The sequence below is a fragment of the Oncorhynchus kisutch genome, linkage group LG23, assembly GCF_002021735.2.
Source record: "Oncorhynchus kisutch isolate 150728-3 linkage group LG23, Okis_V2, whole genome shotgun sequence".
Taxonomy (NCBI): domain Eukaryota; kingdom Metazoa; phylum Chordata; class Actinopteri; order Salmoniformes; family Salmonidae; genus Oncorhynchus; species Oncorhynchus kisutch.
Window position 1 is genome coordinate 22,996,344 of NC_034196.2, and position 288,358 is coordinate 23,284,701.

The 288,358-nt window shown below is 43.7% G+C and overlaps 2 protein-coding genes across 9 annotated transcripts in view; both read left to right on the top strand.

Moving 5' to 3' along the window:
- The first annotated feature begins 58,534 nt into the window (after window positions 1-58,534).
- Window positions 58,535-213,890, top strand: LOC109868109 (splicing factor, suppressor of white-apricot homolog). Of its 8 annotated transcripts, none has more exons than XR_004204958.1 (19): window positions 58,535-58,909; window positions 59,921-60,084; window positions 67,246-67,377; window positions 71,575-71,651; window positions 75,412-75,631; window positions 86,847-86,941; window positions 87,820-87,988; window positions 97,619-97,949; window positions 98,091-98,240; window positions 98,358-98,451; window positions 114,803-114,908; window positions 116,890-117,129; window positions 127,042-127,235; window positions 157,781-158,115; window positions 163,113-163,262; window positions 163,467-163,613; window positions 167,135-167,207; window positions 213,566-213,726; window positions 213,856-213,890. XR_004204958.1 is itself a non-coding variant. In XM_020457548.2 (18 exons), the coding sequence occupies exons 1-18, from the start codon at window positions 58,710-58,712 to the stop codon at window positions 213,611-213,613; spliced, it is 2,925 nt and encodes a 974-aa protein (XP_020313137.1). In that variant the 5' UTR covers window positions 58,535-58,709; the 3' UTR covers window positions 213,614-213,837. The 8 variants fall into 8 exon arrangements, 6 of the variants coding, with proteins under 6 accessions (XP_020313137.1, XP_031658348.1, XP_020313135.1 ...); XR_004204959.1 differs by lacking the exons at window positions 213,566-213,726; window positions 213,856-213,890 and adding exons at window positions 169,328-169,478; window positions 177,721-178,485; XM_020457548.2 differs by lacking the exon at window positions 213,856-213,890 and having other exon boundaries at window positions 213,566-213,837.
- A 49,364-nt stretch (window positions 213,891-263,254) lies between these two features.
- Window positions 263,255-288,358, top strand: part of LOC109868558 (matrix metalloproteinase-17-like) — a 103,659-nt gene continuing 78,555 nt past the window's right edge. The window contains exon 1 of the mRNA XM_020458196.2: window positions 263,255-264,051. Coding sequence (XP_020313785.1) covers window positions 263,815-264,051 — 237 coding nt within the window. The 5' untranslated portion in view covers window positions 263,255-263,814. The remainder of the gene's footprint in view (window positions 264,052-288,358) is intronic.

Consider the following 288,358-nt stretch of genomic DNA (forward strand, 5'->3'; position numbering starts at 1 on the left):
AACTCCACCCAGAATCATTATACAATGGGCCTACCGAATTAAACTCAGGCTCTCCAGGTCCGTATCCCATTCTTTGTTCAGCCTATGATTCTCATCTCCACAATATGTCAAAATGAGTGGAAACAGATATAGTAACTTGCCAACATTGTTTGTTGCCAGCTCTGCTCCACTGATCTGGACTCTTTGGTTGGACTACAAATCGTGGTGAACCCTGATCACATCTGTTAGGTTCTTATTTTTCAGAGTAAATAACTCACGGACACTAGAGAAGCTTAACCAAGTTTAATTATTCCCAAAGGGCCATTACAGCTGTAATTCAGACAAAAGACATGCCTTCAATGGTTTCTCCCCTTATCAGTACTGTCACATGCAATTATTTTCCCTGCACTCAGCACATTCCAAGCTTAGTTGTCTTACTACAGAGAACTCTTAACTTCTCACTCCTTTATATACTATGCATCTGATCTATCATGTCTTTAATATCTCAATGCTCAAAGTTTACCCCGAATCCAACAGTAGTCTCAACAGCACTCTGTAGAGTAACACAATGGTGTAGCCTGAGGACCTCTAGTGTTCATCCTCCTTTGGGTACATTGACTTCAATACAAATCCTAGGAGGCTCATGGTTCTCACCCCCTTCCATAGACTTACACAGTAATTATGACAACTTCTGGAGGACGTCCTCCAACCTATCAGAGCTCTTGCAACATGAACTGACATGTTGTCTACCCAATCAAAGGATCAGAGAATTAATCTAGTACTGAAAGCATAAACTACAGCTAGCTAGCACTGCAATGCATAACATGTAAGTAGTATACTAAAAGAGAGAAAGTTTTTAACAAATTAAACAAATCTGCACGGAAACAGAAACATTTGCATTAGAATCCTCTGCCATGAAGATGCATTAAAACAAGGTGCCATTGCACCATGGATGATAATAAAGCTGTGTATCAAAGTTTTCCGCTGTGAAAACTAAACTGTGCACAGGCATGTGATGTGATTCTCTATGGGACTGAGCTGGTGCCAGACGGAGCCTGCATCCCAGGGACCTAAGGATGCCCTGCTCCTCTGTAGCACCCTTGCTCCCTCTTTACCAGGGAGCACAGAGAGAAACACTGGAAGCAAGCCTCAGTGTCATGGCTGCAGTTGGTGCCAGGTTAGCCAATCTCCCCTGTGTGTAATCTCAGAGGTGTCTGAGAGGCATGTGAGCTCATTAGCACTGTTGGATCTTTCCAGTGTCGGCCCCAACACAACCAGCTGACAAAACAGACTTGAAGTCCTGGAGGGGCGTAAGTCACAGTCACACACAAATACAGGCTGAAACAGACTTGCACACAGACACACACACACAGGCCACACAAAAATTGGATGAAGACATTCTATAGCGGCAGGCTCTCAACAGCAACCCTAACCCCAAAGACTTAAATGTTTTATTTGTACCACTGGTTCCATTGAGAACTCCCTGTTTTTACAAAATATAAATAATTGTGCCAAATGATCCCTATCTTGCCAAGCTATTTTGACTCTCTGCAGGTGAGTCGGGGTACACAATTCTGTATTAGACTCTGTCTGTGGATTTTATTCTGTGAATAATGTGAAATTGTATAGGTGTCCAGATGAGATCGCCCACTGGCAAAAGTTTAATTATGTGTTTACCAGAGCTTCAGGCTGTGTGAGTGGAGCAGTGGCAGGCCAGACTCCATTGTGTATTCTGCCCTGTGTCTATTCTTTGCTTCCTGGGCCGTCCTGGGAAAAAATTGTTCCCAGAATACCTTTATCTTCCTCTCCCTGTAGCATCCATCACTGTGTTTCTTAATGCTCCTTATATATACACCAGGGGAAAGTCAGCCTGCCCTTGCCTTGCCAGAGGAAACATCCCATTGCATTAATGTACAGGATTATTAAAGCTAGCTAATGACTGCTAACAAGTATAACACGTGCATGACTTTCATGTAGAATGGTCAGAGGCTATGCTGTTCTATACAACACCTGCTTTACATCGCTGAAATGTGAAATGTGTCGGAACCAACTAGCTATTGAACATGAGGTATTGACATAACTCAAGACCATGTTAGCCTGCTGAGCTAAAGCCAAGGTGCTTCAAAGATAATTAGTAAAAATCCAAATAACTTCACAGATCTTCATTGTAAAGGGTTTAACCTCTCTGCGCACCGAACCCATTAGCGGGATTACATTCGACAACATACGGTGATCGCTACATAAATAGTCATATTAAACATTCATGAAAATACAAGTGTCTCACATGTATCGAAAGCCTAGAATCTTGCTAATCCAACTGCGTTGTCAGATTTAAAAAAGGATTTACTGCGAAAGAATACGATGCAATTATCTGAGCATAGAGCCCCATAAAAAAAACTATTTCAACCAGCACAAGCGTAACAACATCACAAATTGCAATAAAATAAATAGTTTACCTTTGACGATCTTCCTCTGTTTGCAATCCCAATGCTTACACAATGAATGGTCTTTTGTTTGATAAAATCCATTTTTATAGCCTAACACAAAACATTTTGTGAACCGCTTGTGTCATGAATTCATTCACCAATGATATGACCACTGTTTCGTTGATTGACTGTATTTTAACCCAATGACCACTGATCGTCTTGAAATCTAGCTGGGTAGATAGCCAATGAGCTGAGGTAAACGGCAATATGTGATGTTTATGTGTTGGAAGACCAACCCATGTAGTAAACTCCTGCGTAAAGACGGTCATTCGCCATTGAAGATTCATACTGGAAGGAGCCAAGCTTGTGACGCACAGCCCTTTTTCGGTAACGCGCATCTTCAGCTATTTATATATTGAACATCATGGCGAATAAGTCAGGGAAAGCTAAATCTAAGACTAGATCTTCTTCTTAGGGAGGATGTTCCTGTTGCCGGATCAAATCAGTGGATATTTTAGAGCGCCACCGAAAGATTTCGATAAAACTCAAACTTTCATTAAAACACACATACAAGGTAGTGAATTAAAGCTACACTCGTTGTGAATCTAGCCACCAAGTCAGATTTGTAAAATGCTTTTCGGCGAAAGCATGAGAAGCGAATATCTGATAGCAAACACCCCCCAGAACACCAGACCGTCAACAAAACAACAGATTTTGCGGTAGCCGGCGCTACCCAAAACGCAGAAATAAAATATAAAACATTCATTACCTTTGACGAGCTTCTTTCTTGGCACTCCTATATGTCACATAAACATCACAATTGGGTCTTTTTCCCGATTAAATCCGTCATTGTATACCCAAAATGTGATTTGCTGAAGACCGGTCTGATCCAGGAAAATGCCCCTTTACAAGACGCAACGTCACTTTTTAAAATTACAAAAGTTGCCTATATACTTTTACAAATCACTTCAAATTACTTTTCTAAACCAACTTTAGGTATTAATAAACGTTAATAATCGATTAAATTGATCACGGGGCGATCTGTATTCGATAGCAGCAAGTCTTGAAATCATCGTCCATGTTTTCACATTCAAAACATCCTGTGGTGAGCCCAAAGAAAGGATATGCGTCACGCTACCAAACCAAGGATAAAGCAGAATGAAAATGACAGCATTGGCGACATCGTGTGGAAGCTGTAGGCGTTTACAGGGGGTTTCCATGTATTTTTTTCAGCCTTAGACAATACATTGACTGGCGGATGGATATTTTTTTTGTGTTTCGGGGAACAGTTTTTCGACGCATTTTGACTCCTTAAACACGTTATGTTATAGCCACAGACACGATTTAACCAGTTTTAGAGACTTCAGAGTGTTTTCTATACACACACACTTATCATATGCATATACTATATTCCTGGCATGAGTAGCAGGACGCTGCAATGTTGCGCGATTTTTAACAAAAAGCTGCGAAAATTCGCATCATCCATAAGAGATATATATATATATATATATATATATATATATATATATATATATATATACAAATGTAGACAAAATTATAGAGGAAATTATATAAAAATGTAATGAAATTTGTAAAGTACACATTGGATATTCGTTGTGGGTGGGGTTATGTTTGTATGTATGTGAATGACCCATAGCCTATGTTTGTGTGTGTGTGTGTGTATATACAGTGCCTTGCGAAAGTATTCGGCCCCCTTGAACTTTGCGACCTTTTGCCACATTTCAGGCTTCAAACATAAAGATATAAAACTGTATTTTTTTGTGAAGAATCAACAACAAGTGGGACACAATCATGAAGTGGAACGACATTTATTGGATATTTCAAACTTTTTTAACAAATCAAAAACTGAAAAATTGGGAGTGCAAAATTATTCAGCCCCTTTACTTTCAGTGCAGCAAACTCTCTCCAGAAGTTCAGTGAGGATCTCTGAATGATCCAATGTTGACCTAAATGACTAATGATGATAAATACAATCCACCTGTGTGTAATCAAGTCTCCGTATAAATGCACCTATACTGTGATAGTCTCAGAGGTCCGTTAAAAGCGCAGAGAGCATCATGAAGAACACACCAGGCAGGTCCGAGATACTGTTGTGAAGAAGTTTAAAGCCGGATTTGGATACAAAAAGATTTCCCAAGCTTTAAACATCCCAAGGAGCACTGTGCAAGCGATAATATTGAAATGGAAGGAGTATCAGACCACTGCAAATCTACCAAGACCTGGCCGTCCCTCTAAACTTTCAGCTCATACAAGGAGAAGACTGATCAGAGATGCAGCCAAGAGGCCCATGATCACTCTGGATGAACTGCAGAGATCTACAGCTGAGGTGGGAGACTCTGTCCATAGGATAACAATCAGTCGTATATTGCACAAATCTGGCCTTTATGGAAGAGTGGCAAGAAGAAAGCCATTTCTTAAAGATATCCATAAAAAGTGTTGTTTAAAGTTTGCCACAAGCCACCTGGGAGACACACCAAACATGTGGAAGAAGGTGCTCTGGTCAGATGAAACCAAAATTGAACTTTTTGGCAACAATGCAAAACGTTATGTTTGGCGTAAAAGCAACACAGCTCATCACCCTGAACACACCATCCCCACTGTCAAACATGGTGGTGACAGCATCATGGTTTGGGCCTGCTTTTCTTCAGCAGGGACAGGGAATATGGTTAAAATTGATGGGAAGATGGATGGAGCCAAATACAGGACCATTCTGGAAGAAAACCTGATGGAGTCTGCAAAAGACCTGAGACTGGGACGGAGATTTGTCTTCCAACAAGACAATGATCCAAAACATAAAGCAAAATCTACAATGGAATGGTTCAAAAATAAACATATCCAGGTTTTAGAATGGCCAAGTCAAAGTCCAGACCTGAATCCAATCGAGAATCTGTGGAAAAACTGAAAACAGCTGTTCACAAATGCTCTCCATCCAACCTCACTGAGCTCGAGCTGTTTTGCAAGGAGGAATGGGAAGAAATTTCAGTCTCTCGATGTGCAAAACTGATAGAGACATACCCCAAGCGACTTACAGCTGTAATCGCAGCAAAAGGTGGCGCTACAAAGTATTAACTTAAGGGGGCTGAATAATTTTGCACGCCCAATTTTTCAGTTTTTGATTTGTTAAAAAGGTTTGAAATATCCAATAAATGTCGTTCCACTTCATGATTGTGTCCCACTTGTTGTTGATTCTTCACAAAAAAATACAGTTTTATATCTTTATGTTTGAAGCCTGAAATGTGGCAAAAGGTCGCAAAGTTCAAGGGGGCCGAATACTTTCGCAAGGCACTGTATATATATAAAATGGAATGGAGTCGAATGTAACAGCAAACCCACACATCGCAACACAGCGACCATGCTTCTTCCTCTCAGTCTACATATTATGGATTAGAGGGAGCATGGTCGAGATGCGTGTGTCTGCCGCTCCGCCCCACCCCACCCCCACATGAAATAGCCTATTTGAGGCAGGCCCACAACAATGGCCAAAGTGAAATGGAACAGTACTTTATGTTCCCTGTACTCTATATATCTGTTTATTATACCTGTTGATACAGGGCTCATATGTGAAACTATTCTAACTGAACATTTTCTTTCACAGTGACACTGACTCCGAATGGGAGCCCCCAGTGCCAAGGTGTCCATCCCCACTGAAGCTGGTTCATCCAGCCGGACACCTGTTGTCTCCGGCTCCACACCTCCCGGGCCATCTAGAGGTGTGAAGGCACTGACAAAGAAGCAGAGGAGGGGAAGTGTGCCACCTGCTAACGAAGGGACAGAAGGGCGTTGGCACACTGTCCTAGAAGATGATGTGGAGCCACCTCCACCAACATTTAGGCTGAAAAGGAAGCCAGGACCTCAGGTGAACATGACATCAACTTACAGCCCCCTTCAGCTTTTTCAGCTGTTTTTCACCTGATTCGCTCGTGTCTCACACAAATAAGTATGGGGAGAAGGAGCAAGCAGGCAAAAAGGTAGCATGGACGCCCATATCCATGTCAGACTTTTTCTGCTACCTTTCACTGGTCGTCTACATGGAGCTGGTGAAGCTGAAAAGCCTGAGGGACTACTGGAAAATGTAATCTTTCTACCAACTGCCTTTCCCCATGACTGTTATGTCTTGCAAAAGGTTTCTGGTTATTTCACAGACGCTTCATATCAGTGACCCAAAGGATGATGAAGCGAATGACAAGAAGAGAGGCACAGCAACGTTTGATAGACTGTGCAGAATAAAACCTCTCTACCAGAGCATTGTTGAGGCCTGCAAAACCTACTTTCAGCCAGCCCAGAATGTGTCAATAGATGAGAGGATGGTAGCCTCAAAGGACAGAATGGCCTCAAACAGTACATGAGAAACAAACCAACCAAGTGGGGTTACAAGCTGTTTGTGTTGTCTGATTCTGTGTGTGCCTACACATGCAATTTTTTTGTCTATGATGGGAAGAACAGTTTTGCTACCGGTAAGGGACTTAGCTATGACTTTGTAATGGAGTTATTGGATTTTCAACTGCTAGGGAAGGGCTATAAACTGTTTGTGGATAACTTCTACACAAGCCCTACCCTGTTTGCAGACCTTAGGAAGCGGGAAGTGTGGGCTTGTGGCACCATTCGTACCAACAGGGTGGGCTTTCCCGAAGACGAAGGTGAACGACATGCCTAAGCGGGCTGAGCGGGGGTCCATGCGATGGATCCGTGAAGATGGCCTTCTTTTTGTAAAGTTAATGGATACCAGAGAGGTGTTGATGTGCACAACAATCCACAAGTCCTTCAGTGGGGATCATGTCGTCAGACGTGTGAAGGACGGTGCCGGGGCATGGACCACCAAAAATGTCCCCATTCCAACTGCAGTAAAGGACAACAACACAACTGCAGTAAAGGACTACAACAAGAGCATGGGAGGTGTGGACCTGTCAGATGCGCTGATAGGCTATTACAATGTCCTCCATAAGACGATGAAATGGACATTCTTCTATCATTTCATCAACATTGATGTGGTGAATGCATTCATCCTACACAAAGAAATGGCTAAGAGCTGTGGAAAGCCCTTCCTCTCACCGAAAGCCTTCAGAGAGCTGCTCATCAAGGAGCTTGCTGGCTGCAGCACCACTGAACCACGTTCTACCTACTCTACCTCTGTCCCTTCTGCTCCTGCCACAAGTGTTCATCTGCCCAAATGTATTTCTGCAGGCATGGATGTGCCTAAGGGCCAAAAGGGCACAGCATGGAGGTGTCGCTGTGTTTGCAAGATTAAGTCCCCCATCACCTGCACCACATGCTTGGTGACCCTCTGCTTTACAGCAGAAAAGACTGCTATGGCACCTGGCATCAGCAGCACAATATTGTGTAGAGCTTTGGCAAAGTGGGTGGGGTTATATCCTTCCTGATTGGCTCTGTCCGGGGGTCTCATCGGATGGGGCCACAGTGTCTCCTGACCCCTCCTGTCTCAGCCTCCAGTATTTATGCTGCAGTAGTTTGTGTCGAGGGGCTAGGGTCAGTTTGTTATATCTGGAGCACTTCTTCTGTCTTATCCGGTGTCCTGTGTGAATTTAAGTATGCTTTCTCTCTTTCTCTCTCTCGGAGGACCTGAGCCCTCGGACCATGCGTCAGGACAACCTGGCATGATGACTCCTTGCTGTCCCCAGTCCACCTGGCCTTGCTGCTGTTCCAGTTTCAACTGTTCTGCCTGTGGCTATGGAACCCTAAACTGTTCATATTTACTCTTGAGGTGCTGTCCTGTTGCATCCTCTACAACTACTGCGATTACTATTATTTGACCCTGCTGGTCATCTATGAATTTTTGAAAATCTCATGTTCTGTTATAATCTCCACCCGGCACAGCCAGAAGAGGACTGGCCACCCCTCATAGCCTGGTTCCTCTCTAGGTTTCTACCTAGGTTTTGGCCTTTCTAGGGAGTTTCTCCTAGCCACCGTGCTTCTACATCTGCATTGCTTGCTGTTTGGGGTTTTAGGCTGGGTTTCTTTACAGCACTTTGAGATATTAGCTGATGTATGAAGGGCTATATAAATACATTTGATTTGATAGAGGACTGAGGGTCTTCCAAATATTGAAAGTGTGTAAATAGTTACCCTGTACCCATGTTATTTTGTAAATGTATATTTTTTTTCTTATTTTTTTTCTCCATATTTTCTTCTCCATTTTTTTTGGGGGGGGGTGGTTGTGTTAGAATACCATTTTGGTATTTTGTATATAGTTATTTGTTTCAAAATGTATACCTTCACCAATTTGGCCACTTGGGTACATTTGGGCTACTTGTGTGGGACACCTGGGTGACTTCATGATAAATGTCATGTAGCACACTCATTTTGGAAATTAGAATTCTGAAACTTTGCACAAGTACTGTTGCCCTCTTATGCTTTTTACTGAATTTGAAATCTTGTTCATTTTAAAGATGATGATGATACAACAATAAAAATAAAAAAACATGTTTTTTTCATTGTATTATCTAAACCAGATCTATTGTGTTATATTCTCCTACATTCAATTCACATTTACACAAACGTCAAATGGTACCAAGAATATGCATATCCTTGGTTCTGGGCCCAAGCTACAGGCAGGTAAATTTTGGTATGTCTTCAGGCGGAAATTGAAAAAAGTAGGGGGTAGCTCTAAGAGGATATTATTAAACACTGTTTCCCATGCTTACCCATACTCGTTCAATGAACCATAAACATTTAATGAACATGCATCATGCACCAACTAGCTTATGAACATGCATCTGGTCATTAAGACACTAATAGCTTACGGACGGTAGGCAATTAAGGTCACAGTTATGAAAACTTAGGACACTAAAGAGGCCTTTCTACTGACTCTGAAAAACACCAAAAGAAAGATGCCCAGGGTCCCTGCTCAACTGCGTAAACGTGCCTTAGGCATGCTGCAAGGAGGCATGAGGACTGCAGATGTGGCCAGGGCAATAAATTGCAATGTCCGTAGTGTGAGACACCTAAGACAGCGCTACAGGGAGACAGGATGGACAGCTGATCGTCCTCGTAGTGGCAGACCACGTGTAACAACACCTGCACAGGATCGGTACATCCGAACATCTCACCTGTGGGACAGGTACAGGATGGCAACAACAACTGCCCGAGTTACACCAGGAATGCACACTCCCTCCATCATTGCTCAGACTTTCTGCAATAGGCTGAGAGAGGCTGGACTGAGGGCTTGTAGGCCTGTTGTAAGGCAGGTCCTCACCAGACATCACCGGCAACAACATCACCTATGGGCACAAACCCACTGTCGCTGGACAAGACAGGACTGGCAAAAAGTCCTCTTTACTGACGAGTCTTGGTTTTGTCTCTCCAGGGGTGATGGTCGGATTTGCACTTATCGTCGAAGGAATGATCGTTACACCGAGGCCTGTACTCTGGAGCGGGATCGATTTGGAGGTGGAGGGTCCGTCATGGTCTGGGGCGGTGTGTCACAGCATCATCGGAATGAGCTTGCTGTCATTGCAAGCAATCTCAACACTGTACGTTACTGGGAGGACATCCTCCTCCCTCATGTGGTACCCTTCCTGCAGACTCATCCTGACATGACCCTCTAGCATGACAATGCCACCAGCCATACTGCTCGTTCTGTGCTATATTTCCTGCAAGACAGGAATGTCAGTGTTCTGCCATGGGCAGCGAAGTGCCCGGATCTCAATCCCATTGAGCACATCTGTCTCAGACCTGTTGGATTGGAAGGTGAGGGCTAGGGTCATTCCCCCCAGAAATGTCCGGGAACTTGCAGGTGCCTTGGTGGAAGAGTGGGGTAACATCTCACAGCAAGAACTGGCAAATCTGGTGAAGTCCATGAGGAGGAGATGCACTGCAGTATTTAATGCAGCTGCTGGCCACACCAGATACTTACTGTTACTTTAGATTTTGAACCCCCTTTGTTCAGGGACACATTATTCAATTTATGTTAGTCACATGTCTGTGGAACCTATTCAGTTTATGTCTCAGTTGTTGAATATTGTTATGTTCATACAAATATTTACACATGTTAAGTTTGCTGAAAATAAACGCAGTTGACATTGAAAGGACATTTCTTTTTTTGCTGAGTTTAGAATGAAAAAATGTAGTATGATGCAGTCTGGAGGTAAGACATACAAGTATACTTCAGTGATGGTTTTTGACAGTGTAATGGTTTGTTCAGGGGCTTTTGAGTTGCCATCGTACTGTAACGTCCCATTCAACAGCACGTCTAATGCTCATTTTGGAAGAAACGCTAAAAGCGTTGCACTATAGAAAAGAGTGATACAACTGAAAGTGGTGACACATATTACAGGGGATTCAGCTTTCATTTAGAATGAAAAATTAAAGCTATGCCTACATGGATTCAAAGAGGGAAAAGAAGTGAAATCTATTAAAAAAGTTACCATTCACTCCACACAAGCAGTCTTTGGAGAAATATTGCTTCTTCTTGCAATTGAAGTGAGCTAGCCTCCTCTCTCCTTAATTTAAACGTAGTTTCTAAAGAGCCTCTGCCTTGATCTGTCTCAGAATGCCTCTTCAACCGGGTGCTCACAGACATAGCAATAAAATATTAATATCTCCAGCATCAAGATTCTACCACCACTACCGTCCCCTCCAACCTGCCCACCTCCTGCCAATTTACACCTGGAGGATAGGTTTCAAGTGAAGGAGCCTCCTTCACAGACAAGGCAAGGGGGATCTAGACAGCGGGGCACTGGGCCTGAAATGTTCAACATCCCAGAACGCCCTGCAAACAAATTAAACATCCATTTATTATAAAATGATATTGGTACAAAGTCCCTTCTGGGCAAGCATGGTGAGCAACAGCCCCCAAGCAGTGAGAAAACTAAGTGAGCCATAAACCCACATCAGAGTAGATTAATTACAGTTAGAGCTTGACTAAAACAGAAGATAATTCTTGCTACTGTTACTTTTTTTAAAGATATAACAGCCATGGAGAACTGCAAAAGTGTTTTTACTGCTCTCAACAACATTGCTGCCTTGAATTTAGCAGGCGCTATCGACAAAGATCAGTGGAACAACGACTACTTTCTGCACAAGGTCAGTGTGAACCAGAGTGACTTGACACAACGGGGGGGCAAACAAGCTGTACAAACAAAACAGAAATGACACAGGACATCTTACTTAGTTAAATTGGTTCCAGTCTGCTGTGAAGTGTTCATCCATTTATACGGGTAAGAGTCTAGCTACATTTTCACATATTATACGTTCTTTTATCGTAAAGTTGTTTTCATTGCAAGTTAAAGCATACTATAAGCTAGCTAGCAAACATTAGTTTGCTGGCTCGCTCGCTAACATTACATGTATGATCTGTGAAGTAATATTATTTGTATTTCAGAAAGCCATTTGAATTGCTAGTTATAGCCTAATGTTGGTTCACTAGCTAACATTGAACCTAGTTGGTTAGCTTTAGCTACCTGCAGATTCATACTACAGCATTTCATGAACGGTGGCTAGCTATGACTCCTGAGGGCTCCCGAGTGGTGCAGCGGTCTAAGGCACTCCATCTCAGTGCTAGAGGTGTCACTACAGACCCTTGTTCGATTCCAGGCTGTATCACAACCGGCCGTGATTGGGAGTCCCATAGGCGGCACACAATTGGCCCAGCTTCGTCCGGGTTAGGGTTTGGACGGGGTAGGCCATCATTCTAAATAAGAATTTGTTCTTAACTGTCTTAACTGTATTTCATGAACATGTGGACATGTCTAGACAATAGTGACAGATCCACTTAGCTAGATTTGGCTGGGGGGTGGTTAAAGCGTTTCTTTCACATGACCCATCAATTTAGACTTGTGTGTCTGGGTAAGCATCCTCTAATAATTATAACATATTTACATTAAATGTTTTATCTGGACACTTTCTATTTTTGATATTGCTACTATGCAGATATGCAAGTAAAAATTTCACTGTACCGTTTACACCATCTCTATCCTGTGCATGTGACAAATAAACATTGATTTTGTTTGATATAGAGTGTGTTTACCAGAGACGGTAATGTGAAGAACAACATGACCTGCACCAAAGCCAGATTAGCACATAGGCCAAGGACTAGATCAAGTGCATTTTTGCTTTGACTTTCACCACTTTTAGTCTTAAACTTTTGTTGTTTACTACACTACTCACTCTGTTTAGCACATGGCCTCACATGTGAATCTGTAAAGAGATGGATGGGGCTAAGGCTTAATAGGGTGTGAATAGGTGTCGACAAAGAAGAGCACTCCAGTAGGTGTACCAAAACATTTAAGGGCCCTTTTCTCAAAAGTGGGGTTACAAGTTTACCAACTTTCAAAGCAGAATTGCTTTCCCATTATTCCTCAACTGCAGTGTATGATATGATACCATTTTCTGGCTCCGAGTCTTTTATCCAATGTAAAAAAACATTTCAAATTGTGCAACATAAAACTCAATTGAGACCTCTTTTAATTAAGACTCCGTAATGTTTAATCTGAAGGTGTTGATGTCAATAACAATTTTCTTACATGCATTAATGGATATTTTAAAATATTAACATGAATATTGAAAAAACACCATCTTTGATTTGGCTAATCTTTCAATATATTGTTGAATATAATATACTCTAAGGGCATATCAAAGTTCTTACTAATGTAAGAAAAGTGTTATTGAAATCAAAATACTACTCAAATTACAGAGCAAGCGCTAAAGCTTCATATGACCACATTCTGCTTAAACCTACAGATGAAACATGATGGAGACTTAAAGGAGCCCTCGATAAGGTAGACATATCATAAATATGTCAACTCTGATTAAAAAAAACATGTTCAATTATGCTTTTAGATACAAATTTCAAATATATGTCAACAATCCTTACTCCAAATAACCCTTCTATGGATTACATTTCGTGAAAATCAAAGAATGGTCTTTTTTTGTCCTGGTTTTGTGAGGAATCACTCTTTTCTTTCTTTTTACTTTCCATTGAACTTGAGAGATGATAGACAAATAATTAACTGAGATGCCATTAAAGTATGCCATGTCTTCATGTGTCTTTTTATGTTGATGTCAAGTGTATTGTGTAATAATATCAGAAAAATACATTATTTAGTTCAATGTCTGCCCCCATCAAAATTCACTCAGTCTCAGCTGGAGTCATTTTTTAGATGTTCTTGAAAACAAGCCTTAAAAAGATTCATGAATATGTATATCAGTGTACTCTCAAGGCGCAAACAAATTCCCTTATTCTCAAGGGAAGAATAACTTGAAATTGTCAAGTTAGACAGAGATTCAAAGGCACTCACAAATATAATAACCTAACAAAATGAACAATACTGTCTGTATGCCCTCCAAAATGTTCCCACAAACAGCTAACTCAGAAACATCTCACCTAAAGAAGACAAGCAGTTCTCAGAATTGTTTACTTTTCTCAGTTTTCTCAACACAAACAAAATACTCCCTAAAGGTTCAAGGAACTGAAAGATGTCTTAACTGTGCACCAGGATTTTTAAAGACTCAATACACTCGAACAGGATTCCCCAACTGGTGGCCCGCGAACAAAATTTGGCCTGCAGGTGGTTTTATTTGCCCCCCCAAGTTTTCAGAGTTTTTTTTTTGTATTGATTTATTTGACTTGTTTTACATAAAAGATTGGAAAAACACCAGCAAATAAGCTCCAATTGGTTTAAAATATATATGTTCCAAAGTATAATAGTGTGATATACATGATCATATACAAATGGAAGTAAGGTTTGAAATGATTAGGTTTTAGTCAAATGTTATATCTGTTTGGGCTTGTTGTGGTCAATGTGCAGTCTACAAATTGACCAGTCCCCTGACCATGTGCTTAGGAAGAAATCAGCCTGTGGCTGAATCTAGTTGATGATTCCTGCACTACAGGTACAATTGAAGTCGGAAGTTTACATACACCTTAGCCAAATAAATTTAAACTCAGTTTTTCACAATTACAGACATTTAATCTCGTAAAAATTCCCTGTCTTAGGTCAGTTAGGATCACCACTTTATTTTAAGAATGTGAAATGGCAATAATAGTAGAGAGAATGATTTACTTCAGCATTTATTTATTTCATCACATTCCCAGTGGGTCAGACGTTGACATACACTCAATTAGTATTTGGTAGCATTGCCTTTAAATTGTTTAACTTGGGTCTAACATTTCAGGTAGCCTTCCACAAGCTTCCCACAATAAGTTAGGTGAATTTTGGCCCATTCCTCCTGACAGAGCTGGTGTAACTTAGTCAGGTTTGTAGGCCTCCTTTCTTGCACATGCTTTTTGAGTTCTGCTCACAAATTTTCTATAGGATTGAGGTCAGTCCAATACCTGGACTTTGTTGTCCTTAAGCCATTTTGCCACAACTTTGGAAGTATGCTTGGGGTCATTGTCAAAGTAGATGTCCTAACTGACTTGCCAAAACTATAGATAATTAACAAGAAATATGTGGAGTGGTTGAAAAACTAGTTTTAATGTCTCCAACCTAAGGGTATGTACACTTCCGACTTCAACTGTAGGTGTATTAAGATAGGGGACATATGAGGGTTTTGAAAGCAAAAATGTGTTGATGGTACCAGTCAATATGCAATCATGCACGACCATAGGAATGCTAGTTTATTATTATTTTATTGCACTGCTAGATCAATACATTTAATTTCAGTGTATAGAAGTTATGCAAAAAGATGTCATTTAGAGACCGTTTACAAGCATACCGAATATTGTGATGTACTGTAAAAAAAAATATATCGATATATAATATTCATATAGGATGTGTAGCTAGGCCAGTGGTCAAATATCGTGGACACCAGGCCTGGTTTTCATAGCTGCTTTTGATAAAGTGTGACTGGAGTTTATATATGAATGCCTAGAATATTTCAATTTTGGGGAATCTCTTATAAGAAGGGTTAAAGTTATGTATAGTAACCCTAGGTGTAAAATAGTAAATAATGGCTACATCTCAGAAATATGTATATGTATATGGAAATGTCTGCTCTACCCAAAATTACAACCAACTAATTGCAGCATTACAACAAAAATGTAAGAGGCAAGTAGAAGGTGGAAAAGTAAGGAACTTGTCTGCCGGCCCTATATTATTAAATAACAGAAATGGTTAAAGAAAAGTGTGAAAAATAAAAACTTATCCCGTAATTTCCGGACTGTAAGCCGCTACTTTTTTACCAGGCGTTGAACCTCGCGGTTTATACAATGACGCAGCTAATTTATGGATTTTTCCCGCTTTCACAAGATTCATGCCGCCAAAAAACTGAGCACCGTCACATAATGTGACGTAAATCGAGCGCGCTCAAACTTCCCATCATTCTGATTACGGTATTGATTTTGTCACCCTCATCATGGCAAAGACACGGAGAAATGCATATGACGCAGCTTTCAAGTTGAAGGCTGCTGACAGCGTGGAGCATTGTCAAAAAATCCACTATCATCAACAGGTTTCGAAAGGCTGGACTGCTGCGTGTTGAAGAGGGCAGCGATCCAACATCGGATGAAGCAATTCTGAGGCTATTCAACTCCGACACCGAAGGAAATGACTTCAGTGGTTTCAGTGCACAGGAGGAGGAAGATAGTGACCAATGACTTTCTTGGTAGGCTACTATTTTTGTTACAAGCCGTGTTTCGTTTAAAGGCTGTGTAAAGTTAATTTGTTTCAATGTACCGGTAGGCACCTGTGGCTTATAGACATGTGCGGCTTATTTATGTACAAAATACATATTTTTTTATAATTCAGTGGGTGCGGTTTATATTCAGGTGCGCTTAATAGTACAGCAATTACGGTACCAATTTAATTTGAGGACAATTTTTTAAAAATATTTTTTTATATTTTGTATCATTATTTTTTTAAATAATTATTTATTACAAAAAACACAAGGAAGGGGTAACATTAAAGTATTAGAACATGAAGGACAAACAATATAGCATCAAGACACTATCAAACATGTATCAGTCTTTCCACAACACAGCCATCCTTGTGTGAGGGTGCGTGTGCATGATATTGATATAACAGTTTATTTTTTCATGATCACAATCTTGAGAAACCCGAACCCTCCAAGAACCCCCCACAGTTCCCCAATAGCTGTCCCTCAACCATTCGAGACCCCTCCCACAGTCACCCCCAAGAAAAAAATATAATTACAATTAATTCCATTCCCCACCCCCAAGAACCCCTCAATGCACCAACAACCAAGAAAATGAACTGAAGAGAAAAAAGGAAAAGACAAGAAAACAGCAAACAACAATGCATTTTTTGTTGTTGTAATAATCCATTTAAAACAAAGGACATCAAGGACAACTGAAATCATAACAGCAATGCCTACTTTATATGTTTGTGTGCATGTCTGGCACTATTACATGTATGTGTGTGTTCTTGTATGTGTGTATTTGAATGAGAGTGTGTGGATATGCATGTGTACAAACACCTGCACGGCATCAGCCTCAGGCAAACCAGCATTAGCTGTAAAAACACTGCCACTTAGTGTCATTCAAATGTCCTTTTATTATGTTTCATTTAGACTTTTTTCCCCTTTATCTTTTGACCATCAATCTCTCTCACACAGCAACTCCACTCCAACTTGTCTCCAATTCCACATACCAACCCTCAGCTTCCCTCAGACCATCCCATCTATCTCTGCTGGGACACCTACTTCGTGTTTCTACGCAACACATATATTTAAATTATACTAAGATGTTTAACGTACAATTTCAATATATCTAATTGAATAGAATCTACAGATTGCATTTTGAAGATAAATAATTTTACTAGGAGTATTAGTATATTAGTAATTGACTGACCCGGTCTCTCCAGATCTCCAAACAGTACAATTTCTAGGGTCAATTTTAGATCAATGCTCATTCCTGAACCTGAGACCAGAAACAGGCTACCTGAGGGCAATACCAAAATAAATGGTCTATTGATTCTGTATCCTCACAACAAAATCTGCAGAGCTTCGATGATTTTATGCCCCAAATATTCAACATTTTGTTGGTGACAAGAAATCTATATAATAATTTTAACTGAAAAGCACAAAGTCTTGAATCTTTCATTGTTTTATATATCAACTCATACACCCTGTACCATGGAATCAGTACATCAAAAATCTCTCCCAAGGACCAAAAAATTGACAGCTGTGCAATATAAATTGCAAACTAGTTGGGAAGAGAATTCCGATGCATCCATTCCATGGCACATAGTTTATGAATTGACACACAAAACAAAACCCGATTAAAAATGTCTAATTAAATTACTATACAAAATTCTTGCAACCAATAGAATGTTATATATATGGGGAATACAATCTTCCCAGCTCTGCAGAGTTTGCTGTGAGGAGGCAGAGTCATTAGATAATGTATTTTGGTACTGTCCATATGTATACGCCGTGCTTCTACACCTGCATTGCTTGCTGTTTGGGGTTTTAGGCTGGGTTTCTGTACAGCACTTTGAGATATCAGCTGATGTACGAAGGGCTATATAAATACATTTGATTTGATTTGATGTAGCTCGTTTTTGGTCACAGGTCCAGGAATGGCTGGAGAATTGCAACATAGAAATCCAAAATGGATGGTATTAAGAGATAGATAGGAGGGGTTGAATGGAACTGAAGAGTGATAACCAATGTGTAAAACATATGGGGTCTGTAAAATGTATAAAGGTTCAGAAATGTTGTGAAATAGCACAGTTACAAATAGAAATCAAACTGGATGGACATCAGAAATAGAGGAAGGACTAAAAACAAACAAAATGGGGGGATCACATGACCCTTGAACGAGATTGCCGCATGAACTAAGAGCTCCGCACAAGTAGTTTCCAATTCCTAATCTTACCTCCACTTCAAGTTTAAACTCCTTTAGCTTTTGTAAAAAAGTCATGGCAGCTACGAAAGGTGACATTACAGGTGACATTTTTACCTGGACTCGAGCATTAGTGACGGAAAAAGCCTCCAAGAAGCAGCTAGCTTCAGAAAAAGCTAGTGCCGTTAGCCAGGAGCAAGAGGACCCGTTCCCCCCCGAGGCCCAACGAATGCCAATCTCGCACTCTGTCGAAGACATCCTTTCTGTGTTGAGATCCCAACGCACAGAACTCAACATTAAATTCTATGCCATTAACTCTCAGCTCAGTGCGATAGGGGGGAGGTGACAATCCTGGAAAACACTGCATGACATCAACAACAAGATAATAAACGCCATAAACGCAGGGCGCTTGGACGAGGCGTAGGTGCGAATCCTATCCATGGAAAACTTATTGACAGATGACATGGAAACAATAAATCAAATCATCAAATCAAATGTATTTATATAGCCCTTCGTACGTCAGCTGATATCTCAAAGTGCTGTACAGAAACCCAGCCTAAAACCCCAAACAGCAAGCAATGCAGGTGTAGAAGCACGGTGGCTAGGAAAAACTCCCTAGAAAGGCCAAAACCTAGGCAGGTTTTACTCATTGCGGGGTGGAGAGGATGAGGCATTTCTTTGGTGGGGAGGGGGAGATGTGCGTTGCTAACTGTTCCCGTTTTTTTGTTTTTTTCAGAACACAGAATTGAGACTGAGCGGGGGGATAATAGATCCAACGGGAGGTGTCGGGTTGTTTGGGAACTCGGCTGGGGTGTTCAGAGATTGTTATTTTATGTACACCATTTATTTTCCTTTTATGTGACTGCAGCTGTAACTATTATCCACTTTTACCCAGAGATGACTAAAGTTGCACTAAAGTTCGATTACTGTTTGATGACGACGACGAGTACCTTAAATCTACTGACATGGAACTGCCATGGTCTAGGTCATGCAATAAAACAGAAAAAGATACTTGCCAAACTCCGCAGAGCTTGGGTGGGACAGGTGTATTTCTCATCTTTCAAATCAAACAGTAGAGGTACAGCCATACTTATCCATAAGAATGTTCCATTCATAATTGACAAAAACATATCTGATCTGGGGGGAGATTTATTTTGATAACTGGGTCACTGTATGGACAACCAATTACTATCTTAAACATATATACTCCCCTAACACAGATACTCCTGCTTTCATGTCAAAAAGTATAACCCTGTTCAATAAGCATTGTGTTTCCTTTGGCATGGTGGCCAGAGATTTTAATTGTACCCTTAACCCAACCCTAGACAAATCATCTCAAGTCCCCACCACAAATCCTAGATCTGCAAAGATGTTGAACTCTCTTACCAAAGAGATGGGACTGATCGATATCTGGAGAGAGACTAATAGCTCATCTATGGACTATACATACTACTCTAATGTCCATAACACCTATTCCCGTATAGATTACATTTTTATCCCAAAGAGTTTCATAAATTCAGCCACGTGTACAATCGGATCATAGCACTTTCAGATCACGCCTTTGTCCACCTCCACTTTGACCTCTGCAAAAACATCCCGAGGTCAAAGAGCTGGAAATTCAACACCTCCACATTATCAAACGAAGTGTTCCATACATTGGTAACTACATGGATAGACAACTACACACAAGACAACAAAGATTCTCCTGTTTCTCTGGCCAAAATGTGGGACGTGCTAAAGCCACACTCATATAATTGCACATGCTTCCTCTAAGAAAAAGCAATGGAAGCACACAGGCTATATCTTGAGAGGGAGCTGGAACGCTGTAAAAAAGTACATAAACAATTCCCAGACAGCACCTCCTGGAGTCAACTTAAAGCAGCCAAAGCCAAACTGAATTTGGACTACACTCGGGAGATAAAAAAAGTTCTTTACTAAACAGAAATACCATGAGTATAGCAATAGGCTGAGTAGATTGCTTGCTTACCAATTTAAAAAAGAGCAGTCAGAGCGTACAATCATGGCTATCCGAAAAGCAGAGGACGAGATCACATATGACCCCAAAAAATATATCAATTTAACTTACCATGATTTTTACTGCAAACTATATACCTCTGAGAGAAAACACACGGAGGCAGAACTCCACTCCTTCCTAGAGGGAATCTCGCTACCTAAATTATCAGAGACCGACCAAGAAGATCTCAACTCCCCCTTCACTCCTGAGGAGATCCTGGAGGCAATTACCTCCGTGCCACCTAATAAGTCCCCAAGCCCAGATGGATTCCCCAGAGAGTTCTCCAAAGCTTTTTGGCCCCAGCTCAGCCCCATCTTCATGCCAATGCTGGAGGATTTTTGCAAAAACAGAGTTCTCCCAGACTCCATGCACACAGCTCGCATTACAGTGTTGCTCAAAAAAGATAAGGACCCTCTTTCTTGCTCGTCCTTCCGGCCCATAAGCTTGTTGGATTTCGACTACAAAATAATGACCAAATTGCTCACCAAAAGACTAAACACACTTCTTCCCAAAATAATAAAAGCGGACCAAACTGGATTTATTAGAGACAGATACTCTTCTGATAACATTCGCCGTCTTTTAGATATTATTGATCAAGTAAACGCACAGAAGACCCCTGTCCTGCTGGCTTCACTGGATGCTGAGAAGGCGTTTGACAGGATGGAGTGGAGCTTTCTGTTTTCAGTCTTAGAAAAGTTCAATATGGGCCCAAACTTTATTAAATGGATTAAATCACTATACACTCATCCAAATGACATGGTGACTACTAATGGACTGAACTCTGACAGATTCCCTTTGGAACGGGGCACACGACAAGGGTGCTCGCGGTCCCCCCTGCTCTACTTGTTGGGGGCAGAGCCTCTGGCAGAGTAAGGAGCAATCCAAGTATTATGGGTGTTTCTGCAGGCGGCCTGCAGCACAAGATTTCGCTTTATGCTGATGATGTCTTGCTCTACATATCCAACCCTGAGAAATCCCTCCCTCTCATTTTAGACACAATTGCTCAGTATGGCAAGTTTTCAGGTTATACGATCAATTTTAACAAATCCACTGTCTGCCCTCTCAACATTACACTCACCAGCTCTATGAAGACACTATGTCCTTTCCAATGGAAAACAAAGGGGTTTCAATACCTCGGGATCTTCATAACACCAGATCTGAATAGCTTTTTCAAGGAAAATTATCTTTCACTCCTGGATCGAATCAAGAACGATCTCCAAACCTGGATCTCCCTCCCAATTAGCTTACTAGGAAGAATTACTGTCATCCGTATGAACATCCTCCCTAGACTGAACTACTTATTTCAGATGCCCCCATGCTATCTCCCAGTTTCCTTTTTCAAAACAACTAACCAAAGCATCACCAAATTTATATGGGGCAATAAAAAACCTAGGATCAAGTTCTCCACTCTATCGAATCCTGAATCTAAGGGTGGTCTTGCCCTTCCCTCCCTTCAATTGTACTACTGGTCTGCCCAAATCCGCAACATGCTAACATGGATCACAAACAGACAAGAGTCAACGTGGATTCAGATAGAAGCCCAATCCTGTGGTTCTTTGCCCCTAAGCTCCATTATATTAATTAATAACTTTAGTGAAGTGGGCAACATAGCCAAAACCTTTGTAATTTACAGCACCCTACTACCATGGAGGGACTGTAAGAAATACCTGGGTATTTCCTCCCAAATATGTTCTCACTCGCCTATAGTAGGCAACCCAGACTTGCAGACATACTGCTGCACAGAAAATACGAGATGAACAGTTTGATATGACCCCGTGTATCTATCTTCTTAATGCCCAGCAGGACTTTGTTCTTGATCCTGACAGAGAACATTTTCTTATGACTATTAAATACTTTGCTAAGAAATGTATTCCTATATTGTGGGCCTCTAATACCTCTCCTACATTTAACATGTGGATTGACCAGATTGTTGATTTTCTCCCTCTTGAAAAGCTCACTTATGACCTCCACAAGAGACTGCCCAAGTTTGATAAACTCTAGTCTCCACTACTCAACTATATTTTGGACAGAGTGAATGGGGTGATTAGTGGAATGAGCAGATACATGTTGTGTAAGGTGCCTTGATAGTGCTGCTGCAAGTTTGATATATATATGCTTATTTTATACTTGTTCTTTGTGTGTATGTATGTGTGCATGTATGTATGTATATAATATATATATATATATATAAAATAACTTTTTAATATATATTATTATTACTTTCTTTTTTTTAAGCCTGTCACATCTGTGAATTTGGAATGTGTTTTGTTGGTTGAAAAACAAGAACACTTCATAAAACTTTAAATAAATAAAAATATATATATATATATAAATAACTATTGTAAAATAGATTGTGTCTGTAAAATGTGTATAATATGATAAACTGAAGGTAGAAGCCTAAGTGTTGTTGTTTATTAGTTTACTCCAATTGGGGGAAGGGTGGTGGGGTTTGAAGGGAAAAACAAAGTTATATTCGAAAACTATAGATATGTTTATGTACAGCTGAAGTCGGAAGTTTACATACACCTTAGCCAAATACATTTAAACTCCGTTTTTCACAATTCCTGACATTTATATGAGGCAGCACTCATCACTCTCCTTGGTCAAATAGCCCTTACACAACGTGGAGGTCTGTTATGGGTCATTGTCCTGTTGAAAAACAAATGATATCCTATCTGGTTTACACTTAGTGGGACTGGCTTATCACTGCAGAATGCTGTGGTAGCCATGCTGGTTAAGGGTGCCTTGAATTCTAAATAAATCACTGACATTGTCACCAGCAAAGCACCCCCACACCATCTCACCTCCTCCATGCTTCACAGTGGGAACCACACATGCAGAGATCATCCGTTCACCTACTCTGCTTCTCACAAAGACACGGCGGTTAGAAACAAAAATCTCAAATTTAGACTCATCAGACCGAAGGACAGATTTCAACCGGTCTAATGTCCATTGCTCGTGTTTCCTGGCACAAGAAAGTATCTTCTTATTATTGGTGTGGATTCTTAGCAGCAATTTGACCATGAAGGATTGATTCATGCAGTCTCCTCTGAACAGTTGATGTCGAGATGTGTCTGTTACTTGAACTCTGTGAAGCATTTATTTGGGCTGCAATCTGAGGTGCAGTTAACTCTAATGAACTTATCCTCTACAGCAGAGGTAACTCTGGGTCTTCCTTTCCTGTGGCGGTCCTCATGAGAGCCAGTTTCATCATAGTTCTTGAAATGTCCCGCATTAACCGACCTTCACGTCTGTTACGTTCCCCAGTTTCTGTGTTGTGGTTTGTATATTTGTGAGTGTGTGTTTCAGGAAATGGCTTCCTGAAATTCTCCCCACACAGCTGATTGGTCGGCCCCATTGATGATTGGAGCTAACCCTGCTCTCTCGTCAGAGGATGCAGCCGTCTTCAATTACCAACTCCTTCCCCAGATATATAAGCCGGTGTTCTGTTGCCCAGCAGACAGGTTGTTGTTGAGAGAGTTGAGGGTTATATCCTGGGTTGGTTGTTGCTCAGAAGAGAGCTGAGAGTGATATCCTATTTTGGTTAGTGTTGCTGAGAGAGAGTTCATTAGTATGTCCTGTGTGTGTAAATAGGATGCAGTGTTTTGATTATTGAACTTGGTTTTGTTATTCTGTTTTTGTTCCTTTGGAGTGCGTAGGCAAGAGGGTATACATAACCTGTAGTATCCACTTGAAGGTGACAGGGACTGTTTCGGTTTATTTTTCAAAATTGGGCAGTCTGCAATCACGTGACCCTTTTGGTGACAGTAAAAACATTCACGGATTTCATGAAAAGGCTTAGGGTTGTCAGAGGAAAAGCGACCTGAAGGAGGCACTGAGGACGTAATCATTTGGCCTTCAAAATGAGGCGCACCAAAGGCAGTCTTGTGTGTCAAAGCATACTCATCTGCCAACACTGCTGCCTGGGCCAATGTCACTACTTTCTGTTCATTTAAATTACCTTCAATTCTATCAGGGAGGTTGTTTCTAAAATCCTCCAACAGCATCAACTCCCCAATATCAGCAAAGGTATTAGCTTTGCTGGCTGAACACCAGCGATTAAACAGAGTCTCTTTGTCCCTTGCAAACAAACGTACGGTGAGAGGATTTTTTGTGGTTCCTGAAGTGCTGCCTATAAGCTTCAGGCACCAACTCATAAGTCCGCAACGTGGTCGTTTTAACTGTATCATAGTGTAAACTGTCTTCCAGGGAGAGAGCAGCTACTACTTCCTGGGCTTTCCCAGACAATTGACATTGCAACAGGAGCGGCCAAACCTCGAGTGACCAATGCAGCGCAGCGGCCACACGCTCAAACGCTATATTTTTACAAACATCGAAGTGGGCTTGATGATCAGCAGCTTGTGGAGTCACACTGGAGCCAGCGTCTAGTTCCAGTTGATGGATCCTCACCACCTTGTCGATTTCCATTTTCCAAATTTCTAGATTGAAAGTCATCTGTGTCTCTTTATCTTTTTGCTGCATTTCTAAACGGGCCACCCTCACCTTCAGCCTAGCGGTCCCGTCTGAACGACCCGAAGCAGAAGATAAAGGTTCAAATCGGGGCAATGTAAAGGGGTTACGGGTAACTCCTTCCTCCGCCCTGTCCTCCGACTTGGAATCGGAAGGTCTACCCGTCTCCTCTCCTGAAGCCTCCCTCTCCTTATCATTCATCAAGAGAATTTGTTTTCTCACTAAACCCTCCCTGACTAGCACCAAAAGCTCAGCCTTCAGGGCTTTCTCAGGGACGAAGAGTCCATAATGGTCAGCTATAGCAAAAAGGTCTACTTTCCGCAACCTCAAACGATCAACAGAGGGCGCCTCAATAAACTTGGAGATGGCTGAGGCAGCCATCTTGTACACTGCAGTCTACTGAATACACACAAACTAAACAAGTCATCCAAACTCACAACCTACCATCACCCCTGAATCACTAACCACAGAGAGCTCACAGCAGCAGGGTCCGGTGGGTTTAATGGGATCTCGGATGAGCCCCCATTATGTTACGAACGCCTCTAGGAAGAGGGAACGCAACATCCTTACTCGCACCTACAATCCCATACCTCTTTCCCTCCACAGGGAGTTGAGTTGTCGCAGGGTGTTGCGTTCCCTATTCCTAGAGGCGTTCGTAACAACGTCTTAAAGTAATGATGGACGGATGTTTATCTTCGCTTATTTGAGCTGTTCTTCTTGCCATAATATGGACTTGGTCTTTTACCAAATAGGGCTATCTTCTGCATACCACCCCTACCTTGTCACAACACAACTGATTGGCTCAAATGCAATTCCACAAATTAACTTTTAACTAGAAACACCTGTTAATTGAAATGCGTTCAAGGTGACTACCCCATTAAGCTGTTTGAGAGAATGCCAAGAGTGTGCTGTCATTAAGGCAAAGAGTGGCTACTTTGAAGAATCTCAAATGTAAAATATATATATTTGTATATTTGTTTAACACTTTCTTGGTTACTACATGATTCCATATGTGTTATTTCATAGCTTTGATGTCATGACTATTATTCTACAATGTAGAAAATAGTAAAAATAAAGATAAAGCCCTTGAATGAGTAGGTGTGTCCAAAATGTTGACTTGTACTGTATATTAGGGAAATAAGATAAAAGCAGTCCATCAAACATGGTCAATAGCATGCCATGGTGATTTTCTCTCTCTCTCTCTCTCTCTCTCTCTCTCTCTCTCTCTCTCTCTCTAATTAACCTAATAGAGAAGAGTGCTGAGAGCTAATTAACTCTAACTCATATGGTATCTGAGTCTAACCTGTTAAATCAGTCTAGCGCCTCCACTGCTATGATTCATCTGTGGCTTGCTACTGGCTCTGGGTAAACATTGAGCAATGCCATTAAGACAAGAGCATCCTCTGCCTGCCTTCCCCTGGGAACATGACATCAAAGGGGTCACAGGCGCACAGCGATCACAGCAGAGAACACTGAGGCGTTGTACAGACCTGGCAGAATCAGAATCCGTCATCATCTTATTGCATAACAGTGCTTTGACGTCTGACACAACAATCCATTAAATATTTTCATATCCATGGTGCAGTTTGTCAAGCAGGTAACATTTCAAAAGGCTATTAGAAAGGTTTACCTGGCCAGACTGCCAAATGAAAGTAAAATGCAATTTGAGAGTCTATCTTTTCTCCCCCAGCTCTTTGGGTGTTCCTCACCACTCTGACGGAGCTTAGAAATGTCATTACTCAATGTTTGCCCAGAGCCAGTAGTGAGCCACAGATTAATCATGGCAACGGAGGCGCTGGACTGAGTGGCTATCATGAGTTACAGATAATTCGCTCCCAGCACTTGTTCTCTATGATGTTAATTATGTAGTATGAGAGCGAGAGCGGGAGACACTCTTCTTTTTTTCTGTTATTCAATAAGCGCACTTCCTGAACTTCGAAAGGTTGAAAAGCTTTTCTGACTTGATCATGGACTGTTACGTTTTTATCATGGCCTCATGCTTCAAGCACTCCTTTAATAAACACTTGAAAAGAAAGATAATAGAATGAGTAAATGGAAGGGATGAAAGTGTGTCTCAGTCCAGAAGTGAGTGCTTGGAGAAGTGGAGGAGAAGAGGAGTATCCCTGTCTGTTTCCATGTGAGATTTTAGAAGCAGGCACTTGAGTCTCAAATGTTGCCTTACATTCTCTGAATGTGCACAACTTCTCATCCTAATGGGCGCATACTGCTGGAATCAACATTTTTCAATGGAATTTCACAATTTATTGTGCCATGAAAGGCATAAGGGCCAGACAGGTGGGTCCAGAAAAAGCAGGCAAGGGTCAAAAACTGGGAAGAATAGAAAAGGAGAATAAAAAACAGGAGCACAGGAAAACACGCTGGTTGACTTGAAAACATACAAGATGAACTGGCACAGAGTTACAGAAAACACTGGGATAAACACACTGTGGTAAATAAGCGACACCTGGAGGAGGTGGAGACAATCACAAGAACAGGTGAAACAGATCAGGGCGTGACAGTACACCCCCCTATACCTGATCGGGCTGTCAGTGGTGAAAATCGGTGATGAGGGCCGGGTCCAGAATGTCTTTAGCAGGAACCCAGCACCTCTCCTCCGGACCATAACCCCCTCAGTCAACCAGGTACTGGAAACCCCTGCCCAGTGGTCAAACTCTCAGGAGGCATCTCATTGTATACGCAGGCTGGCTGCGATGACCTGGGGGGAGGGATGGGCCTAGAAACAGAAGACAGGACTGTGAGACAAGGGCTTAATCCGGTCAAATTAAAAATAGGGTGAACACGGAGGGTACGGGGCAACAGCAGATGGACAACAGTGGGACAATGACTCTAGAAATGGGGATAGGACCAATTAAATGGGGGGAAAGTTTATGGGATTCTACCCGGAGGGGTAGGTCCCGAGTGGACATTCATACCCCCTGCCCGACCCGATAGTGAGAAGCCAGAATCCGGTGGCGGTCTGCTTGTCAACCACACCTGGAGGTTGTCTTGAGAAGAGCTGCCCAAGCTATTTTCCAGGTACGCCAACAGCGACAGACGGACATCTGGACTGTGGCAGACAGGCTCGATGTCAGGGCAGGCAGAAGGGTCAGGCAGAAGGGGCAGGCAGGTGGGTCAGGCAGGTGGGTCCAGAAAAAAACAGGGTCAAAAACCGGGAAGACTAGAAAAAGAGAATAGAAAACAGGAGCACAGGAAAAGACACTGGTTGACGTCTTACAAGACGAACTGGCACAGGGAGACAGGAAACATTGAAATAAATACACTGGGGAAAATAAGCGACACCTAGAGGAGGTGGAGAGAATCACAAGAACAAGTGAAACTGATCAGGGCGTGACAGTAATCTTCAAAACCATGTACAGAACCAGTCAAAACTTTGGACACAGCTACTCATTCAAGCATTTTATCTTTATTTTTGCTATTTTCTACATTGTAGAATAATAGTCATGACATCAAAGCTATGAAATAACACATATGGAATCATGTAGTAACCAAGAAAGTGTTAAACAAATATACAAATATATATATTTTACATTTGAGATTCTTCAAAGTAGCCACTCTTTGCCTTAATGACAGCTTTGCACACTCTTGGCATTCTCTCAACCAGCTTCATGAGGTAGTCACCTAGAATGCATTTCACTGAACAGGTATTTCTTGTTAAAAGTTCATTTGTGGAATTGCATTATTTTCAGACATGAAGGTCAGTCAATCCGGATAATTTCAAGAACGTTTGAAAGACTCTTCAAGTGCAGTCACAAAAACCATCAGCGCTATGATGAAACTGGCTCTCATGAGGCCCGCCACAGGAAAGAAAGACCCAGAATTACCTCTCCTGAGGATAAATGTCATTATAGTTACCAGCCGCAGATATTGCAGCCCAAATAAATAATTGGGCTAAGAAACACGAGCAATGGAAATCTGTCCTTTGGCTGATCCAAATTTTTCCAAATTTGACATTTTTGTAGGTGAACAGATGATCTCTGCAATTGTGGTTCCCACCGTGAGCAATGGAGGAGGTGTGATGGTGTGGGGGTCCTTTGCTGGTGACACTGTCAGTGATTTATTTAGAATTCAAGAAACACTTAACCAGCATGGCTACCACAGCATTCTGCAGCGATATGCCATTCCATCTTGTTTGTGCTTAATGGGACTATCATTTGGTTTGCATCAGATGACCTCGCTGGTCATTTATGAACATTTGAACATCTTGGCCATGTTCTGTTATAATCTCCACCCGGCACAGCCAGAAAAGGACTGGCCACCCCACATAGCCTGGTTCCTCTCTAGGTTTCTTTCTAGGTTTTCCCTAGCCACGGTGCTTCTACACCTGCATTGCTTGCTGTTTAGGGTTTTAGGCTGGGTTTCTGTACAGCATTTTGAGATATCAGCTGATGTACGAAGGGCTATATAAATACATTTGATTTGATTTGATGACCTGGACTCCTCAGTCACCCGACCTCAACCCAATTAAGATGGTTTGGGATGAGTTGGACTGCAGAGTGAAGGAAAAGCAGCCAACAAGTGCTCAGCATATGTGGGAACTCCTTCAAGACTGGTGGAAAAGCATTCCAGGTGAAGCTGGTTGAGAGAATGCTAAAAGTGTGCAAAGCTGTCATCAACACAAAGTGTAGCTACTTTGAAGAATCTCAAATATAAAATATATTTTGTTTAACACTTTTTTGGTTACTAAATTATTCCATATGTGTTATTTCATAGTGTTGATGTCTTCACTATTATTCTATAATGTAGAAAATAGTTTTAAAAAATATGAAAAACCCTTGAATGAGTAGGTCAAACCTTTGACTGTAACTGTATATGTTGAAATTGAGTTGAAAATTCCTTGTAAAATGGTTAAAAAATATATCTTGTAAAATCTACTTGAAAATTGCAAGACAATTAATCTCATGAGATGTTGTAAATACATGAAACAAAAATATAATGCAACATGTAAAGTGTAAAGTGTCCCATGTTTCATGAGCTGAAATAAATAATATCAGAAATGTTCCATACGCACATAAAGCTTATTTCTCTCAAATGTTGTACACACATTTGTTTACATTCCTGTTAGTGAGCATTTCTCCTTTGCCAAGAAAGTCTATCCACCTGACAGGTGTGGCATTTCAAGAAGCTGAATAAACAGCATGACGTATACACAGGTGCATCTTGTGCTGGGGACGATTAAAGGCCACTAAAATGTGCAGTTCTGTCACACAACACAATGCCAAATATGTCTCAAGTTTTGAGGGAGCATGCAATTGCCATGCTGACTACAGGAATGTCCACTGAAGCTGCAGTGCCTTGCGAAAGTTTTCGGCCCCCTTGAACTTTGCAACCTTTTGCCACATTTCAGGCTTCAAACATAAAGATATTAAACTGTATTTTTTTGTGAAGAATCAACAACAAGTGGGACACAATCATGAAGTGGAACGACATTTATTGGATATTTCAAACTTTTTTACAAATCAAAAACTGAAAAATAGGGCGTGCAAAATTATTCAGCCCCCTTAAGTTAATACTTTGTAGCGCCACCTTTTGCTGCGATTACAGCTGTAAGCCGCTTGGGGTATGTCTCTATCAGTTTTGCACATCGAGAGACTGAAATTGTTTCCCATTCCTCCTTGCAAAACAGCTCGAGCTCAGTGAGGTTGGATGGAGAGCATTTGTGAACAGCAGTTTTCAGTTCTTTCCACAGATTCTCGATTGGATTCAGGTCTGGACTTTGACCTGGCCATTCTAACACCTGGATATGTTTATTTTTGAACCATTCCATTGTAGATTTTGCTTTATGTTTTGGATCATTGTCTTGATGGAAGACAAATCTCCGTCCCAGTCTCAGGTCTTTTGCAGACTCCATCAGGTTTTCTTCCAGAATGGTCCTGTATTTGGCTCCATCCATCTTCCCATCAATTTTAACCATCTTCCCTGTCCCTGCTGAAGAAAATCAGGCCCAAACCATGATGCTGCCACCACCATGTTTGACAGTGGGGATGGTGTGTTCAGGGTGATGAGCTGTGTTGCTTTTACGCCAAACATAATGTTTTGCAATGTTGCCAAAAAGTTCAATTTTGGTTTCATCTGACCAGAGCACCTTCTTCCACATGTTTGGTGTGTCTCCCAGGTGGCTTGTGGCAAACTTTAAACGACACTTTTTATGGATATCTTTAAGAAATGGCTTTCTTCTTGCCACTCTTCCATAAAGGCCAGATTTGTGCAATATACAACTGATTGTTGTCCTATGGACAGAGTCTCCCACCTCAGCTGTAGATCTCTGCAGTTCATCCAGAGTGATCATGGGCCTCTTGGCTGTATCTCTGATCAGTCTTCTCCTTGTATGAGCTGAAAGTTTAGAGGGACGGCCAGGTCTTGGTAGATTTGCAGTGGTCTGATACTCCTTCCATTTCAATATTATCGCTTGCACAGTGCTCATTGGGATGTTTAAAGCTTGGGAAATCTTTTTGTATCCAAATCCGGCTTTAAACTTCTTCACAACAGTATCTCGGACCTGCCTGGTGTGTTCCGTGTTCTTCATGATGCTCTCTGCGCTTTTAACGGACCTCTGAGACTAAAAAAATATAGTTTTATATCTTTATGTTTGAAGCCTGAAATGTGGCAAAAGGTCGCAAAGTTCAAGGGGGCCGAATACTTTCGCTACCATAAGCCCGAATAATTTCTCTACCATAAGCCCCCTCCAAAGTCGTTTTAGAGAATTTGACAGAGTATTCAACCGGCCTCACAACTCCAGACCACGTGTAACCACACCAGCCCAAGACCTTCACATCCTGCTTCTTCACCTGCCTGATCGCCTAAGACCAGCCACCCAGACAACTGATGAAACTGTGGGTTTGCACAGCCAAAGAATTTCAGCACAAACTGTCAGAAATCATCTCAGGGAAGCTCATCTGCTTGTTCGTTGTCCTCACTAGGGTCTTCACCTGACTGCAGTTCAGCATCGTAATCAACTTCAGTAGGCAATGCTCACCTTCGATGGCCATTGGTACACTGGAGAAGTGCGCTCTTCAAAGATTAATTCTGGATTCATCTGTACTGGGCAGATGGCAGTATGGCCTCATGTGGGCAAGTGGTTTGCTGATGTCAACATTGTGAACAGAGTTTCCCATGGTGGTGGTGGGGTTATGGTATGGGCATGCATAAGCTACGAACAATGAACACAATTGCATTTTATCAAAGGCCATTTGAATGCACAGAGATAACGTGACGAGATCCTGAGGCCCATTGTCATGTAATTCAACCGCCACCATCCCCTTATGTTTCAGCATGATAATGCACGGCCCCATGTCGCAAGGATCTGTTCATAATTCCTGGAATCTGAAAATGTCCCAGTTCTTGCATGGTCTGCATACTCACCAGACATGTCACCCATTGAGTACGTTTGGGATGCTCTGGATTGACATGTACGACAGCGTGTTCCAGTTCCCGACAATATCCATAATCGTTGCACAGCTATTGAAGAGGAGTGGGACAACATTCCATAAGCCATAATCAACAGCCTGATCAACGTTATTTGAAGGAGATGTGTTGCACTGCATGAGGCAAATGGTGGTCACACCAGATACTGACTGGTTTTCTGATCCACACCCATACATTTCTTTAAGGTATCTGTGACAAACAGATGCATATTTGTATTCCCAGTCATGTGAAATCCATAGACTATGGCCTAATACATTCATTTCAATTGACTGATTTCCTTATTAACTGTAATTCAGTAAAATCTTTGAAATTGTTGCATGTTGCATTTATATTTTTGTTCAGTGTATATTTAAGTGATGTTGACAAGGTCATTTAAGTTAGCTTCACTCAATAATATTATGTTCCATTTACATTTATTCAAGTACAACTAAAAACAACACTTGACGTGCTTACCCAAATATTGACAGTACAGTATGCTCAAATTATAAATTTTTCTAACTCAAATTGTCCAATGCGTTCGGTTTACTCAAGCCATTTGAGTAAATGTATCAGGTTTTAGTGTACTGACTCCAAGTTATGTACTGTAAGCATGTTAGCCTGCATTTCTGATTACTAATTGACCCCTTGTCCCTAAACCCTAGCCACCATAGAACCACCTTGCCTGTTGATAGACTCTGAGGACCTTTTCCGATATAACTTTAACTGATCCTTTCAAATCTACAAGCTTGTGGCCATGTTTCACCATTTTTAGTGTAGTAAAACAAATTTGAAACTGAGCCAAAATCTGCCTGGGTTTCCAGTCTAGGGGGTAAGAGCTTGGGAGGTTAACTTTGGCACGTTGTAGAATTTTAGTTTAAAGTTTGGTAATGTGTTTAGTTTGACTTTTTAAGTCTATTTCCACTTCAGTAAAACCTAAACACAGGACGTGTTCAGAAAAAGTCTGGACGTTATTTTACACTTGCATGTTTATTTTCAGGCAAAGGTCTACCCCTAACCAAAATATGCCCCAAGCACCAAAAAACATATGCCACTGCTACCAAGAAGCAAAAGGCTAAAACGCAACACACCTCACCAAGTAATGACGGTGAGGACGACCCTTTACAATGTAAGCCAACTCCTTATTCTTGGTCATTGTATTTGAGAAAGGTATTCTAATTGTAAAAACAATTGGCATGATGTTCAATCTTTTATTGCAGAGAATCATATTGGTCTCTCACATGGCTTAACCCTGGAGCATAACGAGTCTACTTTTTCCTTAATTGAGGGATCCTCCTCACCAAATCGCTGCAAAGGATCAGACCCTTTTCCTGTGACAGTCACAAGTATGAAACTCTCCATTTAGAATTTTGGTTTAAAGTATGGTAGAAATTAAATTGTGTTTAGGTTGCCTTACAAATGTGTGTGGAAAATCCTGCACGTTATTTTACACTTGCATGTGTTATTTTTTTTAAGCCTTCCCAAGCCCCCACTAAATACTGCTCCGAATCGATAGAACCTGTGCCAGTGCCACTAAGAAGCAAAAGGCAGAATTTTTTATTTTACCTTTATTTAACTAGGCAAGTCAGTTAAGAACAAATTCTTATTTTCAAATACAGCCTAGGAACAGTGGGTTAACTGCCTGTTCAGGGGCAGAACTGACAGATTTGTACCTTGTCAGCTTGGGGGTTTGAACTTGCAACCTTCTGGTTACTAATCCAACACTCTAACCACTAGGCTACCCTGCAAGCAACCAAGTATTGGTGGTGATGAGGGGAAACGGCAAACTAAAGCACAGCGCATGCCACTAAGACTGGGAATGGGGAAACGGCAAACTAAAGCACAACGCATGCCACTAAGACTGGGAATGGGGAAACGGCAAACTAAAGCACAATGCATGCCACTAAGACTGGGAATGGGGAAACGGCAAACTAAAGCACAATGCATGCCATTAAGACTGGGAATGGGGAAACGGCAAACTAAAGCACAACGCATGCCACTAAGACTGGGAATGGGGAAACGGCAAACTAAAGCACAACACATGCCACTAAGACTGGGAATGGGGAAATGGCAAACTAAAGCACAACGCATGCCACTAAGACTGGGAATGGGGAAACGGCAAACTAAAGCACAACACATGCCACTAAGACTGGGAATGGGGAAACGGCAAACTAAAACGCTGCACAAGACACCAAGCGATTACAGTGAGGAGGACCATTCACAACGTAAGCCAACCCCTTATTCTTGTTCTTCATCAATGTATTTGAGAAAGGTTACTGCTGTGTTGCTGCCATGCTATGTTTTGCTGCCATGTTATGTCATTGTCTGAGGTCTCTCTTTATGTAGTGTTGTCTCTCTTGTCGTGATGTGTGTTTTGCCCTGTATTATTGTTATTGTTTTATTTTTTATTCGCAGGCACTGTCCCGGCAGGAGGTTTTTGGGCTTTTGGTAGGCCATCGTTGTAAATAGAAATTTGTTTTTAACTGACTTGCCTAGTTAAATAAAGGTTCAATTGAAAAATTATAATAATAAGGTATTCTAATTGCACCAAGAATTGCCATGATGTTGTCAAATATTTTAGTCTTCATGCTCCAAGGATAGGTCATATGGGAGACCAAAGTCTCTTTCTGCCTCTTCAGATGAGAGATCACCCTCACCAAAGCATTGCAAAGGCTGACCCTTTTCCTATGCCGGATGCAAGTATGACATTTTTAAATATTTTTTTATTATACTGAAATTATGGTATTATATTTGGAAGTGAACGAATGTAAAACTACTTTGTTTCCATTTTAAAGGACAGTCGCCCGAGTCCGGTTGAAGAATTCTACTTCAAGCTGAATGAGATTGAAGATGGAAGAGCAGCTAATGGAGAATAATTTGAGAAAATACATGGTAAGAAATTAATTAATTTTATTTAACTAGGCAAGTCAGTTAAGAACAAATTCTTCTTTTCAATGACAGCCTAGGAACAGTGGGTTAATTGCCTTGTTCAGGGACAGAACAACAGACCTTGTCAGCTTGGGGATTTGATCTCCCAACCTTTCAGTTACTAGTCCAATGCTCTAACCACTAGGCTACCTGCCACCCCGAATTGAATGACTATATTGCCGTATAGTACTGGATGGAAAAATCCTGTACTTGTGTAATGCATTAGTGTCCTTTTGTAAAATTACAGATATCTCAGATCTCAAAGCTGTGTGGGAAGACATACTAGAGCGGTTGAAAAGAGCAATGCACCGGTAAACTATTACTTTTAAATTTGTTCATGGTGTTTTGCTTGTAAAGTACATATTTTGTGTTCTATACACAAACCTGACAAACAGCCTCATGTCAACAATGAATATGAAAGGAAATAAAGGGAACAGGGCCTTTGCAGCGTCATCATAGGTACAGTACAGTGGCGTGTATTCATGGATGCTAAGGGAAGCCAGGCTTCCCCATTCCAAAGAAATACACACATTTTATTTAGTCTTTCTGTGTTTTAATAATTTTCCTTCAATTTGCAAGAGGCTGAATGTATCTCACAGAAGAAAGCATCCGAGTGAGCAAAACAGCTCCCCCTCTGTCTCTCTACATGTAGGCCATCTATCTGATACTGTCTGCTCCAAACGAGTATGACATTGTTGCCGCCTGTACCATTGAATGCAAGGGAGGCCAGCTTGGATTTGGCTTCTCTCCTATCAAATCAAGTTGAGAGCATACTGTACATCATTAACAGAAACAACTTGAATTGTTGCATCTTGTTGTGTTGTTGTCCTCCGGTGGCTGGCTAGCTAAAATTGGCCTTTTTCCTAAATTAGCCATGGATGGACATAGGGATTTGGACCTGTGGTTTGACTTCATTCTCCATTCCAGCCAATGATTATAACGGTGATTCCGATCCAACCATTAATTCATACATTGTTGTGCCCCTGGTCTGAGAGGATGGAAGTTCAAAGAGCAAGCATTTTAGCCAGGTAGCCTAGGACTACAAAAAATAAGTGTGTACTGTATGACAGAGTGATAGACCGTTTTATCAATATGAAAGAGAGGAGGATGGCATTGGCGTGTCTCTTCAAGTTGGGTGAGACAAACGCACATAAATCAGAACCATGGACAGCCACATGATATTTAGCTTATATTGATTGGACTAGATTGTTTTTTTGTATCTTTTAGTTTTGACTGTATTAGTCTAAACAGAGGTGATTTGATGAAGTTGAAATGTTGAAGTTGAAATGGTGCTGGAATAGTGGAGGCAGCTCCTGTTTTCTTTTCGACTTGCGGTAACTCTCTGTGGTTCTAAATCAATAGTTGTTTAGTGGCTGTTACATGCAATACGCCTCGTGAAATGGTGTAAAGTACTACTTAAGTTGTTTTTGCGGTATCTGTACTTTACTTTACTATTTATATTTTTGACTACTTTTACTTTTACTCCGCTACATTCCTAAAGAAAATAATAAAAGTAATAAAAGAATAAAAGAAAATAATCCAAATAATGACATTTTACATGACATTTGCATAGCTTCTCTAGCTGATATTAGTTTCCCCACTTTACAGCAGGTGTGAGTCTTGGCAAATCAAAGGCTACAGAGGCGGAAATGCTACAGGTGATGTCAACCTGCCTGAAATATGCACATTACCACAAAGGGGGCCAGTGGGAGGGCCAATGAGGAAGAGGATGAAAGAGTTCTTAAGAAGTGAAAAGCATCAAAGCCTTTTCCGACAGTGCCTTTTTTTTATTATTGTATCTATCATTTGCTTCCAGAAGCCTGTGCCAGAAATGCCTTTTACATTTTTTTAATAAAGAAAAATGTGGCTTGTACATCTATTTTGTGGTGCATTACATTTTCATTTAAACCTTTCTTTACATGGACCCCAAAAATAGCAAAACTGTTTTTACATGGACAAAATGTACACAATGCTGTTCCAAGTTACGGTTCTAATTATGTTACACAGATTGACAATGGTCAACAGTAGTATAGACCCTTAAATCTTGAAGATACATTTTGCACCATGAGTAGAATTGTATTATATATATCAGGGTGCTTTTCAAGAGTGTGCAAAATCAGAAAGATCCTGATTGATAGTTTGTTTTCCTATTCCTAGCTCAGGCTCTTATCTTTATTTAATGTAAATAAGTTTACATCACAAAATGTCAACTATTTCTAAACATCTTATCAACACACTTTATGGATTGGTGACAATCCCTGTTGAATTCATGGTGTTTTGGTCAAACCAGGTCACAATGTGTTCTCAAATTCACTCCAATATTTAAATGTAGTTGATTATAGTTTTCAAATGCGATAGTACCAAAATAAAATAACTGTTGGCTGTCTTTTTGAGTGGGTGAATAACAGATGACACGTCATTGATCAATGTCTCAACCAATTATTATCCAAATACACATTGAAATGACAGGGTGTGCCCAGTGGGATCATTCCTCATTCTTCACCTTTGAACTTGTCACACCCTGATCTGTTTTACCTGTCCTTGTTATTGTCTCCACTCCCTCCAGGTGTCACTTGTTTTCCCCAGTGTATTTATCCCCGTGTTTTCTGTCTCTCTGTGCCAGTTCGTCTTGTATGTTCCAAGTCAACCAGCAGTTTTACCCGTTCTCCTCCCTTTGCTATTCTCCTTTTTTTAGTCCTCCTGGGTTTTGACCTTTGCCTGTTTCTGGACTCTGTAAACACCTGCCTGACCATTCTGCCTGCCTTGGCTTCGAGTATGCCTGCCAGTCTGTACCTCCTGGACTCTGAACTGGTTTTGACCTTTTACCTGTCCACGACCATTCTCTTGCCTACTCCTTTTTGGATTATTAAACATCTAAGACTCCAACCATCTGCCTTCTGTGTCTGCATCTGGGTCTCGCCCTGAGTTATGATAGTACGAACTGGCCATGACAGACCCAGCAGACTTGGATCAGCTCCGCCACACTGTCTCCCTGCAGGGAGCCACCATTGAGAGACATGAGGAGCTGTTACAGGACCTTCTGTAAAGGCTTAGTTATCTGACAGAACGCCATAACCAAGAGTTTAAGGCTACTATGGAGCTAATTAAGGAGTTAACTCATTGGCTATCAGCCATCCCTGAGAATCCCCAACCTCTCGGTACATCTTGTTCCTTTTAGTGGTGAGTTGGTACAGCATACCTCGGTTCTCCGAGAACCCCGCATACCTCCTCCGGAGCGATATTCTGGAGATCCTGGTACCAGTCGGGGATTTCTTTCTCAATGCAAGCTTATTTTTGAGCTACAGCCATCTTCATTCCCTTTGGACCGATCGAAGATAGTATATATTATTACTCTAATGTCGGGAAGGGCGCTCTCCTGGGCCACGGCTGTTTGGGAGCAACAATCCACCCTTTGCTGTCATCTGATGAAATTCATGGTGGAGGTGAGGAAGGTATTCGAGTCTCCGGTATCCGGGAGAGAGGCGGCAATTAAGCTACTTGATTTACGTCAAAACACCCGTAGTGTGGCAGACCACTCGTTTGATTTTTGCACGTTGGATGCAGAGAGTGCCTGGAATCCGGAGTCTCTCTTCGATACCTTTCTTCACAGATTACCTGAGGTGGTAAAAGATAAGCTAGCTGCTCGGGAATTGCCGGTGGATCTTGACTCCCTCATCGCCCTAACCATTAAAATTGATGGACGCTTAAGGGAACGCAGGAGTGAGAGGAGGTCTGGCCTCGGGCACACTCGTTCACCCGCTATGGCTCCCTCACCTTCAAAGGAATCCGGAAGTTCCCAAAGGCAGACTTCACGAGAGAATCCAAAGCCACGCGAGCTAACTTGTGAATTATCAACAATGGGTGAGTTGGATTCTCCTGAGCCTATGCAATTGGGAAGAGCTAGGTTATCGGTTGGGGAACGCTCACATATGCTGAATTCCAACTGTTGTCTGTACTGTGGAGGGGCAGGACATTACATAGCTACCTGCCCCGTTAGGAAACCCTTGTCTCTGGTGGGTACAAGTACTTTGGTGAGTCAGACTGGGAATTCCCTAATTCCCATCAACCCCACACTTTTTTTGTGCTTTGGGGAGACCAATCTAAGTCTCTCCGAGTGCTCATTGACTCTGGGGTGGACGAAAATCTTACGGATGCTACTATTGCTTCTGAGCTAGGTATTCCCATTCAATCTCTCTCTGTTCCCATGGATGTTAGGGCACTGGACGGCCACTCAATAGGTGGAGTCACCCATACTACTGTGCCCATTCAAATACGGATTTCCGGTAACCACAGTGAGACCGTACAGTTCCTCGTGTTCCTGTTGTCTTGGGGTTTTCCTGGCTCCAAAAACATAACCCTGTTATTAACTGGACCACAAGCTCCATCATGGGTTGGAGTCCATTTTGCCTGTCTCAATGTCTTCCCCCTGTCTTTCAGGCGTTGGTAAATGATGTGCTCCGGGACATGCTCAACCGTTTTGTGTTCTTCTACCTTGACGACATCCTGTATTTTCCCGGTCTGCCCAAGAACATGTTCTTCACATCAGGCAGGTCCTTCAGCGTCTCCTGGTTAACAAACTGTTCGTGAAAGCCGAGAAGTGTGAGTTCCATAGCTCTACAATCGCTTTTCTTGGATATGTCATTGCTGAGGGTAATGTCCAGATGGATCCTGGAAAGGTAAAAGCAGTGGTGGATTGGCCTCAACCAATGTCCAGTGTGCAGTTGCAAAGTTTCCTAGGATTCTCAAACTACCGTTGTTTCATTCGGGGTCACAGCACCCTGGAGGCTCCCCTCTCGGCACTCACTCCTCCCAAGGTACCATTCAAATAGTCTCCAGCTGTCAACAAAGCCTTTCTGGACCTGAAGTATAGGTTCACAACAGCACCCATCCTCATCCACCATCTCGTCAATTTGTGGTTGTGGCAGATGCTTCTGATGTTGGAGTGTCCCAGCAATCTGCCCAGGACCAGAAGCTTCATCCCTGTGCCTTCCTGTCCCATCGTCTCAATTCTACAGAGAGGAACTACAATGTAGTCAACTGAGAACTCCTGGCGGTCAAGATGGCATTGGAAGAGTGGAGGCACTGGTGGGAAGGAGCAGAACAGCCATTCTTGGTCTGGACCAAACATTAAAATGTGGAATATATCCGTACAGCCATGCGCCTCAACTCCAGGCAGGCCCGGTGGGCTCTGTTGTTTACCAGATTTAACTTTACCATTTCCTACCGCCCAGGGTCCAAAAATGTGAAGCCTGGTGCTCTCTCTCACCTATAATATATAGCCCTTCGTACATCAGCTGATATCTCAAAGTGCTGTACAGAAACCCAGCCTAAAACCCCAAACAGCAAGCAATGCAGGTGTAGAAGCACGGTGGCTAGGAAAAACTCCCTAGAAAGGCCACAACCTAGGAAGAAACCTAGAGAGGAACCAGGCTATGTGGGGTGGCCAATCCTCTTCTGGCTGTGCCGGGTGGAGATTATAACAGAACATGGCCAAGATGTTTAAATGTTCATAAATGACCAGCATGGTCGTATAATAATAAGGCAGAACAGTTGAAACTGGAGCAGCAGCACGGCCAGGTGGACTGGGGACAGCAAGGAGTCATCATGTCAGGTAGTCCTGAGGCATGGTCCTAGGGCTCAGGTCCTCTGAGAGAGAGAGAAAGAGAGAATTAGAGAGAGCACACTTAAATTCACACAGGACACCGAATAGGACAGGAGAAGTACTCCAGATATAACAAACTGACCCTAGCCCCCCGACACATAAACTACTGCAGCATAAATACTGGAGGCTGAGACAGGAGGGGTCAGGAGACACTGTGGCCCCATCCAAGGACACCCCCGGACAGGGCCAAACAGGAATGATATAACCCCACCCACTTTGCCAAAGCACAGCCCCCACACCAATAGAGGGATATCTTCAACCACCAACTTACCATCCTTAGACAAGGCTGAGTATAGCCCACAAAGATCTCCGCCACGGCACAACCCAAGGGGGGGGGGGGGGGGGGGCGCCAACCCAGACAGAATGACCACATCAGTGACTCAACACACTCAGGTGACGCACCCCTCCCAGGGACGGTATGAGAGAGCCCCAGTAAGCCAGTGACTCAGCCCCTGCAATAGGGTTAGAGGCAGAGAATTCCAGTGGAAAGAGGGGAACCGGCCAGGCAGAGACAACAAGGGTGGTTCGTTGCTCCAGAGCCTTTCCGTTCACCTTCCCACTCCTGGGCCAGACTACACTCAATCATATGACCCACTGAAGATAATGTTCCTTGACCTCCGAAACCATTCTCCCTACCTCATGCCTAGCAGCCACAATGGATTGGGGTATTGCGACACTGGTTCGCAAGGCACAACGCTCCCAGCCTGGACCTGACGGGTGCCCGGCTAACCGGCTGTTTGACCCCAACTCAGCCCCATCCCAGGTCCTGGAATGGGCTCATTCCTCCAGGCTAACCTGTCATCCTGGTTCCCGCCGTACCCTAGCCTTCCTTCGACAACGTTTCTGGTGTCTCACAATGGTTCCTGACGTCTCTGCCTTCGTCGCCACATGCACGGTGAGTGCCCAGAACAAGACTCCGGCAAGCTCCTTCTGGCCATCTTCAGCCCCTACCAGTCTCTCATCGTCCCTGTTCCCATATCTCTCTGGGATTCCCCCGTCTGATGGCAACACCGTCATTCTGACAGTGGTGGATTGGTTTTCTAAGGCTGCTCATTTTATCCCTCTCTCTAAACTACCCTCTGCCAAGGAAACGGCGCATCTCATGTTGCAGCACGTCTTCCGGATCCATGGTCTCCCGGTGGAAATGGTTTCCGACCGGGGTCCTCATTTCTCATCTCAGTACAACGCTGTGTACTACTCTCTTCACAGAACAGCGCAAACTCTAACCTGAATAGAAAGAGGAGTGAGAGGCCCCCGTGCACATCTGAACAAGAGGACAAGTACATTAGAGTGTCTAGTTTGAGAAACAGACCTCAACTGGCAGCTTCATTAAATAGTACCCACAAAACACCAGTCTCAACGTCAACAGTGAAGAGGCGACTCCGGGATGCTGGCCTTCTAGACAGAGTTTCAAAGAAAAAGCCAAATCTCAGACTGGCCAATTAAAAGAAAAGATTAAGATGGGCAAAAGAACACAGACACTGGACAGAGGAAGATTGGACAAAAGTGTTATGGACAGGGGAATCTATGTTTGAGTTGTTCGGATCACAAAGAACATTAGTGAGATGCAGAACAAATGAAAAGATGCTGGAGGACTGTTTGATGCCATCTGTCAAGCATGGTGTAGGCATTGTGATGGTCTGGGGGTACTTTGGTAGTGGTAAAGTGGGAGATTTGTAAAGGGTAAAAGGTATCTTGAAGAAGGAAGGCTATCACTCCATTTGTCAACGCCATGCTAGGCATACCCTGTGTTTAATTGGAGCCAATTTCCTTTTACAACAGGATAATGACCTGAACTGAAATATCAAGTATTCAAGTCCGGGCTCTGGCTGGCCCACTCAAGGACATTAGGAGACTTGTCCCAAAGCCAATCCTGCGTTGTCTTGGCTGTGTGCTTCCTGTTGGAAGGTGAACCTTCACCACAGTCTGAGTTCTGCTCTGGAGTAGGTTTTCATCAAGGATCTCTGTACATTGCTTTGTTCATCTTTGCCTCGATCCTGACTAGTCTCCCAATCACTGCCGCTGAAAAACATCTCCATAGCATGATGCTGCCACCACCATGCTCACTGTAGGGATGGTACCAGGTTTCCTCCACATATGACACTTGGCATTCAGGCCAAAGAGTTTTAACTTGGTATCATTAGACCAGAGTTTCTTGATTCGCATGGTCTGAGAGTCTTTAGTTGCCTTTCGGCAAACTCCAAGCGGGCTGTCATGTGCCTTTTACTGAGGAGTGGCTTCCGTCTGGACACTCTACCATAAAGGCCTGATTGTTGGAGTGCTGCAGAGATGGTTGTCCTTCTGGAAGGTTTCCCTGTCTCCACAGATGAACTGCGGGGCTCTGTCAGAGTGACCAGAGTGACCTCCCTGACCAAGGTTATTCTCCCCCGATTGCTCAGTTTGGCCGGGTGGCCAGCTCTAGGAGGCGTCTTGGTGAGTCTTGGTAAAATGCTAATTAATTACTTAAAAATCATACAATGTGATTTTCTGGATTATTGTGATTTTCTGGATTTAAATTCCGTCTCTCACAGTTGAAGTGTACCTATGATAAGAAATTACAGACCTCTACATGTTTTGTAAGTAGGAAAACCTGCAAAATCGGCAGTGTATCAAATACTTGTTCTCCCCACTGTATATAAACATGTTTTTGCCTTACCAAATCATGTCCAATCAATTGAATTTACCTGGATGCACCTGTGGTAAACCTGAACCTGAATTCTTACAGTACCAGTCAAAAGTTTTTTTTTACTATTACATACATTCCAGAATAATAGTGAAGACATCAAAACTATAAGATAACACATATGGAATCATAGTAACCAAGAAAGTGTTAAACAAATCAACATATATTTTCTATTTGAGATTCTTCAAAGTAGCTACCCTTTGCCTCATCACCATATTGTTATTTATTTTATTTATTTTGCTCCCTTGCACCCCTCCTTTTTTATGAGGGTGGGGGTGAGCCGAATGAGAGAAAAGAGTACCCTGGATGGAGCTGGATCAGATAGGCCCTATCGGACAGGCTGCTTCTGGGCTCACTGTGATCTGACATGTTTTCAAAAGTCCACAGCAGCTTCCTTCTCCAGCCTAGCCAGTGTGACGTAACCTCTGATGGATTTGCATTTATTTCTGTCATTAACCTGTTTGTCCACCTGACATCGTTGTTGTAAATTAGAGAAAAGCCCTACATGCTAGTATTGTTTCATTGGTTTTTGTTGTGTGAGGATTTTCATCTGCCCTCATTCCTATATTTCCTCAAGAGGATCATTATTGAGTTAAACACCATTAGGTAAGTTGGCCTACCGGAGAGAAAGAGCGATCCCAGTAGCCCACTCTCTCTCTCCCTACTGTTGCATATTTTGTTCCAAATTCCAAAGTGAGCCAACTTCCCTTTAAGGACTTGGCAATGTGCTAATTTGTAGAACATGCTGTAATCATTAATAAAATACTTCAACATAAATTCAGAGCCAACACAAGGGGATAATTGTCATAAATGGTAACTATCATGTTAATCTCCTGTGTACAGACTACCACCCAGTAAACCTGGGAAATGTTTTAAATAAAATATCCTTGTTAGATTCTCCTAACATTCACTAAAATGTTGTTCACAACATCTGTAACAACCACCACAGAACATTCCCCAAACATTCTCATTAGGTTTCCAAGTAAAGAACATAAAAATTGTCTTCTGGGAACGTTCTTGCAACATCAGATAAATGTTTTACACAAACATTGTATAATCATAAGCACAACTGGACAGTTTTTGTGTTATGAGAACATTTGCCACAACCAAAAAAATGTTCTAGGAACTTTCACTGAACCAATGTCTTTGGTATTTCTGTCATGTAGATCTGGAATTCTTACAGGTTACATGACAGACGATGTGTCCAAGATCATCGAGAGATGTATTCATCTAATCTGGAACCATAGTTTTTCCTGGTCGGGTCATGTGGTCAGAAAAAATCCTGGACCTAATAATTTATCAAAATATCCTATCCATCCATTCCAAGAGAAAATAAGTGAATGAGTTCAAGGATAGAGTTATTGGTTGACCTTTGCAGGAAGCAACATATGAGTCTAATTAGCTTTACTAAATTACAGAACCCTGAAAGATAAAGTAGGCTACCTGCAGCTTTGACCTCCATGCAGGTTAGCTCAGACTGAATGCATCAAGTGGCTTTTTCCCTCTTGCTGAAATATAAATCTACACACTTTAATTAACTGAACCTCAAGAGGAAAATAATTTAGCCTTGAAATGAATAACATAGTTTATGGGAGGTACTGTATATTTCAGCTTTCAGCAATGTACAGTAGAGGTGCAGTTTGTGTGTGTGTGCGTGAGCATGTGTGCAGGCGTGCTTGGTCATCACTTCATGTGAGATTAACCTTTATAACAATATCTTGTCCACCTGTGTTTTAGAATGACCTACTGCATGTTGCTCAGTGAGGGGTAGAAAAACTACATGGAGTATGACACAGATGACAACATGATGAGCTTGGGTAATGTAATCAATTTGCCCAATGATGGAGCAAGGAGGAGTGTGTAAATGTCATTTCCTTTCTGAACGAGAAACAAGATGTACTTGACATTTCCTATGGCATCCCGAGCAATCTGTCATTTTGACCATTCTGTTGGATTGTCACGCATGATTCTAATCCAACGAGCCCGACGACAGCAAAATAACTATGCAGACATGCCAAGCAGGTGTATTAATAACTTTACATGCTGGGAGATTCCTATGAATAGGGTGGACAGAATATAAACAGTTTCATGGCTAAACGGCTCAAACTGACTGGCCAAAAAATGGAGGTAGCCTATGCATAGTGCACATCCCTTCCTGAAATCATTCACATTTTCTTTTGTCAAATGTAGTAGGAAAGGACAGTGAGAGTGAAATGCATTGAAACATGAAGTACTAGGAACCCTGGGGGTACTTAGCCTGTCCGTAGGGGGTACTTGAGAAGACTCATGAGACGATGAGGGGAACTTCAGGGCTACTCCAGGTAAAGCAAAATTCAGTTGGTGGAATGTTAGCCAAACAATGTAGGGAACCACTGATGTACATCATTCAATGGCCGATCTGTGTTTAAAAATCATGACAAAAATGCACAAGATTTCTCTTTAATTATTAGTTCAACAGTTCACATAGAAAAAAAAGATTATAATGACGTGGAAGTAGAGTGGCAAAAATGAGGAACAAGTTAACTGATCTTTGATAAGGCTTTGTAGAGTTAATGATTAGTGATACTCCTTGTATTTGTATAGATTAAACATTGGAAGTGAGCCCAGCAGAGAAGATCCAGCTATCAAGAACTTCCCATTGTCTCATGAAGTTGCAGCTGCTCATATATTTTTTGTGCCAATCTTTGTTTCACCCATAACTTTCAAGGATGCAATGTGTTCACAATTTTTTATGCAATGAGCAACTTTAGCTCAGTCAGACATTCCCCTCGACAGTTGCTGACATTTTAGACCTAATTTCAAATGTAATAATAAAATTGACTTTTGTGACAACCAATGTGTCTGAATATCCAGTGATTTTGGTAGAATGCAATTATAGTCGGCCTTTCAGAGACTTGAACTCTTGTATTTCACTGTTGCAGGGGGTGGGCAGAGGAATTTACTAAATCTATAATAATGATGGAGGAATATTATTCTGGGTGGCAGTTCTGCTTTAGCCAATTATAGCGTGATGACTGTTTTCTGCACCACAACTAGACCTAGAAAATCATTTTGGTAACACTTTCTTTGGATAATCCATCTGTATCTGTAGATGCAGACTATCTGTGACATTTCAACTAACTATCTACTAACCCTATCTCTAACCCTAACCTTAACCTTAGCAAGCAGTTGCTGAACAACAGATAGTCTGTTGATAGTATGACCATCTGTAGAACATCTACCGTCCGTCCGTCCGTCCGTCCGTCCATTTTCATTCTCGCCAGCACAATACCAGTGTCTACATGTGTGAAAACTGCGCTCTCTGTAGCCAATGAAAAGGTTAACATTCACAAGCCTGCAGAGCCAGACAGATTACCAGGACACGTACTCAGAGCATGCGCTGACCAGCTGGCACATCAATACCATCAACCCAGAAACCCTGGATCCTCTCCAATTCACAAACCACCCCAACAGATCCACAGATGACGCAATCTCTTTTGCACTGCACGCTGCTTTTTCCCACCTGGACAAAAGGACCGCCTACATGAGAACGCTGTTCATTGACTACAGCTCAGTGTTCAACACCATAATGCTCTACAAGCTCATCACAAAGCTAAGGACCCTGGAACTGAACATCTCCCTCTGTAACTGGATCCTGGACTTCCTGAGGGGCCGCCCTCAGGCTGTGAGGATAGGCAACAACACATCCGCCATGCTGACCCTCAACATGGGGGTCCCTCAGAGGTACCTGCTCAGTCCCCTCCTGTACTTCCTGTTCAACCACGACTGCGTGGCCGCGCACAACTCCAACTCGACCCCGCCCTGTGCAACTGGGTACTGGACTTCCTGACGGGCCGCCCCCAGGTGGTGAGGGTAGGCAACAACATCTCCACCCCGCTGATCCTCAACACTGGGGCCCCACAAGGGTGCGTTCTGAGCCCTCTCCTGTATTCCCTGTTCACCCACGACTGCGTGGCCACGCACGCCTCCAACTCAATCATCAAGTTTGCGGACGACACAACAGTGGTAGGCTTGATTACCAACAACGACGAGACGGCCTACAGGGAGGAGGTGAGGGCCCTCGGAGTGTGGTGTCAGGGAAATAACCTCACACTCAACGTCAACAAAACTAAGGAGATGATTGTGGACTTCAGGAAACAGCAGAGGGAACACCCCCCTATCCACATCGATGGAACAGTAGTGGAGAGGGTAGTAAGTTTTAAGTTCCTCGGCGTACACATCACAGACAAACTGAATTGGTCCACCCACACAGACAGCATCGTGAAGAAGGCGCAGCAGCGCCTCTTCAACCTCAGGAGGCTGAAGAAATTCGGCTTGTCACCAAAAGCACTCATAAACTTCTACAGATGCACAATCGAGAGCATCCTGTCGGGCTGTATCACCGCCTGGTACGGCACCTGCTCCGCCCACAACCGTAAGGCTCTCCAGAGGGTAGTGAGGTCTGCACAACGCATCACCGGGGGCAAACTACCTGCCCTCCAGGACACCTACACCACCCGATGTCACAGGAAGGCCATAAAGATCATCAAGGACAACAACCACCCGAGCCACTGCCTGTTCACCCCGCTATCATCCAGAAGGCGAGGTCAGTACAGGTGCATCAAAGCTGGGACCGAGAGACTGAAAAACAGCTTCTATCTCAAGGCCATCAGACTGTTAAACAGCCACCACTAACATTGAGTGGCTGCTGCCAACACACTGACTCAACTCCAGCCACTTTAATAATGGGAATTGATGGGAAATGATGTAAAATATATCACTAGCCACTTTAAACAATGCTACCTAATATAATGTTTACATACCCTACATTATTCATCTCATATGTATTCGTATATACTGTACTCTATATCATCTACTGCATCCTTATGTAATACATGTATCACTAGCCACTTTAACTATGCCACTTTGTTTACATACTCATCTCATATGTATATACTGCACTCAATACCATCTACTGTATCTTGCCTATGCCGCTCTGTACCATCACTCATTCATATATCTTATGTACATATTCTTTATCCCCTTACACTTGTGTCTATAAGGTAGTAGTTTTGTAATTGTTACCTAGATTACTTGTTGGTTATTAATGCATTGTCGGAACTAGAAGCACAAGCATTTCGCTACACTCGCACTAACATCTGCTAACCATGTGTATGTGACAAATATTTTTTATTTATTTGAAGTGGTAGGCCTGAACACCAATGACCAAGAGACAGCATATAGGGAGGAGGTCAGAGACCTGGCAGTGTGATGCCAGGATAACAACCTCTCCCTCAATGTGGGCAAGACAAAATAACTTATCATGGACTACAGGAAACAGAAGGCCGAACACGCCTCCATTCACATTAGACAGGGCTGTAGTGTTGCATGTCGAGGGTGTCCACATCACTAAGGACCTATCATGGTCCAAACACACCAACACATTCTTGAAGAGGGCACGACAACGCCTCTTCCCCCTCAGCAGGCTGAAAAGATTTGGCATGTGGTCTCAGATCTTCAGTAAGTTCTACAGCTGCACCATTGAGAACATATTGACTGGCTGCATCACTGCTTGGTATGGAAACTGCTCGGCATCCAACCTCAAGATGCTACATAGGGTAGTGCGTACGAACCAGTACATCACTGGGGCCGAACTCCCTGCCATACAGGACCTCTATGCCAGCCAGTGTCAGCGGAAGGTCCTAAAAATTGTCTAAGACTCCAGCTACCCAAGTCATTGACAGTTCTCTCTGCAACTGTATGGCAAGCGGTACTGGAGCTCCAAGTCTGGGATGCAAAGGCTCCTTAACAGCTTCTACCCCAAAGCCATAAGACTGCTGAATAGTTAATCAAATGGCTACCCAAACTATTTATATTGACTTTTATTATATATATTTTTTATCGTAATTGTTTTGCACTGACTATTTGGCACTAGACTCTACCCACACAATCACACATAGGGCTGCAAAGGGTCGGGCATTTTCCATGGGAAGCTAAGCCCTGGAAGTTGGGGAATTTTGCTTAAAAAGTTAGCCTTTAACAGTGAACCTTTTTTGTGGGATACACATAAGGCAACTCTAGGTCTTGTGGCATATTTTGTCTAAACTATCCCCAATTCAATGGAATTGCAACCCTCTGCATGCACAGTGCATTCTTCCATCACATGTACAGCTGATTCTCAAGATCTTGCACACTAATGAGATACTATTGAGCCCACACTACTACACTGTCTGAACCAAGGCCTGCATGCTTTCTGGTATGTTTTGATTACAATACTGGGTGGCATGACATACATGATCTTTTGTTAACTAGTAAATAATAGCCCACAGCAAAGTGTATTTAAATCATTTGTAACTTGTTAACAATTTCTGTTAGTTAGTTTTTGCTACCATGTGGGTTTTAGCTTGCTTGAGCCTGCTAACTGAGGAGTGTTAATTCACCTGTTTCCATACATGTTTCATTTTAAAATATTTTCCTAACAAAGGAGTTGTTTAATCTAACCATTTATCTGTAAATGGAATTGTATTTGTTGGTTTCTTTACTCCTTTTTTTCTCATCTTTACAAGAAAATGCCACTGGCACCATCTGATGTGTGGAGACATTCCACTGCAGCTAATGTAGAAGGAAAATATGTGTACATTTACAAATAATGTGCCAAATCATATGTGAAGAATGCAACAAAGAGGCAGAATCATCTGGCCAAGTGCATAAAGTTCCCTCAGAGCTCACACAAGCAACCTCTGACAAAAGTCACTACTTCTATTCGAGGTGAAAATGATGAATCAGACACCTTATTGATAGCAACAGCTCATGGTCCTCCTGATATCAGAAGTTTTTTCGACTCAATGGAGGAACGTAGTCAAAGAAATGCTGATGAATGTCTTGCTCGAGCTGTGTATGCAACTGGTTCACCTCTGATGCTCACAAGCAATGTGTATTGGAAGAGATTTCTGAATGTTCTTCGCCCAGCATACACCCCTCCAACCAGACATGCTTTATCTACTAATTTGCTGGATGCAGAGTTCAACAGAGTTCAAGTGAAGGTCAAGCAAATCACAGAGAAAGCTGACTGTATCACAATCATCTCTGATGGGTGGTTGAATATTCAAATCAAATCAAATTTATTTATATAGCCCTTCGTACATCAGCTGATATCTCAAAGTGCTGCACAGAAACTCAGCCTAAAATATTAGTGGGCAAGGAATAATTAACTACATTACCTTCACCCCTCAACCAGTATTATACAAGAGCACAGACAAAAGGGACAACAGACACACCATTCTCTACATTGCAGATAAGCTGAAGGCAGTCATCAATGACCTTGGACCACAGAAGGTATTTGCACTGGTGACAGACAATGCTGCGAACATGAAGGCTGCTTGGTCTAAAGTGGAGGAGTCCTACCCTCACATCACACCCATTGGCTGCGCTGCTCATGCATTTAATCTGCTCCTCAAGGACATCATGGCACTGAAAACAATGGATGCACTCTACAAGAGAGCCAAGGAAATGGTTAGGTATGTGAAGGGTCATCAAGTTATAGCAGCAATCTACCTCATCAAGCAAAGTGAGAAGAATAAGAGCACCACACTGAAGCTACCCATTGAGGTGGTGTTGTCATCATGTTTGACAGTCTCCCAGAGGGGAAGGAGTCTCTCCAAGAAATGGCCATATCACAGTCTACCAATATAGACAGTGGAGAGAGTGGTAAGCAGCCTGAAACTCCTGAAACCTATAGCAGTAGCCATTGTACAGATTCAGGGAGACAATGCCATCCTGTCTGTTGTTCAGACTCTGCTTGCAGATGTAAGAGAAGAAATCCGTACTGCCCTGCCCACTTCACTGTTGCTCCAAGCAGAGGAAACGGCAGTTCTGATATACATCAAAAATCATGAAGACTTCTGCCTGAAGTCCATACACGCCGCAGCGTACATGTTGGACCCCAAGTATGCTGGCAAGAGCATCCTGTCTGGTGCAGAGATCAACAACGCCTATGGTGTCATCACTACCGTGTCTCGCCACCTTGGCCTGGATGAGGACAATGTTCTTGGCAGTCTGGCGAAGTACAACTCCAGGGCTTTGGTATGGAGATGCAATACGGCAGTCGTGCCAAAATATCTCATCAGCCACCTGGTGGAAGGGACTTTGTGGATCTGAGGCTCTTTCCCCTGTTGCCTACATCATCCTCCAAATCCCACCAACATCAGCCGCCTCAGATCGCAACGGGACCTTGTTTGGGAACACACACACACTAAAGCACGCAACAGACTGACCAATACAAGGGTTGAAAAGTTGGTGGCCATCCGGGCAAATTTGAGGCTTTTTGAGCTTGACAACGAGCCATCCTCAACAAGGTTGGAAAGTGACAGTGAAGATGAGGCCTCAGAGTCTGATGTTCAAGAGATGGACATTGAGGAGGTCCAGGGAGAAGACATGGAAGCCTGAGAGGAAGAACCAAAGCTTTTGTTTCTAGACTATCATTTTACAGATGTATGTTGAAAATGTTTTTAGGAGATTTGATGGATCATTGGGATCATTCAATATTCCCTTACTTTTGTTGTTCAGTGAAATAATCCCATTTGAAGAGTTACCTCATTTAATTAAAGTTAATTTTGTAACTAAATAGTTTTAAAAAAAATCTATTGGAAGGATTTGATCATTTGCAATTATGTCTACTTATGGTTTATGTTTCTGTCTCCATATGATATAGTAAATATATCCAATGCAAAAAACATCTACATTTAAATGGTATTAATGTTAATTTGTGTATATTTCTGTTAATTCCCAAATATTCCTGTTAATTCCCACAGAAAATGTCCACCTCTGAATATTCCCCATAATGTGCAAACCTACTCACACATACTACACTGACACTCCAACACACATACTGTAATGGTTTTCTTCATCTGAAGGAGAGGTGGACCAAAGCGCAGCGTGGTGGTTATTCATATTCTTTTAATTTATAAAGAAACTACACATGCGATAACTAACAAAAAACAACAAATGTGAGCAAACCTAAAACAGTCCCATCTGGTGCAAAACACAAAGACAGGAACAATCACCCACAAACACACAGTGAAACCCAGTCTACCTAAGTATGATTCTCAATCAGAGACAACTAATGACACCTGCCTCTGATTGAGAACCATACTAGGCCGAAACATAGAAATACCCAAATCATAGAAAAACAAACATAGACTGCCCACCCAACTCACGCCCTGACCATACTAAATAAATACAAAACAAAGGAAATAAAGGTCAGAACTTGACACATACACACAGTACATACACTCACACACCTATAAACACTGACGCCACGCAAATATTGTTCTTACTTTTTAAACTCTGCATTGTTGAGAATGGGCTCATAAGTAAGCATATCACGGTAAAGTCTACACTGGTTGTATTCGGCGCATGTGACCAATCATTTTTGATTTGATTCGATATGTGAAAACTGCACATTTCTACATATACAATTTTAAAGTTCTACCTAATGATATCACCAAAAGTTCAAACATTTTCAAACACTGTGACCTTTGCAGTGACGTGGTAAGCAAGAAAACACCAAAACTCTCACTAGAAACTCGTAGCAGGTTTTGAAAATCAGTTTTTTAAAAACTTTTAATCCTACCCTGTGTCACAGAGAAGCATTTTTTTAGGATGTTTCTTTTTATATTTTTAACCAAAGATCAGAGAAACACTGTTTTCACATACTGTATGTAGACATTGGTTTAAAATCAAATCACATTTTATTAGTCACGCTTCGTAAACAACACATGTAGACTAACAGTGAAGTGCTTAATTATGGGGTCTTCCCAACAAATAATATAAAAGTAAAACATGTAATAATAAAAGTAATAATAAATAAACAATGAGTTACAATAATTTGGCTGGCGAAAGTAATTTGAGGTTGAAAGGTGGCAGAATTACCCTTTAAGCCATGTACGTTAGAATAGAAAAGCTAACGACTTATGTCATATGTGTTGCCCTGAATGAACACCTACACTAATTGGTAATTACGATTACAGTACTTCAGACTGGTTGATATGCATAAAAAATGTCTTCAAAAAAGATAATACATCAGTGTATTATCATTTATCTAACAACATATTTGGCTGGACAGCAAAAAATACTTTAATTCCATTCATTTTTCAAATTTTCACTGTTTGTGCTGTTACTGCTCTTTGCCTTTGTATGACTTGGATTTTGTATTTACTACACATTTCACACTCCTTTTTCTCAAGAACAAAATATATATTGAACAACGACACTTTCTCACAAGATAAAACATATACTACAAAGCCTGATTTCAGTCTTAACTCCATTTTGATCAAAAGTGTACTTACTGCATTTACTGCTACCTTTGCATAGTTTTTTTGTGTGTGTCAATTTCGACCAGCCCACCCAACAAAAAAATGGTCCAGCCAATCTGGCATTTGCCAGAATTGCCAGATTGCCAGATTCCCAATACGCCCATGTCCACCTGGGAAGCCTACCTGGAAATAAGTCTCTCACTGTTGCCGCCTGCTACCGACCCACCTCAGCTCCCAGCTGTGCCGTGGACACCATTTGTGAATTGATCGCCCCCCATCTAGCTTCAGAGTTTGTTCTGTTAGGTGACCTAAACTGGGATATGCTTAACACCCCAGCAGTCCTACAATCTAAGCTAGATGCCCTCAATCTCACACAAATCATCAACGAACCCACCAGGTACAACCCTAAATCTGTAAACAAGGGCACCCTCATAGACGTCATCCTGACCAACTGGCCCTCCGAATACACCTCCGCTGTCTTCAACCAGGATCTCAGCAATCACTGCCTCATTGCCTGTATCCGCTACGGATCCGCAGTCAAACGACCACCCCTCATCACTGTCAAACGCTCCCTAAAACACTTCTGCGAGCAGGCCTTTCTAATCGACCTGGCCCGAGTATCCTGGAAGGATATTGACCTCATCCCGTCAGTTGAGGATGCCTGGTCATTCTTTAAAAGTAATTTCCTCACCATTTTAGATAAGCATGCTATGTTCAAAAAATGCAGAACTAAGAACAGATATAGCCCTTGGTTCACTCCAGACCTGACTGCTCTCGACCAGCACAAAAACATCCTGTGGCGGACTGCAATAGCATCGAATAGTCCCCGCGATATGCAACTGTTCAGGGCATTCAGGAACCAATACAAGCAGTTAGTCAGGAAAGCAAAGGCCAGCTTCTTCAGGCAGAAATTTGCATCCGGCAGCTCTAACTCCAATAAGTTCTGGGACACTGTAAAGTCCATGGAGAACAAGAGCACCTCCTCCCAGCTGCCCACTGCACTGAGGCTAGGTAACACGGTCACCACCGATAAATCCATGATTATCGAAAACTTCAACAAGCATTTCTCAACGGCTGGCCATGTCTTTCACCTGGCTACTCCAACCTCGGCCAACAGCTCCGCCCCCCTCGCAGCTACTCGCCCAAGCCTCTCCAGGTTCTCCTTTACCCAAATCCAGATAGCAGATGTTCTGAAAGAGCTGCAAAACCTGGACCCGTACAAATCAGCTGGGCTTGACAATCTGGACCTTCTATTTCTGAAACTATCCGCCGCCATTGTCGCAACCCCTATTACCAGCCTGTTCAACCTCTTTCATATCGTCTGAGATCCCCAAGGATTGGAAAGCTGCCGCAGTCACCCCCCTCTTCAAAGGGGGAGACACCCTGGACCCAAACTGTTACAGACCTATATCCATCCTGCCCTGCCTATCTAAGGTCTTCGAAAGCCAAGTCAACAAACAGGTCACTGACCATCTCGAATCCCACCGTACCTTCTCCACTGTGCAATCTGCTTTCCGAGCCGGTCACGGGTGCACCTCAGCCACGCTCAAGGTACTAAACGATATCATAACCGCCATCGATAAAAGACAGTACTGTGCAGCCATCTTCATCGACCTTGCCAAGGTTTTCGACTCTGTCAATCTCCATATTCTTATCGGCAGACTCAGTAGCCTCGGTTTTTCTAATGACTGCCTTGCCTGGTTCACCAACTACTTTGCAGACAGAGTTCAGTGTGTCAAATCGGAGGGCATGCTGTCTGGTCCTCTGGCAGTCTCTATGGGGGTGCCACAGGGTTCAATTCTCGGGACGACTCTTTTCTCTGTATATATCAATGATGCTGCTCTTGCTACGGCGATTCCCTGATCCACCTCTACGCAGACGACACCATTCTGTATACTTCCGGGTCGTCCTTGGACACTGTGCTATCTAACCTCCAAACGGGCTGCAATGCCATACAACACTCCTTCCGTGGCCTCCAACTGCTCTTAGATGCTAGTAAAACCAAATGCATGCTTTTCAACCATTCGCTGCTTGCACCCGCACGCCCGACTAGCATCACCACCCTGGATGGTTCCGACCTAGAATATGTGGATATCTATAAGTACCTAGGTTTCTGGCTAGACTGTAAACTCTCCTTCCAGACTCATATCAAACATCTCCAATCTAAAATCAAATCTAGAGTCGGCTTTTTATTCCGCAACAAAGCCTCCTTCACTCACGCCGCCAAACGTACCCTAGTAAAACTGACTATCCTACCGATCCTCGACTTCGGCGATGTCATTTACAAAATAGCTTCCAATACTCTACTCAGTAAACTGGATGCAGTTTATCACAGTGCCATCTGTTTTGTTACTAAAGCACCTTATACCACCCACCACTGCGACCTGTATGCTCTAGTCGGCTGGCCCTCGCTACATATTCGTCGCCAGACCCACTGGCTCCAGGTCATCTACAAGTCCATGCTAAGGTCATCTACAAGTCCACCCGTAGCACGCGCTCCAGCAGGTGTATCTCACTGATCATCCCTAAAGCCAACACCTCATTTGGCCGCCTTTTGTTACAGTTCTCTGCTGCCTGTGACTGGAACGAATTGCAAAAATCGCTGAAGTTGGAGACTTTTATCTCCCTCACCAACTTCAAACATCTGCTATCTGAGCAGCTAACCGATCGCTGCAGCTGTACATAGTCTATCGGTAAATAGACCACCCAATTTTACCTACCTCATCCCCATACTGTTTTTATTCATTTACTTTTCTTCTCTTTTGCACACCAATATCTCTACTTGTACATGACCATCTGATCATTTATCACTACAGTGTTAATCTGCAAAATTTTAATTATTTGCCTTTCTCCTCATGCCTTTTGCACACAATGTATGTGCAAAAGGACTCTCTTTTTTCTACTGTGTTATTGACTTGTTAATTGTTTACTCCATGTGTAACTCTGTGTTGTCTGTTCACACTGCTATGCTTTATCTTGGCCAGGTCACAGTTGCAAATGAGAACTTGTTCTCAACTAGCCTACCTGGTTAAATAAAGGTTAAATAAAATAAATCAAATCAAATCAAATGTATTTATATAGCCCTTCGTACATCAGCTGATATCTCAAAGTGCTGTACAGAAACCCAGCCTAAAACCCCAAACAGCAAGCAATGCAGGTGTAGAAGCACGGTGGCTAGGAAAAACTCTCTAGAAAGGCCAAAACCTAGGAAGAAACCTAGAGAGGAACCAGGCTATGAGGGGTGGCCAGTCCTCTTCTGGCTGTGCCGGGTGGAGATTATAACAGAACATGGCCAAGATGTTCAAATGTTCATAAATGCCCAGCATGGTCAATAATAATAATCACAGGCAGAACAGTTGAAACTGGAGCAGCAGCACGGCCAGGTGGACTGGGGACAGCAAGGAGTCATCATGCCAGGTAGTCCTGAGGCATGGTCCTATTGCTCAGGTCCTCCAAGAGAGAGAAAGAAAGAGAGAAAGAGAGAATTAGAGAGAGCATACTTAAATTCACACAGGACAAGACAGGAGAAGTACTCCAGATATAACAAACTGACCCTAGCCCCCCGACACATAAACTACTGCAGCATAAATACTGGAGGCTGAGACAGGAGGGGTCAGGAGACTGTGTGGCCCCATCCGATGATACCCCCGGACAGGGCCAAACAGGAAGGATATAACCCCACCCACTTTGCCAAAGCACAGCCCCCACACCACGAGAGGGATATCTTCAACCACCAACTTACCATCCTGAGACAAGGCAGAGTATAGCCCACAAAGATCTCCGCCACGGCACAACCCAAGGGGAGGGGGTAGGGGCGCCAACCCAGACAGGATGACCACATCAGTGACTCAACCCACTCAGGTGACGCACCCCTCCTAGGGACGGCATGAAAGAGCACCAGTAAGCCAGTGACTCAGCCCCTGTAATAGGGTTAGAGGCAGTGAATCCCCGTGGAAAGAGGGGAACCGGCCAGGCAGAGACAGCAAGGGCGGTTCGTTGCTCCAAAGCCTTTCCGTTCACCTTCACACTCCTGGGCCAGACTACATTCAATCATATGACCCACTGAAGAGATTAGTCTTTTTGAGGTTGAGACTGAGTTTGCGTCTCTCACATGGGTAGGCAGACCATTCCATAAAAATTGAGCTCTATAGGAGAAAGCCCTGCCTCCAGCTGTTTGCTTAGAAATTCTAGGGACAATTAGGAGGCCTGCGTCTTGTGACCGTAGTTTACGATTAGGTATGTACGGCAGAACCAAATCAGAGCGATAGGTAGGAGCAAGCCCATGTAATGCTTTGTAGGTTAGCAGTAAAACCTTGAAATTAGCCCTTGCCTTGACAGGAAGCCAGTGTAGGGAGGCTAGCACTGGAGTAATATGATCAAATATTTTGGTTCTAGTCCGGATTCTAGCAGCCATATTTAGTACTAACTGAAGTTTATTTAGTGCTTTATCCAGGTAGCCGGAAAGTAGAGCATTGCAGTAGTGTAACCTAGAAGTAACAAAAGCATGGATACATTTTTCTGCATCACTTTTGGACAGAAAGTTTCTGATTTTTACAATGTTACATAGATGGATAAAAGCTGTCCTTGAAACAGTCTTGATATGTTCGTCAAAAGAGATCAGGGTCCAGAGTAACGCCGAGGTCCTTCACAAGTTATCTCACAATCACACTGTAGCACATTCAACATGCACACATAGAGGGCACTAACTCATAAAATCACAGACTATGTATTACGTTTGATCAAATGTGGATACATAATGAATGAATACTGTTACTTCTCTTCAGAATATAGGGAAATTAAACGTTTAATTTACGTATAGTGTTTTTCTATCTTGAAGAGCAATTGGCGAATCTACATATATGAACCGAAAGTGGAATTTACAAACTTTTCCAAAATGGCTGCCCATGTCAGAAATAGGTTTTTGTGAGTATGTTTATTGTGACATTTTATGTCTCATTTTAGCCGAGAAAGAAAGACTTTGTACTACAACAAGAATTGAACGATAGTAATATAACTTATCTAGGGAGCTAGATTTCGTTCACGTGCACATTTGGAATGTATCGGCGCGGCGGGGGCAAGAGGGACCACAATAACAAGCCGGTGAAGAAGGATGAGAGTGACAGCAATAAATATGCCGAGCTTCTCGTGTTCGGCTATGCCTGCAAGCTGTTCCGGGATGACGAGAGGGCTCACTTCCACGAGCAGGGCAAACAGCTCATCCCATGGATGGGGGACAAGAACATCCTGATTGATAGGTCGGTTGAACAAACCTAAAGGAATTGTTATCCTAACCAACTTTCCTAATCCCAGATCTGTCTTTCGAAGGGACTGATCGGATTCTTGCAAACATAACTGACATAAAAGTATTGGCGAACCATTTATCTAGCTTGCTAATGACGTCCTTTTGGCCTCATGAAACCGAAGATGCACTAACTATTAACAGGGTAGCAGAGCATCATGTCAAGATGCTGTGTCCTCCTCTAAGTTTTCCATATATTTCAACAGTGAACACGCTCTACATGAGACTGACAGTTGGCTATGATGACCTGTAAAAAATAGTTGTTTATTTGGAAATATACCCAATTGAACCATGAAGGGAGTGACATATGTTGGGGTTGAGTGACCTTAATCTGCACGGGCCTGCCTCTTGTTTCGAATGTATTTGTGTGTCTCTCTATCACATAACCAGCCCTTATTTCCCCAGCAAGTAGCCTAAGGCTAAGGGGTCCTGCCTGGCCCCCCCAATGCCAACCCCAGCGCCCACTCTGGAGAGGTGGAAGAGAGGAGCGAACGCAGGAAAATATCGTCCGTTTGGGTTCTTACGGATAGGTATTTATGTGCTCGGGTTTGTGTGGATGTACCTTTTTTACAGATATAGAAGGAATTATGCATATTATATGGGGAAGTTAAACCCTGTAAGGTAAGAGGTGAGTTGTTTTCTTTTGTTTTTGTGTTCATGCAGGGCTGTTTCTCCATAGGGATTGTTGAGAGAGGAATGAAATAGGCTACACTGAGTAAGCTTGCCAGAAAACTGCACTAGATAGGCCTATGTCAGGAGTTGTTCATGTTAGGCTGTCTGTATTGTGACGAGATTGCTCAGTTCCAGTACCATACACTCCCTCATGAAAGACTTGTGACTGAGGTAGCACGTTTTGTTGTTAAAAACTCTTTGTTTTAGGGTCCCATCTGTGTTGGTAAGTAGGTCCATGTGTTGTCTTTCCTCAGTTGCTTCTTCTATTCCTCTAACCCCTCTCTTCACCCTACAGGTATGATGGGCGTGGTCACTTGCATGACCTCTCGGAGTACGACACAGGCTCGTGGAACAGAGACTACCAGCTGTCCGAGGAGGAGGCCAGGATCGAGGCCCTGTGTGATGAGGAGAGGTACCTGGCCATGCACACAGACCTGCTGGAGGAAGAAGCCAGACAAGGTAGACCAATCAGTCATAGCTGGGGGATCATACTCTGTCTCTTGTGTCTGAACTGCTGAGTAATGCCTCCACTCATCTGCTGTGGAAGACAGTAAACGTTTCAAGATTTGTTTTTTCCAAATAAAGCCTGAACTATATAAAAAAGCTAGACCTTAACCTTTTAAGCAATGGCAATTGGCCTATATGGATAGCGCTATATTGAAATGTTTCTTACTGAGGAAATATGAAATGCATAACCATGGTAGCAATTGAAAGTGAACCGTTTAGAGATAATGGGAAAATTAGTAGCCCAACGGTGAGTACACAACAGTTCACCTGACACAAGACTCAATCCAAACATTACACTGTTGATCTCATGCAAATCTACATTTACTTTACTTTTCGCTGCATTTGTTGATAACGAAATCTGAAAATACTCTGGATACATGCATCCCTGATAAAGCTAGAAAATGTGGGCTAGGTGCAACATAAGACAAAAAATAACAAAGGTTTGATGAAGAGGAATAACTGGTTTCTACAAGTGGCCACACACCTCTCCAAAGTGTGCACATTTCCTAAGCAATTTCAATGCACTTTTATGACTATACGGTACTATTTTTTTAATCTCTCCTAGCTATGCCATTTGTGGAACTAGAGCAAGCACACTTGAAGTTTAATTTTGGACACAACCCTGCTTCCCACCATTAAACAATTACTGTTGTTGTTTACGCAATCCAAAAATGGTCCATTATAAATTGCAATCGGGGTCAGCTGGGCATGATTTGAAAGCTTGTTATATTGTCATCATGACTAGCTAAGTTATAAATTACAATCTTACAGTGTTAGGCTTTCACAAGGCAATTCAGAGAAACAGATCATAATTTTTGTGCACATAGAAAGGAGTCATGAGTGCATTCAGGTGCATGTGCCCCGGTGAACAGTCTCATTCTGTTCAGAACAGAGCTCTGACGTCATGTGTAGCATGTTACTGTACAGCCACTATGTTCCAAATATGGGTACAAAATGTAAAGGGTTAAGGATAATTATGCACATGGATTCATTTGGAAATTACTATATTTGGGCATAATCCGTTTGACTTTTCCACAGAATCCTCTCACTAAAGCTATGTCAAAGTCAGTGAGAGGGTAGATTCTCAGTAGCCTAACTAGTACGGGGATCATTTCGGTGCATGCAGACCCTCATGTATGTAGTCCTGTGAGGTCCAAGATAAAATATGAAGTATTTTCTCAGACAATCACTGTCTGGTTGAATGACTAATCATAGACTATTGTTGAGGCTTATGTTTACTTTTTAATATTTCATTTTCTGTAGTTATCAGCATAATTTGTGCTGCCTTAGACAATGTTGTAAACATGCCCGTAATGTAGGGCTTTTCCCAACTAAAACAAATCTTTGTCGACCAAGAGTTGTCTGTTCTTTCGACCAATTGTGTTAAATGTGTATTTTATATTGACACATATATTGACACATCCTGTGTTTAAATCAAATCATCCAAACTCGTCCCTTTTTCAGGACCCTGTCTTTCAATGATAATTTGAAAAAATCGAAATATCTTCATTGTAAAGGGTTTAAACACCATTTCCCATGCTTGTTCAATTAACCATAACAATTAATGAAAATGAACCTGTGGAACGGTCGTTAAGACACTAACAGCTTACAGAAGTTAGGCAATTAAGGTTACAGTTATGAAAACTTAGGACACTAAAGAGGCCTTTCTACTGACTCTGAAAAACACCAAAATAAAGATGCCCTGCTCATCTGTGTGAACATGCCTTAGGCATGCTGGAAGGAGGCATGAGGACTGCAGATGTGGATAGGGCAATAAATTGCAATGTCCGTAGTGTGAGACGCCTAACGCAGCGCTACACGGACAGCTGATCGTCCTCGCAGTGGCAGACCATGTGTATCATCACCTGCACAGGATCGGTACGTCCGAACATCACACGTGTGGGACAGGTACAGGATGGCAACAACAACTGCCTGAGTTACACCAGGAACGCACAATCCCTCCATCGGTGCTCAGACTTTCTGCAATAGGCTAAGAGAGGCTGGATTTAGGGCTTGTAGGCCTGTTGTAAGGCAGGTCCTCACCAGACATCACCGGCAACAACGTCACCTATGGGCACAAACCCACTGTCGCTGGACCAGACAGGACTGGCATAAAGTGCTCTTCACTGATGATTCGTGGTTTTGTCTCACCAGGGGTGATGGTCGGGTTTGATTTTATCGTCGAAGGAATGAGCGTTACACCGAGGCCTGTACTCTGGAGCGGGATCGATTTGGAGGTGGAGGGTCCGTCATGGTCTGGGGCGGTGTGTCACAGCATCATCAGACTGAGCTTGTTGTCATTGCTGGCAATCTCAATGCTGTGCGTTAGAGGGAAGACATCCTCCTCCCTCATGTGGTACCCTTCCTGCAGGCTCATCCTGACATGACCCTCCAGCATGACAATGTCACCAGCCATACTGCTCATTCTGTGCGTGATTTCCTGCAAGACAGGAATGTCCGTGTTCTGCCATGGCCAGCGAAGAGCCTGAATCTCAATCCCATTGAGCAAGTCTGGGACCTGATAGATTAGAGGGTGAGGAGTAGGGCCATTCCCCCCAGAAATGTCCGGCAACTTGCAGGTGCCTTGGTGGAAGAGTGGGGTAACATCTCACAGCAGGAACTGGAAAATCTGGTGCAGTCCCTGAGGAGGAGATGCCCTACAGTACTTAATGCAGCTGGTGGCCACACCAGATACTGACTGTTACTTTTTATTTTGAACCCCCTTTGATCAGGGACACATTATTCAATTTCTGTTGGTCACATGACTGTGGAACTTGTTCAGTTTATGTCTCAGTTGTTGAATCTTATGTTCACACAAATATTTATACATGTTAAGTTTTTATCCCGCTGTCTGTGTTGCTGAAGCTGCAACATAAGTACAGCCATTTCTGACTTGGAAGTTCTGTTACTGAAATCCCTAATTTGTTTAGGGAAAAGCATTCCCTTAACCCTTGCTCGCTTCACTTGACACATGTATGCATCGCATGCACGTAACCTATTCACACGGGACTAGTATTACTAGAGAATGTTGGTAATGTAATTATTGCTCCAGATTGTCAGTTATTCCAGATGACAATTCGGACGGTATTCGTATTTTCCAAACTGCCTCCTGTAATTCTTATTTTTGTTCAATAAGTTGACAGTTATGACGGAAGCCTGGAGGTTTTTATCTAGGTGTGAAGATGCAGTATTTCAACATGTCCAGGTGATAGGGTCACACTGAACTCGAGCTTGGTTCCCAAGTTTCTAAACCATACCAAACATCTTTGGTATAGTGTCGGCATTAATGTATATTTGAATTGAGGAAGTGTGATCATAGTCATTAGGATGTTTTAGTACGTTGTGAATGCCCCCCAGCCTTCAAATGTGAGCTAAACAGTGCAATTGTACTTGCAATGTGTTTAAGGCTAGGGATGAGAAAGTTAGCTAATCATTTCCAAACGCTTAGGCCAGTTGTATGCTGCTTTGCGATCTATTAACAGCAAGGCTTGCATTGAATAGGCAAAAAAATAATAATAATGCATTTGGCAATATTCAATTCATAAGCACAAAACATATAAACAAAAGCATTCACTGTGAAAGTTGATATGATACATGTAGGCCATTCATCTATAGCTTATGCGCAGCACTTTGTTCAATTGATCTAATCAGTTATTGTTTTCTTGTGCAAACCGCTGGCATCTTCTGCACCTATGACATTTCTCTCAAAACACAGGGATGTTGATTCTTGGAGTTTGCCAAAAAACATTAGGTTATTCTGGCTGGAATTGTTGCTCCCCTTCCATGTAAATGTTAATTCGGACGGGACTAAAATTACAGATATTGTGTTTTGTCCTTGTTCACATAATTACATTACCCGACTTCCCCCACTAAAGCTAAGCCTGTTTTAAAAATGGAAAGGTTTAAGAAAGGTTTAAGCTTATTATTCATGACTCGCTCATTTTGTTTTAAAACAAATTCTTGATTGCATGTCAAATGTATGCTGTGTGATGACATGAATTTCTGAATGGTTGATACAGTAGCCTATATAAGTATTGAAATAAAGGCTTAAGTAAGTTACTGTATTAAGACTAAACAGGCCTACAGATCAATGGGGTTTACATAAGGCTGCTATAATAAGCCTACCAATGATAATTACATTACTTATGATCATAATAGTAATAGAAATAATAAGGAGCTCAAGAAAAAGCAGCGTTGTTATTATAAATATAATTTCCCTGAACATTTTTGGAGGCGTGTAGCCAACACTAAATAAATTATAAAAATACCAGAGAGGCTGTTTTAACAAACAAAAAAAGTCGAAAGCCTTTATTAAAGCAGAGGTTAAAAACAGCCGAATGTGTGAAATTATTTACTTGACATGATGTTGCATGAGGCTTGGTGCTCACAGAATCAGTAGGCTATTAATCAAATAGGTAACAATTGCAATATCAGTCTTATTTCCGTAGATACAGTGCCTTGCGAAAGTATTCGGCCCCCTTGAACTTTGCGACCTTTTGCCACATTTCAGGCTTCCAACATAAAGATATAAAACTGTATTTTTTTGGTGAAGAATCGACATTTATTGGATATTTCAAACTTTTTTAACAAATCAAAAACGGAAAAATTATTCAGCCCCCTTAAGTTAATACTTTGTAGCGCCACCTTTTGCTGCGATTACAGCTGTAAGTCACTTGGGGTATGTCTCTATCAGTTTTGCACATCGAGAGACCGAATTTCTTTCCCATTCCTCCTTGCAAAACAGCTCGAGCTCAGTGAGGTTGGATGGAGAGCATTTGTGAACAGCAGTTTTCAGTTCTTTCCACAGATTCTCGATTGGATTCAGGTCTGGACTTTGACTTGGCCATTCTAACACCTGGATATGTTTATTTTTGAAGACAAATCTCCGTCCCAGTCTCAGGTCTTTTGCAGACTCCATCAGGTTTTCTTCCAGAATGGTCCTGTATTTGGCTCCATCCATCTTCCCATCAATTTTAACCATCTTCCCTGTCCCTGCTGAAGAAAAGCAGGCCCAAGACCATGATGCAGCCACCACCATGTTTGACAGTGGGGATGGTGTGTTCAGGGTGATGAGCTGTGTTGCTTTTACGCCAAACATAACGTTTTGCATTGTTGCCAAAAAGTTCAATTTTGGTTTCATCTGACCAGAGCACCTTCTTCCACATGTTTGGTGTGTCTCCCAGGTGGCTTGTGGCAAACTTTAAACAACACTTTTTATGGATATCTTTAAGAAATGGCTTTCTTCTTGCCACTCTTCCATAAAGGCCAGATTTGTGCAATATACGACTGATTGTTGTCCTATGGACAGAGTCTCCCATCTCAGCTGTAGATCTCTGCAGTTCATCCAGAGTGATCATGGGCCTCTTGGCTGCATCTCTGATCAGTCTTCTCCTTGTATGAGCTGAAAGTTTAGAGGGACGGCCAGGTCTTGGTAGATTTGCAGTGGTCTGATACTCCTTCCATTTCAATATTATCGCTTGCACAGTGCTCCTTGGGATGTTTAAAGCTTGGGAAATCGTTTTGTATCCAAATCCGGCTTTAAACTTCTTCACAACAGTATCTCGGACCTGCCTGGTGTGTTCCTTGTTCTTCATGATGCTCTCTGCGCTTTTAACGGACCTCTGAGACTATCACAGTGCAGGTGCATTTATACGGAGACTTGATTACACACAGGTGGATTGTATTTATCATCATTAGTCATTTAGGTCAACATTGGATCATTCAGAGATCCTCACTGAACTTCTGGAGTGCTGAAACTTCTGGTTTGCTGCACTGAAAGTAAAGGGGCTGAATAATTTTGCACGCCCAATTTTTCAGTTTTTGATTTGTTAAAAAAGTTTGAAATATCCAATAAATGTCGTTCCACTTCATGATTGTGTCCCACTTGTTGTTGATTCTTCACAAAAAAATACAGTTTTATATCTTTATGTTTGAAGCCTGAAATGTGGCAAAAGGTTGCAAAGTTCAAGGGGGCCGAATACTTTCGCAAGGCACTGTATATTGAGGATTTATAAAGCAAGGTACATTTTAAGAGTCAGGCTATTGATTATAGAACTTAATTTGGGGTTTCCTTTCTCCTCACTTTTCTTAGATATTAAGGCAAAGCCTGTTTTCTCAACTCCTCATTCTGTTGCTGCCTTTAGTCTCAACACCAATATGCTGGTTAACTTCCCTATTATATACAAAGCAAGGTCTGGGAAGAGGCACAAATTCAACAGCGCACTGTGTTTCTATATATCATGGTGTACAGAGACCTGTCTGATTCGCGCCTGTGAGTGGACTGATCCATTGTGGAGATACACACATACATACATACATACATACATACATACATACATACATACATACATAGATTTTTTTTGTTACTGGTCGACTAAATGGGGTTTGACCTACCTTAGTGTAACTTTTTTCATTAATTTTTAACTACCGTTGCCTGATTTACATGTGAAAGTACCTCTCCTGTCCAAAGATTTCTATTTTATTGGCTTAGTCTTGAGTGTTGAAATACACATTTTTAAAAGACTATCCTAAGGTTATTTTAGTAATGCTGCACACTTCATAGCAAATATTCTGTCACTTATAATGAAATAGCTCTGACCATTACATAAAGAATCACTTTTGCCAAATTAAATCTAGCCTATTTAAGCCTATTTAAATTAAATAGTTTTTAAAGGGTTTAAGTGAAATATGGTGTTTAAATCCCAAACTGACTGAGTCCTCATGTAATTTGTGTTACTTTTGTCCCCTCACGCTTGTGCGTCCTTGAGTAGTGGGGCTTTAGCAATTATCCACGTGGGGACACGAGACGCATACAAATATTTTTCTTGTTAGATGGGAGTTTGTCTTTGATTCCTCAGTCCTTTACTATGAGATCAATTGCAATAGAAAAGTGTGGTGTTATAAGGTCAGCTTGGCTTCGATCTGCTTTAGTTTTTGTCAGCTCACAATGCTCTTTATATCCTTAACTATGCAGGATGGATGGAATGATGATTTTGAATTAATCCAATGTTTTTGTCTCATGCTTGAGGCATGAGCCTATTATGGCTGTATTTTTCAATAAATCTACCGTTCCATTCCCCTCACTCTTTTATTATGTATGTTTTTCTTACACAGAGGAAGAATACAAGCGTCTGAGTGAAGCTCTGGCAGATGAAGGCACCTATAACGCAGTGGGCTTCCGCTACAGCGCAGACTACTACGACCCTTCCCAACCCACTGAGGAAGAGGAGGCCAACAGGGAGACGGGTGAGCACACACACGCATAAATGCACACACATTTAAATGATGTATTTGAATCCACAAATGACATACATCACAAAAAATTCAAGTAAACTCACACATATATTTACAAAACCTCTCGATACCACTTGTTACCCCTTGAAACCACTGAGAATCTTTCTTTGACCTGTCGTTAGGGGGGAGAGAGAGGAGAAAGAGAGAGACATATATCTCACACTAGACACATGAATATACTGGTGGAGAGGCTCACATATCACCTTTAATGAAAACCCTGTGATTAATTCTTTAGCATGGCAGGCTCCCCGGAGTCACACAAACCACTATTTGAAGCCCTGGAGCTAAACAAAATAAAGCTTTTTCAAGTTTGGGCACTGATTGTGAAGTCTTACTGGCTAGCTGCTCTACAGACTTTTTACCATCTGTGAGGTCCCGTGCTGGGCTCCAGCCTCTTCACTAGGCCCAGTGAACAGCCGATCTGCCAACTTCTGTCTGTAGAGTCCGAACAGTTTGGGCTGCACATTAATATTACCCCTCTGTGGAAAGGTGAGACTCACAAATATGTTGGGTTGTTTTGCACAAGACACGTCTGAAGGTCCCTCGGTACCAGTTTAAAAAATGAATGGAAGTATATTTCCTGATCTTTCTTATATCTTTCAGATATAGGACGAAAACTTCCTTTAGATTTTTTTTGGGGGGGACTGTTTGCTGTTCCATGTAGTAAATCTGTTATTCAATACGTATGCATGGGCTAATAGCAGTAAGGCTAAATTATATATTTAAAATTAAATCCAATAGCTAAATAATCCTTGGCTTTGACCTTCTTAAAACAATGTAATATAGTTTAGTAGAAACCCCCTGGCTAGGTCTTAGTCTGTAGAGGGTTAAGTGGCTGTCAGGGCGCTGTGCTCTGCGTCATTCCTACTTGAATGCCCTTCCAACTGGTAATAACTAGTGGGAAAATTGTCTATCAAACCTGAGCTTCCACTTCTCCCAAATGCTGACCTCTGACGTCACCTACTAAGGAAATGACCTCAATAACAACATTTTTGGCTAAACGTTATTTTAATATAAGCAATCTATATTGAAAAAAATATCAACGCAGCGTGTGAAGTGTTGGTCCCATGTTTCATGAGCTAAAATGGAAGATCCCATACATTTTCCGTACTCACAATAGCTTATTTCTTTCAAATTGTGTACACAAATTTGTTTACATCCCTGTTAGTGAGCATTTCTCCTTTGCCAAGATAATCCATCTATCTGACAGGTGTGGCATATCAAGAAGCTGATTAAACAGCATGATCATTACACAGGTGCACATTGTGCTGGGGACAAAAAAAGGCCACTAAAATGTACAGTTTTGTCACACAACACAGAGCCACAGATGTCTGAAGTTTTGAGGGAGCGTGCAATTGGCATGCTGACTGCAGGAATGTCCACCAGAGCTGATGCCAGAGAATTGAATGTTTATATGTCTACCATAAGCTGTTTTAGAATTTGGTAGTACATCCAACTGGCCTCACATCCGCAGACCACTTGTAACTATGCCATCTCAGGACCTCCACATCAAACTTTTTTCTTTTCTTTTTCTGATTGCAGTTCAGCGTTGTAACCAACTTCAGTGGAAAAATGTACACCTTTGATGGCAACTGGGACGCTGGAGACGTGTGCTTTTCACGGATTAATCCTGGGTTTCAACTGTACCAGGCAGATGGCAGACAATGTGTATGGCGTTGTGTGGGCGAGCGGTTTTCTGATGTCAACGTTGTGAACAGAGTGTACCATGGTGGTGGTGGGTTTATGGTGTGGGCAGGCAGGCATAAGTTACAGACAACGTTGATGGCAATTTGAATGCACAGAGATGTCATGATGAGATCCTGAGGCCCATTTTCCTGACATTCATCCGCCGCCCTCACCTCATGTTTCAGCATGATAATGCACGGCCCATGTCGCAAGGATCTGTACACAATTCTGAAAATATCGCAGTTCTTTCATGACCTGCGAACTCACCAGACATGTCACCCATTGAGCACATTTGGGATGCTCTGGATCAACGTGTACGACAGTGTGTTGTAGGCTTGGGCGGGTTACCATATACCGGGATATTTTGATATAGCCGCAGGATGGTTTTTCAATACTGTTGAAACTATTTCTTATGTTTTTTAGACATTTTATCTATATTTGGCAACTTTTTAAATACCTGCAGTCAACTGGTGCAATACATTAGGAGATAAAGAAAATCCCCTTCTTGATTTCACCTGTCACATAATTTTTCGTTGAAGCTTACCGGTAGTCCCCAGTCACGTGGTGTTTACAAGCACACAACAACTAGAGACTGGAGCCTTGTGAGTCACTCACTGTTGTGCAGCATGCGGCAGGTGTTCTAGTTATGAAATTCATAAGTCCAGTTCTGCCAGCAAGATGTCTTATAACTAATAAATAAACTGTTTAAAATGTGCAAATGCTCAGCAATTGTGCATTTGGTTTGCTAATTTTGTAGCTAGTTTGCTATCTAGTGGTTAGCTTCTTCCAAAATCAAGCTTCACTTGGTAAAAGCAGAGAATCCCCTCCTGGATCAAGAGCCTTGATGTCTAATATTTGGTTTGTGATTGCAGCAAACTGTGAGTAGTATTTCTGAGTTACTTATGTGTCTTTGAGCTGGGGTTTCTGTCCTACAAGTAGTTTAGGTCAAAGATTGTATGAAATGTTTGCAATGCGCTCGTTAGCATTTAGTTAGCATTCTCTATGAGATTGTACATGTATTGTTAGCATTACTAACCTTCGGATTACAGAGGCCCAGTGGGGTTTGAAAATAGCCCCCCTTCTGTTCAGTGCCGGTATTACAGAATATCCTTTTATGGCACAAGGTCAGTATGAAGGTAGGACAACCTGGATACCGCCCAAGCCTAGCATGTTCCAGTTCCCAACAATATCCAGCAATTTTGCACAGCCATTGAAGAGGAGTGGGACGACAGGCCACAATCAACAGCCTGATCAACTATGCGAAGGAGATGTTGTGCAGCCTGAGGCAAATGGTGGTCACACCAGATACTGACTGGTTTTCTGATCCACACCCCTACTTTTTTTTAAGGTATCTGGGCTCCTGAGTGGCGCAGCGGTCTAAGGCACTGCATCTCAGTGCTAGAGGCTTCACTACAGACCCTGGTTTGATTCCAGGCCGTTTCACAACCGGGCATCATTGGGAGTCCCATAGGGCAGCGCAAAATTGGCCCAGCGTCGTCCGGGTTAGGGTTTGGCCGGGTTAGGCCATCATTGTAAATAAGAATTTGTTCTTAACTTTCTTGCCTAGTTAAATAAACAAATAAATACAAAATATCTGTATTCCGAGGCATGTGAAATAGATTAGAGCCTAATGAATTTATTTCAATTGACTGATTTCATTATATAACTTTAACATATTACTTACTGGTATACATTGTGATTCTGTTTTTTTGTTATTAAGGCACTTTTCATTTAATCACAAAAGCATGTGAATGCATCCAACTCGTATTTACGACTTCAAAGCTGAAATGAACACTTTCCCCATTGCTTATGAACACAGCATTATTACAACCCCTCCCACCCGTTCCCCTGCCAAAGTGCCCCTCCCTCAGCAGATGGTACAGTACTACTGCTGTGTGTCTGAGTGCTGTCATCAGTACTATCACCTGGCACTGCCTGGGATTACTCGGCAGTACAAAACTCCTCTACTTGTGTGTGTGTGTGTGGGTGCGTGCGTGCGCGTGCATGCGCTCGTCTCTGTTGTGGTATCGTCGACCGGGGCACACCTCGGGCGACCAGCGGTGTGCCTGATTAAATCGGCACAAGACAAATCTATGCTGTGCTCCTTGGCTGCAATGTTTGGCATTAATGTGCTTAACCTCTACATCCATCTGCAGCCTCCCCACATTGAACTAAAGCATACCATTTTAATCAAATTTCAAGCTGACCTATCCGTGTGTTATGTCACACTGGGGGGGAGGGGGTTAGATGTTGTAAATAATTGTGACAGGGACCACCACCTCCCAGAAAGTTAAGAGTAAGTAAAGCTGAAACTGAGTGTTTCGGGCAACGTGGCCGAATGAGAGTAGGTAGAGGAGGGAGAGGAGGAAACGTTGAGTGCTTGTAATGTGTCACAGTGACTGTAGGTTGAATCCTAATCTCTCTTCTTCTCTCTCCCTGACCTTGTGGGTTGTTCCTCATCAGAAGAAACAGAGCCGCAGGAGAGCGAGGAACCCTTTGTGGCACCCCCGGGCCTGGCGATCCCCCCCGATGTGGAGCTGGTGAGTACCCTGCACTACTTCATGCTTTAATTAACATGATGGTCCACAGGGTTGCAGAATGGGGTTTTAACCAATAAGTCTAAGCCGGGGGCTGTTCTACTAAGCTATATGGATTTGTGTTTAAAGGTCATATCAAGGATCATTTAGCTATTTTATTTTGAAGTTTAAGACTCATTGAAGTATTAAAAAATATATATATATATTTGATGAATATTTTTATTTGGCCTTACTGCTATTAGCCCATACAAACGCATTGAATAAGAGATTCACTACATGGAACAACAGAACGTCCCCCCAAAAAATCGAAAGGAAGTTTGTTCTGAAGTGTCTGTCCTATATCTGAGAGATATAAGAAAAACCAGGAAACATATAAGTTACACGTTTTTAGGGAGCTTTCAATTGTCAATTGAATGTTCATTTCTCTACCATAACCTGTCGTTTTAGAGAATTTGGCAGTACGTCCAACCGGCCTCACAACCGCAAACCACGTGTATGGCGTTGTGTGGGCGAGTGGTTTGCTGATGTCAATATTGTGAACAGAGTGCCCCATGGTGGAGTTGTGGTATGGGCAGGCATAAGCTACAGACAATGAACACAGTTGCATTTTATCGATGGTAATTTGAATGCATAGAAATCCCGTGACGAGATCCAGAGGCCTATATTTTTAAGGTATCTGTGACCAACAGATGCATATCTGTATTCCCAGTCATGTGAAATCCATAGATTAGGGCCTAATGAATTTATTTCTATTGACGGATTTCCTTATATGAATTGTAACTCAGTAAAATCTTTGAAATTGTTGCATGTTGCGTTTATATTTTTGTTCGGTATACATTTGAACAATGGTGGGTCCGGGATCCAACAGTTTACATAACACTCCCTATTATGGAGCCATGGAGAGGGAAAAGGAAGGGAACGGAGCAGCAAACAGCAGAACTTGCTTGCGAGTGTTGTGCGCGTGATAGACAGTGACTGGTGCAGTATTGATGTAGCGATGCTGATCAGACTGCAGACAGACCAATAGACAGACACAGACAAGTGGTGAGTCGAACGATAAGGCGTCTTATCTGGGGGGATGGTATTGAGGTCATCACTCACATCCTGCAGCCTGGGAGGAGACTGAGAAGAGGAGTCTGCTGTGCTGCTTTAGTTTGTGTCAGTCAGTATCATCCCAGTCCACTAGGACAGACTTTCCACTCCACTGTTGCTGCTTCTCCCATTGACCGCCGGTTGCTTTTCATCTGCAGGGTCCTTCCAACTCAAGAAGGGGAGGATTTCATCTCAGCATGGCCTCGATTCTCTCTCTCTCTCTCTCTCTCTCTCTCTCTCTCACACACACGCACACCCTACAGACTTCAGACTGACACAAACACACACACAAACTTACATACATTTGAACTATTAATTTGGGGATATGGCTGTGTTTCCCCCGTTATCACAGGCAGTCGCCGGTCTGTCAGCCTGAGGGGTGGGGAGAAGGAATCGTCTCTCTCTCTGCTCTTCCTTTCTGTGTTTCATGATTCCATAAGAAGTTCCTCGTTAAAATTCCAAATTGCAAGGTTATTTGCCGCTACAGAGTTTATGCTCTCGCAAAACACGTAAGTGTGTGTGTAGTGGAATGTTACTACAGAGTTCAGGCCCAAGCGTCTTCTCTCCAAAGGTTTTCATTTGATGAGAAATGTGTGTTCTTGCTATTTTTTTTCTTAGGGTAACTAACGAGAATGATTCATCATTGAAAGTACCCAGTCACAGTGATATTGAGTAATCGAGCCCCAATGATTTCCATCTTGTATGTATTTAGTAAATGATTGTTAGTGAAGAAGCTATTAAACCTCTTCTACAGTCTTTAGGAAATAGAATTTGGTTGATCCCCCACAAAGAATTAACTGCCACACTTAAAAACCTGTTTCATGTCATGTTGTAGCGTATTTAGCTTTTTCGTCTTTGCTTCTGAAGTGATTACTCTTGTGCCTCAGTTATTAAATACAGTTACATTAACTTGCCTTAAAGGAGAGTCTGGGGCCGTATGTATCAAGCATCTCAGACAAGGTGTGCTGATTTAGGATCCCCTTTGCCTGTTAGATCACAATGAATAATGTTACATGGAAAGGGGGGCCTTGATCCTACAGTCGTGGCCAAATCTTTTGAGAATGACACAAATAATAATTTCCACAAAGTTGCTGCTTCAGTGTCTACATATTTTTGTCAGATGTTACTATGGAATACTGAAGTATAATTACAAGCATTTCATAAGTGTCAAAGGCTTTTATTGACAATTACATGAAGTCAATATTTGCAGTGTTGACCCTTCTTTTTCAAGACCTCTGCAATCTGCCCTGGCATGCTGTCAATTAACTTCTGGGCAACATCCTGACTGATGGCAGCCCATTCTTGCATAATCAATGCTTGGAGTTTGTCAGAATTTGTGGGGTTTTGTTTGTCCACCTGCCTCTTGAGGATTGACCACAAGTTCTCAATGGGATTAAGGTCTGGGGAGTCTCCTGGCCATGGACCCAAAATATCAATGTTTTGTTCCCTGAGCCACTTAGTTATCACTTTTTCCTCATGGCAAGGTGCTCCATCATGCTGGAAAAGGCATTGTTCGTCACCAAACTGTTCCTGGATGGTTAAGAGAAGTTGCTATTGGAGGATGTGCTGGTACCATTCTTTATTCATGGCTGTGTTCTTGGGCAATTTTGTGACTGAGCCCACTCCCTTGGCTGAGAAGCAACCCCACACATGTATGGTATCATGATGCTTTACTGTTGGCATGACAAAGGACTGATGGTAGCGTTCACCTTGTCTTCCCCGGACAAGCTTTTTTCCGGATGCCACAAACAATTGGAAAAGGGATTCATCAGAGAAGATTACTTTACCCAAGTCCTCAGCAGTCCGATCCCTGTACCTTTTGCAGAATATCAGTCTGTCCCTGATGTTTTTCCTGGAGAGAAGTGGCTTCTTTGCTGCCCTTCTTAACACCAGGCCATCCTCCAAATGTCTTCGCCTCACTCTGCGTGCAGATGCACTCACACCTGCCTGCTGCCATTCCTGAGCAAGCTCTGTACTGGTGGTGCCCCGATCCCGCAACTGAATCAACTTGAGGAGACGGTCCTGGCGCTTGCTGGACTTTCTTGGGCGACCTGAAGCATTCATAACAATTGAACCGCTCTCCTTAAAGTTCTTGATGATCCGATAAATGGTTGATTTAGGTGCAATCTTACTGGCAGCAATATCCTTGCCTCTGAAGCCCTTTTAGTGCAAAGCAATAATGACGGCACGTGTTTCCTTGCAGGTAACCATGATTGACAGAGGAAGAACAATGATTCCCTTTGAAGCTTCCAGTCTGTTATTCGAACTCAATCAGCATGACAGAGTGATCTCCAGCCTGGTCCTTGTCAACACTCACACCTGTGTTAACGAGAGAATCCCTGACATGATGTCAGCTGGTCCTTTTGTGGCAGGGCTGAAATGCAGTGGAAATATTTGGGGGATTCAGTTCATTTGCGTGGCAAAGAGGGATTTTGCAATTAATTGCAATTCATCTGATCACTCTTCATAACATTCTGGAGTATATGCTAATTGCCATCATACAAACTGAGGCAGCAGACTTTGAAAATGAATATTTGTCATTCTCAAAACATTTGGCCACGACTGTAGATCCGCATTCCTACTCTTGCTTGATACATACATCCCCAGGTTGTCACCTATCCTTAACCCCACATTTAGTTTGACTTAGTGTGTGTCCTCTTCCCCTTTCCAGCCAGCGACCACCAAAACCCATGCCATCATTGAGAGGACGGCCAACTTTGTGTGCCTGCAGGGGGCCCAGTTTGAGATTGTTTTGAAAGCCAAGCAGTCTGGCAACTCCCAGTTTGACTTCCTGAACTTCGAACACTACCTGAACCCCTACTACAAACACATCCTGAAGGCCATGAAGGAGGGCCGCTATACCTCTGCCTCCGACAAGCAGGATTTACAGGGTGAGTCACAGAGATTAACAAAAAGGGTTTATATAGAATGAGTTATACATCATGGGATACATAGTATATGTTACTATCTAATACATCATGTGGAAATTTTAGAGAACAGTGGCACAGAATACATTTTAAAGGGATACTTCGGGATTTTGGCAATGAAGCCCTTTATCTATTGCACGCGGAGACATAAAAATGGTATTCACAAGTTCATCTGACTGGGGAAGTACATAAAGGGCTCCATTACCAAAATCCTGAAGTGTCCCTTTAACAACAGAATACATTAATTTAATTCAGAATACATGGAGTACTTATTACTGTAGTATGCAACTATAGTATTGTTAGTTTCTAAATATCAGAGTACGAACTCGACGGACACTATAAAAACTTCAACCAAAGGATCTAACAGTTGAACAGACAAAGACATGGTTCCACCAGTGGTAGTATATATTTTGCAGGTAGGCTAGTGGTTAGAGCATTGGGCCAGTAACTGAAAGGTTGCTAGATCGAATCCCTGAGCTGACAAGTTAAAAATCTGTTGTTCTGCCCCTGAACAAGGCAGTTAACCCACTGTTACTAGGCTGTCATTGTAAATCAGAATTGGTTCTTAACTGTCTTGCCTAGTTAAATAAAGGTTAAATAAAAAATATATATACCCCAATTTGGGTTGGAATCTCCTCCTTCTCTCTAAAGATTACATCTCTGTTGCTAGGCAGGAAATTAAGGGATGCGGGCAATAAACTGTTCCTTAACGTGACCTGACCTGACCTCGGCCCCCTTCCTCACTAATCCACAGCTCCCCACCCTTATCAGTGCCTGCCAACATGTGATCGTCTTTCCTTCACTCAGTACATTCCAAGCTTAACATACCTCCTACAGATAACCTTTTTCAGATTAAACATTTTGATATTTTTCTTTAAAGGTTACAATAGCACTGCTAATGACAGACTAATGGCAAATCTGCCTTTGCATGTGGAAATTTTGTATAATGCAGCTTTAACAGAATATGTAAAAACCATGGACATTAAAAACAAAACTAAAATTAAGTGAGAAGGAGGTATTAGTCTGAGGCTGAAAAATAAGTTAAATTCACATGAGCACCACAATGCCTACTAAACCCATGCTCTACCAGGGTTTTCCAGCACACAGCTTTGACCTACTACATGACCTCTGTCATTGCCAACAAAGGGTATATAACAAAGTATTGAGAAACTTTTGTTATTTACCAAATACTTATGTTCCACCATAATTTTCAAATAAAATCATTAAAAATCCTACAATGTGATTTCTGGATTTTTTCCCCTCATTTTGTCTGTCATAGTTTAAGTGTACCTATGATGAAAATTACAGGCCTCTCTCATCTATTTAAGTGCGAGAATTTGCACAATTGGTGGCTGACTAAGTACTTTTTTGCCCCACTGTATGTTTGTCTGGTCTATTTAAAATAATAACCTTCTCAAACAGCCTAATTCACTCTTCAGAGGAATAATAGACTTATTAAAATAATTCAAATATACATTAAATACATTCAAATATGCATTTTATACATTAAAATATAATAATGTATATAATGTATACAAAATCCTCATCAATCTACACACACTACCCCATAATGACGAAGTGAAAACTGTTTTTTAGAAATGTGTGCATATTACTTAAAAGTAGAAATACCTTATTTACATAAGTATTCAGACCCTTTGCTATGAGACTTGAATTTAAGCTCAGGGCATCCTGTTTCCATTCATCATGCATATTTCTCAGAATGAGAACGTGTTGCCAATTCTTATATAAATGTGCCTTTTTATGCTCATTGTACATTTTATAATACACAGACTAGACAGCTAGCACATAAGTCTGTGGCTAAAATGCTGCTAGTGGTATGTGATACATGTTCATTGATACTCTCATTTTAGTAGGGTCTGCTCTGTTCTACATTTTGTGAGTTGAGACATGAAAAGGGTGTTGTTAGAAAGGTTTTTGTCTATTACAGTAAAACAATATCTCTAAGCGTTTCGGTGTCCATTTTACCGATTCTGTTGGACCAAACCTCAAATGCAAATAGCGAGTTTCAACTGCTTCTTGTCAGAGAGGACGTTGTTATTCGTCTTTGTTGTGAGTGGTAGGGGAAGGGGCTCGGTGTCTGTGTCCGAGTGGGAACGAGCACAGTGCACACTGGACTGAAGCAGCAAAGCAGACGAGACCAAAAAGACAGAACGCTCATAAAAACTAAGAAAAAAAAGATAAACCTCTTGTGATCCAGGCATTTGGAACAATACGCTAAAGCATAAATTCGAAATAATTTGATATTGCCCAGCCCTAAGCTACAACCTATATTTTGACAGAGGGGAAATCAGTATGAACGAGTACAACTTTATGAAAGTGGATAACCCTGTGACACCTGTAATATATGCACTCCCTAAAGTCCATTCATGCCCTACTAACCCCCCCGGATGATCTATTATTAACCGGAAAAGGGAGCCTGACAGAACAGATATCCAGTATTTTTTAACTAATTTCTCAAGCCGCATCTCCTCTTTACCCTCCTTCACAAGGGACTCTATTGACATTATTCATGTACTCTGACTTTCTTTTTGGACCAGCGCCCTACAGACCCTCTGCCTAGCTCCTCATGTGTCAGAGGCCTAGCAGAGCTGGTACTCGCAAAAAAAACAGTTATGTTTAGAAGTTACTTTTTCCCACTTTTTCCCATGGCACTCAATTATGCCAATATTAGACTCTTAGAACATGATCACATTCTCAACCCTGAGCAAAATCCCTTTCTATCCAAGGTCAAACTATATTGACGTTATATAGACAATATATTGGTATTATTTGATGGGATCTGGCTAGCTGGCCAACCTGTGGACCGAACTTATCTGGCCGGCTGGAGCTATGGTCCTGCCGGCCAGATACAGTGCATTCGGAAATTATTCAGACCCCTTGACTTTTTTCACATTTTGTTACTTTACAGCCTTATTCTAAAATAGATTGAATTAAACATATTCCTCAACAATACCCCAGAAATCGAAAGAATATTTTTGGAAATGTTTGCAAATATATATAAAATAAACATACCTTATTTATGTAAGTATTCAGACCCTTTACTATGAGACTCAACATTTTTCTCAGATGCATCCTGTTTCCATTGATCGTCCTTGAAAGGTTTCTACAACTTCATTGGAGTAGACCTGTGGTAAATTCAGTTGATTAGGCATATATAAGGTCCCACAGTTGACAGTGCATGTCAGAGCAAAAACCAAGCCACGAGGTGAAAGAAATTGTCCGTAGAGCTCCGAGACAGGATTGTGTCGAGGCACAGATCTGGGGAAGGGTACCAAAAAATGTCTGCAGCATTGAAGTTCCCTAAGAACACAGTGGCCTCCATCATTCTTAAATGGAAGAAGTTTGGAACCACCAAGACTCTTCCAAGAGCTGGCCACCCGGCCAAACTGAGCAATCAGGGGAGAAGGGCCTTGGTCAGGTAGGTGACCAAGAACCCAATGGTCACTCTGACTGAGCTCCAGAGTTCCCCTGTGGAGATGGGAGAACCTTCCAGAAGGACAACCATCTCTGCAGCACTCAGGCATTTATGGTAGAGTGGCCAGACGGAAGCCACCCCTTCAATAAAAGGCACATGACAGCCCACTTGGAGTTTGCCAAAAAGCACCTAAAGACTCTCAAACCATGAGAAACAAGATTCTCCGGTCTGATGAAACCAAGCTTCAACTCTTTGGCCTAAATGCCCAGCGTCACATCTGAAGGAAGCCTGGCACCATTCCTATGGTGAAGCATGTTGGTGGCAGCATCATGCTGTGGGGATGTTTTTCAGCGGCACGGACTGAGAGACTAGTCAGGATCAAGGGAAAGAAACTTTCTGAAAACCGCTCCAGAGTGTTCAGGACCTCAGAATGGGATGAAGGTTCACCTTCCAACAGGACAACGACTCTAAGCACACAGCCAAGACAATGCAGGCGTGGGTTTAGGAAAAGTCTCTGAATGTCCTTAAGTGGCCCAGCCAGAGGCTGGACTTCAACCTGATCAAACATCTCTTGAGAGACCTGAAAATAGCTGCGCAGTGACGCTCCCCATCCAACCTGAGAATCTGCAGAGAAGAATGGGAGAAACTCAACCAAATACAGGTGTTCCAAGCTTGTAACTACATCCCCAAGAATGCTCGATGCTGTAACCACTGTCAAAGGTTCTTTAACCAAGTACTTAGTAAAGAGTCTGAATACTTATGTTAATGTCTTATTTCTTTTTTTATTGTAAAACATTTCCAAAAATGTCTAAAACCTGTTTTTGCTTTGTCTTTATGGGATATTGTGTGTAGATTGATGAGGAAAAAACAATTGAATCAATTTTAGAATAAGGCTGTAACCTAACAAAATGTGGAAAAGGTCAAGCGGTCTGAATACTTTTCCGAAGGCACTGTATAACGGTCCGGCCAAATACACTACAGGATCAAAAGTATGTGGACACCTGCTCGTCAAACATCTCATTCCAAAATCATAGGCATGAATATGGAGTTGGTCCCCCCTTTGCTGCTATACAGCCTCCACTCTTCTGGGAAGGCTTTCCACTAGATGTTGGAACATTGTTGTGTGGACTTGCTTCCATTCAGCCATGAGCATTAGTGAAGTCGGGCGCTGATGTTGGGCAATTAGGCCTGGCTCGCAGTTTGGGTTCCAATTCATCTCAAAGGTGTTCGATGGGGTTGAGGTCAGGGCTCTGTGCAGGCCTGTCAAATTCTTCCACACTGATCTCGACAAACCATTTCTGCATGAACCTCGCTTTGTGCACGGGGGCATTGTCAAGCTGAAACAGGGAAGTAGCTTCCCCAAACTGTTACCACAAAGTTGGGAGCACAGAATCGTCTAGAATGTCATTGTATGCTGTAGTGTTACGATTTCAGATGAACCTAAGGGGCCTAGCCCGAACCATGAAAAACAGCCCCAGACCATCCTCCTCCACCAAACTTTACAGTACAGTGCATTTTGCATTAGGGCAGGTAGCGTTCTCCTGGCATCTGCCAAACCCAGATTCGTCCGTCGGACTGCCAGATTTTGAAGTGTGATTCATCACTCCAAAGAATGCGTTTCCGCTGCTCCAGATTCCAATGGCGACGAGCTTTACACCACTCCAGCCGACGCTTGGCGTTGCGCATGGTTAGTTTAGGCTTCTGTGTGGCTGCTCGGGCATGGAAATCCTTTTTATGAAGCTTCGGATGAGCAGTTCTTGTGCTTCTAGTTCCAACCGTGGAGTAATATCTAACAAGTAATCTAACAATTTCACAACCACTACCTTATATCCACAAGTGTAAAGGAATGAATAAGAATATGTATATATAAATATATGGATGAGCGATGGCCGAACGGCATAGGCAAGATGCAGTAGATGGTATAGAGTACAGTATATACATATGAGATGAGTAATGTATGTAAACATTCTATAAAGTGGCATTGTTTAAGTGACTAGTGATACATTATTACATCCAAATGTGAATTATAAAAGTAGCTAGAGATTGAGTCTATGTTGGCAGCTGTTTTAACACTGATGGCCTTGAGATAGAAGCTGTTTTTCAGTCTCGGTCCTAGCTTTGATGGACTTGTACTGACCTCGACTTCTGGATGATAGCGGGGTGAACAGGCAGTGGCCCGGGTGGTTGTTGTCCTTGATGATCTTTTTGCCTTCCTGTGGCATCAGGTGGTGTAGGTGTCCTGGAGGGCAGGTAGTTTGCCCCCGGTGATGCATTGTGCAGACCTCACTACCCTCTGGAGAGCCTTACGGTTGTGGGCAGAGCAGTTGCTGTACCAGGCCGCGATACTGCCAGACAGGATGCTCTCGATTTTGCATCTGTAAAAGTTTGAGTGTTCTTCGTGACAAGCCAAATTTCTTCAGCCTCCTGTCTGTGTGGGTGGACCATTTCTGTTTGTCCGTGATGTGTACGCAGAGGAACGTAACTTTCCACCTTCTCCACTACTGTCCTGTCGATGTGGATAGGGGGGTGCTCTTTCCTGAAGTCCACGATCATCTCCTTTGTTTTGTTGACGTTGAGTGTGAGGTTGTTTTCCTGACACCACACTCCGAGGGCCCTCACCTCCTCCCTATAGGCCGTCTCGTCGTTGTTGGTAATCAAGCAAACGTCTGCAAACTTGATGATTGAGTTGGAGGCGTGCATGGCCACACAGTCATGGGTGAACAGGGAGTACAGGAGAGGGCTGAGAACACACCCATGTGGGGCTCCTGTTTAGATGATCAGTAGGTTGTTGTTTCCTACCCTCACCACCTGGGGGCGACCCGTCAAAGTCCAGGATCCAGTTGCGCAGCGTGGGGTCGAGACCCAGGGTTTCGAGCTTAATGACGAGTTTGGGGGGTATTATGGTGTTAAATGCTGAGCTGTAGTCAATGAACAGCATTCTTACATAGGTATTCCTCTTGTCCAGATGGGTTAGGGCAGTGTGCAGTGTGGTTACGATTGCGTCGTCTGTGGACCTATTGGGGCGGTAAGCAAATTGGAGTGGGTCTAGGGTGTCAGGTAGGGTGGAGGTGATATGATCCTTGACTAGTCTCTCAAAGCACTTCATGATGACGGAAATGAGTGCTATGGGGCAATAGTAATTTAGCTTAGCTTTCTTGGGGACAGGAACAATGGTGACCCTCTTGAAGCATGTGGGAACAGCAGACTGGGATAGGGATTGATTGAATATGTCCGTAAACACGCCAGCCAGCTGGTCTGCGCATGCTCTGAGGACGCGGCTAGGGATGCCGTCTGTGCCGGCAGCCTTGTGAGGGTTAACACGTTTTAAATGTTTTACTCATGTTGGCTGCGGTAAAAGAGAGCCCGCAGGTTTTGATAGTGCGCCTTGTCGGTGGCACTGTATTGTCCTCAAAGCGAGCAATGAACTTGTTTTGTTTGTCTCGGATCAAGACATCAGTGTCCGCGACGGGACTAGTTTTCTTTTTGTAGTCCGTGATTGACTGTAGACCCTGCCACATTCGTCTCATTTCTGAACCGTTGATTTGCGACTCTACTTTGGCTCTACACTGATGCTTAGCTTGTTTGATTGCCTTGCGGAGGGAATAGCTACACTGTTTGTAAACGGTCACCTTGCCATGAATAAAAGCAATTGTTTGTGCTTTCTGTCTTGCACAAATGCTGCCATCAATGCACGGTTTCTGGTTGAAGAAGGATGTAATAGTCATTGTCCACATCACCAATGGACTTGCTAATAAACTCACTTACCGAATCAGCATATAAGTCAATGTTATTGACCAATTTGATTCCACGCGTCAAGATTGCTTCGATCACGAGGACTGGGATATGTTCCGGAGAGTAGCGTATCCCAATCCTCGTGATCGAAGCAATCTTGACGCGTGGAATCAGATTGGTCGGACCAGCGTTGAACAGACCTGAGCACGGGCGTTTCCTGTTTTACTTTCTATCTATAGGCTGGGAGCAGCAAAATGGAGTCGTGGTCAGATTTGCCGAAAGGAGGGCGAGGGAGGGCTTTGTATGCGTCGCGGAAATTAGAGTAGCAATGATTCAGGGTGTTGCCAGCCCGGGGCGCACATTTGATATGCTGATAAAATTTAGGGGGCCTTGTTTTCAGATTAGCCTTGTTAAAATCCCCAGCTACAATAAATGCAGCCTCAAAATCTGTGGTTTCCAGTTTACAGTCAAATTAAGTTATTTCGTGGCCGTCGAGGTGTCTGCTTGGTGTGTGCTAAGCTGTCATCAAGGCAAAGGGTGGCTACTTTGATAAATTTCATCTAAAATATATTTGGATTTGTTTAACACTTTCGTGGTTACTACATGATTCCACTATGTGTTATTTCATAGTTGTGATGTCTTCAGTATTGTTCTACAATGTAGAAAATAGTAAAAATAAAGAAACCTTTGAACGAGTAGGAGTTTCCAATCTTTTGACTTGTACTGTAAATCATGACATTTGCGTAGTGGCATAGAGCATTAGAGTTGAGTTGCACACATAGGAAAAACATTTTGTAGCCTTGGATTAGGAAAAATGTAGCCTTTTTATAAAAGCATGTCATGCAATTCTAAGTCTTTTTACATGACTGGCAGAATATTTTTTAATACTGCACAAATTATCGAAATGACAGGGTACTTTGACTGACATCAATAAAAACAACTTTGTCTTAAATCCATCAGTAGTCAAGGCCTAGGTGTGTGTGGACACACATTATAGGCTACAATATGAGGAGAAAGTTATAGTCCTAAAAATGCTTTCCACTTTCACTGACTCACCCAATTATCCACAGCTCACTCTCCAGTGATGTCCGATGAGTTCGTGCCAAAAGCCTATCTCTCTCTTGTTTTACTTTGTAAAACAATATTTTGAAGTTTATTACAGCATACAGATTCTAGTCTTCTCTTTTCAGCAGGTGCCATTTGCTTTCCAACCTGTGTTTTCCCTCGATTGAATTTTTAATATTGCGAAAGGCCTGATTCCAAGAACACAGGATGAGATGTTACTATCCTTTGTACAAGCACTTCCAAGAGTTAATGAACAGTGAGCCTGGTGAAATTTGGGGAGCGCATCGTCAGTAGTGTACCTTTGGTTCCTAGGGTGTTTCGGCCTTTCACACTATACACCCTCCCCAAAGGCGGCCAGCGACAGGGTGATCAATCCTACGCTTGCGTCCCATTCCCAATTAGTCATAGGAGTTGCCTTGTTGATGATAGCCAACATCCCATGGGACTATGCATGGCAGGGGCGTCCTCCTCCCTGAGTCAAGCATTGTTGACTGCATACCTCCTGGCCCTCTCACTTCGGGGCCCAGCTGGGGTCTTTCCTCTTCATCCAGAGCCACTGACTGCTGCCTTCTGCCGCCTCCGATACAGCTTTGATTGCCGAACGCTGGCTCTGGCCCTTAATTCCAAGGTCTCTAAGCAGTCTGGTTGTAGATGTTGCCACAAAACCTCTGCAGCCCACCTCCACTGGTCGGACTTCTGTGTTCCAGCCATGATGCCGTGCTTCGGCAGCTAGATCGGCATAGCGCAGATGCTTTCGCTCATAAGCCTCATCTACTGAGTCCTCCCAGGGTACTGTGAGCTCAATGATGAAGACCTTCTTGAGCGAACGGGACCAGAGCACCATGTCAGGTCTTAGGGTGGTGGTTGCGATCTCCGGAGGAAACACAAGTTGTCGGCCAATGTCAGCTAGCATTTTCCAGTCGCGGGCTGGTCTCGCTCTAATGGTGTCGAGCCGCGCTTCAGTGGTTTAGCCCCTTCGCGGACAAAGTTTGTCTGTTTTTATCTGCATGCTGTTCACTGACAGATTTGCCGCATGCTCCCGACTGTAGGCTATGCCTTATTGGGCTACACACAATCCACAGCTAGGCTATTTTTTTAAAAGAAGCAATTGATCCTCGGTGGCTAATTTATGGGCCTACTCATGGTGTAGTAGGCTATTCTGAATTATTTCATTTCTTTCTGAACAGAAAACTGTAATTCTATAACTTTGGCAAATGTATTTCAATTTATCAGGTGTGCTGCAGCTCCTCCAGAAGACTTTGCACATCTATGATTCTATAGGGAAATAAATGAATTGCAATGCTGGAGAGATGAGAGTTGCAGGCTCATGTCTATCAGAGCAGAGAAAGGGAGAGAGATCATATAAAATTTATCTCATTCTTGTTCTGTGAGATACAGGTGCACTTATCACACAGCCACTCCCAAGCATTGGTTTCAAACATAGGTTAGGTTAGTCCTGTCCGGCCCAACTTGAATCAACTCAGAATATCTGGCCCGGGCTGAAAATCTACTTTTTCACTTAGTTTTTTGGGGGGGGGGCAGGAGAATTAATGACATATTGATTGCCTTTATTATAATTTTTACATAGCAAAAAGTGGAAATTATTTTTCATGCCATGAGAGGTACCAGATCTTGCCAAATAGGTTCCGGAACAAAACAGTACGAATCGGAGAGGTGGCGGATCTGGCTCAAATTAAGCATTGGAAGTCTGAGATTTCCGAGGTCCCAGTTGTTTTGAACGCTGCATTAGTCTCCACTGCATTAGTCTCAGCCGAGCGAGGGAAAGAACAGCAGAGAGTCAGCCTCTCATGGTCCCTGCTCTCTCCTTCCTTTTCTCCAGGTGAGGCTGACTCATTTCGTAATCTTCTGCATGTAAATTCTAAATACTCCGATATGTTACGAATTACAATTCGTATTATAATTTACGAATTAGCAAAACGTATAAAATGTTACAAATTTGTAAAATGCATGATATGTTATGTATTCTAGCTAGCTGGCTAACGTTAGCTAGGCTATGGGTTAGGATTAAGGTTAGGGTTAAGTTTAGGAGTTAGGTTGAGGGGTTAAGGTTAGGTGAAGGGTTAGGGGAAGGGTTAGCTAAGTAGTTGCAAAGTAGCTAAAAAGTATTAAGTAGTTGAAAAGTGGCTAATTAGCTAAAATGATAATGTTGCCTGTAATGAGATTCGAACTCGCAACCATCTGTGTTGGTATTTTATTAGGAAAGTAGCAGCTACTCTTTCTGGGGTCCACACAAAACATGACATAATACAGAACATTAACAGACCAGAACAGCTCAACAACAGAACTAAATCAATGTAAAAAAGGCACACGTGGCCTACATATCAATACAAAATCTATCCATACCCAACTTAACATATCATACTAATCTGATTGTCCTGGATTTAAATTGACTATGTTACGTCTAGTCTATGAGACCAGGCTGGTGAGAGGGGACACAGTTTTCGCGTCTACCTCGTGCACAAATTCATGTTGTTCATATGACCAGAGAATGTGAAATATTCCTTGATATTAAAATAGACACGACAAGCTGCTAAAATAATAAAAACGCAGAGCTATCACTACACTTGTTGAGACATGAACTCACTCATAAAAACAGCAGTTATTTGCTGTATTCTTTTACAGTCTCTCGCTGGTCATGGTTTTAGAATTTATGGTATCATGTAGGATAGTATCAATCTTTGCTGTGACTGGGGGTCGTGGAAACTTCAAGCACAGTGATTTGAGCTGTCCGATTGGCCAGCGCAGTAGGCGCACTCAATTTAGCCACATATCTCTCGGTCTGCTAGGAATGCCTTTAAGATGGACCAGTTGATCGCGGCATTGTGAATTCTTTATTTTTCAGCTTCAGACCAATACCTACTTTTTACTTAAAACAGTTTTTTGTTTGTAATATTCTTCATTCATACTTCAATATATTTTCTGTAGACTCTGATGATTCTGATGATGATGGGGATGGCAACTACCTCCACCCCAGCCTGTTTGCTCCTAAGAAGAGCTCTCGCCTTGAGGAGCTGATGAAGGTAAGGACTAGTGTGTGCTCTGACTAGTGTGTACTTTACCTGGCCCAACATGACCTCTACCTTAATGCTTATTATTTTCTCTGAGCGTTTTCATCTATTGAAGATGGTCTGAGAGGTGCATTTTACTGTACACTGGGCTGAGATTATTGGATATGAGAAACCATTACTGTGAAAAGCACTTGTGAATTCTTCACTATATTGCTTTGTTCTGTTTTATTCAGACAAATAGACCGAGTTCATCTGAGGGCCTTTCTGGATCAATTATCTCCCATCTATAGAGGCTTTGCCTGTTCTTTCCAACCCACAATATGTCTATTAAATGTTCATATTACATTTTTTTATAGGGTTTAACCATTTGGTAATTGCGCCAATGGTTAGGTTTTTAATTTTCAAAAGCCCATATACTTCTGAATTAATAGCACATTATTGTTAAGTTGTTCTATTCGATGGTACAATTTGGCCTGAGTTCAAAGCATCTCACTTCAAAGTGCTTTAGACCTGAATATCAAGAGAATGCCATCTTTCCTTTAGAACTGTGAAGTCTGTTCATTGAAAGGGTTTTGATAACTCATATGCCAACTCTTTTTGATTACACCAGATTGCACACCATAAGGCTGGAGACACCATTATAAATCAACAGTATGTTTATAAATTATTCAAAGGCCACACTAGTAAATGACTTGCGATAAGTAGGTTATACCACATAACATAGAGAAATATAGCATAAATAAACTGTTTCTCTGCCTTGACTTGTTGCCCTCACATAAGCTAGAGGTGTCTCACAGTTTCACAACTCTATATCTTCCCATTGTTGAGGCTAATAAAATAGCTGCTGATTGTTGTTATAAGCCTTCTAACCAGATCTATTTGTGTTGTAGCCTCTCCAAGTCATGGACCCAGACCATCCACTGGCAGCGCTGGTCCGGAAAGCCCGACAGGAACAGAACGGAGCTGCCGCTGCAGCTGCCTCCGCCATGGCAACCAAGCCAGAGGAAGTACCCGCAGAGCCGGCTGTGCCTGCCACACCGGCAGAGTACGCAGCTGACCGTGAGTACAGTTTCTCATCTATGAGAGTCGAACTGGGCAACTGTGAAATCCAATACCTGAGGAGTATTCATATTGGCTCCGAGGGAGCCTCTTCATCTCAGTTTAGTCCTGGTCCACTTCATTTCTCTTCCCATTTTCTTTTTCATTTCCCTTTCGACAAGAGCTCCGTCTGACAGGCAGAGTGGCACTCAATTGTCTAGTATTGATCACGGAACCCCTGGAGGCGAGAAGAATGGTCCACTTGTTAGAATTCTCTTTGTTTGAGAGGGATATTGGTGTTCATATCAGATTATAATGTCTTTTAGGGGAAAGGTACATTGAATCAACAAAATATTGATCAGGCATGTTCCCACTGGCAAATCTTCAGTTATTCATGTCACAAATTGTGTTCACAAATTGCTGAGATCAACATAAAGTACCTAGATCAAATATGCCCAGTTTTTCTGATAGAGATTCTGGGCTGTACTTGAGATTGAGATGAACTGGCAGCAGTGTTGGATTGTGATGATTGATGATGTGGAGTGTGGCCAGAGGGGCTGGAGCTGTGGAGGGTACCCTGCAGCTCATCGTGGAAAGCTCATTAACATGGTCTCCTGTAGGCCCATGACTCATTACACTGCTGAAATGTCCTCTACCAGGAGTTCAATAGTAGAACGCCCTTCATCACTAGAGCAGTGCAATGTTGATCAACCTGAGAAATTCAGCTTGGTCAATACTTTTCCTTGAGGACTGGTCAGCATAGACTGTATCGAGAAGCGATTTTCACCACTTGTCCTTGGGGGATTGTGAGTACATAACGGTTCTTAACACTTTTCAAAGTCTCAGAGAAGGTATTTTTCACTCATTTCTTATCCTTGAAGTGCCCTGTTCATTTTCGGAGCTGCAGTGATGTGTTGTTTTGGATGTGCTGACAAACTTAATTTTCCTCGCTTTTCATTGACTGCAGTGTTTGCTTTGTGCTGAACGCCGGTGGACTGAATCCAAAGCTGTTTGTCTGGCCGCCCCACAGATGTGTTTGCTCCCTCTAAATGCAGACATAATTTCCACTTATTTTCCTGCTCTCTTCTGGCCGCCCACCCAACCATTTCTCCACCCTAGTGCTACAGGCAAATGGGTCCTCTCTCGCTTGACCCAAACCCTTGAAGACATCCACTGTTATTCAGCTCAGACACTCTTCATCCTAAGCAACATACACAGGAACACTCTAACTTTAGCTCAGTGCTCACTGCAGAACAGTACTTTTGCTCAAGCAAATCTAGGGAAAAATTGCATCATCACATAATCACTTGTCTTGCAGGGCCATCCTTCGAAAGGGTGTCCGAGGCTACAAAATCACCATTTCATTTCTTGCTTAAATCTTAGCCAGTTTCTCTCTGTTGTCTGCATTAATTGTAAGTGATGGATGTTGAAGGTGCTGGGTGTGATATGGGGTGCCAGGCTACCCTATTTGTCCTTGAGAGATGTTCCTCGCAATTTGGCTGGTTGTATTTTCTAGGGTCAACCCCGTCTCCCCTCTTTTTGCCTGAACTGGAAACTGAGAAATTGTCCTGGTGCTTGGAAGAGACAGCTCAAGCTGATTGTACTGATTTGTCTTAATTAACATGACTTGAAGAGCTCCACTGGCTTCATGAGGTGGGAAAGAGAGGGAGGGAGAGCGGTGCTCTGCTTAACACTCCCGACTTTGACACCACTGCCGCCGCCACCACAGCATCACACAACAGTACAGACATGGATTTTTAATGTGCTGGCTTATGGTGACAAGATAATCATTTTTGAAAGATTTTGCTCCCATAGATCCGACTTAGATTTCTGTGTATGGCGCCAGTTCTCTGGGAGAATCTCTGTAAAACAGACTGGAGATGATCAAAGGCACCAAAGGAATAGACTGCTCAATGTGATCCTCCAGTATCTGCCAATGAGGCAGGTATTGAATGAGAATTAGGCAAGAGGAGTTAAGACTGTGTAACAGTTTTGGGCGGTTCTCAACTACCCATACTCCATAAGCGCTCAGCTTTGGAGCTCATTTTAAGTTTGTTTAACTTTGGTAGCGCTTGAAGGTAGGTTGGGCCTAGTTCCTTTAACCTTGAGTGTTTCGTGGTGTCATCTGATTGACCTGACACTTACTTATTCCCTTCCATTCTGCTGGTCTATGGATTGTCTGTTGCAATATTGGAACATTCTACATTCTAATACAATCATCAGGGGCCATTTAGATGATTTGACAACATTCCCTAGAAATTTCAAGAAGCTGTCAAGAATGCACTATGAAGACTAGGCTTTTCTTTCTTAAATCAAATCTAATTGCATTGGTCACATGTTTTGTAAACAACAGGTGTTGACGAACAGTGAAATGCTTACTTACTGGCCGTTCCCAACAATGCAGAGAGAAAGAAAATAGAAAAGTAAAAACACACAATAATAAATACACAATGAGTAACGATAACTTGGCTCTATACATTGAGTACCAGAGAAGGGTTTATGACTTGGGTGGCTGGAGTATTTAAAACATTTTGGGGGCTTCCTTTGACACTCCCTGATATAGAGGTCCTGGTTGGCAGGGAGCTCAGCCCCAGTGATGTACTGGGCTGTATGCGCTACTCTCTGTAGCACCTTGCGGTCAGATGCCAAGCAGTTGCCATACCAAGCGGTGATGCAACCGGTCAGGATGATCTCAATGGTGCAGCAGTAGAACTTTTTGCACCAAATCTTTTCAGCCTCCTGAGGGGGAAGAGGAGTTGTGCCCTCTTCACGACTGTGTTGATGTGTGTGGAGCATGATAGATCCTTAGTGATGTGGAACAGGGATTACAGGAGGGGACTAAACACGCACCCCTGAGGGGTCCCCGTGTTGAAGGTCAGTGTGTCGTATGTGTTGTTGCCTACCATCACCACATGGGGCGGCCCTTCAAGAAGTCCAGGGTCCAGTTGCAGAGGGAGGCGTTCAGTCCCAGAGTCCTTAGGCAAGTGATGAGCCTGAAGGGCACTATGGTGTAGTCACCTCCATGTTTTTAGTGCACGCTTGAGTGCTATGCCGGTAATACTGGAAATCCCAGTAACATATTCCAGTCTTTGTTAGCAAAACAGTCCTGTAGCTTAGCATCCGCGAGGGAAAGCTTTGTATCCATTTCTATGCGTGGTCTAAAGTTGATCTAGAGTGTTTTATTAATTATTTTCTCTAGTTGCACAGGTGACATGCTCTTAGAAATGAGCTAAGAGTGATTTCAGTTTCCCTGCATTTAAAGCGCCACCGCTGGATGAGCATTTTCTTATTTGCTTATGGCCCTAAATAGCTTGTTGAGTGTGGTCTTAGCGCCAGTATCGGTATGTGGTGGTAAATAGACAGCTACTGTATGAAAAATATTGATTTAAAAACTATTTTGTAAATAGTATGGTCTACAGCTTACCAAGAGGTATTCTAACTCAGGCGAGCAGAACCTCAAGATGTCCTTAATAATAAAGATTGCGCACCAGCTGTTGTTGACAAAGAGACACACACCTCTCCCCTTGAGCTTACCCAAGCTTCCGTTCTGTCCTACCGATGCATAGAAAAACAGCTAGACGTAAATGATCCATGTCCTTGTTCAGCCACGACTCCAAGAAACACAGGATATTACAGTTCTTCAGGTCCCGCTGATAGGAGAGTCTTGAACAGAGCTCTTCCAGTTTGTTCTCCAGTGATTGTAGAATGGAGGGTACAGGCGGTTTATTCACTTGTCACGTAGTTTCATCAGGGTGCCCGCGCTTATGCCGCATCTTTCTTCTCTGAGTCTGGGTGACTAAGGCCTGGTCTGGGGTGAGCAGTATGTCCTGCACCTCCATCTCGTTGAACTAGAAATATTCATCCAAATCGAGGTTAGTGATTGCTGTTCTGATGGCCAGAAGCTCCTTTCAGTCACAGGAAACGATGGCGGAAACATTATGGACAAAAAAAGTTACGACCAGCACAGAAAAACACACAAAATAGCACAACTGGTCAGGAGCCCATAAAACGGCAGCTTTCCAATCCAGTGCCATTCCTGTTGGGTGACATGCGTCCCCATCTGTCTTGACCTCCGAGGCCCGATGAGGCAATGCGGCCTAGTTTTAACAGTCCACAGACAAGCATCTCACAATACACTGTACTGTACATCCATCCACAATGACTCACCAACACTCCTCTGCTGAAGCAGTTTGTCTGTCAGTTTCACCCACCCCACTTTAAACAATTGCTACCAGTGAATGTTTTTCCTGATCAACAAGCTGTTACCCTGCAGGTTATGAATCGTTATGCATTCAGTAAGTGGGCTTTTTTATTAATCAGCAGATGTTCGCAGGCCGACTTTCTGTTTTGCACACTTTTTCATTCCCACTTTTAGTTTTTCCCAAGAGAGCAACACAGAGATGGAATTCAAGTTATTCTAATCTATCGCTCCCTGTCTGGTTTGGATTGCAATCCCAGGTTCAGTGCTGTAAGCATCTCACCAGACACAAACTGGCCTGATGGGTATTGATTGGAGACTGTTCTTGAACCTCAACACTACTCGTGGCGCTGTGCTCAAGAGGCTGCCCATGAAAATGATTGATTACTATTTGGAGTGGTTGGGGAAGGAGCAGCACTTTGTCTGCTAAAGTATATGGTTTGGAGAGAAAATACTTTTGAGTCAGAAACACAAGGCTGTAAGGCTGAGGTGGTGGGATCCTGAGGAGCTCTCTTGGCTCTGTGTGGTGTTAAGGTTAGGGGTCAGAGAGAGGCCAGTGGAGGATGATGGATGGATGGATGGATGTGCTGTGACTGTGCTTTCAGAACAGCAGCTCCGTAGCTTAATCCTGCTGTCAAATAACACTCTAGCACCTACAGTTGAAGTCGAAGTTTACATACACTTAGGTCGGAGTCATTAAAACTTGTTTTTCAACCACTCCAAAAATGTCTTGTTAACAAACTGTAGTTTTTGCAAGTTGGTTAGGACATCTACTTTATGCATGACACAAGTAATGTTTTAAACAATTGTTTACAGACAGATTATTCCACTTATAATTCACTGTATTACAATTCCAGTGGGTCAGAAGTTTACATACACTAAGTTGACTGTGCCTTTTAAACAGCTGGGAAAATTCCAGAAAATGATGTCATGGCTTTAGAAGCTTTTGATAGGCTAATTGACATTATTTCAGTCAAATGGAGGTGTGCCTGTTGATGTATTCCAATACCTACCTTCAAACTCAGTGCCTCTTTACTTGACATCTTGGGAAAATCATAAGAAATCAGCCAATACCTCAGAAAAAAAAATGTAGACCTCCACAAGTCTGGTTCATCCTTGAATGAATTTCCAAACGCCTGAAGGTTCCACTTTCATCTGTATAAACAATAGTATGCAAGTATAAACACCATGGGAACACACTGTCGTCATACCACTCAGGAAGGAGACGCGGTCTGTCTCCTAGAGATGAATGTACTTTGGTGCAAAAAGTGCAAATCAATCCCAGAACAACAGCAAAGGACCTCGTGAAGATGCTGGAGGAAACTTGTACAAAGGTATCTGTATCCATAGTAAAACGTGTCCTATATCGACATAACCTGAAAGGTCACCCAGCACTGCTCCAAAAACGCCATAAAAAAGCCAGACTACGGTTTGCAACTGCACATGGCAACAAAGATCGTACTTTTTGGAGAAATGTCCTCTGGTCTGATGAAACAAAAAAGGGCCATAATATCTATTAAGACCATCGTTATGTTTGGAGGAAAAAAGGGGAAGGCTTGCATGCCGAAGGACACCATCCCAACCATGAAGCACGGGGGTGGCAGCATCACCTTGTGGGGGTGCTTTGCTGCTTGAGGGACTGGTGCACTTCACAAAATAGATGGCGTCATGAGGTAGGAAAATTATGTGGATATATTGAAGCAACATTTTCAAACATCAGTCAAGAAGTTAAAGCTTGGTCGCAAATGGGTCTTTCAAATGGACAATGACCACAAGCATACTTCCAAAGTTGTGGCAAAATGGCTTAAGGACAACGAAGTCAAGATATTGGAGTGGCCAACACAAAGCCCTGAACTCAATCCTATAAAAAAATTGTGGGCAGAACTGAAAATGTGTGTGAAAGCAAGGAGGCCTACAAACTTGACTCAGTTACACCAGCTCTGTCAGGAGGAATGGGCCAACATTCAGCCATCTTATTGTGGGAAGCTTGTGGAAGGGTACCCGAAACGTTTGACCCAAGTTAAACAATTTAAAGGCAATGCTACCAATGCTACCAAATACTAATTGAGTGTATGTAAACTTCTGACCCACTGGGAATGTGATGAAAGAAATAAAAGCTTAAATAAATAATTCTCTCTATTATTATTCTGACATTTCACATTCTTAAAACAAAGTGGTGATCCTAACTGACCTAAGACAGGGAATATTTACTAAGATTAAATGTCAGGAATTGTGAAAAACTGAGTTTAAATGTATTTGGCTAAGGTGTATGTAAACTTCTGACTTCAACTGTAACTGAGCAGCATGGACATGGTCCTCTTCAGTCCTCCTTCTCTGTCGTTGTCTCTCTCTTTGTCTCTCTTTTCTTCCTTTCCTACGTTTTGTATTTTCATCTCATTCTTGTATATAACAATAGAAAAGATTAGCATCTGTCAATGAATCCTAACCATTGACTCGGCATCAAGAGGGATGGAGCAAATAAATATAAACCATGTGAATGATGGCTCTCCTATAGGTTTCCAGCCTTGTGCATATTGGATGGGTCTTCATAACAGTCGACCAGAGCGGTGACTAATGAGTTAATATCATCCAGTTTTCCCTTTGACAAGACAAGCCTCTCTTCTCTCTCCATTGCTTCCTCTTCCTCCCTCCTTCCCACCATCCTTTCTCCTTCCCATTTTCTGTCCCTCTCCATCCTGTACGCTCCATCAGGGAGGGAAACCACTGCCACAGTAGAAGACCCTGTTGAGTATATAATGCACATATCAGCAGGCTCAGACACACGCTCACAGACACACAGCTGTATGCTGAACCGGAAGCCCTCATCCTCCCAACTCCCACAATTTTGCTTTTAGTATTTAGTATTTATTAGGATCCCCATTAGCTGCTGCCAAAGCTTCCTGGGGTCCAAACAGGAATAAACCTATTACGTCACAACAACCTACATCATAAATAAAACAATACATCATACAAGATGTTATTAAATTATTATTATTATTAAAACAAAGACCATATAAAATGTACAATACTGCAATGTGTGATTGTTTGTGTGTGTGCGTCCATGTCTCCACAGTCCACGTTGTGCCGTGAGGTGTTGTTTTATCAGTTTTAATCTGATTTTACTGCTCGCTTGAGGTACTTGATGTGGAAGAGTTCCATGTAGTCATGGCTCTATGAAGTACTGTGCGTTATTCGAGCTTGATGATGAGTTGGTTATTTGAATCAGCTGTGTAGTGCTAGGGCAAAAACCAAAACGTGCACCCAGGGGAAACCCAGCATTAAAGAACACCCTCTGTGGAAACTTTCCATCCACAATTTGGCACAGGGTGTAAAGCCATAACACATTTTTTAGCAGTAAACTATGATCAATAATGTCAAGCTGCACTTTTTAGTCAAATAAAACAGCTCCCACAATCATCGTATTATCAATTTCTTTCAGCCAAACATTCGTCAGTGCCGTACATGTTGAGTGCCCTTCCTTATAAGCATGCTGAAAGTTAGTTGTTCATTTGTTTACTGTGAAATAGCATTGTTCCTGGTCAAACACAATTTTTTCCAAAAGTTTCCAAAGGGTTGGTAACAGGCTGATTGGTTGGCTGTTTGAACCAGTAAAAAGTGCTTTGCTATTCTTGGGTTATTTCTCCAGGCCTGGGAGTGCCCACTTTCCTGTAGGCTTAGATTGAAGGGATATAGTCCGCTACCAACATCAGTCATTTTCCCTCCCAAGTTGTCATTACCAGGTGGTTTGTCATTGTTGATAGTCAACAATATTTTTTTCACCTCTTCCACACTCACTTTGGTGAATAAAAAATGACAATGCTTGTCTTTCATAATTTGGTCAGTTATGCATGGATATGGTTCAGAGTTTTTTTTTCTTGCCATGTCATGCCTAAGTTTGCTAATCTTGCAAATGAAAAACTCATTAAAGTAGTTGCCAATATCAGAGGGTTTTGTGATGAATGAGCCATCTGATTTAATGAAGGATTGTGCTGAATTTGCTTTTTTGCCCAAAATGGAATTTAAGGTGATTTATTATTCTGATGGCTGCAGTATCAAACAGAATGTGAAAACTCAACTTAATACAGTTACAGTCGATCTCGTCATGGTTGTGATTCTGACAGTCAATAAATAAGTCTTAGTGAGGGGACCATTTTAGATGAAGGTGCCATTTTGAGCGACCTCGCATTGATCACCACACCCACAAATCATGACAAACACCCCTCTCCCCCCTTTTGCTGCTGCTGATAACTGTTTTGAGTGCAAATTTGCCAGCTCAAGGTTGTCAGAACAAACCTGGCTAGAACCTCCTAGGATCAATTATTACACCTAAAAATAGCAAATTGTCATTGCAAACACAGTCAGTTTGACACTTACACAACTAGCATTTCCCAATAACCTACCCACAGTAACAGTATGAGCCAAACTTTGACTTGCACCAGGGAACCCTTTGACTTGCACCAGGGAACCCTTTGACTTGCACCAGGGAACCCTTTGACTTGCACCAGGGAACCCTTTGACTTGCACCAGGGAACCCTTTGACTTGCACCAGGGAACCCTTTGACTTGCACCAGGGAACCCTTTGACTTGCACCAGGGAACCCTTTGACTTGCACCAGGGAACCCTTTGACTTGCACCAGGGAACCCTTTGACTTGCACCAGGGAACCCTTTGACTTGCACCAGGGAACCCTTTGACTTGCACCAGGGAACCCTTTGACTTGCAGTTTGAGTCAGTCAACCTTTTATATAGCCTATTTTCTTGTTTCTTTCTTCCCCTTTGAAAATATAATCTGAACACTTATGCGTGAATCTGTCAGTTTTATTCATAACCTGTGTTGATCCCGGTCGGTATGCCAGTATGATTTCTTATTCCTGCTGTAAATGACTTTCTCTGAGCTGCTGATATGCTTGATTGAGTCTGAAATGGGAAGTGGGATTGTAATGATAGGCTTTGGAAATGAGTCTTTGCAAATAGTTTTTGATATCTGCTTTTAAACGTATTATGATTTCCAACAAGCTGATCCTAATTATTCTTGTTGGGCCAGAAGAAAAGATTGTTCCCCTTGTTTCCCCATCCTCAACTGAAAAAGTACATGTAATTAATTGGACAGCAATCAGGAAGAGATTATTAAACATTTTAATTTCTATCAGTGTGGAGTTGAGCGAGCAGTCCTCTGTGAGCGAGGCTAAGATCCTATTAGAAATGAGGTCAGACCCAAATGTGTGTATGTGTGTATATATATATATATGTTACCCCGCTCAGCACTGCAGCACACCCACACACTCTAACACAATAAGCAGGCCTGTCCCATCCAGTGCTGACTTACAGGTCTGCTTGTTAACAGGGGAGACACGCAAAAACACATGCAATTGAAGTATTGGCATGAATTCCTTTTTGAGCCGTGAGCTATTTTGAGATGTTATCATCACCTCTCTCTCTCTGACCTCTCCACAGCTGACATGGCAGCGCTGTATTATGGGTACTGCATGCTATCTGATGGGACCTACTGCCTGGCTCCGCCTCCCCCAGGGATAGATGCCAACGCTTACTACAGCTCCCTACCCTCTGGTAGCATGCTGGCTGCGCCCTCTTACTCTGGAGCCCCGCCCCCTCCAGGGACCACGCCCCCTCCACCTCCTGAGCCAACCACACGGTTCATCTACACGGCACCTCCGACTACATTTCCCATTATCCCACCGCCAACTACAGTTCCCAGCCAGGTCCCAGTCCGCCTCTCAACTCCTCCTGCTCCTGTTGTACCTGCTGCTGTCATACCAGAGACCAGGTGTGGACAGTTATTGGATGTTTTTTTTCTTGATCATTATACTACCTATTTTTCCCCCACATAATGTGATGCATTGCTAAGCAAGTTTCTTGCCTCTTTCTCTCTCTCTCCGTCTTTGCTTATCTTTCTCTCTTAAATCAGTTCGCGGCCCCCTGCTCAAGTTGCTGTGGCAGCGCCAGCCATCATTCCCCCACCCCCTGACATCCAACCGGTTATTGACAAGCTGGCTGAGTACGTAGCCAGGAACGGTGTCAAGTTTGAGACCAGTGTCCGCGTCAAGAATGACCCGAGGTGAGCAGAAACGGACACTGCTCTTCTCCTCACTGAATAAAGGTGAACGGCTCACAATGCACTATTTGTTTAATGTAATGGTTGTACATCTTATGTGTGTTTCTATCTTCAACAAAGGTTTGACTTTCTTCAGTCCTGGAACCAGTACAACACCTATTATGAGTTCAAGAAGCATTACTTCATGAAGAAAGAGGGAATCAGCCTGCCTGAGGTATTATTGTCCTCTGCTTCCCTTTTCCCTCTCTCTGATCAGTGTGCATTTAATACCATTTTGCTTGAATTAATTATATACCCTCTGTGGATGTGATGGATCTTAAGTCAATATTGCCTTTCATTCACTGAAATTCTCTCCAGGTTACTTTTTAAAAGGCTCTAAAGCATTGGAAGGCCTTGGCTCTTAGGCTTTCATGCTTGAGATCAGAGATCATCAATTGTGTGTGCTGTCCAGATATCAAAGGGCCTGCCTGCCTGCTCTTGACTTGCTGTTTGAAAGGTTTGTTTTGCTTACCAGGTTCAAATCAAATCAAAGTTTATTTGTCACATGTGCCGAATACAACAGGTATTCACCTTACAGTGAAATGCTTACTTACAGGCTCTAACCAATAGTGCAAAAAAGTATTAGGTGAACAATAGATAAGTGAAGAAATAAAAACAACTGTAAAAAGACAGTGAAAAACAGTAGCGAGGCTATAAATGTAGTGAGGCTACATATAGACACCGGTTAGTCAGGCTGATTGAGGTAGTATGTAGATATGCTTAAAGTGACTATGCATATACGATGAACAGAGAGTAGCAGTAGTGTAAAGAGGGGCTGGCGGGTGCCTTTTGGTGTGGTTTTCTCAATGAATGGCACCTGCCTGTTCAGCTCCTTGATTTAGCCCCCGGGGCGCAGCTCTACCCTCTTCAACACCCCGTCTCTCTCTTTCTCTCACAATTTTTCTGTCTCTCTCTCTTATCTGATTTTAGTGAGAGGACATTGGTTTTTAAGTATAACAAACCTAACTCTGTGAATTAACCCTGGACCAAGCAAAGCATTTAACCATGCAGCCGTGCTTTGTTTTCTTGCTCAGTTCCCCGGTTTTATCACACAACAAATGGATGTCAGGTACTTCTCCATTATTCAACAGAGATGTATTTTATACCTTCCCCTGGGGTGTCGGCCGACAGACTCTCACGAATCTAGCCACGACCCAACACATTAACAGTGCTGCGATACGTGTATAATGTATTAAAAGCTACTTGAAACTCAGTCAACATTTTACATGGCTCATCTCTTGGTAGACATGTGTTCAATTGCGTGACATTTGAATGCCTTTATGAAGAGAATACTGTTTATTTGTGTTTGGTAATTATTGGAAAAGTGGTTGGCTGGTAATTCTTAATGGGCTCAGGTGGGAGGCAGACGTACTTTGTAAAGATATTCTAAAACAGAAGATATCAAGGGTGAGCAGTAACAGACAGAGAAACAATGTATTCATCTATTTGCTGGCTAAGTGCTAAGTGGTTTGTTTGTACCCCAGGTATGAACGATTGCTCGAGCTGATAACATTACAGTAAACAAATTAGCAAACTTTAAAGGCAGGGGAATGATATAAAAAATGTGACTCTGTGCCTTTCAAACTTTGATTTTAAACCACCCAGGCTTTTGGAATGATTGGTCTTCGCCACCTGGTTAAATTAATTTGCTGATCCCAGCCCGTTCCCCGCACAGGATTGAACGTAGATGAAATTGCCTTAAAAGTGTCTCACTGCGCAGGTTGTTAACCTGTGTCAGATTCAATCTTGGCCTTAGTCTTTAACGAGGATGTTGAGGGTATTTACTCCTTGGTTCTCTGTGTACTCTGGGTGAGTTTGTGTAAAAACGGCTAGCTGGTCTGGTTGGTCAGTTGGATATGCCCACACCCATTACAGTGCTTTTGGAAAGTATTCAAATGCCTTGACTTTTTCAACATTTTGTTACGTTCCAGCCTTATTCTAAAATTGATTAAACAAAAAAAAATCCTCATCAATCCTCATCAAACTACACACAATATCCATAATGACAAAGCCAAAACAGTTTTTACATTTTTTGGCAAATTTATATTTGAAAAAGAAGTCTGGGCTCTGGCTGGGCCACGCAAGGACATTCAGAGACTTGTCCCGAAGCCACTCCTTCATTGTTGTGTGCTTAGAGTTGTTGTCCTGTTGGAAGGTGAATCTTCACCCCAGTCTGGTGACTAGCGGGGTCTCTCAGGGGTAGTGTCTCTGGAGTAGCCAGGCCAGCTAGGGGAGTATCGACTGTGGTGGCGTGACAGTGAGGATGGCTCTAGCTCGGTTGCCTAGAGCGGTGACGATCAGGAGAGTAGCGCCGGTGACTCAGGCCGGGAGGGCCTGGAGTACGCCCTCCTGAGCATGACGCAGGTTCTCATATTTTCTCTGCAACTCCCTACTGGAGAGGGTGTGGTCATAGACGGGCCTGTAGCAGGGCTGGTAATCTCTTAAATGAGAGAGGTGTGTAGGGCCTCACAGCTCCTCTTCCTCAGGTTCATGACGACTGAGGTGGGTTGTGACAGGCATCTCTTGGCAAGACGCACAGATTCTTTTTGGGGCACCTCAACTATAGCAGGTCAGAATCCGGCGATACGAAAGACAGTGTAAAAACTGCAAGCTGGAGCTGGTCTGAGTGGTCGGAATGCCCTCACCCGCTATATACTTAAAATCTAATTACATTTTGTTGGTCACATTCACATATTTAGCAGATGTTATTGCGGGTGTAGCGAAATGCTGATTGGTTTGGTTCTGCCCACTATAGTGCTGTCTGGTTAGAACATGATGTTGAGACCCATCACTACTCTGGATGCTCACCACCACACAGACACAGCTGTTACCATTTGAAAATGTTTTATATGATTGTGTGGTTATATTTGCTGGACGCACACACCTCAGTAAGGAACAGCATATCAAAAGTCTGTCGGCAGCACAACACTTTGCTTCTTCTCAAGATGGATGATGGCGCGCACTAACTAAAGGTTAGTCAAGGCAGGTGGTATCCTGCAGCACATACAATCGCCCTGATTGGTTGGATGAACAGAGGTGTGAACTGTACTCTCTCTTTCTAACTCACATTTATCTTCTCTGTACCCGCTGTGCTGCTCATATGAGACAAAGACGGTGTGGAAAATAGAAGAACAGTGGATAGGATAGAGAGTGGAACAATGACAAATTACTGAACGAAGCACAAAGAAACAGTGGTGAAAGGGAGACGATGGCAGGGGTGCTACAAGTTGAATTGGGGGAAATGCTATGCGAGTTCCTGCAGAGTAGTTCTGTCTCTGTCAGCAGCGTCTGTTTTTATTTGGCGACTGCGGCTGTGATTTCTCTTTCAGGGGAGCAGGGGGATCTCTGCTCTCTGGCCTCAGTGGTGTTCTGCTCCCCTGGCTGACTCTCCCACCAGGCTGTCCCTGGCTCTGCAGCAAAATCTGGACAATTTGTTTAATTCATCCAGTGTCTCCAGCTCAATTAGGAGCCGTGTCAACAGAGATTAAATTATTCAGTCTGGCTGTGGCTGGCCTGGCTTGCTTGGTTATATCCATGGCCACTTTGGCCCCGGTTATGTACTGTCTCTCTGCTTAAGGTACCTCTTTAAACCCTGCAGTGCACTTGAACTGTCTGATGTATCAGAGCTTAGAATGTACCTCAGGTATTCACACTCATCCTCGGTTTAGATTTATATCGATGAATATGGTTTCATCTCATCCAGGTAGTTTTTATGTGTTGGTCTATGTTCATTGACCGTTTTATCATAAGCCACCATTTATTTTGATGATATGTTTCCACCAGAATCATCTCCTCTACGTTTTACGTTGTGCTCTATCTTCAATCACACCTGAGCACTGAAATTCCAGTGTGTATCATATGATGCATGAGCCCATCTCATTCCAAAGCAGACAGTTGATCTGTAACCATTCTCTAATGGATCTTTGTGCAATGCTCTCTCTAAGCTGCGTGTGTGCGCTGGCTCGCAGCTCCCCGGGAATGCCCCACAGAAGAAATATATCCGCCCACCCAGAGAAGCACGATATTGAATTTTTCCCCCATAATTAACACAAGTCGACGTTTCCCTTTTACTGTGGGAATTGTAATTGAATCAACGCAATATTAGCAACTTTCAATGCAACATAACAAACGAGATTGTGTTGTAAGCAGAACGCATCGGAGTAGGATTCTATTGCATTAACACGTATGACTCAGCCCATACTCTTTACATACCGGTGCGCCATAACCAGTCAGCTTCAGTAGGCCAACAGTAAATGTAAATAGACCATTGCCATATATGGATCTGTGCCATTCACTTTGAACTGGACTGTTTACAGCATGAGTGGTCGTGAGTAGATGCGCTTGTTTTGAGATGAAAGCGGAGAGCTGTGTATTGGCTTGTTTTGAGATCAAAGCAAGAGCTGTGTGTGGCTACGTGTGCACATTTGTTCATATCCTTTACTAGTTAGTGAGTTATTTGCCCAGTTAAGCATAATTTGCAGTCAGCAATATGGGAGTGGTTGCTTCCTACAAGAGCACAAAACATCTACATTTCTAGATATCTTTGAAAAGCGAGTCAGGTAAACAGATGTTTTTTTTGGTCTTAAAGGGGCAGTGTTGTATTTTGAGACCGGCTTGAATAAGCTATGTAGGCAGAGGTTGGCGTATTTTTGTCTGATTCTCTGTAATAATGGTATGGGAATAATAATGCATTTATTTTGTAAAGTGGTTTCATGCATCAAAAACAACATTTTCAGTCACCTTCTTGTCTGAATGACAAGTGGATAAACAGGTTAATGTCAAGCCCTGCATGTTTTTTTCTTTCAGAAGTCTCATGGAATGTAGGTCTAAATTGAACAACACACCTTGACTACTACTGTAGGCTGAATGATAGAACAGCTATTGCCATGTTAAAATGTTATGGGATGCATTTTCTCCGTTGTTTTTGATGGTATGCCACTGTTAGGCCTACATTATGATGAAATAGCCAAAGTAGCCTACTTGACCACTGTCTGAAACTGTAACTTAAAGCGGGTACAGCCTCAGTGTTCACAGTAAACGCATGCTGGAAGTTGCACAGAATTTTTACAACCTTGAAGTTTGTGATCAGCAGACCTATAATAAATTGCAGGGAACATTGCTTATATGCCACACTGAATCAAAGCGCCTATGTGTTCCTCTCCTACCGAATCAGACAGTGTATTACCAACCAACCCCAGGTGCCATTATGACACATTTATAAAAATAAAAAAACTGGTAGGTCAGTTGAGAACAAGTTCTCATTTACAACTGTGATCTGGCCAAGATAAAGCAAAGCAGTGCGTCAATAACACAAAAGGAAAAATAGAAAGATTTATGTGCAGTGTGTGCAAATGTAGAATAGTAGGGTGGAGGCAATAAATAGGCCCTTGAGGCGCAAATAATTACGGATAACATTAATACTGGAGTGATATATGTGCAGATGATGATGTGCAAGTAGAGATACTGGGGTGCAAAAGAGAAAGAGGGTAGGTAATAATATGGGGATGAGGTAGTCGGTGTGGGGTTTATTTACAGATTGGCTGTGTACAGGTACAGTGATCGGTAAGCTGCTCTGATAGCTGATGCTTAATGTTAGAGAGGGCGATATAAGACCTCAGCTTCAGAGATGTTTGCAATTTGTTCCAGTCATTGGCTGCAGAGAACTGGAAAGAAAGGTGGCCAAAGGAAGTGTTGGCTTTGGCTTTGGGGATGAACAGTACAATATACCTGCTGGAGCGCGTGCTATGGGTGGGTGTTGCTATAGTGACCAGTGAGCTGAGATAAGGCGGGGCTTTACCTAGCAAAGAATTCTAGATGACCTGGAGCAGTTTCCCAAGAAAGCTAAGGTAACTGAGCTAAATGACTATTGCCCCGTACCACTCACTTCCGTCATCATGAAGTGCTTTGAGAGACTAGTCAAGGATCATATCACCTCCACCCTACCTGACACCCTAGACCCACTCCAATTTGCTCACCGCCCCAATAGGTCCACAGACGACGCAATCATACTGCACACTGCCCTAACCCATCTGGACAAGAGTAATACCTATGTAAGATTGCTGTTCATTGACTACAGCTCAGCATTTTACACCATAGTACCCTCCAAACTCGTCATTAAGCTCAAGACCCTGGGTCTCGACCCCGCCCTGTGCAACTGGGTCCTGGACTTTCTTACGGGCCACCCCCAGTTGGTGAGGGTAGGAAACATCTCCACCACGCTGATCCTCAACACTGGGGCCTCACAAGGGTGTGTTCTCAGCCCTCTCCTGTACTCCCTGTTCACCCATGACTGCGTGGCCGTGCACACCTCCAAATCAATCATCACGTTTGCAGACGACACTTCAGTGGCAGGCTTGATTACCAACAACAATGAGACGGAAATTTGGCTTGTCGCCTAAAACACTCTGAAACTTCTACAGATGCACTATCGAGAGCATCCTGTCAGGTTGTATCACCGCCTGGTACGGCAACTGCTCGGCCCACAACCGTAAGGCTCTCCAGAGGGTAGTGAGGTCTGCACAACGCATCACCGAGGGCAAACTACCTGCCCTCCAGCACACCTACACCACCCGATGTCACAGGAAGGCTAAAAAGATCATCAAGGACAACAACCACCCGAGCCACTGCCTGTTCACCCCGCTATCATCCAGAAGGCGAGGTCAGTACAGGTGCATCAAAGCTGAGGCCGAGAGACTGATAAACAGCTTCTATCTCAAGGCCATCAGACTGTTAAACAGCCATCACTAACATTGAGGGGCTGCTGTCAACATACTGACTCATCTCTAGCCACTTTAATAATAAAAACAATGATGTAATAAATGTATCATTAGTCACTTTAAACAATGGCACTTTATATAATGTTTACATACCCTACATTACTCATCTCATATGTATATACTGTATTCTATACCATCTACTGCATCTTGCCTATGCCGTTCGGCCATCGCTCATCTATATATTTATATGTACATATTCTTATTCATTCCTTTACACTTGTGGATATAAAGTAGTTGTTGTGAAATTGTTAGGTTACTTGTTAGATATTACTGCATGGTCGGATCTAGAAGCACAAGCATTTCGCTACACTCACATTAACATCTGCTAATCATGTGTATGTGACCAATAAAAATTGATTTGATTTTGTAGTATATGGGACTTTGGTGACAAAACGGATGGCATTGTGATAGACTACATCCAGTTTGCTGAGTAGTGTTAGGGGCTGTTTTGTAAATGACATTGCCAAAGTCAAGGATCGGTAGGATAGTCAGTTTTACGAGGGTATCTTTGACGGCATGAGTGAAGGAGGCTTTGTTGCGAAATAGAAAGCCGATTCTAGATGTCATTTTGAATTGGAGATGCTTAATGTGAGTTTGGAACGAGAGTTTACAGTCTAACCAGACACCTAGGTATTTGTATTTGTACACATCTTTTACCCCAGGCCTTTATCCATGGCTTTTAATGTGTCTCTCTGAGCCAGAGGTTGGAAAGGCAGTGTGAGTTCAGGGAGAGGGCAGTGGAAGATGTAGGTGGAGAGGAAACAGACCTGTTCTCATTCACTGTCAATGATTAGGCCTAAGTAACTCAGTCATCACCTCCTGAGGGTAACTTGGCAGCGTATTCACACTCAGGGAGTTGGTGTCCCATTGTCACTCAACAGTTCTGCATTCTGCTGCCCCTGAGTATGAAATGAATATGAAGTATGAAATATGGATGAATGTTCGCATTGTGCTTGGTATTGGACTGACAATGCCTGTGTGCCTTATCTACAGTATAGTCCAGTAGCATCATCTCACACTCCCCTAACCTTGTATAACCCAACTGCTACCATTTTGATGCAGCCTTGTGGTTCAGCAGGTGTTGAATAGCTGAACACCTGTGTCACATTCCTGTAAAGCTCTCCGGTCAACATTACTGTTCAACCGCTAGTTGTGCACAGGAAACTCATTTTGCAGTGTTGTATCTCCCCCCCCCCCCCATCATGGTTGCCAGTTCACTGAGCATGATGGCTCACATTTATTGCTTTTCCTCGTTGGGTCTCGGCAGTGCTACCATCAGAGACATTGTGTGCAAAAAAAAATGCACCGGTTTGGGAGTTGTAGAGGCTGGCTGTGATTTTTCGTTGTCGTGTCGTGTTTCCTTTAGGTTTGAGAAAGTGAAAGGTCATTCGAGATCAAGTGATTCGTTAGACGTAGTTTTAACTCAACATATTTAATGTTACCAGAGTCTGCTACCAGAGTCAGAAGGCCTCAGTGGAGCAGTGGTCAAATGTAGGCTTGAAGTTTTTCACCCACTTTGGGGAACAATTTGTCATCTGCCAAATAGAATCTCTCCGGGGAGAGAGAAATTTGTAGTATGGAGTCCGTACTCTGTCACAAAGCAGGCTGCACCCACAGGCAAACCAAGCGGCCGACTAACTAGCTTATCCATAAACTATGAAGTCTTCTGGTGATTTGGGGAACAGCTATATGGGATGCAGCCTCATTTGTATTATTAATCTGGTTTTCATATTTATTGGGAAAAAATGGTCTGTGAAATTTTCAAAGGAGGCATCAGCCAGTGATTGGGCTTGTTGTGGCCCTGCCTCTCTTGACAGCACCAGCCACCAGTTCCACTACTATATGAATTAGTTTTGTACTGTGACCTCATTTAGCTGGGATGATGATTGTCTGTAGCCAAGCCTTAGTTTTGTGTGGCGGTTTCTCCCATTAATTTAATGGTTGTGTGTTTTCTTCTCATTGTTGATCCTCGCTCCTCGGTGGTGTAATCACTCCGCCTGCTGCCATGTCGGCACTAAGCTATAATCATCAATATTGTTTTTCTGTTGCTTGTGCTGATGGTCGAGATAGCTGCTGCTTCAACCCAGCAGAGGTTTGGCAGCTATCTCAGTGTTTTACTAAAATGATGGGCTTTTGACTGCAGCTTAATGAAAAGTGGGAAGCATCTGTGGGCCTCCAGACTTCTTCAACCTCATGAGGAAAGTCGGAGCATGCTCATAATTGGCTCGCATTCAGACAGATCTCCTATTATTTATGAAAAAGTTGCAGAGGATTGTTCTACAACATGAGCCAGGTATAAGTGACTCATAAAATGAATATAATGTTATTATAGCTTGAATTAAAGCAAGGGGAACTACAAGAATGTTCTAAATGCACAGTATCCTGCATCCGAGTGTCTGGATACTACACAATTACATACTTCACATCACCCTGCTTGTAAGGAGCATGAAATATGTTTTCTCCTCTCAGTACTAATTATGAATATAGAATATGTTCATTCTAACAGTTGGCTGTAGCAGCTTGTCTGAATATAATGCTAAATCCACAGCTCTGCTCCGTTCTCCCTAGCCTGAGCACCCAAGTGTTTGGCAGATGCTGCCAATCTTTAAGGTGCTCTTTTGACTTTGTGAATGAAAGCTCCCATTTTAGACTATTCATATTTTTTTTTTTAAATGACCTTAGGCGTGATTGCTACATTTGCTTTCAGTCCAAACAGATTGAAGAAAGAGAGAGACAGTGAAAAAAAAAGATTAAACATCCATTTTCTAAGTTGGTGACAATTTCACCAATGAGCCAGAAGGAAACGCATTTGCCTTGTCACATGTGCGCGCAAATACACACTCATGCGCGTGCGCACGCACACACCTAAACTTACACAAACGCACACCCTTACACGTTCTGCAAATTAGATCAATATCCATAGTTCGATGACTGATTGGGTACAGGGTTCCCAATGATCACTGGAATATTAACAATTTTGAGACAGTTAAGATACAGCAGCAAAGACCTGATAATGGAACCAGAGGTGGATGCAGGCAGCAGGGAGCTTTTGGGGGGCTAGCTAGAGAGAGCAGAGAGAGAGAGCGACGTAGTTCTGTTGTAGTGTATCTCTCCAGGGACAGCTTGGCTTCTGGGGCCTCAGCTGGTTCTTGCTGAATAAGATTAGCCTTATTGTAGCTTGTAGCTCTCCCTCAAAGACTTGTTCTACACAGTGAAACCCACTTTAGATGGGAACATTTTAAATGCTCTTTCTCCCACTTTTATTGCAGTGTTCTGTAGAGTTTTTTTGTGGTTGTGCATCACTACTGGCTTGATGAGCAGATAGCTTCACTTTAAAGCTAGGGCTAACCTAAGGCTGTTAAAAACAATCCACACACACATACTGAACAAACCCACTCACACACTCTTTCTCATGCACACACACACACACACCTTTTTCATGATGCACCACTGGTGTCTGCAGTTTAGGGCCTTGTTTACAGGCTACTCATGATGCGTCATCCTTAGTTAGCTTTGGCTGTCGCAGTCCCTCCCCCCCTGTCTCCACCAGCTGCTGGGGCTGCAGGCTTGACTTTGGTGCCTCCTTACTGGGTTGCGGATGTCCACTCTGGCAGTGGTGTCCCACCCCAGGGCCAACCACATTGCATGGCTGCCTCTGTCCCTGCCTGTCCCCCCTCCAGCTCCAGCCTCCATCAAACGACCCAAGTGACACAGTGGTGGGGAGAGTAGTGGGAACCTGATACATCAATATTTCACAGATATTTCCCCCACTACTGCTTTAACAAATTCAAGGGAAATGTCCTTTCAAGCTGCTTCTCCGAATAGACATTTTCAGTAGATACAATAGTGCCTGACTTGCTTTGTTTTACCCTCTTCCAGACTCTATCCTTCTCCCTCCTCTCCTCTCCTCCACTCTACACTTCTACTGCATCCTTTCATACTGTAAAGTCTCTGATCCACAGGGGTGAGTACTATGCCCACTCCTTCTCTTCCCCCCCCCCCCTTCCTCTCTCTCTCCCCTCCAGCGACGGAGGTCAATTCATTACCTTCCTTAAGCCATTCGTTCTCCCGCCTGACTTTAAAGCAAGGTTAGTCTCGTGGCAGAAACCATTGTTCTTGATTTGTGCCTGCATCTGTGTGGCTCTGCTCTGCCGGTACGTGAGAGAGCCTTTGAAGGGCCAAAACGAGGGGGAACACCTACGCGTCCCTGAACACAAGTGGTTCAGTTAATTCTCTCTCCTTTCATTAGCTTTCCTTTTCCTATTTTCTCTTTCCTTTTTTTTTGTGTGTCCCAGTTCCTTAGTTGAGGTAGTAGCACCACCTCTCTTAGACACTGTGTGATGACATATGATGTTTGATGCATTCAGATCCCGTATGTCTTTTTTTTCTCACCTCAGGCCCCTGTTAATGAGGTATGGTAAGTCAGTACTGACTTACATGGACAATTGGGAACTTGGAAACTTCTGACTTCAGTGTATTCAACATAACTGGGAACTCTGATCATCTCAGACTGGGGAAAATCATTTCAGACTGGGGAAAATCATTTCAGACTGGGGAAAATCATTTCAGACTGGGGAAAATCATTTCAGACTGGGGAAAATCATTTCAGACTGGGGAAAATCATTTCAGACTGGGGAAAATCATTTCAGACTGGGGAAAATCATCTCAGACTGGGGAAAATCATCTCAGACTGGGGAAAATCATCTCAGACTGGGGAAAAATAGTTTTGAATGGTCATCCAAATCGGAATTCCAAGTCAGAAACTCTGGTATCTTTCTAGAAATTACTTGAACATCACAACCGTCATGATTTGAACAAGTCCATCAGGACTTGTCAGACAGTGACGTTAAACGCCCACACCAGTAGAAATCCCCTTTTTGAGCGGAGAGACGATGGCCAAAGCCTACCCATGATGTTCCACAATGATGTAACTCAATAAATCATTGTTTTCAGTCAAAGTATGGTATATTTTGGCTTGAAGTGCCAAATCAGAATGTGGGACTTTGGATGTTTCTGTTTCTGTGAGTCTTGCATGTCTTTTTCTACGAGATGACGTGCAAATTCTTTTCAGCCTATGTTTTATTATTTAAATGTTAACACCCACTATCATGGCAATGGTTATTAATCAGAAATACTTGCTGCAAAGTTCTTCCAGGTAGTTGAGGCCTAGGCTGTCAACTACAAGGGCAGCCTTGTCAGACCTATTGCCCACCAATCATGACATCATGCATAAAATATGAAGTAGGATTATGAGTGTCTAGTCTATCCTCGTGTAAGGAGATGTGGGAGAAAATAGCCTACATATTGTTTTCTTGTCTCTTAACGGCTAGCCTGAAGTCCAGACTCTTCCTTTCATATACCTACTAGCAAGCTAGTGATGACTATTCGCTAACATACAACATGTTCTCCGATCTGGTGCTCAGGCTAGTCCCTTTCCTCCTCGGTCTCTGTATTGCTGTCTCTACCTTCCTGCCCCTTGTTCTGTTGTCTGTGCCCAATGTTTGTGCCATGTTGTTGCTGCCTTGCTATGTTGTCTTAGGTCTCTATTTATGTAGTGTTGTATTGTTTCTCTTGTCGTGATGTATATTTATATTTGTAAATAATTTTTAATCCCAGCTCTCGTCCCCTCAGGAGGCCTTTTGCCATTTGGTAGGCCGTCATTGTAAATAAGAATTTGGTCTAAACTGACTTGCCTAGTTAAATAAAGGTTCAATAAAAAAATATAGTGAGTTGGCATGGTAAGACTTAGAGACTGTATTCAGAGGAGGAGACATGAAGCATGTGTTCTCCCCACTCTGACTGGGCCATGTCGAACTGGCTGTCCATTGGTCCCTCCACCATGGTATGTTGCTATGATTAAACCCCTCCATCAGTGTCCCGTAGTAAACGGTGCACAGAGCGGACAGAGCATTCCAATGAGAACCAGGCCGACAGAGAGTGGGGGAGAGGGGTGATCGGCCCTACGTAGTGTGAAATGGCTTTCCCTTACCGTTCAGCCTGCAACCAACCCTCACTGTGCCTCACTTGCATCTATTTTTGACTGTCAACTTTTAAACCCAATCCCAAACAAACAAATAGCATGCTGACATCACTTAGCCTTAGCACAAAGCGTCGTAAGTACAAAGCGTCTTAAAAGTACAATGCAGAAACAGACATAAATGGATTTCGATGAAATATAAAAAGCACCACCCTTGTAAGTTCACTAATTGATGAGGTCTAAAACGGTACAGTATTGTATCTGGCATGTTCTAATTTTTTATTCTTAGAACAACCCCGAGCACTTTGTTCTTAAAAAATAACTCTCCATCTCAATTCAAAGGGCTTCATTGGCATGGGGAACATGTTTTCATTGCCAAAGCATTGGAATAGACAATAAACAAAAGTGAAATAAACAATTGAAATATTCTAACAGTAAAGTTTTAAAAGAAAATTTAGACATTTCAAATACTATATTATTGACTATGTTTAGTGATGAAACAATGTGCAAATAGTTGAAATATGAAATGGAAAATAAACAGATACATATAGGTTGTATTCAGAATGATGTTTGTTCTTCACTGGTTGCCCTTTTCTTGTGACAACAGGTCAACACATCTTGCTGCTATGGTGGCACAATGTGGTATTTCACCTGGTAGATATGGGAGTTTGTTTTCAAATTCTTTGTGGATCTCAATAGAAAGGCTATGCTCACTGAGTCTGTACATAATCAAAGCTTTCCTTAATTTTGGATCAGTCACAGTGTTCAGGTATTCTGCTACGGTGTACTCTCTGTTTAGGGCCAACTAGCATTACAGTTTGTTACACTTCCTTTTATTATTCCTTCCAATGTGTCAAGTTAAATATCTTTTTGTTTTCTCATGATTTTGTTGGGTCAAATTTGTATGCTGTCCTGGAGCTTTGTGGGGTTTGTTTGTGAACAGAGTCCCTGTAACAGCTGGCTGAGATTCATCTCTCCTGCAGGTGTGGGCTTGATAATCACTTATTTTTAGGTGGCTGTAGATGTTAATTGTTCTTTTCTGGATTTTGATAATTAGCGCGAATCATCCTAATTCTGCTCTGCATGCATTATTTGGTGTTTTACATTGTACACAGATTGTTTTGGCCTTTCTAAGGAGTTTTTCCTAGCCACCGTGCTTCTACACCTGCATTGCTTGCTGTTTGGAGTTTTAGGCTGGGTTTCTGTACAGCACTTTGAGATATCAGCTGATGTACGAAGGGCTATATAAATACATTTGATTAGATTTTTGCCGAATTCTGCATGCAGTCTCAATTTGGTGTTTGCCCCATTTTGTGAATTCTTGGTATTGAGCTGACCCCAGACCTCACAACCATAGAGGACTATAACTGATTTGAAGTATTTTCAGCCAGATCCGAATTTGGATGGCAAATTGTATTTTCCTTTTGATGGCTTATAAGGCCCTTCTTGCCTTGTTTCTCAGATCGTTCATAGCTTTGTGGAAGTTAACTGTGGTGCTGATTAGGGATGCACCATATATCAGTGAACATGTCGGAATCGGCCGATATTAGCTAAAAATGCCAATATCGGTATTGGCCTGATGTCTAGTTTAACGCCGATGTTGAAGCCTGATGTCAAAGCTACCGTGCATACCTATATAAAGTAAGTACATTACGTACTGACACCATGAAAAATGTTGCGCTACTTGTGCAACACAGCATTCCTAACCTAGCCCACAATGTCTGCTGTGTGGATCTAGCAGTCATTTGAAATAGTAAGAACATTTCAGCGAGGCATCCATTAAAGCCAACATAAGGGAATTCATTCCCCTTGACAATCAACCGTTCTCTGTCGTGGGTGATGTTGGCTTTGGCCGACTGATCGAGCACCGGTACACACTACCAAGTGCGCTATTTTTTGGATGTTGCCCAACCAGAGTTACATAGTAATAGCGTCACTGCTATTAGCTTCACAACATACATACTATGGAGCGACGTTTGGGTCTTTGCGTGTCAAAAAAGATACAGTAGCACTGTCAAAGCTGTACAAAAAAAGTCTGCAAACACCGGCTACGAACGATGTGTTTACAATACCACGTTGGTAATAAAGCATCATTTGTACGACAGCAACTTCTGGGGTAGCTAGCTTTAGCTTCGTACCTAGCTAGCACCAATACAACCAGCCTGAAAACAATGGCCAGTAGACACTGCAGTCATTTTCATTATTCTTAGCAAGGATTTAGGAATCCTTGTAAGTAAGTATTAGCGAGGTTGCCACTTGTTGTTCACCTATTGAAATTGAACTTCAGTTCATTAAAATAAATAGCTAGCCAGCTACTTAAGCTTGTTGCCCAAGCTAACGTTCTAAGCAGCCAACTAGCTTCATCTGGATAGTGGGGGTCGACCGGACCAGGTTATGTGTTGTGAAGCTAGCCACAATAAGGATTAGGCACAATAGTGGAATTTGTGGTTTACCTTCAAAATAAAAGTATGTCATTGACAGTGATGCAAATGAATACAAATAGTAGAATTATCCCGTACTTTTATTTTGAAGGCTAACCACAAAGTCCACTATTGTCGCTAATCCTTATTGTGGCTAGCTTATTAATCAAATAAGAACTGTCTTATAAATTAGGGTTATTTTAGATGATGACACGTAGCTATATAGTTAGCTAGCAAACTGAAACAGATTGTCATTTTGCTATGTTTTTGGGGAAGAAGATTGTTTGCATCCATAAGCGATCTAGCTTTTTTTAAGACCAGCACTGTAGGTGTGTGAGACAACTTTACCAGCATCATATCATACATGAACCGTTGTGACATATGAACTACGAGTGCTAGTGTAATCTGTGTAATAACTACGTAAAACATTTATGAACGCGTAAAATTATTATGTGACGTGCAGTCATATTCAGGTCCTGATTGGTCAACAAGCTTATTTGACACGTCAAATAGTGTTATTTGAGACAGACCCAAACGGCGTTCTATAGAAATCCTGGTTGAGAATTAAGTTACTGAACAAATGAACAATGAAACAGCACATCAAGAAAGTGAAAGAAATGTTTTGATTATGTTTTAATGGGGACATACGGAAATGCCAACAAAATAACTTGTGTGTGTGTGACCTTTTATATAACACGGCAAGTCAGTTAAGAACAATTTCTTATTTACAATTACGGCCTGGACGATGCTGGACCAATTGTGCGCCGCCCTATGGGACTCCTTATCACAGCCGGATGTGATACAGCCTAGATTTGAACCAGGCACTGTAGTGAGGCCTCTTGCACTGAGATGCATTGCCTTAGACCGCTGCATCCGTGTGTGTGTGTGTGTGTGTGTTAACTATTTAACTGTACTAGAATGCTTAAAAGGCCGCTAAAATGTTAAACATCGGTTATCTGTATCAGTTTTTTTGGCTAGGCAGATATCGGTATCGACCAAAAATTTCATATTGGTGCTGATGTTTAGGCCGAGGTAGGTATAGTTTTTTTGTGTGCTCTAGGGCAACAGTGTATTCATGGTCCTGGCAACTGGATCTTTTTTGGAACACCATTATTTTTGTCTTACTGAGTTTTACTGTCAGGGCCCTGGTCTGACAGAATCTTTGCAGAAGATCTAGGTGCTCCTGTAGGCCTTCCTTGGTTGGGGGGGCTGCAGAATGTTCTATTGTTAAATAGGATGGAGCTCTTAAGCTGCCTCCCAGTCTCACCCCCAGGCCCTGAGGAAAGAAATCTGAACCCCTCTCTCTCTCTTTATTCTCCCCTCTCTCTCTCTCCCCGTTCCTCCATCCTGTAGTGTGGCTCTCCGTCAGACAGCATGGGCCCAGGAGAGGGGGAGACTGATGGCGGCAGCGTGGGTAACTGTCCCTCTGACAAATTGATGGAGGGCAAGCTAATAAAAGGTAAGGCGTGATGAAGACGTGGACACAGATGCACAAGTGCGCGTACACGCACCCGCAACACACACACATACAGTGGGGAGAAAAAGTATTTGATACACTGCTGATTTTGCAGGTTTTCCTACTTACAAAGTATGTAGAGGTCTGTAATTTTTATCATAGGTACACTTCAACTGTGAGAGACAGAAAATCACATTGTATGATTTTTAAGTAATTAATTTGCATTTTATTGCATGACATAAGTATTTAATCACCTACCTTTAAGAAGCCCTCCTGTTCTCCACTCATTACCTGTATTAACTGCACCTGTTTGAATTCGTTACCTGTATAAAAGACACCTGTCCACACACTCAATCAAACAGACTCCAACCTCTCCACAATGGCCAAGATCAGAGAGCTGTGTAAGGACAACAGGGATACAATTGTAGACCTGCACAAGGCTGGGATGGGCTACAGGACAATAGGCAAGCAGCTTGGTGAGAAGGCAACAACTGTTGGTGCAATTTTTAGAAAATGGAAGAAGTTCAAGATGATGGTCAATCATCCTCGGTCTGGGGCTCCATGCAAGATCTCACCTCGTGGGGCATCAATGATCATGAGGAAGGTGAGTGATCAGCCCAGAACTACACGGCAGGACCTGGTCAATGACCTGATGAGAGCTGGGACCACCATCTCAAAGAAAACCATTAGTAACACACTACGCCGTCATGGATTAAAATCCTGCAGCGCACGCAAGGTCCCCCTGCTCAAGCCAGCACATGTCCAGGCCCATCTGAAGTTTGCCAATGACCATCTGGATGATCCAGAAGAGGAATGGGAGGTCATGTGGTTTGATGAGACAAAAATAGAGCTTTTTGGTCTAAACTCCACTCGCCGTGTTTGGAGGAAGAAGAAGGATGAGTACAACCCCAAGAACACCATCCCAACCGTGAAGCATGGTGGTGGAAACATCATTGTTTGGAGATGCATTTTTGCAAAGGGGACAGGACGACTGCACCGTATTGAGGGGAGGATGGATGGGGCCATTTATCGCGAGATGTTGGCCAACAACCTCCTTCCCTCAGTAAGAGCATTGAAGATTGGTCGTGGCTGGGTCTTCCAGCATGACAACGACCCGAAACACACAGCCAGGGCAACTAAGGAGTGGCTCTGTAAGAAGCATCTCAAGGTCCTGGAGTGGCCTAGCCAGTCTCCAGACCTGAACCCAATAGAAAATCTTTGGAAGGAGCTGAAAGTCCGTATTGCCCAGCGACAGCCCCGAAACCTGAAGGATCTGGAGAAGGTCTGTATGTAGGAGTGGGCCAAAATGTGGGCCAAAATGCAGTGTGTGGAAACCTGGTCAAGAACTACAGGAAACATATGATCTCTGTAATTGCAAACAAAGGTTTCTGTACCAAATATTAAGTTCTGCTTTTCTGATGTACAAATACTTATGCCATGCAATAAAATGCAAATGAATTACTTAAAAATCATACCATGTGATTTTCTGGATTTTTGTTTTGGATTCCGTCTCACAGTTGAAGTGAACCTATGATAAAAAATTACAGACCTCTACATGCTTTGTAAGTAGGAAAACCAGCAAAATCGGCAGTGTATCTGCAATGCTTAAACAAACACACACGCAACATACACATGGAGGCACAGTTTGTGTCTGCTCGTTGGGGTGGCAAGCGTGCATGTGAGGTTGGCTGGTTGTTTGGTTGTGTGTGTGGCTTAATTTGGAGCTATCAGCTAGTAAATGGCAGTTATGATTAAGTGGCTACAGGCTGTTCATAAAGCATTCAATCTGGCTGAGGCTCATGTCTGGCCCATGGTAAGGACATTAAACCCCCAGCTGGAGATACTCACTCTGTCTGCCTGGGGAAGGTTAATGGTATATGGTAAAAGGAGTGACTGTTACCGCGAACACATTTTCATCTCAAACGACAACTCGCTTTAATCAAACGCCCCCTCCTCTCTCTTTCACTTCTGCCTTCCTTCCCAGCATCCTTTGCGCCGATCTGCTTTGCCATCAAAGCCAAAGAAAACGACATGCTACCGCTGGAGAAGAACCGTGTGCGGCTGGACGACGACTCGGACGATGACCTGGACAAGTTGCTGGGGGAGGAGGGTCTGAAGGCCCTCCGAGACGGGGGTGAGATGGTGGTCAGAGAGGTTCCTGCATCCCCCGCCCCCGAGGAGAAGAGACCCACTCTCACCCTGGAGGAGCTGGAGGCTAAACAAGGTAGCTAGCTATTTAATGTCTCAATGTGGCTGAACTTTACATATTAAGGAACGTCTTATTTTACTTTACCTAAAAGCTTTTTGGGGGCTTCACCGTGTTTCATTGACATGTACAGCTGTGTGTCATCCGCATAGCAGTGAAAGTTAACATTATGTTTTCGAATGACATCCCCAAGAGGTAAAATATATAGTGAAAGCAATAGTGGTCCTAAAACGGAACCTTGAGGAACACCGAAATGTACAGTTGATTTGTCAGAGGACAAACCATTCACAGAGACAAACTGATATCTTTCCGAAAGATAAGATCTGAACCCTGCCCAAATTGTCCGTGTAGACCAATTTGGGTTTCCGATCTCTCCAAAAGAGGCTTCAGTATATCCACTTCATTTTCCTTTCTCATGATGCCATCTGTTTTGTGAAGTGCACCAGTCCCTCCTGCAGCAGGGCACCCCCACAACATGATGCTGCCACCCCTGTGCTTCACGGTTGGGATGGTGTTCTGTAGCTTGCAAGCCTCCCCCTTTTTCCTCCAAACATAACGATGGTCATTATGGCCAAACAGTTATATTTTTGTTTCATCAGACCAGAGGACATTTCTCCAAAAAGTATGAGCTTTGTTCCCATGTGCAGTTGCAAACCATAGTCTGGCTTTTTTTATGGGGGTTCTGGAGCAGTGGCTTCTTCCTTGTTGAGCTGCCTTTCAGGTTATGTCGATATAAGACTTGTTTTACTGTGGATATAGATACTTTTGTACCTGTTTCCTCCAGCATCTTCACAAGGTCCTTTGCTGTTGTTCTGGGATTGATTTGCACTTTTTGCACCAAAGTACGTTCATCTCTAGGAGAAAGAACATGTCTCCTTCCTGAGCGGTGTGACAGCTGCGTGGTCCCATGGTGTTTATACTTGAGTACTCTTGTTTGTACAGATGAACGTGGTACTTTCAGGCATTTGGAAATTGAACCAGACTTGTGGAGGTCTACAATTTTCTGATGTCTTGGCTGATTTCTTTTGATTTTCCCATGATGTCAAGCAAAGAGGCACTGAGTTTGAAGGTATGCCTTGAAATACATCCACAGGTACACCTAAAGCCATGACATAATTTTATTTTTCAAGCTGTTTAAAGGCACAGTCAACTTAGTGTATGTAAACTTCTGACCCACTAGACTTGTGATACAGTGAATTATAAGTGAAATAATCAGTCGGTAAACAATTGTTGGAAAAATGACTTTTGTCATGCACAAAGTAGATGTCCTAACCGACTTGCCAAAACTATAATTTGTTAACAATAAATTTGTGTAGTGGTTGAAAAACAAGTTATATTAAATGACTACAACCTAAGTGTATGTAAACTTCCGACTTCAACTGTATGTATTCTCATCACATTCCTTTACTAGATTGTGTGTTTTAGGTTTTGTTGTGGAATTCTTACATATTACCTGTTAGATACTTCTGCACTGTCAGATCTAGAAGCATAAGCATTTCGCTACACTCACAATAACATCTGCTAAACACGTGTATGTGACCATTAAGATTTGATTTGATGTATTGTAAAATGATCACACAGGCGGCCTGTGATTACCGATGGTGGGATTCAACAGACAGTAGACAATCCCTGTGTGTCTTATGTGTGTGAGTCCATTTAGCAGACAGCATTGGGTGTGTCAGCACACACTCTGTATCATGACCAATGATTCAGACAGACCACCTCAATCGTTCTTTCATGCCTGAAAGCCCCACGCCTGTGCTGTTATTGAGTGAGACCAGTGGCAGCTCTCATTACTAAAGAGTATGTGTGTGCTCGTGCATTGACGTACGTGTGTGTGTGTGTGTATGCTGTCTGTCTCATCTGCCATTAGGTCCTTTGTCTCTTACGCCGTTCTAAAGTAACATTTACAACAAAAATAATCATTTGTTCCATCATCCTCCCTTAGTAGTGTTGTAAACAACAGCATGAATAGTTTTACTGATGGCAGGCTGAGACTGAAACCATAGTGTATTTGTTTTAAAGCAGAGCCAGTGATTTGATTGCTAAAGCACTTAAGTGGCCAAGGACCCTACTGATTGGGGCATCTCTCACACCCACAGACTGAACGGCTCTGTCTGTTTCCCAGCCTGTCTGTCTCCCTCCTCTTTTCTTTTTTTGTTTCTCTCCGTCACTGTCTTCTCAGTCTTTCACTCACTCCATCCATCTCACTTGTTGTTTCTCCTCCATCTTTCAATGTATACTCTTTCGAAGTTGCTTGCTCTCTCTCTGTCTCTCTCAATTCAATTCACAGGGCTTTATTGGCATGGTAAATATGTTTACATTGCCAAAGCAAGTGAAATGGATAAACAAAAGTGAAATGAAAAAAAGTTAACACTAAATATTACTCACACAAGTTCCAAAAGAATAGACATTTAAAATGTCATATGTCTATATACAGTGTTGTAGCCATGTGCATCTCTCTCTCCATATAAAGTGAGTGGGAATCTACCATAGAGTGGTATAGTATATGTAAGGTCTCTGTCACATTTGTTGGTGCAGTAATGTTAGTGTGAACACATCAGGAACAGAACTAAGCCTCAAATGATTCACCTATGATTCGCGGCCAGCCTATTTATAGAAAGAAGTCCGTATTCACCCGCTATGGTTGTGTAATATAGTGACTTGTTTTCTAGCTCTCCCTATGCGTTTTCGATGAACAGACTAGGGAAGATTGCAGAGGATGATCACAGGCACACAGTAAATTGAGCTATTGTATTGTCAGGCTGGGCAATTTAACCCTTCGCTGCAGTCTATGCCCAGGGTCCACGTTAATATAGTCATCATGATCACTGTCATCCTGTCCTCCATCATTTGTTCCCGTCTCATCTATTTCTCCCCATTCTCTCCTTGTCTCTCGGTCATTGAACAGTTATGTTGAGCTGTGTCTACAGAGAGGAATGTAATCAGACACTATTTGCAGATGATGGCACTAGACCATAATAGCTTATTTCCCTGTTAAACACTAAAGTGCCATTCACACTAAATCTACCCTCCACTATAGCCTATATATCCACCAACTTTACAGAGGAGGTGAGGGTCTGGGAATGGTGAGCTAAAATGTGACCATACGCTTCAATACATTTGTCTACTCTTTCTCATACGGTGTCTTATCCCATCCTATGCCCCTCATTTCATTGCAGTGTTAATGTCTACAACATGTACCTAAACCACTCGGTATCCCTTCCTCTGCCTGCGTCTTCCTTCATCACTCTCTTCCTCTCCCTCTACTGCCTCCGCTGTCCTTTGCTAATCTGCCGCCCCCAGCCCTGCTTTCTTGTCTGCCCTCCTCCACCCCAGTTCCATTTGATACTCCACTGCCCCTTGCTCTCCCCCGCACTCATCTCTTCCTCCCCCGTATTTTCTCTCCTCATCTGCAATTGTGTCGATCTCCTCCCCGGCCAAGCTCCAAGCTGAGCCTCACAGTACAGTAGCTTTTCTCTCTCACACCTAGACACACAAGGGAATCCCTCGCTCTCAGCACATCCCTGACCCCTTCTCTCTCCCGGACTCTCTCTCTTAACAGTAAATCCTTGACCACCTCCTCCTCACTGTCTCGGTCTCCCTCCATCCAAGAAGAATCTCTGATGAATCTATATCTGACCTTTTCCTCTCTCCTAACAGAAACTATGATACCAGTGTATCAGATATCAGACCCACCTCTCACTCTCCACCCTCCAGCCATGCAGAAGCTATGATGTCAAGATATACTATAACTCACCTCGCTCTCTGCCAATTAAATTCAAAGGACTTTATTGGCATGGGAAACTTACAGTGCCTTCGGGAAATATTCAGACCTTTTGACTTTTTCCACATTTTGTTACATTACAGCCGTATTCTAAAATGTATTAAATTGTTTTTTCCCCCTCATCAATCTACACACAATACCCCATGATGACAAAGAAAAAAACTGTTTGTGTTTTTTGTGTTTTGTTTTGTGTTTTTTTTTTTACCCAAATGTATGTAAAATATCACATTTTACATAAGTATATAGACCCTTTCTCAGTACTTTGTTGAAGAAACCTTTGACAACGATTACAGCCTCGAGTCTCCTTGGTATGACGCTACAAGTTTGGCACACCTGTATTTGGGGAGTTTCTCCAATTCTTCTCTGCAGATTCTCTCTCTGTCTATTAGGTTGAATGGGAAGCGTCACTGCACAGGTATTTTAAGGTCTCTCCAGAGATGGGTTTCAAGTCCTGGCTCTGACTAGGCCAGTCAAGGACATTCAGAGACTTGTCCCGAAGCCACTCCTGCATTGTCTTGGCTGTGTGCTTAGGGTTGTTGTCCTGTTGGAAGGTGAACCTTCGCCCCAGTCTGAGGTCTTGAGCGCTCTGGAGCAGGTTTTCATCAAGGATCTTTCTGTACTGTGCTCTGTTCATCTTTCCCTCGATCCTGACTAGTCTCCCAGTCCCTGCCACTAAAAAACATCCCCACAGCATGATGCTTCTTCCACCATGCTTCACCGTAGGGATGGTGCCAGGTTTCTTCCAGATGTGATGCTTGGCATTCAGGCCAAAGAGTTCAATCTTGGTTTCATCAGACCAGAGGATCTTGTTTCTCATGGTCAGAGTCTTTTAGGTGCTTTTTGCAAACTCCAAGCAGGCTGTCATGTTCCTTTTACTGAGGAGTGGCTTCCGTCTGGCCACTCTACCATAAAGGACTAATTGGTTGTCCTTCTTGATGGTTCTCCCATCTCCACAGACGAAATCTGGAGTTATGTCAGAGTGACCATCGGGCCAGCACTAGGAAGAGTCTTGGTTGTTCCAAACTTCTTCCATTTAAGAACGATGGAGGCCACTGTGTTTTTGGGACCTTCAATGTTGCAGAAATGTTTTGGTACCCTTCCCCAGATCTGTGCTTCGAAACAATCCTGTCTTTTAATTTTTTTTATTTCACCTTTATTTAACCAGGTAGGCCAGTTGAGAACAAGTTCTCATTTACAAATGTGACTTGGCCAAGATAAAGCAAAGCGGTGTGACCAAAACAACAAAACAGAGTTACACATGGGATAAGCAAACGGACAGTCAATAACACAATAGAAAAATATATATACAGTGTGCAAATGTGGGAAGATTAGGCACTAAATAGGCCATAGTGGTGAAATAATTACATTTTAACAATTTAGCGATGGGTATGTAGTGTGGGCCAGCCAACAAGAGCATACAGTTCGTAATGCTGGGGCTTTGGTGACAAAAATGGATGGCACTGTGATAGACTACGTCCAATTTGCTAAGCAGAGTGTTGGAGGCTATTTTGCAAATGACATCGCCAAAGTCAAGGATTGGTAGGATTGTCAGTTTTACGAGTGTATGTTTGGCAGCATGTGTGAAGGAAGCTTTGATGCGAAATAGGAAGCCGATTCTAGATTCATCTTTGGATTGGAGATGTTTGATGTGGGTCTGGAAGGAGAGTTTACAGTCTAACCAGACACCTAGGTATTTGTAGTTGTCCACGTATTCTAAGTCAGAGCCATCCAGAGTAGTGATGTTGGACAGGCGGGCAGGTGCAGGAAGCGATCAGTTGAAGAGCATGCATTTAGTTCTACTTGTATTTAAGAGCAATTGGAGGCCACGGAAGGAGAGTTGTATGGCATTGAAGCTTGCCTGGAGGGTTGTTAAGACAGCGTCCAAAGAAGGGCCAGAAGTATACAGAATGGTGTCGTCTGCGTAGAGGTGGATCAGAAAGGTGGATCTTTCCCTACTGTAATTTCATTATTTTATTTATTTATTTATTTTGCTCCTTTGCATTATTTTTATTTCTACTTTGCACATTCTTCCACTGCAAATCTACCATTCCAGTGTTTTACTTGCTATATTGTATTTACTTTGCCACCATGGCCTTTTTTTGCCTTTACCTCCCTTATCTCACCTCATTTGCTCACATCGTATATAGACTTGTTTATACTGTATTATTGACTGTATATTTGTTTTACTCTACTGGCTTCTACTGTGAAGTGGGAGAGAATGAGAGCTGATTGAGTCATGGGTCTGCCAGAAGGCCATGTGCTCAGTCAGGCGCACGCCCGTGAGAGTTAGCTCCGTTCCATTTAATTTCTAAAGACAAAGGAATTCTCCGGTTTAAACATTATTGAAGATTTATGATAAAAACATCCTAAAGATTGATTTTATACATGTGTGAACAAAAAGGAGGTATTTGGACATAAATGATGGACCTTATCGAACAAAACTAACATTTATTTTGGAACTGGGATTCCTGGGAGTGCATTCTGATGAAGATCATCAAAGGTAAATTAATATTTATAATGCTATTTCTGTGATGTGGTGGAGAAAAGCAGTTTGATATGCTCTGGGTTGATATCGCTCGATAAGCTGGTTGATATCAGCTGATACGCTGGTAGGTGTCCGAGCTAAAGGTGAAGGTGAAGACCGCTAGCCGTGGCTAACAGTTACTACTAGCTAGTTAGCTGGCTAGCTGCTGATGGAGGTTTCATTTATAACGTATAAAAATAGCAGATCCGTATCACATTGTGTGAGGCGGGTTGCAGGAAAGTATATTTAGATCATAGGTGGAAAGTGAGGTTAAAAATATATACGAAAAAAATGACGAAACCGACTATTTACATGGGACAAGACAAACACACGTCTGACTGCTACGCCATCTTGGAGTAATCGAGCTCGACGGACAATTCCTCCGACCTCATGGCTTGGTTTTTGTTCTGACATGCTCTGTCAACTGTGGGACTTTATACAGACTAGGGGTCGGACGATTAATTAGGGCCGATTTCCGGTTTTCATTACAATCGGAAATCCGTATTTTTGGGCACCGATATGCCGTTTTTTAACGGCATATCGGAACGTCCGATTTTCATCTTGTCAGCTCGGGGGATCCAATCTTGCAACCTTACTAGTCCAACGCAATAACGACCTGCCTCTCTCTCGTTGCACTCCACAAGGAGACTGCCTGTTACGGGAACGCAGTAAGCCAAGGTAAGTTGCTAGCTAGCATTAAACTTATCTTATAAAAAAAACAATCATAATCACTAGTTAACTTCTTATGGCTGCCATCCCGTTAACGGGATAATTGTCATCAACAACCGCTGGATTGCATAGCGCCACATTCAAATAATATTACTAAAAATATTTATATTCATGAAATCACAAGTGCAATATAGCAAAGCACAGCTTAGCCTTTTGTTAATCCACCTGTCGTGTCAGATTTTGAAAATATGCTTTACAGCGAAAGCAATCCAAGCGTTTGTATAAGTTTATCGAACGCTCGACAAAACATTATGTTCACCTAGCATCAAGTAGCTTGATCACGAAAATCAGAAAAGCAATCAAATGAATCGTTTACCTTTGATCTTCAGATATTTTCACTCACGAGCCTCCCAGTTACACAATAAATGTTCCTTTTGTTCCATAAAAATTATTTTTATATCCAAAATACCTCCGTTTGTTTGGCGCGTTATGTTCAGAAATCCACAGGAAAGAGCGGTCACGACAACGCAGACAAATTCCAAATAGTATCCGTAATGTCCACAGAAACATGTCAAACGTTTTTTATAAACAATCCTCATGTTGTTTTTAAAATATCTAATCGATAATATATCAACCGCAACTGTCTTTTTCAGTCGGAGAGGGAAAGGCAATGGCTGCCCAAACTCTGTTACGCATTCAAAACTCTGCTGGCACCTGGCCATACAATGATGCGATGTTATTTCTCGCTCATTTTATCAAAATAAATGCCTGAAACTATGTCTACAGACTGTTGACACCTTGAGGAAGTGATAGGAAAAGGAATCTGGTTGATATCCCTTTAAATGGAGCAAAGGCAGGCTATGGAACATGGAGTTTTCAAAATAGAAGCCACTTCTTGGTTTGATTTTCCTCAGGGTTTCGCCTGCAATATCAGTTCTGTTATACTCACAGAAAATATTTTGACAGTTTTGGAAACAGTTTTCTATCCAATACTAATAATAATATTAGCAACTGAGACTGAGGAGCAGGACGTTTAGTTTGGGCAACTTATTCATCCAAGCTACTCAATACCTGCCCCCCAGCCATAAGAAGTTAACTACACATGGTTGATGATATTACTAGATATTATCTAGCGTTGCATATAATCTGACTGAGCTAACAAGCATACAAGTATCTGACTGAGCGGTGATAGGCAGAAGCAGGCGTGTAAACATTCATTCAAACAGCACTTTTGTGCGTTTTGCCAGCAGCTCTTCGTTGTGCATCAAGCATTGCACTGTTTATGACTTCAAGCCTATCAATTCCCGAGATGAGGCTGGTGTAAAAAAGTGAAATGGCTAGCTAGTTAGCGTGCGCTAATAGCGTTTCAAACGTCACTCGCTCTGAGCCTTCTAGTAGTTGTTCCCCTTGCTCTGCATGGGTAACGCTGCTTCGATGGTGGCTGTTGTTGTTGTGTTGCTGGTTCGAGCCCAGGGAGGAGCGAGGAGAGGTACGGAAGCTATGCTGTTACACTGGCAATACTAAAGTGCCTATAAGAACATCCAATAGTCAAAGGTTTTATTTTATTTTACCTTTATTTAACTAGGCAAGTCAGTTAAGAACAAATTCTTATTTTCAATGACGGTCTAGGAACAGTGGGTTAACTGCCTGTTCAGGGGCAGAACGACAGACCTTGTCAGCTCAGAGGTTTGAACTTGCAGCCTTCCGGTTACTAGTCCAACGCTCTAACCACTAGGCTACCCTGCCGGTTAAGGAAATACAAATGGTATAGAGGGAAATAGTCCTATAATTCCTATAATAACTACAACCTAAAACTTCTTACCTGGGAATATTGAAGACTCATGTTAAAAGGAACCAACAGCTTTCATATGTTCTCATGTTCTGAGCAAGGAACTGAAACGTTAGCTTTCTTACATAACACATATTGCACTTTTACTTTCTTCTCCAACACTTTGTTTTGCATTATTTAAACCAAATTGAACATGTTTCATTATTTACCTGATGCTAAATTGATTTTATTGATGTATTATATTAAGTTAAAATAAGTGTTCATTCAGTAATGTTGTAATTGTCATTATTACAAATAAATAAATAAAAATAGGCCGATTTAATCAGTATTGGCTTTTTTGGTCCTCCAATAATCGGTATCGGCGTTGGAAAATCATAATCGGTCGACCTCTAATACAGACAGGTGTGTGCCTTTCCAAATTATGCCCAATCAATTGAATTTACCTCGGGTGGACTCCAATCAAGTTGTAGAAACATCTCAAAGATGATCAATGGAAACAGCATGCAGCTTAGCTCAATTTCAAGTCTCATAGCAAAATGTCTGAATTCTTATCTAAATAAGATATCTGTTTTTTATTTTTAATAAATTTGTAAATATAAAACAAAGAAAATATGTTTGTCATTATGAGGTATTGTGCGTAGATTGATGAGGGAAAAAATAAACAGTAAACATTACACCCAGAAAAGGCATGTGTTCTCCCCACTCTGACTGGGCCATGTCGAACTGGCTGTCCATTGGTCCCTCCACCACTGTATGTTGCTATGATTAAACCCCTCCATCAGTGTCCCGTAATAAACGGTGCACAGAGCGGACAGAGCATTCCAATGAGAACCAGGCCGACAGAGAGTGGGGGAGAGGGGTGATCGGCCCTACGTAGTGTGAAATGGCTTTCCCTTACCGTTCAGCCTGCAACCAACCCTCACTGTGCCTCACTTGCATCTATTTTTGACTGTCAACTTTTAAACCCAATCCCAAACAAACAAATAGCATGCTGACATCACTTAGCCTTAGCACAAAGCGTCGTAAAAGTACAATGCAGAAACAGACAGACATCAATAGATTTTGATGACATATAAAAAGCAAGTTCTAAGTTCTTTTTTCTCTGTCTGTAGCCAAGCAGAAACTATTAATCTTTATACTGTACCTGACCTCTCCCTCTAGCCAAGCTGAAGTTGGAGGACCGTCTAGCTGCGGCCGCCAGGGAGAAGCTGGCCCAGGCCTCCAAGGAGTCCAAGGATAAGCAGCTGCAGGCGGAGAGGAAGAGGAAGGCAGCCCTGTTCCTCCAGACCCTCCGGAACCCCCTCACTGGAGAACCTGAGACCAGACGGCCCGGCGAGACCCCTGCCATGCCTGAGGTATGGAGGCATACACACACACACACACACACTGTGGTGGTGACAGTCGCAGTAGCGATATGCCAGGCATAGAGAGATGGATTTCCTGTTCCTAATGGAGTTTCTTCATCAAGGTGCATATTGTAATTTGCACAGCTGACAGTAGTGTGTGTGTGTGTGTGTGTGTAGTGTGTTTTTTCTGTGTGCGCACGTGTACAGGACACAATTTACTTTAAGTTACTTTCACACACTTTCCAAGACACCACATCGATTGTGTCTGGAGCACCCAAGCAGGGAAGCAAATCATATCATATATCACACACAGCCTGAACAGAGATAAGAGAGATCTGCCCAGGGTTGTGGTCGGTCATTGTGGTCTGCCATATTTAAGTAAGTTGTTGTGGATCAGTGAGGGGAGATTCTGTGTTCGACTATTCTACTGTTGTTACTGCTGCCTGTTGTCTGCTGCCTGGTCTTTAATGACGGACACTGGCGTAGCGGTTAACAGATTTCTCTTTCTGTTTCCTGGAGTTAATAAAACTTACACCCAGTCGGTGTCTGAACGATGGGTGTGTTTGTGTGGACACAGAGTAATGGAGAATACATGGAAAAATTAAAGCAAGTTGCCGCAATTACGGTGATTGTATCACACACCCCACTCCACCCACTGAGACACTGTCCCCATTAGCACGAGCGGTGGGGTGTGAAATCTGGAGAATCAGACGTTGTTTTCCCAGCCATTGAACGTGTGTGTAGGCCTAGAGCAGGGCTCTCCACACCTGGTCCTGGAGAGCTACCGTCCAGTAGGTTTTCACTCCAACCCTGTTCCCGGAGAGCTACCATCCTGTAGGTTTTCACTTCAACCCTGTTCCTGGAGAGCTACCGTCCTGTAGGTTTTCAGTCCAACCCTGTTCCTGGAGAGCTACCGTCCAGTAGATTTTCAATCCAACCCTGTTCCTGGAGAGCTACCGTCCAGTAGGTTTTCAATCCAACCCTGTTCCTGGAGAGCTACCGTCCAGTAGGTTTTCACTCCAAACCTGTTCCTGGAGAGCTTACCTTACAGTAGGTTTTCAGCCCAACCCTGTTCCTGGAGAGCTACCGTCCAGTAGGTTTTCACTCCAACCCTGTTCCTGGAGAGCTTCCGTCCTGTAGGTTTTCAGCCCAACCCTGTTCCTGGAGAGCTACCGTCCAGTAGATTTTCACTCCAACCCTGTTCCTGGATAGCTACCGTCCAGTAGGTTTTCAATCCAACCCTGTTCCTGGAGAGCTACCGTCCAGTAGGTTTTCACTCCAAACCTGTTCCTGGAGAGCTTACCTTACAGTAGGTTTTCAGCCCAACCCTGTTCCTGGAGAGCTACCGTCCAGTAGGTTTTCACTCCAACCCTGTTCCTGGAGAGCTTCCGTCCTGTAGGTTTTCAGCCCAACCCTGTTCCTGGAGAGCTACCGTCCAGTAGATTTTCACTCCAACCCTGTTCCTGGAGAGCTACCGTCCAGTAGGTTTTCAATCCAACCCTGTTCCTGGAGAGCTACCGTCCAGTAGGTTTTCACTCCAAACCTGTTCCTGGAGAGCTTACCTTACAGTAGGTTTTCAGCCCAACCCTGTTCCTGGAGAGCTACCGTCCAGTAGGTTTTCAGCCCAACCCTGTTCCTGGAGAGCTACCGTCCAGTAGGTTTTCACTCCAACCCTGTTCCTGGAGAGCTTCCGTCCTGTAGGTTTTCCTTCTAACTCTAATCTAGCGCACCTGATTCTAATAATTAGCTGGTTGATAAGCTGAATCAGGTTAGTTACAACTGGGGTTGGAGCGAAGACCTACAGGAGGGTAGTTCTCCAGGAACAGGGTTGGAGAGCTTTGGTCTAGAGGAAGACCCCTTCGTGCTAACCTCTCCTGGGATATGCCTTTTCTCCCCACCGAACAGATGAGAAGTTTCTTAGTTCTTTATCTATTGTCTATGTGAACTTGCCTGTCGGTCCACTTCCTTTCAAGGTTTCGCCCCACAGGCTTAAGAAAATATATACACAGGCATCTGGGAAATATGTATTTTTAGTGCCCTCGTTGTCATAAGTGGATATCGCTGTCTGCATCCACTAGCTATAATGCATTTCCAATATGAATTTGCCTTTAGATTCCTGGCTCTCTATCTCGGCATTCCCCTTAATTGCCGTTTGGTTCGCCTCTCCCTCTCTCCCCCTCACTCTTTCTCTGATACAGCTCCTGTGTGAAGAAACATATTAGGGATATTTATATCCATCTTTTTAGACCATTTTTAGTTTCAGTCTTCTCTCCCTGAGATGACAGGCTGTGTCTATCTGTTCTCCCTCCTCCACTCCACCCACCCTGAAGCTAAGCGACCCGACCCACCCTCCTGTTCCGTCGTAAGCAACTAACGGCAGCCCGGCCCAGTGGGGAGTTTACGACAACCCCCGCCACACTCCACCACCCCCCTATTTGTCAGAGTTACTCACCGCCAGTGACCTATGGCGCCTGTCTCAGGTTTTTTCCACTGCAACAAAACCGGGAGCCAGCGGTGAAGCTGGCATCTTGTCGTTTTCCACTGTGAAAAATAATGCCCTATTTAACTTTCCCATCAAAGCGGCCTGTCATGCCTGACTGGCTGAGAGGCTGTGATTTATGCAGACTGGGATGTGTTCATACATGAGTACCTGTATTCTTTACTGGCTGCTTTTACAGTGGAGAGGTAGCTTATAAAGCTCTTCTCAGGAGGAGTCTATTAAAGCAGGCAATCCCCTGCTAGGATTTCAACCTGCTACTGCTTTGTGACCAGAGCACCTCCATGACACCTGTCGAGTCTTAACCCCCAGTGGTAGTTTAAAGATACTGATTGTTGTTTTAGCCTTTGTTTTTGCCTAAGTGTCCAACTTTCCACTTGTTCCCCACTTTTCCCCCAAATTCTCAAGGCTCCGCTTGCTTCTCTCCTCACCCTTTTTGTTGATGAGGGAGTATATGTATTTTTACAGTGTGGAGAGAGAGATGTGTGTGCTGTTAACAAACTCCGCTGTGTGATGTCGGCACTTTGTTTGCAATGTTTCTAGTGGTTCATGGCTGGTTTGTGAGTGCATCTAAACGTGTAGCAGGAGAGTGGCAGCGAGACAGAAATGCTCAAAGGATTCTCACAGAAGAGGTGGAAAACTCTCTTCCTCTAATAGATAAACTACCTCCTAAAACATGTAGTACGATAGTTTGAAAAGCAGTGAAAAGAACAGCACTGTTTGGCCTTTTCTCCATAGAGTAATGCTGTGGCAAGAACAGCACCGTTGGGCCTTTTCTCCATAGAGTAATGCTGTGACAAGAACAGCACCGTTGGGCCTTTTCTCCATAGAGTAATGCTGTGGCAAGAACAGCACCGTTGGGCCTTTTCTCCATAGAGTAATGCTGTGACAAGAACAGCACCGTTGGGCCGTTTCTCCATAGAGTAATGCTGTGACAAGAACAGCACCGTTGGGCCTTTTCTCCATAGAGTAATGCTGTGGCAAGAACAGCACCGTTGGGCCTTTTCTCCATAGAGTAATGCTGTGGCAAGAACAGCACCGTTGGGCCTTTTCTCCATAGAGTAATGCTGTGACAAGAACAGCACCGTTGGGCCTTTTCTCCATAGAGTAATGCTGTGACAAGAACAGCACCGTTGGGCCTTTTCTCCATAGAGTAATGCTGTGACAAGCAAGACTAAGCCACTTCAAGTTTAAGTAAGATTCAAGGAAAGTGTTTGATGTTGGGAGTGTCTGTCCACAGTGAAATGCTGTTTGTCAGCTCTCTCTTATGTGTGCCCAATGGGTGACATCCCTGTCTGGGGACATGGACAGTCACCTGTTCAGCCAGGTGGTGCTGGGAGGAGTCCTGTCATGGCCGTGTCCTCTCTGTTACTCTGGCCAGCTGTGCTGGGAAGGATGTGCTCAGTCTGGACAGGACAGGAGGGCTAGACTATATTGATGAGGATAAGTTGTTTTCAGGCTAGTGGAGTTTGCTAAACTTTAGTTTTTTAGAGCACTAGGTGCTTTGTTCTTGTGACTTCACTACAAGTAAAATTTTGTTTTCCTTAACTTTAACGATGCCATAGACTTTGCATGAGTGGCTCAGTGAATGACGAACACCACATCTCTTAGAATAGCTGTTCGAGAACACTGCAATGGCACTAATAGCCCTTTCTCCTCGCCAGTGGAACAAATGGTGATTGTTGTCATTTCAGAGATCTCCTTGCTGCCAGTCGCTCCTTTATGACAGTTGCTGCTCGGTGTGTTGTCGTGTGTGTGTGTGTGTGTACTGTCTAGTGATAGTGCGTGTTGTCGTGAGGAGAGGTGACATTGGCGCAGACTTATTAGTGTTCCATTATGAAGAAGGGGTGACGCGGCCGCATGCGTGCACCCCACTGAAAGAATCAACTGTCTACAGGGCTCGGCAGCAGGAGTACTAACAGCACACAGAAAGAGATGTACATTTATTTTGTGAGGCACAGTTTCATCTGGGGTTAGGGCTGTGATGGGAGCCTGTCAGGAACACAGAGAAATGCTGACTGGCTTTAGCAAGGGACTGCCAGAAGGAGAAATAAAGAGAGAAAGATGAACTTGAATCATATTTTTAAGAAGAGGCTTGTGGTATGAAGTGCGTCTCTGAGGTTAATTCCTGAAAAGAGAACTGGGTGATTGACTTAAATGAGAAGCGTTCTGGAGAGGGAAGAACTGAGAGAAGAGGTTCTGAATCATGACAGTCATCATTGCGGGAGAGCCAGGGCCAAGGCGGCACAGCCTATGCTAAATGTTGACTCCACAAAAAAAATGTAACTTTTCTTTTTAGACTGCAAAGTGAGTTGGTAGCACGAAGGAGATTTTGGGGAATAGCCCTGTGTCAATCAAGGACTTTGACAAACTAGTGTATGTCAGTTTAGTATTAAGCATTGCAAAGAAAAGGTTAAACATTTTTGTTATTGAAATGATGACATTCAAGTGTTTAAGTGAAAATCAAGTTCAAGTGCATTATTAAATACTTCAAACTTAAGCAGAAATGGAATACGTGCCAATCCGGCCACATTCACTCTTGTCTGCCCTGGCTTCCTCTTCACCTGTTTAGAAACTGAACACCCCTCTCCGTTGTCTTCAGGTTCATTCGGTTCACACACAATGGCTTGGTTTCTGTGAGGCACGGCAGTCAAATCAGTCATTTGAGCTGACACTATATACGAACACAGACCTTTTATCGCCACTTTTTTTTCAGCTTACAGTCCTGCAGTTACCCCAAATTGTTGGAGGAGATTGCTTCTGAAGATGGATTCATTTCCGTGTGAGGGGCTGATATGTGATGCCTTCTGAAATAACTTATTTATACCAATTCATTTGCCACAGCTCTCTTTTTCTGTCTCCTTCTCACCCCTCTCTGTCTTTATCTACAGCCTGAATACAGTAAACCACAGTCGTATTTGGAAACCACAGTCATAATGGAAATATAAAGTGTGTTCGGGAAGTATTCAGACCCCTTGACCTTTTCGACATTTTGTAATGTTACAATTTTATTATGAAATTGATCAATTAAATGTCTTTCCTTATCAATCTACACACAGTACCCAATAATGACAACGCGAAAATAGGTTTTTAGACTTTTACCTTATTTATATAAATATTCAGAACATTTTCTATGAGACTCGAAATTGAGCTCAGTTGCATCCTGTTTCCATTGATCATCCCACAGTTCACAGTGTATGTCATTGCAAAAACCAAGCCATCAGGTTAAAGGAGTTGTCAGTAGAGCTCCAAGATGGGATTGTGTCGAGGCACAGATCTGGGGAAGGGTACCAAACAATGTCTGCAGCATTCAATCAAATCAATCAAATGTATTTATAAAGCCCCTTTTACATCAGCCGATGTCACAAAGTGCTATACAGAAACTCAGCCTAAAACCACAAACAGCAAGTAATGCAGATGTAGAAGCATGTTGGCTATTTTATTTTTTATTTATTTTTTATTTCACCTTTATTTAACCAGGTAGGCTAGTTGAGAACAAGTTCTCATTTGCAACTGCGACCTGGCCAAGATAAAGCATAGCAGTGTGAGCATACAACAAAGAGTTACACATGGAGTAAACAATTAACAAGTCAATAACACAGTAGAAAACAAAGGGGGGGTCTATATACAATGTGTGCAAAAGGCATGAGGAGGTAGGCAAATAATTACAATTTTGCAGATTAACACTGGAGTGATAAAAGATCAGATGGTCATGTACAGGTAGAGATATTGGTGTGCAGAAGAGCAGAAAAGTAAATAAATAAAAACAGTATGGGGATGAGGTAGGTGAAAAGGGTGGGCTATTTACCAATAGACTATGTACAGCTGCAGCGATCGGTTAGCTGCTCAGATAGCTGATGTTTGAAGTTGGTGAGGGAGATAAAAGTCTCCAACTTCAGCGATTTTTGCAATTCGTTCCAGTCAGAGGCAGCAGAGTACTGGAACGAAAGGCGGCCAAATGAGGTGTTGGCTTTAGGGATGATCAGTGAGATACACCTGCTGGAGCGCGTGCTACGGATGGGTGTTGCCATCGTGACCAGTGAGCTGAGATAAGGCGGAGCTTTACCTAGCATAGACTTGTAGATGACCTGGAGCCAGTGGGTCTGGCGACGAATATGTAGCGAGGGCCAGCCGACTAGAGCATACAAGTCGCAGTGGTGGGTGGTATAAGGTGCTTTAGTGACAAAACGGATGGCACTGTGATAGACTGCATCCAGTTTGCTGAGTAGAGTGTTGGAAGCCATTTTGTAGATGACATCGCCGAAGTCGAGGATCGGTAGGATAGTCAGTTTTACTAGGGTAAGCTTGGCGGCTTGAGTGAAGGAGGCTTTGTTGCGGAATAGAAAGCCGACTCTTGATTTGATTTTCGATTGGAGATGTTTGATATGAGTCTGGAAGGAGAGTTTGCAGTCTAGCCAGACACCTAGGTACTTATAGACGTCCACATATTCTAGGTCGGAACCATCCAGGGTGGTGATGCTAGTCGGGCATGCGGGTGCAGGCAGCGACCGGTTGAAAAGCATGCATTTGGTTTTACTAGCGTTTAAGAGCAGTTGGAGGCCACGGAAGGAGTGTTGTATGGCATTGAAGCTTGTTTGGAGGTTAGATAGCACAGTGTCCAAAGACGACTAGGATAAACTCCGTAGAAAGGCAGGAACCTAGGAAGAAACCAAGCTCTTTTACGTAGATGGAAAAAAGCTGTCCTTGAAACAGTCTTGATATGTTCGTCAAAGAGAGATCAGGGTCCAGAGTAACGCCGTGGTGCTTTACAGTTTTATTTGAGACGACTGTACAACCATTAAGATTAATTGTCAGATTCAACAGAAACTCTCTTTGTTTCTTGGGACCTAGAACTAGCATCTCTGTTTTGCCCAAGTTTAAAAGTAAAACATTTGCCGCTATCCACTTACTTATGTCTGAAACACAGGCTTCCAGGTAGAGCAATTTTGGGGCTTCACCATGTTTCATCGAAATGTTCAGCTGTATATCGTCCACATAGCAGTGAAAGTTAACATTTATGTTTCCGAATTATATCACCAAGAGGACAAACCATCCACAGAGACAAACTGATTTCTTTCTGACAGATAAGCAATATCCCTATACACTCTACACTCGCCAATTTTAGCCTTAGCCAGCACCATCTTCAGATTAGCCTTAACGTTGGTAGCCCTGCCCCTGGTAAACAGTGTATGATCGCTGGATGATTCTTTTAAGGTCTAATACTGCGGGTAATGGAGTCACCAATGACTAGGGTTTTGGATTTGTCAGAGCTAATGGTGGGAGGCTTCGGTGTCTCAGACCCCGTAACAGGTGAAGGAAAGACCAGAGAAGGCTCGGCCTCTGACTCCGACTTGTTGCTTAATGGGGAGAACCAGTTGAAAGTTTTTGACGGCTGAATATGCGACACCGGTTGATCCTACAGCATTTCCTTCCAGAAGCCAAGAGAAAATTGTCCAACTGCAGTGACTGTGTGAAGGGATTTATACTACTATCTGTACTTTTTGTGGCACAGATGCTGTTTCATCCTTTCCTACACTTAAATGACCCTTGCCTAACGATTGCGCCTGAAGCTGGGCTTGCAGCACGGCTATCCTCACCATAAGGCGATCGTTCTCCTGTATATTATGAGTGCAGCGACTGCAATTCGAAGGCATAATATTAATTTGACTACTTAGCTTTGGCTAGTGGAGGTCCTGTAGAACCATGTCCAGATAAAGCGTTCGGGGTGAAAAAGTTGAATGGAAAAAGTTGAGCGAGGGGAAAAAATGTAAGTATCAAATGTAATTAAAAATTAAAGACCCTAAAAAAACAGCAGCACGTGAACAAGTCCATAAGTTGTGAAATTACGTCAAGGTGGCAAGCAAGGTGGAGGAGGCCTCTATCATTCTTAAATGGAAGAAGTTTGGAACCACCCTTGGTCAGGTAGGTGACCAAGAAAAGAAACCCAATGGTCAATCTGACAGAGCTCCAGATTTCCTCTGTGGAGATATGAGAACCTTCCAGAAGGCCAACCATCTTTGCAACACTCCATCAATCAGGCCTTTATGGTAGAGGGGCCAGACGGAAGCCACTCCTCAGTAAATGGCCCATGACAGCCTGCTTGGAGTTTGCCAAAAGGCACCTAAAGACTCCCAGACCATCAGAAACAAAGATTCTCTGGTCTGATGAAACCAGGATTGTATGGCAAGCGTCACATCTGGAGGAAGCCTGGTACCATTCCTACGGTGAAGCATGGTGGTGGCAGAATCATGCTGTGGGGATCTTTTGCAGGGGCTGGGAGACTAGTCAGGATCGAGGGAAAGATGAACAGAGCAAAGTACAGAGAGATCCTTGATTAAAACCTGCTCCAGAGTACTCAGGATAATAAGATGGCGCCTGAAGACCATGGCTGACGTTTTACATTCTCCCATTTAGTTTTTTTTTTTGCATTTTATGTAACTTATGTTTTTAATTATTGTCTACATAATGTTGCTGGTACTGTCTCTTATGACCGAAAATAACTTCTGGACATCAGAAAGTGATTACTCACCACGGACTGGAAGAAACTTTTCCCTTTAACATGTCCGATTAGATGGATATTCTGCTTTCACTGGAACAGGCCCAGACCCACGCCTTTTGCGTGAAGAATTGAAGCAGGAAAGGGGGCCGCAGCCTTCTGAGAATCCTAAGGCAAGCGAGTAAACTCCCACTGCCATCCGTTCTTCTTGCTAACGTGCAATCATGGGAAAATAAAATGTATGACCTAAAATTAAGATTATCCTACCAACGGGACATTAAAAACTGTAACATCTTATGTTTCACCGAGACGTGGCTGAACGAAGATAGAGACAATATAGAGCTAGCGGGATTTTCCATGCACCTGCAGAACAGAGACACTACCTCTGGTAAGACTAGGGGTGGGGGTGTGTGTCTATTTGGCAATAACAGCTGGTGCACGATGTCTAATATTAAATAATTCTCGAGGTATTGCTCACCTGAGGTAGAGTACCTTATGATAAATTGTAGACCACACTATCTACCAAGAGAGTTCTCATCTGTATTATTCGTAGCCATCTATTTACCACCACAGAACAATGCTGGCACTAAGACCACTCTCAACCAACTCTATAAGGCCATAAGCCAAGATGTAAATGCTCACCCAGAAGCGTCTCTCCTAGTGGCCGGGGACTTTAATGCAGGCAAATTTAAATCTGTTTTCCAACATTTTTACCATCATGTCACATGTACAACCAGGGGGGGGGGGAAATCCTAGACCACCTTTACTCCACACAGAGAGATGCATGCAGCTCTCCCCCGCCATCCATTTGGCAAATCTGACCATAATTATATCATCCTGATTCCTGCTTACAAGCGACAATTAAAGCAGGCAGTACCAGTGACTCGCTTAATACGGAAATGGTCAGATGACGTGGATGCTACACCACAGGACTGTTTTGCTAGCACAGACTGGAATATGTTCTGGGATTCATCCAATGGCATTGAGGAGTACACCACCTCAGTCATCGGCTTCATCAATACGTGCATCGATGACGTCGTCCTCACAGTGACTGCACGTACATATCCCAACCAGAAGCCATGGATTACAGACAACATCCGCATCGAGCTAAAGGCTAGAGCTGCCACTTTCAAGGAGCGGGAGACTATTCCGGATGCTTATAAGAATTCCCGCTATGCCCTCAGACGATCCATCAAACAAGCAAAGTGTCAATACAGAAATTAAGATTGAATCCTACTACACCGGCTCTGACGCTTGTCAGATGTGGCAGGGCTTGCAGACTTACAGACTACAAAGGGAAGCACATTTTCAACCTCTCCCTGACCGAGTCTGTAATACCTACATATTTCAAACAGACCACGATCGTCCCTGTGCCCAATGAAGGGAAGGTAACCTGCCTAAATGATTATCGCCCCGTGACACGCACGTCGGTAGCAATGAAGTGCTTTGAAAGGCTGGTCATGGCTCACATCAACAGCATCCTCCCGGACACCCTAGACCCACTCCAATTCACATACCGCCCCAACAGATCCACAGATGACGCAATCTCAATCTCACTCCACACTGCCCTTTCTCAGCTGGACAAAAGGAACACCTATGTGAGAACGCTGTTCATTGTCTACAGCTCAGCGTTCAACACCATAGTGCCCACGAAGCTCATCACTAAGCTAAGGACTGGGACTAAACACCTCCCTCTGCAACTGGATCCTGGACTTCCTGACAGGCCGCCCCCAGGGGGTAAGAGTAGGCAACAACACGTTGGCCACGCTGATCCTTAACACTGTAGCCCCTCTGGGGTATGTACTTAGTCCCCTCCTGTATTCCCTGTTCACCCATTACTGCGTGGCCAAACACAATTCCAACACCACCATTAAGTTTGACACAACGGTGGTAGGCCTGATCACCGACAACAATGGGACGGCCTATAGGGAGAAGGTCAGAGAACTGACAATGTGGTGCCAGGACAACAACCTCTCCTTCAATGTGAGCAAGACAAAGGAGCTGATTGTGGACTGCAGGAAAAGGCAGGCCGAACAGGCCCTCATTAACATCGACGGGGCTGAAGTGGAGCGGGTCGGGATTTTCAAGTTCCTTGGTGTCCACATCACCAACGAACTATCATGGTCCTAACATGCCAAGACAGTCGTGAAGAGGGCATGACAAAACCTTTCCCCCTCAGGAGACTGAAAAGAGTTGGCATGGGTCTCCAGATCCTCAAAAGATTCTTCATCTGCACCATCGAGAGCATCCTCGGCATCTGACCGTAAAGGCACTGCAGAGCGTAGTGCGAACTGCCCAGTACATCACTGGGGCCAAGCTTCCTGCCATCCAGGACCTATATAATAGGTGGTGTCAGAGGAAAGCTCATAAAATTCTCAGCGACTCAAGTCACCGCATGGCGAGCGGTACCGGAGCACCAAGTCTAGGACCAAAAGGCACCTCAACAGCTTCTACCCCCCAAGCCATAAGACTGCTGAATATTTAATAAAATCGTCACCGAACAATTTACATTGACCCCCCCCCCCCCCCTCCCTTTTGTACACTGCTGCAACTCTGTTTGTTATCTATGCATAGTCACTTCGGCCCCATCTACATGTACAGATTACCTCCACTAGCCTGTACCTCCCCACACTGCCTCGGTACCGGTGCCCCCTGTATTTAACCGAGTTATTGTTGTTCTTATTGTGTTACTTTTTATTATTACTTTTTATTTTAGTCTACTTGGTAAATATTTTCTTAACTCTTCTTGAACTGCACTGTTGGTTAAGGGCTTGTAAGTAAGCATTTCATGGTAAAGTCTACACTTGTTGTATTCGGCGCATGTGACAAAGTTTGATTTGACCTCAGACTGGGGCGAATGTTCACCTTCCAACAGGACAACGACCCTAAGCGGACAGCCAAGACAATGCATAAGTGGATTCGGGACAAGTCTCTGAATGTCCTTGAGTGGCCAAGTCAGAGCCTGGACTTGAACATCTCTGGAGACACCTGAAAATAGCTGTGCAGCGGCGCTCCCCATCCAACCTGACAGAGCTTGAGAGGATCTGTAGAGAAGAATGGGAGAAACTCCCCAAGTACAGGTGTGCCAAGCTTGTAGCAGACTTACCCAAGAATACTCAAGAGCTGTAATCGCTGCCAATTATGCTTCAACAAAGCGCTGAGTAAAGGGTCTGAATACTTAATCTTGATACTACCCATCCCGCATGCGGGAGCGTAATCATTGCCTCAAACTAATTAGCATAACGCAGCGGACATAAATATCCCTAGAAAATGTTCCTATTCATGAAAATCACAAATGAAATATATTGAGACACAGCTTAGCCTTTTGTTAATCACACTGTCTTCTCAGATTTTCAAAATATGCTTTACAGCCAACGCTAGACAAGCATTTGTGTATGTTTATCATAGCCTAGCATAGCATTATGCCCTGCTGGCAGCAGGCAACATTTTCACGAAAAATAAGAAAAGCAATCAAATTAAATCATTTACCTTCGGATGTTTTCACTCACGAGACTCCCAGTTAGATAGCAAATGTTCCTTTTTTCTCAAAAGATTATTTTTGTAGGTGAAATAGCTCCGTTTGTTCTTCACGTTTGGCTGAGAAATGGACCGGAAAATGCGGTCACTACAACGGCAAACTTTTTTCCAAATTAGCTCCATAATATCGACAGAAATATGGCAAACGTTGTTTAGAATCAATCCTCAAGGTGTATGCAACAGTTTGGGCAGCCTGGCTCATTGCGAACTAATTTGCCAGAATTTTACGTAATTATGACATTGAAGGGGATGCCATGTAACAAGAATATTTAGACTTCGGGATGCCACCGGTTAGATAAAATATCGAACGGTTCCGTATTTCACTGAAATAATAAACGTTTTGTTTTCGAAATTATAGTTTCCGGATTCGACCATATTAATGACCAAAGGCTCGTATTTCTGTGTGTTATGTTATAATTAGAGCAGTCTGACTGAGCGATGGTAGGCAGCAGCAGGCTCGTAAGCATTCATTCAAACAGCACTTTTGTGCGTTTTGCCAGCAGCTCTTCGCAAGCACAGCACTGTTTTTGACTTCAAGCCTATCAGCCTAATGGCTGGTGTAACCGATGTGAAATGGCCAGCTAGTTAGCGGGATGCACGCTAATAGCGTTTCAAACGTCACTCGCTCTGAGACTTGGAGTAGTTATTCCCCTTGATCTGCAAGGTCCGCGGCTTTTGTGGAGCGATGGGTAACGCTGCTTCGAGGGTGGCTGTTGTCGTTGTGTTCCTGGTTCGAGCTCAGGTAGGGGCGAGGAGAGGGACGGAAGCTATACTGTTACACTGGCAATACTAAAGTGTCTATATGAACACGCAATAGTCAAAGGTATATGAAATACAAATGGTATAGAGAGAGAGAGTCCTATAAATACTATATTAACGACAACCTAAACCCTCTTACCTTGGAATATTGAATTCTCATGTTAAAAGGAACCACCAACTTTCATATGTTCTCATGTTCTGAGCAAGGAACTCAAACATTAGCTTTTTTACATGGCACATATTGCACTTTTACTTCTCTCAACACTTTGTTTTTCCATTATTTAAACCAATTTGAACATGTTTCATTATTTATTTGAGGCTAAATTGATTTGTATTGATGTATTATATTAAGTTAAAATAAGTGTTCATTCAGTATTGTCGTAATTGTCATTATTACAAATACATTATTTTAAATCGGACCCATTAATCGGTATCAGCTTTTTTTGGTCCTCCAATAATCGTTATCGGCGTTGAAAACTTATAATCGGTCGACCTCTAGTCTGAATACTATCTGAATACACTATGTATCTCTCTCCCTTTCCATCTCTCCATATCATGACTATTCAGCATTTTTCCGTATAGCTATGGAGCAGATAGATGGGTCATACACATACGTAGGATCGGAAAATACGACTTGGATCATCACACATGGTCTGTTTCCAAAATCTGAATTCATTTGAGTAAACAGACTGACTAAAAGCCTGATGCGTCACAATTTGGGATTCTAATTGGAAACAATTTAATCAAATACACATTTTCAGTAATTGCCAAAGGATCATTGGGAGAGATGCCTTCTGTGGCAGGCAGATTCAGCACCAGGACATCTGAGTAAACAGCTAAGGAGGCTCGCAAAGTGCCAAATTCACATTATGGATGAGAAACAGCCTCACAAGAATTAAGTAGTCAGTGAGGTTTCAGCAGATGTATCAAAATCTACTCTTTAGGAGCTCTTTTCTTTGGCCCTGCATCTGGTCCATCTCTCTCCTTCCTTCTCGTGGGACAAATCTTCCCTGTGCGAGAGCACAGTTTTTGCCGAGGTCACGCTGCGTTCTGCTGAGAGAACTAATCCCAGTTCAATTTATTCAATTTAAGTCAGGGTACGAGCAGAGAGTGCTCTTCAATCTCTGGCCTTGAATTTATGTATAAACTAATTAAAGGAAGCAGAGGCAGGGCCCCTGATTGAACACTCCAAATAGCCTCATTTCCTGCGGTTCTATCGATCCCACAGTTATTTGCAACTTTCCCTAAATATTTTACTCCGAGGATAGAAAAAAAGACAGTGCAATTAAAAGGAAAACGGAGAACAGGCCTGTAGTTTTTTTCTTGTTTTTCTCCTTCTGCTGCCTTCTGGTTTTGTTTCTGCACACTTTCATTAGTCTTCTACGCAACATTAAATCCTCAAAGCATAGTCCAATAAAACACATGTGCGAAGAGAAGAAAACGAGAGCCCTAAATGTTCTGTCAGGCGTCTCTGCCTAATGCGGTCTAGGAACTTCTTAGTTTCTTGATCCAAACCAGATTTGGGGTAGAAACTAGAAAGTGAAAGAGTCTTAGAGTTCTGGAGTCTGTTGGGCCGTTTCACGATTGGCCCGAGGTGCAGGCAGGATGGTAGGCGGCCGGATGCAGGGGTTAGGTACTGGTGTTGTCTCAAGGTTTACTTTTTCCTTTGTAATCTGTTCAAGCCTGTTCAATCGGTGCTAAACTTGCAGTAGAATCTGGGCTTTAACAAGGTATTACGTTACGGACAGGTGTATCCATCCACGGAGGGGGGAATGGGCAACTAGCTGGGCTATCCAGAAACAAAGCCTGTTCTCTGGGACGGGGACAGGAGACAGACATCCTCAACAGGGAGCAGAAGTTGGCATCACTCGCCTGGTACATAGTACCCCTGTGAATATTCTTCTCTTCAATATGTTATTGCATTTACAATTATCTGTCAAATTTAGATTAGTTATCACATGGTTTACCATAGCTTTGCTAATGTTTTTAATAAATCAAATTCAATCAAATTTTATTGGTCACATACACATGGTTAGCAGATGTTAATGTGAGTGTAGAGAAATGCTTGTGCTTCTAGTTCCGACAGTGCAGTAATATCTAACAATTTCACAACAACTACCTAATACACACACAAAGGGATGGAATAAGAAAATGTACATGTAAATATAAGGATGAGCGATGGCCGCGCAGCATAGGCCAGATGAAATAGATGGTATAAAATACAGTATATCAATATGAGATGACTAATGTAAGATACGTAAACATTATTAAAGTTGCTTTTTTAAGTGTCTAGTGATCCATTTATTGAAGTGGCTAAAGATCTGAGTCTGTATGTAGGCAGCAGCCTCTCTGTGTTAGTGATGGCTATTTAACAGTCTGATGGTCTTGAGATAGAAGCTGTTTTTCAGTATCTCGGTCCCAGCTTTGATGCACCTGTACTGACCTCGCCTTCTGGATGGTAGTTGGATGAACAGGGAGTGGCTCGGGTGGTTGTTGTCCTTGATCTTTTTGGCCTTCCTGTGACGCTGTAGGTGTCCTGGAAGGCAGGTAGTTTGCCCCCGGTGATGCGTTGTGCAGACCGCACCATCCTCTGGAGAGCCTTGCGGTTGAGGGCGGTGCAGTTGCCGTACCAGGCGGTGATCCAACCGAACAGGATGCTCTCTATTGTGCATCTATAAAAGTCTTCGAAGGTTTTAGGTGACGAGACAAATTTCTATAGCCTCCTGAGGTTGAAGAGTTGCTGTTCATTCTTCACCACAATGTCTGTATGGGTGGACCATTTCAGTTTGCCCGTGATGTGTGTTCCCGGGGAACTAAAAACTTTCCACCTTCTCCACTACTGTCCCGTCGATATGGATAGGGGGGGTGCTCCCACTGCTTTCCTGAAGACCACGATCATCTCCTTTGTTTTGTTGATGTTGTGTGAGGTTGTTTTCCTGACAATCCGAGTGCCCTCACCTCCTCCCTGTAGGCTGTCTTGATGTTGTTGGTAATCAAGCCCACTACTGTTTTGTCCTCTGCAAATAAGCATTAGGATAGAACTTGTCTCATTTGACAGATAATCCTTAATGCAATAACACATACTGAAAGTTTCAACTTTGCTTTGCACATATATTCTAATGGCAAACTTTCATCATCTGAATACCCTCCAAAATAAGTGATTGGATGAGATCAGAGTCCCTGCCCATCTTCCGAAAATATCTGAAACTGACTTTGGTGACAAAGGCTTCTTTATTGAGGAAAAATGTACTTACCACAACTGTGATATGTGGTTATCTCAACTAGCTATGTTAAAATGAATGCAGCAAATGTATGTCACTCTGGATAAGAGCATCTCCTAAATAACTCAAATATAAACGTAGAGTATGGTAAGGAGCACAGTAAGCCCAGTGGCAGCAGAGACCACGCTCTGATTGGCTGAGGCATAGCTGGGTCAAGGTTCACCACACATTCCAGCACAGAGACAAAGTATACTTCTTCATCTGACTGAGCAGAGTTTCTCCGTACATCAGCGCATACGGGCCACTGATGAGAAATACACAATATCAGTAAACAGCACTGCCAGCCCCCTTTACCACAGTCTGTTTGGCTAATTCCTTTAGATTCTGCAATGCCCTCCAGTGGGTGGTGAAGACAGCCCTGTACATCACTGGGACCGTGCCGCCACCCATCCAGGACATCTACTTGAGACCGTGCCGGAGGAGGTCCCGCAGAATTATCAAGGACCACACATACCCCAGCCACGAGCTGTTCACTTCCTTACCATCGGGGAGACTGGTCCTTCTCAACCATGCAACAAGAAAAGATAACAACATGAACATAAAGTGTTTGTGTGTGTGTGTGCTCACGCACTCACTCACCACTGGCCACGGTGCACGCTGTGTCCTCTGTTGAATTGAGTCAAATCGTTCACTGTGGACAGCCCCATCTCCTACTCCCCAACCCTTCAAATCTATTGATTTATTTATAGAATAAATCTCAAGCAAAAAGTTCATACATATTGATGCCTTTCAATCTAATCTCGTAAATGATTGAGTATGATACATTCTCTGTGTGTGCACTTACATGAAGATGTTTCGGCAGGAGCGTACGCGTGGGTGTGTACGTGCCTGTGTTTGTAAGTACAGTATGTATTTTTGCAAGTGTGTGTGTGCGTCTCTCTTTCTCTCTCGTTTCTCTGCTTGTCTCTTTTTCTCTGCCTCCCTCCTTACCCAGGGGCCCTAGTCACTTCCCTCTAGAGTTGCTGTGGCACTCTAATTGATTGTGCTCTTTGTCTCTGGGCTGACATGCTCTGTTCAAAGGATGGCCTCTCTCCTGGGAGACCTTTGTCTCTCCAGTAGGTAGCTCAGCCTCTTTAAAGGGCCTGCCGGAGCCCAGCCAGAGGCCAGCCGGGCTAATGGGCATGATTAGAGACAAAACCGGGGTGGAGAGCTGAACTGCAGACACCGCAATACTACTCCCCCTTTCTTCCTCTTGCGTGCGCGCTTGCTCTTGTTCTCTCTTTATTTTTCTCTATATCTTTTGCTCTCTCTCTTTCGGACTCTCCTGGATACAAATATCTGAAGTGTCTGCACTTCAAATATTGATATCTGAAGTGTCTGCCTGTCCTGGCCCATAGTCCCCCTGTCTCCCAGCACCTCAGGGATATGTGGTTCTTTTCTAAGGGAGACTGTCAGGCTTCTCCTTCTAAATGGCTTTCAAGCTACATTTTTATTATGGCTTCCATGAGTGACCTGCCAGTTAAAGAGTCAATGTGTTGCCGGTTAAGATCTGTGCTCCACTAACTAAGATAGGCCTAGCGTAAAACTTCCATTTTTAGCCTGGGTGTTTATTTTCTTAAATCAATGAGCACAACAGGTGCTTATTAGAGACAGGCTTCTATTTGAGCCAGGTGTCTTTATCCTTAATGCACACAGCTTTTGCTACTTTGCATAGTTAAATGTTTAATTCCTGCATTCACTTCCAGCGGTATACACTACCGTTCAAAAGTTTGGGGTCACTTAGAAATATCCTTGTTTTTGAAAGAAAAGCACATTTTTTGTCCATTAAAATAACATCAAATTGATCAGAAATACAGTGTAGACATTGTTAATGTTGTGAATGACTATTGTAGCTGGAAAAGGCAGATTTTTTTAATGGAATATCTACGTAGGTGTACTGAGGCCCATTATCAGTAACCATCACTCCTGTTTTCCAATGGCATGTTGTTAGCTTAATCCAAGTTTATCATTTTAAAAGGCTAATTGATCATTAGAAAACCCATTTGCAATTATGTTAGCACGGCTGAAAACTGTTGTCCTGATTAAAGAAGCAATAATACTGGCCTTCTTTAGAATAGTTGAGTATCAGCATTTGTGGGTTCAATTGCAGGCTCCAAATGGCCAGAAACAAAGAACTTTCTTCTGAAATTCATCAGTCTATTCTTATTCTGAGACATTGTTAAGTGACGGCAAACTTTTGAACGGTAGTATCTATGAAATCAAATCAAAGTATATTGGTCGGGTGCACAGCTTAGCAGATGTTATAGCGGGTGTAGTGAAATTCTTATGTTACTAGTTTCTAACAATGCAGTAAAATGTCAAACAAGTACACAAATAATTAACTTTTTTTTAATGTACTACAAAAAATACAAGAAATCTCTAACGTTGGGACGAATCCAATTAACAATCCAAATAGCACTGTAACAGTAATCAAATACTTATGTCATGCAATAAAATGCAAATGAATTACTTAAAAATCATACAATGTGATTTTCTGGATTTTTGTTTTAGCTTCCAGTCTCACAGTTGAAGTGAACCTATGATAAAAATTACAGACCTCTACATGCTTTGTAAGTAGGGAAACCTGCAAAATCGGCAGTGTATCAAATACTTGTTCTCACCACTGTACTTGTGGTGGTAGAAACATGTTTTGTCTAATGCAGCTGTATTGATCCTCTGGGCATAATACATTTGGTTAAGCTTTCATAATGTCTGTTGAGTTTTTACTCTGAGAATTAGAACCCAACACCATGCTGGTCAAGTGTGCCTTCAATTCTAAATAAATCACTGACTGTGTCACCAGCAAAGCACCATCACACCACCTCCTCCATGCTTCACGGTGGGAACCACACATGTGGAGATCATCCGTTCACCTACTCTGCGTCTCACAAAGAACCAAAAATCTCAAATTTGGACAGATTTCCACCAGTCTAATGTCCATTGCTCATGTTTCTTGGGCCAAGCAAGTCTCTTCTTCTTATTGGTGTCCTTTAAATAGTGGTTTCTTTGCAGCAATTCGACCATGAATTCCTGATTCAAACAGTCTTCTCTGAACAGTTGATGTTGAGATGTGTCTGTTACTTGAAATCTGTGAAACATTTATTTGGGCTGCAATTGCTGAGGCTGCTAATTCTAATGAACTTATCCTTTGCAGCAAACGTAACTCTGGGTCTTCCATTCCTGTGGCAGTCCTCATGAGAGAGTTTCATCATAGCGCTTGATGGTTTTTGCGACTGCACTTAAAGAAACTTTCAAAGTTCCTGATATTTTCCGCATTGACTGACCTTCATGTTTTAAGGTAATGATGGACTGTCGTTTCTCTTTGCTTATATGAGCTGTTCTTACCATAATATAGACGTGGTCTTTTACCAAATAGGGCAGATGAAGGAAAAAGGAAACCGCTCACTGCTCTTGATAGTATCACTGATCTCTAATAAGCTTACGTATAAAATAGGACTATCTTCTGTATACCACACCTACCTTGTCACAACACAACTGATTGGCTCAAACTCATTAAGGAAATAAATTCCACAAATTAACTTTTAACAAGGCACACCTGTTAATTGAAATACATTCCATGTGACTACCTCATGAAGCTTGTTGAGAGAATGCCAAGATTGCGCAAAGCTGTCATCAAGGCAAAGGGTGGCTCCTTTGAAGAATCTCAAATATAAAATATATTTAGAATTGTTTAACACTTTATGGTTACTACATCCATGTGTGTTATTTCATAGTTTTGATGTATTCACTATTATTCTACAATGTAGAAAATAGTAAAACCACCAAGACTCTTCCTAGAGCTGGCCGACATGCCAAACTGAGCAATCAGGGGGGAAGGGCCTTGGTCCGGGAGGTGAACAAGAAGCCATTGGTCACTCTGACAGAGCTCTGGAGTTCCTCTGTGGAGATGGCAGAACTTTCCAGAGGGACAACCATCTCTGCAGCACTCCAATCAGGCCTTTATGGTAGATTGACCAGGCGGAAGCCGTTCCTCAGCAAATGGTACGTGACAGCCCATTGAGAGTTTGCCAAAAGGCACCTAAATACACTCAGACCATGAGAAACAAGATTCTCTGGTCTGATGAAATCAAGATTGTCTGAATGCCGAGCATCACGTCTGGAGGAAACCTGGCACCATCCCTATGGTGAAGCATGATGGTGGCAGCATCATGCTGTGGGGATATTTTTCAGCGGCAGGAACTGTGAGACTAGTCAGGATCGAGGCAAGGATGAACGGAGCAAAGTACAGAGGGATCCTTGATGAAAACCTGCTCCAGAGTGCTCAGGACCTCGGACTGGGTCATTGCTTCACCTTCCAACAGGAAGAGGACCCTAAGGGCAAACCCAAGACAATGCAGGAGTGGCTTCGGGACAAGTCTCTGAATGTCTTTAAGTGGCCCAGCCAGAGCCCGGACTTGAACCTGATCAAACATCCTTTGAGAGAGCTGAAATTAGCTATGCAGCAATGCTCCCCATCCAACCTGGCAGAGCTTGAGAGGATCTGCAGAGAAGAATGGGAGAAACTCCCCAAATACAGGTGTGCCAAGCTTGTAGCGTCTTACCCAAAAAGACTTGAGGCTGTAATCAATGCCATAGGTGCTTCCACAAAGTACTGAGTGAAGTGCATGAATACTTAGTGGTTTGACCTTTAAAAGTTGCAGCGTACTGCGACACAGCTTGCATAGTGCTGCAGAATTCTATGGCACATTATTTAAGTGCCAACCACTGGTACCATTAATGCTAGTTAGTGCTAGTTTGACCACCAGAGGGCATCTTTGAGAAGCATTTGATAGCCTTCAATAGTGGCTGTACTAGAGAATTTAAAACCTTTTTGTAAGAACATAGTATAATGGGACTGATTTTAAGAAATGTTGCTTAATTAAATTGAATAATATCATGGTGTTTCTACTCCAAGAAAAACGAAAAACCCTCTGGGTTTCCATCAGGATGGAACGGAAAATATGGTGCTGTACAACGTGACGGTCGGGAGTAGGCTACAGTTCTGGGCTATTTAGCTAAAGAATCCCTGTGTTGTGCAGGCCCGCGGGAGACCGTGGTTCAATTCCCCGATGGGGGGGGAAGGAGTAGGCTGTCCTTGTAAATAATATATTTTTCTGAACTGACTTACCTAGTTAAATAAAGGTTACACTAAGAGCATAACATTTCTACACCCTAATTGTAGTCTAACCAATACCCAAGCGGTGATTCAGTCAAAATATAAATCTCATTGATTTGTTAAGACCATTCCCCATTCTTGTCTCAGAGCAGCGCGATACGGTGCTAAAAGAGTTGTAGACTATTGCTTCTGTCTTCAATATGCTCTTTAAATAAATAAGATATACACCACTTTTAGCAGCACACTACTACACACTAGTGAGGCTCATGTTGCCTACAAAAGGCTTTCAAAAAATATGACATGACTCTCCGCCAATAATTACATAGAGGATTGGAGGATTCTAAATTAAAAACCAAAAGCCACCTCATTGGTCTCCCTATGGAGGCCGGCACGGGTATCTGTAGCAACGCATATTGCATTGCGATGCGGTGACTAAATTTAGCCATTATGGGGTATTGTGTGTAGATTGATGTGGGGAAAAAACGGTTAATCAATTTTAGAATACGGCTGTAATGTAACAAAATGTGGAAAAAGTCAAGGGGTCTGAATACTTTTCGAGTGCACTGTACATCAGTAGATATATTAGAGTGAGCTATGTCAAGAATTCTGTTTTTAAATAAACATGTGGTGTGTGTATAAACTAAATACAAAGTACAAATAATATTACAATGAGCTGGGAAACAGGAAGTGTGTGCGTGTACACTACCTGCCAAAAGTTTTAAAACACCTACTCATTCAAGGGCTTTTCCTTATTTTGAAAGTGTCTGCATTTGTTGCTGGCATGTCATGCCTAAGTTTGCTAATCTTGCCAATGAAAAACGTATTAAAGTAATTGGCAATATCAATGGGTTTTGTGATAAATGAGCCATCTGATTCAATGAATGATGTTGTGTTTGCCTTTTTTCCCAAACATTCATTTAAGGTGCTCCAAAGCTTTTTACTCTCATTATTTATATAATTTCTTTGATTCATAGTATAGTTTCAATTCCTCATCAATCCACTGGGATTTAACAGTTTATAGTAATTTTTTTTGGTGCAGGCTTATTAGTAACTGGAATAAATCAAATCAAATGTATTTATATAGCCCTTCTTACATCAGCTGATGTCAAAGTGCTGTACAGAAACCCAGCCTAAAACCCCAAACAGCAAGCAATGCAGGTGTAGAAGCACAGTGGCTAGGAAAAACTCCATAGAAAGGCCAAAACCTTGGAAGAAACCTAGAGAGGAACCAGGCTATGAGGGGTGGCCAGTCCTCTTCTGGCTGTTCCGGGTGGAGATTATAACAGAACATGGTCAAGATATTCAAATGTTCATAAATTACCAGCATGGTCAAATAATAATAATGACAGTAGTTGTCGAGGGTGCAACCTAAGGAGTACATTATTATTATTTTTTTTCACCTTTATTTAACCAGGTAGGCTAGTTGAGAACAAGTTCTCATTTGCAACTGCGACCTAGCCAAGATAAAGCATAGCAGTGTGAACAGACAACACAGAGTTACACATGGAGTAAACAATTAACAAGTCAATAACACAGTAGAAAAAAAAGGGGCAGTCTATATACAATGTGTGCAAAAGGCATGAGGTAGGCGAATAATTACAATTTTGCAGATTAACACTGGAGTGATAAATGATCAGATGGTCATGTACAGGTAGAGATATTGGTGTGCAAAAGAGCAGAAAAGTACATAAATAAAAACAGTATGGGAATGAGGTAGGTGAAAATGGGTGGGCTATTTACCAATAGACTATGTACAGCTGCAGCGATTGGTTAGCTGCTCAGATAGCTGATGTTTGAAGTTGGTGAGGGAGATAAAAGTCTCCAACTTCAGCGATTTTTGCAGTTCGTTCCAGTCACAGGCAGCAGAGTACTGGAGCGAAAGGCGGCCAAATGAGGTGTTGGCTTTAGGGATGATCAGTGAGATACACCTGCTGGAGCGCGTGCTACGGATGGGTGTTGCCATCGTGACCAGTGAACTGAGATAAGGCGGAGCTTTACCTAGCATGGACTTGTAGATGACCTGGAGCCAGTGGGTCTGGCGACGAATATGTAGCGAGGGCCAGCCGACTAGAGCATACAAGTCGCAGTGGTGGGTGGTATAAGGTGCTTTAGTGACAAAACGGATGGCACTGATAAACTGCATCCAGTTTGCTGAGTAGAGTGTTGGAAGCCATTTTGTAGATGACATCGCCGAAGTCGAGGATCGGTAGGATAGTCAGTTTTACTAGGGTAAGCTTGGCGGCGTGAGTGAAGGAGGCTTTGTTGCGGAATAGAAAGCCGACTCTTGATTTGATTTTCGATTGGAGATGTTTGATATGAGTCTGGAAGGAGAGTTTGCAGTCTAGCCAGACACCTAGGTACTTATAGATGTCCACATATTCAAGGTCGGAACCATCCAGGGTGGTGATGCTAGTCGGGCATGCGGGTGCAGGCAGCGATCGGTTGAAAAGCATGCATTTGGTTTTACTAGCGTTTAAGAGCAGTTGGAGGCCACGGAAGGAGTGCTGTATGGCATTGAAGCTCGTTTGGAGGTTTGTTAACAGTGTCCAATGACGGGCCGAAAGTATATAGAATGGTGTCGTCTGCGTAGAGGTGGATCAGGGAATCGCCCGCAGCAAGAGCAGCATCATTGATATATACAGAGAAAAGAGTCGGCCCGAGAATTGAACCCTGTGGCACCCCCATAGAGACTGCCAGAGGACCGGACAGCATGCCCTCCGATTTGACACACTGAACTCTGTCTGCAAAGTAATTGGTGAACCAGGCAAGGCAGTCGTCCGAAAAACCGAGGCTACTGAGTCTGCCGATAAGAATATGGTGATTGACAGTCGAAAGCCTTGGCAAGGTCGACGAAGACGGCTGCACAGTACTGTCTTTTATCGATGGCGGTTATGATATCGTTTAGTACCTTGAGTGTGGCTGAGGTGCACCCGTGACCGGCTCGGAAACCAGATTGCACAGCGGAGAAGGTACGGTGGGATTCGAGATGGTCAGTGACCTGTTTGTTGACTTGGCTTTCGAAGACCTTAGATAGGCAGGGCAGGATGGATATAGGTCTATAACAGTTTGGGTCCAAGGTGTCGCCCCCTTTGAAGAGGGGGATGACTGCGGCAGCTTTCCAATCCTTGGGGATCTCAGACGATATGAAAGAGAGGTTGAACAGGCTGGTAATAGGGGTTGCGACAATGGCGGCGGATAGTTTCAGAAATAGAGGGTCCATATTGTCAAGCCCAGCTGATTTGTACGGGTCCAGGTTTTGCAGCTCTTTCAGAACATGTCATTTGGCTTTTCATAGCCGATCATTAAGAGTATCTCTACCGCTCCTGCTGACTCTAGAGAGTTGAAAACAGCAGGTCTGGGACAGGTGGCACGTCCGGTGAACAGGTCAGGGTTCCATAGCCGCAGGTAGAACAGTTGAAACTGAAGTAGCAGCACGGCCAGGTGGACTGGGGACAGCAAGGAGTCATCATGTCAGGTAGTCCTGAGGCATGGTCCTAAGGCTCAGGTCCCCCGAGACATAGAAAGAGAGAATTAGAGCGAGCATACTTAAATTCACACAGGACACTGGAGAAATACTCCAGATATAACAGACTGACCCTAGCCCCCCGACACAAACTACTGCAGAATAAATACTGGAGGCTGAGACAGGAGGGGTCAGGAGACACTGTGGCCCCCATCCGATGATACCCCCGGACAGGGCCAAACAGGCAGGTTATAACCCCACCCACTTTGCCAAAGCACAGCCCCCACACCACTAGAGAGATATCTTCAACCTCCAACTTACCATCCTGAGACAAGGCCGAGTATAGCCCACAAAGATCTCCGCCACGGCACAACCCAAAGGGGGGAGCGAACCCAGACAGGAAGATCACGTCAGTGACTCAACCCACTCAAGTGACGCACCCCTCCTAGGGACGGCATGGAAGAGCACCATTAAGCCAGTTACTCAGCCCCTGTAATAGGGTTAGAGGCAGAGAATCCCAGTGGAGAGAGGGAAACCGGCAAGGCAGAGACAGCAAGGGCGGTTCGTTGCTCCAGTGCCTTTCCGTTCACCTTCACACTCCTGGGCCAGACTACAGTCAATTATAGGACCTACCGAAGAGATGCGTCTTCAATAAAGACAAAGGTTGAGACCGAGTCTTTGTCTCTCACATGGGTAGGCAGACCATTCCATAAAAATGTGTCAAGTGCAGAATCTGGTTGCTCCCCATTACACACTACAGACCAACAAATAATCTTTACATAAACAACATAGGAATCACTACAAAACGTATGTATGACCTCTTATACACTATATTAGGCCCAGCCTTTGGAACTTTGGTTTTCCTAGATATGGCTAACTATATTATGATCACTACATCTGATGAATTTGGATACGGCTTTAAAGCAAATTTCTGCAGCATTAGTAAAGATTTGATCAATACATGTTGAGTTCATTCAAGTGCTGTTTGTAACTACCCTGGTAGGTTGACTGATAACCTGAACCAGGTTGCAGGCACGGGTTACAGTTTGAAGCTTTTTCTTTTTCTTGAGTGTGCAGCTTGATGAAAGCCAGTCAATATTGAAATCATCCAGAAAATATACACCTCTGTTTATCTCATACATTATCAAGCATTTCACACATGTTATCCAGATATTGACTGTTAGCACTTGGTGGTCTATAGCAGCTTCCCAAAACATTGGGCTTCAGGTGAGGCTGATGAACCTATAGCCATATTACTTCAACATTATTTAACACGATATCTTCTCTAAGCTTTACAGGAATGTGGTTCTGAATATAAACAGCAACACCTCCACCATTGGCATTACTGTATTTTCTGTAGATGTAACAACCATGTATTGCTACCACTATCATCAAAGGTATTATCTTAGTGAGTTTCAGAGATTGTCAGAATGTTACTAGCAAATGATTGATTTGATGAACCTTGTTTCTTAAGCTACATATGTTAATGTGGGCTATTTTTAGCACTTCTGGGATGCATGGTTGTTTTCATTGCTTTACTGGGAAGCTTAGCAGAAGTAGACATGCTCATGTTATTTATGTTAGTGGCGGGTGAGCTGCACACAATGGACTTCATGCTAGGGCACACCGACTCAGTTCTAACAGTATAACTGGCTCAAAGGAACATGATTAGTGCATACAAAAGCTCAAATCAGCAGAGGCATTCAGGGCAGTTCGATGGAAATATATTAGGTTACTTACATTGTGTCTACCATTGCCCCTGGGATAATGTACATTTGCTGAAGCATTATGACAACTCAGCGACACAATGGTAGGGATTAACTGAACTGGGTTTGGGTCATTGATATGTCATTGTCTCAACACAGCTGTATAATCCTGTGAAAGGATCCTGGAACCTAAAAGATTTGGGTAGATCCCATCCTCTTTTTAAAACAAGCTTTGTTTCCAGAAGGTATCAAAATTGCCTATAAATGTTACCTCAACAGAGCTGCAATAGTCAAGTAGCCTGTTATGGAGGGATAAAAGTCTGCTGAAACGTTCAATGCCACGATTTAGGGATGGCACAGGGCCAGATATTATGGGCCTTTGTTGGTGTCAAGCAGACACCCAATCAGTTCTTTAAAATCCATCTTCAACTGTTCTGAGTTGACCTTCATAATGTCATTGAATACCACAAGAACTATGATACTCACTTTCCTGATGCAGGTTTAAAATGTTTGGGAGCAGCTTATTGATGACCTGTACTCATGCTCTTGGATACATTTTTGCTCCAGGGACTGAGACATTTCTCACAATTGAACTGCCCAATGCAATGCAAGTGGATGGAGAAATCCGTCCATTCCTAACCCTCAAACTATTCGTGGAACCTTTTATGGGCCCACGAGAAGCAGGATGGCGTGCTCCCGCAGCTCCCGGTGATAGGTCCAGACCTCCCACAGCAGGCAGAGCCCCATCAGATCCAGAGAGAGGGAAAGGAGCAGGGAGAAGTCTCTTTCTCCCCTTTCTCTACCTCACCCCCCCTCTTTCTTTCACACTCTTTCCCTCTCATACGGTCCCTCTGTCTCTCTGATAGCCAGTGTTGGCTTTTACCAGAAAATATGCGTGGATCTGGGGTGTTTAAACACGCAGCCAAGCTTTCAGGAGCTGGCAAATCATCTGGCGACCCCAATCAACTGGCATTGAATGCAGCTAGCTTGTTTAGCCAACTCAAACACAAGGCTCAAACAGAGAGGGATGCTATGTTAGCAGGCTGGCTATGTCTATCCAACATTGGAACTCTTCCAAATCAAGGTGATTGATTGCCTTGTTCTCCCTGGCTGGCACAGTTTGTGTGTTTAGAGTTGTGTCCAGCCTCTCCTCCTCTCACATCCCACAGGGTCCCCTCATCAGAACGCCACCACACACACAAAATTGAAATGTTGCCTCTAAACTCTGAAACACCAGGAAAGCCACAGGGCCTGGTTATTGGGTCTGACCTTGCTATTGTACCAGAAGCAGTCACAGTTGGAGTGTGAATTATTTATTGATTATAGTGCCAGAACCTGATCTTCAGATGTAGTTGCGTTCACTTACATATACAGTGTTTCTATGCCATTTTGCAGACGTTTTTATCCAAAGCGACTTAGTCATGCTAGCTTACATTTTACGTATGGGTGGTCCCGAGAATCAAACCAACTACCCTGGCATTACATGTCCCATGCTCTACCAATCGAGCTACAAAGGACCACTTGTAAACATATTGAGTCTGTCAAAGCCCGTTAATCAAAGAGTATTAAGAGTGAATGGTAGAGCTTGAGTTGTCACTGGAATCGGGCTTCTGGGTACCCTGTGTTCTGTGTGCGCGCAAGGTCAAGCAGTGCACAGGTGGGATGTGTTGAAAGTACAGTTCTGGGTGCCGAAGTGGAGTGGCCTGATTACAGTACAACAACAGGCAAGGCAAGGTGACCTGGAGCAGTTTATTTGCACACAGGGAGTTGTGGATTCTGGCTATTTTCCCTCTCTCGTTCATCACCCTTCTCAATCACCCTCTGTCCATTTCTCTTTCCCTTGTCTGCCCTCTCGCTCATTTTTTGCTCCATATCTGTCCCTCTGACACCCTCTCTCGCTCATGATGGATTGTTTCCATCTCTCTCTTCTTCTTTTGTCCCTTTCTGAAACACACTCTATCCCTCTCCCTCCTCCTCTCTTTCCCTGTCCCATTCTCCTTACAATGGCATGCCTCTCTTCTTCTCTCCCGTGCGATGTGCTTTAGAGAGGGCAGCCTCCCTATCTCCTTGGAGCAGGCGTGAGAGACCAGACACACTCTCCTCGACCCATGGTCCTTGGGAATAAACCTACCCAAATGTCATGCTGTTCTTAACCCAAAGTGAAATCAAACCCCAGACATCCTCCTCATTATCTTCCCTGAGCCACCGCAGCGCACCGCACTACCAAATATTCATACCGAAAACTTTATCAAAGCCAATAACACAGATCTTTCTCCACCTTCGTCTCTCCTCCTGCTCTGTCTGGAGCAGCAGGGGAGGGAAGAACGTGCCTCCCACTCATTCCATGTGAGGGAAAGAAAGGAGGAGGAAGAAGTTGTCCTGTTTCACTGAATTGGGACAGAGTAGGTTCTAAATATGCTGGGAAGAGATGACATTGTGTCCTCGTCTCCTTTGATTCACTGTCTCCAGAGCCGAGTCTCAATAGATAAGGTGACATTCACACTGGTTCTCTCTCGTGCGCTCTCTCGCTCTCTCTCGTGCGCTCTCTCGCTCTGTCTCTCCTGCTCTGTCTCTGTCCCTCTCTCTCTCGTGCGCTCTCTCGCTCTGTCTCTGTCGCGCGCTCTCTTTCTCACACACACTTTTTTTCTTGTTCCACATATGAACACTTCCTTACCTAACGTCACCAGTATTGCACACACCTTACACATCATAAGTCCTTGCTTGGCTTTTCCATGGCAAATAAAGCTTGGGAAATAAATACATATGGTGTTTTTCTTCTCTCAATGGCAAAATTTTATTTAAATGGAGTTTGATGGCGCATGGCGCTACATTGATTGGCACCCAGTTGTGATGTTGGATCCAGCAGCGGGCAGAAGATCTAATTTAACCAGACAGACACATACTGAAGTAATTAGAGGCACTTTCGTGCTGACAGTGGAGAAGGGCCAATTATGTTTTGTTAGCCAGGCAGGCAGGGCAGGGTGCTAGCTATCAGGCTGCATTGTGTTGTGTAACCAGCCAGTATCTTTTAATTAGCAGCTGAGTAAGTCTGAGGGAAGAACCAACCAGGAGCAGCACACAGCGAGCAGTAGTTATGGACAGAGCCAGGACTAGGATCTCACTGCCCCAGGGCTTTGCCTTTCACTTCGGCCGGTCGAGAGCACACATACACACTCGCACACACACACACACACACACACACACACATACACAACCTTGATTGGAGATGCAGGCTGAATTAGATTGCGTCTCCCAGATGACCTTATGCCAGTGGCTGTAACGGAGGAGACAATTGTTAATGCCCTCGTCACGCTCTCTCTCTAGCGCTGTCGCTCCCTCACTTCCTCTCTCTAGCTCTATCGCTCCCTCACTTCCTCTCTCTAGCTCTATCGCTCCCTCACTTCCTCTCTTTAGCTCTATTGCTCCCTCACTTCCTCTCTCTCTCTCGATCACTTTCTCTCTCTAGCTCTCGCTCCCTCACTTCCTCTCTCTCTCTCGATCACTTTCTCTCTCTCTAGCTCTCGCTCCCTCACTTCCTCTCTCTCTCACTCCTCAGTACGCTCATTCTGAGAGGGAAGCCTTCAGATTTTCTTGCACTCGTTAAACTAGAAAAGGCCCAAGGTGCAGATCTGTCTGTCATTAATATGCCCTCTTTCCCTGCTCCTTTTCTCTCCTACGCTCATCCCTCTCACTCTCTCTCTTTCCTTCTCTCTATCCTAGCCACAGCTGCCAAAGTTCCCAGTGGCCCCCGTCGTCTCTGTCCCCCCTCCGTTGGCTTCCAGAGCACCTGTGTACCCTGCTGATCAAAGACCCCCTGACGCCAATGCCTTCAAAAGCAAAGAGCCCCCCTCTTCCTCCCTCCTGCTACCCACCTCCTCATCCTCCTCTACCTCCAGAAGACCGGAGAAGGAGCGGGACAGAGCGAAAGGAGACAGGGACAAGAAGAAGAAGAAACACAAGAAGAGGTCACCGGCGAGATCGCGGTCTCGCTCCAAGTCGCGGTCCAAAACCAAGCACGCCCTGCCCAGCGCCTACAAAACAGTCCGCGGGTTTAGGTGAGTGGTCCAACCCCTATCCACAAAATAAACTCTCTCTCTCATCACAACATGGCCTTTACAGTGGAATAGGTGTTGTCATTTGGCCTGAGGCTCAGACATTTGAACATAATTCATTAACAGTACCTGATGCCTCTACCGTGCCTACTGCCTAATGAAGGAAGTGGCTTTCTGGCTGGCAGTATTCTTTTGCAGCGGCTTCACTATAGTGTGTCGGCTTCCTCTCTCTCTGTTTCCCGATGCCTCCACACACTCCAAGTTTTTCATCTCAATTGTTTTCTCCCCCTCTCACTCTTTTTGGAAATCACGGCCAGTTTGTCATTATCAGCGGGTGGAGTTGCTGTAATTATGCCAGCCTCGTGTCATTCTGACAAGCCTTAATGTCATTTCTCTGAGATTGAATCGTTTCTGCCCGAGGTTTTAAATCACTTACAGTATGTGAATTAAAGGGCTTAGATTGAGAAGGGGGCCTCTGCTGAGCCTCGTGTCAGAGATTTCACTCCTCTAATGTGCAAGCACGCCAAATTTCATCCCTTAATCTTCTTCTTTTTCTCCTCGACCGAGAAAGTCAAATAAAATACAGAAATCTGGGAGAGTGAAATGGATCCCTGATCATGACCAGTCACAGAATCAGTCAGCGTTTTGATTTGTGTTGGGAGGCTGGAAGAGGTTATGAGCTTCGAACCTTTTACAGCGTAAAAAAAATATCAATCCCCAGCATCTTCCTTCCTAATCCTGAGAATGTCTTGGGAATGGAGCCTTCCTGCAGGTGGCTAGCTGGCTGCATATATGTTTTTGTGTATCCCAAGTAGCACCCTGGGAAAAAGTTGTGCACTGTTTAGGGAATAATTTCTCCCCCTCCTCTCCAGCTCTGTTAGTGGCACGCTGAGTGCTGTCAGATACTGAAAGGATTACACACACACGCATGTCTCTGACCCTGTCATAACTGTCCATCACACTCATACAGAGAGAGAGAGAGAGGATATTGGTGTCATGCTGCTCGACACCATTAGCCCTTAGCAGTCCAATGGACCTCGCTCTCTCTCTCTCCCCCCCTTCCTTCCTTGTGGTTAATAAGGACCCTGGCTGTGACACGGGGGGAGTTTCCCCCCTCGTTAACTCATCAGCTGCTCGTCATTAACTGGCCTACTGCTTTCCCACCATCTCCCTTTATCTCTCTCTTCCCCTCCTCCCACCTACCCCTCCCTCCTCCTCTCTGTCCATCATCTGCATCCTGTCTTAGTCTCAAGGTCAACTCTGTCCTGTCAGCCCTCTGACATTGTCTGTAGTCATTGACAGGTCTGTCCTGCCCCCATGCTTAGCCCCTGCACCCTTGCTCCACCTCTGGGGGTTTAATTGGGGCCCTTTGCCCCGGGGGAAGTCTAAGATCATTACCAGTGGAGTGTAGAGGCTCCCGTGGGCCCATGAAGGGCCAGGATGGGGTTAACAACATCCATACAGGACAGATAAGGTAGGAGATTCGGGGATGGATGGGAAAGAGCAGCCACTATGAGTCCTAAGGATGCATCCCAAATGACACCCTATTCCCTATAGGCCCTGATCAAAAGTAGTGCACTATAAAGGGAATAGTGCCGTTTGGGGTATAGTCTCGATGTGGACAGAACTCATCCAATTTGCTCTTTAAAGTGTCTCTTTGATGGAGGTTTGGAGTCATTGATCATATGCTCTGGTACTCTGCTCAGGCTAAGTGGATGTAGATTTTCCCCTGAATTTTAAATGACCCTCTACCCCTTCCTCTGACAACTTCCTTTTTGCTCACTTTTTGACCTCTTCAGCCACTATGGCAGAGGATGACCTCTCTATTTGTGTTTATCCTTGGGCCAAATTGGCTTTCGTCCAGCGGTCCACTGTGTCCCCGGCTGCAAAGTACTTTTTAAACGGCTCCATTAGATCACGTTTTCATCTGCGTGTGGCCAGTTTGTGTGTGTGTGTGTTAAATATGTTTCTCTGTGGCTCAGTCAGAGTGGATCCAGACGTACGCTAGTGTTCTTAAATAAACGCTCATTTGTAGCTGGTTGGATTGTTGCCTTTAAATCAGGGGAAATGTGATTGTTTTTGTTATTATTGTGCGAGTCATTTAGTGTGGTTGTTGCTCTTGGCAGTGGGATGTGAAATGGCTGAATCACCATGGTACTGGCGTACTGGCTGTCCTGTATTATAAAGAGGGAGAGAGAGGAGCCTGTGATTTAACCACTCTGTAGACACTCGGGTTGCGCCTCAAATTGCAACCTATTCTTTATATCTCAGTTCACTGGTCACGATGGCAACACCCACCCGTAGCACGCGCTCCAGCAGGTGTATCTCACTGATCATCCCTAAAGCCAACACCTCATTTGGCCGCCTTTCGTTCCAGTTCTCTGCTGCCTGTGACTGGAACAAATTGCAAAAATCGCTGAGGTTGGAGACTTTTATCTCCCTCACCAACTTAAAACATCTGCTATCTGAGCAGCTAACCGATCGCTGCAGCTGTACATAGTCTATCGGTAAATAGCCCACCCAATTTTACCTACCTCATCCCCATACTGTTTTTATTTATTTACTTTTCTGCTCTTTTGCACACCAATATCTCTACCTGTACATGACCATCTGATCATTTATCACTCCAGTGTTAATCTGCAAAATTGTAATTATTCGCCTACCTCCTCATGCCTTTTGCACACAATGTATATAGACTCTTAACTGGCGCAACAGAGGGTAACAAGTACAATTTAACTTAGTTTTTTAACCAAATCTGTATCTTGGATGTTATAGAAGTTACCAGACACTTTTTTGCGGGTGCGATTTGGTTTTGAGAAACGTACCCCACCAGCGATAGACTTCCTCATGCTCATTCTGCAGTTTCAGGGGCACAGATAAAATATGAACAAAGGCTCCAACAACACCCAGCCACTACTTCTCTGCGTGCACACAAAAAAAATATCACTTGAGTCCAACAAAATAGAATATTATAACGTTGTGGATGAAGTTCAGAATGACACAATGTCGTGTGTACAACGTCTAAGAGACCTGCATCGTTGCCGTTTCTAAAAGGACATATTTGGGTGTTTTTGGAACCTTTGTCAATGCTTTATCTGTGCCCCTGCAACTGCAGAACAAGCTTGTGGAAGTCTATCGATGGTGGGGTAAGTTTCTCAAAACCAAGTGAAATCACAGAAAATTGAGCGGACACATCCATAACATGCTATTTACTACCAAAATACAGATGTGGTTAACCCTTTAGACCGGAATAGAATTCAAGAATGCTGCTGTAGATTGTCTTGAAAATGATCAGTAATCTCATTTTGTCACACATTTAAAACAGACAGACACAACTCAAAAACATAGAACAAATTACAAGTTTTAGTTTTAAAGAACACAACCTCAATAGAAAAAAACACACATTTTGTCTTCCATTGTCTAAAGACACTATCAAAAAACAATTAACACTCAACACAACAACAAAAAACTAGAATACATTTGACTAAATTACTTACTCAGAATGTACCAAGTATAATATATTATACTTATAAATATGATTTACATTCAAATAAAAATGTTTTCCAAAACGTGAACAGAGGACTATATTCAGAAAGTATTTCAAAACTCACACAAAGTAGGCTATGTAAAAATGCAAACAGCTATTCAGAAACTATTTCTAAATGTAGATTGAGAGACAAAAAATGTAGAAATAATTCACTGAATGCAACAAGTATTAGATCGAGTCATATAGAGAAGGTACAAACACAACTGTTAGAGACCATTTTCCCATATTTCACACTGCCACTTTAGTGTTTGCATTTAGCCTACAATATCTCATGGTACTGCTGGAAGCACGGCACTTTTCTTGCCTGACAGACTAACTAGTAATAGCAAGCAGCTTGGGCCATTTCCATATGAATTATATCGGTAGAAACAAGACAAAACAACCAACAGCCTAACATGGCAACTATTTCCATGAGACACTGAGCAATCATTCAAGCTTCACCTCTGATGTGCTTGCCAAGTGATCATGACAGGACTTGCTATTCCCCAAGTTTCACAGCATCTAACATAGACAACACCAAACATATCTGCTCTTGACTTATTTCACTCACCTCGACATCACTTTTCAAAGTGCAAGGACGTGTCTGAATCCGTATCACCAACCACTATACTATAGATACTATAGATATACTATAGATACAGCCTCTGTCACAGTGAAAACGTTTTCTGCTTCGGCGCCTTCATTTTGACTAATGAAGTTTTTAAAAAATCTAATGATATTCTGTTTCCTGTTTCTGGTTGATGACAACAGCTACGTGAATACGACAGCAGGTTGTTTGCAAGTTCACTTTGCGATATAGAAACATATAGTATTGTTTGAAAAACAAGGCCGTTCGCGAGCGCTATATATATATATTTAACGCCAGTCGATGGCCGCTATGGGTTCTGAAGAGTAAAACAAGTGAAAAGTGGTAAACTCTACTTAATAAGTGGAGACTCAGAACTGTTTCAAAATATTTTTTCCTTTGCTCTCCATCTCAATATAGTAACTATGAGCACACCCATGAACAGTACTCTGATTGGTAATAATACTGAGAGGTGGGTAGAGCAGTTGAGGTCAGAGTACAGGGCATGGGGGCAGTTAGGTGGCCAGGGAATAGGCTTGGGCGTGGAAGGTCAGCCCCAGAGACCAGCTGCTGGTTAAAGCAGCAGATTGTCAAAAATTGGCAATTTCCCTGCGATTGAGTATTTCACACCCTCCATCTCTCCTCAGTGGTCTCAGTGCTTCACCACTAGAGAAAAGCTAGTTTGGCCTCAGGCACTGGGGAAAATACTGCATATTTCAGTTTTTTATGTTGCTTTGAGTTTTCCTCTCTGTCCTTCCATCTGTGTTCCCTCTTCTCACCTCTCCCTCTTTCTTTCTCTCTCACTCCCCCCCTTCTCTTCTCCCCCCTGTCTCTCTCTCCCTCCTTCCATCTCTGTGTTCATCTCTCATTCCCTGTGTCTGTCTGCAGGTCTCGTTCCAGGTCCCCTGGGAGGAAGAACAGGGGGGACAGCAGGGCTCGCTCGTCTGAGAGGAGGGGTGAGGAGAGGGAGCGCTACGGCCCTGCCGCCTGTCGCCTTGGCAACAACCTCGTTCTGCCCAGGAGGCACCCCAGATCCAGGTAGATAGGGCTGGGAACCCATAAAGGGGGAATAGTGGGACAATGCTGTGAGAGAACTACATTTCTCTATTCAATGTAGCAGTTTGAGCTCCAGCAGCTCAGTGACTGTCTGTTTTGTGTCTCAATCCATTACTTCCTGAAAGGGTTTGGGCAGTTTCACCATGTCTCTCTCTCTCTCTCTATCCCTCTCTCCCTGTGCTCCAGGTCCCCTCATGAGAAGAGGAAGAGTAAGAGTTCTAGGGGCCAGCTCCAGAACAAGGGCTCCTCCTGTTCCCCCTCCTCATCCCCCGGCAGAGCCAAGAAGTACCCAAGCGCCTCCCCTCCCACAAGCCCCACCTCCAGCCTCTCCAGGTAAAGCACCCCACCTCACCTGGCTGTTTATTAGGGCTGTCCCCAACTTTAAAAAATCTTGATCGACCATGGGTCGTCTGTTCTTTCGACCAATCGATTGGTCTCCATTTTGAAACGTGTATTTTTCCATATATTGACACATTCCAATTCATCTTAAAGGTGTTCAATGGGGTTGAGGTCAGGGCTCTGTGTGCAGGCCAGTCAAGTTCTTCCACACCGATCTCGACAAACCATTTCTGTATGGACCTCGCTTTGTGCACAGGGGCATTGTCATGCTGAAACAGGAAAGAGCCTTCCCCAAACTGTTGCCACGAAGTTGGAAGCACAGAATCATCTAGAATTTCATTGTATGCTGTAGCATCGAGATTTCCCTTCACTGAACGAAGGGGCCTAGCCTAAACCATGAAAAACAGCCCCAGACCATTATTCCTCCTCCACCAAACTTTACAGTTGACACTATGCATTGGGGCAGGTAGCGTTCTCCTGGCATCTGCCAAACCCAGATTCGTCCGTCGGACTGCCAGATGGTGACGCGTGATTCATCACTCCAGAGAACACATTGTCCACATACTTTTGTATATTGTGTATATTCACTGAGCTTGTCTGATGCTTTAAGCACACTGTTTGATTAAATAATTAAGACACACAAATGACTAGTGGGAGTCCAACCAGCTATTGATTTGATTATGCAAGTTCTGGGATCAGACTTGCTGTGCTGTGTTTTAAAAAAAATAAAAGACAGCAAGTGACTGACTAGCACCCATCCTCCCTGCTACGGCACCACCACAGAACATCAAAGTGTCTATCGCGCTGTGTTCCTGAATCTGCAACATAATTATAGCCATTTCTGACTGAAAATTTCTGTTACTGAAATCCCTCATTTGTTTAGGGGAAACATTCCCTCAACCCTTGCTCTCTTTACGTGACACATGTATGCATCACATGCACGTGACCTATTCGCACGGGACTAGTATTACTAGACAGCGTTGGTTATGTAATTATTACTCCAAAATATATATTAGCAATCTGAAGTATGTTGTAAATTCCTCCCAGCCTTCAGATGTGAGATAAACAGTCCAGTTACACTTGATGTGTTTTAAGTGGCAGGGTAGCCTAGTGGTTAGAGCGTTGGGCTAGTAAACGGAAGGTTGCGAGTTCAAACCCCCGAGCTGACAAGGTACAAATCTGTCGTTCTGCCCCTGAACAGGCAGTTAACCCACTGTTCCCAGGCCGTCATTGAAAATAAGAATTTGTTCTTAACTGACTTGCCTAGTTAAATAAAGGTATTTTAAAAATTTAAAAATTTAAAATTGTAAAAAGTCTGGATGAAAAGGTAAACTCATCTCATGTTCCTCATCATTTCCAAACATTTAGGTCAGTTGTATGCAGCTTTGTGGTCTATTAACTGCAAGGGTTGCATTAAATGGGCTCAATATTCTTTGCTGAAACATTTGGCAATATTCAATTAATATGCAAATAAACAGTCAAAAGTTTGGACACACCGACTCATTCAAGGGTTTTCCTTTATTTGTACTATTTTCTACATTGTAGAATAGTAGTGAAGACATCAAAACTGTGAAATAACACAAATGGAATCATGTACCAAAAAAGTGTTAAACAAATCAAAATATATTTTATATTTCAGATTTTTCAAAGTAGTTACACTTTGCCTTGATGACAGCTTTGCACACTCTTGGCATTCTCTCAACCAGCTTCATGACGAATGCTTTTCCAACAGTCTTGAAGGAGTTCCCACATATGCTGAGCACTTGTTGGCTGATTTTCCTTCATTCTGTGGTCCATACTCATCCCAAACCATTTTAATTGGGTTGAGGTCAGGTGATTGAGGAGACCAGGTCAACTGATGCAGCAGCATCATTCTCCCTCTTGGTCAAATAGTCCTTACACAGCCTGAAGGTGTGTTTTGGGTCATTGTCCTGTTGAAAAACAAATGATAGTCCCATAGTCCCGCAAACCAGATGGGATGGCATATCGCTGCAGAATTCTGTGGTAGCCATGCTGGTTAAATGTGCCTTGAATTCTAAATAAATCACAGACCGTGTCAACAGCAAAGCACCATCACACCACCTCATCCGTGCCTCATGGTGGGAACCACACATGCGGAGATAATCTGTGTACCTACTCTGCTTCTCACAAAGACAGCAGTTGGATCCAAAAATTTCAAATTTGGACTCATCAGACCAAAGGACAGATTTCCACCAGTCTAATGCCCATTGCTGATGTTTCTTGACCCAAGCAAGTCTCTTCTTATTATTGGTGTCGTTTAGTAGTGGTTTATTCGCAGAAATTCGACCATGAAGGCCTGATTCACGCAGTCTTCTCTGAACAGTTGCTGTTGAGATGTGTATTTTACTTGAACTCTGAAGCATTTATTTGGTCTGAAATCTGAGGTGCAGTTAACTATAATGAACTTGTCCTCTGCAGCAGAGGTAACTCAGGGTCTTCTTTTCCTGTGGCGTTTCTCATAAGAGCCAGTTTCATCATAGCGCATGATGGTTTTTGCGACTGCACTTGAAGAAACTTTGAAAGTTCTTGACATTTTCTGGATTGACTGGCCTTCATGTCTTAAGGTAATGATGGACTGTCGTTTCTCTTTGCACATTTGAGCTGTTCTTGCCATATTATGTACTTAGTCTTTTACCAAATAGGGCTATCTTCTGTATACCACCCCTACCTTTTCACAACCACAACTGATTGGCTCAAATGCATTAAGAAGGAAAGAAATTTCACAGATTGACTTTTCACAAGGCACACCTGTTAATTGAAATGCATTCCAGATGACTACCTCATGAAGCTGGTTGAGAGAACGCCAAGAGTGCTTTTTTTAAAGTAATTTTTTTACTTTTTTGCTTACTACATGATTCCATATGTGTTATTTCAGAATGTTGATCACTTCACTATTGTTCTACAATGTAAAACATAATGAAAAACCCTGGAATGAGTTGGTGTCCAAACTTTTGGCTGGTACAATATATATTTACTACTGCTCGACAAAAAAAATCTTGGTCGACCAACAGCCGATCAACCAAACAATCAACCAGTTGAATAAATGGGGTCAGCCCTATGTCCATTATCTTGTCTACATACTTTTTATCTGATTTTATTCATTTACATTTACACTGAAAACGTTTTACACAAATGCAAGTGAAATGCTCTCACTGCGGAGCCCTGACCACCTGCCAACATGGCTGGTGAAATAGACATCTTATTCACCATTGCCAAACTCTACCCACAGGTGACAGGTGTTAACATGAGGCCCTGTCTCCATCCCTCCCAGCCACTGAACTCCCTCTCACGTTATTGCTCTCTTTTCTCTCTATCTCCCTCTCTCTTTTAACCCTTCTAACTCTTTTTTATCTCCCCCTCTCTCTCCCCCCACCCCCTCTCTCCCTCCGTCTGTCTCTCCCCCCCTCCCTCCCTCCCCGTCTGTCTCCTCGTCTGTCTGTCTGTCTGTCTGTCTACCTGTGTCTCTCTCTCTCGCTCTCTCCCTCTCTCTTTAGGGACGGCTCACAGGAGAAAGATAACCAAGTTCCCTCAGCCAATGTCTCCTCCATGCAGTCCAAAATCACTCAGGTACCTCTTCTTCACTGTCTCACTGTACAGTGCCTTCGGAAAGTATTCAGACCCCTTGACTTTTTCCACATTTTGTTATGTTACAGCCTTAATCTAAAAATGTATTACTTTGTTTTATCCTCAGCAATCTACACACAATACCCCATAATGACAAAGCTAAAACAAGTTTGTAGAAACATTAGCAAATGTATTAAAAATAAAACAAAGAAATTGAAGTATTGATTGGACATGATTTGGAAAGGCACACACCTGTCTATATAAGGTCCCACAGTTGACAGTGCATGTCAGAGCAAATCCCAAGCCATGAGGTCGAAGGAATTGTCTGTAGAGCTCCGAGACAGGATTGTGTCGAGGCACAGATCTGGGGAAGGGTATCAAAAAATGTCTGCAGCATTGAAGGTCCCCAAGATCACAATGGCCTCCATCATTCTTAAATGGAAGAAGTTTGGAACCTCCAAGACTCTTTCTAGAGCTGGCTGCCCGGCCAAACTGAGCAATCGCGGGAGAAGGGCCTTGGGGCAGGGAGATGCCCAAGAACCCGATGGTTACTCTGACAGAGCTCCAGAGTTCCTCTGTGGAGATGGGAGAACCTTCCAGAAGGAAAACCATCTCGGCAGCACTCCACCAATCAGGCCTTTATGCCTGACGGAAGCCACTCCTCGGTAAAAGGCCCATGACAGCCAGCTTGGAGTTTTCCAAAAGGCACCTAAAGACTCCCAGACCATCAGAAAGATTCTCTGGTCTGATGAAACCAGGATTGAACTCTTTGGCCTGAATGCCAAGCGTCACATCTGGAGGAAACCTGGCACCATCCCTACAGTGAAGCATGGTGGTGCCAGCATCATGCTCTGGGGATGTTTGTCAGTGGCAGGGACTAGGTGACTAGTCAGGATTGAGGCAAAGATGAACGGAGCAAAGTACAGAGAGATCCTTGATGAAGGTTCACCTTCCAACAGGACAACGACCCTAAGCACACAGCCAAGGCAAGTCTCAATGTCATTGAGTGGCCCACCTAGATCCCAGACTTGAACCTGATCGAACATCTCTGAAGAGACCTAGAAATAGCTGTGTGGCAATGCTCTCCATCCAATCTGACAGAGCTTGAGATGATCTTCAGAGAAGAATGGGAGAAACTCCCCAAATACAGGTGTGCCAAGCTTGTAATGTCATACCCAAGAAGACTCAATGCTGTCAAAGGTGCTTCAGCAAAGTACTGAGTAAAGGGTCTGAATACTTATGTTAATGTGATATTTCAAGGGGGGGTTTCTTTGTCATTATGGGGAATTGTGTGTAGATTGATGAGGGGAAAAACTATTTAATCAGTTTTAGAATAAGGCTGTAACATAACAAAATGTGGAAAAAGTCAAGGGATCTGAATACATTCCGAATGCACTGTATGTATATTAACATGGGCCCATATTCACAAAGCATGACAGAGTATGAGTTCTGATCTAGGATGAGGACTCACCTGTCCATATAATCATATATGCTACCTGTCCCAGACCTGCTGTTTTCAACTCTCGAGACAGCAGGAGCGGTAGAGATACTCTTAATGATCAGCTATGAAAAGCCAACTGACATTTACTCCTGAGGTGCTGACCTTTGCACCCTCGACAACTACTGTGATTATTATTATTTGACCATGCTGGTCATTTATGAACATTTGAACATCTTGACCATGTTCTGTTATAATCTCCACCCGGTACAGCCAGAAGAGGACTGGCCACCCCTCATAGCCTGGTTCCTCTCTAGGTTTCTTCCTAGGTTTTGTCCTTTCTAGGGAGATTTTCCTAGCCACCGTGCTTATACACCTGCATTGCTTGCTGTTTGGGGTTTTAGGCTGAGTTTCTATCCAACACTTTGAGATATCAGCTGATGTAAGAAGGGCTATATAAATAAATTTGATTTGATATTCATTAGGATTTTAAAGGTAGAACTGATCCTAGATCAGCATTCCTATTCTGAGACGCTTTGTGAATACAAGCCCAGATGTCCTAGCATGTATTCCATAAAGCACATTACAGTAGGGTGTTGTACAGGTACTCCATATCTCTCATTATGACATGTGCACAAAGCACAGCAGTTCAGAATCAGCTCATTGTTAGATGTGATGTACACAGGGACTGTGGTTCCAAGGATAGTCGGCCCTTGTGGAAGCAGCATTATACAGAACACACAGCTCAGAGATTTCAGTACACTGATCCCAGCACAGATTACATCATTTCTATCTTCGATCTCTGTGGGCTCGGAGCAGCTGATCTCTGAACTCAGGTCAGATTTTACATTTAACATTCCTCCTCTGTGTTCAGTAATGTGCACATAGGCATTTTATTTGTTGTGTTTATCTCCCTGTCCTGGTGTTTCTGGCTCTCTCATCTCTCTCGTGACTTTATGCGCAGCAGCAGCTGACAGCTGAGGAGAGCTAGTTTACATTACAGAGGCTTTCATCTCCAGAAGAGAGAAAAAGGGGATCAACTCTTCCCTGAAAGTCCTGACTTTAACATATTACGCAATCACCCCCTCTACTAGTCACTCTTCTGGTAAGCTGTTGGGTTGGAGAGAGAGAGGTTCTCGTCTAGGGTAGGATCACAGCTGGGGGTGCACACCCAATGCGTTTCAACATAATGTTAAAAACGCTGCTTCCTCAGGCGGCATCTTTTAACTACCTCACACCTGTTGTAAATTTGCTCTATGGTTTATTTGATGTCTTACTTTCAGGCTTTGATAGCATTCATTCTCCAATTACTCTAATGTCTTTCTTGGCGTATATCACAAAGCCATACCTTAACAGGGCACCTTTAGAAGTTCAAGCCCCTGTCCTCTCTCCATTTGATGTTCTGTATCTGTCCTGAGTCTGATGAAGAGCCCCATTAACCAGACCCCTTCATGAAGCCAGCCAGTTGGCCCAGGATGAGCACCTTCATAGGGGTTCAGAGAGAGAAGAGGACAGACTTACCTGGAGCCGACTTGGGCTGAGGCAGAGAGGCCTGTGTGGTATGGAAACCAGCCCACCGTCAAACATCAAGACATTCACAGATAGAGCAAGCTGTAGGGAGAGAGAATGGGGTAGGTTGTAGAAAGAGAAGGCGGGAATGAGAGGGGGGGTTTCAGAAAAGGGAGAATGAGAGATTGGCTTAGGTCATATGAATAGAGTGTGGTTTAGGGAAAGAGGGGGTCAGGGAAAGAGGTGAGGAAGGGGGAAAGGAGGGCATGAGAGAGAGGGATTGAATCATTCACCCGGCCCTGCTCTTTACAGGCCATGAGTGTGTCACAAATGTCTATGGGCCCTGGTCAAAAGTAGTGTACTTTCTACAAAATAGGGTGCCATTTGAGACTCAACCCATGAGGAAGATCGAAGGTATACACCCAGCCATCTCTGAATGAGTAGACCATTACCCCGCTATGCAGATGTTCTGATTCAGACATACAGTATATAGTCCCTGGCCACTTTAAAGCCAGCCCCATCAGCGTAAAGATTTCATGATGATGCACTCAGAGAAATCTAATGCACTTTTTTCATTAGAATTAGCATTTTGGCCCGAGTTTTGAGCTTTGTTTTTCCTTCATTACGGGGGCTGGCTGACAGATGACGAATGGCTGGGGGTTGGGATGTGTTTTTAGGGGAGAGAGGGAGAGGGCACGGACCGTTCCCTGTTCCCTCACTGGCAGGGTATTATTCTGGTCTGCAGTCAGGAGTTTGAGCTGCAAAGAGGGTTTTGTTGGAGCATCACGCACAGGGAGACTGGTAGAGAAGACAGACAGACCGACCGACAGAAGAACACTAATAGTGACGGACTGACTGACAGAGATGGACAGACAGACAGAATTAGAGGAGACTAACATACAGACCTGTAGAGATGGACAGACAGACAGAATTAGAGGAGACTAACATACAGACCTGTAGAGATGGACAGACAGACAGAATTAGAGGAGACTAACATACAGACCTGTAGAGATGGACAGACAGACAGAATTAGAGGAGACTAACATACAGACCTGTAGAGATGGACAGACAGACAGAATTAGAGGAGACTAACATACAGACCTGTAGAGATGGACAGACAGACAGAATTAGAGGAGACTAACATACAGACCTGTAGAGATGGACTGACAGACAGAATTAGAGGAGACTAACATACAGACCTGTAGAGATGGACTGACAGACAGAATTAGAGGAGACTAACATACAGACCTGTAGAGATGGACAGACAGACAGAATTAGAGGAGACTAACATACAGACCTGTAGAGATGGACTGACAGACAGAATGTGACATGGAGCGAGGATAGAACCTTTACATGTGCGATTCAATGGAGTGGCCTTGGTAAAGAATCGAAACTGAAGACACTGTCAGCATCCTTTCTACTCTTCCTCTTTATTTATTTCTCATGGCTCTGAAATCCATGCCACTCATCCTCCTCTCATCCTGGATACTGTATTGTGACCTCTTGTTTTCTGCCCCCCCACATCTCCTCGTCCTCTTGTCAGAAACCCCCAGGCTCATGAACATTCCTCCTCTCGCTCACTCATCCCCAGGCTCATGATGAACATTCCTCCTCTCGCTCACTCATCCCCAGGCTCATGATGAACATTCCTCCTCTCTCTCACTCATCCCCAGGCTCATGATGAACATTCCTCCTCTCGCTCACTCATCCCCAGGCTCATGATGAACATTCCTCCTCTCGCTCACTCATCCCCAGGCTCATGATGAACATTCCTCCTCTCTCTCACTCATCCCCAGGCTCATGATGAACATTCCTCCTCTCGCTCACTCATCCCCAGGCTCATGATGAACATTCCTCCTCTCTCTCACTCATCCCCAGGCTCATGATGAACATTCCTCCTCTCTCTCACTCATCCCCAGGCTCATGATGAACTTTCCTCCTCTCTCACTCATCCCCAGGCTCATGATGAACATTCCTCCTCTCTCTCACTCATCCCCAGGCTCATGATGAACATTCCTCCTCTCTCTCACTCATCCCCAGGCTCATGATGAACATTCCTCCTCTCTCTCACTCATCCCCAGGCTCATGATGAACATTCCTCCTCTCTCTCACTCATCCCCAGGCTCATGATGGACTTTCCTCCTCTCTCTCACTCATTCTGCTTATGGAGCGTGTTCATTCATTCTCCCTGCTCTCATAAATGAATGAAATCAAATCACGTGCACCGAATACAACAGTGAAATGCTTACTTACAGGCTCTAACCAATAGTGCAAAAAGTATTAGGTGAACAATAGAAAAGTAAAGAAATAAAAACAACTGTAAAAAGACAGTGAAAAACAGTAGCGAGGCTATAAAAGTAGTGAGGCTACATAAAGACACCGGTTAGTCAGGCTGATTGAGGTAGTATGTAGATATGGTTAAAGTGACTATGCATATACGATGAACAGAGAGTAGCAGTAGTGTAAAAGAGGGGTTGGTGGGTAGTGGGTGGCGGGTGGTGGGTGGGACACAATGCAGATCGCCCGGTTAGCCAATGTGCAGGAGCACTGGTTGGTCGGCCCAATTGAGGTAGTATGTACATGAATGTATAGTTAAAGTGACTATGCGTGTATGATAAACAGAGAGTAGCAGCAGCGTAAAAGAGGGGTTGGGCGGGGGGGCACCCAATGCAAATAGTCCGGGTAGCCATTTGATTACCTTTTCAGGAGTCTTATGTCTTGGGGGGGGTGCACACAATGCAAATAGTCCGGGTAGCCATTTGATTACCTGTTCAGGAGTCTTATGTCTTGGGGGGTAAAAACTGTTGAGAAGCCTTTTTTTTCTCGACTTGGCACTCCGGTTCCACTTGCCACATGTTTTGTAAACAACAGGTGTAGACTAACAGTGAAATGCTTACTTACGGGTCCTTCCCAACAATGCAGAGAGAAAGAAAATAAAGAAATAATAGAAAAATACTAAATACACAATGAGTAACGATAACTTGGCTCTATACACGGAGTACCAGTACCGAGTCGATGTGCCGTGGTACGAGGAGGTAGATATGTACATATAGGTATAGGGATAAAGTGACTAGGCAACAGGATAGATGATAAACAGTAGCAGCAGCTTATGTGAATCAAAAGAGTTGGTGCAAAGAGGGTCAGTGCAGTTATTCCGGGTAGCTATTGGTTAACTATTTAGCAGTCTTATAGCTTGGGGAGTATGACAATGCTTACAAATATTTAGAATGAATTTGTTTGGATGTTAGTAGCATTTTCTGTCACGCTCAAGTACAGTACATGTCACGCTCCCTCTCCACCTTTACACGTTCCCTCACACACACTCTCTCATACGCCTATGTCTTTAACACTTTCCTGCTTTCTCAATCACACTCACACATATAGTACTTAACCCCCCCCCCCCTCTTTCATCAATTTCTCACCTGAATAAAGCAGCATCTGTGGAGGCTTCAGTACCAGCCTTGTTTAAAGCCCCAGTCTCACATCATCTACTCAGACATTAACACCATTATCCATACCGCCATCTTGTTATACCTTTTGCCTCAATTTGCTGTGGTGATCCTGCTCCTCCTTCCTGCTGTTTTTACGACAGCGTGGAGGTCACTGTGGTCAGGCTGTACTCTCTTCAAGGACCCTGATCACCACCACTGCTTTCACTCACATTTATCCCTCAGTGTGTGTCTCTGTTGGTCTCTGTGTTTGTGTGTGCATGCGTATTCGCCTTTGTTCTCTGTGCGTGTGTGTGTGCTCTTGCTTGCTCACTCATGACGGAGGAGAAGGAAGAGAACAGCGGGAGAGGAGAAGGAAGAGTAGTGATATGCAATAACTCCCCACGTCAGACCTGAGCAAGGAGAAACTTGTATGACAAGCAGCTTATTCAGCGGCTCACGCTGAAAGATTTAATATATCCCCTATTTGGTGTATCATTTCCAGGTTGGACTGTGTTCAGATTGGGACTGCTTACCTAACTAGGAGTGGATCTGATGGCCTTCTATTGCAGGGAGCTGTCCTATAAGCTGTCCTATAGCTGTCCTATAGCTGTCCTATAAGCTGTCCTATAAGCTGTCCTATAAGCTGTCCTATAGCTGTCCTATAAGCTGTCCTATAAGCTGTCCTATAAGCTGTCCTATAGCTGTCCTATAGCTGTCCTATAGCTGTCCTATAGCTGTCCTATAGCTGTCCTATAAGCTGTCCTATAGCTGTCCTATAAGCTGTCCTATAGCTGTCCTATAGCTGTCCTATAGCTGTCCTATAGCTGTCCTATAGCTGTCCTATAAGCTGTCCTATAAGCTGTCCTATAGCTGTCCTATAGCTGTCCTATAGCTGTCCTATAGCTGTCCTATAAGCTGTCCTATAGCTGTCCTATAGCTGTCCTATAGCTGTCCTATAGCTGTCCTATAGCTGTCCTATAAGCTGTCCTATAGCTGTCCTATAGCCGTCCTATAGCCGTCCTATAGCCGTCCTATAGCCGTCCTATAGCCGTCCTATAGCCGTCCTATAGCCGTCCTATAGCCGTCCTATAAGCTGTCCTATAGCTGTCCTATAGCTGTCCTATAAGCTGTCCTATAGCTGTCCTATAGCTGTCCTATAGCCGTCCTATAGCTGTCCTATAAGCTGTCCTATAGCTGTCCTATAAGCTGTCCTATAGCTGTCCTATAGCCGTCCTATAGCTGTCCTATAGCTGTCCTATAGCCGTCCTATAGCTGTCCTATAGCTGTCCTATAGCTGTCCTATAGCTGTCCTATAGCCGTCCTATAGCTGTCCTATAGCCGTCCTATAGCTGTCCTCTAGCTGTCCTCTAGCTGTCCTATAGCTGTCCTATAGCTGTTCTATAGCCGTCCTATAGCCGTCCTATAGCCGTCCTATAGCCGTCCTATAGCTGTCCTATAGCTGTCCTATAGCCGTCCTATAGCTGTCCTATAGCTGTTCTATAGCCGTCCTATAGCTGTCCTATAGCTGTTCTATAGCCGTCCTATAGCCGTCCTATAGCCGTCCTATAGCTGTCCTATAGCTGTTCTATAGCCGTCCTATAGCTGTCCTATAAGCTGTCCTATAGCTGTCCTATAGCCGTCCTATAGCCGTCCTATAGCCGTCCTATAGCCGTCCTATAGCTGTCCTATAGCTGTTCTATAGCTGTCCTATAGCTGTTCTATAGCTGTCCTATAAGCTGTCCTATAGCCTACTGTCATAAATAGCCAGGAATATATTAAGCTGTCCTGGTTGAAAGATAGCCCAGGGAGGGAGGAAGATTTGTATTTGTGTTGAATTGTGATGGTGGAGAGGCTCTCTGAGAGAGTAGACAGAATACAGGACTGTAGGTTTCTTAACCAGGCCATATTTCCTATTTTCCTCATTATTGGTATTTTATATGGCACACTCACTCACTGTCCTCTTTTTCCCTCTGTGTCGGTTTCCATCTTTCCTCTCATCTCTCTCTCAATCTCCCCCTCTTCCTGTCTCTCTACCCCTCTCTCTTCCCTTTACCCTTCTTTCTACCCCTTTCTCTACCCTTCTTTCTACCCCTTTCTCTACCCTTATCTCTACCCTTCTCTCTACCTCTCTCTCTACCTCTCTCTCTTCCCTTTACCCTTCTCTCTTCCCTTCTCTCTACCCCCCCTCTTCCCTTCTCTCTACCCCTCTCTCTTCCCTTCTCTCTACCCCTCTCTCTTCCCTTCTTTCTACCCTTCTCTCTTCCCTTCTTTCTACCCTTCTCTCTTCCCTCCTCTCTACCCTTCTCTCTTCCCTTCTTTCTACCCCTCTCTACCCTTCTCTCTTCCCTTCTTTCTACCCCTCTCTTCCCTTCTCTCTACCCTTCTCTCTACCCTTCTCTCTTCCCTTCTTTCTACCCCTCTCTCTTCCCTTCTCTCTACCCTTCTCTCTTCCCTTCTCTCTACCCTTCTCTCTACCTCTCTCTCTTCCCTTTACCCTTCTCTCTTCCCTTCTCTCTACCCCCCTCTTCCCTTCACTCTACCCCTCTCTCTTCCCTTCTTTCTACCCTTCTCTCTTCCCTTCTCTCTACCCCTCTCTTCCCTTCTCTCTACCCTTCTCTCTTCCCTTCTTTCTACCCTTCTTGCTTCCCTTCCCTCTTCTCTTCTTTCTACCCCTCTCTTCCCTTCTTTCTACCCTTCTTTCTACCCCTCTCTTCCCTTCTCTCTTCCCTTCTCTCTACCCTTCTCTCTTCCCTTCTCTCTTCCCTTATTTCTACCCCTCTCTTCCCTTCTCTCTTCCCTTCTCTATTCCCTTCTCTCTACCCTTCTCTCTTCCCTTCTCTCTACCCTTCTCTCTTCCCTTCTTTCTACCCTTCTCTCTTCCCTTCTTTCTACCCTTCTCTCTTCCCTTCTCTTTTCTTCTTTCTACCCTTCTCTCTTCCCTTCTCTCTTCCCTTCTCTCTACCCCTCTCTCTTCCCTTCTCTCTACCCCTCTCTCTTCCCTTCTTTCTACCCTTCTCTCTTCCCTTCTTTCTACCCTTCTGTCTTCCCTTCTCTCTACCCCTCTCTCTTCCCTTCTTTCTACCCTTCTCTCTTCCCTTCTCTCTACCCTTCTCTCTTCCCTTCCCTTTTCTCTTCTTTCTACCCCTCTCTTCCCTTCTTTCTACCCTTCTTTCTACCCCTCTCTTCCCTTCTCTCTTCCCTTCTCTCTACCCTTCTCTCTTCCCTTCTCTCTTCCCTTATTTCTACCCCTCTCTTCCCTTCTCTCTACCCTTCTCTCTTCCCTTCTTTCTACCCTTCTCTCTTCCCTTCTTTCTACCCCTCTCTTCCCTTCTCTCTACCCTTCTCTCTACCCTTCTTTCTACCCTTCTCTCTTCCCTTCTCTCTTCCCTTCTCTCTACCCTTCTCTCTACCCTTCTCTCTTCCCTTCTCTCTACCCTTCTCTCTACCCTTCTCTCTTCCCTTCTCTCTACCCTTCTCTCTACCCTTCTCTCTACCCTTCTCTCTACCCTTCTCTCTACCCTTCTTTCTACCCTTCTCTCTTCCCTTCTCTCTTCCCTTCTCTCTTCCCTTCTCTCTACCCTTCTCTCTTCCCTTCTCTCTACCCTTCTCTCTTCCCTTCTTTCTACCCTTCTCTCTTCTCTCGACCCTTCTCTCTTCCCTTCTATCTACCCCTCTCTTCCCTTCTCTCTTCCCTTCTTTCTACCCCTTTCTCTACCCTTCTCTCTTCCCTTCGTTCTACTCCTTTCTCTTCCCTTCTTTCTACCCCTCTCTTCCCTTCTCTCTTCCCTTCTTTCTACCCCTCTCTTCCCTTCTCTCTTCCCTTTCTCTTCCCTTCTTTCTACCCCTTTCTCTTCCCTTCTCTCAACCCTTCTCTCTTCCCTTCTATCTACCCCTCTCTTCCCTTCTTTCTACCCCTTTCTCTACCCTTCTCTCTACCCTTCTCTCTTCCCTTCTTTCTACCCCTCTCTTCCCTTCTCTCTACCCTTCTCTCTTCCCCTCTCTCTTCCCCTTTCTCTTCGCTTTCTCTTCCCTTCTTTCTACCCCTTTCTCTTCCCTTCTCTCGACCCTTTTCTCTTCCCTTCTATCTACCCCTCTCTTCCCTTCTTTCTACCCCTCTCTCTCCCTTTCTCCTTCTCAGGATCTGATGGCCAAAGTACGTGCCATGCTGGCTACCCCTAAGCCCTTCCAGCCCAACACTTCCTGAAGAGGCGTAGCTTTATAGCAGCTGATTGGGAAAAGGGTGGAGCTTCACCATGTCTGCCTCTCTATGACGACAGCCTCCAGCGACAGGCCCTCGACCAATCAGCAGGCAGCGTCTTTTGCCTGGAACTGTTTAGCATTCATATTCCTCTGTCTGACTTTTATTTGATCTACTTTGATACTTAACTGGGTGAGCGTATCTACAGTATATTTCGAATGGCAGTAGATGTGAAGCAAGCAGAGTAGATTAGCTCGTAAATCAACTACGTGGGACTTTTCTACGTGTCAAGAGAGAGCCTGCATCACAGCAATGGTCACGCAGCAGCCTGCTAAAGTTTGGATGCCCCTGTTCCCACCATCTGTTTTCAGCACGAATAAGACAACAGAGCTTCAAAGTGCCGAAATAATTAATAAAGTAAATTGCATCTTTCAAAAAACGAATTGTATGTTCTCCAAATTGATGACGGAGAGCTTTGCAGTGTAATTGTGCAGCTGCCAGAGCGCCATCCTTCTGTGAAGGACCTTTCCATCTCCCTATGTCTCTCTTTTGCCAGGTCAGTTTTAAACTGGGGTCTCTGTTTCCAGTCTGTTGTCAATCAGTTCCAGTGTGTGGCCTTCAATTTTTGTTTCTACGTTTGTACATGGCTGATTGTGGAGCTGCTTTCTTAACACAAACTGTCAATAAAGTTTGAATGATGATTTAGCAAAGTGTTAAGGTGTTCTCAGTCAGTGGAATCTCTCTGGTACATAAAGGTCAGGGGGTCACGTTTACTATGAATTTAATTCAATTAACCTCAACAGTTATTTATTGGTTGGAAATAAATGAGCAAGTATTGACATAGCAGAAATAGATTAAGTAGAGATACACTCATACATGTTCCCTCTTTTAAGGACAAAGCAGCAGTGGTTACCAGGGCTGATGTGAGTAAATCATGAGGGAGCGTTCTCCTCACACAACCTGTCCACAAAACACAGGGACATGCCTTTCTCTCACACACAAACACAAAGGCGTCTGAGCAGGTTTCTAGGTCCACCCCAGGGATGAGGGAACATATCTGAGTGTCCCAGTAGACACAGGGAGCTGGGGCCCCTAGCATCCGTGTATCTTTCATGCTCTACTGTCATCATCATCCCACTGAGGCCATGGCCCAGCCTCACACACACAGCAGCCACACTAACTATACACACTGTGTTCATCCAGTGTGTCACTGTATTCATCCACTCTGTCACTGTATTCATCCACTCTGTCACTGTATTCATCCACTCTGTCACTGTATTCATCCACTCTGTCACTGTATTCATCCACTCTGTCACTTTTGTTCTCATTCCTTGAAATTGCACATTCCTCACTTTTTTGGTTTTCCTTGGTGTCATGGTCTGAATCGAGTGAAAAATAATGCAGACCTTCTGCAAAACGCTTAAGCAGTATAATACTACTGGAAGCAAACTATTTTTTGCAGCTGGTCTGCTTTACTCACAGTACAATGGTGCCGTGTACTGAAAGGTTTGTATAGATCATTTGCCTTTTCAATGCACAGCTAATTATTCATATCAATCTGTTTTCTGTACTCTTACCAACTAATGCATAATGGTCTAATTGCAGCAGTTAAGAGGTCTCTGCCAAATGGTGTGTTTTCCATCATGGAAATATACCTTGTAAAATAAGTGAGAATTTGCCTATGATTGCATTAATCACTGAAATAAAGGTGTACTATACAAGTGGAGGCTCCTCAAAGGAGAAAGGGAAGGACCATCCTCAGTGAATTTCATCAAAATATAGATTGTAAAACATTTTGAAATGTTATCCTTTTTAGATAAAACTATACTAAATATAATCACGTTACCAAATCATTTATTAAAATACTATTTTGCAATGAAGGTCTACAGTAGCCTCAGCAGCACTCTGAAGGGTAGCACCATGGTGCAGCTGGAGGACAACTAACTTCTGTCCTCTTCTGGGTACATTGACTTCAATACAAAACCTAGGAGGCTCATGGTTCTCACCCCCTTCCATGGACTTACACCGTAATTTTGACAACTTCCGGAGGACGTCCTCCAACCTATCATAGCACTTGCAGCATGAACTGACATGTTGTCCACCCAATCAAATGATCAGAGAATGAATCTAGTGCTAAAAGCATAAGCTACAGCTAGCTTGAACTGAAATGCATAAAATGTGGTGAGTAGTTGACTCAGAGAGAAAGACGATAGTTATTTTTTTCCAAAATGAAGGAGAAGTAAGAGATTTAATCATTTTTTAAACTTTCAGTTTCACTTACTTAGCTAGCAAATGCGGCTATATAGTTTAGCCTACTCAAACACCCTGCTCAATTAGAGGTATACTATGTTAACTAGCTGGCAATGACTATCCACACAACACTGGAACTCTTCCAGGTCAAGGTAAGCTTTTGGCTTTACTAATGTATTGTTGTAAGTGCTAAACTATAGACTGACTGTTCACTGTAACGTTACTGCATGAGTTAGTTATATTAGCTATGTTGACTATGACGTTACTTTAGCTAATATGGTGACAACGATGTAGGCTGTGTGGTGGTGATATGGTTCAGCTTGGAAATGTTTTTTCACCTGGTCAGATACAGCTGATGTGTTGTGCATTGCAGTCCACAAGCGAAGGGAAAAGTTGAGAGGAGGAGAGCGCTTATATGCGATAAGGAATACAACATGGCTGCAATGAAAGTAAACTGTGTTTATGCGGGATCTAGGGTGTATTCATTCCGCTGATTCTGTTGACAAACATTTCTTAAAAGAAACAAAACAGGAATAAACATACCTGAATTTGTCCGACAGAAACTCGTTTGCAACTGTTGGACTAATGATTACACCCTACACCAAGGTGGTATTGAGTGTGTCACTGTCTGTCAGCTCAAATCTTTCTCTCGACCTGTGTGCATCTACGTTGTAAACTTGAATTCATAGGCTAGGTTGTAGCAACCTCATGATGGGTATAGGGTAAATCGGAGTGCCTAAACCTATTGCTGTTACATTGAACTGGGTGAATGGAATTTGAATGACAGTCACATACAGTCACATTCATATTTACATCTGCTTGTGGTTTGCTCTTTACTGTATGGCACAGGAGCTTGGGAAGGCTGTAGCTTGCATTTGCCAAGTCTGTGTGTTGGAAATATACTTTCTTTTTGTCCAAATAGACAGCTGCACTGGCTTTGATAACACAGAGGAGCGATGCCTTAGACAGCATTTTTCACTGGGTAATTGTCCGGCACCACTGAGGAATAGATCCGTACGCTTTTGGCTATTAGAATGGATGCTTTTACTAGAATGCTTTTCTGAAGGATGATTGCACAAGCTTCTTCCCAATGCAGTAATTATTTTGTGTGCTCTGAAGTTTGAAGTTTGTCTAAAAACTGGCTCTGGCCAGTCCCTGATGTCAGAGAGCAGCCTAGTGAAGCTGAAGACCAGTGAAACACAGTGTTTGCGCTTCTAGCTTCCATTACTGTCCTTTCCTCGTTTGACATGTTAAACAGTATTTCTGCCGATGACTGATCATAGATTGCAGGAAATTGTACTTATGTCCAGCTCTTAAAAACAAATGGCTTGCTAAAAATGTGGCTGAGGAAAATGAATAAGGCTAAATCCATACAGAATTAATAGACTAATGGTGTCAATGACGCTTGGAGGATTATGAAGGAATTAATGGAAATGCCCACAGTCTTAGGAGACTACCATTTTGTCATTGGCACCCTTGTCTCATGTGGGGATTGGAGGAGGTGGGGGGGTGACTGCCTGGTGGATGGGTCTCAGGGGTTCTTCCCTCCCAGGCCCGCTGGGTCCCTCGCAACTAGGTTCATTCTGGGTGACGATGATCCTGTATGTTAGGAGAAAACATATCATTTGAATAAACCATCACTTCTTTCCCACTCATAATGCCACCACTCTGCGCCTGCGTTCCAATTAGTTCCCCGGCACACTAAAATGAATTCGCTCATCATTGTGTGTGTTTGTGTGTGTGTGTGTGTGTGTGTGTGTGTGTAGGCAGAGGCGAAGCCACAGCAGGGCCAGGCAGAGGCCCCGCCAGATTGAACACTGGCCCACCCAATCAGGATGGCTTACAAAAAATGAATTAAATCAATATGATTTGATGTTTGTATTGTCTCCTGACTAATCAGAAATGTTAAAAAATCTGATCGTACCCCCCCCCCTCTTCCCCACATGCACACACACACACACACGTACCTAATAGCTAGCTAACTGTGAGGTGGCTAGTCACAAGATATGGCAACACAAAGTTCACTCATGCGCATCAAAAAATCACAGAGTATGAAGACACAACAACCTGCTCCACTACCTCCAACGGCCGAGCCCAATCTGTCAGAGTTGTCGTCAGTCAATGAGGAGGCTAGCATGGGTATACTGCTTCGACTTCCACAGCCCAGCTAGCTCACCATCGCCCAGCCCCAATAGTGTGCAACTGCAGCCCTCAATTCGGGGTGTTCCTGCAGGTGGGCACCCCCCCACCCCCCCTTTTGAATGTGGGTCAAAAGGGAAATAAAAGTATTATGTGAGTTTTTTTCCCCCCACCCCCTCCTTGCGGCACAGGTAGATGGTGTCCTTCGCTCCTGTCTGCCTGCCTGCCCTCACCGTTGTTAACAGAACTGCAGGAAAACGGTGCCTGGCAGGCGGGGGACACTGTCTACCGGGCCATGTGTTATGCCATTCTTATCATAAAAAGTAAATTGTTTCTCTTAATGTTATGGGGTTAAGACACAGTGTAAAATGTAAAGCCTTGTTTCTTTTCGTTTAAGCAGCTGTTTTTCTTCAAGAATCTCATTCTACAGTACTGTAAATAAATGACTTTTGGAGGTCGCAATGGGGTAATGATATTTGGCTTTCACATGGTTCAGAACGATCGTCAGGTGTCGCTACAAGTTTTTTTGCATTCAGATCGTGACTCAAGTCATTATCTTTGTCTTGTAATTGAAATTAGTCAAACGATTTTAGTTACTGTCTATTTATGGGTACAACTCAAAACAATAAAATGGTGTCCTTGAACCTGTAGAAAATCAAATTCTATATTGGTTATCTAAATTTCCCAAATCCTTACTCTTAATAGGTGGAGATGCTAATATTGCTTTAGATAATTATCTTGCTAGGTGGCCTCTGTGGCAGTCTACTTCTCTGAATACAAATCTAAAGTTATTTTTGCAGAAGTTGGATCTAGTGGAGAGAGAAGTTTCCTCTTGAGACTATACCTGGTGTAACAAAACATGTACCACATGCTGACGTATTGACTATTGACTGGTTTCAGAGGGCTTAAGAAACCATGTTTCTGTTCATATTCTTGAAACACCTCTAACAGACCATAGAGCTATTTGCTTACAAGTCAATATTTCCCTGGAATTATAGTCAACCCAAAGCTTCATACTGGAAACTTAATTGCTCCAGCTTAAAACATGAAATAGTCAAATGTGAAATTGTGCTTTTTATTTTTCGTTTTTGGAATAAAGTCTCTATAGGACAAACTGGGAACTTCCACAGTTTTAAATTGCTAAATATTTAGGAAACTATGGCAGTGATCTTGCAAAGACCAGAAGGATAGAAGAGGAAAATGTTATAGTATATCAGTGGCGATTTTAGCATGTATATCTTGGTGGGGCAAAAAAAAAAAAAGTGAGATGCCTGCCAGCAAAGCCACTAAACAACACAACACTAAACATGACATAAATTGCACTATAACGGTGACAAACGGTGCCCACAAACTGTTAGGGCCAACATAAAGCTGTCCCAACAGCAGAGTTCCAACAGCAGTTCCAACATCTTACCACTGCTACACCTGGTGATCAGCGGAGCCTTGTCTGGCAGCAAAACAGTTCATTCAGCCTCGTTTACTGCTTTTAAAAAAACATAGCTGATATGGCTGACTTGCTTCAACAAATGTGGTTTCTACTGACAATTGAGATGTAAAAACTATGGCATAAGGGGACGACAAGCGGATAAAAGGCTATCCGTAATTTTGATTAAGACATTAATGAGCGAGCTAGGACGGATGTAGTTAATATAACTATTTGTTCAGCACTTTTGAAATGTACAGTGACAGAATTCAGAACATGGGCCGTTCTTACAGTGTTCTCCCTGCACACCAAGTCAGAACCTTAGGATAAATAAAGGGGGCATAAAAGCAGACAATGAAACCTCTTACAATATTCAATGATTACATTTCTCTAAAACACGTTATAGGCTACATGTGCACCACCAATCGAGAACAGTAGGCAAAATTAAGAGGGGAAAATAGACCAAATTATTAGGGTGAGGCACATGGGCTACTAACAATTTACTGCACAACATACACTTAGTGTAACTGTCTTAGCTACAGTATACATATCTCCCTGGCATATTACATCATGTATCCAGCAGCATACAATACATTTTTGGACTCACCTTGTTGTGCTGTGCTCACTTGAACAGGAAAGTCTGTCTCCAGTATTTACGCTGCAATAGTCTGTGTCGTGGGGCTAGGGTCAGTTTGTTATTTCTGGTGTAATTTTCCTGTCTTATCTGATGTCCTGTGTGAATTTTAAGTTTGCTCTCTCAAATTGTCTCTCACTCCCCTCCCGGAGGACCTGAGCCCTAGGATCATGCCTCAGGACAACCTGGCCTGATGACTCCGTGCTGTCCCCAGTCCACCAGTTTGTGCTGCTGCTTCAGTTTCTACTGTTCTGTTGCACCCTCTACAACCACTGTGATTATTATTTGACCCTGCTGGTCATCTATAAATGTTTAAACATCTTGAAGAATAATCTGGCCTTAAATGGCCATGTACTCTTATAATCTCCACCTGGCACAGCCAGAAGAGGTCTGGCCACCACTGAGGCCGGTTCCTCTCTAGGTTTCTTCCTAGGTTCCTGCCTTTTTAGGGAGTTTTTCTTGGCCACCGTGTCTCTATATCTTCATTTTTTTTTATTTAACCTTTATTTAACCAGGTAGGTCGGTTGAGAACAGGTTCTCATTTACAACTGCGACCTAGCCAAGATAAAGCAAAGCAGTGCGACACAAACAACAACACAGAGTTACACATGGAATAAACAAACATACAGTCTGGGGTGCAAAGGAGCAAAATAAATCAAATAAATAACAGTATGGGGATGAGGTAGTTGGATGGGCTATTTACAGAAGGGCTATGTACAGGTGCAGTGATCTGTGAGCTGTTCTGACAGCTGGTGTTTAAAGCTAGTGAGGGAGATATAAGTCTCCGGCTTCAGTGATTTTTGCATTTCATTCCAGTCATTGGCAGCAGAGAACTGGAAGGAAAGGCGGCCTAAGTAGGAATTGGCTTTGGGGGTGACCAGTAAAATATACCTGCTGGAGCGCTTGCTACGGGTGGGTGCTGCTATGGTGACCAGTGAGCTGAGATAAGGCAGGGCTTTACCTAGCAAAGACTTATAGATGACCTGGAGACAGTGGTTTTGGCAATGAATGTGAAGCGAGGATCAGCCAACGAGAGCATACAGGTCGCAGTGGTGGGTAGTATATGGTTTGCTGACTAAACGGATGGCACTGTGATAGACTGCATCCAATTTGCTGAGTAGAGTGTTGAAGGCTATTTTGTAAATTACATCACCAAAGTCAAGGATCGGTAGGATAGTCAGTTTTACGAGGGTATCAAATCAAATCAAATGTATTTATATAGCCCTTCGTACATCAGCTGATATCTCAATGTGCTGTACAGAAACCCAGCCTAAAACCCCAAACAGCAAGCAATGCAGGTGTAGAAGCACGGTGGCTAGGAAAAACTCCCTAGAAAGGCCAAAACCTAGGAAGAAACCTAGAGAGGAACCAGGCTATGTGGGGTGGCCAGTCCTCTTCTGGCTGTGCCGGGTGGAGATTATAACAGAACATGGCCAAGATGTTCAAATGTTCATAAATGACCGGCATGGTCGTATAATAATAAGGCAGAACAGTTGAAACTGGAGCAGCAGCACGGTCAGATGGACTGGGGACAGCAAGGAGTCATCATGTCAGGTAGTCCTGGGGCATGGTCCTAGGGCTCAGGTCATCCGAGAGAGAGAAAGAAAGAGAGAATTAGAGAGAGCATATGTGGGGTGGCCAGTCCTCTTCTGGCTGTGCCGAGTGGAGATTTTAACAGAACATGGCCAAGATGTTCAAATGTTCATAAATGACCAGCATGGTCGAATAATAATAAGGCAGAACAGTTGAAACTGGAGCAGCAGCACGGCCAGGTGGACTGGGGACAGCAAGGAGTCATCATGTCAGGTAGTCCTGGGGCATGGTCCTAGGGCTCAGGTCCTCCGAGAGAGAGAAAGAAAGAGAGAAGGAGAGAATTAGAGAATTCACACAGGACACCGAATAGGACAGGAGAAGTACTCCAGATATAACAAACTGACCCTAGCCCCCCCCGACACATAAACTACTGCAGCATAAATACTGGAGGCTGAGACAGGAGGGGTCAGGAGACACTGTGTGTCACGCCCTGGTCTTAGTATTTAGTGTTTTTCTTATTTATTTGGTCAGGCCAGGGTGTGACATGGGTTTATTTTGTGTTGTGTTTATGTATAGGTTTTTTTTCGTAGGTATTGGGATTGTGGCTGAGTAGGGGTGTCTAGCATAGTCTATGGCTGCCTGAGGCGGTTCTCAATCAGAGTCAGGTGATTCTCGTTGTCTCTGATTGGGAACCATATTTAGGTAGCCTGGGTTTCACTGTGTGTTTTGTGGGTGATTGTTCATATCTCTGTGTGTGTTAGCACTAGATAGACTGTTTAGGTTTTCACGTTCCGTTTCTTGTTTTTGTATTTATCGTGTTTATTCATTTATTAAACATGTATCGAACTAACCACGCTGCATTTTGGTCCGACTCTCCTTCAACGGAAGAAAGCCGTTACAGAATCACCCACCACAACAGGACCAAGCAGCGTGGTGACAGGCAGCGACAGCAGAAGCAACAAAGAGAGAAATGGACATGGGAGGATGAATTGTTCGGAGAAGGACCCTGGGATCAGCCTGGAGAATATCGCCGCCCCAAAGAAGAACTGGAGGCGGCAAGCGCTGAGAGGCGCTGGTATGAGGAGAAGCAACAGCGGCAGCAGGAGCAACAATATCGGGACTACATTACTTGGGAGGAAATAGACAGGTGGGCTGTCGACCCAGAGAAAGTGCCAGAGCCCGCCTGGGATTCGCTGGAGCAGTGCGAAGCAGGTTATCGGAGAATGGAGTTGGCGAAGCAGGCATGGCGGCACGGACGGAAGACCGAGAGTCAGCCCCAAAAATGTATTGGGGGGGGGGGGGCTCAGGGAGAGAGTGGCAGAGTCAGGAGTCAGACCTGAGCCAACTCTCCCTGTTTATAGTGAGGAGCCAAGGAGGAGACCAGAACCAGAGCCGGTGTTAGAGGTGAGCGAAGCAGAGACTGTGAAGGAGTTCATGGGGAAATTGGAGGAGAGAGTAATGAGGGAGTTGCTAGTTTGGTGCTTTAGGTACGATATTCGTCCGACGGAGCGAGTCGGGGATTTGATGGCACCTGGGTCAGCGCTCCATACACGTCCTGAGGTGCGTGTTAGTCTGCTGGTGAAAATTGTGCCAGCCTCACGCACTAGGCCTCCTGTGTACCTACCTAGCCTTGCACGTCCTGTGCCAGCCCTGCTCTCAGGCTCTCCAGTACACCTTCACGGTCGGGTTCATCCTGTGCCACCTTTACACACCAGTCCTCCGGTGGCAGCTCCCCGCACCAGGCTTCCTGTGCGTGTCCTCGGTCCAGTACCACCAGTTCCAGCACCACGCACCAGGCCTTCAGTGCGCCGCGCCTGTTCAGCGCAGCCAGAGCCTTTCTCCTCTCCAGTACTGTCGGAGTCTCCCACCTGTTTAGCGCTGCCGGAGCCTCCCGCCTGTTCAGCGCAGCCAGAGCTTTCCTCCTCTCCTGCGCTGCCGGAGTCTCCCGCCTGTTCAGCGCTGCCAGAGCCTTCCTCCTCTACAGCGCTGCTGGAGTCTCCCGCCTGTTAAGCGCAGCCAGAGCCTTCCTCCTCTACAGCGCTGCTGGAGTCTCCCGCCTGTTTAGCGCAGCCAGAGCCTTCCTCCTCTACAGCGCTGCTGGAGTCTCCCGCCTGTTTAGCGCAGCCAGAGCCTTCCTCCTCTCCTGCGCTGCCGGAGTCTCCCGCATGTTCAGCGCTGCCAGAGCCTTCCTCCTCTACAGCGCTGCTGGAGTCTCCTGCCTGCTCAGCGCAGCCAGAGCTGCCAGCCTGCATGGAGCAGCCTGAGCTGCCAGCCTACATGGAGCAGCCAGAGCTGCCAGTCTACATGGAGCAGCCTGAGCTTACAGTCTGCATGGAGCAGCCTGAGATGTCAGTCTGCATTGAGCAGCCAGAGCAGTCAGTCTGCATGGAGCTGCCAGTCTGCATGGAGCAGCCAGAGCTGCATGGAGCAGCCAGAGCTGCATGGAGCAGCCAGAGCTGCCAGTCTGCATGGAGCAGCCAGAGCTGCCAGTCTGCATGGAGCAGCCAGAGCTGCCATTCTGCATGGAGCAGCCAGATCCGCCAGTCAGCCAGGATCCACCAGTCAGCCAGGATCTTCCAGATCTGCCAGTCAGCCAGGATCCGCCAGTCAGCCATGATCTTCCAGATCCGCCAGTCAGCCAGGATCTGCCAGAACCACCAGCTAGCCAGGATCCGCCAGTCAGCCAGGATCTGCCAGAACCACCAGCTTGCCAGGATCTGCCAGAGCCTACTACCTGCCTGATCTTCCTCTCAGTACTGGGCTTCCTCTCTGTACTAGGCATCCTCTCAGTGCTGAGCTTCCCCTCAGTGCTGAGCTTCCCCTCTGTGCTGAGCTTCCCCTCTGTGCTGAGCTTCCCCTCTGTGCTGAGCTTCCCCTCAGTGCTGAGCTTCCCCTCTGTGCTGAGCTTCCCCTCTGTGCTGAGCTTCCCCTCTGTGCTGAGCTTCCCCTCTGTGCTGAGCTTCCCCCCAGTGCTGAGCTTCCCCTCAGTGCTGAGCTACACCTCAGTCCCGAGCTACCCCTCAGTCCCGAGCTACCCCTCAGTCCCGAGCTTCCCCTCAGTCCCGAGCTTCCCCTCAGTCCCGAGCTGCCCCTCAGTCCAGTGGGGTCCTTGGTGAGGGTTATTAGGCCAAGGTCGGCGGCGAGGGTCGCCAATCAAAGGACGCGTTACAGGGGGACTAAGACTTGGTTGGAGTGGGGTCAACGTCCTGAGCCGGAGCCGCCACCGTGGACAGCCGCCCACCCGGACCCTCCCCTATGGGTTTTAGTGTGCGGCCGGGAGTCCGCACCTTGGGGGGGGGGGTTCTGTCACGCCCTGGTCTTAGTATTTTGTGTTTTTCTTATTTATTTGGTCAGGCCAGGGTGTGACATGGGTTTATTTTGTGTTGTGTTTATGTATAGGTTTTTTTTCGTAGGTATTGGGATTGTGGCTGAGTAGGGGTGTCTAGCATAGTCTATGGCTGCCTGAGGCGGTTCTCAATCAGAGTCAGGTGATTCTCGTTGTCTCTGATTGGGAACCATATTTAGGTAGCCTGGGTTTCACTGTGTGTTTTGTGGGTGATTGTTCATATCTCTGTGTGTGTTAGCACTAGATAGACTGTTTAGGTTTTCACGTTCCGTTTCTTGTTTTTGTATTTATCGTGTTTATTCATTTATTAAACATGTATCGAACTAACCACGCTGCATTTTGGTCCGACTCTCCTTCAACGGAAGAAAGCCGTTACACTGTGGCCCCATCCGAGGACACCCCCGGACAGGGCCAAACAGGAAGGATATAACCCCACCCACTTTGCCAAAGCACAGCCCCCACACCACTAGAGGGATATCTTCAACCACCAACTTACCATCCTGAGACAAGGGTGAGTATAGCCCACAAAGATCTCTGCCATGGAACAACCCAAGGGGGGGGCGCCAACCCAGACAGGATGACCACATCAGTGAATCAACCCACTCAGGTGACATACCCCTTCCAGGGACGGCATGAGAGAGCCCCAGTAAGCCAGTGACTCAGCCCCTGTAATAAGGTTAGAGGCAGAGAATCCCAGTGGAAAGAGGGGAACCGGCCAGGCAGAGACAGCAAGGGCGGTTCGTTGCTCCAGAGCCTTTCCGTTCACCTTCCCACTCCTGGGCCAGACTACACTCAATCATATGACCCACTGAAGAGATGAGTCTTCAGTAAAGACTTAAAGGTTGAGACCGAGTTTGCGTCTCTCACATGGGTAGGCAGACCGTTCCATAAAAATGGAGCTCTATAGGAGAAAGCCCTGCCTCCAGCTGTTTGCTTAGAAATTTTAGGGACAATTAGGAGGCCTGTGTCTTGTGACCGTAGCGTACGTGTAGGTATGTACGGCAGGACCAAATCAGAGAGATAGGTAGGAGCAAGCCCATGTAATGCTTTGTAGGTTAGCAGTAAAACCTTGAAATCAGCCCTTGCTTTGACAGGAAGCCAGTGTAGAGAGGCTAGCACTGGAGTAATATGATCAATTTTTTGGGTTCTAGTCAGGATTCTAGCAGCAGTATTTAGCACCAACTGAAGTTTATTTAGTGCTTTATCCGGGTAGCCGGAAAGTAGAGCATTGCAGTAGTCTAACCTAGAAGTGACAAAAGCATGGATACATTTTTCTGCATCATTTTTGGACAGAAAGTTTCAGATTTTTGCAATGTTACGTAGATGGAAAAAAGCTGTCCTTGAAATGGTCTTGATATGTTCTTCAAAAGAGAGATCAGGGTCCAGAGTAACGCTGAGGTCCTTTACAGTTTTATTTGAGACGACTGTACAACCATTAAGATTAATTGTCAGATTCAACAGAAGATCTCTTTGTTTCTTGGGACCTAGAACAAGCATCTCTGTTTTGTCTGAGTTTAAAAGTAGAAAGTTTGCAGCCATCCACTTCCTTATGTTTGAAACACATGCTTCTAGCAAGGGCAATTTGGGGCTTCACCATGTTTCATTGAAATGTACAGCTGTGTGTCATCCGCATAGCAGTGAAAGTTAACATTATGTTTTCGAATAACATCCCCAAGAGGTAAAATATATAGTGAAAACAATAGTGGTCCTAAAACGGAACCTTGAGGAACACCGAAATTTACAGTTGATTTGTCAGAAGACAAACCATTCACAGAGACAAACTGATATCTTTCCGACAGACAAGATCTAAACCAGGCCAGAACTTGTCCGTGTAGACCAATTTGGGTTTCCAATCTCTCCAAAAGAATGTGGTGATCGATGGTATCAAAAGCAGCACTAAGGTCTAGGAGCACGAGGACCGATGCAGAGCCTCGGTCCGATGCCATCAAAATGTAATTTCCACCTTCACAAGTGCCGTCTGAGTGCTATGATGGGGTCTAAAACCAGACTGAAGCATTTCGTATACATTGTTTGTCTTCAGGAAGGCAGTAAGTTGCTGCGCAACAGCCTTTTCTAAAAATTTTGAGAGGAATGGAAGATTCGATATAGGCCGATAAGTTTTTTATATTTTCTGGGTCAAGGTTTGGCTTTTTCAAGAGAGGCTTTATTACTGCCACTTTTAGTGAGTTTGGTACACATCCGGTGGATAGAGAGACGTTTATTATGTTTAACATAGGAGGGCCAAGCACAGGAAGCAGCTCTTTCAGTAGTTTAGTTGGAATAGGGTCCAGTATGCAGCTTGAAGGTTTAGAGGCCATGATTATTTTCATCATTGTGTCAAGAGATATAGTACTAAAACACTTGAGCGTCTCTCTTGATCCTAGGTCCTGGGAGAGTTGTGCAGACTCAGGACAACTGAGCTTTGAAGGAATACGCCGATTTAAAGAGGAGTCTGTAATTTGCTTTCTAATAATCATAATCTTTTCCTCAAAGAAGTTCATGAATTTATCACTGCTAAAGTGAAAGTCATCCTCTCTTGGGGAATGCTGCTTTTTAGTTAGCTTTGCGACAGTATCAAAAAGGAATTTCGGGTTGTTCTTATTTTCCTCAATTAAGTTAGAAAAATAGGATGATCGAGCAGCAGTAAGGGCTCTTCGGTACTGCACGGTACTGTCTTTCCAAGCTAGTCGGAAGACTTCCAGTTTGGTGTGGCGCCATTTCCGTTCCAATTTTCTGGAAGCTTGCTTCAGAGCTCGGGTATTTTCTGTGTACCAGGGAGCTAGTTTCTTATGAGAAATGTTTTTAGTTTTTAGGGGTGCAACTGCATCTAGGGTATTGCGCAAGGTTAAATTGAGTTCCTCAGTTAGGTGGTTAACTGATTTTTGTCCTCTGGCGTCCTTGGGTAGACAGAGGGAATCTGTAAGGACATCAAGGAATCTTTGTGTTGTCTGTGAATTTATAGCACAACTTTTGATGTTCCTTGGTTGGGGTCTGAGCAGATTATTTGTTGCAATTGCAAACGTAATAAAATGGTGGTCCGATAGTCCATGATTATGAGGAAAAACATTAAGATCCACAACATTTATTCCATGGGACAGTTTCGCCCAACCTAGGTCGAGGCACAGACACGGTCTCAATGGTGATAGCTGAGCTGACTACACTGACTGTGCTGGTAGCAGACTCCACTATGCTGGCAGGCTGGCTAACAGCCTGCTGCCTGGCCTGCACCCTATTTCATTGTGGAGCTAGAGGAGTTAGAGCCCTGTCTATGTTGGTAGATAAGATGAGAGCACCCCTCCAGCTAGGATGGAGTCCGTCACTCCTCAGCAGGTCAGGCTTGGTCCTGTTTGTGGGTGAGTCCCAGAAAGAGGGCCAATTATCTACAAGTTCTATCTTTTGGGAGGGGCAGAAAACAGTTTTCAACCAGCGATTGAGTTGTGAGACTCTGCTGTAGAGCTCATCACTCCCCCTAACTGGGAGGGGGCCAGAGACAATTACTCGATGCCGACACATCTTTCTAGCTGATTTACACGCAGAAGCTATGTTGCGCTTGGTGACCTCTGACTGTTTCATCCTAACATCGTTGGTGCCGACGTGGATAACAATATCTCTATACTCTCTACACTCGCCAGTTTTAGCTTTAGCCAGCACCATCTTCAGATTAGCCTTAACGTCGGTAGCCCTGCCCCCTGGTAAACAGTGTATGATCGCTGGATGATTCGTTTTAAGTCTAATACTGCGGGTAATGGATTCGCCAATGACTAGAGTTTTCAATTTGTCAGAGCTAATGGTGGGAAGCTTCGGCGTCTCAGACCCCGTAACGGGAGGAGTAGAGACCAGAGAAGACTCGACTCGGCCTCTGACTCCGACTCGCTGCTAAATGGGGAAAACCGGTTGAAAGTTTCTGTCGGCTGAATGAGCGACACCGGTTGAGCGTTCCTACAGCATTTCCTTCCAGAAACCGTGAGAAAGTTGTCCGGCTGCAGGGACTGTGCCAGGGGATTTATACTACTATCTGTACTTACTGGTGGCACAGACGCTGTTTCATCCTTTCCTACACTGAAATTACCCTTGCCTAACGATTGCGTCTGAAGCTGGGCTTGTAGCACAGCTATCCTCGCCGTAAGGCGAGTACAGCGACTGCAATTAGAAGGCATCATGTTAATGTTACTACTTAGCTTCGGCTGTTGGAGGTCCTGACGAATCGTGTCCAGATAAAGCATCCGGAGTGAAAAAGTATGTTTGGCAGCATGAGTGAAGGATGGTTTGTTGCGAAATAGGAAGCCAATTCTAGATGTAATTTTGGATTGGAGATGCTTAATGGGAGTTTGGAAGGAGAGTTTACAGTCTAACCAGACACCTAGATATTTGTAGTTGTCCACAGTTTTACTTGCATTTAAGAGCAGTTGGAGGCCACGGAAGGAGAGTTGTATGGCATTGAAACTTGTCTGGAGGTTTGTTAACACAGTGTCCAAAGAAGGGCCAGAAGTTGACAGAATGATTTTGTCTGAGTGGAGGTGGATCAGAGAATCACCAGCAGCAAGAGCGACATCATTGATGTATACAGAGAAAAGAGTCGGCCCGAGGATTGAACCCTGTGGCACCCCCATAGAGACTGCCAGAGGTCCAGACAACAGGCCCTCCAATTTGACACACTGAACTTTGTCTGAGAAGTAGTTGGTGAACCAGGCGAGGTAGTCATTTGAGAAACCAAGGCTGTTGAGTCTGCCGATAAGAATGTAGTGATTGACACAGCCGAAGGCCTTGGCCAGGTCGATGAATACAGCTGCACAGTATTGTCTCTTATCAATGGCGGTTATGATACCGTTTAGGACCTTGAGCGTGCCTGAGGTGCACCCATGACCAGCTCGGAAACCAGATTGCATAGCGGAGAGGGTACAGTGGGATTCAAAATGGTCAGTGATCTGTTTGTTAACTTGGTTTTCGAAGACCTTAGAAAGGCAGGGTAGGATAGATATTGGTCTGTAGCAGTTTGGGTCTAGAGTGTCTCCCCCTTTGAAGAGGGGGATGACCGTGTCTTTGGGGATCTCAGACAATATGAAAGAGAGGTTGAACAGGCTAGTAATAGGGGTTGCAACAATTTCGGGGCATAATTTTAGAAAAAGAGGGTCCAGATTTTCTAGCCCGGCTGATTTGTAGGGGTCCAGATTTTGCAGCTCTTTCAGAACATCAGCTTCCAGAAACTTCCAGAAACTAGCGGGCCTGCTAGTGATAGTGGTGGAGCCAGTACCTCCACACGTGGAGATGTATCCACTCAGTCAAGTAGGCCTACTCTGCGACCCACAACATCGCAGTCTTCTATGGACCAGTTTATTGCAAGGTTTATATCTGTAGCAAATCAATGCCAAATTGATATTGCATTGGGTAAAATGATTGCCACCGATTTTCAGCCATTTTCAATCGTGGAAGACAGAGGTTTTAGAAATTAATAGCAATAGTCTAAATTCAATGTACACAACTGAAAATAGGAAAACCCTTTCAAAATCACTTTTTCCACAACTATATGAGGCTTAAGTGCGGGAAAGAGTCCAAAAAGCTACTGCAGTTTGCCTTACCACTGACTGCTGGACATCAAGGGTAACCACTTCTTACATGTCGATTACATGTCACTTCATGAAGACTTTTCGATGTCTTCTGGACTGCTTTGAATTCAACGACAGACACACCTCAGAGAACTTGGCAGAGGAACTGTTGAGAGTGGACAGAGAAAGGCAAGTAGATGAAAAAGTAGTATGTTGTGTTAACGACAATGCAGCTAACATAACCAAAGCCATGAACATTTTAAAATGGACCCATCATCCATGTCTTGCCCACACAATTAACATGATTGTTAGAGATGCTCTGGCGGTGATGAAGCCCACTGTGGACAAAGTGAAAGCAGCTGTGGAAAACTTCCACAGGAGCACAGTAGGTGCTGAAAAAAAAACTAAAGTGTACACAACGCCAGATGGGGATGCCTGAGCTGAGGCCTAAACAAGACTGCACTACAAGGTGAAATTCAGCATTTTATATGTTGATGCGGTGTCTTGAGTCAAAGGATGCCATCATCTCTACCCTGGCCATTGTCAATGCACCTGTTGATGCTCTGACCCAAGGGGAATGGGAGGTGGTGGAGGAGGTGTGCAGAGTCCTGGAACCCTTTGAGCAGGTCACTATGGAGATCAATGGAGAGAAGTACAGTAAGCAGTTATTACTACATCATTATTTAATCCAGTATTATATACAGTGAGGGAAAAAAGTATTTGATCCCCTGCTGATTTTGTACGTTTGCCCACTGACAAATAAATGATCAGTCTATAATTTTAATGGTAGGTTTATTTGAACAGTGAGAGACAGAATAACAACAACAAAATCCTGAAAAATGCATGTCAAAAATGTATAAATAGATTTGCATTTTAATGAGGGAAATAAGTATTTGACCCCCTCTTAATCAGAAAGATTTCTGGCTCCTAGGTGTCTTTTATACAGGTAACGAGCTGAGATTAGGAGCACACTCTTAAAGTAATCCTCTTAAAGTGCTCCTAATCTCAGTTTGTTACCTGTATAAAAGACACCTGTCCACAGAAGCAATCAATCAATCAGATTCCAAACTCTCCAAGGATGACAGGGACAAGATTGTAGAATGGGCTACAAAACCATCGCCAAGCAGCTTGGTGAGAAGGTGACAACAGTTGATGCGATTATTCATAAATGGAAGAAACACAAAAGAACTGTCAATCTCCCTCGGCCTGGGGCTCCGTGAAGGACTGAAATCCTGCAGCGCCCGCAAGGTCCCCCTGCTCAAGAAAGCACATACAGTGGGGCAAAAAATGTAGTCAGCCACCAATTGTGCAATTGTCCATTTCCTAAAGTGATTTTTTTCCAACAATTGTTTACAGACCGATTATTTCACTTATAATTCACTGTTTCACAATTCCAGTGGGTCAGAAGTTTACATACACTAAGTTGACTGTGCCTTTAAACAGCTTGAAAAATTCCAGAAAATTATGTCATGGGTTTAGAAGCTTCTAATAGGCTGATGTACATAATTTGAGTCAATTGGAGGTGTACCTGTGGATGTATTTCAAGGCCTACCTTCAAACTCAATGCCTCTTTGCTTGAAATCATGGGAAAAGCAAAAGAAATCAGCCAAAACCTCAGGAAATTAATTGTAGACCTCCAAAAGTCTAGTTCATCCTGGGAGCAATTTCCAAACGTCTGCTGTTTGGATGCTGATGACTAGAGAGCAACTGGGGATTCAGCACGAAGGAATCCCTCAGCAGATGCCATATTGGAGGTCCGATCCTATTTGGAGGAACCCCTCATCCAAAGATCTGCAGATCCTCTGAGCTGGTGGAAGAACAAGGCCTCTGTCTACCCATGTCTTACTAAAGTCATAACAGGGAGACTCTGCATAGTGGCCACATCCGTTCCCTCTGAGAGGGTCTTCTCGAAAACAGGACAAATAATTACTGAGAGAAGAAACCGCATCAGCCCCTCAAGTGAGGCAGCTTGCATTTCTGAATGAAAATCTCTCATAAAAGCTAAATATGGTCAGCATTTCTGTGTGTTGCTGGTTTTAACATGGCGATAAAGTATAGAGAGAAAATAGGGACCAGTTTAGTGTTTTAAGTGGGATGCTGCAGTTTTGCACATTATTTATTTTTCTTTGATATGGAACAATATTCTATTATTATGTTGTTCAGATTGTATTAGTTTTGAATTGTTACATTTATATACACTTTGTTTATATACATTAAAAAGTTGTACTTTAAATGCAAATGTTTAATAGCATTATTTTTCACAACAAACCAATGCATTTTTAAATACATAACTTTTTTTTAAAGAGCCGTTTGGGAGCCAAAAGAGCCGGCTCTTTTTGGTAAGCTGAGTCGAACGAGCCGGCTCACTGAAAAGAGCCGGAATGCCCATAACTAGCCTGTAGAATTCTCTCTGGCTTGTTCTATTCCGAACTGTGCTGTCCCCTCTCCTGTCTCACGGTGGTGGCTTGGGCACCTGCTCAGTTCGCACAATTCTGGCTTTTTTGCGCTTGTGCCTCGGAGGTGTAGGTTCAGGTTGAGGTTCAGAATCAGAAGAATAGTCATCAGAGATGTCATCATGATTAATTTATTCCACACCATCTCAGTTGTTTTCATTCAGATTTTGTAGTAACGCTAACGAGTGCATCCATTCGTCTTGGTGTTCTTGCCATTGTAAATGACGCACGCGCTCACTGTGTACTCCAAATAGGCCAGAGTAGACTGATGGAGTACATAACATTTTGAGATTGTAATTGGAATAGATTACAATATGTTATGTCCTGCCCTGTTATTCATTCTCAATGGGTGATTACATAATTATGCATCGTTCGCTTCCGCTAGCTCATCAACTCACCCATTCTCCCCCATCATACTTTAGCCTACTAAATGTATTTATTCCGTTATAATATGTGTGAAATTAGTGTTGGTATAGTTTAGGCTTCCTTTCTTGGCTTTTATCGGGTAGATTATCAACAGAGCATGGCGTCTTCAACTATCCGGAGAAGGAGGTGCAACAGGGAAAACCATATAAAACTGACATGCCATCCTAAAACGGTCTATAACATCTGTTATGTTTGTGAAATTAAGATTCTAACAACGACGGTGTGTATTATAGACTTATTTCGGAAAAGTCAAGGACGGAGGAGGGCATGACATTGAAAATGGTAGAGTAATAACACATTTGAATTAATGAGCAGTCCAAATGACTGCTTTAGAGGATCTTTTGTAGGTTTTATAGTAACAACATATAATTTAACTGTAAAAATGTATTAGCCTACCTTTTTAACGTGGCATGAACACAACCAGTCATGATGTTTTCAAATGATTATGAAAGTAATCACTTCAAAAAGTATGTTTCCTTCGCACGTTAGGTCAAAAATAGCATCCGATCGACCGCAACAGCGCCCTTCTGACCTAACAATATGTAGGGACATTTATCTGCTGCGGTCTGGAAAAAAAGAGAATGTCATGCCATACTGTTTTAGTCCAGACAGCATCAGATACATGGTCTACACATACTGAGACAGAGAGTCACTGTTTCGCTTGCTCGAATGCTTCATCTGACAATGATGGGTCTTTCTGTCAGTGCACATCTGTCAAATCAGTATTTTATTTAGACAGACAGTGAGGTACGGTAGGGCGGATCAGGAAATAAGTTAGAGCGGGCCAGGCCCCCAAAAGACCTGCCCATAACGCCGGCCCTGAGCCTAACACTGCGTATTTTTTCAGACCTGTAGAAATCTATATCTAAAAGTAACACTACTCAACAGTTAAATGTGAATGATATGATCTCTGATGATCCTAGGATAATTACCAACTACTGTGACCATTTTTACAGGAACATACAGTATATACTTCTTAGTACTGTGAGGAATCTGCAGCACAGTTCTTCGATTCTCTTGGAAATGTTACCTCTATTAATTCTTCTGAGCAACACTTGTGTGATAAAGCCATCTCCTTAGAGGAATTTATAGAGGCTATTGATCACCTTAAAATGACCAAATCTCCTGGGGTTAATGGTATTACTGCAATTCTACAAAGTTGTTTTCAAAGAATTGGCTGCTTTCTATTTTAAGTGTACTCAGTCTCTGAGAGTATAGCCAATGAAGTACTCCCTCACACTAGTATCGCAAGGTTTAATTACTCTAATTCTTAGTCGTTGATAATTGCCGTCCAGTTGGCCTCTTAAATAACAATTATAACATAATAGCACTTGTCCTTGCTAAACAATTAAGGGCTGTTTTTGGATGCCATACTGGTGAGTCAGCTTTCACACTTTCAAGATGAATTGGATTAAGCAATTCCTGAAGAATCCTACAAATATATTGAATTTTATCTCGGAGTATGTTTTTTCTAATTTAGGTGGCCTCACATTTCTCCTACTGTGTTATTGAAAAAATCCTGACAAATGTATCTAATTTCCATTAACAATCCCTTTTAGCATTGTCTTTGATCTACACACACAATGTTTCTTCACACAGATATTTAACCTGGAACAAGAGAGATATCTTATACAACGGCAAGACCTTGTTTTAGGAGAAATGGTTCCAAAACAAGCTTCTATTGGTGAGTCAACCGTGTAATGATAGAGGTATTTTATTTAAATATGCCACATTTTTGGATTTTCATAAAGTACCAATAACTCCAAAGGTATTTGCTGTAGTTTTTGATGTAATCCCCTCTGGAGTTATTGTACTTTTTAAGGATGTGGCCGAATCTATGCCCTCTTCTTTACCATCTTCTGATCCAGCTGACTCACCAGTAGGCAATATATGTTTCTCTCCTACTGTTTTTGACAACAATTTCATTTGATTCATTTCACCTTTATTGTAAGGGTTTTCTTTAGGTGAAGTAGAGGCGGACCAAAATGCAGCGTGGTTGTTATTCATTGTACTTTAATAAAGAAACTGTACACGAATAAACTAACAAAACAACAAACGTGCGAAAACCTAAAACAGTCCTATCTGGTGCAAAACACAGAGACAGGAACAATCACCCACAAACACACAGTGAAACCCAGGCTACCTAAATATGGTTCCCAATCAGAGACAATGACTAACACCTGCCTCTGATTGAGAACCATATCAGGCCAGACATAGAAATAGACAAACAAGACATCCAACATAGAATGCCCACTCAGATCACACCCTGACCCACCAAAACATAGAAACATACAAAGCAAACTATGGTCAGGGTGTGACATTTATTTAACCAGGTAGGCTAGTTGAGAACAAGTTCTCATTTACAACTGCAACCTGGCCAAGATAAAGCAAAGCAGTGTGACACAAAAAACAACACAGAGTTACAATTGGCATAAAAAAACTTACAGTCCATAACACAATAGAAAAGGTATATACAGTGTGTGCAAATGAGGTAAGATAAGGGAGGTAAGGCAATAAATAGGACATAGTGGCGAAATAATTACAATTTAGCAATTAAACACTGAAGTGATAGATGTGCAGAAGATGAATGTGCAAGTAGAGATACTGGGGTGAAAAGGAGAATAAAAAAATATGTAAATAAATAACAGTATGGGGATGAGGTATTTGGATGGGCTATTTACAGATGGACTATGTACAGGTGCAGTGATCGGTGAGCTGCTATGACAGCTGGTGCTTAAAGTTAGTGAGGGAGATATGAGTCTCCAGCTTCAGTGATTTTTGCAATTCGTTCCAATCATTGGCAGCAGAGAACTGGAAGGAAAGGCGGCTTTGGAGATGACCAGTGAAATATACCTGCTGGAGCACGTGCTACGGGTGGGTGTTGCTATGGTGACCAGTGAGCTGAGATAAGGTGGAGTCTACCGATAAAATGTGGTGATTGACAGAGTCGAAGGCCTTGGCCAGGTCGATGAAGACAGCTGCACAGTATTGTCTCTTATCAATGGCGGTTATGATATCGTTTAGGACCTTCAGCGTGGCTGAGGTGCACCCATGACCAGCTCGGAAACCAGGTGGCATAGAGAGGGTACAGTGGGAATCAAAATGGTCAGTGATCTGTTTGTTAACTTGGCTTTCGAAGACCTTAGAAAGGCAGGGTAGGATAGATATAGGTCTGTAGCAGTTTGGGTCTAGAGCGTCTCCCCCTTTTGAAGAGGGGGATGACCGTGGCAGCTTTCCAATCTTTGGGAATCTCAGACGATACGAAAGAGAGGTTCAACAGGCTAGTAATAGGGGTTGCAACAATTTCGGCAGATCATTTTAGAAAGAGAGGGTCCAGATTGTCTAGCCCGGCTGCTTTGTAGGGGTCCAGATTTTTCAGCTCTTTCAGAACATCAGCGATCTGGATTTGGGTGAAGGAGAAATGGGGAGGTTTGGGCTATTTGCTGTGGTGGGTGCAGGGCTGTTAACCGGGGTAGGGGTAGCCAGGTGGAACGCATGGCCATAGAAAAATGTTTATTGAAATTCTCAATTATTGTGGCTTTATCGGTGGTGACCGTGTTTCCTAGCCTCAGTGCAGTGGGCAGCTGGGAGGAGGTGCTCTTACTCTCTATGGACTTTACAGTGTCCCAGAATTTTTGGAGTTTGTGCTACAGGATGCAAATTTCTGTTTGAAAATGCTAGCCTTTGCTTTCCTAACTGCCTGCGTATATCGGTTTCCTAACTTCCCTGAAAAGTTACATATCGCGGGGGCTATTCGATGCTAATGCAGCACGCCACAGGATGTTTTTGTGCTGATCAAGGACAGTCAGGTCTGGAATGAACCATGGGCTATATCTGTTCCTGGTTCTACATTTTTTGAATGGGACATGCTTATTTAAGATGGGGAGGAAAGCACTTTTAAAGAATAACCAGGCATCCTCTACAGACGGAAGGAGGTCAATATCCTTCCAGGATTCCCGGGCCAGGTCGATTAGAAATGCCTGCTCGCTGAAGTATTTTAGGGAACGTTTGACAATGATGAGGGGTGGTCGTTTGACCGAAGACACATTACAGACGCAGGCAATGAGGTAATGATCCCTGAGATCCTAGTTGAAGACAGCAGAGGTGTATTTGGAGGGCAGGTTGGTTAGGATGATATCTATGTGGGTGCCCGTGTTAACAGATTTGGGGTTGTACCTGGTAGGTTCATTGATCATTTGTGTGAGATTGAGCACAGACCTGGATAGTAAGACAGAACACTGCAGTCTATCTCAGCAGTAGATTAGTAGATTGCAACTCCCCTTTGGCAGTTCTATCTTGTCAGAAAATGTTATAGTTAGGGATGGGAATTTCAGGGGTTTTGGTGGCCTTCCTAAGCCAGGATTCAGACACGGCTAGGACATCCGGGTTGGCAGAGTGTGCTAAAGCAGTGAATAAGACAAATTTAGGGAGGAGGCTTCTAATGTTAAAATGCATGAAACCAAGGCTTTTACGGTTACAGAAGTCAGCAAATGAGAGCGCCTGGAGAATGGGAGTGGAACTCTACATTACCAGAGGAACAGAGGAGGAGTAGGATAAGGGTATGTATGGCTAAAGGCTATAAGAACTGGTCGTCTAGAGCGTTCGGGAACAGAGAGTAAAAGGAGCAGGTTTCTGGGAGCGGTGATTCAAGGCATAATGTACAGTACAGACAAAGGTATGGTAGGATTTGAATACAGTGGAGGTAAACCTAGGCATTGAGTGACAATGAGAGAGATATTGTCTCTAGAGACACCATTTAACTTTGGATGAATTGCGTGTCCATAGTGAACTGCATCCTACTCTGTCCTAGATTGCTAATATATGCATATTATTATTACTATTGGATAGAAAACACTCTGAAGTTTCTAAAACTGTTTGAATTATGTCTGTGAATATAACAGAACTCATAGGGCAGGCAATCTTCCAAACAAGAAGTGAAATTCTGAATGTGGGTCAACTTTGAAGTCAATGCCCCCTCCTTCCCCAACAAGATATGGATCTGGCAGCATTTCCTACGCCTTCCACTAGATGTCCTCATTCAGTAGAAAGTGGAATGGAGCATTTCCTGTGAACTTTGACCGAATGGGAGGGGAAATAGTCAGTGTCCCGACAGAATGCCATTTTCCTGTGGCGCATTTCTCTGTGGGTGCCACCGCCGTTCCATTTGGCTGCAGCTGAAAACGTATGATCCGGTTGGAACGTTATTGGATATATATGATAATAACATCCTGAAGATTGATTCTCTACTTAGTTTGACCAGTTTATTCGACCTGGACTATATCTTTTTGAAGTTTTCGTGCGAGTTGTCCTGGACCAGCAGTCAGTTTTTGGGCACGTGAGCTGAAAGTGATAGCAAATGCAGCTAATTGGACACTAGTATTGGACATTATGGAACAAAACAACGATTTATTGTGGAACTAGGACTCCTTGCACTACATTCTGATGAAAGATCATCAAAGGTAAGGGAATATTTATGAAGTAAATTCGTATTTCTGTTGACTCCAACATGGTGGAGAAATACTTTTACGTCTGAGCGCCTTCTCAGATAATTGCATGGTAGGCTTTTTCCATAACGTTTAAAAAAAATCTGACACAGCGGTTGCATTAAGAACCACTGTATCTTTAATTATATGTAGAACATGTATCTTTAGTCAACGTTTATGATGAGTATTTCTGTTATCTGGCGTAGCTTTCTATAATTCCTCCGGATATTTTGGAGGCAGTTCTGAACATGGCGTCAATGTAAACCGAGATTTGTGGATATAAATATGCATATTATCGAACAAAACATACATGTATTGTGTAACATGTCATATGAGTATCATCTGATGAAGATTTTCAAAAGGTTAGTGATTCATTTTATCTCTAATCCTGCTTTTGTGACTCTATCTTTGGCTGGAAAAAATGGCTGCGTTTTGCCTTTGATTTGGTGGCGGTCTAACAAATATATGTTGTGTTTTCGCTGTAAAACATTTTTTTAAATCAGACATGATGGGTAGATGAACAAGATGTTCATATTAAACCAGGTGAGGTTACTGCATGTGTGGGAGGTGGAACAAAAGGGTTAGCTAACGCATATTGAGCAGGGCTGGAGTCTCTACAGTGAAATAAGACGATAATCACTAACCAAAACAGCAATGAACAAGGCATATTGACATTAGGGAGAGGCATGCGTAGCCGAGTGATCATAGGGTCCAGTGAGTAGCTAGGTGAGCTGGAGACAGCGATTCAGACAGGCCAGGGCTAGCAGGCTAGCCAAAGGGCCTTAGAGGGACATCGCGACGGAAGTGTCTGTTGTAGCCCCCTCATGCGGTTACGTCGGCAGACCAGTCGTGATGGATCAGCAGGGCTCCGTGTAGTAAAAGGGTCCAGGCCAATTGGCAAAATAGGTATATTTGCCTAAGAAATTGGGTGATGGACCTCTTCAGCTGACAGTCCAATATGCTCTAGACAGCAGCAGGATGCGGCTAGCAGATGGCATTCAGGGGACGTTGCGATGGAGGAGCCTGTTGTTAAACCCCCTCGGGGTTTGGGGGCTCCGGTTCTAAATTAAGAAAATAGCAGATCAGTACCACATTGGGTGAGGCGGGTTGCAGGAGAGTATGTTGAAGTTGAGATTAAGAAAAATATAAAAAAATATATGTGCAAAGAAAAAATATATGAAAAGATATACAGTTGAAATCGGAAGTTTACAAACACTTAGGTTGGAGTCATTAAAACAATTTTTCAACCACTCCACACATTTCTTGTGAACAAACTATAATTTTGACAAGTCGGTTAGGACATCTACTTTGTGCATGACACAATATATTTTTCCAACAATTGTTTAAAGACTAATTATTTAACTAAAATTGGAGATAAGAAGAAGTCTGATATGCTCTGGGTTGAATCGCATTGTGCAGACTGGCAGGAGTTGTCCAGGCTAAAGGTTAGCCTGTGGATGTATTTCGGGCTTCAACACCATAGTACCCTCCAAGCTCATCATCAAGCTCGAGACCCTGGGTCTCGACCCCGCCCTGTGCAACTGGGTACTGGACTTCCTGACGGGCCGCCCCCAGGTGGTGAGGGTAGGCAACATCATCTCCTCCCCGCTGATCCTCAACACTGGGGCCCCACAAGGGTGCGTTCTGAGCCCTCTCCTGTACTCCCTGTTCACCCACGACTGCGTGGCCCCGCACGCCTCCAACTCAATCATCAAGTTTGCGGACGACACAACAGTGGTAGGCTTGATTACCAACAACGACGAGACGGCCTACAGGGAGGAGGTGAGGGCCCTCGGAGTGTGGTGTCAGGAAAATAACCTCACACTCAACGTCAACAAAACTAAGGAGATGATTGTGGACTTCAGGAAACAGCAGAGGGAACACCCCCCTATCCACATCGATGGAACAGTAGTGGAGAGGGTAGCAAGTTTTAAGTTCCTCGGCATACACATCACAGACAAACTGAATTGGTCCACTCACACAGACAGCATTGTGAAGAAGGCGCAGCAGCGCCTCTTCAACCTCAGGAGGCTGAAGAAATTCGGCTTGTCACCAAAAGCACTCACAAACTTCTACAGATGCACAATCGAGAGCATCCTGGCGGGCTGTATCACCGCCTGGTACGGCAACTGCTCCGCCCTCAACCCGTAAGGCTCTCCAGAGGGTAGTGAGGTCTGCACAACGCATCACCGGGGGCAAACTACCTGCCCTCCAGGACACCTACACCACCCGATGTTACAGGAAGGCCATAAAGATCATCAAGGACATCAACCACCCGAGCCACTGCCTGTTCACCCCGCTATCATCCAGAAGGCGAGGTCAGTACAGGTGCATCAAAGCTGGGACCGAGAGACTGAAAAACAGCTTCTATCTCAAGGCCATCAGACTGTTAAACAGCCACCACTAATATTGAGTGGCTGCTGCCAACACACTGACAAGGACACTGACTCAACTCCAGCCACTTTAATAATGGGAATTGATGGGAAATGATGTAAATATATCACTAGCCACTTTAAACAATGCTACCTTATATAATGTTACTTACCCTACATTATTCATCTCATATGCATACGTATATACTGTACTCTATATCATCGACTGCATCCTAATGTAATACATGTATCACTAGCCACTTTAACTATGCCACTTTGTTTACATACTCATCTCATATGTATATACTGTACTCGATATCATCTACTGTATCTTGCCTATGCTGCTCTGTACCATCACTCATTCATATATCCTTATGTACATATTCTTTATCCCCTTACACTGTGTATAAGACAGTAGTTTTGGAATTGTTAGTTAGATTACTTGTTGGTTATTACTGCCTTGTCGGAACTAGAAGCACAAGCATTTCGCTACACTCGCATTAACATCTGCTAACCATGTGTATGTGACAAATAAGATTTGATTTGATTTTTTTATTTGATTTATTTCAAGGCCTACCTTCAAACTCAGTGCCTCTTTGCTTCACATCATGGGAAAATCAAAAGACATCAGCCAAGTCCTAAGAAAAAGAATTGTCGAATAAAACAAGTCTGATTCATCATTGGGAGCAATCTCCAAATGCCGGAAGGTGCCATGTACATCTGTACAAACTATAGTACGTAAGTATAAACACCATGGGACCACGCAGCCGTCATACCATTCAGGAAGGAGACGAGTTCTGTCTCCTAGAGATTAACGTACTTTGGTGTGAGAAGTGCAAATCAATCCCAGATCAACAGCAAAGGACATTGTGAAGATGCTGGAGGAAACAGGTACAAAAGTATCTATATCCACAGTAAAACGAGACCTATGTCGACATAACCTGAAAAGGCCGCTCAGCAAGGAAGAAGACACTGCTCCAAAACTGCGATAAAAAAGCCAGACTACGGTTTGCAACTGCACATGGGGACAAAGAGCATACCTTTTGGAGAAATGTCCTCTGGTCTGATGAAACAAAAATAGAACGGTTTGGCCGTAATGGCCATCGTTATGTTTGGAGGAAAAAGGGGGACGCTTGCAAGCCGAGGAACACCATCCCAACCGTGAAGAACAGGGGTGCCAGCATCATGTTGTGGGGGCTGCAGGAGGGACTGGTGCACTTCACAAAATTCATGGCATCATGAGGTAGGAAAATTATGTGGATACATTGAAGCAACATCTCAAGACATCAGTCAGGAAGTTAAATCTTGGTCGCAAATGGGTCTTCCAAATGGACAATAACCCCAAGCATACTTCCAAAGTTGTGGCAAAATGGCTTAAGGACAACAAAGTCAAGGTATTGGAGTGGCCATCACAAAGCCCTGACCTCAACCTATAGAAAAATTGTTGGCAGAACTGAAAAAATCATGTGCGAGCAAGGAGGCCTACAAACCTGACTCAGTTCTAACAGCTCTGTCAGGAGGAATTGGCCAAAATTCACCCAACATATTGTGGGAAGCTTGTGGAAGGCTACCTGAGACGTTTGACCCAAGTTAAACAATTTAAAGGCAATGCTACCAAATACTAATTGAGTGTATTGTTAACTTCTGACCCACTGGGAATGTGATGAAAGAAATAAAAGCTGACATAAATCATTCTCTATACTATTATTCTGACATTTCACATTCTTAAAATAAATTGGTGATCCAAAATTACCTAAGACAGGGAATGTTTACTCGGATTAAATGTCAGGAATTGTGAATAACTGAGTTTAAATGTATTTGTATATGTATACTTCCGACTTCAACTGTATATACAGTATATCCATAAAAATTATGTCTACTCTTTTCACAGTGGAGAACAAGTTTATACATTGCATGGCTGGGCAGATGAGACGGTGTAGTAGTAGTAGTACGTTGCTAGGTAACAACGTAAAACAATGCCAATTTATATGAATCTACTGGCCATGTGTATGTTGCCTAGTATATCATGGGCAGGATAGGCTCTAACAATTGGAATTCCAAACCACCCATTGGGGGAGGGGGAGTCAGAAATGTCCATCCCTTATTGAAGTTTTGGATAGCTGCAGCTCTAACATCAATAGATTATTAAGGGCCATCCTCACCCTTCTTATGACTTCATGTACTGTCGATACTCTTCTCCACTACAGTTCGTATCAAAACATTGATCACATCTTCCATGCTGACTGCAAGTCTCAACAATTTAGCCCTGATGTCCCATGAAACGGAACTTAGTGTCTCTTTGGACTATGATGAAATAATCTCCATCTTCTATATCAAGGCTGGGCTGGAAAACGTGAAACACACAAGAAAGGTTAGCCTGAATACTGTTTATTTATGATTTTGCCTAATGTTTTCATGCTTGATTTGGTAGGTCAGGCATATATGTGTTTGACTCAAACTGAGCTACTGTATTCATCCACTGTGATATTAGGTTATGTATGATGATTTCATGTTTTCATGCCTGCCTTGGTAGGCTGGTTCTAGCTAACTATTGTATTTAGACCCGCTGTGGTATTATGTATAGTGATTTAATTTGTTCATGCCTGAATGCCTATACAGAAGTGTTTTCTTATTGAAAGTGAGCTATTCATTTCATACCTGCAGTACAGTTCAAGCTATAGGCCTAAAGTGTATGTATTGCATTTTGTGTGGCTGTTTTCATATGGCAAAAGTGTGCACGTTTGGGCTTATTAAAAACACTTTCAGGGCTTTATATTCTATATTGCTTCTTTGTGCAATAGCACAATAAACAGTTTGTGCGTATTCCAATCCAATGCCGAGCTGGTGTCTGGCCGTTGCGCTGACCATGGTCCTAAACCCACTTGTTGTGCCTGTAGGCCTGCTGTAGATCGCTTCTTTGAGTGGGAGTGGTCAATTTGATCTAATAATATGTTGATTATTTCAATATATCACTGCACTTGTCTGCTGCTGTAGAGTCTCTCTCTCTCTCTCTCTGAATATGTAGGTGATACAAATATTTCATTATGTTTGTTCACTTTCGGACTCTGACAGTAGGCCTGTTTTATCAGTAGTTGCGCACTTGCGCTGCCTACTTGGCAATAATAACCGGCCTGTTGTATTTTTTGTTGTTATTGCACAATTTCTAACTTACAGTACATGTGTTGGACAGTGGTGTAGTGGAAGTTATATGCAGGTTACGCCATACACACACATTTGTAAATGTGGGTTTGAAAAGTGTGAGTGGTAAACTATAATGTAAGCTTATATTATTCAGCACCACGGGCAGGTAATGTGGCTTGGCCAGCTCTGGCTGAGCACGCAAAAGTCAAATAAAAGATTTCAGCAAAGGACAGATCCGCACTCCTCTCCGTTCTCTGACTCCTGATATTCACATTCATAACGAGAATTGTGCATTTATTCCCATGAGTTCAACAGTTTAGCCTCTTTACCGAGCTTGTTCAATAGAAGAGCTTTCTCATATCATTTTTCACACAGGGCGCCCTTCATTTTGCCAGATTAAAGTATACCCACTTCTCCATTCACCACGACTACACCACTGATGTCTAGGTATTTTTTGCTGGAAAATGAACTACTGCTGCTGCAATAGAGCCTGGGATTGCTTGAATGCACCTGGTAGGGGTGGGGAGTATGGTGATGGTAGCTATGGTGATGCAGGGTACCACTTATACCTAAATGGGTTATATATAGCCTGGTCCCAGATTTGTGTGGGCTCTTGCCAAGTCCATAGATGTCAAATATTTAGCATGACAATGAGTGACAAGTTGGCATGACAAAAGGTAACAAGGTGTTGGAATGACAATGAGTGACAAGTTGGCATGACAATAGGTGAAAAGGAGTTGGCATGGCAGCACAAACAGACTGAGGTTGGGAATAGTAGTACTGTTCTTCCCAAAACCAATGATTTGGTGTGCTTTCTCTGTGTCCTCTTTCATCCACTGATTGGTTTGTTGAATGATACCTCATGGGTGTTAGAGATGCCTTTGTTAACCTTCAATGCCAGGTCAACTTAGAGGTTGGCAATCGAATGTGTATGTGTGTATGTGTTACATAGAGCCATTGTAACAGCTAGCGTGATTACTGTGGTTTTGAATTTCAACTTGAATGCAATAACTTAGGCTACTTTTCAGAACTTTTTACCTTTTTTCTCCAAAGATCAAAATAAACAACATTTGGAAAACCTAAAAAGGACTCAGATGTTCATCGCTTTCATTTGGCATCTCCTCTGCGCTGCATTGAATTGGATTGTTGCTAAACCTTTGTGAGACCATGTCAAGGCCCCCGCTCTGCTCTGACTGACTCATATGGCTCGAATGAGTACGGCTGTGGTTCAGGGGAGGGGGACAAGAGAAAGAATATTTTATCAAAGCCGCTGAAGAGAAATTCCTCAGTGATCAGTTGCAAGTGAAATGATCACAGGGACCTGGGGACAAGAGAGAGAGAGGCTGGAGATGGAGAGAGAGGCTAGAGATGGAGGGGGTGAGAGTGGGTGGGGGGAGCTGAAGAGAGAGGGGAATGTGCTACCATGCTTTTGGAGCTTTTCTCTATGTGCGTCTGACTCCACCACCGACTGACTGCCACAGTCATAGAATTAGAATAATTTAAACAATTTATAGGTGTCACACCCTGATCTGTTTCACCTGTCCTCGTTATTGTCTCCATCCCCTCCAGGTGTCGCTTGTATTCTGGACTTTGTACCCGCCTGCCTGACCATTCTGCCTGCCCTGACCTCGAGCCTGACTGCCACTCTGTACCTCATGGACTCTGGTTATGACCTTTTGCCTTCTCCACAACCATTCTCTTGTACAACAGTAACTGTTGTCTGTACTGTGGAGGGAAAGGACATTTTATAGCTACCTGCCCTATTAGGAAACCCTTGTCTTTAGTGGGTACCAGTACCATGGTGAGTCAGACAGAGTTCCCTAATTCCCATCACCCGCACACTTTTTTTGTGGTTGTGCTGTAGGGAGACCAATCTAAGTCTCTCCAAGTGGAAAGAACTACAAAAATCTCTGAAACTGGAAACACTTATCTCCCTCACTAGCTTTAAGCACCAACTGTCAGAGCAGCTCACAGATTACTGCACCTGTACATAGCCCACCTATAATTTAGCCCAAACAACTACCTCTTTCCCAACTGTATTTAATTTTAATTTATTTTGCTCCTTTGCACCCCATTATTTTTATTTCTGCTTTGCACATTCTTCCATTGCAAAACTACCATTCCAGTGTTTTACTTGCTATATTGTATTTACTTTGCCACCATGGCCTTTTTTGCCTTTACCTCCCTTCTCACCTCATTTGCTCACATTGTATATAGACTTGTTTATACTGTATTATTGACTGTATGTTTGTTTTACTCCATGTGTAACTCTGTGTCGTTGTATCTGTCGAACTGCTTTGCTTTATCTTGGCCAGGTCGCAATTGTAAATGAGAACTTGTTCTCAACTTGCCTACCTGGTTAAATAAAGGTAAAATAAAATAAAAATAAAGTGCTCATTGACTCTGGGGCTGATGAAAATCTTATGGATGTCATGATAGCTTCGGAGCTTGGTAATCCCACTCAGCCTCTCTCTGTGCGCATGGATGCTAGGGCACTGGCCACTCTATAGGGGAAGTTACCAATAGTACTGTGCCCATTCAATTATGGGTTTGTGGTAACCACGGTGAGACAATACAGTCCCTCCTCATTACATCTCCCCATGTTCCAGTTGTGTTGGGATTTTCCTGGCTCCAAAAGCACAATCCTGTGATTGACTGGACCACTTTTGCCATTCCCACTGCCATCAAGCAGCACAGCCTTCCTCAGGATGTTAGCAAGACTGTGGATGTCTCTGCTATCCCCACAGAATACCATGACCTCCTGGAAGTCTTCAGTAAGGCACATGCTACTTCCCTTCCCCGCACCGTCCTTTTGATTGTGCCATTGATCTTCTCCCAGGCATTACACCACCTCGGGTCGATTGTGCTCTGTCTGGACCAGAAACCATAGCTATGGAGGTGTTCATAGAGGAGTCTCTGGCCACTGGGGCTGTCCGTCTGTCTGCATCTCCTGCAGGTGCAGGGTTTTTGTCATGCCTGTTGGACTAACCGCTGTTTTCCAGGCGTTGGTCAATGATGTTCTTCGGGACATGCTAAACCGGTTTGTGTTCGTGTACCTTGACGACATCCTGTTTTTTTCCCCATCTGCACAAGAACATGATCTTCATGTGAGACAGGTCCTCCAGCGCCTCCTGGAGAAACAACTGTTCGGGAAAGCCGAGAAGTGTGAGTTCCACCTCTCTACTATCACCTTACTTGGATATGTCATTGCTGAGGGCAATGTTCAGATGGATCCTGGAAAGGTGAAAGCAGTGGTGGATTTGCCTCAACCAATGTCCAGGGTGCAGTTGCAACGGTTTCTTGGTTTTGCAAACTTCTACCACCATTTCATTTGGCACTACAGCACCTTGGCGGCCCCCCTCTCGGGACTCACCTCTCCCAAGGTACCGTTCAAATGGTCTCCAGCTGTCGACAAAGCCTTTGTAGACCTGAAGCATCGGTTCACAACAGCTCCCATCTTCATCCATCCGGACCCCTCGCATCAATTTGTGGTGGAAGTGGATGCGTCGGATGTTGGCGTGGGGGCCATCCTTTCCCAGCGATCTGCCCAGGACCAGAAGCTTCATCCCTGTGCCTTCCTGTCACATCATCACAATCCTGCTGAAAGGAACCACGATGTTGGCAACTGAGAACTCCTGGCTGTCAAGATGGTGTTGGAAGAGTGGAGGCACTGGCTGGAAGGAGCAGAACAGCCATTCCTGGTCTGGACCAACCATAAAAACCTGGAATATCTCCATACATGCAAGCTCCTCAACTCCAGGAAGGCCCATTGGGCCCTCTTGTTCACCAGATTTAACTTCACCATCTCCTACCGCCCAGGTCTAAGAATGTGAAGCCTGACACCCTCTCCCTCTCCTTTGCCACACCCTCAACCTCTGAAACCATTCTCCATAACTCATGCCTTGCTGCCACTGTGGATTGGGGTATTGAGAACCTGGTCCACGAGGCACAACGCTCCCAGCCTGGACCTGAAGGGGGCCCGGCTAACTGGCTGTTTGTCCCTAGTTCAGTCTGGTCCCAGGTCCTGGAATGGGCTCATTCCTCCAGGCTGACCTGTCGTCCAGGGTCCCATGGTACTCTAGCCTTCCTTCGATAAACTTTTCTGGTGGCCCACAATGGTCCCTGATGTCTCTGCTCAAAGCAAGACTCCACAGCAAGCTCCTTCTGGCCTCCTGCAGCCACTACTGGGTCCTCATCATGCCTGGTCTCATATCTCTGGACTTTGTCACTGGGCTCGCTCCGTCTGATGGCAACACTGTCATTCTGATGGTAGTCGACTGGTTCTCCAAGACCGCCCATTTCATCCCTCTCCCCAAACTACCTTCTGCCAAGGAGACTGCCCAGCTTATGGTGCAGCATGTCTTCCGGATCCATGGACTCCCGGTTGATATGGTCTCCGATTGGTGTTCTTGTCTCAGTTCTGGAAGGCATTCTGCACCCTTATTGGGTCGTTGGCCAGCCTATCATCCGAATTCCATCCCCAAACTAACGATCAGTCGGAGCGAGCCAACCAAAACCTGGAGACCACCTTAAGGTCCCTGGTCTCAACCAACCCCACTACCTGTAGCCGTCAACTGGTCTGGGTGGAGTATGCCTGGAACACTCTTCCCAGTTCTGCCACGGGACTCTCCCCTTTTGAGTGCTCCATTTAGGTATCAGCCTCCACTCTTCCCTGAACAAGAGCAGGAGGTCAGCGTACCCTTGGCCCAGATGTTTGTCCACCGCCGTTGACGTACCTGGAGAAGAGCCAAGGCGGCTATTCTCAAGACCGACTCCAGGTATCGTCGACAAGTGGACCGTCGCCGGACTCGAGCTCCCTGCTACTGCATTGGGCAGAGGGTATGGCTGTCCACACGGGACCTGCCCCTTCGGGTAGAGTCCCGCAAACTGTCCCCTTTTTTTATTGGTCCTTTTCCCATCTCCAGAGTCCTGAGTTCCACTGCTGACCGTCTCTTGTTACCCCGTACCCTCCGTATTCACCCTATGTTCCATGTGTCGAGAATTAAACCCGTGTCTCACAGTTCTTTGTCTTCTGTCCCCAGGCCCACCCCCTCCTCGTGTCATTGATGGCCATCCGGCATACACTGTGAGACGTCTTCTGGGTGTTCGACCACAGGGGTATCCAGTACCTGGATGACTGGGGTGTACTGTCATACCCTGATCTGCTTCACCTGTCTTCGTTAATTGTCTCCACCCCCTCCAGGTATCGCTTGTTTTCCCCAGTGTATTTATCCCTGTGTTTCCTGTCTTTCTGTGCCTGTTCGTCTGGTATGTCCAAGCCTACCAGCGTTTTTTTCTCATTTTCCTGCTTTGCCTTTTCTCCTTTTTCTAGTCCTCTGGGTTTTGACCCTTGCCTGCTCTGGACTCTGTACCCACCTGCCTGACCATTCTGCCTGCCCTGACCTCGAGTATGCCTGCCACTCTGTACCTCCTGGACTCTGATCTGGTTATGACCTTTTGCCTGTCCACGACCGTCCTTTTGCCTATTCCCTTTGTGTTTATTAAACATATTCAACTCCAGCCATCTCCTGTGTCTGCATTTGGGTCTCGCCTAGTGTCATGATAATAGGATCTCTATGGCTGCAGCATTACAGATTATGAAACAATCTGTTGAAAAACAAGTTTTATTTTGATCAGTTATCAGTCATGTCCACCTCGGGTGCTTTTCCCTAGTGTTCTGAGGTACTCCATGTATAATGGTCCGTGATCAGGTCTCATGGCTGTGTCCAGTGCTGTTTTTTCTGATTAGTCTGGGTCTGGTCAGACAGACAGTGAGTGGAGGTCAGGGGGGGGGGTGAGTGTATGTGGACAATCTCAAGGACTCCTGCTCCAGTCTCACGAAATCCTCAAACTTACCAGACAACCAGGACCCATCAATGTCACATCTCTGATAGATTATGAGCCTCACACATTCCACCCCTCTAAATATCCATCCACCTCCCAAACTGACATGCTCGCTCCTGGCTGATGCTCCTGCCAGACCGAACGTGTGGTGAAGGTTTATGGCGCCTGCAAGACATTTGTCTGTTTGTCTGCGTGTGTCTGAGGACTCATTCAAAAAAGCAGTGATGGCCCCCCTGTGTCAGACAGACCCCCCCATACACACACATATCCTTCTCAGCTCGTACATTCTCTCAGCCCGTTCCACTAATAGAATGTCATGTCCCGACCTCGAGGGAGCGTAACTAAAAGGAGAGAGTTTGGAGTTAAACACCTGTGTAGCACACCTTTCAGCCTCCTGCTAAAACGTATCTTCACATACACCCCCTCCCCCTTTCCCCTTTACCCTCATACAGGGGTATGAGGGTGGATTCTGTTGGTTCAAAATATTTATGCATTTATATGAATGTTTATGTAAATGCACAAACATTTCTGTTGCCTAGGGGAGTTTTTTTAATGGAGGAATTGTGATACAGAACATGTTTTTTTTATGTTTTATTTCGCAGTCACCTTGAGTTAGGGTGAAGACTGGATGTGCGTGTGTTGTTCATGTTGTGCGTCATTACGACACAATTGTGTATCCACAATACTAAGTCCCATATTCTATTCATTAAGTTGCATTCAATAGCCTGTTTATAGTCTTTCACCTAAAATAACCCACAGTTATATGATTCTTTGACAAAGATCCTAACATTGCAGTAGAAAGTAATGGTAAATCTGAGTCTCTACGTCAGAGATTACAGAATGCATCTCATTCAGGACATAGTGATCGAACATTCTGCTTCACTTCTTTGTTAACTAAATGCACTTGTAAACTTCTAAGCAATGATTCACAATCGGCTTGTTTGTGAGTGTCCACATTGTATTGTGTGTTGCTAAATGTGTCTCTGTGGCCTCTCTTCCATGCTGGACGATGACACGCTGACACTTTCCCTGTGACATTGTGACATGTGACTCAGAGGGTCCAGTGGACTGGATAGTCATTGTGACCGGACCCAGCCATCCCTATTAGTGGGTTTGTCTGAAATCCTTGGTACGAGGGATGGAGACCCCAGTTAAAAGGTGAGGGAGAAGGGATGAGGATGTTGAGGGTTTCCCCACAGGTGAGGGAGAAGGGATGAGGATGTAGAGAGTTTCCCCACAGGGGAGGGAGAAGGGACGAGGATGTAGAGAGTTTCCCCACAGGGGAGGGAGAAGGGACGAGGATGTAGAGAGTTTCCCCACAGGTGAGGGAGAAGGGATGAGGATAAAGAGAGTTTCCCCACAGGGGAGGGAGAAGGGATGAGGATGTTGAGGGTTTCCCCACAGGTGAGGTATAAGGGATGTTGAGAGTTTCCCCACAGGTGAGGGATAAGGGATGTTGAGGGTTTCCCCACAGGTGAGGGATAAGGGATGTTGAGGGTTTCCCCACAGGTGAGGGATAAGGGATGTTGAGAGTTTCCCCACAGGTGAGGTATAAGGGATGTTGAGAGTTTCCCCACAGGTAAGGGATAAGGGATGTTGAGAGTTTCCCCACAGGTGAGGGATAAGGGATGTTGAGAGTTTCCCCACAGGTGAGGGATAAGGGATGTTGAGAGTTTCCCCACAGGTGAGGGATAAGGGATGTTGAGGGTTTCCCCACAGGTGAGGGATAAGGGATGTTGAGAGTTTCCCCATATACTGTAAATAGTTCTGTGGATTTCCTCTTGTTTTCTGCTTTACACTAAAGGGTTGTTGCTGAGGAAAAGTGGATTCAGGGTTTTCTTTGACTGGAAATGAAACATAGATGACCTCGATAGGTTCTAGAGTAATTAAACATTTGCAGAACATGGGAGGACATGATACATTCTCATTTATGTAAAAAAAAATGTTTCCATGGGGTCACCCCAGATTAACTCTGAGGGTGACCTCTCACCCTCAGCATGTGTTTTTGATTAGGGGAGATGTGAGAGGAGGAGGAGAACCAGGGGAAGGGGTGTTACAGGTAGTTGGGCTCTGTCTCATTTTGTTTCCCCCATAACTCAGTCTGGTGGTCTCTGACTGATGATGTCACATAACCAGGGCCTCACAGATCACAGATCTGGCTCTCATCACCAAACTATGTTCTTTCCAAAGTGATTTAAAATGTGTCAAAAGCGCCTGCAGAGTGAGCTATCAGGCTTCATCTTCACACCAAACTCAGGGTGCAATTTCAGACTGGCGTGATTGCGGTCTGATTGCCATGCAGAGTGGGCCCTATTTTACCTGTTATTGTGTTTCTCCTGTGGTGCATACCTTCTCCTGAGAGAGAGAGAAAGAGAGAGAGAGGCCTGTCTATATGATGTTGTGCCTGAGAGAGATACAGTGCCTTGCGAAAGTATTCGGCCCCCTTGAACTTTGCGACCTTTTGCCACATTTCAGGCTTCAAACATAAAGATATAAAACTGTATTTTTTTGTGAAGAATCAACAACAAGTGGGACACAATCATGAAGTGGAACGGCATTTATTGGATATTTCAAACTTTTTTAACAAATCAAAAACTGAAAAATTGGGTGTGCAAAATTATTCAGCCCCCTTAAGTTAATACTTTGTAGCGCCACCTTTTGCTGTGATTACAGCTGTAAGCTGCTTGGGGTATGTCTCTATCAGTTTTGCACATCGAGAGACTGACATTTTTTCCCATTCCTCCTTGCAAAACAGCTCGAGCTCAGTGAGGTTGGATGGAGAGCATTTGTGAGCAGCAGTTTTCAGTTCTTTCCACAGATTCTCGATTGGATTCAGGTCTGGACTTTGACTTGCCCATTCTAACACCTGGATATGTTTATTTTTGAACCATTCCATTGTAGATTTTGCTTTATGTTTTGGATCATTGTCTTGTTGGAAGACAAATCTCCGTCCCAGTCTCAGGTCTTTTGCTGACTCCATCAGGTTTTCTTCCAGAATGGTCCTGTATTTGGCTCCATCCATCTTCCCATCAATTTTAACCATCTTCCCTGTCCCTGCTGAAGAAAAGCAGGCCCAAACCATGATGCTGCCACCACCATGTTTGACAGTGGGGATGGTGTGTTCAGGGTGATGAGCTGTGTTGTTTTTACGCCAAACATAACGTTTTGCATTGTTGCCAAAAAGTTCAATTTTGGTTTCATCTGACCAGAGCACCTTCTTCCACATGTTTGGTGTGTCTCCCAGGTGGCTTGTGGCAAACTTTAAACAACACTTTTTATGGATATCTTTAAGAAATGGCTTTCTTCTTGCCACTCTTCCATAAAGGCCAGATTTGTGCAATATACGACTGATTGTTGTCCTATGGACAGAGTCTCCCACCTCAGCTGTAGATCTCTGCGGTTCATCCAGAGTGATCATGGGCCTCTTGGCTGCATCTCTGATCAGTCTTCTCCTTGTATGAGCTGAAAGTTTAGAGGGACGGCCAGGTCTCGGTAGATTTGCAGTGGTCTAATACTCCTTCCATTTCAATATTATCGCTTGCACAGTGCTCCGTGGGATGTTTAAAGCTTGGGAAATCTTTTTGTATCCAAATCCGGCTTTAAACTTCTTCACAACAGTATCTCGGACCTGCCTGGTGTGTTCCTTGTTCTTCATGATGCTCTCTGCGCTTTTAACGGACCTCTGAGACTATCACAGTGCAGGTGCATTTATACGGAGACTTGATTACACACAGGTGGATTGTATTTATCATCATTAGTCATTTAGGTCAACATTGGATCATTCAGAGATCCTCACTGAACTTCTGGAGAGAGTTTGCTGCACTGAAAGTAAAGGGGCTGAATAATTTTGCACGCCCAATTTTTCAGTTTTTGATTTGTTAAAAAGGTTTTAAATATCCAATAAATGTCGTTCCACTTCATGATTGTGTCCCACTTGTTGTTGATTCTTCACAAAAAAATACAGTTTTATATATCTTTATGTTTTAAAGCCTGAAATGTGGCAAAAGGTCGCAAAGTTCAAGGGGGCCGAATACTTTCCCAAGGCACTGTATGTGCTGGTCGGAGCATGTTCCTACCTTGCTCCTACTCAGAATGTGATATGGGATAGGGAGGGAGAGAAGTGAATGCTTGTATAACCCAGTTACACCTCAGTCTGGCTCCATCCCTCTCACTCTATCTTGTTCTCTCTCTCACTTTAAGAAATCTGTTTAATGCTGTGTGACGTAATATGCTGTGTGGTGCTACCAGGACGCTACCTTCTTGCTTCTTGAGTGTGTGCGTATCTAAAGTGTTTTGTAGTAGCGCCCAACTTTGACGCACGCAGCCAACCAAACTTTTACCACTTACTCACACACATACAGAAGAAAATGAACAGACATATGTAATTTCCCTAGCCATTACATCCACATTTATATGAAAGTCACACAGTTAGAACATAGAACATTGTTCTTGTTACGAAAGCATGTAGTCTCTCTCTTCCCTCTTTCTCTCTCCCTCGCTCTCTTTCTCTCTCGCTCTGTTTCTCTCTTCCTCATTTCCTCTGTTCTTCTCAGACATTATGAGTGTGTCCCTTGAGGACTGATGTCCATATGGCAGAGAGAGAGAGCGGTCAGGGAAGAGTAATCTTCTTAGCCTAATTGGCCAATGTGAGCCATTCGGGGGGCTGGAGTGTTTGTTGGAGAGAACAAATTCCCCCAAGGTCTCAGCTGGATGTAGATCCTTTTGTGTTTCCCTTTTGTTTGGGGATGAATTTGTTTGTTCTCTCTCTTTCTATCTTTCTATCTCTCTGTCTCTCTCTCTCCCTCGCGAATGATGGAATACTGGCCGAGTTGAGGGAGATGGGGAGGGAGAGAGAGATGGAGACTGTGGGGGTTTGCCTAGCTGAGTGAATCCGGCGTTGGAGGGGGCTAATTTCGCGCAAACCTCCAGTCTGCAGCTGTCTTCTCCAATGCTGAGCTGTTCACATGCAGACAGAACTTCTCCCCCAAAGGAGAAGTGCAGAACAGCCATTGCCCACATAAAACACAACCCCTTCCATTCTCTGTGGTTCCAGCCCTGGGAATACCTGCTCATCCAGACAATGTCCCTGAATAACCGTGTCATAAAACAGCCAGTCCCTTGTGTCATTAGAGAAGAGCAGTTATGAATGAAGCTACAGTTGAAGTCGGAAGTTTACATACACTTAGGTTGGAGTCATTAAAAAAATGTTTCAACCACTCCACACATTTCTGGTTAACAAACTATATTTTTGGCAAGTCGGTTAGGACATCTACTTTGTGCATGACACAATTTTTCCAACAATTGTTTACAGAATGATTATTTCACCTATAATTCACTGTATCACAATTCCAGTGGGTCAGAAGTTTACATACACTAAGTTTAATGTGCCTTTAAACAGCTTGGAAAATTGCAGAGAATTATTTCATGACTTTAGAAGCTTCTGATAGGCTAATTGACATAATTTGAGTCAATTGGAGGTGTACCTGTGGATGTATTTCAAGGCCTATCTTCAAACTCAGTGCCTCTTTGCTTGACATCATGGGAAAATCAAAAGAAATCAGGCAAAAAATTGTAGATGTCCACAAGTCAGGTTCATCCTTGGGAGCAATTTCCAAATGCCTGAAGGTACCACGTTCATCTGTACAAACAATAGTACGCAATTATAAACACCACGCAGCTGTCATACCGCTCATGAAGGAGATGCGTTCTGTCTTCTAGAGACTAACGTACTTTGGTGCGAAAGTGCAAATCAATCCCAGAACAACAGCAAAGGACCTTGTGTAGATGCTGGAGGAAACAGGTACAACAGTATCTGTAGCCACAGTAAAATGGGTAAAACCATTTAAAACAGAGTTAGAAGAAACTGGGACTTCTTTCTTAGTTTGGTGGCTAAGTCCCATAGTGAATGGTCTCTGAGCCATTGTCTCAATAAAATGATTTACAGATTTCACTTCCCTAACCTTGCATATTCTGACCATATCTTGCGAATCACCTGAACCTGGTCTTTGTAGGTCTTGGTCTCTAGCTAGATCAGCTGGCGCAATGGAGTCTGGAATGCCTGAAGGTTCTGTGTCAGTGACCACAGCTACACTGTTATAGTCAGGAATGCTAATGGCAGGCTCATTATTGAGAGGTAGCTGGGTTGACGGTCTTGGTCTGGATTGTCCCTACAGCTGTACACTGAATGTTCTTGCTCCCTCTCATCTCACACTGACTCCTGTTCCTCTGAAGATTCCTGACTTGCAGCGTAATCTACTCCACTGAGTACCATGAATTTGTCATATCTCCAGAGCTTTCCTCTTCATCAGAGTCTGAAAGGTCCATTGACTGAACCTCACACTCTGGATCTACAGCTCCATCTGATTCAGATAAACAAGAATCATCCTTAAGCGTTTCTACCGGCAGAAAGCTGATGTCTAGAAGGTTACGATGTACCACCTTGGTGTTTCCTTTATCATTCACCAGCTTATATATGTGTGTATGTAGGTTTCTGTAAATGACAGTGTACACCTTAGCTTCCCACTTGTCTGAAAGTTTTCCTTTTCACCTTTATCCTTTGTTAGGAAGAAGCACCCTGTCTCCTTTGTTCTAGTGACTGCCTCTGACTTTTCTGTCATAGTTTTTGGTCTGTTTCTGTTGTTCCTTAACTGTATGCTGTTGAGCGACACTTGCTGCTTCATGGAGATGGGACATCCGTGTTTTGACATAGCTACAATAATCAACAACCACAGGATTCCTCGAAACATACTTGAACATTACATCAACAGGAAGTCTCGGAATGCAACCAAACATGAGCTGGAATTTGCGCATAGCCAGTAATCCCGTGTATAGTAGCATTGTAGACAAACATTAAGGTTTGTATCTACTGTGGCCATTTCACTTTTAGAGGGAGTAAGTAAAGCATATTTCCTACAGTTCAATTGAACCTTTCTGCTCCTCCATTCCCCATGGGATGGCATGCAGGTGTGTGTGACTTGGCGACACCAGAAAGCTTGAGAAGTTCTGCGATTAGCTCGCTCTCAAAACTGGCCCCTTGATCTGTGTGGATCTACTCAGAAATTCCATAAACACAAAATCCGTCGTCCCATATCTTTCTGGCAGCTTGCTTTGCCGTTTGAATTGTGCATGGAAAGGCGTGAGATAATTTGGTGAAGTGATCTGTCAGAACCAATACATCCACTGAGGGCTGCTTGTTGTCCTCAGCACCTCAAAAATTGAGACATACTAACTCCATAGGTGCGGAGGTTCTGATGCTTTCGAGGGGAGCTTGAGCAGACAGCTCAGGAGACTTAGCCAGAATGCATCTCCGACTGCACTTGACATACTTCTTCACATCATGCTCCATCTTATATACGTTGCCTTGCCAAATTAAGAGTTCTAGCTTGCCCTTGTTGACCGGCAAGGTCATGCACGCCACTCAATGCTTTCTCCTTCATACTTTGGGTCAGCACATACTGATATCTCTTTTGTTTGCTCAAAGGGTCCTTTGTCACCCAGTAAAGCACTCCATCGTGGACCCTGAGCTTTTCCTACTGCTTGATGAGTGCAAGGGTTTGTGAATCAAATCCACCCCCCTCTCATCTTGCAGGTCATCTTTTGCGGTTCACGAACAGGATAACCTTTGAAATCGCAGGATCAAGTTCTTGGCTCTGCTGAAGCTCTTCGAAATCGATTGCTGGAAGGGAGTCAGAAAATGGCTGCTTCTCAGACACCTGATACATTCTGCTCTCAATCACTCCCACAAAAACATAGAAGTCTCATTCAAATGTCTATTGATGGTTGACATCTAGTTGAACCCCTAGGCAGTGCAACATCATTAATATCTCAAGGGGATTTCATTGGGGACTCTGGTGAATACATACAAAGCTCAGATTTCTCACTTCCTGTTTTGATTTCTCCTCAGGATTTTGGCTGCCATATTTTTATTTATTTTATTTCACCTTTATTTAACCAGGTAGGCTAGTTGAGAACAAGTTCTCATTTGCAACTGCGACCTGGCCAAGATAAAGCATAGCAGTGTGAGCATACAACAAAGAGTTACACATGGAGTAAACAATTAACAAGTCAATAACACAGTAGAAAACAAAGGGGGGGGTCTATATACAATGTGTGCAAAAGGCATGAGGAGGTAGGCAAATAATTACAATTTTGCAGATTAACACTGGAGTGATAAAAGATCAGATGGTCATGTACAGGTAGAGATATTGGTGTGCAGAAGAGCAGAAAAGTAAATAAATAAAAACAGTATGGGGATGAGGTAGGTGAAAAGGGTGGGCTATTTACCAATAGACTATGTACAGCTGCAGCGATCGGTTAGCTGCTCAGATAGCTGATGTTTGAAGTTGGTGAGGGAGATAAAAGTCTCCAACTTCAGCGATTTTTGCAATTCGTTCCAGTCACAGGCAGCAGAGTACTGGAACGAAAGGCGGCCAAATGAGGTGTTGGCTTTAGGGATGATCAGTGAGATACACCTGCTGGAGCGCGTGCTACGGATGGGTGTTGCCATCGTGACCAGTGAGCTGAGATAAGGCGGAGCTTTACCTAGCATAGACTTGTAGATGACCTGGAGCCAGTGGGTCTGGCGACGAATATGTAGCGAGGGCCAGCCGACTAGAGCATACAAGTCGCAGTGGTGGGTGGTATAAGGTGCTTTAGTGACAAAACGGATGGCACTGTGATAGACTGCATCCAGTTTGCTGAGTAGAGTGTTGGAAGCCATTTTGTAGATGACATCGCCGAAGTCGAGGATCGGTAGGATAGTCAGTTTTACTAGGGTAAGCTTGGCGGCTTGAGTGAAGGAGGCTTTGTTGCGGAATAGAAAGCCGACTCTTGATTTGATTTTCGATTGGAGATGTTTGATATGAGTCTGGAAGGAGAGTTTGCAGTCTAGCCAGACACCTAGGTACTTATAGACGTCCACATATTCTAGGTCGGAACCATCCAGGGTGGTGATGCTAGTCGGGCATGCGGGTGCAGGCAGCGACCGGTTGAAAAGCATGCATTTGGTTTTACTAGCGTTTAAGAGCAGTTGGAGGCCACGGAAGGAGTGTTGTATGGCATTGAAGCTTGTTTGGAGGTTAGATAGCACAGTGTCCAAAGACGGGCCGAAAGTATATAGAATGGTGTCGTCTGCGTAGAGGTGGATCAGGGAATCGCCCGCAGCAAGAGCAACATCATTGATATACACAGAGAAAAGAGTCGGCCCGAGAATTGAACCCTGTGGCACCCCCATAGAGACTGCCAGAGGACCGGACAGCATGCCCTCCGATTTGACACACTGAACTCTGTCTGCAAAGTAATTGGTGAACCAGGCAAGGCAGTCATCCGAAAAACCGAGGCTACTGAGTCTGCCGATAAGAATATGGTGATTGACAGAGTCGAAAGCCTTGGCAAGGTCGATGAAGACGGCTGCACAGTACTGTCTTTTATCGATGGCGGTTATGATGTCGTTTAGTACCTTGAGTGTGGCTGAGGTGCACCCATGACCGGCTCGGAAACCAGATTGCACAGCGGAGAAGGTACGGTGGGATTCGAGATGGTCAGTGACCTGTTTGTTGACTTGGCTTTCGAAGACCTTAGATAGGCAGGGCAGGATGGATATAGGTCTGTAACAGTTTGGGTCCAGGGTGTCTCCCCCTTTGAAGAGGGGGATGACTGCGGCAGCTTTCCAATCCTTGGGGATCTCAGACGAGATGAAAGAGAGGTTGAACAGGCTGGTAATAGGGGTTGCGACAATGGTGGCAGATAGTTTCAGAAATAGAGGGTCCAGATTGTCAAGCCCAGCTGATTTGTACGGGTCCAGGTTTTGCAGCTCTTTCAGAACATCTGCTATCTGGATTTGGGTAAAGGAGAACCTGGAGAGGCTTGGGCGAGGAGCTGCGGGGGGGGCGGAGCTGTTGGCAGAGGTTGAAGTAGCCAGGCGGAAGGCATGGCCAGCCGTTGAGAAATGCTTATTGAAGTTTTCGATAATCATGGATTTATCAGTGGTGACCGTGTTACCTAGCCTCAGTGCAGTGGGCAGCTGGGAGGAGGTGCTCTTGTTCTCCATGGACTTCACAGTGTCCCAGAACTTTTTGGAGTTGGAGCTACAGGATGCAAACTTCTGCCTGAAGAAGCTGGCCTTAGCTTTCCTGACTGACTGCGTGTATTGGTTCCGGACTTCCCTGAACAGTTGCATATCACGGGGACTATTCGATGCTATTGCAGTCCGCCACAGGATGTTTTTGTGCTGGTCGAGGGCAGTCAGGTCTGGGGTGAACCAAGGGCTGTATCTGTTCTTAGTTCTGCATTTTTTGAACGGAGCATGCTTATCTAAAATGGTGAGGAAGTTACTTTTAAAGAATGACCAGGCATCCTCAACTGACGGGATGAGGTCAATGTCCTTCCAGGATACCCGGGCCAGGTCGATTAGAAAGGCCTGCTCACAGAAGTGTTTTAGGGAGCGTTTGACAGTGATGAGTGGTGGTCGTTTGACTGCGGCTCCGTAGCGGATACAGGCAATGAGGCAGTGATCGCTGAGATCCTGGTTGAAGACAGCGGAGGTGTATTTGGAGGGCCAGTTGGTCAGGATGACGTCTATGAGGGTGCCCTTGTTTACAGAGTTAGGGTTGTACCTGGTGGGTTCCTTGATGATTTGTGTGAGATTGAGGGCATCTAGCTTAGATTGTAGGACTGGCGGGGTGTTAAGCATATCCCAGTTTAGGTCACCTAACAGAACAAACTCTGAAGCTAGATGGGGGGCGATCAATTCACAAATGGTGTCCAGGGCACAGCTGGGAGCTGAGGGGGGTCGGTAGCAGGCGGCAACCGTGAGAGACTTGTTTCTGGAGAGAGTAATTTTCAAAATTAGTAGTTCGAACTGTTTGGGTATGGACCTGGAAAGTATGACATTACTTTGCAGGCTATCTCTGCAGTAAACTGCAACTCCTCCCCCTTTGGCAGTTCTATCTTGACGGAAGATGTTATAGTTGGGTATGGAAATCTCTGAATTTTTGGTGGCCTTCCTGAGTTCTGTTATACTCACAGACATCATTCAAACAGTTTTAGAAACTAATAGAAACAATACTAATAATACTATGCATATATTAGCAACTGAGACTGAGGAGAAGGCCGTTTACTTTGGGCAACTTATTCATCCAAGCTACTCAATACTGTCCCCCACTTGGTCCCACTTGGCCAAAAACCAGGGAAAATGCAGCGCGGCAAATTAAAATAAATGTATATAAAAATCAAACTTTCATTAAATCACACGTGTAAGATACTCAATTAAAGCTACACTTGTTGTGAATCCAGCCAACACGTCAGATTTTAAAAAGGCTTTTCGGCGAAAGCATAAGAAGCTATTATCTGACGATAGCACAACAGTAAACAAAGAGGGTAGCATATTTCAACCCTGCAGGCGCTACACAAAAACGCAGAAATAAAATATAAAACCTGCCTTACCTTTGACAAGCTTCTTTTGTTGGCACTCTAATATGTCCCATAAACATCACAATTGGTCCTTTTGTTCGATTAATTCCGTCCCTATATATCCAAAATGTCAATTTATTTGGCGCGTTTGATCCAGAAAAAAACAGCTTCCAAAATGCGCAACATCACTACAAAATATTTCAAAAGTTGCCTATAAACTTTGCCAAAGTATTTCAAACTACTTTTGTAATATAACTTTAGGTATTTTTAAACGTTAATAATCAATCAAATTGAAGACTGGTCTATCTGTGTTCAATACAGGAAGACAACAAACCAAGCTACTTTTCAAGTCTTGTGCAACTCTCAACAGTGTTACGCAGTTCCTAGTTGGCCCTACTTCTTCATTGCACAAATGAATAACCTCAATCAAATTCCAAAGACTGGTGACATCCAGTGGAAGCGGTAGGAACTGAAAACAAGTTCCTAAGAAATATCGTTTGCCAATGAGACCTCAGTGAACAGACAGAGACCTAAAAAAAACAATCTGAACGGTTAGTCCTCAGGGTTTTGCCTGCTACATAAGTTATTTTATACTCACAGACATGATTCAAGCAGATTTAGAAACTTCAGAGTGTTTTCTATCCACATCTACTAATAATATGCATATCTTATAGTCTTGGCATGAGTAGCAGGAAGTTGAAATTGGGCACGCTATTTATCCAAAAGTGAAAATGCTGCCGGAAATCACATTTCTTTGGGCTCACGTTTACTGAAGTTTAAGTCCCCAAAAATGAAGCGAACTGTTGCATAGGCCCTGCAGCATTCGATTGTATCCATGCAGACCCAGTGGGGTAGTGTCCTCCTCACACAAAGGTATGTTGTAAAAGCCTGATGTCAAGTCCATTGTACTGAGGTAGGTATTGCACCCTACGGCTGCAGACAATCAGATTGGTGTGGAAGTGGGTGTGCATCTTTAAGTGTCCTTGCATTTAGCCATCTGAAGTCTGTATATGTACAGAGCCCACCATCTTTCTTCCACACCATTACTGGAGGGGAAGCATGCTCACTGACAGATTTCCTGATCATTTCCTGATCATTTCCTGTTCCTCCATTTCCGTCAACACTTGTCGTAGTTTCTGGTAGTGGGCAGGCGGAACCCTACAATTTGGTAGGTGAAATGGTCTGTCATCTATGAGCCAAATGTGATGCTCAAAGCCCTTGGATTCGCCACAATCCAGCCACAATCCAGCTCTTGTAGTTAATAAGTAACTGAACTAATTCCTCTCTTGTTGCTTCACTGATTTTATAGGGTTCGATGTCAACCTCTCCCAATCCTACATCTAGCAGTCTCTACTTCAAATTCACAGAGCCGGTTGTGATGGGCGGCTTCCCAAGAGTTCCCCCTTCCATCTTTCAGGAGCCTTGGAAAACTGTGAAGTCTTCCACAGCCAGACAGGGAGACACATTAGCCAGCTTGCAGTTTCTCTTTAGAATGATAGGTACAGTATGTGCGATAGGTTAGTGACTTTCATGGGCACCGACCTGTCGCCCCACATGGGTGTTATGACTCGGCCCACCATGATGTTTTGTGGCATGCTCTTGGATGAAGTGGGTTCGACCACAATAATGCTCCCTGGAGACATTAGCACACTGTTGGGAAGCCTCCCCCATACTAGATGCTCTTGTTTAGCAAGGAGTGTGACAGCCTGGTTGAGGGTGACTGTCCATATTTTTCCTGGCATTTCTTCACTCGGCCAATATGTCAGGCTAGGCATCATGATCAAGAAGTATTCAACTGCAGGTGATAGCTGTGAAGTACAGTACATTCTGATTTGAGTCTCCAGTACTCCAAAATATTTGTTGTTTATTTATTTTGTATTATCTTTTACCAGATCTAATGTGTTATATTCTCCTACATTCCTTTCACATTTCTACATGCATATCCTTGCTTCAGGGCCTGAGCCCAGTTAGATTTGGGTATGTCATTTTAGGCAAAAATTGAAAAAAAGGGGCCAATCCTTAAGGGGTGGTCAACTTCATAAATGCATTTTGGTTGTGCTGTTTTCCCTCCGACACCAATGAGAATGATTGGCTCTGACAGTGGCTTCTTCTCTAGACTAATATTTTCAGCAAGCATGCTTTGCTCTGCTGCCTTGCTTAAAGTACAGGCCATGGAGCCGGTGTCAAGCATTCCTTTCAATTGGAACTGGTTATTTACATTGACTGGGGCATAAAATAGTTCATCAATTGGCATTTCTCTTTGTATATTCTGCGCTATGATCCAAACCCATTCTGGTGCTGCACAATATGTGTAAGGACAGGAACCAGCGGGTGACACTGTCAATCGTGTCCTTACCTCTTGCCATCCACACAAGAGGGCATGGTCAGTGATTAGGGTGAACTTCCTCCCAAGGAGGTAATTCTTGAGGGTGTCCAGTGCCCACTTCACTGCGAGGCACTCCTTCTCGACAATCAATTATTTCTTCTCCCTCGGGAGGAGCTTCCTGCTGACATGCATGATGGGGTGCTCCTCACCTTCCTGCTCCTGTGACAAAACTGCCCCTACCCCTGTGTCAGACGCGTCTGTCTGGACCAGGAGGTTTATTGAGAAGTCCGGGGTGACGAGTACCGGGTGCGAACATAGCGCATCCTTCAGGTCCTGGAACGGCGCCTCTGTGTCCTCCGTCCATCGCACCATCTGGGGTAGTCGTGCCTTTGTTAAGTCTGTGTGGGGAGAAGCTATTGCGGCAAAGTTAGGTACAAATCTACTGTAGTACCCTGCTAACCCCAGGAATGACTTCACCTGCCTCTTGGTTCGGGGGACCGGCCATCACCTAATGGCAGCCATTTTTTTTCCTCTTAGGGTTTCACATTTCCCCTCCCGATCTGATATCCCAGGTACTCCACCTTGGCGTAGCCCAGCTTGCACTTGTGGGGGTTCGCGGTCAGGCCTGCATCCCTTAGCGAACCAACCACAGCATGTAGCTTACAAAGCAGAGACTCCCAAATGTCACTGTGCACAATGATGTCATCCAGATAAGCAGCTGCGTACTCACTATACCCCTTCATCAGGACGTACCTCGCCATCACCAAGCAGTCGGGGCATGTGGTAGGCATTGAAATTACTGACCTCGTTCAGGCCCCAGAAGTCATTACAGAAGCGGACGGTTCCATCCGTTTTCGGGCAAGGGAACCAAAGGGTTTCGATAATGCACCCTCGGAGCTGTGATCTGGCACTCCGGGCAACTACGGCAGAAGTCCTCCATGGCGCGCTTGACTCCGGTCCAGTGGAACCAGTTCCCGATCCGCTCTCTGGTTTTCTCCATCCCCAGGTGTGCCCCAAGCAGGTGGGTGTGGGCAAGCTGCAACACAGTCCTAACATACTGGCTGGGTATGAGTAACACGTCTTTTGTCTCCCCATTATGCTTTACTACCTGGTACAATAAATTATGCTTGAAGTGGGGGTAGCACTAATCACTTACCCCAGGTAACAGTACGCCATCCATCGCAATCACCTGGCCCCTAGCGTTCTTCTAACTGGGCTTTCCCAAACTGACCTGTGAGGATTCCGTGTCGGGAGGTCCGTCTAGGGCCTCTACCTCCATTAAGAGGAGCCTGAGGTCTTTCTCGCACAGTGGCTCGCTTGCCCGAGCAGGGTCGTCTCCCTCCTCCGGGCCCGACTCGGTTATCCTCACTGGCACTGTTGGGTACCTCTTCGTGTCGCCATGTACACAGGACACTGTCACCTCCTACAGGACACCTCCTCGTCCCCCGGTTCCTCCTTCCCCTCTCGTTTGAGCCACTGCGGTGGGCCAGGGTCACCATGCTGCTGGAGTCAAGCAGAGCGCTGGTGTCGATGCCGTCGATTCGCACAGGAACCAACAGACGGACCATCTCGGTGTGCTCCCAACAGGAGGTGACGTAACTCACCATCGGGGTTACCCCAGACCTGGGGGATGCGGAGGGCATGGCCTCCTCCCGGACGGGACAGCTCCACGTGAGGTGCCCCGGCTCACCGCACTCATAGCAGCATCTCTAATCTGGGTCCAGCAGCCGCTGACATTGTCGGTTTGAGTCCCCCTCCCGCTTCACAGCTTCGGCTGGTTCCGTCCAGGCCCCCTTTAGCTCCTCACCTTTCTTTGTCTTGTTCGTCCCCATCGTGGCGTCTCCTCTCTCCGCTCGGGCCCCTCTCAGCTGTTCCTGGGTGATCTGGTGAATTTCCACCGTGGTCAGCAATTCCTCCAGGCTCTGGGGGTTCTGCATGCTCACCGTCTTCTTCATCTCGAATGGCAGGGCCCGAAGGACGAGCTTGTCGAGCATCAGGAGGGACGGTACTTCCATCATTAGCCAGCCCTTGGTCAGGCGCACCAGGTCGCTCATCTGAGCCCGGGGGGAAAGGGTGGGGTCAAAGGCCCAGTCGTGGACCAGTTGTGCATGGCGTGCGAGATTGAACCCATAACAGCTCAATATCTCCCGTTTGAGTCCCTCAATTTGCGGCCTGGTCAGTGTTCAAATTAGTAGGCCTTCTGGGCCTTCCCAGAGAGGTAGGGTGCCAACAGGCTGGCCCACTTGGGCTTGGGCCATCCTTCCTGCTGTGGCACAAATACGGGCCAGAATCCTGAGCCCTCCCAACCTTCAACTGGGCTACCTCCGCTACCAGTCTGTGGTTTTGTTGGTGTTGCTCCTCCTTTGCTTGCTCCTGGAGAGCCTGTTGTTTCTGCTGGCTGAGGATGAACTGAGCCACTAGCTCCTCCATGGTAAACTCTGTACGCTCGACTTTAGTCCGCAAAAACAACTTTACTAAGACAGAAAATAAATATAACAAAGAAAATCACTTAGGTTTCGCTCTGTCCTTCTTCTCTACATTTGCTTGGTATCGGTCTCTCCCCCTCCTCTCCCGCAATGTGCCACCATGCTCCATTTATTTGGCCTCCACGGCTGATTGGCACTTTCCTCTAATTACCTCCACTTAGAGCTGTCCGTGTCAGTGTGCCCAGCTCCCGTATTCCCAGCAGAGGGAGCCAACGTTGCCTCACATACAGTGCCTTGCGAAAGTATTCGGCCCCCTTGAACTTTGCGACCTTTTGCCACATTTCAGGCTTCAAACATAAAGATATAAAACTGTATTTTTTGTGAAGAATCAACAACAAGTGGGACACAATCATGAAGTGGAACGACATTTGGATATTTCAAACTTTTTTAACAAATCAAAAACTGAAAAATTGGGCGTGCAAAATTATTCAGCCCCCTTAAGTTAATACTTTGTAGCGCCACCTTTTGCTGCGATTACAGCTGTAAGTCGCTTGGGGTATGTCTCTATCAGTTTTGCACATCGAGAGACCGAAATTTTTTCCCATTCCTCCTTGCAAAACAGTTCGAGCTCAGTGAGGTTGGATGGAGAGCATTTGTGAACAGCAGTTTTCAGTTCTTTCCACAGATTCTCGATTGGATTCAGGTCTGGACTTTGACTTGGCCATTCTAACACCTGGATATGTTTATTTTTGAACCATTCCATTGTAGATGTTGCTTTATGTTTTGGATCATTGTCTTGTTGGAAGACAAATCTCCGTCCCAGTCTCAGGTCTTTTGCAGACTCCATCAGGTTTTCTTCCAGAATGGTCCTGTATTTGGCTCCATCCATCTTCCCATCAATTTTAACCATCTTCCCTGTCCCTGCTGAAGAAAAGCAGGCCCAAACCATGATGCTGCCACCACCATGTTTGACAGTGGGGATGGTGTGTTCAGGGTGATGAGCTGTGTTGCTTTTACGCCAAACATAACGTTTTGCATTGTTGCCAAAAAGTTCAATTTTGGTTTCATCTGACCAGAGCACCTTCTTCCACATGTTTGGTGTGTCTCCCAGGTGGCTTGTGGCAAACTTTAAACAACACTTTTTATGGATATCTTTAAGAAATGGCTTTCTTCTTGCCACTCTTCCATAAAGGCCAGATTTGTGCAATATACGACTGATTGTTGTCCTATGGACAGAGTCTCCCACCTCAGCTGTAGATCTCTGCAGTTCATCCAGAGTGATCATGGGCCTCTTGGCTCTTTTTGTATCCAAATCCGGCTTTAAACTTCTTCACAACAGTATCTCGGACCTGCCTGGTGTGTTCCTTGTTCTTCATGATGCTCTCTGCGCTTTTAACGGACCTCTGAGACTATCACAGTGCAGGTGCATTTATACGGAGACTTGATTACACACAGGTGGATTGTATTTATCATCATTAGTCATTTAGGTCAACATTGGATCATTCAGAGATCCTCACTGAACTTCTGGAGAGAGTTTGCTGCACTGAAAGTAAAGGGGCTGAATAATTTTGCACACCCAATTTTTCTGTTTTGGATTTGTTAAAAAAGTTTGAAATATCCAATAAATGTCGTTCCACTTCATGATTGTGTCCCACTTGTTGTTGATTCTTCACAAAAAAATACAGTTTTATATCTTTATGTTTGAAGCCTGAAATGTGGCAAAAGGTCGCAAAGGGGGCCGAATACTTTCGCAAGGCACTGTACATCCTGTTTCCATTGATCATCCTTGAGATGTTTCTACAAATTCATTGGAGTCAACCTGTGGTAAATTACATTAATTGGACACCTGTCTATATTAGGTTCCACCGTTGACAGTGCATGTCAGAGAAAAAATCAAGCCATGAAGTCAAAGGAATTGTCCATAGAGCTCCGAGACAGGATTGTGTCGAGATCTGGAGAATGGTATCAAAAAATGTCTGTAGCATTGAAGGTCCCCAAGAACACAGTGGCCTCAATCATTCTTAAATGGATGAAGTTTGGAACCACCAAGACTCTTCCTAGAGCTGGCTGCCTTGCCAAACTGAGCAATCGGGAGAGAAGGGCCTTGGTCAGGGAGGTGACCAAGAACCCAATGGTCACTCTGACAGAGCTCTAGAGTTTCTCTGTGGAAATGGGAGAACCTTCCAGAAGGAAAACCATCTCGGCAGCACTCCACCAATCAGGTCTTTATGGTAGAGCGGCCAGACGGAAGCCACTCCTCAGTAAAAGGCACATGACAGCCCGCTTGGAGTTTGCCAAAAGGCACCTAAAGACTCTCACACCATGAGAAACAAGATTCTCTGGTCTGATAAAACTAAGATTGAACTCTTGGGCCTGAATGCCAAGTGTCATGTTGAGAGGAAACCCGTCACCATCTCTGTGGTGAAGCATGGGGGTGGCCGCATCATGCTTTGGGGATGTCTTTCAGTGGGAGACAAGTCAGGATCGAGGTACAGATGAACGGAGCAAAGTACAGAGATATCCTTGATTCCAGCCAGAGCCTGGACTTGAACTTCTCTGGAGAGACTTAAAAATAGCTGTGCAGCAACGCTCCCCATCGAACCTGACAGAGCTTGTGTGGATCTGCAGAGAATAATGGGAGAAACTCCCCAAATACAGATGTGCCAAGCTTGTAGAGTCATAAGACTCGATGCTTTAATCGCTGCCAAAGTTCCTTCAACAAAGTACTGAGTAAAGGGTCTGAATACTTATGCAAATGTTATATTTCAGTTTTTTATTTGTTATAAATTTGCAAAGAAATCTAAAAACTGTTTTTGCTTTGTCATTATGGGGTAGTGTGTGTAGATTGATGGACAAAAAAAAACAATTTAATACATTTTAGAATAAGGCTGTAACGTAACAAAATGTGGAAGAAGTCAAGCGGTCTGAATACTTTCCGAAGGCACTGCACTGCACTGTAGTGCAACAACACTAAATCAACGACAATATCATTTTTGCTTGTCTTTTTTGTGCATTTGTGAACATTTGCTAACATGTGCATTCAAAAGGCCAGAGCACACATAAACACATACAGTACCTCTCCTCATCACGCTTTGAGCAAACTGAGGAGTAAAAGCATGGCTCCCGTTGATGACATCACAACATCAACACAATTTAGAAAATAAACACAATAAAATAGTTCAGTCTTTAAAGTAGTGTAATACATTTTAAAATAACCTTAAAATAATACATGAAAATAAATATGAGGGATTTTCTGTGAAAAGCACAGTTTACACCTGTTACATTGGCATGGTGGAATGTAATAAATGAAGACGGGTAGGTGTGTGTGTGTACGTGTCCATCGACAAAGTTATGACTCCACCAGGTGTATGTGTGTACGTTGTTGTTGCACGCTAGCGAGAAGGTTTTAATTTCTATGGACTCTGGAGGTCAGTCTGACAATGTGCCCCGTATCGGACTTCTGTCCTTGCTCATTCAATCTATTCATAAAGGAACCTTGTTTCCTTTTCTGGTTAGTGTGGCACGTTTCAATGCTTTTGCATCTATTCACTCTCCTGTCTCCTCTCTCCCCTAATCCTGTATTGTATTGGTGTTCAGAGGGTTGATGTGGTGCAGCCAATTGGTTAAAGAGTCACAGCAGTCAGTGTGGCCCTATCCTTTCACTTCCTGTCCAGCTAGAGCACGGCCACATCCAATATTTCCTGATGGGCCCGCAGAGAAGATGAAAGGATTCGGTTTTAAGAGAGGTACCGGCCCTCCCACCAAACAGAGACGGTAGCCGTACAATGGATTGCAGCGCCTTACCGCAGGTTAATCTAATTTTAGAGAAAGGAGGAAGAGGGTGAGAAGGGAGGAGAGTGTTCACTTCCATCTGCGGTGAATGCAATTTAGCTAATTCACTGGGGTGGTGGTTGTGGTAAGCCTCTTGATACAGGGAGTTATTGCTCCTGGAGTAATGCCAAGGAACTTGGATTGGATAGGACAGGGTTTCCTGTTGACCTTTGAACTCAGATCATATGACCCTCATACCACTGCCTCTGGGCTCCCAGTGGTCCAATGCCGTGGCCCGTGAGAGAGGCTTCCATCTCTCCCAGAGGCAGCCCCTCATAATAGAATGTCATCCTCTCAGACCTCCCACTCAACTATCCCTCAGAGGATCTCCAGTGCACTCCTCCCCACTCTAATATTCCACCACAGCACACCCCCAACTTCAAACAAATAAACAGTGGGTGTCGCGGCCTGTGTAGGCTTGATTCTGATTGGCAGCTTTAATCAGCTACATTTGATCATGACTTCCCAAAATGGGCCTTGGCTTTAATGCCGTAACCTCTACCACTGAGGCAGACAACAGCGGCAAACAATAACAATAAGCAATAACAGAGTCCTGTCACTGAGCTGCAGTACTTTCGGACAGGATATTGTCTTTCGTAGTGTCACTGACACAGAGAGCGACCCGTTCCCACTGCGCGTTCCATTTAGGGCTATAGTGGTATAAACACGCCCTACTGGCTGCAGTTAAAACACAGTCTAATGGGATCTTCTGGCCAACTCATCAACGTTAACGACAGGACGCAGAGCTAAACATTTATTTTCCACACAAAAGAGCCTGTAGAAAGTGCGGTCCCATGCAGACATGGCTGCTGAGAGTTTAACGGCCGTAGCCATATTTAATTAGAGAGCCCGGCCCAGGGATAGAGTTCATGTTCCTGGTTAAACAAGCCAGCTTATGCTGCCAGCCTGCTTCATGTACCGTGGACTGGGGGTCACAGACTGGTCTGGGCTGTGGTGGGCTGGTCTGGGGCTCCCTGTGTGGGTGGCATGTGTGGCTGGTGTATTTTGGTCTGGGCTGAAGTCCCATGTAGGTGTGAAATGAGCGCATTGAGGGAGGATCAAAAATACACATGAAACACAGATTGTGTGGCTGGCCCTGTGCACCTGTCTCACCTCAGCTCCCGTGTCATCTGAAGGGAGAGTTCAAAGTTCACATCTGACAGGATTAGAGACAGTCTCATGCAGAGGACCAGACATAGCAAACCTAATGTTTTGACTATCTTCAGCCAATGTTCGGGAAAACAATCTGAACAGTGTATCCGTAGAGGTTTATTGAGTAATTCATGGAAAACCCCATCTCAGGATGAGATCTCTCAGTTTAACACTGTAGTGATCCATTTATTAAGTGTTGTTTTCTTTACTCTGTGTTGTTACTAATCAATCTCCCTGATTTCCCACTGCAATTACACCCAAATAACATCTTTTTTCAGAGCCAACATTCAGAGAAACTGGTTATCATGGTCTGATTGTTCATTCAGATACCTCATTGGCCTAGCACTTTATAGCTATATTTTTGTGATTGGTGGGGAATTTAGAGTGGGTGGAGCTGAGGGTTGATTATACAATTGTTATTTATCCTATTTATCACCAATGACATGTTCATCTCCATCAAGGAGTTAGGGAAAGTACAAACGCTGTTCCTCAGTGTTAAGGATTCCTGTTTCAAAAAGGGAAACACGTTTCTATTCATTGAAGTGGCTGCATTCTCCATGCAAGAGGTTGTTGTTGAGGACGAGGGTACTTTTACAGTTTGACCCTTCGCAGCTCTTTTGTTGGCCTTTAATACGTTTGGCACGCACTGGCACTGGAGTCCTCAATAGACAGAGAAATTGATCTGTTTTTTATAAAGTGAGCTCTGGATAGGCGTCCTGGGTTTCAATGCCTTTGTGGAGCTAATTTTAGGCAAGCACTCTGCGAGCTGCTTAGAGGGTCTACTACTGGCCAGGCATTCAGGAGGGGAAGCACTCCCATCGCCCCTTCATTTCTCCCCCTGGCTCCCCGTTACTCCTCCACTCCCCTCTATGGACCACAGAACTACCCCATTGTTCCCAAACTCAAGACAAGCCCTTGTCCCACTTTGGACTTGGTTGTTCTGCCAGGTGGATAGAGCGGGTGTAGTCAGTTGTGACCCCTAAACACGCAACTCAGCAGGATTCAATCACCCCAAATAGACTGAATACCATTCAAACACTAAACAGGGATATCTTTATATCTGGGGGGGTTTTTCGGTCCAGAGTTTTAGAGCAGAGAATTGTAACTTGGTTGCATAATCTATTTTGAATGGACAAGAAAAAAGCACTTTTCACTTATGATCAAAAAGCACAGCCTGTTTCTCAAAGGTTACTTTATGGAGTTTCAATAAGAAAGTAGCCCTTTTTTCTCATACTTATGAAGTATAGTGATCTTAAAATACATTTTGGCTTCTTTTTATTCCCTTTCCATGCCATAGTACAAAAGGCTTTCCCTCTCGTTTTTATAAAGCCCACTGCAGTAAAAGTGTTAATGGTTGGAGTGACTAATTAGTGGAGAGGAAAATGGATTCAAAGATTGTGTTTTGTGGGTTGGTGTGCTCTCTTTGAAAGCCCTCCAACCCTTATTTATGTGGGGCTGGCATCATGGGATTCTTGTTCAACTGGATTAAATCACTGTGTGAATGTTTGAATACCAACATAAGTGAAATGTGGGCATTTGTGCATATTGAAATATAAATGTGTATAGTTATCCATATGTAATTGTTTTAATCTCAACATAAGTGCGGACTATCAGAGCAGAGCAACAATGGGCTGGGGGTGAGATTTACCCAATGTCATGGACTTAATTGAGAAAGGCATCAGTAATGTTTGTTATCACAATGAGTATCATATTATTCATGAGCACCATCTCAATGCCTTTTCATTGGCCTCTTAAAAGCATGATTTACCATTCTTTCCTGTTTTATTTTTTAATTGGGTTAGTAGTCAGGTGACCTTCTCTTACACACCTGTTGTGACCAAGGTGACACCTACCATCTTTAAAGGCCCAGTGCAGTCAAAAACATTGTCCTGTGCTATATATACTGTATATACACACAACCGTTAAAACGTTTGGGGTCACTTAGAAATGTCCTTGTTTTTGAAAGAAAAGCACATTTCTCGCATGGAATAGCCTTCATTTCTCAGATCAAGAATAGACTGACGAGCTTCAGAAGAACATTCTTTGTTTCTGGCCATTTTGAGCCTGTAATCGAACCCACAAATGCTGATGCTCCTGATACTCAACTAGTCTAAAGAAGGCCAGTCTTGCTTCTTTAATCAGAACAGCAGTTTTCAGCTGTGCTAACCTAATTTTCAATGGGTTTTCTAATTATCAATTAGCCTTTTAAAAACTTGGATTAGCTAACACAACGTGTCATTGGAACACAGGAGTGATGGTTGCTGATAATGGGCCTGTGTACACCTATGTAGATATTCCATAAAAAATCTGCCGTTTCCAGCTACAACAGTCATTTACAACATTAACAATGTCTACACTGTATTTCTGATCAGTTTGATGTTATTTTAAGTGGCCCCAAACTTCTGAACAATAGTGTATTTTTCCACACTATGAGGTTGGAATAATACTGTCAGATTGGGAGCATTATGATAATGCCCTTTTAGTGTTAGAGTGTTAGACCACTACCAGACAGTCCTAGCTAAATTATTACTTGTAAAATTACACTTTGCTTAGAAGCAATTTTTGTTTATTTTTGACCATTTTAATTATTTTAATTGTTTTATTTATTTATTTCACCTTTATTTAACCAGGTAGGCTAGTTGAGAACACCTTTATTTAACCAGGTAGGCTAGTTGAGAACACCTTTATTTAACCAGGTAGGCTAGTTGAGAACACCTTTATTTAACCAGGTAGGCTAGTTGAGAACACCTTTATTTAACCAGGTAGGCTAGTTGAGAACACCTTTATTTAACCAGGTAGGCTAGTTGAGAACAAGTTCTCATTTGCAACTGCGACCTGGCTAAGATAAAGAAAAGCAGTTCGACACATACAACAATACAGAGTTACACATGGAATAAACAAACATACAGTCAATAACACAATAAGTCAATAACACCCCTCTATTACCATCCCCCGGGGTAGACCTCCTGGGATACCACAAACACAATAGACAAATCTGTATACAGTGTGTGCAAATGAAGCAAGGAGCAATAAATAGGCCAATAGCGGCGAAGTAATTACAATTTAGCAATTTACACTGGAGTGATAGATGTGCAGATGAGGATGTGCAAGTAGAAATACTGGTGTGCAAAACAAAAACAAAAACAAAATATGAGGATGAGGTAGGTAGTTGGTTGGATGGGCTTTTTACAGATGGGCTGTGTACAGCTGCAGCGATCGGTTAGCTGTTCTGACAATTGAAAACAATAACAGTAAGGTACTTAATTGTTACCCAGAAATGATTTGATATTGTGATAAAAAAAAACTCTGCATTGGACCTTTAAAGTCCCCTCACCTCCACAACTATGGTACCTATGCCTTGCTCAGATAGCATGACAAGCTTGCAGATTTGGATGACTTTCTCGCCTCATCCTGACTCTCACAAAACCTGCCGTTTTTTCTCCACTTGTAGAAATAGTCAGATTAAGTGGAGAGAGAGAGGTAGAGTACGGTGACTCATCATCTCTGTTCACAAAATGCCCCAATTACCGTATTCCCTGAAGAGATGTGCATCATCCCGCTCCCCTCCCTCGACTCCCCTCCAGCTCTTCCAGATACAGAAAGACTGTAGTCAGCTGCACCTTAAAAAACAAGACATTCTGGTTCTATGTGGAAATCATAGGGGACGTTTGCACTGACACAAAATGTTCCAATTATTACATTCCCAACAGACCACTGCTTTAAGCCTCGTTATTCATGGGATTCACCATGGGTTACTTCCAATACAAAGCTTCATGAGATTCTTCGATGTATAGATGTGTTCGCTTTTGTTCTTGATGCATGAGTGTCGTTGTGATCAATCGCTCAAGTGCTGTACTGTACAGACCACATGCCCGATACAGCCTCATGTTAAATAAATGGATTTGAATGGGCAATTAAAGTTGCCTGTTGAATAAGTTTTGCCCTTGACTTGAGAATGTGTATTGACAATTAAGATACATTTATTAAAACAATTAAAAAGAGGCTTATGAATCGGGTTACTGACACTTCTGACTGAATATATGAGATCAAGAGAAAGGAGATGCCCAAAAACCCTTATTTATGTCCAAAGGCGAAGACTGCTCTCCTTTCTTTAGATCCTACCTTGCAGTACACCATTAGAGGACAGAGGATGACCAGAAACACTCCTTATGACAAAGTAGAAAAGTTATTGTAGACAAGTGGCCTTGATTCTACCGGGACTCTGAGTACACTGCCACTGTCCCATTTCTGACCTGATCTAACCTTTTCAGCATGTGGTGATTGCCAGCAATGGGGTTTGATTCTATTTATCTGTGTCTCATTCTAAATGGAAATGCAATCAAAAGAAAATGAACACAACACAATTGTGTGCATGAATCAGCTGCATTTACTTGACTGTGGAACCTAGAGTTGATTACAGAGGGAGAGTTTAAAGAGACATATCTGATTGCTATGCTGTCTGGTTATGAGGAGCAGTTTGAAACTTAGCTGTTGGGTTGAGGAGGGGCCAGACCTCTGCTAAACCCAGGGGGAGACTGTCACTGACAGATACTGCCTGTCTCTGTAATTCAATGCCCGGGCAGAGAAGAAAATCCTTAGCTTTCTTTTATAATAGATGGATAGTTATGTCTTTGCATGGATAGTTTTTCAAATGGCCTTGCCGGTGGAAAGGAGCATTTGACAATGGTTGTCCCCACAATGCTTTCACAAGCTTTCTCTGCTTGGTCTAGATGCGGAACGGTTTGCGGCGCAGCCTGTCACAATGGTGTCCCTAGGCAGGATAAGAGGAGCAGCCAAAACTCTCCTCTGATCCTATTGATGTCTGAGCTTAACTCTAATTGAGGAGGTACTCGCTCAGAGCGCATAGAGCTGCCGATTCCAAGCCGCCCGCTTCTCCGACTCAGAGCACAGTCAGAAAAACATGTCATTTTTATGTCCCAGAAGCCTTGTGGCGTCGCCGATTTTTAACATATACATTTTAATTTGTGAGGAATGACCTCAATGACTTGATGCGGAGTGCGTCGGGGGTTCGTGGAGAAGGCAGGATTCAGACAGTTTAGGGAATGAAGTAAAATGGCAAATGAGACATGGATGGGGTGTTTAGTCTGGTAAAGTAGGACACATGCAGCTGTTAGAGGGAGATGCACTCACACACACAGAGTTACTAATTAATGGACTGGGTTGGCCAACCAAAGCCTGAGTATGGCCTGAGTGTGTTTTATTGAAGTTTAGAGGAGAGGCTGTTTGTTTGTGTTTGTGCATTGTTATATTATGATGATAGTTGACATTCCTAGTGGATTGTTAATAGGCAGGAAGGTGTGGAGAGGAGAGAGGCTTTTCAAATTCACAGTGAGGATCTCCTTCAGTCGTGTGACCAGGCTCTTTGGGGCCGCTGAAGGCTACTGGATGCTACTTGAAGCAAAACACAGCTCGTGAATCACTTTAATTAAAAATACCAGCTCTGTTTATGTATTGTGTGTGTGTGTGTGTGTGTGTGTGTGTGTGTGTGTGTGTGTGTGTGTGTGTGTGTGTGTGTGTGTGTGTGTGCGTGTGTGAGAGAGAAAACATTTACTGTTCTGGTAATGTTTTCTTTTTTAGGTTTCAGGAAGATTCTAAGAACATTTTACTCTGGTTCGTTGAATGTTCTCCTGGGAGGTTTTATTAACTCTGGAGGTTTTTTAATAACTTCCTTAAAACTTTCACTGAATGTTTCAATAAGACTTTTAATAACACTGCTTATTTTGAGTTAACTTTATTTTAAACTACAAGCACAGATAGGACACATGGAAATTAATTTCCTTAAGGTGTACACATAAATACGTTTGGTTTGCTCCTAGCAGAACTCGGATAGGTGAAGCGACCGGCTGTGCTCTCATACTCCCTAAACACCTTTGCTTGAAAAAGGAGAAATATGCAGAAATATTTATGTTGTTTGTCCCTCTTGAACCACTGTAGCAACAACATAGCCAGAAACATGATCTCAAAATAGTCTGAATTCATCTAAGATAAATCAAGAAATCTGTCATTAACATTTTTGACGAGGAGTCGCGCATTTTTACATCTAGCTAAAATGTTTGGTGCAGTATTTCTCAAGTGAAAGAATGTACATCAAAATTAGTCATCTCTTGTTGAATGACAACAAACACTTCATGTTCCCACTCCTACTAGAAGTACTGTTGACCAATCACCGACAAAGGGGTGTAGACTTCGGCTAACAAACTTCGACAGCCCCCCAAAACACCTGCTGAAGACCAAAACGAAATGTAAATGTAGTCATAATATATGATTGAACTGTTTAGACTGGGAAGCACATGGTGAACTTTAAGCATTAGTCATGCGAACACGTCTTTTTTATTGTGACACAGCATCAGTGATATTCAAACCTATAATATTCTGTTCTCTATCCATGGAATTAGTCCACTGCGCCACCAGGATGAAGCTAGCATCATGTTTTTTTACGCATACAAAGTTGTTCATTTTAGTCTATTCAAATAGAGCCCATTTCAAAGGAAACAAGCACTCATTAAGATCAGGTGTGGACAATTAGAGGACGCGGCCAACACACCTGAACATACTTAACAAGATAGAAGATAGAGAGAGTTTTGTTGATACTGAGAACGTAATGTATATGTTTAAAATAACATTCTAAGAACGTTCTCTGAATGTTAATTAAAATGTTCTTGTTGTTTCTATGGAAACTTTTCTTCATGATCAAAGAACGGAATTGAAAACTTATTGATGTTAAGTTAATGTGTACAAATATATATTTTTTAAACATTCCCAGAATATTGCCAATAACTGACATAAAAGAGAGCCATACATTATCTGAACATTCTGAGATCATCACTTAAGTCACACCATTTTTGAGAAATTTCCCAGGATGAAGTTAAATATGATGTTGAATGGAACCACATGGGAACTTGTGTGAAATGTTCTGTGTGTCAAACCAGTTGGAGAATGTTCCTAGAACATTACCAGTTGAAATTAAACGTTTAGGAAACGTTCTGTTAAAGTCATTAAAAAATATATATTAATCAGTGTTTTTTTTTTTTAAGTTCCTTAAATGTGCAGAGGAAGGCCCTAAAAATTGCCAAAGACTCCAGCCACCCTAGTCATAATCTGTTCTCTCTGCTACCGCATGGCAAGCAGTACCGGAGCCCCAAGTCTAGGTCCAAAGTGCTTCTTAATAGCTTCTAACCCCAAGCCATAACACTGCTGAACAGCTAATCAAATGGCAACCCGGACAACTTGCATTGACCCCCCCTCCCCCTTTTTTTACGCTGCTGCTACTCTGTTTATTATCTGCATTGTCATTTTAGCCCTACCTACATGTATATAATACCTCAATTACCTCGACAAACCTGCACATTGACTCTGTACTGTACCCCCTGTATATAGCCTCATTATTTTAATTTTATTGTTGCTATTTTATTTTTTACTTTAGTTTATTAGTGAATATTATTCTTAACTCTTATTTTTCTCAACTGCATTGTTGGTTAAGGGCTTGTAAGTAAGCATTTCACAGGAAGGTCTACATTGTTGGTTAATTAAGGGCTTGTAAGTAAGCATTTCACAGGATGGTCTACATTGTTGGTTAAGGGCTTGTAAGTAAGCATTTCACAGGAAGGTCTACATTGTTGGTTAATTAAGGGCTTGTAAGTAAGCATTTCACAGGAAGGTCTACATTGTTGGTTAAGGGCTTGTAAGTAAGCATTTCACAGGAAGGTCTACATTGTTGGTTAAGGGCTTGTCAGTAAGCATTTCACAGGAAGGTCTACACCTGTTGGTTAAGGGCTTGTAAGTAAGCATTTCACAGGAAGGTCTACATTGTTGGTTAATTAAGGGCTTGTCAGTAAGCATTTCACAGGAAGGTCTACACTGTTGGTTAAGGGCTTGTAAGTAAGCATTTCACAGGAAGGTCTACATTGTTGGTTAATTAAGGGCTTGTAAGTAAGCATTTCACAGGAAGGTCTACATTGTTGGTTAAGGGCTTGTCAGTAAGCATTTCACAGGAAGGTCTACACCTGTTGGTTAAGGGCTTGTAAGTAAGCATTTCACAGGAAGGTCTACACTGTTGGTTAAGGGCTTGTCAGTAAGCATTTCACAGGAAGGTCTACACTGTTGGTTAAGGGCTTGTAAGTAAGCATTTCACAGGAAGGTCTACACTGTTGGTTAAGGGCTTGTAAGTAAGCATTTCACATAAGGTCTACACTGTTGGTTAACGGCTTGTCAGTAAACATTTCACAGGAAGGTCTACACCTGTTGGTTAAGGGCTTGTAAGTAGGCATTTCACAGGAAGGTCTACACTGTTGGTTAAGGGCTTGTAAGTAAGCATTTCACAGGAAGGTCTACACTGTTGGTTAAGGGCTTGTCAGTAAGCATTTCACAGGAAGGTCTACATTGTTGGTTAATTAAGGGCTTGTAAGTAAGCATTTCACAGGAAGGTCTACATTGTTGGTTAAGGGCTTGTCAGTAAGCATTTCACAGGAAGGTCTACACCTGTTGGTTAAGGGCTTGTAAGTAAGCATTTCACAGGAAGGTCTACACTGTTGGTTAAGGGCTTGTCAGTAAGCATTTCACAGGAAGGTCTACACTGTTGGTTAAGGGCTTGTAAGTAAGCATTTCACAGGAAGGTCTACACTGTTGGTTAAGGGCTTGTAAGTAAGCATTTCACATAAGGTCTACACTGTTGGTTAACGGCTTGTCAGTAAACATTTCACAGGAAGGTCTACACCTGTTGGTTAAGGGCTTGTAAGTAGGCATTTCACAGGAAGGTCTACACTGTTGGTTAAGGGCTTGTAAGTAAGCATTTCACAGGAAGGTCTACACTGTTGGTTAAGGGCTTGTCAGTAAGCATTTCACAGGAAGGTCTACACCTGTTGGTTAAGGGCTTGTAAGTAAGCATTTCACAGGAAGGTCTACATTGTTGGTTAAGGGCTTGTAAGTAAGCATTTCACAGGAAGGTCTACATTGTTGGTTAAGGGCTTGTCAGTAAGCATTTCACAGGAAGGTCTACATTGTTGGTTAATTAAGGGCTTGTCAGTAAGCATTTCACAGGAAGGTCTACACTGTTGGTTAAGGGCTTGTAAGTAAGCATTTCACAGGAATGTCTACATTGTTGGTTAATTAAGGGCTTGTAAGTAAGCATTTCACAGGAAGGTCTACATTGTTGGTTAAGGGCTTGTAAGTAAGCATTTCACAGGAAGGTCTACACTGTTGGTTAAGGGCTTGTCAGTAAGCATTTCACAGGAAGGTCTACACCTGTTGGTTAAGGGCTTGTAAGTAAGCATTTCACAGGAAGGTCTACACCTGTTGGTTAAGGGCTTGTAAGTAAGCATTTCACAGGAAGGTCTACACTGTTGGTTAAGGGCTTGTCAGTAAGCATTTCACAGGAAGGTCTACACCTGTTGGTTAAGGGCTTGTCAGTAAGCATTTCACAGTAAGGTCTACACTGTTGGTTAAGGGCTTGTCAGTAAGCATTTCACAGGAAGGTCTACACCTGTTGGTTAAGGGCTTGTAAGTAAGCATTTCACAGGAAGGTCTACACTGTTGGTTAAGGGCTTGTAAGTAGGCATTTCACAGGAAGGTCTACAATGTTGGTTAAGGGCTTGTAAGTAGGCATTTCACAGGAAGGTCTACACTGTTGGTTAAGGGCTTGTCAGTAAGCATTTCACAGGAAGGTCTACACTGTTGGTTAAGGGCTTGTCAGTAAGCATTTCACAGGAAGGTCTACACCTGTTGGTTAAGGGCTTGTAAGTAAGCATTTCACAGGAAGGTCTACACTGTTGGTTAAGGGCTTGTAAGTAGGCATTTCACAGGAAGGTCTACACTGTTGGTTAAGGGCTTGTAAGTAGGCATTTCACAGGAAGGTCTACACTGTTGGTTAAGGGCTTGTCAGTAAGCATTTCACAGGAAGGTCTACACTGTTGGTTAAGGGCTTGTCAGTAAGCATTTCACAGGAAGGTCTACACTGTTGGTTAAGGGCTTGTCAGTAAGCATTTCACAGGAAGTTCTACATTGTTGGTTAAGGGCTTGTCAGTAAGCATTTCACAGGAAGGTCTACACTGTTGGTTAAGGGCTTGTAAGTAAGCATTTCACAGGAAGGTCTACACTGTTGGTTAAGGGCTTGTAAGTAAGCATTTCACAGGAAGGTCTACACTGTTGGTTAAGGGCTTGTAAGTAAGCATTTCACATAAGGTCTACACTGTTGGTTAACGGCTTGTCAGTAAACATTTCACAGGAAGGTCTACACCTGTTGGTTAAGGGCTTGTAAGTAGGCATTTCACAGGAAGGTCTACACTGTTGGTTAAGGGCTTGTAAGTAAGCATTTCACAGGAAGGTCTACACTGTTGGTTAAGGGCTTGTCAGTAAGCATTTCACAGGAAGGTCTACACCTGTTGGTTAAGGGCTTGTAAGTAAGCATTTCACAGGAAGGTCTACATTGTTGGTTAAGGGCTTGTAAGTAAGCATTTCACAGGAAGGTCTACATTGTTGGTTAAGGGCTTGTCAGTAAGCATTTCACAGGAAGGTCTACATTGTTGGTTAATTAAGGGCTTGTCAGTAAGCATTTCACAGGAAGGTCTACACTGTTGGTTAAGGGCTTGTAAGTAAGCATTTCACAGGAATGTCTACATTGTTGGTTAATTAAGGGCTTGTAAGTAAGCATTTCACAGGAAGGTCTACATTGTTGGTTAAGGGCTTGTAAGTAAGCATTTCACAGGAAGGTCTACACTGTTGGTTAAGGGCTTGTCAGTAAGCATTTCACAGGAAGGTCTACACCTGTTGGTTAAGGGCTTGTAAGTAAGCATTTCACAGGAAGGTCTACACCTGTTGGTTAAGGGCTTGTAAGTAAGCATTTCACAGGAAGGTCTACACTGTTGGTTAAGGGCTTGTCAGTAAGCATTTCACAGGAAGGTCTACACCTGTTGGTTAAGGGCTTGTCAGTAAGCATTTCACAGTAAGGTCTACACTGTTGGTTAAGGGCTTGTCAGTAAGCATTTCACAGGAAGGTCTACACCTGTTGGTTAAGGGCTTGTAAGTAAGCATTTCACAGGAAGGTCTACACTGTTGGTTAAGGGCTTGTAAGTAGGCATTTCACAGGAAGGTCTACAATGTTGGTTAAGGGCTTGTAAGTAGGCATTTCACAGGAAGGTCTACACTGTTGGTTAAGGGCTTGTCAGTAAGCATTTCACAGGAAGGTCTACACTGTTGGTTAAGGGCTTGTCAGTAAGCATTTCACAGGAAGGTCTACACCTGTTGGTTAAGGGCTTGTAAGTAAGCATTTCACAGGAAGGTCTACACTGTTGGTTAAGGGCTTGTAAGTAGGCATTTCACAGGAAGGTCTACACTGTTGGTTAAGGGCTTGTAAGTAGGCATTTCACAGGAAGGTCTACACTGTTGGTTAAGGGCTTGTCAGTAAGCATTTCACAGGAAGGTCTACACTGTTGGTTAAGGGCTTGTCAGTAAGCATTTCACAGGAAGGTCTACACTGTTGGTTAAGGGCTTGTCAGTAAGCATTTCACAGGAAGTTCTACATTGTTGGTTAAGGGCTTGTCAGTAAGCATTTCACAGGAAGGTCTACACTGTTGGTTAAGGGCTTGTAAGTAAGCATTTCACAGGAAGGTCTACACTGTTGGTTAAGGGCTTGTCAGTAAGCATTTCACAGGAAGGTCTACACTGTTGGTTAAGGGCTTGTAAGTAAGCATTTCACAGGAAGGTCTACACTGTTGGTTAAGGGCTTGTCAGTAAGCATTTCACAGGAAGGTCTACACTGTTGGTTAAGGGCTTGTCAGTAAGCATTTCACAGGAAGGTCTACACTGTTGGTTAAGGGCTTGTCAGTAAGCATTTCACAGGAAGGTCTACACTGTTGGTTAAGGGCTTGTAAGTAAGCATTTCACAGTAAGGTCTACACCTGTTGGTTAAGGGCTTGTAAGTAAGCATTTCACAGGAAGGTCTACACTGTTGGTTAAGGGCTTGTCAGTAAGCATTTCACAGGAAGGTCTACACTGTTGGTTAAGGGCTTGTCAGTAGGCATTTCACAGGAAGGTCTACACTGTTGGTTAAGGGCTTGTCAGTAAGCATTTCACAGGAAGGTCTACACTGTTGGTTAAGGGCTTGTCAGTAGGCATTTCACAGGAAGGTCTACACTGTTGGTTAAGGGCTTGTCAGTAAGCATTTCACAGGAAGGTCTACACTGTTGGTTAAGGGCTTGTCAGTAGGCATTTCACAGGAAGGTCTACACTGTTGGTTAAGGGCTTGTCAGTAGGCATTTCACAGGAAGGTCTACACTGTTGGTTAAGGGCTTGTCAGTAAGCATTTCACAGGAAGGTCTACACTGTTGGTTAAGGGCTTGTCAGTAAGCATTTCACAGGAAGGTCTACACTGTTGTTTTCGACGCATGTGACAAATAACATTTGACTTGATAAGATTTTGAGAAAGTTCCCAAGCCAAGCAACTTTCCTGCACCATTCCCAGTAAGTTTTGAGAAGGTCGTGTGCAAAAGAACCATAGGACAACCAAGGACAACCAAGTTCTCACCAAGCTCTCACCAAGTTCTCAGAACATTATGTGCTAGCTGGGGTGTGTGCACGGGCACGTGCATCAGACAGAGAGAGTATATTTTACCCAATATGACAGAAAATCCCACTGTTGTATCCAAAAATGCACATTTTAAAATATTCACAATTCAAATATTCAACAGCCATTGAATTAGGAAGTCTGAATACATGTGTTTTATTAGCATAACCATCTAGCATTTTAAGCAGGGACACAGAGTGATTACTGAAGAAACTACTCTGACTGAAGTGAAGTTGAAGGAACACATTTGAAAACTTGTCAAATGCTTGCAGAAACTGTCACTTGCTGCACTCATTGTACTGTATGTGGCTTGAACTGCAAACAGCATTGAGAAGAATTCTAGGGTTTAACAGGGTGTCCTCCTCTCCATAGTGAATTTCTTTGCTTTTGAAGTTGAGGTGGTGACATTGAATGAAGGAAAGGTCTAATTAGAGTTCTGTGAGTGCTGTCCCAGAACAGAGAGGTATGACTGACTCACAGCATAGGAAGCCAGAATCCAAGTATATGTTTCTCTCAGGGAAAACACAGACTTTAAGGGGATGAGTGAATGGATCCTCCTACAACAAACAGGTACACAAAGTGTTGGCACAGGGTTCAGGGGCCATGCCAACTCATACCTGCTGGGCATCATGAAGGAGCGATACGGGAGCTCTGCCACTTAATACACGCAGACTCTGTTCACATTCCTTCCACTCCAGTGACACATACAGCTTGTCGTGTGTCCTGTGATCAGGGGAGTGTGTGTGTCTGACGCACGTCCCAGATTAAGGGGATCAGAGGTCAGGGGATCGCCTTTCCCCTCAGATCTAACAATGCCACCTCCCGATGAGATCTGACGGACGGGCCCATCTGATAGCGGCGGTAAAGCCAGGGGCACTGAGAAGAAATATCAGGAATATCTCTCTCCTCGTTCAATTGGGAAATGACACGCCATGCCATCTCTACGGGGAGTGTACTGAACCGGGTGATGAGTCAACCCCCCCCTCCCCCCTTCAGTGCTCCACTAAGCTCTCTTATCTCCCAGCTCATATCCGTGCCCAACTGGCGATGGGCCGGAACCAACAACCCTCTGCATGTATAATTTAAGGAGCCATATTTGTGCGCAGCTGTTATGGGCTCATTAGATAGGAACGATATAGAAACTAATGATACTGTGATAAATGAGCTGTCTCACACACGCAATATGGCATGTCTATCAAAGGAAAGCTCGGCAAGAGCGACAGCACTAAAGGAGGGTTGATCTAAAAAAAAACATGGAGTAGAAGCAGAAGAAGCTGCCATCAATGACCATGCTGTTTCATTCCTTCCATCTTTGTCTTGTCAGAAAGAGCAGTCATGGACTGAAGCTGCTGCGGCAATCAAGGGAAAAGCCCCCCGTATCCCACCCACCCCTCCCTGCCACTCACCCTGATACTGCCTCGAATTAAGTGAGTGCTTTGAAAGGGTTAATCAGCCCATCCACAGGGACACATAGATCAAGACCTGCTTTTTTTAAGTCGAAGCAGAAGCATCTCAGAAACTATACGACAACGAGCGGCGAACGCAGTCAGGCATGCATGTGTGTATGTGTGTGTGTCAGGCGTGCATGAGTGTTAGTGTGGTTGTGTTTCAGTGTGTTCTGTTCTCTTCAGATACACAAGGGCTGGGACCATTAGCCAAATTGATTTGGTCAGTGTGGAGAAGGGGAGAGTGGAGGGGATGAAGGGAGAAGGGCCAGTGGGGAGCCAGTACGGGCTAATGGGGAGGGGGAGCCAGTAGGGGCTAATGGGGAGGGGGACAGGGAAGGGAGCCAGTAGGGGCTAGTGGGGAGGGGGACAGGGAGGGGAGCCAGTAGGGGCTAGTGGGGAGGGGGACAGGGATGGGAGCCAGTAGGGGCTAGTGGGGAGGGGGATAGGAGGACAGGGATGGGAGCCAGTAGGGGCTAGTGGGGAGGGGGACAGGAGGACAGGGGATGGGAGCCAGTAGGGGCTAGTGGGGAGGGGGACAGGGAAGGGAGCCAGTAGGGGCTATTGGGGAGGGGGACAGGGAAGGGAGCCAGTAGGGGCTAGTGGGGAGGGGGACAGGGAGGGGAGCCAGTAGGGGCTAGTGGGGAGGGGGATAGGAGGACAGGGATGGGAGCCAGTAGGGGCTAGTGGGGAGGGGGACAGGAGGACAGGGGATGGGAGCCAGTAGGGGCTAGTGGGGAGGGGGACAGGAGGACAGAGGATGGGAGGCAGTAGGGGCTAGTGGGGAGGGGGACAGGGATGGGAGCCAGTAGGGGCTAGTGGGGAGGGGGACAGGAGGACAGGGGATGGGAGCCAGTAGGGGCTAGTGGGGAGGGGACAGGGAGGGGAGCCAGTAGGGGCTAGTGGGGAGGGGGACAGGAGGACAGGGGATGGGAGCCAGTCGGGGCTAGTGGGGAGGGGGACAGGGAAGGGGAGCCAGTAGGGGCTAGTGGGGAGGGGGACAGGGAAGGGGAGCCAGTAGGGGCTAGTGGGGAGGGGGACAGGAAGGGGAGCCAGTAGGGGCTAGTGGGGAGGGGGACAGGGAACGGGAGCCAGTAGGGGCTAGTGGGGAGGGGGATAGGAAGGGGAGCCAGTAGGGGCTAGTGGGGAGGGGGACAGGGAACGGGAGCCAGTAGGGGCTAGTGGGGAGGGGGATAGGGGATGGGAGCTAGTGGGGGTACTAATGGCTCCCTCTCTTCTATAACTCAGTGAAGGGCAGAGAAGTGTCTAAGGCTCACAGACAAAAAGCCTAATGTACAGTATATCAGAGAACGGGAAGCTTAGCCAAAGGAGATGATGATAATCCAGTTAAATTGAAAAATGTCAATGTCAATGTATCCTCATTCTTCCACATATTGATCCATCAGCGTAATCATACACACAGATAGTTTACAAGATTAGAATTGACTTAGGTTTCTAATGCTTTCAGTATCGCCACGGTTAACTACCCTCTGTAGCCCTTGAGATGTTTACTGTATTTGTATTTGGTCATGGTGAAAAAACCTGCCACCATTTGAAAGCTTTTAAATACAGAGAAGGCTTTTAACCTTGTGGCTCGGCGGGGCTGCTAGGAATGCATCAGTATGTTGTACATTGTGCAGAGCCTTGAGAGTGTTCAATGGAAGGGCTAAATTAAGGACTACAGGGAAGGTAACAGGGGAGTGGTCACGCACACAGACGTGGGAACGTTTCATGGCTGTATTACCAGTAGGGGCTAGACCCTTCTTTGTGTGATGGTAATAGTTGTGTTATTTCTGGTCCAGTCTCTAAATCGTGTGTGTGGGCATGATTTTAAAAAGTGTGTCTGATTTGTAGTGCCTTATTTATCACTCCCTAAGTGAGGAAGGGAAGGGAAGGGAGGAGAGGATGGATGCTAAAAGCTAGGGTTTGGGTCTGCCATGAATCTGCCCCATGCACTCCTGTTCCTACTTAGCCTGGGACATCATTCCCATTATAAAAATGAATGGACGGGCGATACCATAATCTTAGGAGGAATAGTGTGGGCTTCTTAACAACCCCAAACCCAGATAAATGACTTGGGCAGCCACATGACTTCGAGACACTGCTCTGCTCCTGTGGCTCCTTGCAGTAGAGAGGAGAGCATCCAGCACAGTATGTGAGGGGGAAGGTTTCAACTAAACTCCACTCTAGACAGGTTCCCTGATATCTCTCCACAATGTGTGTGTTTTATGTGGATTGTAAGGATCAAACATATGGATATTATACTGAATTTATATGGGATGACAACCCTCCACGGGATTATCCTGTACCGAAGATGTTTGAAGACTGGCATTTAGAAAATCTGGCCCCTTTAAAAGAGTTCATTTTTGTTTAAGGCAGGACTGAGTCCATTCTTTCAACTCAGACGTCCTCTCAGACCTCTTATTAATATGCCGTGTATGCAAATGGAACCTTTAATTACATTTTGCTTTTAGGTGATTTTCAATCAGACATTTGATATGTAATGTTGGATGGTTATGTAAGAAGCTATAATGCAATACCTTCCGTTTCCATGCAGCCGTGTGACAAAGATGGCTTCTCATTACTATTCATATCTCTATCATCAGTGTAAAGGGTTCACTAGTAATACTACTGTTATGGCCACCTGGAGGATTTCATCACCAGTCACATAGGTCTATTACAGTACATGGATCTCAAATAACCAGGCAGATATCTCTACAGGGCGGCAGGTAGCCTAGTGTTTAGAGCGTTCGGCCAGTAACTGAAAGGTTGCTAGTTCCAATCCCGGAGTCGACAAGGTGAAAAATCTGTCTGTGCCCTTGAGCAAGGCACTTAACCCTAATTACTCCATGGTTGCCTCCCCGAGGGTGTCTCAGGAAGATAAGTAAAAAGAACACATTTCCAATTCACACATGCATATTATTACATACTTGTATGTGTGAAATAGGACAAATATAAGAACCCACCAAATGATTATTAAACAGTGACTGGATAGAAAGGCTTTCATCACCAGTCACATGGGTACCCTCTACACTGTACATCCCCACACCTCAGGCTCAGCCATACATCACCAGTCACATGGGTACCCTCCACACTGTACATCCCCATACCTCAGGCCCAGCCATACATCACCAGTCACATGGGTACCCTCCACACTGTACATCCCCATACCTCAGGCCCAGCCATACATCACCAGTCACATGGGTACCCTCCACACTGTACATCCCCACACCTCAGGCCCAGCCATACATCACCAGTCACATGGGTACCCTCTACACTGTACATCCCCACACCTCAGGCTCAGCCATACATCACCAGTCACATGGGTACCCTCCACACTGTACATCCCCACACCTCAGGCTCAGCCATACATCACCAGTCACATGGGTACCCTCCACACTGTACATCCCCATACCTCAGGCCCAGCCATACATCACCAGTCACATGGGTACCCTCCACACTGTACATCCCCATACCTCAGGCCCAGCCATACATCACCAGTCACATGGGTACCCTCCACACTGTACATCCCCACACCTCAGGCCCAGCCATACATCACCAGTCACATGGGTACCCTCCACACTGTACATCCCCATACCTCAGGCCCAGCCATACATCACTGATAACCAGTCAGCTTCAGAGGCTCTGTACAAAGGGTTAACTGGTAATGCTATGGCTCATGGTCATCTGGAGATTCTCATCAGTCTTGTGGGTAACATTGTACATTCTTATCGTATATATCACACAGGTATCCCAGGTGACCAAGAATCTGTAGCGCTTGAGGAAAGGGTTAACTGGTAATACCACGGCTCATGTCCACCACGAGATTGCCTGCTACATTCAAATGCAGTCATTTTAGGCTCAGGAAGGATTCCTCACGCTCTGGTTGAGTTAAACCATCAATCAATTTATTTCTCTCTGCTTCGTCCATTTCCCCTTAGTGATATTCCCCCTCCGCTTCACATACACATGCACAGTCTCATATATTCACTACATCACCAAAAGAATGTGGAGACCTGCTCGTATGTGGACACCACTCCAAAATCATGGGTATTAATATCCCAAAGGTGTTTGATAGGGTTGAGGTCAGGGCTCTGTGCAGGCTATTCAAGTTCTTCCACAAGGATCTTGACAGACTATTTATGTATGGACCTCGCTCTGTGCATGAAACAGGAAAGAGCCTTCCCCAAACTGTTGCCACAAGTTTGGAAGCACAGAATCGTCTAGAACTGGAACTAAGGGGCCTAGTCCGAACCATGAAAAACAGCCCCAGACCATCGTTCCTTCTCCACCAAACTTTACAGTTTGCACCGTGCATTTGGGAAGGTAGTGTTCTCCTGGCATCCGCCAAACCCAGATTTGTCCGTCGGACAGTCAGATGGTGAAGCGTGATTCACACCAGTGTTACACCACTTCAGCTGACGCTTGGCATTGCGCATGGTGATCTTAGGCTTGTGAGACAGCCAATGGGGCGCCACTTAGGGCCTTCTCACACTTCCATGGTATGTAGGGTTCTAACCTAAAGCCTTGCAGGAGACTCTGGGCTGAAGGACCTGAGGTGGTAGACAGGCCCTGAATGAGGGATGTGTCAGCACAGGAACGGGCAGTACTTAAAATACTGTAGTAAAATGCTGTTTACTCTTACACTTAAGCATCTATTAAATATTACCTTCCATGAAGGGGGCTCCCGAGTGGCGCAGCCGTCTAAGGCACTGCATCTCAGTGCTAGAGGTGTCACTACAGACCCTAGTTCGATTCCAGGCTGTATCACAGCCGTCCATCATTGGGAGTCCCATAGGGGGGGGCACAATTGGCCCAGTGTCGTTTGGCTTTGGCCGAGGTAGGCCATCATTGTAAATAAGAATTTGTTCTTAACTGACTTGCCTAGTTAAATAAAAGAAATAAAGGTCACTTCATCCAAGGGAGACTAAGCAGGTAATAATGGAATATTTAGGGTACAGACCGGACAATAACTTTTTGTTCATGTATAAATTAGCAGGAAGAAGGTGAAAACAGCACATGATAAGACAGGATATGCCAAGTATCTGAAGTCTGGATTGACAAGACTTTCTTATGACCATCTTAAATGCTATCTAATGACTTGTGCATTGACTGATGTTTTGATATAGTTTCTTACTAGGGCACTGCTGGGATAACATACTGTATCTAATTTTGTAGTTACATCGTGAATGGAGAGAGATGTCCTTAATTTGTTGTTTATTTCACTCTCTGGGGCCTTGTATTTGTATTATTAAGGATCCCAATTAGCCAAGGCAGCAGCTACTCTTCCTGGTGTCTAGCAAAATTAAGGCAGTTATATACAATAAAAAAACATGACATTACATTTAACAGATTTCACGACACATTAAGTGTGTTCCCTCAGGCCACTACTCTACAACCACATATCCACAACACAAAATCCATGTGTACCTGTGTGTATAGTGCTTATGTTTTCATGTGTGTGTGTATGCGTGTGTCTGTGCCTGTGTGTGTGCCTTTGATCATCTGTGGTATCTTGCCATCAAAGCTCTTGTCTGGCGGAACCTGTCACTGCTGGAAGAAGTCTCTGACTACATCCCAAATGGCATCCGGTTCCCTACAAAGTGCACTGCTTCTGACCAGAGCCCATCAAACTAGTGCATTATATATGGAATAGGGTCCTATTTTCGGGCTGAGCCTCTGTCTTATTATCCCTGTATAGCCCAGCGTTGTCAGAGCCTCCAACTACCATTCATAGAGTTGCTCGATAGTATTCACATAGAGAGAGAGAGAGGTAACCACACAAAGTATTAGTAATCAGATATCAATAATCAGATATCATTTACTTCATGTTACTGAATGTTCTCCTTGTAATTATAGCAATAAGATAAACGGTTTCTTCATGCAGTTTGGGAACTGAGCTAAAATTGTTAGATTCATGTATTCATCAATTACATGGATTTCATCTAACTTTCCTTGATCAATAGCTACATCCATTGGCAGGAAGAGTGGAAGGTGTATCTCACAATGTTACCTGTCAAAGTAAATAGGTTTTTCTGTGTGGTGTAAAAAAACAGCAACAGAGCCAGGCTTGGTTGTTTGCTTTTTTAAAATAACACTCCAGACTATTGACTATGATTATTCTGCACCCATTAATTAAAAGAGAAACAGCACACTCTCCCCTGTTTCTATACACATTGCGTCATAATGTTATGGCATAGCTATACACGACTGGCGCCAATTAACACTGGGCTTTAGAGAGAGGCAGTGATGTAAAAGTCATGGCCAGTTCATTACAGGGAGTGTTTGTGTCCCTGATAGGCAGCCCAGGCCAACGCAGACCTCCATTACCATGACAGCACCAGCTACAGGGAAAACCAAACCAGGGCAGTGCCAAGGGAGGGCCAGGGCAACAATGGGCACGGCACCACACAGTCAGCAAATCACCAGGGCTTTCTCTCTCTCTGCCCTAGCCAGAGCCAGCTCTGCTAACGGTCAGCATACAAGCCAGGCCTTTTATGCAGCCAACAAAGCTGTCAAACTCAACACCTCCGGCAGAGTAAACTCTTCTTTAAGTAACTGATGAGCTACTGTCTGCATTTTATGAGCCCTTTTAAGCACCGGCATTTCCCCCCAAAAAAGAGTTGATGGCTTAGGTATAAAAACTGCAAATGGATGTAGGTAAAACAAATTATCATAATAACAATTCCATGGGTTTTAGGCAAACCTGTCCCCAGTCTGTGCCAAAGCTGCAGTGTTGACACAATTAGGGTTCTTTTTTTTACACCGCACCATCCTCTGTGGGGCTTTGAGGAAGCTGTGGGCTGGTAATTAGTTGGAGAACTAAAAGCTATTAACCCCACTGTTTTTCACTGTTAGCGGCTAATATTAGCCTGCCTAATTGGCACTCTTCGTGCTTTCCATGGCCTAATTCCACAACGTTACCAGGAATGTGAGTAAGTATTTTGGAGTGTAACCATGCCCTAAAAACACCTCACTGAAATATAAGTAGGAGCTACTGAACAAACTGCACACATAACTCTGCAGGTCTACTGGTAAACACTGCGTGTAGAGAGAAGGCTGTGGATTCTTCTTTAACCCTAAATGTGCTGGGCTAGGGTCTATAGATGTGTTTTTTGCCTTAGCTGGGCTGTCCTGTGTTGCAACGGCCAGGTACTCAGAGCCCATCTTGTTTGGAGGGGAATAGCTTGGAGAACCAAGCTCCCCATACAGCTCTGCTCCTGGCTCCCACAGAGCATGTGAATGAGGGAAGATTGATCTCCTCTTTGAATTGCTCTGTGTGCAAAGCAAACACTGGTTGTTGATGTTTTTCATTGTCTTTGTGAAATGCAGCCGGACTTATTCAAAGGCTGCTTACATTGATAAATACTGATAATGATGAGGACTTTGGCGATGGGATGGCAGGGAATTGTTGGGAATGGAATTGAAGGGAGGTTGGGAAGGTGGACGATTGACTGGCGCATCAATTCCCAAGATGCATCTGTCAGAGCCAGAGCACCATGATACTGCTGGAGAACTAGGGCAATGTTCACTAGCTCACCCTACACATTACTCACCTTACACATGCACAAACGCAGACACTCCCCTCAATCGCAATGTAATCACACGACAATCTATGCTGTGCACGTTCTTATTTGTTTTATTTTGTGTCTGTGCTCCCACTGCAAATGGCAAGTGGGGTAAGCAATGAGATTACCTCTCTGCTAGTACAGACGATCCTCTGTCACAGGCGGCAGAGCACCGGGTCCAATCTAGAAAACATCGCAGAGAGATACAACCCAGGGATTAACATCTGATTAACATGATGAGATGAGAGGTGCATATCTATGGTCCACATATCTACGTCCTCTGACCTGTCTGGTTTCAATTTCACAATGATGCTCTTCTTCAATTAGACATCAGGGAGGAAGGTGGTGGGGAGAGATTGAAGGAGGGGGGAATTGTGTATATCCACTGGCTCTAAAGCATGTATGTTTGTTATCCGCTGTCTCAAGCCATCTCTCAATGAGAATGTCAGATGTCGGCTTTGGGTTAAGGCTGGGGTTTTAATTGAACGATTGACTAATCATCCATTTGCCACTAATGAGGAGTCACAGAGCGTTCGGCGATCGTTTTGCATGTCACAAAGGCAAAACTGCTAACACAAAGCACTTGGTGCATAGCGTAGTGTATCTGGTATGAAATCAAAAGACAAATAGGGATTAAATATCCATGGATTAAATATGGTCTCTTGTGAGTGGTACTGCTTTCCCAAAGGAGGAGAGTCAAATCTGCCACCTCCCCTGCTTCTATTCATCACACCTAATCCATAAACATATCTTAAACAGCTTTGGAGCTTAATTAAATTAATTAACTAATTAATTAAAGGCAAAATGATTGAGGGAATTCCTGGGCAGTGCGTAGCGTCTGTTCCGTAGGATGCTAGCACATGGTTTTAAGACTCCCATAAATTCAGCAATTTATATTTAGATACAAGATAAAGATGTTGCAGGGCACTGCTCATGGCATGGCACAGCAATATAGGTGGAACAGGTGATTAATGAAAATGGTTAGGAAGAAAAACAGGAGGAAGGGGGGTGACGTTATAAGACAGGAGGAAAGGGGTCCGTTTCCACTGTGTGATTAAAGGGTACCGTTGATAACATTGACAGGGGGGGGGCTTTCTGAATAATTTAGCTACATTGAATGCATGTTGAGAATATTGTGACACCAGGTGTGACTGATTAAAGGGAGGAGAAAAGGAAGAGGAGGGCCGTCTGAACTGCCAATGTGGAAAAGCAGGGTTTATCATTTTTCAGTGATGTGTGAGAGCACTAGCTCGCTAACCCACCTATGGCTCCTGTAGAGGCAGGAGGAGAAGAGAATAGTGGGCTTCTGGGGTTGATCTAAATCATTGATGTCTCACGCTGAGGACCTGCAGATCAGAGGAACAAGCTCCTAACATAGAGCGCTGTTTCACATTAAAGGAGTCGCCGTAACGAGGGCAGCACAGGTGTAGGGCTCGCTGAACTACTGCTGCTGCTGCTAAACACTATATTAACTGACACCAATGGATGTGAGAGGCCAAGGCGAGAAGGGCTACTAGGCTCAATGGCTATATCTAAAAAGGAGACTGCAGAGAGAGTGACGAGGGTAGTTGAAATTCAGAGACTAAGAACAGGAATGGGTATTAAGTCTCTAAGGTTTTTTATGGGAATCAGTTTGAGAGGATACTTCATGGATCACAAGAAACATGACAGAGACATTTCCTCCTGGGATTACAGATGACAAACATCTGAGATGGGTTACAATCACTGCATGTCGGTATGGCAATAGGTCTCTTATTGATGTTCAATGTGGATGCGGCTAAGGTGCTGCCTGATTTCTCCAAGGGTGTATTCACCTGGGAATCTCAACCTGGAACTTCTCCTCCTCCTCCTCCTGCTCCTCCACCACCTCTTCTCCCTCCTCCTCCGCCTCCCACACCTCCTCTCCCCATCCCATGTCTCACATGGTAGGCCTCATGTACATTCGCTGTGGCGGCTATCGGACGGAGACGAGCTGAAGGGTGACATTGAGGAGACGGGGAGGGTTGGACACTGCGGCACATAAATCAGATCCTGTCTGGGCAGGCAGCCACAGGAGCCCCTGTTGAGACCATGCACCCCACCACCAGCCCCATTCACCCACCAGTCTGGGACACGCTGACACGTATAACCTGTTTGATTTCCTCTCTTTGATTGAAACACACATCTGTGGGGAAAGCAGCTCTGAAGGGTTTTAAATTAAGACAATTAAGGTAAGGAGCACTGTACTCACAAGGTTGGGCAAATATTGATGTGGTGGTTTTCTTTTGTCTCTCAGCCTTTCTCTACATGCCAGCAATAATTTATTGTGGGTTTCTTTCATATATGTTCATCACACATACTGCATGCTCAAACAAAAAGGAAAACAGTGATTTTATAGGTCTTGAATGACTGACAGTCTCCAAGGATCTACAACATCTCATCAGTGAAACATGTAACAGCCATCAGTGGCCTGGACCAATAGTTCTTTGACATGTTTTTCCTGTTGCCCACCATATCCCTATGGAATACTGACTCTATTGATCATATTCATCAATCACTTTTCCCACGATAATTCAATGAAGATGTGTGTATGTTGACCAAATGTCTCTAAAAGAATAGTGTTAGCAAGGCCCTGGGCCATTATCTCATGATATGGGTAATCCATGTACAGTAGAACCTCTGTGGATTTTGTCACATACACACACATTCAGGAACGGTCACAGGGACAGAGGATGTGGGTGTGTGTAACAAAAGGACACTCGACAGGTTGATAACAGCACTTACTTTCTTTTAAAGTCTGGTGCTTCCATAGAGGAGAAAGAAAAAACTGCATTGAAAATACCAAAGCCAAACTCTCTCTCAGATAAGGTATCTTTCTGTTTTTTTTACAGCTGCACTGGACTGAATGTGAATGGAAGGAGAAGGCATGATCGGAATGAAAAAAGAAGACACAGAGGTACGTTCTCAGGGGGATACAAAGAAAGAAAACAGAATAGATATGGCTTAGCATCATCTGTATGTGCCTCTTAACATTGCCAGATGGCCTTCTTATTTTCTCACAGATAGGTCTGGGGTCTTGGTCAAATCTGTTTATGAATAACATTATAGCCTTCTGCAAAAGAGAAGACAACACAGGAATCAGATGTGATGTGAATATTCCTCATTAACAGTGAAAGCTCTACTTGTTGTGTGTGTATAGATCTATTTTTCATGTTCTACAGTACGCTATTGTCCTTGAGCTCTTTTGGTTACACTTCAGTACCTATACACACAAGAGTCCAGAGAGTACAAAAGCAAAGAGATTAATTAATGCCCAGTTGACATTTCTGTCTGTTTGTTTGTGAGTGTTTAAAGACTGTAGTCTTAACCTGTCCAATGGGAATGCCCATTAGGCAGTGCTGGCAGTGGAGATGCAGAATGCACCAGGTTGAGATACACAGTGTGATAAACACAATTACAGGCAGACAGAAACCGGCTCTCAAATAAACAACCCCCCCCCCACCCTGTTTTTATTGTTTATTTTTATTTCACCTTTATTTAACCAGGTAGGCTAGTTGAGAACAAGTTCTCATTTACAACTGCGACCTGGCCAAGATAAAGCATAGCAATGTGAACAGACAACAACACAGAGTTACACATGGAGTAAACAATAAACAAGTCAATAACAGTAGAAAAAAATAATCTATATACATTGTGTGCAAAAGGCATGAGGAGGTTGGCAACAAATAGGCCGTAGGAGTGAATAATTACAATTCAGCAGATTAACACTGGAGTGATAAATGATCAGATGAACATGTGCAGGTAGAGATACTGGTGTGCAAAAGAGCAAAAAAGCAAATAAATAAAAACAGTATGGGGATGAGGTAGTTTAATTGGGTGGGCTATTTACCGATAGACTATGTACAGCTGCAGCGATCGGTTAGCTGCTCAGATAGCAGATGTTTAAAGTTGGTATATAATAAAAGGATCTCTAAGCCATATTCTAAAATTAATCAAATGTGGAAAACGTCAAGGGGTCTGAATGAACACTTTCCGAATGCGCTGTATAGACAAGTTATTGTTACTCATTGTGTATACACAGGGTACCAGTACTGAGTCGATGTTCAGGGATACAAGATAATTGAGGTAGATATGTACATATAGGTAGGGGTAAAGTGACTAGGCAACAGGATCGATAATAAACAGTAGCAGCAGTGTATGTGATGAGTCAAAAGAGAGAACAGTCTGTGGCTGGAGTCTTCGATAATCTTTAGGGCCTTCCTGTGACACCGCCTGGTATAGAGGTCCTGGATGGCAGGAAGCTCGGCCCCAGTGATATACTGGGCTGTCCACATTACTCTCTGTAGTGCCTTGCGGTTGGATGCCAAGCAGTTGCCATACCAAGTGGTGATGCAGCCAGTCAAGATACTCAGCGCAGCTGTATAACTTTTTGAGGATACAGACACCCATTTACATACAATGCCTTGTATCATAGGGCTATCACTGGATATTAATTCAACTTGTTACAGTCTCTCTCCTTACTTGTGACTGTGAACGCCACAACACAAAGATTAAATAATGTATATCCACAACAACTAAGTGTAACTCATCTGCTAAAGAAGAATATGGATGATGTGATTGTCTGTTTTCAATTGTGAACCCCTCTGTTTTTGTGTAATTGTGATGATCTCTACTTTTTTCCAAATTGGTTTGTGGTTTTCTATGATGTCTTTTGAAATGCCAGAGTAATGAGGGGGAGAAAATATAACCGCTTCTGTATTTCAGAGGCATACGCATTATTTTCAGTCCAAGGAGTTTGCTGCTGGCGATATATGTATATTTAATTGGGTGTCAGTTGGCTCCCTGAACACTCACTTGTACATTCTGGGGGCTCCTGGTCTCTAACAACTACACAAAGCCGTAACATGTATTCCTGGTTTGCTAAACACCCCAACTAGTTAACAAATTATGATATATCTATTTATGGTTTAATACAGGAACCGTGTTTGAAATGCAGATCCATAGGTTCAGGAGGAATGGATACTTAACTATTCTTTAAACGTCATCATAGATTCAGCCTATGGATTCCTATAGCCTACAGTCAGGTCAGGTGGGGCAGAGATTGATGGATAAATGGGGATCATTAGTGAGGCAGAAATCTGCTTTAGAGGAAAGTATATGTAGTATTCAAATAGAAGGAAAACTTCTGGTGTGTGTGTGTGTGTGTGTGTGTGTGTGTGTGTGTGTGTGTGTGTGTGTGTGTGTGTGTGTGTGTGTGTGTGTGTGTGTGTGTGTGTGTGTGTGTGTGTGTGTGTGTGCGTGTGCGTGCGTGCGTGCTTGCCAGACAAAAATAGTAAATTACATCAGTTATTTGGCTCTAGAAATAATTGCAGGCTGGTGGGCCCTTATTGCGTATCATAATTTTCTAGATACTGCAAGGCCCCATTTGTCAATAATTTCACCCTGAAAACAAATGTCTGGAGAACATCTTACAAACGTCCTAACATGGTCCTCAATTATGTCCTTTTAACTTGCAGGGAACTAGACAAAGGTCCAACAGAGAACGTTCCCTTGGGACCATCACGTGATGTCCTGAAGACTAGTAAAATGAAAGTCCTGAGAACATGTAAAGATTTTCAAAAAAGCTATTGACATGGTCCTCAGTGATATCCTGGTAACTTACAGGGAACTAGGCAAAGGTCCCCCAAAGAACGTTTCTCAAGGACCATCAAACCATGTCCTGAAGAGTAGTAAAATGAAAGTCCTGAGAACGTCCTAAAAAGGTCCTAACATGGTGCTCAGCGACTGACATCCTGGTAACTTACAGGGAACTAGACAACAGTCCCCCAGAGAACGTTCTCCCCATACACTTAACCTAGCACCTCGCCCATGCTAAGCTTAAAGCCTACCTAACCCTCTACACATCGTTGTTTCCACATCAGCTACTGTAGGCTTGCTTCATGTAGTCTACGCATAGGCCTAGGTAACTTTGCAACATCACCAGCTACTATAGCCTATGGGTATGCCTATATAAAATCTCTGTGTTAGGCATGGCCGTTTAACTATGGGTTTCACCTCTATAATTGTATTTTCGCTAATGATATAGGCCTACATTTTAACCTGTGGACTAACATTGTTTTCATTCGAACAAATCTATTCAGAGATGCCAGACATCTCCAAACTGTGCATCTCTGTCTGATGCACACTGTTGCACCTGTAACTCTGAAACCGAGGTCACAAAATTAAAAGGACGTCATAGATTCAATACTATGCCCATTTATGCCCATTCTATGTGGACTGAATTAGGCGCCTTTATTCTCTCCTCCCTTCCCTGGCTAAATTCCTCTCCACTCTCTCACCGTGCGTCAGTCTCAGTTTCCAATGCTCCGCGCAGGGAGCGCAAGCCTACCTCCGTTTGCCGGTATTGCAGTGTTGCAGAGGGAATATTAATTGAACGGATTCATTTTCTTTGCCCCGTGGGTATCTTGCACATTCTGAGATAAATAGCCTACGTATCCTATGCCGGGAAATATAAGTTATATGTATTTGTAAATAATTGTCGGCGTAATGTGGTCCACTGAGGAACAGCAATAGCCTATGACTGAAATGTTTTTTCAGGACGCGGATCTTGGTGGAAACTAACTGCAAAATTCCTCAATGTTTTTATTGGCATCTTCGGCTCTGTGTGATATGTGTTTCATGTGTTTACGCGCAACAGTGAGGTAGACTTCTCTTCCATTCCGTTTTGGAAACGGATGCGAGGGATCCGGACCTGGGTGATTTATTTGGTGGTGCGGGGGCAGGGACCCGTGTCTGAGCGCTGCATGAGCAGCGAGTGGCAGGGCATGATGTGTCAATTTTTTCGTAAGTGGAAGTCCGTGCGGCGCGTTTGGATTATTTCTCCAGAGATGCTCCTGCTGCCTATGTTTTGGTTTTTATCTCAGGCTCGAGCGGCACCCTCTCTGACGGCTGAGCAGATGGACATGGGGGTGGTAAGAGCCTATAGTCTTTCGACACTTTTACAATGAATCTTTGAACCTAGGCTACTGCAGTGGACACACATCTTTATGGGTTAAATACGTAGCCTACGCAGTTTCTGGAATAATATAGCTGAACTTTTATCCACATAGGCCTACATGTAGGGCTGTTGAAATAAACTACCTCATAGTTGATCATCAGCATATCAACATGATGCCATCTCTGGTGTGTAATTGTAAGCTAACTCCTGCGCATTCAGTGAATATTGAGAAATCAAATAGGTTGCTTTATAGTCCATGGCATGGCAGTGATGGGGAAACGTCACATTTAGTTGTAACCTAGTTATTGGCTTCAATCATTTAGAAACAGAAGTAGGGCAGATAATACATAATTGGGAGTGAGTAGACTATCGTGCGTCCTGTAGTTTCTCCGGAGCGTTTGCCTAATATATACAAAATAAATGTTCTATGAAACCAGTCTCACTTTGCGTAAATATTTTAATGGTAGGCTTATGATAATTATTTGGGCATACTTCATGGGCTATTCTATGTGAGCGATTTCTCCCTTAATGTCTGTCAGTGGTCAATGTATAGGCTAGATGCCAAGCTCGTTTGAGAGAAAATAGCTCTGCATGGTTCTCTATAGCACTGTACACCTTGTAATAAATCTTAAAGTAAGGATAAATACAGGAATGACATATAAATCCATCCCTGTATTTATCCGTGTCCACTTGCACAATGTGATGTATCCTACAATTCCTGTATCATAATTATATGTAACCTGGTCTCAGAGCATTTTGTTTCATTCTGTATGTAATTTCGAGTATGATATGTACCTTTGTATGGGGTTTATTCATTTGTGTATGTCCATCATCCATTTCGTATCATATGTGAAGAATAACAATTCCTATGATATGGTACGAATTTGCAAAACATACAATATGTTCCTATTTGCAAAACATATGATATGTTACGAATTCCCATTTGTTGTGGCTAACGTTAGCTAGCTGGCTAAAGTTAGCTAGGTTAGGGTTAAGGTTGGGCATTAGGATAAAGGGGAAGGGTTAGCTAAAAGGGTTAAGGTTTTCCCAAACTTGTTCCTTGGGACCCCAAGGGGTACATGTTTTGGTTTTTGCCCTAACGCTACACAGCTGATTCAAATTATCAAAGCTTGATGATTAGTTGATTATTTTAATGAGCTGTATAGTGCTAGGGCAAAAACCAAATCGTGCACCGAGTTTGGGAAACCCTGGGTTAGGGGAAGCGTTAGCTAAAATGCTAAGTAGTTGCAAAGTCGCTAGAAAGTAGTAAGTTGTTGAAAAGTTGCTAAAATGCTAAAGTTGTCCTTGATGATATTCAAACATGCAACCTTTGGGTTGCTAGATGTTCGCATTCTACGCCCACACATCTGTCTTATGTAACTATACCAAGCGTAGCATATCATACTAATTTGAGTGTCCCGGATGTAGTTTTATATGTTACGTCTAGTCTATGAGACCCTGCTGTGTGGCCACATTTATGCACATGCCCTTACCTTTTATGAATGCTTTGAAGATTTAAAGACACAAATCAGAATCATGACTGTCAAATCGCCTTAGGGTGGAGAGGTGAGAGAAGAATTTGCTACCAAAATGTTAGCAGATTTCAAACACAGTATCGCCCAAGTGTGTAATCATGGAACCATAGGCTTTTGGGGCTCATGGAGAAGTGACCCCTGAAGACATGTCTTACTGTGTGAAATTGCATTTTACTGAGTGGTTCAATATTTCTGCTCGCCAGAGGAGCCACGGGTGATGGTGAAACGATGGCGAGGATGCTCATGCCTCTCAGGTAGTTGACAAAAAATCACCACTAAAATAATCCATTTATAGGTCATTTACACTAATAATCAAAGCATTGAATTAGTTGAGAGTTGAGAAATTCTCTAAATGGCCCTCATTTACCCATTAAAGAAGTTGCCCAAAGCTATTTGATTTAGACTGTATTATCAGAGTAAAATATATATTTTCTCATTCAGGCTTGTATTCAATAAGCACTATCCAAGCTTTATAATGATTGCCCATTCTATTGAGAGGATTATTATCATCCTCAAATTACTTTTGTACAGCATTACAGTAATCTGTCCTGCTCCTACCCTACCCTACCCTACCCACCCCACCCAAAACACCTCTCTCTCTCTCTCTCTCAATTCAATTCAAGGGCTTTATTGGCATGGGAAACGTGTTAACATTGCCAAAGCAAGTGAAATAGATAATAGACAAAAGTGAAATAAACAATAAAAACGAAAAGTAATCTCTTTCTCTCTCTCTCACTCTCTCTACCTCATGTAAACTCACAACACACTATATGTAGCTGTTCCTCCCTAGTTTTCAAAGTTCATTCTCTAATATGGAGACTGTAGGGGCAGAATATGATATTTTCTCAGTGATAGCCCATAAACAAGGGTCACACAAAGGTTTTTTTCTTGTGCTGACTTCCACATGACCCTCTTGGAGCCCAGTGAGCAGTGTAGGTGCTGTAAGATCGCACATTTAGCAAAGCTGCTCCATGTCTCTGTGTAGCTGACACATTAAACACAGTGGAAACTCTAATTGCTCAGGTGTTACTGTGTGGACCAGGGCCTGCTGGCACCATTGCTGGGATGTGTCAGTGCAGAAGTTGACCAGCTCAGCGGGTAATAGGTTGGCAAATGACTGAACCTTATCAGTGTGGCACAGCAAGGAAGCAGAGGGCTTAGCGAGGGGATCAATCTGCACAACCAGTCCATCCACAACACATGCTTTACAGCAGAGATGTGATCATGTGATTACACAGACGATTTAACGTACAATAAGTAGAAGTTCCCACTACAGGAGGATGTTGGTCAATACCCTGACAGACAGTTTGAAAGACTTCTGTCCCCTGGATTGCCACCCCATCTCGCCTCCTTCTGCGGCCGGCTGGGTTTAAAGTAAGGTTTGCATGGGGCAGGTGGGTGTGTTGCTCACTGAGAGGCCATTTCCCCTGCTCAGCAGAACCATGTCTGAGACTACAATGCACCAGGGCTTGGGGTGAGCCCCCCTTCAGACAGCCCACCAGAGACACACCAGACACTGTCTCAATGTCGGGATTATTGTAATTGTACGTCACATGCACAGTCCAATATGCAATTTCACAACATACGTCAAATGGACACATAAAAGGTCTAATCTAATATATGCTTTCTGCCCATCATATCATTTTTCCAATGTGGTTTTCAGTCTGCTGGTACTGAGAGCCCTAGCTCCCCAGGGGACAACTCTCACAGCTCTCAGACTTCTCTTTAGATGTCATATAGGCCAGTTGAGGAAGCACTGAATTTCTAATCAGCCAGCAAATCACTATTGTATAGGACATGTATTCACAATGAATTGCAGTAGAGAGAAAACAACCTCTTTTGCAAAACTGGAGTTGTTATCACACCCTAAATTTAGTCACAGCTCTTATGAGAAACAGTGTGAAATGGTTCTGGCTGAAATGAGTGAAATGTGTGAAGATATGAAGTGATACTGTTTGACTCTTTCATCCTGTTTGGAGATAGGCAGGATGGTAACGACCATACCTCGCCAGCCTGTCTCTGTCCTAAAGTGGAAAATCTAATTTTGCTGAAATTTCTTTACTATGACAGCACCATCTGGTCCCATCTTCAATGGAGTGGAGAGGATAGGAGGATACCACTCCCAGAAATATCTCACACAGCCCCGCCAGGCACACCAGCACAGCCACCCTCATGAGAACACTCCCCCCTTGAGCACCACACAGTCCAGCCGTGTCACTTTCTCTCAGCTCACTCTGTCCCACCTATAGTGCTTCTCCTCTGGAACTCTATAGATAGGATGCATTCCTTCACCAACACCTGGCTGTTCCAATTACCCAGAGATGCGTCGTCAAGAGAGGGATGAAAAATAGGGATTGATTGACGGGTAAAGGAAAATGGGTAGGAGTTAGTGTGGCTCTGAAAGGAGCAATCAAACAGAGGCACAACAAAGTGCACACCAAACAAAAAAAGCTGTCTCACCACTTAGACAAGGGGCCCACATGAAATCAAAATTGTCTCTGCATCTGGGAAGGAACTGTCTCTCTGGACTAATGCTTTGGGGAGAGATTTGCACCTGTGGAGAGGAGAGAGAAGTTTTTATTTAATTGTCCTCGTCAGCTGTAGTCGTGACCAACATCAAATCAAATCAAACTTTATTTGCCACAAGCGCCGATTACAACAAGTGTCAACTTTACCGTGAAATGCTTACTTACAAGCCCTTAACCAACAGTGCAGTTCAAGGAGAAGAAAGTATTTACCAAGTAGACTAAAATAAAAAAGTAATAATAAAAAGAAACAAAATAACAATAACGAGGCTATATACAGGGGCTACCGGTACCAAGTCAGTGTGCAGGGGTACAGGCTAGTTGATGTAATCTGTACATGTAGGTGGGGGCCAAGTGACTATGCATAGGTAACAAACAAACAGCGAGTAGCAGCAGTGTACAAGGGGGGGGGGGTGTTGATGTAAATTGTCCAGAGGCGATTTTTATGAATTGTTCAGCTGTCTAATGGCTTGAGGGTAGAAGCTGTTGAGGAGCCTTTTGGTCTTAGACTTGATTCTCCAGTACCGCTTGCCGTGCTGTATCAGAGAAAAAAGTCATTAATTAACTTGGGTGACTGGAGTCTCTGACAATTTTATGGGCTTTCCTCTGCCACCGCCTATTATATAGGTCCTGGATGGCAGGAAGCTTGGCCCCAGTGATGTACTGGGCCGTTCGCACTACCCTCTGTAGCGCTTTGCGGTCAGATGCCAAGCAGTTGTCATACCAGGTGGTGATGCAACCGGTCAGGATGCTCTCGATGGTGCAGCTGTAGAACCTTTTGAGGATCTGGGTGCCCATGCCAAATCTTTTCAGGCTCCTGAGGGGGAAACGTTTTTGTCGTGCCCTCTTCACGACTGTCTTGGTATGTTTGGACCATGATAGTTCGTTGGTGATGTGGACACCAAGGAACTTGAAACTCTCAACCCACTCTGCTACATCCCCATTGATGTTAATGGGGGCATGTTTGGCCCAACTTTTCCTGTAGTCCACGTACAGCACCTTTGTCTTGCTCACATTGAGGGAGAGGTTGTTGTCCTGGCACTACACTACCAGTTCTCCGACTGTATACACAACATGTAATTGATGGGATTGGAACCAGGTGTGATGGAAGACGAGACAAAACCAATGGAAAATGAAAAATGGATCAGCGATGGCTAGAAGGTCGGTGACATCGAACACCGCCCGAACAAGGAGAGGGAACAACTTCGGCAGAAGTCGTGACATTAACACTATTAACGTTTCCCTTTACTGTGGGAATTGTGATCGAATCAACGCAAAATTAGCCACTTTTAATGCAACATACCGAAACAAAACAAACAACGCGAGAGATTTTGTTGTATGCAGAACGCATCAGAGTAGGATTCTGTCGTCCGTGTCAATGCAATAGAATACTACTCCGATGCGTTCAGCCCATACTCTACAGACCAGTGCGGCATAACCAATCAGAGCTGCAGTAGGCCTACAGTATTTGGAAATAGACCATTGCCCAGTGGTGGGAAAATAACCCAATTGTCAAACTTGAGTAAAAGTAAAGATACCTTAATAGAAAATGACTCAAGCAAAAGTGAAAGTATCAAAAGTAAAAGTTTGAATAATAAAAAATTCCTTATATTAAGAAAACCAGATGGCACAATTTTTTTAATTACGGATAGCCAGGGGCACACTCCAACAATCAGACATCATTTTCAAACAAAGCATTTGTGTTTAGTGAGTCTGCCAGATCAGGGGCAGTGGGGATGACACTTTGGTCAGGGAAAATGTATGGAGTAAACATTATTTTCATTAGGAATGTAGTGAAGTAAAAGTTAAAGTTAAAAAAAATATATAAATAGTAAAGTAAAGTACAGACACCCCCAAAAAATACTTAAGTAGTACTTTAAAGTATTTTTACTTAAGTACTTTACACCACTGCCATTGTCATATATACATCTGTGCCATTCACAGTGCCATCTGGGCAAGAGAGTTCATGAGTAGATGCACTTGTTTTGAGATAAAAGCAAGAACTGTGCACATTTTATTCATATCCTTTACTAGTTAGTGAGTTATTAGACCAGTTATAAATAATTTGTAGTCAGCAATGGGGGAGTGATTGCTTCCTACAAGAGCACAAACATGTACCTTTGTAGACATCTTTGAAAAGTGAGTCGGGTAAAGAGCTTTTTTTCATCTTAAATGGGCAGTGTTGTATTTTGAGACAGGCTTGAATAACCTGTTTCAAATATTTTTTATTAAACACACACAAGAATGGTGTATAGGTATACAAGACAGGTATACAATTCTTATCTAAACATAAAAGAGCATTCAGGAACAACAAGACCCAGAGTTCTGGGTGCAAAACAAATAATACAAAACACGACATACAAAACAAGGACACGTAGAAAGAAAGAGGGAAGATGTCACCCCCCCCCCCACCCCCCAACTGCTCGGGTGGCAGGGCCAGCACATGCTGCCCAAAGGTAGATTAAAATATTACAATTGATAGTGCGTTAATAAGTACAAATTCACAGCGCCGACTCGTCCAAGTAGGAGAGGAAAGGCTGCCAGATTTGATCAAATGTTGATAATTTATTGTTCAGAATATATCTAATTCTTTCTAAGTGTACAGTGTTTGCCAATTCCCTGAGCCATAATTTGGTAGAGGGCGCTTCCCTCCTTTTCCAAAACAACAAGATAGTTTTTTTTGCCGAAATGAGACCGTACGAGATTAGTTGTTTTTGGGGGTTGGTTAATCCGTTTAGGGACTCAGATACTCCCAGGATTATCAGAAGCGGGTCTGGATCTATTGAAGTCTCCAAAACTTCAGAGAGGATCCCAAAAATTCCACACCAATAGCCATGCAAGCTAGAGCATAGGGCAAAGCAGTGGAGTAGTGTACCCTGCGCAGCCTGACATTTATCACATGTAGGGGATGTATCAGGAAATATCCTATGCAGTTTAGTTTTGGAATAGTGTAATCTGTGTAATACCTTGAATTGTATGAGACGATGTCTGGAATTAATGGAGCATGTGTGGATATACTCCAAGCTCTCTTCCCAGTCTGCCACCAAGATGTCAGTCCCTAGTTCGTCCTCCAATTTTGCCTTGATGGCATCTGTAGAAGATGTGCTAACAGATTGAAAAGCATCATCAGTTTATCTGAGGTGGGGCATATTTTTATGCATCCGTCAAACATGGAAGGTATAGCATTCCCAAATGTTGGGAGGTGTTTTCTAACATAGTCTCTAATTTGTAGCTATCTGAAAAAAATACTTCTGGGTAGATTATAAGTTTCCCTCAGCAACTCAAAGGAAGCAAAGGTCCCTTCTATATATAAATCCCATATGGTACTTATCTCCAGCTCTCCCCATCGCTCAAAGGTGTTATCAAGGTTAGAGGGGCAAAGGAGGGATTCCTGGCGACAGGGAGCATGAATGACATTGGTCTAAGCTCAAAGTGGACTTTAATTTGCTTCCAGATTCGGACTGTGCTATGTATAATAGGATTGTTACAATAAAGTGACATCTCCAGATTGACAGGTGACAAAATCACAGCGCCAATAGAGAAGGGGTGACACTCCTCACGCTCCATACTAAGCCAGCTGGATGCCGGAAGTGCGTCATCCAGCAGAAACGTAACAACGCGGAGGTTAGCGGCCCAGTAATAAAATATACAATTTGGGAGAGACTATCCTCCTTCCATCTTGGATTTACAGAGGTGTTTTTTACCCATCCTGTGTGTTTTATAATCCCAGATGAAAGGATTGATAATTGAGTCCAGTTGTTTATGAAAGGATTTAGGTATGAATACTGGGATGTTCTGATATAGGTAGAGCAGTTGTGGGAGGAAGACCATTTTTAATGGCATTAATTCTTCCGAGCAGAGAAATTGGGAGAGTTCTCCAAAATAGTATGTTTGCCTTGAGTTTTTGTATCAGAGAGGGGAAATTCTCTTTAAAAGCAAGGAGTATTGTTTGGTAACTACAATTCCTAGGTAGGTACATTTTTCTGAAGATGGGAGATGTTCTTGCCAGGAGGTGTTTTGCGACGGTATGGGCATTAATTCACTCTTGTTCCAATTTATTCTGTATCCCGAAGAAGGTACCAAACAAATTGATCACATCAAGAATAGCTGGGATACTAGCCTGGGGTTATGTTACATAGAGGAGGATGTCATCTGCGTATAGGGAAATCTTATTTAGAGTATCTTTAGTATTATAGCCGTGTATTGCTGCATGAGATCTAATCGTCTGAGTGAGCGGTTCGATAATTAGGGCGAAGAGCATAGGCGACAGCGCACAACCCTGCCTTGTCCCCCTGTTAAGGTTCAATCGGGGCGACAATGATTGGTTAGTGAGTATTCTGGCACAGAGGTTCCTATATAAAAGCTGGATCCAATTTATGAACCCTTCTCCAATATTAAATTTCTGTAGGACCTTGAATAGATAGGGCCACTCAACTTGGTCAAAGGCCTTTTCGGCGTTAAGAGATATGACGGCAAGGTCCACGTTGGGTAACCTCTGAGAATACATAATATTGAAGAGGCGCCTGAGAATGAAGAATGAGTTTCTGTTAGGGATAAAGCCGGTCTGATCCGAATGGACCAATTTGCCAATTAAAGTGCTAAGCCTGTTAGCCAGAGTTTTTGCTTAAATCTTTTGGTCTGTATTAAGGAGAGATATTGGTCTGTATGACCCTACCTCTTCTGGATCTTTACCCTTCTTATGTATAACTGTAATGAACGCTTCGTCCAAAGTAGAAGGGAGAGCTCCATCCTCATTGGCCTGAACCAACATTTTGTGCAGATAGTGAGAGAGCATGTTGCTGAATGTTTTATAGAATTCACCAGGGTATCCATCTGGGCCCGGGGTCTTGCCACTCTTTAGAGATTTAATTGTTTCTCGAATTTCATCAAGACATATTTCCTTATTCAGGAAGTTAGAATCTTCCTGGTTCAGGGCAGGAAGATTACAGTCCTCCAAAAATGTTTGCATAATTAAGGGGTTAGGATCCACTTTAGATGTATATAGAGTCTCATAAAACTGCCGGAATCTGTCATTGATGTCTTTGGGGGAAGAGAGTAATTCCCCAGATGCAGATTTAACTTTGTGAATCATTCGGTCACTCACATTTTTTCGAAGTTGTCTGGCGAGTAATTTGTGTGGTTTGTTCACCAAACTCAAAATATTTTTGATTGGTATAGAGAAAATATTTAGTAATTTTAGCTGAGAGAATCTGATTATATTCAAATTTTAAAGAGGTAATTTTTTTATGTTTCTCCATAGATGGGTGGCTAGCATTCTCCCTATCCAGTAAGTGAATTTGTCCCTCCAGTTCTTCCAGTTTTCCTCTGTTTTGCCTACTCCTGGCAGCCTGAAAGGAGATGATACAGCCTCTCAGATAAGCCTTCAGTGTTTCCCACAATAATGCTGGGGAAGTCTCTGTGTTGTCGTTGGTATCAAAGAAAAATGTAATTTGGTCTTTAAGATATTCACAGAACATTGGTTCTGTGAGAAGCTGAGGATTCAACCTCCAGACCCTCTCGATTGCTACAATGTCACCCAATCTCAGGGAGAAGGTGAGTGGACTGGGGTCCGAGATTATAATATCACGATACCTCACATTACAGGTATAGGGGAGTAGTCTAGCATCCAACAAAAAGTAGTCAATTCGAGTGTAAATATTGTGAACATGAGAGTAAAAAGGAGTATTCCCTACCCGTAGGGTTAGCGATCCTCCATATATCAAATAAGTTCTCATTTTTATGTAGGTATTCAAGAATTCGCTTGAATAGGAGGTAGGGGTTCGCCGGGTAGAGGATCTATCCAAATATTGGTCTAGCACACAGTTAAGGTCCCCTCCAATGACCAGGTTAGTATGGGAGATATCTGGAATCAGGGCAAGGACTCTTTTGAAAAAAGAGGGGTTATCAATGTTTGGCCCATAGATATTTAGTAGAGTTACTGAGGTAGAGTGGATTTCTCCTATTACGATCACATACCGACCCTCTTTATCCACAATAGTGGTTTTATGTAGAAAGGGAATTCCTTTCCGTACCAGAATCGCTGTGCCTCTCGTTTTGGCAGAGAAGTTAGAGTGATACACTTGCCCCACCCACCTACACTTAAGTCTGCTATGAGAGTTATTCTTCAGATGGGTTTCTTGCAAAAATATAATATCAGACGAGAGTGCTTTCAAGTGGGCTAGGACCTTGCCTCTCTTAATTGGTTCGTTTAAACCCTTGATATTCCAGGAAGTAAGGGATATTCCAGGAAGTCTCTGTAAGCCCCGCCCTCCTCTCGTTTGTAGTTCCTATGGTGGCCTGCATACCATGTAACTTGATAAAAAGGTAAGAAAGCGCACCAAACCATTGCGATCAGCATATGTAGCACCTACACCCGAGCAGTATCCAACCCACCCCTCCCCCCCTGCAAGCACCTTTACTTCCCACCCTGTTCCCCTCATTTCCCCAACACTTACCCCCCCCCCCCCCCCCCCATCAACCCACATTTAACAGGCATGCACAAACAGGGAAAAAAAGGAAAAATAAAAATAATAAACACATTGTCTGGCCGATGCCAAAAAAGCACGGTGCGACCTCGAACAAGAGGTAAAACAAACCAAAAATCCCAACTATACGTTCACCTCTCACTATCCTAGAACTTCTACTAACATATGAACTGAGGAGGCTCCCGCGAATAAAGTGTTCAGTTAGTATCTAATAAACCTAAACAGAATAAGTTGCAACTTAAACATATTGCGCATTTAAGCGTCATTCTGGGTCCATCCCAGAGATAAGCAAGATATAGCCTCAAGATTATATTGCTAAGCACTGCCGGTCAAAAAATAAACCATCCGCAACCGACATAGTCAGCCGTACCTTTACATACTGTGGGTCAGGAGATCGGAACAAGGATTTGCTCAATTAAATGTTCCCCCAATTTAAAAAAAACAAATGTAATAAAAAATATATATATATATACATACACATATACATACATACATACACACATATATATATATACACATACACATATACATACATACACACATATATATATATATACACATACACATATACATACATACACACATATATATATATATATACACATACACATATACATACATACACACATATATATATATATATATACACATACACACGTACACATACATACATATACACATACATACACATACATACACACACAAATTGTGACAACAGATGATTACTGGGCGAGGACGTTGGCCCGGTCCAGGCACTGGGACAAGGGAGTGATATGCACGGTCCAGCTGGGGATCCGAATCCAAAACATCCGATCCCATTGCATCATTCAATAGCTTGGCGAAGAAGTCGGTGGGGCGAGAGCCCACCTCTACCCCCTCTGCCAGACCAACAACGCGAAGGTTATTACGTCTGGATCGGCCCTCCAGGTCCACCACTTTCACAGAAAGCCTCTGCACACTATCCTGCAATGACGTGCATAGCTTCTCTAACTCCTCGATCCTACCAGCGTTGAATTCAGAAGCTTTCTCAAGGTCCACAATACTCTGGGATGCGAAGCAACCGTTCGAATGATGCTCTCGATTTTGGTGTCCAGTTCAGCAATAGTGGCCTTAAGATCCTCAGCTATAGCAACACGTAGCTCCCCCAAAGCCCGGGTAAGTTCTGTAAGTGTCACGTTGTTGCATGTGCCTCCTGCCATGTCTGTCTCGTTGTTTAGTGGGGAGCAGGCCTCCGCTGTGGATTTATTGTCCTTTGGTCGCTTATTACTCGGCATTTTCATATAAAAAGTTACAATCTTGTATTAGAAAGAAACGTTTGTTGTAAAAAGTGCCATAAAGTAGGTTAGATTAGATTATTTCGCAAAAATGTTGCAGGAGCCTCTCACACACAGCCATTCACTCCAACATGCTAGCTCTGCCCCCCGGCTTGAATAAGCTAAGTAGCAATAGGCAGAGGGTAGCATAATTTGTCTGATTCTCTGTAATAATGGTATGGGAATAATAATGCATTTTATTTTGTAAAGTGGTTTCTTGCATCAAACAACACAACATTTTCAGTCACCTACTTGTCTGAAGGACAAGTGGATAAACAGGTTAATGTCAAGCCCTGCATGTTTTTTCAGAAGTCTCATGGAATGTAGGCCTACATTGAACACCACACATTGGCTGCTACTGAAGGCTGAATTATAGAACAGCTATTTCCATGTTGAAATGTTATGGGATGCATTTTCTCCATCGTTTTTGATGGTAGGTCCCTCTGGTAGGCCTACATTATGATCAAATAGCCACAATAGCCTACTTGGCCACTGTTAAAACTGTAACTTAAGCAGGTACAGCCTCCACGTTCACAGTAAACTCATGCCAGAAGTTGCAAAGGAATTTTCACAAGTTTGCGCTCAGGAAAGCTGAGATTTGCTGTGTCGATCAGATTTTGAGGGAACATTGGTCTTGACTAAAGTGTGTTGAGTTATGTGACTAGGTCAAAATTGTGTGGCATTTTAATAATAATAGTCTGGTCTGCCTTTTCTTTCTCACAATCCTCTGGTTCCAATGCAGTCCACTTTTAGCACCTCTGTCCTACTTTCAGGAGGCACTGTGGACGCCTGTGACCTCACATCCATTGCACGGTAACGTGGGGGCTCAGATTTGGGGCAAGGAGATTATTTCAGGAACAATGTCTAGGGGGAGGAGGCCACAGTGCAAGAGAGAATATTACGGTACGGAGAAAGAGGGAGAGAAAGAGAGAGAGGCACTCAGATGTGTGATATAGTATAGCCATACCCACTCAGAAAGAAAGTGAGATCTAAGACAGCCCTCCAATCCCTCCATATCCAACCTGTCATCCTTTCCTTGTTCAAGTGCATTACAGTGCCGACTGTAGGTTCTTGAGGAGATTGTCAGATTTGCTGAAGGTTTTCGGACAGCATCAAAGGCCCTATCTGTGAGGTTTTGCAGATCCTGACACCGCATTGGCAGGAATCCCAGCTCTGCCTTCTGGGATTCCTGCTTGGCAGCTGTGCTGACCTCATCCTGACCCTGTCAATCAACATGAAGACAGACATATCCAGACCCTTGGTAGATCAAACACTCATACTTTGCAGTATAAGATAACAAAATCAAGAAGTTTGTTCTTGTGAAGCGACCATACGCCGAACACCCACATAAGCATACATACATTTACACACACCAAATTAGATTACCTCATAATATTCCGAGCAACATTGACTATGATCAGAGAAACAATACTTCACTGGCCAGAAAGCTGTACTTGCAATCTCTAGATGTATTGCAAGCCATTGTAATCTTGAATGCATCAACAAAAATGTTCAAGGAAATTCCAAATTCCAGAAAGGATGGCAGACAGTAGTAATGGATCACATTGTGTGGGTGATGGAACGGGAATTACTTTTCTCTGCAACAGAGCTGCACGCAATCTCCCTTTTCTCCATTCGCTCACAAGGATTTTTTAAACTGAGGTTTACGAACAAAGCTGCTCCACTCCAAGGCAACCATATTGAAAACCCAAAATCACCTCCATATGCTCCCCTGTCTTATGTTATCCAAAGGGGTCCCCCTCTCCTTGTCCAATCTCAGATCAAAGGAATAGTCACCATCACCATCCAAAGGACTACGGAGCTCTTGTAATTACTGTGGTTTCTGGTGTTGCGCTGGCTTGCCTGTCGCAGCTCAAAATAACCCAGAGGCCAGCCAGCCATTCTGGCAATGCACAACCTTAAAGCACTATCAAGGAAACGCCAAAGCAACAACATAGGTCCTCTTAGATTGCTTGCAGAAATTAGCAGAAAGAAACTGTGTGTATTTGGAGTATATGCACATGTCTGCATGTGATCGGGTGTGTATATGTGTGGTATGCATGCATAATGCTTTCATGTGAAGTCAAAACAGTCAGTAAAGCAGTCACTTCCCACTCTGAGGAAGCAGGCCAAATGAATGTAAAAGCCAACCAGTTGTGGATGTGGTTGACAGCCCCCTTTGGCTTTTAATAAGTTTGTTCATTTTCCATGTTGTTCTGAGCCACGCAGCAGGTTATCCTGCCGTTTGGCTCTCATTAGCATTTGTCAGTTATTAACAAGATGAAGGAGAGCAGAGGAGATAAAAAATGGAAGGGAAAAAGCTTCTTCAGATGCAAGGAACGTCAGAGAAATCATTTTGGTGAGTGGAGGCGTTTGATGTGCAGCGTAGGATCAGCTTCAAGTCTGCCGTGTAATGTTCTCATGACGAGACCCCATTCCTCTGCTGGTCCTTACGGAAGAAGGAAGGAAGGACCAGGCTGGGTTAGCTAGCAGCTTGTTTTCAGAGGTCTGCTAGTGCTAATGGAATTATGTTTAATTTACAAACGCGAGAGGCTGATGGGATCAGGGAATGGAATTGTATTGAGTTATTAGGTGAGAGTAATCAGTCTGTGATGAAAATCATCTTAACCACACATACAGTATTGGAGAGTAATTGTTACATTCAAGGTTGCATCTATAGGTCCTCATTAGTGCAACAATCAGTTATTGACAGGATTTTCTCTCAGCAGAGCCCATGGGAGACAAAGAGAGGTGAGAGTCTATTCTCTGTATGAATGTCTTAATGAAAATGTAATGAATTAAAGTGCTGTGTAAAAGAAGTTCAGAAGAAAATAAGTTACTCCTTGATTGACACTGCTTCTCTAGATTTCTCACAGCCCAAAACACAAAGTGCGAAACCACCACGTCACAAACCTGTATCAGTCTATGAGAAATATTCTAGGGGGAGAAGGCAGGCAGGATCCCTGTGTGGACTGGGTTGGCTCAGTAGGGAGCCAACTAAAGGTAATGCCCCTCGCTGTGTCCTTGATATGGACTCCTCACCTCACTGGCTTCAGTCAAAATGGATTTTCAATAAATGGATTACTGCCTCTGAGTAAGACAACAACATTGTAAGTCACACTGGAAAATATAATCTGCTCAGAGAATAGTGTATATCAGCAGGGATAGAAATGGGCTTATGCTTTAACCTCTTCGCTGCTTGTGGCTTTTAGGTATTCCTGTACTCACATACATTTCACTGGCTTTGTAGAAAAGAGCTCTTCCCTTCAGATGGAATGGGATGGTTAGTCCCCAAAAGCCAAAGCCGAAGCTGAAGATGAGCTTATTCACAGCGGCAGAAGCAACAGGATTTTTGTTTCCTGACTGGTTCATTCTCTGATCTTTATAACAGTGTTGCAGTCGATTCTAGCCCTATACAGGGGGTCGGTATAAAATGTTTGATGTAAACACTATGTTATGTTGTGATACAAGAGGTGCTCAATATCTTACTCTCATTCTCTCTTTGTCATCTCGTTCTTCTCCCACTCTTTCTCAAATCCCTATGACTTTCATTTAAATAACCTGCACCTCCATTTTTCTTCTTCTCTCTCTCCCATTCTCCCCACCCTCTTTCTCTCAATCCCCTCTATGGCTTTGGCACAGAAACTCATCCCTGGGAAGATGCATAGTGATGCAACTGGAAGCCGGTTGGCATTTAATAACCCAACAAGTCAATATGACCTCTATGGTTGGCCGCTCATTAAGTTATGTGCCGCGTCATCAGTTCCATAATTTTTTTTGCGCCATTATTAATTTGATTTCAGCCTGGCGCTGATCTGAGGGGCCGTTATTGGCACATCGACCAGGAGTAATGGGCCGAGCCCAGCTAGAATGAAGGTGGTGCACTTTATAGCAGGGTCACAGTAGGGTGTCTTTTATGTTTATGTACAGCCATGGTTCCCAAACTTTTTATAGTCCCGTACCCCTTCAAGCATTCAATCTCCAGGTGCGTACCCCCTCTAGCACCAGGGGCAACGCACTCTCTAATGTTTGTTTTTTTGCCACACGCACACTATACAATACATTTATTAAACATAAGAATGAGTGTGTTTTTGTCACAACCTGGCTCGTGGGAAGTGACAAAGAGGTCTTATAGGACCAGGGCACAAATAATAATATAATAATAATCAATAATTTTGCTCTTTATTTTGCCATCTTACATATTAAACCTTATTTGTTCATTAAAAAAATGGAATAACTCACCACAGGTTAATGAGAAGGGTATGCTTGAAAGGATGCTCATAACCCATAATGGGTTGTATTGGAGAGTCTCAGTCTTAAATAATTTCCCACACACAGTCTGTGCCTGTATTTAGTTTTCATGCTAGTGAGGGCCGAGAATCCACTCTCACATAGGTACGTAGTTGCAAAGGGCATCAGTGTCTTAACAGTGCGATTTGCCAAGGCAGGATACTCTGAGCGCAGCCCTATCCAGAAATCCAAGATTCTACTTCCGGCGCCGACAGAGATGGCCGCCTCGCTTCGCGTTCCTAGGAAACTATGCAGTTTTTAGTTTTTTTACGTGTTATTTCTTACACTAGTACCCCAGGTCATCTTAGGTTTCATCACATACAGCCGAGAAGAACTACTGAATATAAGATCAGCGTCAACTCACCACCAGTACGACCAAGAATATGTTTTTCGCGATGCGGATCCTGTGTTCTGCCTTACAACCAGCGCCACGGGATGGTTCCCATGCAGCGACCCAAAAAAAACGACTCAGAAAAAGAGGGAAACGAAGCGGTCTTCTGGTCAGACTCCGGAGACGGGCACATCGTGCACCACTCCCTAGCATTCTTCTTGCCAATGTCCAGTCTCTTGACAACAAGGTTGATGAAATCCGAGCAAGGGTAGCATTCCAGAGGGACATCAGAGACTGTAACGTTCTCTGTTTCACGGAAACGTGGCTCACTGGAGAGACGCAATCCGAAACGGTGCAGCCAGCGGGTTTCTCCACGCATCGCGCGGACAGAAACGAACATCTTTCTGGTAAGAAGAGGGGCGGGGGCGTATGCCTTATGGCCAACGTGACATGGTGTGATGAAAGAAACATACAGGAACTCAAATCCTTCTGTTCACCTGATTTAGAATTCCTCACAATCAAATGTAGACCGTATTATCTACCAAGAGAATTCTCTTCGATTATAATCACAGCCGTATATATCCCCCCCCAAGCAGACACATCGATGGCTCTGAACGAACTTTATTTAACTCTCTGCAAACTGGAAACGATTTATCCGGAGGCTGCATTCATTGTAGCTGGGGATTTTAACAAGGCTAATCTGAAAACAAGACTCCCTAAATTTTATCAGCATATCGATTGCGCAACCAGGGGTGGAAAGACCCTGGATCATTGTTACTCTAACTTCCGCGACGCATATAAGGCCCTGCCCCGCCCCCCTTTCGGAAAAGCTGACCACGACTCCATTTTGTTGATCCCTGCCTACAGACAGAAACTAAAACAAGAAGCTCCCACGCTGAGGTCTGTCCAACGCTGGTCCGACCAAGCTGACTCCACACTCCAAGACTGCTTCCATCACGTGGACTGGGAGATGTTTCGTATTGCGTCAGCCAACAACATTGACGAATACGCTGATTCGGTGTGCGAGTTCATTAGAACGTGCGTTGAAGATGTCGTTCCCATAGCAACGATTAAAACATTCCCCAACCAGAAACCGTGGATTGATGGCAGCATTCGTGTGGAACTGAAGGCGCGAACCACTGCTTTTAATCAGGGCAAGGTGTCTGGTAACATGACTGAATACAAACAGCGCAGCTATTCCCTCCGCAAGGCTATCAAACAAGCTAAGCGCCAGTACAGAGACAAAGTAGAATCTCAATTCAACGGCTCAGACACAAGAGGCATGTGGCAGGGTCTACAGTCAATCACGGACTACAGGAAGAAACCCAGCCCAGTCACGGACCAGGATGTCTTGCTCCCAGGCAGACTAAACAACTTTTTTGCCCGCTTTGAGGACAATACAGTGCCACTGACACGGCCTGCAACGAAAACATGCGGTCTCTCCTTCACTGCAGCCGAAGTGAGTAAGACATTTAAACGTGTTAACCCTCGCAAGGCTGCAGGCCCAGACGGCATCCCCAGCCGCGCCCTCAGAGCATGCGCAGACCAGCTGGCCGGTGTGTTTACGGACATATTCAACCAATCCCTATACCAGTCTGCTGTTCCCACATGCTTCAAGAGGGCCACCATTGTTCCTGTTCCCAAGAAAGCTAAGGTAACTGAGCTAAACGACTACCGCCCCGTAGCACTCACATCCGTCATCATGAAGTGCTTTGAGAGACTAGTCAAGGACCATATCACCTCCACCCTACCTGACACCCTTGACCCACTCCAATTTGCTTACCGCCCAAATAGGTCCACAGACGATGCAATCTCAACCACACTGCACACTGCCCTAACCCATCTGGACAAGAGGAATACCTATGTGAGAATGCTGTTCATCGACTACAGCTCGGCATTCAACACCATAGTACCCTCCAAGCTCGTCATCAAGCTCGAGACCCTGGGTCCCGCCCTGTGCAACTGGGTACTGGACTTCCTGACGGGCCGCCCCCAGGTGGTGAGGGTAGGCAACAACATCTCCTCCCCGCTGATCCTCAACACTGGGGCCCCACAAGGGTGCGTTCTGAGCCCTCTCCTGTACTCCCTGTTCACCCACGACTGCGTGGCCACGCACGCCTCCAACTCAATCATCAAGTCTGCGGACGACACAACAGTGGTAGGCTTGATTACCAACAACGACGAGACGGCCTACAGGGAGGAGGTGAGGGCCCTCGGAGTGTGGTGTCAGGAAAATAACCTCACACTCAACGTCAACAAAACTAAGGAGATGATTGTGGACTTCAGGAAACAGCAGAGGGAACACCCCCCCATCCACATCGATGGAACAGTAGTGGAGAGGGTAGCAAGTTTTAAGTTCCTCGGCATACACATCACAGACAAACTGAATTGGTCCACTCACACAGACAGCATCGTGAGGAAGGCGCAGCAGCGCCTCTTCAACCTCAGGAGGCTGAAGAAATTCGGCTTGTCACCAAAAGCACTCACAAACTTCTACAGATGCACAATCGAGAGCATCCTGGCGGGCTGTATCACCGCCTGGTATGGCAACTGCACCGCCCTCAACCGTAAGGCTCTCCAGAGGGTAGTGAGGTCTGCACAACGCATCACCGGGGGCAAACTACCTGCCCTCCAGGACACCTACACCACCCGATGCTACAGGAAGGCCATAAAGATCATCAAGGACATCAACCACCCGAGCCACTGCCTGTTCACCCCGCTGTCATCCAGAAGGCGAGGTCAGTACAGGTGCATCAAAGCTGGGACCGAGAGACTGAAAAACAGCTTCTATCTCAAGGCCATCAGACTGTTAAACAGCCACCACTAACATTGAGTGGCTACTGCCAACACACTGTCAATGCCACTGACTCTACTCCAGCCACTTTAATCATGGGAATTGATGGGAAATGACGTAAATATATCACTAGCCACTTTAAACAATGCTACCTTATATAATGTTACTTACCCTACATTATTCATCTCATATGCATACGTAGATACTGTACTCTATATCATCGACTGCATCCTTATGTAATACATGTATCACTAGCCACTTTAACTATGCCACTTGGTTTACATACTCATCTCATATGTATATACTGTACTCGATATCATCTACCGTATCTTGCCTATGCTGCTCTGTACCATCACTCATTCATATATCCTTATGTACATATTCTTTATCCCCTTACACTGTGTATAAGACAGTAGTTTTTTTTGGAATTGTTAGTTAGATCACTTGTTCGTTATTACTGCATTGTCGGAACTAGAAGCACAAGCATTTCGCTACATTCGCATTAACATCTGCTAACCATGTGTATGTGACAAATAAATTTGATTTGATTTGATTTGAAATCTGGCGGTGGCTTCTGATTAAATTAAATTTTCACAGAACCGCTTGTTGAAATTTCGATGAGGTTCTCTTGTTCAGATATCGGTAAGTGGACTGGAGGCAGGGCATGAAAGGGATAACGAATCCAGTTGTTTGTGTCATCCATTTCGGGAAAGTACCTGCGTAATTGCGCACCCAACTCACTCAGGTGCTTTGCTATATCACATTTGACATTGTCCGTAAGCTTGAGTTCATTTGCACACAAGAAATCATACAATGATGGAAATACCTGTGTGTTGTCCTTGTTAATGCAGACAGAGAAGAACTCCAACTTCTGATTCATAGCCTCAATTATGTCCCACACATTGAATATAGTTGCGGAGAGTCCCTGTAATCCTAATTTCAGATCATTCATGAAAGACAAAACATCACCCAGATAGGCCAGTTGTGTGAGAAACTCGTCATCATGCAAGCGGTCAGACAATTGAAAATTATGGTCAGTAAAGAAAACTTTAAGCTCGTCTCTCAATTTAAAAAAACGTGTCAATACTTTGTAAAAGCGTTATGGTCGCTGCCCATATTGCATAATGCAGAAAATACACGAGAGTTCAGGGGCCTTGCTTTAACAAAGTTAACCATTTTCACTGTAGTGTGAAAATGTGAATCACATTTTTATTTGGTGTACCCCAGTTTGGGAATAGCCCATGTACAGTATAGGATCGGAAATATGAGCAGCACAATAATGCCCTTAAAGTGACCAAGAGTCCTTACTTACACAAAGACACATTAAGAGCATGTTTTTATTTATTTATTTTGCGAGGCAAGTCCGTTCAGAACAAATTCTTATTTTTAATGATGAACTAGGAACAGTGGGTTAACTGCCTTGTCAGATTTTTACCTTGTCAGCTCGGAGTTTCGATCTTGCAACCTTTCGGTTACTAGTCCAGCACTCTAACCACTAGGCTACCTGCCGCCCCAAAGAGATCCTATTAAATTACTATTTTGTAATTCTAGGATGTAACCTATGTTCAGTATTTTGTTCCTGTATTCATGAATGCACTGTTCCATTTGGTAAACAAATAAAACCTTGCCATGTTCAGCTCTGCAATATCCAATTTTCCTATACATCACTTAACAAAAACATAAACGCAACATGTAAAATTTTGGTCCCATGTTTCATGAACTGAAATAAAAGATCCCAGAATTTGTTATCCATCCAGCTGACAGGTGTGTCATATCAAGAAGCGCATGTGCACCTTGTGCTGTGGACAATAAAGGCCACTCTAAATGGTGCAGTTTTGTCACACAACACAATGCCATAGATGTGTTATGTTTTGAGGGAGCATGCAATTGGCATGCTGACTGCAGGAATGTCCACCAGAGCTGTTGCCAGATAATTGAATGTTAATTTCTCTACCATAAGCCGCCTCCAACGTCATTTTATATAATTTGGTAGTACTTCCAACCGGCCTCACAACCACAGATCACTTGTAACCATGCCAGCTCCGGACCTCCACATCCGGCTTCTTGACCTGTGGGATCATCTGAGACCAGCCACCCGGACAGCTGATGAAACTGAGGAGTATTTCTGTCTGTAATAAAGCCCTTTCATGGGGGAAAACTGATTCTGATTGGCTGGGCCTGGCTCCCAAGTGGGTGGGGCTATGCCCTCCCAAGCCCACCCATGGCTGCGCTTCTGCTCAGTCGTGTAAAATCCTTTCATTAAGTCTTAAGGAATTTACTTCAATTGACTTATTTCCTTATATGAACGGTAACTCAGTAAAATCATTGAAATTGTTGCATGTTGCGTTTTTGTTCAGTATAATTACCTCTGCATCTAAAAAGAAGAGTTCGGAGAAAGAGAGAGAGGTTCTGTTCTTCCGAGTCTTTTGTGGCATGACTGTTCCTTTTCCTTCCCCAGTCCAAGAGTATGGGGACCCAGCTGAGTCCTCTACTTTTGTGTGCTCTCTCTCATTGTTCAGAAGAATCTTATGATGGACTAAGTCAGGATTTTCAGCGCAAGGTGAAGATAATAGAGAACAGGCTTACTGTGCTCTGCGTCGTGTTATTCTCAATTTCTCCAGATCAATTGTCTCCTCCATCTGCCTGTGGTTTGCATCCCGCAGCCCTAACAACCTTTTCCACTTTACCAATACACTGCTTTAATGAAATGGTTCTGTTTCACCATGTGCCAATATGTCAGACTATAAATACATTTGACCGGGAGACAGTCCCACAAAAAAATCCTCCGGATTCACACGAAAATAAACACTCAAGATTTTCCCTGTTTTTGTGGAACGATCTGAAGTCGATGAATATGGTTTGCGATAACTTATGGAAGTGTGTAAACAGGCCGTGTGAAGTGTTAAATGATATATTTATAATTTAACACATGAGCAGGCATTCTATTAATTTGCTAGTCGCATTTGTCATAGAGCCCCGTAGCCCACTGCTTGCTGCTGCCTGGCTGCCAGACTGCCAGACTGCCATTCATGAATGTTACATTCATGTTTCTGTCCTCTTAGATCTCCCTGCTCTGCCTAGGGGTAAGTGTCTGGGGCTGGGGTTTGACAGCAGGCCCTGCAATAAGGCGAGCCCCATGGTCCCAGTGTGGCGTCACAGACTCATATACATGAAGACGGGATTTAGGGAGAGAGGAGACTGAATAGCTAATTAACAGTCATTAGTCTCATTAGTGAGATGGCTACTGTGATCAGTGGGTGCTGCTGTGTGGGGTGGTATCACTACCCAGCCTTCCTACCATGTCAGCTAAGCTCTATATGGGCACTCCTCCTCACCATCCAGCATGGCAAATGAGATCTAATGTAGCATGAGCCAAGCAAGAGGAACTCACAGGCCACTGCATACATTGGATCACTGACACACACGCACGCACACATACACACACGCACACATACGCACACTTTCACACACGCACACATACCCACACTCACACATACACATGCACACAGTGCTGTAATGCCACAGTATGTGGGTTATTTGAGTCCAGACCATTTTATTAATGGGAGTGTTGGTGGAGTTTGAACTTTGGCACAATTTCTAAGAACAATCCTGTCTAGGGGTGCCAGGTAGCAGCTAGTGTCCCCTCAGTCTCCAACCAAAACACAATCTCCTGCCTCACCTTATTACTTCAGAATTGGTTGTCCATTTTCAATTTAAGAGTGTTTTGCTTCAGCAGTACTTGTTTTAACTTTGTTCATTCAAAAGTCTTTGGTGAAGTCTTTGGCTCTGCAAATAGCCTTTTCTCTATCACTGGTTGACGGTGATTCACAGTGGGACATTGTTGTGCTGTTTCATGGCCATAGGTGTTGTGTTCTCTCCATTTCTCTCCATGAACAAGACACACAATATCTAGACTATGTAGACTGTCTTCGGCCCTGCCATTCTAGTGGCCCCTGGCATTCCACCCACTCTGAAAGCTGCTGGCACAGTCCCCGTACTCAGGTAACATAGGAAAACTTTATGTCACAGTAAGTCCTCGTCACCCAACACTGTGATGCACTTTTCACCACCCGGGGCAATTCTGAAATGTTGTTTTCATTGTGTTATTGTGATGTTCCACTTCCTACCTTTTCTGGGGAAACTGCTAGTGTGTCTAATGCAGTTTGTTGCAGCTAGGGGTTGTAACATCCTTGCGTGTGAAAATGACAGTAGAAACTTTCACACTGTCTGCCTTGCAGGATGAAAAGTTTGTTTATCCTGTGGCATGATGGGGCTTGTAATATCCATTGTCAGGATTTTTTTGTATGTGGTTTAAGTGTGTGTGGGTTCAAGGCCAGTTGGTGCTGTTACTCAATGTGTTGTCAAGGAGGCTCTCAGCTTAAACTAGGAGGGCAAATCGGTCTCTATGCCACTAGTCTTTACCTTCCTGGCCATGAATTACATACAGACACATACAAAAATACTCACACACATAGTTGTACATAGACATACACACCAAAATATAAGCACAACATGTAAAGTGTTGGTACCATGTCTCATGAGCTGAAATAAAAGATTACACAAATGTTCCATATGCACCAAAAGCTTATTTCTCTCAGATTTTGTGCACAAATTTGATTACATCCCTGTTAGTGAGCATTTCTCCTTTAGATAACCCATCCACCTGACAGGTGTGACATATCAAGAAGCTGATTAAACAGCATGATTATTACACAGGTGCACCTTGTGCTGTGGAAAATAAAAGGCCACTCTAAAATGTGCAGTTTTGTCACACAACACAATGCCATAGATGTCTCAAGTTTTGAGGGAGCGTGCAATTGGCATGCTAATTGCACAAATGTCCACCAGAGCTGTTGCCAGATAATTGAATGTTAATTTCTCTACCATAAGCCCCCTCCAACGCCATTTTAGAGAATTTGGCAGTACGTTCAACCGGCCTCACAATCGCAGACCTTGTGTATTCACGCTAGCCCAGGACCTCCACATCCGGCTTCTTCACCTCCGGGAT

Excerpts from the sequence above, each read along its gene's own strand:
- LOC109868109 (XM_020457546.2), top strand. The coding sequence starts at position 58,710 with ATGTATCGGCGCGGCGGGGGCAAGAGGGACCACAATAACAAGCCGGTG. Across the intron at positions 67,378-71,574 it reads GGAGGCCAACAGGGAGACGG|AAGAAACAGAGCCGCAGGAG; the intron begins GTGAGCACACAC and ends GTTCCTCATCAG. Across the intron at positions 127,236-157,780 it reads AGACCCCTGCCATGCCTGAG|CCACAGCTGCCAAAGTTCCC; the intron begins GTATGGAGGCAT and ends TCTCTATCCTAG.